This window comes from Gymnodraco acuticeps, unplaced genomic scaffold (assembly GCF_902827175.1).
Source record: "Gymnodraco acuticeps unplaced genomic scaffold, fGymAcu1.1, whole genome shotgun sequence".
NCBI lineage: Eukaryota > Metazoa > Chordata > Actinopteri > Perciformes > Bathydraconidae > Gymnodraco > Gymnodraco acuticeps.
The window spans coordinates 4,268-292,625 of NW_022990940.1; the positions used below are offsets into that span (position 1 = coordinate 4,268).

The 288,358-nt window shown below is 41.5% G+C and overlaps 12 protein-coding genes and 2 long non-coding RNA genes across 18 annotated transcripts; 2 read left to right on the forward strand and 12 right to left on the reverse strand.

The window, feature by feature from the left end:
* Positions 1 to 8,390: 8,390 nt before the first annotated feature.
* LOC117558333 (altered inheritance of mitochondria protein 3-like) lies at positions 8,391 to 11,054 on the reverse strand. Its single transcript, XM_034234448.1, has 7 exons — positions 10,635 to 11,054; positions 10,380 to 10,517; positions 10,178 to 10,296; positions 9,437 to 9,556; positions 9,290 to 9,391; positions 8,688 to 8,761; positions 8,391 to 8,436 (listed from the first exon to the last, which is right to left on the reverse strand). The coding sequence occupies exons 1-7, from the start codon at positions 10,927 to 10,929 to the stop codon at positions 8,391 to 8,393; spliced, it is 894 nt and encodes a 297-aa protein (XP_034090339.1). The 5' UTR covers positions 10,930 to 11,054.
* A 1,616-nt stretch (positions 11,055 to 12,670) lies between these two features.
* ptmab (prothymosin alpha b) lies at positions 12,671 to 13,787 on the reverse strand. The gene is made up of 2 exons (XM_034234451.1): positions 13,637 to 13,787; positions 12,671 to 13,335 (listed from the first exon to the last, which is right to left on the reverse strand). Exons 1-2 carry the CDS (start codon positions 13,785 to 13,787, stop codon positions 12,671 to 12,673), a joined length of 816 nt encoding a protein of 271 aa, XP_034090342.1.
* A 10,784-nt stretch (positions 13,788 to 24,571) lies between these two features.
* LOC117558432 lies at positions 24,572 to 25,619 on the reverse strand. Its single transcript, XR_004570833.1, has 2 exons — positions 25,494 to 25,619; positions 24,572 to 25,274 (listed from the first exon to the last, which is right to left on the reverse strand). It is a non-coding gene; the product is annotated as an uncharacterized LOC117558432 (long non-coding RNA).
* Positions 25,620 to 32,452: 6,833 nt separating this feature from the next.
* On the reverse strand, positions 32,453 to 35,532 carry LOC117558431 (protein piccolo-like). Its single transcript, XM_034234629.1, has 4 exons — positions 35,104 to 35,532; positions 34,846 to 34,983; positions 34,644 to 34,762; positions 32,453 to 34,279 (listed from the first exon to the last, which is right to left on the reverse strand). Exons 1-4 carry the CDS (start codon positions 35,396 to 35,398, stop codon positions 33,107 to 33,109), a joined length of 1,725 nt encoding a protein of 574 aa, XP_034090520.1. The 5' UTR covers positions 35,399 to 35,532; the 3' UTR covers positions 32,453 to 33,106.
* A 12,174-nt stretch (positions 35,533 to 47,706) lies between these two features.
* LOC117558430 (extensin-like) lies at positions 47,707 to 51,039 on the reverse strand. The gene is made up of 4 exons (XM_034234628.1): positions 50,601 to 51,039; positions 50,346 to 50,483; positions 50,152 to 50,270; positions 47,707 to 49,780 (listed from the first exon to the last, which is right to left on the reverse strand). The coding sequence occupies exons 1-4, from the start codon at positions 50,899 to 50,901 to the stop codon at positions 47,729 to 47,731; spliced, it is 2,610 nt and encodes an 869-aa protein (XP_034090519.1). The 5' UTR covers positions 50,902 to 51,039; the 3' UTR covers positions 47,707 to 47,728.
* A 359-nt stretch (positions 51,040 to 51,398) lies between these two features.
* On the forward strand, positions 51,399 to 55,878 carry LOC117558335 (glutamate-rich protein 6-like). The gene is given in 11 exon segments (XM_034234452.1): positions 51,399 to 51,410; positions 52,562 to 52,687; positions 52,781 to 52,873; positions 52,964 to 53,175; positions 53,276 to 53,337; positions 53,492 to 53,670; positions 54,224 to 54,306; positions 54,437 to 54,595; positions 55,292 to 55,517; positions 55,613 to 55,775; positions 55,778 to 55,878. Coding segments are annotated over 11 exon segments (1,416 nt in total).
* A 980-nt stretch (positions 55,879 to 56,858) lies between these two features.
* LOC117558369 (thioredoxin reductase-like selenoprotein T1a) lies at positions 56,859 to 64,564 on the reverse strand. Its single transcript, XM_034234532.1, is given in 10 exon segments — positions 56,859 to 57,382; positions 61,252 to 61,418; positions 61,530 to 61,617; positions 62,229 to 62,248; positions 62,251 to 62,329; positions 62,331 to 62,355; positions 63,315 to 63,358; positions 63,361 to 63,427; positions 64,297 to 64,319; positions 64,321 to 64,564. Coding segments are annotated over 9 exon segments (582 nt in total). The 5' UTR covers positions 64,432 to 64,564; the 3' UTR covers positions 56,859 to 57,382; positions 61,252 to 61,293.
* Positions 64,565 to 65,412: 848 nt separating this feature from the next.
* On the reverse strand, positions 65,413 to 82,225 carry kif2c (kinesin family member 2C). Of its 4 annotated transcripts, XM_034234527.1 has the most exons (23): positions 82,148 to 82,225; positions 81,862 to 81,936; positions 81,656 to 81,750; positions 75,549 to 75,650; positions 75,176 to 75,224; positions 75,065 to 75,094; positions 74,282 to 74,437; positions 73,763 to 73,882; positions 72,899 to 72,996; positions 72,700 to 72,795; positions 72,553 to 72,607; positions 72,269 to 72,431; positions 71,854 to 71,944; positions 71,696 to 71,759; positions 71,315 to 71,406; positions 71,058 to 71,200; positions 68,281 to 68,494; positions 67,892 to 68,002; positions 67,731 to 67,798; positions 67,536 to 67,614; positions 67,355 to 67,435; positions 67,171 to 67,264; positions 65,413 to 65,832 (listed from the first exon to the last, which is right to left on the reverse strand). In XM_034234527.1, the coding sequence occupies exons 2-23, from the start codon at positions 81,920 to 81,922 to the stop codon at positions 65,771 to 65,773; spliced, it is 2,124 nt and encodes a 707-aa protein (XP_034090418.1). In that variant the 5' UTR covers positions 81,923 to 81,936; positions 82,148 to 82,225; the 3' UTR covers positions 65,413 to 65,770. The 4 variants fall into 4 exon arrangements, with proteins under 4 accessions (XP_034090418.1, XP_034090420.1, XP_034090421.1 ...); XM_034234529.1 differs by lacking the exon at positions 75,065 to 75,094; XM_034234530.1 differs by lacking the exon at positions 73,763 to 73,882.
* A 12,290-nt stretch (positions 82,226 to 94,515) lies between these two features.
* ptch2 (patched 2) lies at positions 94,516 to 123,690 on the reverse strand. The gene is given in 24 exon segments (XM_034234552.1): positions 94,516 to 96,643; positions 96,838 to 97,378; positions 97,482 to 97,881; positions 100,945 to 101,087; positions 101,494 to 101,631; positions 103,275 to 103,555; positions 103,654 to 103,834; positions 103,970 to 104,112; positions 104,616 to 105,140; positions 105,254 to 105,638; positions 106,436 to 106,561; positions 106,664 to 106,756; positions 106,877 to 107,032; positions 107,144 to 107,167; positions 107,169 to 107,276; positions 108,184 to 108,331; positions 109,292 to 109,413; positions 109,545 to 109,631; positions 109,736 to 109,844; positions 112,211 to 112,302; positions 112,401 to 112,470; positions 112,563 to 112,752; positions 121,356 to 121,548; positions 123,053 to 123,690. Coding segments are annotated over 24 exon segments (4,437 nt in total). The 5' UTR covers positions 123,200 to 123,690; the 3' UTR covers positions 94,516 to 96,608.
* A 10,353-nt stretch (positions 123,691 to 134,043) lies between these two features.
* On the reverse strand, positions 134,044 to 169,570 carry eif2b3 (eukaryotic translation initiation factor 2B, subunit 3 gamma). Its single transcript, XM_034234699.1, has 12 exons — positions 169,255 to 169,570; positions 166,486 to 166,651; positions 163,680 to 163,837; positions 155,156 to 155,315; positions 153,689 to 153,800; positions 147,447 to 147,536; positions 145,035 to 145,171; positions 144,485 to 144,675; positions 143,971 to 144,033; positions 143,611 to 143,759; positions 139,430 to 139,533; positions 134,044 to 134,283 (listed from the first exon to the last, which is right to left on the reverse strand). The coding sequence occupies exons 2-12, from the start codon at positions 166,631 to 166,633 to the stop codon at positions 134,231 to 134,233; spliced, it is 1,365 nt and encodes a 454-aa protein (XP_034090590.1). The 5' UTR covers positions 166,634 to 166,651; positions 169,255 to 169,570; the 3' UTR covers positions 134,044 to 134,230.
* Positions 169,571 to 171,215: 1,645 nt separating this feature from the next.
* LOC117558395 lies at positions 171,216 to 184,234 on the reverse strand. Its single transcript, XR_004570830.1, has 3 exons — positions 184,179 to 184,234; positions 175,593 to 175,722; positions 171,216 to 171,657 (listed from the first exon to the last, which is right to left on the reverse strand). It is a non-coding gene; the product is annotated as an uncharacterized LOC117558395 (long non-coding RNA).
* LOC117558394 (plasma membrane calcium-transporting ATPase 1-like) lies at positions 177,790 to 196,659 on the forward strand. Its single transcript, XM_034234578.1, has 19 exons — positions 177,790 to 177,850; positions 188,164 to 188,346; positions 188,716 to 188,913; positions 189,293 to 189,550; positions 190,127 to 190,252; positions 190,453 to 190,617; positions 190,834 to 190,977; positions 191,430 to 191,644; positions 191,875 to 192,117; positions 192,485 to 192,726; positions 192,803 to 193,040; positions 193,348 to 193,527; positions 193,855 to 193,942; positions 194,239 to 194,345; positions 194,634 to 194,825; positions 195,418 to 195,631; positions 195,764 to 195,975; positions 196,072 to 196,179; positions 196,334 to 196,659. Exons 2-19 carry the CDS (start codon positions 188,196 to 188,198, stop codon positions 196,400 to 196,402), a joined length of 3,150 nt encoding a protein of 1,049 aa, XP_034090469.1. The 5' UTR covers positions 177,790 to 177,850; positions 188,164 to 188,195; the 3' UTR covers positions 196,403 to 196,659.
* A 17,928-nt stretch (positions 196,660 to 214,587) lies between these two features.
* LOC117558417 lies at positions 214,588 to 216,375 on the reverse strand. Of its 2 annotated transcripts, XM_034234611.1 has the most exons (4): positions 216,070 to 216,375; positions 215,814 to 215,913; positions 215,233 to 215,373; positions 214,589 to 215,172 (listed from the first exon to the last, which is right to left on the reverse strand). In XM_034234611.1, the coding sequence occupies exons 1-4, from the start codon at positions 216,296 to 216,298 to the stop codon at positions 214,884 to 214,886; spliced, it is 759 nt and encodes a 252-aa protein (XP_034090502.1). In that variant the 5' UTR covers positions 216,299 to 216,375; the 3' UTR covers positions 214,589 to 214,883. The 2 variants fall into 2 exon arrangements, with proteins under 2 accessions (XP_034090501.1, XP_034090502.1); XM_034234610.1 differs by having other exon boundaries at positions 214,588 to 215,373.
* Positions 216,376 to 238,879: 22,504 nt separating this feature from the next.
* LOC117558354 (plasma membrane calcium-transporting ATPase 1-like) lies at positions 238,880 to 247,878 on the reverse strand. Its single transcript, XM_034234486.1, has 18 exons — positions 247,724 to 247,878; positions 247,152 to 247,349; positions 246,506 to 246,763; positions 245,805 to 245,930; positions 245,440 to 245,604; positions 245,080 to 245,223; positions 244,425 to 244,639; positions 243,360 to 243,602; positions 242,750 to 242,991; positions 242,436 to 242,673; positions 241,949 to 242,128; positions 241,534 to 241,621; positions 241,131 to 241,237; positions 240,651 to 240,842; positions 239,908 to 240,121; positions 239,564 to 239,775; positions 239,360 to 239,467; positions 238,880 to 239,205 (listed from the first exon to the last, which is right to left on the reverse strand). Exons 1-18 carry the CDS (start codon positions 247,872 to 247,874, stop codon positions 239,137 to 239,139), a joined length of 3,150 nt encoding a protein of 1,049 aa, XP_034090377.1. The 5' UTR covers positions 247,875 to 247,878; the 3' UTR covers positions 238,880 to 239,136.
* Positions 247,879 to 288,358: the final 40,480 nt, after the last annotated feature.

Below are 288,358 nucleotides of genomic sequence, written 5' to 3' on the forward strand. Positions count from 1 at the left end.
GGGCGTGGTTTGCAATCCGCCCAGCCAATCAGACATATAGCTCTCTTCTCACAAGAGAGCCGTACGAAAGTCCCTGCTCTCTAGCAGGGACTTTCGTGGGGTGAACTAATTTTAGTACCGGCTCTTTTTGGTGTGAACGCGATAAAAGAGGCTAACGTCCACGCTAGCTGCTATATGTTTTGCATTGAGGTGATACTTGAGGCTTGATGTGCTGCGGTGATATGCGAATTCCTTTTTGCATAATTTGCACACAACCGTGCTCTTATCGACGCTTCCATCCGTCCGTTTTTTAAAACAACATTTCCCACTGTTGTTCACTGTGGTTTGTTGTTGTCTGAAGTCATGAACGTTAGTTGGTGCTCCAGTATAATCGGTACGCCTGAAACTCATCCAGTGAGAAACGTTCCGCGGTGCAAAAATAAGTGCGATTAAAATGCGTTAATTTTTGTGTAATTAATTCATCTTAATTAACGCGTTAAAGTCCCGGCCCTAATAATAATGCTTTCCCTTATTTAGAAGACAACATCTCTTCACATCAAGGAAAGTCAATCAGACGGTAACGGGATGGTCAGTGTCCCAGCCTGACTTGGACCAGAGATGTCATTTCATGGTTAGATCCATAATTTGAAAGAAACAATACACAGGTGTTAAGGACACCCTGTATGATAAAAGGTTTTGCTTCTATCATTGTTGAAATTTCACTTGAATGGTTAAGGATCTCACCTGTAAAGTCATTTTTAGTTGTATAAAGGCTACTTTTATAATATAACATCTACATGTGTAGTTTGAACACTTATGACCTAGTGTTTGACCAAATATTTAGTAATGCTTACGCCAGTTTACAAAACCAAAAAGAGACAAATGCTGAAGGTTCAATGTTTTGCAGAACTGCCCAAAGTTGTAAATGCTCCATTTCAGAGTTGGTGTATGTAATGAGTGAAGCCAGCGTCCCTCACACAGCAGATGTTACTTATTTTAGGAAAGGACATGATGGAACTTTACCTTTGACTGAAATACGTTTTCAAAAAAACAACCATTGTTCACACAAGGAAAGCTAGTGTGAACACAAAATGTTCCAATTCAAAACCTAAGAAATGGTTGAGCAATGATGCCACCATGTGGACACAAAGCCACACTATGACAACACTTCAAATGCTAAACATTAATTACATTTATAAATGTAGGAATTTTAAAGTGTGCACTTTAAGTTTAAGCACAATTTTTCTGTTAAATTAAATGTCATTTTCTCAATATGGACTGTTCACTCATTCACAAACCAAATGAGACTTCTTGAAGAGCCTGGAATAAAGAGTCTCTTGGGTACTTGAAGGTTAACAAAAGCACAAACTGGAAAGCGTCTCTGTTCAAAACTTTTATTACAACTGTTTAAGTAAGGTAGCGTGGAGGAGGAAAAGGAGGCAGCATTGGTATGGCAAGTGAACATGGGGATGAAAAGGAGGACGGGGTGCCGGAGTGGGCGGGTGATCTGGTTTCACAGTGGTAGTTGGAGTGGTTGTCGGCTGAGTGGCTGGATATTGGGGATAGGGAGGGATCATAGGGTAAAGATGATAGTAAGGCATAGATGGTGGAAGCTGCAATGAGGGATTTGTAGCCTTTGGTTTAGTTGTAGTTGGTGTTGTCGCCGCAGTAGGTTTTGGCTTTGTAGCTGGATATTTGGGAGGATAAAGAGGATTAAGGGAGGATACATCGGCATATATTGTGGAAACGGCATTTGAGCGTATTGAGTCATCTGAGTATTTGAGGCATCCGAGGGTTTTGAGGTACATGAGGCAGTGCAGGAATTTTAGGAATTTGAGTCGCCTTTGCAGTTTTAGGCTTTGTGGTCGTTGCTGTTGTTGTCTCCGGCATCTTAGGGTATTCAGGCATCGGCTAATTATATAGGAATTGTAGTCACCTTTGCAGTTCTAGGCCGTGTGGTCGTTGTCTCGGACATCTTAGGGTTTTGAGGCATCTGAGGGCATTCAGGAATCTGAGGGTATTCAGGAATCTGAGGGTATTGAGGAATCTGAGGGTATTGAGGAATCTGAGGGTATTGAGGAATCTGAGGGTATTGAGGAATCTGAGGGTATTGAGGAATCTGAGGGTATTGAGGAATCTGAGGGTATTGAGGATTCTGAGGGTATTGAAGAATCTGAGGGTATTGAAGAATCTGAGGGTATTGAAGAATCTGAGGGTATTGAGGCATCTGAGGGTATTCAGGAATCTGAGGCAGTGCAGGAATTTTAGGAATTTGAGTCGCCTTTGCAGTTTTAGGCCGTGTGGTCGTTGCTGTTGTTTTCTCGGGCATCTTAGGGTATTGAGGAACCTGAGGGTATTGAGGGTATTGAGGAATCTGAGGGTATTGAGGAACCTGAGGGTATTGAGGGTATTGAGGCATCTCAGGGTATTGAGGCATCTGAGGGTATTGAGGCATCTGAGGGTATTGAGGCCTCTGAGGGTATTGAGGCCTCTGAGGGTATTGAGGCATCTGAGGGTATTCAGGAATCTCAGGGTATTCAGGAATCTCAGGGTATTGAGGCATCTGAGGGTATTGAGGCATCTCAGGGTATTGAGGCATCTCAGGGTATTGAGGCATCTGAGGGTATTGAGGCATCTGAGGGTATTGAGGCATCTGAGGGTATTCAGGCATCTGAGGGTATTCAGGCATCTGAGGGTATTCAGGCATCTGAGGGTGTTGAGGCATCTGAGGGTGTTGAGGAATCTGAGGGTATTCAGGAATCTGAGGGTATTCAGGAATCTGAGGGTATTCAGGAATCTGAGGGTATTCAGGAATCTGAGGGTATTGAGGAATTTGAGATGCCTTTGCAGTTATAGGCCGTGTGGTCGTTGCTGTTGTTGTCTCCGGCATCTTAGGGTATTGAGGAATTTGAGATGCCTTTGCAGTTATAGGCCGTGTGGTCGTTGCTGTTGTTGTCTCCGGCATCTTAGGGTATTGAGGAATTTGAGATGCCTTTGCAGTTATAGGCCGTGTGGTCGTTGCTGTTGTTGTCTCCGGCATCTTAGGGTATTGAGGAATTTGAGTCGCCTTTGCAGTTATAGGCCGTGTGGTCGTTGCTGTTGTTTTCTCTGGCATCTTAGGGTTTTGAGGCATCTGAGGGTATTGAGGAATCTGAGGGTATTGAGGAATCTGAGGGTATTGAGGAATTTGAGTCGCCTTTGCAGTTATAGGCCGTGTGGTTGTTGCTGTTGTTTTCTCGGGCATCTGAGGGTATTGAGGCATCCGAGGGTATTGAGGCATCCGAGGGTATTGAGGCATCCGAGGTACAGGGGAATGGGGGGAATTCGTTTTGGAAGCAGGAGGTGCAGCAGGAGTTGCGGCAGGAGGTGCGGCAGGTTTGGAACACCAGAGAGAGACTGGAATTCCTTGCCAACGCATCGGGAGTACATAACTTCCACCCTTTGGGAGAAAAACATACAATTAGAAACAGCAAGGAATCACACAGACCTGTCAATTTTACAATCCGACTGTACAAGGCAAAAGATTAATCTCATGCTATATTTTCTAAATATGATGCAACATATTTGAATGTCGGTTCCCATCCAAAAAACATAGTTAATCACTACATCTGAAAGCAAGCAAAAAACAACTCGCATTTGAACAGCTGAAAACACATTTTCGCTTGAGACCAATATGATGCAGATTAAACATTTGATTTGGCTCTCGTTACACCATTCATGACTATAACAATTCACAGCACTAGCCATCGTTTTTTTAAACTCACTTCCTCACTCTTTAAATCAGTTTCACATTACCTCTTGAACCATGTTGCAGCCATCATAGGGAACCAACATTTCAAGTGCATGCGAGTTCCTCTGCATGCTGTAGCCACAGGTAGACGGGACCTGTGACAGAGGCATTGGAGGTGCATTTCCTGTGGGGTAAAAAAGTTCAGTTTTATATCATTGGTAGAGATAAATCAAGTCTACATTTAGGATATTATGGCTATTGATTTACCTTGTTCTACCGCAAATTGTGATGCTCCTGGTTCCACCGCTCTGAACTTCAATTTGCCCGAACCACACTGCAGTGAGGGCGACATGCTCTTCCATGACGAGTCTTTGGGACTGGCGACTTGTGTTGGGCTCATCCAGCCTGAAGGCCAATATAATATATATTTATTTTTTTTTCAATAGTTTGTATACTTTAAAGAGAAGCAAAACAATTCAAGCAAAATAACAAACCCTTCAATACGTAAATCAAAACATTTTACCTGCAGAGTCTGCTTTGATAATCACCCTCATCCTCCACATAAGCGTTTGGGGATGACTTCTTGGTCCCGCCTGTGACTTGAAAATCAAATCCTGACCCTTTTTCAAAAGCTCTCCCGAAAACAATTGTCCCCTCTTGGAACCCATTTGTTGTATCGGCATCTTTTCTCCCTTCTCGTCTTTCTGTTTTCTTCAGACGATAACAGTCTATAGTTTGCGCAAAATAACACGTCAGAATAACAGCTGCAGCCAGGTAAACACCAGTGCCTTTTCTCTTGCGTATCATCCTGTTGCACATGACTGCTGGTAATGTGAGGAGATGAGATAACTTTCTTTGCCGCAACTATTTGAGCATCAGCAGGTGCTGTGACAACCAATACAGCTGTGATAGGTGCTCATAGGATTCCCATTCTGTAAAATGAAACTCACTGCGGGTAGAGAGCACTTGGCAATGAAGCATGAGACAGGGCTTTTAATACTGGCACATATTACCACCAGGCAGCCAATCAACAAGGCAGGTGCAGCCTCAGCTAATGCTTGCACCTGTGTTCAATTAGCTTGCAACAGGTGGGCCTCGTTAAGACTTGTCTAACGTCTACAAAGTAAGCCCTGTATATTGATCTTGTAGATCGGGGGTGCCCAATACGTCGATCGCAAAGGTAGTGTGGGTAGATCGCATGGCATTGAAGCGCAAATACGGCGCACGTTTATGCACTTAAGAGGCGCTATTGGTGTAATCGCTCCAGTTTCTCCGCCGCTGTCAGGTTCCGGCGCTCGCAGTTCACTAGCACCGTTGGTTTCAAAGGCATACCAACTATTACAAATCCAATCCAATCCACTTTATTTGTATCGCACATATTAAAAAAATAGGGTTTACAAAAGTGCTTCACACCAAACATAACATTATAATAATATAACATTATAATAAAATATAATATTACAATAATAGATGAAAGGCACACATGAGAAAAGATAAAAGGATAAAAAGCACACATAAGAATTAATACACGGTACATAAAGGCTATGGACATAATAAAAGCATACAAATCGATAAAACATAGCTCAGACTGACTCAAAAGCGAGGGAAAAGAGGTGGGTCTTTAGGCGAGACTTCAAAGTTTGGAGGGTGGGCGACAATTTGACATGGGGTGGCAGGTCGATCCAGAGCCTGGGGGCTACCGCTGAGAAGGCTCGATATACAAACTGTTCAACCTACATAGATGACAAAAAGTGTTCTTCCAAATACAAAAAGCCTCTGTATACGCTGTCTCGCAAACACCTTGGTTGGTTTTAGGGACTACCAGCAGCAGCTGAAGCAAAATTAAGTCACAAGAATGATAGAGACATAACAATACAGTATTTATTTGGGAATGGCTAATATACTTGTTGATGGCCAAACATTTCATAGAAGTAACACAACTCTGCTCACATTTCAGGGTTTTCTTTGACTTAGCCTACTTAAGAGGGAAATATCTTTCAATATAAAATTATTTTTACGATAAGCTTCTTAACAATTACTATCATGTTTACACAACAGTAGACTAAATACAACTCATATGATGTAATTAGGACACTTATAAAATAGAAAAACATATTTTCTATATTGCTCCAATACTTTAAATGTAGATTAGAGGGTTGTGTTGATAAAACACAAGAACAGCCAAAGAGAATGGAAAGAAAACATGGAAATATACCAAGAATGTGTACACATCCTCAATGGCTAACCTATTGTATTTAAAAGATGTTCTCACCTCAAGTATTCTTAATAGAAGACATTCCCCATTGTTATTTTCCCCAACTTGACAGGAAAGGGGAAAAAACGAGAAATTAATTATTTCCCCCAAATCTTTATTCACGAAGCGGTATACAAGTTGTATTCAAAAGTATACAAACAACTTTGCACAAGCTTGAGAATGCAAAGCCCATTAAGTCCTTTCAGAGTTCAAATAAAAATATCCCCCGATTCTTGGTTCTTCATAATTTTGTGTAATGTATCATACGGTTTGATTTCGATAAACCAATGAATGCAAGGGTAGAGTCTGACTATTTTGATTTGTTAATCTACATTGACCCACAATTATATGTATAACAATGCTTTCCCTTATTTAAAAGACAACATATTTATCTTCACATCAAGGAAAGTCAATCAGACGGTAACGGGATGGTCAGTGTCCCAGCCTGACTTGGACCAGAGATGTCGTTTCATGGTTAGATCCATAATTTGAAAGAAACAATACACAGGTGTTAAGGACACCCTGTATGATAAAAGGTTTTGCTTCTATCATTGTTTAAATTTCACTTGAATGGTTAAGGATCTCACCTGTGAAGTCATTTTTAGTTGTATGAAGGCTACTTTTATAATATAACATCTACAGTTGCAAGAAAAAGTATGTGAACCCTTTGGAACTACCTGGATTTCTGCATAAATTGGTCATAAAATGTGTTCTGATCTTCATCTAAGTCACAACAATAGACAAACACAGTCTGCTTAAGCTAAAACCACACAAACAATATGTTTTCATGTTTTTATTGAACACACCATGTAAACATTCACAGTGCAGGGTGGAAAACGTATGTGAACCCTTGGATTTAATAACTGGTTGACCCTCCTTTGGCAGCAATAACCTCAACCAAACGTTTCCTATAGTTGCATATCAGACCTGCACAACGGTCAGGAGGAATTTTGGACCATTCCTCTTTACAAAACTATTTTCAGTTCAGCAATATTCTTGGGATGTCTGGTGTGAATCGCTCTCTTGAGGTCATGCCACAGCATCTCAATTGGGTTGAGGTCAGGACTCTGACTGGTCCACTCCAGAAGGCGTATTTTCTTCTGTTGAAGCCATTCTGTTGTTGATTTACTTCTGTGCTTTGGGTCGTTGTCCTGTTGCATCACCCATCTTCTGTTGAGCTTCAATTGGTGGACAGATGGCCTTAAGTTCTCCAGCAAAATGTCTTGATAAACTTGAGAATTCATTTTTCCGTCGATGATGGCAATCTGTCCAGGCCCTGAGGCAGCAAAGCAGCCCCCAAACCATGATGCTCCCTCCACCATACTTCACAGTTGGGATGAGGTTTTGATGTTGGTGTGCTGTGCCTTTTTTTCTCCACACATAACGTTGTGTGTTCCTTCCAAACAACTCAACTTTGGTTTCATCTGTCCACAGAATATTTTGCCAGTAGTGCTGTGGAACATCCAGGTGCTCTTTTGCAAACTTCAAACGTGGACAGCCGTGGCTTCCTCAGACCAATTTATGCAGAAATCCAGGTAATTCCAAAGGGTTCACATACTTTTTCTTGCAACTGTAGGCCTACATGTGTAGTTTGAACACTTATGACCTAGTGTTTGACCAAATATTTAGTATTGCTTACTCCAGTTTACAAAACCAAAAAGAGACAAATGCTTAAGGTTCAATGTTTTTGCAGAACTGCCCAAAGTTGTAAATGCTCCATTTCAGAGTTGGTGTATGTAATGAGTGAAGCCAGCGTCCCTCACACAGCAGATGTTACTTATTTTAGGAAAGGACATGATGGAACTTTACCTTTGACTGAAATACGTTTTCAAAAAAACAACCATTGTTCACACAAGGAAAGCTAGTGTGAACACAAAATGTTCCAATTCAAAACCTAAGAAATGGTGAGCAATGATGCCACCATGTGGACACAAAGCCACACTATGACAACACTTCAAATGCTAAACATTAATTACATTTATAAATGTAGGAATTTAAAGTGTGCACTTTAAGTTTAAGCACAATTTTCCTGTTTAAATTAAATGTCATTTTCTCAATATGGACTGTTCACTCATTCACAAACCAAATGAGACTTCTTGAAGAGCCTGGAATAAAGAGTCTCTTGGGTACTTGAAGGTTAACAAAAGCACAAACTGGAAAGCGTCTCTGTTCAAAACTTTTATTAGAACTGTTTAAGTAAGGTAGCATGGAGGAGGAAAAGGAGGCAGCATTGGTATGGCAAGTGAACATGGGGATGAAAAGGAGGACGGGGTGCCGGAGTGGGCGGGTGATCTGGTTTCACAGTGGTAGTTGGAGTGGTTGTCGGCTGAGTGGCTGGATATTGGGGATAGGGAGGAATCATATGGGTAAAGATGATAGTAAGGCATAGATGGTGGAAGCTGCAATGAGGGATTTGTAGCCTTTGGTTTAGTTGTAGTTGGTGTTGTCGCCGCAGTAGGTTTTGGCTTTGTAGCTGGATATTTGGGAGGATAAAGAGGATTAAGGGAGGATACATCGGCATATATTGTGGAAACGGCATCTGAGCGTATTGAGTCATCCGAGGCAGTGCAGGAATTTTAGGAATTTGAGTCGCCTTTGCAGTTTTAGGCTTTGTGGTCGTTGCTGTTGTTGTCTCCGGCATCTTAGGGTATTCAGGCATCGGATAATTATATAGGAATTGTAGTCACCTTTGCAGTTGTAGGCCGTGTGGTCGTTGTCTCGGACATCTTAGGGTTTTGAGGCATCTGAGGGCATTCAGGAATCTGAGGGCATTCAGGAATCTGAGGGTATTGAGGCATCTGAGGGTATTGAGGCATCTGAGGGTATTGAGGCATCTGAGGGTATTGAGGAATCTGAGGGTATTGAGGAATCTGAGGGTATTGAGGAATCTGAGGGTATTCAGGAATCTGAGGGTATTCAGGAATCTGAGGGTATTCAGGAATCTGAGGGTATTCAGGAATCTGAGAGTATTCAAGAATCTGAGGGTATTCAGGAATCTGAGGCAGTGCAGGAATTTTAGGAATTTGAGTCGCCTTTGCAGTTATAGGCCGTGTGGTCGTTGCTGTTGTTTTCTCGGGCATCTTAGGGTATTGAGGCATCTGAGGGTATTGAGGCATCTGAGGGTATTGAGGCATCTGAGGGTATTGAGGCATCTGAGGGTATTCAGGAATCTGAGGGTATTCAGGAATCTGAGGGTATTCAAGAATCTGAGGGTATTGAGGTATCTGAGGGTATTGAGGAATCTGAGTTGCCTTTGCAGTTATAGGCCGTGTGGTCGTTGCTGTTGTTGTCTCCGGCATCTTAGGGTATTGAGGAATTTGAGTTGCCTTTGCAGTTATAGGCCGTGTGGTCGTTGCTGTTGTTGTCTCCGGCATCTTAGGGTTTTGAGGCATCTGAGGGTTTTGAGGCATCTGAGGGTATTGAGGCATCTGAGGGTATTGAGGAATCTGAGGGTATTGAGGAATTTGAGTCGCCTTTGCAGTTATAGGCCATGTGGTTGTTGCTGTTGTTGTCTCCGGCATCTTAGGGTTTTGAGGCATCTGAGGGTTTTGAGGCATCTGAGGGTTTTGAGGCATCTGAGGGTATTGAGGCATCTGAGGGTATTGAGGAATCTGAGGGTATTGAGGAATTTGAGTCGCCTTTGCAGTTATAGGCCATGTGGTTGTTGCTGTTGTTTTCTCGGGCATCCGAGAGTATTGAGGCATCCGAGGGTATTGAGGCATCCGAGGAACAGGGGAATGGGGGGAATTCGTTTTGGAAGCAGGAGTTGCAGCAGGAGTTGCGGCAGGTTTGGAACACCAGAGAGAGACTGGAATTCCTTGCCAACGCATCGGGAGTACATAACTTACACCCTTTGGGAGAAAAACATACAATTAGAAACAGCAAGGAATCACACAGACCTGTCAATGTTACAATCCGACTGTACAAGGCAAAAGATTAATCTCATACTATATTTTCTAAATAGATCATCATGATGCAACATTTTTGAATGTCGGTCCCCATCCAAAAAACGTAGTTAATCAGTACATTTGAAAACAAGCAAAAAACAACTCACATTTAAAAAGCTGAAAACACATTTTCGCTTGAGACCAATATGATGCAGATTAAACATTTGATTTGGCTCTCGTTACACCATTCATAACTATAACAATTCACAGCACTAGCCATCGTTTTTTAAACTCACTTCCTCACTCTTTAAATCAGTTTCACATTACCTCTTGAACCATGTTGCAACCATCATAGGGAACCAACATTTCAAGTGCATGCGAGTTCCTCTGCATGCTGTAGCCACAGGTAGACGGGACCTGTGACAGAGGCATTGGAGGTGCATTTCCTGTGGGGTAAAAAAGTTCAGTTTTATATCATTGGTAGAGATAAATCAAGTCTACATTTAGGATATTATGGCTATTGATTTACCTTGTTCTACCGCAAATTGTGATGCTCCTGGTTCCACCGCTCTGAACTTCAACTTGCCCGAACCACACTGCAGTGAGGGCGACATGCTCTTCCATGACGAGTCTTTGGGACTGGCGACTTGTGTTGGGCTCATCCAGCCTGAAGGCCAATATAATTTTTTTTTTTTTTCTCAATAGTTTGTATACTTTAAAGAGAAGCAAAACAATTCAAGCAAAATAACAAACCCTTCAATACGTAAATCAAAAACATTTTTACCTGCAGAGTCTGCTTGATAATCACCCTCATCCTCCACATAAGCGTTTGAGGATGACTTCTTGGTCCCGCCTGTGACTTGAAAATCAAGTCCTGACCCTTTTTCAAAAGCTCTCCCGAAAACAATTGTCCCCTCTTGGAACCCATTTGTTGTATCGGCATCTTTTCTCCCTTCTCGTCTTTCTGTTTTCTTCAGACGATAACAGTCTATAGTTTGCGCAAAATAACACGTCAGAATAACAGCTGCAGCCAGGTAAACACCAGTGCCTTTTCTCTTGCGTATCATCCTGTTGCACATGACTGCTGGTAATGTGAGGAGATGAGATAACTTTCTTTGCCGCAACTATTTGAGCATCAGCAGGTGCTGTGACAACCAATACAGCTGTGATAGGTGCTCATAGGATTCCCATTCTGTAAAATCAAACTCACTTTTTTTTTTTTTTTGTCTTTTTTTATTAGAAAATTCATAATTCAATATTTACAATTTGCACATGTGGTTTCACGGTGGCCCTGCATTTAAAACAATCAAACATAATAGTCATGCATAACATGACAAAATAAAAGAAATAAACTGAATGCAATTAGCCAAAAAAAAGATTGCCAAAAAACCATTGGATCTTACTTGAACATCATAGTAAATGATAATACAAAAACAGAATACGAGAAACAAAACACAGCAAACCGGCAATCATTTATATAAAACATACTTTACGTTTTTCACGTTTCACCCTACACATGTTTTCCAACACTGTCATACTTAAACACCAGTCTGTCATTGTCACCAACCTCCACCAGAGTGCACCCATCCACAAAGCTCTCCAGAAAAGCGTCCTTTTCTAGGTACACATATGCCATCTGAACGTCCTTGCTTAAAATCCTCTTAAATACGTCCCATGCGTCTACCTTTCTGTTCCCATTATGGGCCAAGTCTCTAAGTTTTACAGCATACCGGGCATGGCTCAGCACATAGTTACAGAGATTCACATTGGGACCTTTCACTCCCCCCCCTCACCCCAAACAGCCACAACTCATTCCATTCCAACGTTTTTAATATTCTATCCCCCCAACACTTTTCAATTAGCCCTTTCAACCGTTCAAAATACACCTTCAGTTCTCCACATTCAAAAAATTCATGCATACACGTTTCCACCATTACCTTACACACATCACACTCTTTCTTCACCGTGATATTAAACCTGCTTTTGATCAAATTGTTGTACACCCTATTGTGACGAAACATAAAATCAAAATGCTCACATTCAATGCTGTTCCATTTCACCCTTAAATTACCCCATACCTTCCGCCCATCAAACTTTTCACAAACATTTCCCCACACACGCTCAGAAGCAGGTCTTCTTATTTTACCACCCCTCAGCATTTTGTAAATCACCCTCGTGTTGACTTTCTCCATTTTAACACGAGCATCCCCTTCCCCCACATACATTTCTGCCATGGTCTCTCCACTTTTTGTCGACTGCACCCCAATCATCCTCCCTTCACCATCATCCTCAACCTTCCTTACATTCTTCACATCCCCCGAATTGATTAGTATCGCCACCCCTCTAGCATGCTCACTCCCATTATTTGCAAACACTTCTCCCTTCCACTCCCTTGTAACCTCATCCACACTCTCCCCATCCCAATGTGTTTCCTGCAGACATATAATGCTGGCCTCACACAGACTTAGCGCCCGGCTTCTTCTGAGCTTACTTTTTAGACCGTTTCCGATCGTTGCCATCAAAAGGAATGTTATTATTATACACGTCCTTTGCATCATTACCTTTTCCTTGTTTCTTTCCCGAGCTCCCCCTCTTTCGAACCCGCTCTCCTTTTCTCCACCTCCCTCGCCTTGTCCGCTTTGCGTCTAGCAATCAGCCCGGCGTTCTCCGCTGAGGTCTTCTTCTCCTCCTCGCACCTGCTTCTCCTCTTGCCCTGGCCCTTCTGCTTCTCGTTTGGGCTCCCGAAGACCTTGCTGCCCCCAGGGTCCTCCGACAGCTCTCCCTCCTCCATTCCGGAAGCCTCCGAGGCGTCTTCCACCTCTACAGGACCCCGAACCTTCTTTCCCCCGCCGCTGCTCCCTTCGGCACCTCTACTGCTCCCGTCGGCACCTCTGCTGCTCCCTTCGGCACCTCTGCTGCTTCCGTCGGCGCCTCCGCCGCCCTTCCTGGCACTTTTTTTGCTTTTCCCACCTTTGGTGATTTCTCCTCCATCACCGAAGCCCCCGAGATGTCGTCCACCACTGGACCTTCATCTTCGCTGCTTATCTCATCATGGAGTCTTTTCTTTGCCCCCTCTGCCTCGTCGTCTTCCTCCTCGTCTTCCTCCTCGTCTTCCTCCTTGTCGTTTTCCTCCTTGTCGTTTTCCTCCTCGTCGTTTTCCTCCTCGTCGTTTTCCTCCTCTTCTCCCTCCTTGTCATCTTCCTCCTTTCTCTCTTTCCTCTCTCTCTCCGCTCTCTCAGCTCCATACCTGCACTCCTTGGCATAATGCCCTTGCTCATTACACCTGTGGCACTTAAAGTCTGGGCATTCTCTAAAGATATGACCCGGCTTTATGCATAACCTGCACACTGGAACCTGGCCATTGTGCAGGACCCGGAAGTATTCCGCACCCTTCACCGTGTCGAACTTCGTGGAGTACGGCAGGGAGCGGACCTTATTGTTGAATCTCACTCTAAGGAACCTGGTGCCGTCTGCAATGTCCGAGTCTGGCCACACTCTTTTTTTTAATGTCCGAGATGGGCTTAACTCCCCACTCCTCAAGCCTATTTAGTAACGTTTTATCCAGCAAGTACACTGGCAGATGCAGGAACGAGACGGTCACATCAGTGCTCATGATGTTTTTTGCATGTACCGCGACTCCGTTCACTCTCAGCCCCTCCATTAGTTTCATTTTCCCCAGGATTGTCCTCATCGTCACTTCATATTGTTCCCCCGTCACTCTACATCCATCCACTGTCCCGCACTGTTTCTGTATCCCTTTTAGCATGTCCATCATAGACAGTGCACCTTCCACTACTACTTCCACAGTTAATTCCACACTGTACCTTGCTTTCTCCCTCTGCCCCTCTTTTCCTTCCTCTCCCGCTTTCTTGCCTTGTTCTTCTTTGTCGTTGTCCTTCCCTTCGTTCGCTTTATCACTTGCCCTTCCTCCTTCCATTTTCGGCACCTCAGCAGTCCTGTTCACTCCAGCCGCTGTTGCCATCAGAACACTCGCCGCACCAGATCACAGCACCGGGTGGGAGGAGCCCAAACGGCGTGCTCCGGGCCGTATCCCGTTGTTATGCTGTCGGTTGAAGCCCCGCCGCGGAATGAAGCCAATCGTATTTTCACTTACTCTTCCTGCTAACGTTGCACTGAACCGTCTCGGGAGATCACTGTGAGCGTGCAGACACGCGGAAATCAAACTCACTGCAGGTGGAGAGCACTTGGCAATGAAGCATGAGACAGGGCTTTTAATACTGGCACTTATTACCACCAGGCAGCCAATCAACAAGGCAGGTGCAGCCTCAGCTAATGCTTGCACCTGTGTTCAATTAGCTTGCAACAGGTGGGCCTCGTTAAGACTTGTCTAACGTCTACAAAGTAAGCCCTGTATATTGATCTTGTAGATCGGGGGTGCCCAATACGTCGATCGCAAAGGTAGTGTGGGTAGATCGCATGGCATTGAAGCGCAAAGGCGGCGCACCTTTATGCGCTTAAGAGGCGCTATTGGTGTAATTGCTCCAGTTTCTCCGCCGCTGTGAGGTTCCGGCGCTCGCAGTTCACTAGCACGGTTGGTTTCAAAGGCATACCAACTATTACAAATCCAATCCAATCCACTTTATTTGTATAGCACATATTAAAAAAAGAGGGTTTACAAAAGTGCTTCACACCAAACATAACATTATAATAATATAACATTATAATAAAATATAATATTACAATAATAGATGAAAGGCACACATGAGAAAAGATAAAAGGATAAAAAGCACACATAGGAATGAATACACGGTACATAAAGGCTATGGACATAATAAAAGCATACAAATCGATAAAACATAGCTCAGACTGACTCAAAAGCGAGGGAAAAGAGGTGGGTCTTTAGGCGAGACTTCAAAGTTTGGAGGGTGGGCGACAATTTGACATGGGGGGGCAGGTCGATCCAGAGCCTGGGGGCTACCGCTGAGAAGGCTCGATATACAAACTGTTCAACCTACAGAGATGACAAAAAGTGTTCTTCCAAATACAAAAAGCCTCTGTATACGCTGTCTCGCAAACACCTTGGTTGGTTTTAGGGACTACCAGCAGCAGCTGAAGCAAAATAAGTCACAAGAATGATAGAGACATAACAATACAGTATTTATTTGGGAATGGCTAATATACTTGTTGATGGCCAAACATTTCATAGAAGTAACACAACTCTGCTCACATTTCAGGGTTTTCTTTGACTTAGCCTACTTAAGAGGGAAAATATCTTTCAATATAAAATTATTTGTACGATAAGCTTCTTAACAATTACTATCATGTTTACACAACAGTAGACTAAATACAACTCATATGATGTAATTAGGACACTTATAAAATAGAAAAACATATTTTCTATATTGCTCCAATACTTTAAATGTAGATTAGAGAGTTGTGTTGATAAAAAACAAGAACAGCCAAAGAGAATGGAAAGAAAACATGGAAATATACCAATAATGTGTACACATCCTCAATGGCTAACCTATTGTATTTAAAATATGTTCTCACCTCAAGTATTCTTAATAGAAGACATTCCCCATTGTTATTTTCCCCAACTTGACAGGAAAGGGGAAAAAAACGAGAAATTAATTATTTCCCCCAAATCTTTATTCACGAAGCGGTATACAAGTTGTATTCAAAAGTATACAAACAACTTTGCACAAGCTTGAGAATGCAAAGCCCATTAAGTCCTTTCAGAGTTCAAATAAAAATATCCCCCGATTCTTGGTTCTTCATAATTTTGTGTAATGTATCATACGGTTTGATTTCGAATAAACCAATGAATGCAAGGGAAGAGTCTGACTATTTTGATTTGTTAATCTACATTGACCCACAATTATATGTATAATAATTAGGGCCGGGACTCGATTAAAAAAATGAATCTAATTAATTAGAGGCTTTGTAATTAATTAATCGAAATTAATCGCATTTTTAATCACATATAAATATTTGACCTGAGAACAGTGAGAAGCAATTTTTTTCACATGGATTTTAGTATACCATTAGGCGCATTCACACCGCAGTACTTTTCCCACAAAGGTTCATGAGAACTTAGTTCATGAGAACTCTTTGAACCTGGGGGTGGATTAGGCAAATGAAGACGCTGACGTCACTTCTTCTTCTTCTGCTTTGGGTTTACTGGCAGGCCGCAAACCACTTCACGGCGTATACTGCCGCCCAAAGTCCCCGGCCGGAAGTCCCCGGAGTTGGGGACTGGCTTCAGTAGAAGCTGCTGGGAGTCCCAGCAGCTTCTACTGAAGCCTTCCGAGTAAATCGCCAGAACGCCGACACCTCCTCATCTCCACCGCTCCCATGTTTTATTTTGTGTTGCCATAAGTTAGTCTCTCTGCGTTTCTGCGCTGGGCTAATGCTAATAATGCTAATGCGAGGATATGGCGACAATGGCGGCTTCACAACACTTTTTGGGAGTTTTACGGGCGTGGTTTGCAATCCGCCCAGCCAATCAGACATATAGCTCTCTTCTCACAAGAGAGCCGTACGAAAGTCCCTGCTCTCTAGCAGGGACTTTCGTGGGGTGAACTAATTTTAGTACCGGCTCTTTTTGGTGTGAACGCGATAAAATAGGCTAACGTCCACGCTAGCTGCTATATGTTTTGCATTGAGGTGATACTTGAGGCTTGATGTGCTGCGGTGATATGCGAATTCCTTTTTGCATAATTTGCACACAACCGTGCTCTTATCGACGCTTCCATCCGTCCGTTTTTTAAAACAACATTTCCCACTGTTGTTCACTGTGGTTTGTTGTTGTCTGAAGTCATGAACGTTAGTTGGTGCTCCAGTATAATCGGTACGCCTGAAACTCATCCAGTGAGAAACGTTCCGCGGTGCAAAAATAAGTGCGATTAAAATGCGTTAATTTTTGTGTAATTAATTCATCTTAATTAACGCGTTAAAGTCCCGGCCCTAATAATAATGCTTTCCCTTATTTAGAAGACAACATCTCTTCACATCAAGGAAAGTCAATCAGACGGTAACGGGATGGTCAGTGTCCCAGCCTGACTTGGACCAGAGATGTCATTTCATGGTTAGATCCATAATTTGAAAGAAACAATACACAGGTGTTAAGGACACCCTGTATGATAAAAGGTTTTGCTTCTATCATTGTTGAAATTTCACTTGAATGGTTAAGGATCTCACCTGTGAAGTCATTTTTAGTTGTATAAAGGCTACTTTTATAATATAACATCTACATGTGTAGTTTGAACACTTATGACCTAGTGTTTGACCAAATATTTAGTAATGCTTACGCCAGTTTACAAAACCAAAAAGAGACAAATGCTGAAGGTTCAATGTTTTGCAGAACTGCCCAAAGTTGTAAATGCTCCATTTCAGAGTTGGTGTATGTAATGAGTGAAGCCAGCGTCCCTCACACAGCAGATGTTACTTATTTTAGGAAAGGACATGATGGAACTTTACCTTTGACTGAAATACGTTTTCAAAAAACAACCATTTTAAAGCTTGTTCACACAAGGAAAGCTAGTGTGAACACAAAATGTTCCAATTCAAAACCTAAGAAATGGTTGAGCAATGATGCCACCATGTGGACACAAAGCCACACTATGACAACACTTCAAATGCTAAACATTAATTACATTTATAAATGTAGGAATTTAAAGTGTGCACTTTAAGTTTAAGCACAATTTTTCTGTTTAAATTAAATGTCATTTTCTCAATATGGACTGTTCACTCAGTCACAAACCAAATGAGACTTCTTGAAGAGCCTGGAATAAAGAGTCTCTTGGGTACTTGAAGGTTAACAAAAGCACAAACTGGAAAGCATCTCTGTTCAAAACTTTTATTACAACTGTTTAAGTAAGGTAGCGTGGAGGAGGAAAAGGAGGCAGCATTGGTATGGCAAGTGAACATGGGGATGAAAAGGAGGACGGGGTGCCGGAGTGGGCGGGGTGATCTGGTTTCACAGTGGTAGTTGGAGTGGTTGTCGGCTGAGTGGCTGGATATTGGGGATAGGGAGGGATCATAGGGTAAAGATGATAGTAAGGCATAGATGGTGGAAGCTGCAATGAGGGATTTGTAGCCTTTGGTTTAGTTGTAGTTGGTGTTGTCGCCGCAGTAGGTTTTGGCTTTGTAGCTGGATATTTGGGAGGATAAAGAGGATTAAGGGAGGATACATCGGCATATATTGTGGAAACGGCATTTGAGCGTATTGAGTCATCTGAGTATTTGAGGCATCCGAGGGTTTTGAGGTATCTGAGGCAGTGCAGGAATTTTAGGAATTTGAGTCGCCTTTGCAGTTTTAGGCTTTGTGGTCGTTGCTGTTGTCTCCGGCATCTTAGGGTATTCAGGCATCGGCTAATTATATAGGAATTGTAGTCACCTTTGCAGTTCTAGGCCGTGTTGTCGTTGTCTCGGACATCTGAGGGCATTCAGGAATCTGAGGGTATTCAGGAATCTGAGGGTATTCAGGAATCTGAGGGTATTGAGGAATCTGAGGGTATTGAGGAATCTGAGGGTATTGAGGAATCTGAGGGTATTGAGGAATCTGAGGGTATTGAGGAATCTGAGGGTATTGAAGAATCTGAGGGTATTGAAGAATCTGAGGGTATTGAGGCATCTGAGGGTATTCAGGAATCTGAGGCAGTGCAGGAATTTTAGGAATTTGAGTCGCCTTTGCAGTTTTAGGCCGTGTGGTCGTTGCTGTTGTTTTCTCGGGCATCTTAGGGTATTGAGGAACCTGAGGGTATTGAGGGTATTGAGGAATCTGAGGGTATTGAGGAACCTGAGGGTATTGAGGAACCTGAGGGTATTGAGGCATCTGAGGGTATTGAGGCATCTGAGGGTATTGAGGCATCTGAGGGTATTGAGGCATCTGAGGGTATTGAAGCATCTGAGGGTATTCAGGAATCTGAGGGTATTCAGGAATCTGAGGGTATTCAGGAATCTGAGGGTATTCAGGAATCTGAGGGTATTCAGGAATCTGAGGGTATTCAGGAATCTCAGGGTATTGAGGCATCTGAGGGTATTGAGGCATCTGAGGGTATTGAGGCATCTGAGGGTATTGAGGCATCTGAGGGTATTGAGGCATCTGAGGGTATTGAGGCATCTGAGGGTGTTGAGGCATCTGAGGGTGTTGAGGCATCTGAGGGTATTGAGGAATCTGAGGGTATTCAGGAATCTGAGGGTGTTGAGGAATCTGAGGGTGTTGAGGAATCTGAGGGTGTTGAGGAATCTGAGGGTGTTGAGGAATCTCAGGGTATTGAGGCATCTCAGGGTATTGAGGCATCTGAGGGTATTGTGGCATCTGAGGGTATTGAGGAATATGAGGGTATTGAGGAATTTGAGATGCCTTTGCAGTTATAGGCCGTGTGGTCGTTGCTGTTGTTGTCTCCGGCATCTTAGGGTATTGAGGAATTTGAGATGCCTTTGCAGTTATAGGCCGTGTGGTCGTTGCTGTTGTTGTCTCCGGCATCTTAGGGTATTGAGGAATTTGAGTCGCCTTTGCAGTTATAGGCCGTGTGGTCGTTGCTGTTGTTTTCTCGGGCATCTTAGGGTTTTGAGGCATCTGAGGGTATTGAGGAATCTGAGGGTATTGAGGAATCTGAGGGTATTGAGGAATTTGAGTCGCCTTTGCAGTTATAGGCCGTGTGGTTGTTGCTGTTGTTTTCTCGGGCATCGGAGGGTATTGAGGCATCCGAGGGTATTGAGGCATCCGAGGGTATTGAGGCATCCGAGGTACAGGGGAATGGGGGGAATTCGTTTTGGAAGCAGGAGGTGCAGCAGGAGTTGCGGCAGGAGGTGCGGCAGGTTTGGAACACCAGAGAGAGACTGGAATTCCTTGCCAACGCATCGGGAGTACATAACTTCCACCCTTTGGGAGAAAAACATACAATTAGAAACAGCAAGGAATCACACAGACCTGTCAATTTTACAATCCGACTGTACAAGGCAAAAGATTAATCTCATGCTATATTTTCTAAATATGATGCAACATATTTGAATGTCGGTTCCCATCCAAAAAACATAGTTAATCACTACATCTGAAAGCAAGCAAAAAACAACTCGCATTTGAAAAGCTGAAAACACATTTTCGCTTGAGACCAATATGATGCAGATTAAACATTTGATTTGGCTCTCGTTACACCATTCATGACTATAACAATTCACAGCACTAGCCATCGTTTTTTTAAACTCACTTCCTCACTCTTTAAATCAGTTTCACATTACCTCTTGAACCATGTTGCAGCCATCATAGGGAACCAACATTTCAAGTGCATGCGAGTTCCTCTGCATGCTGTAGCCACAGGTAGACGGGACCTGTGACAGAGGCATTGGAGGTGCATTTCCTGTGGGGTAAAAAAGTTCAGTTTTATATCATTGGTAGAGATAAATCAAGTCTACATTTAGGATATTATGGCTATTGATTTACCTTGTTCTACCGCAAATTGTGATGCTCCTGGTTCCACCGCTCTGAACTTCAACTTGCCCGAACCACACTGCAGTGAGGGCGACATGCTCTTCCATGACGAGTCTTTGGGACTGGCGACTTGTGTTGGGCTCATCCAGCCTGAAGGCCAATATAATATATATATATTTTTTTTTTTTCAATAGTTTGTATACTTTAAAGAGAAGCAAAACAATTCAAGCAAAATAACAAACCCTTCAATACGTAAATCAAAACATTTTTACCTGCAGAGTCTGCTTGATAATCACCCTCATCCTCCACATAAGCGTTTGGGGATGACTTCTTGGTCCCGCCTGTGACTTGAAAATCAAATCCTGACCCTTTTTCAAAAGCTCTCCCGAAAACAATTGTCCCCTCTTGGAACCCATTTGTTGTATCGACATCTTTTCTCCCTTCTCGTCTTTCTGTTTTCTTCAGACGATAACAGTCTATAGTTTGCGCAAAATAACACGTCAGAATAACAGCTGCAGCCAGGTAAACACCAGTGCCTTTTCTCTTGCGTATCATCCTGTTGCACATGACTGCTGGTAATGTGAGGAGATGAGATAACTTTCTTTGCCGCAACTATTTGAGCATCAGCAGGTGCTGTGACAACCAATACAGCTGTGATAGGTGCTCATAGGATTCCCATTCTGTAAAATCAAACTCACTGCAGGTGGAGAGCACTTGGCAATGAAGCATGAGACAGGGCTTTTAATACTGGCACTTATTACCACCAGGCAGCCAATCAACAAGGCAGGTGCAGCCTCAGCTAATGCTTGCACCTGTGTTCAATTAGCTTGCAACAGGTGGGCCTCGTTAAGACTTGTCTAACGTCTACAAAGTAAGCCCTGTATATTGATCTTGTAGATCGGGGGTGCCCAATACGTCGATCGCAAAGGTAGTGTGGGTAGATCGCATGGCATTGAAGCGCAAAGGCGGCGCACCTTTATGCGCTTAAGAGGCGCTATTGGTGTAATTGCTCCAGTTTCTCTGCCGCTGTGAGGTTCCGGCGCTCGCAGTTCACTAGCACGGTTGGTTTCAAAGGCATACCAACTATTACAAATCCAATCCAATCCACTTTATTTGTATAGCACATATTAAAAAAAGAGGGTTTACAAAAGTGCTTCACACCAAACATAACATTATAATAATATAACATTATAATAAATATAATATTACAATAATAGATGAAAGGCACACATGAGAAAGATAAAAGGATAAAAAGCACACATAGGAATGAATACACGGTACATAAAGGCTATGGACATAATAAAAGCATACAAATCGATAAAACATAGCTCAGACTGACTCAAAAGCGAGGGAAAAGAGGTGGGTCTTTAGGCGAGACTTCAAAGTTTGGAGGGTGGGCGACAATTTGACATGGGGGGGCAGGTCGATCCAGAGCCTGGGGGCTACCGCTGAGAAGGCTCGATATACAAACTGTTCAACCTACAGAGATGACAAAAAGTGTTCTTCCAAATACAAAAAGCCTCTGTATACGCTGTCTCGCAAACACCTTGGTTGGTTTTAGGGACTACCAGCAGCAGCTGAAGCAAAATAAGTCACAAGAATGATAGAGACATAACAATACAGTATTTATTTGGGAATGGCTAATATACTTGTTGATGGCCAAACATTTCATAGAAGTAACACAACTCTGCTCACATTTCAGGGTTTTCTTTGACTTAGCCTACTTAAGAGGGAAAATATCTTTCAATATAAAATTATTTGTACGATAAGCTTCTTAACAATTACTATCATGTTTACACAACAGTAGACTAAATACAACTCATATGATGTAATTAGGACACTTATAAAATAGAAAAACATATTTTCTATATTGCTCCAATACTTTAAATGTAGATTAGAGAGTTGTGTTGATAAAAAACAAGAACAGCCAAAGAGAATGGAAAGAAAACATGGAAATATACCAAGAATGTGTACACATCCTCAATGGCTAACCTATTGTATTTAAAATATGTTCTCACCTCAAGTATTCTTAATAGAAGACATTCCCCATTGTTATTTTCCCCAACTTGACAGGAAAGGGGAAAAAACGAGAAATTAATTATTTCCCCCAAATCTTTATTCACGAAGCGGTATACAAGTTGTATTCAAAAGTATACAAACAACTTTGCACAAGCTTGAGAATGCAAAGCCCATTAAGTCCTTTCAGAGTTCAAATAAAAATATCCCCCGATTCTTGGTTCTTCATAATTTTGTGTAATGTATCATACGGTTTGATTTCGATAAACCAATGAATGCAAGGGAAGAGTCTGACTATTTTGATTTGTTAATCTACATTGACCCACAATTATATGTATAATAATTAGGGCCGGGACTCGATTAAAAAAATTAATCTAATTAATTAGAGGCTTTGTAATTAATTAATCGAAATTAATCGCATTTTTAATCACATATAAATATTTGACCTGAGAACAGTGAGAAGCAATTTTTTTCACATGGATTTTAGTATACCATTAGGCGCATTCACACCGCAGTACTTTTCCCACAAAGGTTCATGAGAACTTAGTTCATGAGAACTCTTTGAACCTGGGGGTGGATTAGGCAAATGAAGACGCTGACGTCACTTCTTCTTCTTCTGCTTTGGGTTTTACTGGCAGGCCGCAAACCACTTCACGGCGTATACTGCCGCCCAAAGTCCCCGGCCGGAAGTCCCCGGAGTTGGGGACTGGCTTCAGTAGAAGCTGCTGGGAGTCCCAGCAGCTTCTACTGAAGCCTTCCGAGTAAATCGCAGGAACGCCGACACCTCCTCATCTCCACCGCTCCCATGTTTTATTTTGTGTTGCCATAAGTTAGTCTCTCTGCGTTTCTGCGCTGGGCTAATGCTAATAATGCTAATGCGAGGATATGGCGACAATGGCGGCTTCACAACACTTTTTGGGAGTTTTACGGGGCGTGGTTTGCAATCCGCCCAGCCAATCAGACATATAGCTCTCTTCTCACAAGAGAGCCGTACGAAAGTCCCTGCTCTCTAGCAGGGACTTTCGTGGGGTGAACTAATTTTAGTACCGGCTCTTTTTGGTGTGAACGCGATAAAAGAGGCTAACGTCCACGCTAGCTGCTATATGTTTTGCATTGAGGTGATACTTGAGGCTTGATGTGCTGCGGTGATATGCGAATTCCTTTTTGCATAATTTGCACACAACCGTGCTCTTATCGACGCTTCCATCCGTCCGTTTTTTAAAACAACATTTCCCACTGTTGTTCACTGTGGTTTGTTGTTGTCTGAAGTCATGAACGTTAGTTGGTGCTCCAGTATAATCGGTACGCCTGAAACTCATCCAGTGAGAAACGTTCCGCGGTGCAAAAATAAGTGCGATTAAAATGCGTTAATTTTAACGCGTTAATTTTTGTGTAATTAATTCATCTTAATTAACGCGTTAAAGTCCCGGCCCTAATAATAATGCTTTCCCTTATTTAGAAGACAACATCTCTTCACATCAAGGAAAGTCAATCAGACGGTAACGGGATGGTCAGTGTCCCAGCCTGACTTGGACCAGAGATGTCATTTCATGGTTAGATCCATAATTTGAAAGAAACAATACACAGGTGTTAAGGACACCCTGTATGATAAAAGGTTTTGCTTCTATCATTGTTGAAATTTCACTTGAATGGTTAAGGATCTCACCTGTGAAGTCATTTTTAGTTGTATAAAGGCTACTTTTATAATATAACATCTACATGTGTAGTTTGAACACTTATGACCTAGTGTTTGACCAAATATTTAGTAATGCTTACGCCAGTTTACAAAACCAAAAAGAGACAAATGCTGAAGGTTCAATGTTTTGCAGAACTGCCCAAAGTTGTAAATGCTCCATTTCAGAGTTGGTGTATGTAATGAGTGAAGCCAGCGTCCCTCACACAGCAGATGTTACTTATTTTAGGAAAGGACATGATGGAACTTTACCTTTGACTGAAATACGTTTTCAAAAAAACAACCATTTTAAAGCTTGTTCACACAAGGAAAGCTAGTGTGAACACAAAATGTTCCAATTCAAAACCTAAGAAATGGTTGAGCAATGATGCCACCATGTGGACACAAAGCCACACTATGACAACACTTCAAATGCTAAACATTAATTACATTTATAAATGTAGGAATTTAAAGTGTGCACTTTAAGTTTAAGCACAATTTTCCTGTTTAAATTAAATGTCATTTTCTCAATATGGACTGTTCACTCATTCACAAACCAAATGAGACTTCTTGAAGAGCCTGGAATAAAGAGTCTCTTGGGTACTTGAAGGTTAACAAAAGCACAAACTGGAAAGCGTCTGTTCAAAACTTTTATTACAACTGTTTAAGTAAGGTAGCGTGGAGGAGGAAAAGGAGGCAGCATTGGTATGGCAAGTGAACATGGGGATGAAAAGGAGGACGGGGTGCCGGAGTGGGCGGGTGATCTGGTTTCACAGTGGTAGTTGGAGTGGTTGTCGGCTGAGTGGCTGGATATTGGGGATAGGGAGGGATCATAGGGTAAAGATGATAGTAAGGCATAGATGGTGGAAGCTGCAATGAGGGATTTGTAGCCTTTGGTTTAGTTGTAGTTGGTGTTGTCGCCGCAGTAGGTTTTGGCTTTGTAGCTGGATATTTGGGAGGATAAAGAGGATTAAGGGAGGATACATCGGCATATATTGTGGAAACGGCATTTGAGCGTATTGAGTCATCTGAGTATTTGAGGCATCCGAGGGTTTTGAGGTATCTGAGGCAGTGCAGGAATTTTAGGAATTTGAGTCGCCTTTGCAGTTTTAGGCTTTGTGGTCGTTGCTGTTGTTGTCTCCGGCATCTTAGGGTATTCAGGCATCGGCTAATTATATAGGAATTGTAGTCACCTTTGCAGTTGTAGGCCGTGTGGTCGTTGTCTCGGACATCTTAGGGTTTTGAGGCATCTGAGGGCATTCAGGAATCTGAGGGTATTCAGGAATCTGAGGGTATTCAGGAATCTGAGGGTATTCAGGAATCTGAGGGTATTGAGGAATCTGAGGGTATTGAGGAATATGAGGGTATTGAGGAATATGAGGGTATTGAGGAATATGAGGGTATTGAGGAATATGAGGGTATTGAGGCATCTGAGGCAGTGCAGGAATTTTAGGAATTTGAGTCGCCTTTGCAGTTTTAGGCCGTGTGGTCGTTGCTGTTGTTTTCTCGGGCATCTTAGGGTATTGAGGAACCTGAGGGTATTGAGGGTATTGAGGAACCTGAGGGTATTGAGGAATCTGAGGGTATTGAGGAATCTGAGGGTATTGAGGAATCTGAGGGTATTGAGGAATCTGAGGGTATTGAGGAATCTGAGGGTATTGAGGAATCTGAGGGTATTGAGGAATCTGAGGGTATTGAGGAATCTGAGGGTATTCAGGAATCTGAGGGTATTCAGGAATCTGAGGGTATTCAGGAATCTGAGGGTATTCAGGAATCTGAGGGTATTGAGGAATCTGAGGGTATTCAGGAATCTGAGGGTATTGAGGAATCTGAGGGTATTGAGGAATCTGAGGGTATTGAGGCATCTGAGGGTATTGAAGAATCTGAGGCAGTGCAGGAATTTTAGGAATTTGAGTCGCCTTTGCAGTTTTAGGCCGTGTGGTCGTTGCTGTTGTTTTCTCGGGCATCTTAGGGTATTGAGGAACCTGAGGGTATTGAGGGTATTGAGGAATCTGAGGGTATTGAGGAACCTGCGGGTATTGAGGAATCTGAGGGTATTGAGGAAACTGATGGTATTCAGGAATCTGAGGGTATTCAGGAATCTGAGGGTATTCAGGAATCTGAGGCAGTGCAGGAATTTTAGGAATTTGAGTCGCCTTTGCAGTTATAGGCCGTGTGGTCGTTGCTGTCGTTTTCTCCGGCATCTTAGGGTTTTGAAGCATCTGAGGGTATTGAGGCATCTCAGGGTATTGAGGAATCTGAGGGTATTCAGGAATCTGAGGGTATTGAGGCATCTGAGGGTATTGAGGCATCTGAGGGTATTGAGGCATCTGAGGGTATTGAGGCATCTGAGGGTATTGAGGCATCTGAGGGTGTTGAGGAATCTGAGGGTGTTGAGGAATCTGAGGGTGTTGAGGAATCTGAGGGTGTTGAGGAATCTGAGGGTGTTGAGGAATCTGAGGGTATTCAGGAATCTGAGGGTATTCAGGAATCTGAGGGTATTCAGGAATCTGAGGGTGTTGAGGAATCTGAGGGTGTTGAGGAATCTGAGGGTGTTGAGGAATCTGAGGGTGTTGAGGCATCTGAGGGTGTTGAGGCATCTCAGGGTATTGAGGCATCTCAGGGTATTGAGGCATCTGAGGGTATTGAGGCATCTGAGGGTATTGAGGCATCTGAGGGTATTGAGGAATTTGAGATGCCTTTGCAGTTATAGGCCGTGTGGTCGTTGCTGTTGTTGTCTCCGGCATCTTAGGGTATTGAGGAATTTGAGATGCCTTTGCAGTTATAGGCCGTGTGGTCGTTGCTGTTGTTGTCTCCGGCATCTTAGGGTATTGAGGAATTTGAGATGCCTTTGCAGTTATAGGCCGTGTGGTCGCTGTTGTTGTCTCCGGCATCTTAGGGTATTGAGGAATTTGAGATGCCTTTGCAGTTATAGGCCGTGTGGTCGTTGCTGTTGTTGTCTCCGGCATCTTAGGGTATTGAGGAATTTGAGTCGCCTTTGCAGTTATAGGCCGTGTGGTCGTTGCTGTTGTTTTCTCGGGCATCTTAGGGTTTTGAGGCATCTGAGGGTATTGAGGAATCTGAGGGTATTGAGGAATTTGAGTCGCCTTTGCAGTTATAGGCCGTGTGGTTGTTGCTGTTGTTTTCTCGGGCATCTGAGGGTATTGAGGCATCCGAGGGTATTGAGGCATCCGAGGGTATTGAGACATCCGAGGTACAGGGGAATGGGGGGAATTCGTTTTGGAAGCAGGAGGTGCAGCAGGAGTTGCGGCAGGAGGTGCGGCAGGTTTGGAACACCAGAGAGAGACTGGAATTCCTTGCCAACGCATCGGGAGTACATAACTTCCACCCTTTGGGAGAAAAACATACAATTAGAAACAGCAAGGAATCACACAGACCTGTCAATTTTACAATCCGACTGTACAAGGCAAAAGATTAATCTCATGCTATATTTTCTAAATATGATGCAACATATTTGAATGTCGGTTCCCATCCAAAAAACATAGTTAATCACTACATCTGAAAGCAAGCAAAAAACAACTCGCATTTGAAAAGCTGAAAACACATTTTCGCTTGAGACCAATATGATGCAGATTAAACATTTGATTTGGCTCTCGTTACACCATTCATGACTATAACAATTCACAGTACTAGCCATCGTTTTTTTAAACTCACTTCCTCACTCTTTAAATCAGTTTCACATTACCTCTTGAACCATGTTGCAGCCATCATAGGGAACCAACATTTCAAGTGCATGCGAGTTCCTCTGCATGCTGTAGCCACAGGTAGACGGGACCTGTGACAGAGGCATTGGAGGTGCATTTCCTGTGGGGTAAAAAAGTTCAGTTTTATATCATTGGTAGAGATAAATCAAGTCTACATTTAGGATATTATGGCTATTGATTTACCTTGTTCTACCGCAAATTGTGATGCTCCTGGTTCCACCGCTCTGAACTTCAATTTGCCCGAACCACACTGCAGTGAGGGCGACATGCTCTTCCATGACGAGTCTTTGGGACTGGCGACTTGTGTTGGGCTCATCCAGCCTGAAGGCCAATATAATATATATATTTTTTTTTTTTCAATAGTTTGTATACTTTAAAGAGAAGCAAAACAATTCAAGCAAAATAACAAACCCTTCAATACGTAAATCAAAACATTTTTACCTGCAGAGTCTGCTTGATAATCACCCTCATCCTCCACATAAGCGTTTGGGGATGACTTCTTGGTCCCGCCTGTGACTTGAAAATCAAATCCTGACCCTTTTTCAAAAGCTCTCCCGAAAACAATTGTCCCCTCTTGGAACCCATTTGTTGTATCGGCATATTTTCTCCCTTCTCGTCTTTCTGTTTTCTTCAGACGATAACAGTCTATAGTTTGCGCAAAATAACACGTCAGAATAACAGCTGCAGCCAGGTAAACACCAGTGCCTTTTCTCTTGCGTATCATCCTGTTGCACATGACTGCTGGTAATGTGAGGAGATGAGATAACTTTCTTTGCCGCAACTATTTGAGCATCAGCAGGTGCTGTGACAACCAATACAGCTGTGATAGGTGCTCATAGGATTCCCATTCTGTAAAATGAAACTCACTGCGGGTGGAGAGCACTTGGCAATGAAGCATGAGACAGGGCTTTTAATACTGGCACATATTACCACCAGGCAGCCAATCAACAAGGCAGGTGCAGCGTCAGCTAATGCTTGCACCTGTGTTCAATTAGCTTGCAACAGGTGGGCCTCGTTAAGACTTGTCTAACGTCTACAAAGTAAGCCCTGTTTATTGATCTTGTAGATCGGGGGTGCCCAATACGTCGATCGCAAAGGTAGTGTGGGTAGATCGCATGGCATTGAAGCGCAAATACGGCGCACCTTTATGCACTTAAGAGGCGCTATTGGTGTAATCGCTCCAGTTTCTCCGCCGCTGTCAGGTTCCGGCGCTCGCAGTTCACTAGCACCGTTGGTTTCAAAGGCATACCAACTATTACAAATCCAATCCAATCCACTTTATTTGTATCGCACATATTAAAAAAATAGGGTTTACAAAAGTGCTTCACACCAAACATAACATTATAATAATATAACATTATAATAAAATATAATATTACAATAATAGATGAAAGGCACACATGAGAAAAGATAAAAGGATAAAAAGCACACATAAGAATTAATACACGGTACATAAAGGCTATGGACATAATAAAAGCATATAAATCGATAAAACATAGCTCAGACTGACTCAAAAGCGAGGGAAAAGAGGTGGGTCTTTAGGCGAGACTTCAAAGTTTGGAGGGTGGGCGACAATTTGACATGGGGGGGCAGGTCGATCCAGAGCCTGGGGGCTACCGCTGAGAAGGCTCGATATACAAACTGTTCAACCTACAGAGATGACAAAAAGTGTTCTTCCAAATACAAAAAGCCTCTGTATACGCTGTCTCGCAAACACCTTGGTTGGTTTTAGGGACTACCAGCAGCAGCTGAAGCAAAATTAAGTCACAAGAATGATAGAGACATAACAATACAGTATTTATTTGGGAATGGCTAATATACTTGTTGATGGCCAAACATTTCATAGAAGTAACACAACTCTGCTCACATTTCAGGGTTTTCTTTGACTTAGCCTACTTAAGAGGGAAAATATCTTTCAATATAAAATTATTTGTACGATAAGCTTCTTAACAATTACTATCATGTTTACACAACAGTAGACTAAATACAACTCATATGATGTAATTAGGACACTTATAAAATAGAAAAACATATTTTCTATATTGCTCCAATACTTTAAATGTAGATTAGAGGGTTGTGTTGATAAAACACAAGAACAGCCAAAGAGAATGGAAAGAAAACGTGGAAATATACCAAGAATGTGTACACATCCTCAATGGCTAACCTATTGTATTTAAAAGATGTTCTCACCTCAAGTATTCTTAATAGAAGACATTCCCCATTGTTATTTTCCCCAAATCTTTATTCACGAAGCTCTATACAAGTTGTATTCAAAAGTATACAAACAACTTTGCACAAGCTTGAGAATGCAAAGCCCATTAAGTCCTTTCAGAGTTCAAATAAAAATATCCCCCGATTCTTGGTTCTTCATAATTTTGTGTAATGTATCATACGGTTTGATTTCGATAAACCAATGAATGCAAGGGTAGAGTCTGACTATTTTGATTTGTTAATCTACATTGACCCACAATTATATGTATAACAATGCTTTCCCTTATTTAAAAGACAACATATTTATCTTCACATCAAGGAAAGTCAATCAGACGGTAACGGGATGGTCAGTGTCCCAGCCTGACTTGGACCAGAGATGTCGTTTCATGGTTAGATCCATAATTTGAAAGAAACAATACACAGGTGTTAAGGACACCCTGTATGATAAAAGGTTTTGCTTCTATCATTGTTGAAATTTAACTTGAATGGTTAAGGATCTCACCTGTGAAGTCATTTTTAGTTGTATGAAGGCTACTTTTATAATATAACATCTACAGTTGCAAGAAAAAGTATGTGAACCCTTTGGAACTACCTGGATTTCTGCATAAATTGGTCATAAAATGTGTTCTGATCTTCATCTAAGTCACAACAATAGACAAACACAGTCTGCTTAAGCTAAAACCACACAAACAATATGTTTTCATGTTTTTATTGAACACACCATGTAAACATTCACAGTGCAGGGTGGAAAACGTATGTGAACCCTTGGATTTAATAACTGGTTGACCCTCCTTTGGCAGCAATAACCTCAACCAAACGTTTCCTATAGTTGCATATCAGACCTGCACAATGGTCAGGAGGAATTTTGGACCATTCCTCTTTACAAAACTATTTCAGTTCAGCAATATTCTTGGGATGTCTGGTGTGAATCGCTCTCTTGAGGTCATGCCACAGCATCTCAATTGGGTTGAGGTCAGGACTCTGACTGGTCCACTCCAGAAGGCGTATTTTCTTCTGTTGAAGCCATTCTGTTGTTGATTTACTTCTGTGCTTTGGGTCGTTGTCCTGTTGCATCACCCATCTTCTGTTGAGCTTCAATTGGTGGACAGATGGCCTTAAGTTCTCCAGCAAAATGTCTTGATAAACTTGAGAATTCATTTTTCCGTCGATGATGGCAATCTGTCCAGGCCCTGAGGCAGCAAAGCAGCCCCAAACCATGATGCTCCCTCCACCATACTTCACAGTTGGGATGAGGTTTTGATGTTGGTGTGCTGTGCCTTTTTTTCTCCACACATAACGTTGTGTGTTCCTTCCAAACAACTCAACTTTGGTTTCATCTGTCCACAGAATATTTTGCCAGTAGTGCTGTGGAACATCCAGGTGCTCTTTTGCAAACTTCAAACGTGGACAGCCGTGGCTTCCTCAGACCAATTTATGCAGAAATCCAGGTAATTCCAAAGGGTTCACATACTTTTTCTTGCAACTGTAGGCCTACATGTGTAGTTTGAACACTTATGACCTAGTGTTTGACCAAATATTTAGTATTGCTTACTCCAGTTTACAAAACCAAAAAGAGACAAATGCTTAAGGTTCAATGTTTTTGCAGAACTGCCCAAAGTTGTAAATGCTCCATTTCAGAGTTGGTGTATGTAATGAGTGAAGCCAGCGTCCCTCACACAGCAGATGTTACTTATTTTAGGAAAGGACATGATGGAACTTTACCTTTGACTGAAATACGTTTTCAAAAAAAACAACCATTTTAAAGCTTGTTCACACAAGGAAAGCTAGTGTGAACACAAAATGTTCCAATTCAAAACCTAAGAAATGGTTGAGCAATGATGCCACCATGTGGACACAAAGCCACACTATGACAACACTTCAAATGCTAAACATGAATTACATTTATAAATGTAGGAATTTAAAGTGTGCACTTTAAGTTTAAGCACAATTTTCCTGTTTAAATTAAATGTCATTTTCTCAATATGGACTGTTCACTCATTCACAAACCAAATGAGACTTCTTGAAGAGCCTGGAATAAAGAGTCTCTTGGGTACTTGAAGGTTAACAAAAGCACAAACTGGAAAGCGTCTCTGTTCAAAACTTTTATTACAACTGTTTAAGTAAGGTAGCGTGGAGGAGGAAAAGGAGGCAGCATTGGTATGGCAAGTGAACATGGGGATGAAAAGGAGGACGGGGTGCCGGAGTGGGCGGGTGATCTGGTTTCACAGTGGTAGTTGGAGTGGTTGTCGGCTGAGTGGCTGGATATTGGGGATAGGGAGGGATCATATGGGTAAAGATGATAGTAAGGCATAGATGGTGGAAGCTGCAATGAGGGATTTGTAGCCTTTGGTTTAGTTGTAGTTGGTGTTGTCGCCGCAGTAGGTTTTGGCTTTGTAGCTGGATATTTGGGAGGATAAAGAGGATTAAGGGAGGATACATCGGCATATATTGTGGAAACGGCATCTGAGCGTATTGAGTCATCTGAGTATTTGAGGCATCCGAGGCAGTGCAGGAATTTTAGGAATTTGAGTCGCCTTTGCAGTTTTAGGCTTTGTGGTCGTTGCTGTTGTTGTCTCCGGCATCTTAGGGTATTCAGGCATCGGATAATTATATAGGAATTGTAGTCACCTTTGCAGTTGTAGGCCGTGTGGTCGTTGTCTCGGACATCTTAGGGTTTTGAGGCATCTGAGGGCATTCAGGAATCTGAGGGCATTCAGTAATCTGAGGGCATTCAGTAATCTGAGGGTATTCAGTAATCTGAGGGTATTGAGGAATCTGAGGGTATTGAGGAATCTGAGGGTATTGAGGAATCTGAGGGTATTGAGGAATCTGAGGGTATTGAGGAATCTGAGGGTATTGAGGAATCTGAGGGTATTCAGGAATCTGAGGGTATTCAGGAATCTGAGGGTATTCAGGAATCTGAGGGTATTCAGGAATCTGAGGCAGTGCAGGAATTTTAGGAATTTGAGTCGCCTTTGCAGTTATAGGCCGTGTGGTCGTTGCTGTTGTTTTCTCGGGCATCTGAGGGTATTGAGGCATCTGAGGGTATTGAGGCATCTGAGGGTATTCAGGAATCTGAGGGTATTCAGGAATCTGAGGGTATTCAGGAATCTGAGGGTATTCAGGAATCTGAGGGTATTCAGGAATCTGAGGGTGTTGAGGAATCTGAGGGTATTCAAGAATCTGAGGGTATTGAGGAATCTGAGGGTATTGAGGAATTTGAGTTGCCTTTGCAGTTATAGGCCGTGTGGTCGTTGCTGTTGTTGTCTCCGGCATCTTAGGGTTTTGAGGCATCTGAGGGTTTTGAGGCATCTGAGGGTATTGAGGAATCTGAGGGTATTGAGGAATCTGAGGGTATTGAGGAATCTGAGGGTATTCAGGAATCTGAGGGTATTCAGGAATCTGAGGCAGTGCAGGAATTTAGGAATTTGAGTCGCCTTTGCAGTTATAGGCTGTGTGGTCGTTGCTGTTGTTTTCTCGGGCATCTTAGGGTTTTGAGGCATCTGAGGGTATTGAGGAATCTGAGGGTATTGAGGAATCTGAGGGTATTGAGGAATCTGAGAGTATTGAGGAATCTGAGGGTATTGAGGAATTTGAGGGTATTGAGGAATCTGAGGAATCTGAGGGTATCCAGGAATCTGAGGGTATTCAGGAATATGAAGGTATTCAGGAATATGAAGGTATTCAGGAATCTGAAGGTATTCAGGAATCTGACGGTATTCAGGAATCTGAGGCAGTGCAGGAATTTTAGGAATTTGAGTCGCCTTTGCAGTTATAGGCCGTGTGGTCGTTGCTGTTGTTTTCTCGGGCATCTTAGGGTTTTGAGGAATCTGAGGGTATTCAGGAATTTGAGTCGCCTTTGCAGTTATAGGCCGTGTGGTCGTTGCTGTTGTTTTCTCGGGCATCTGAGGGTATTGAGGCATCTGAGGGTATTGAGGAATCTGAGGGTATTGAGGAATTTGAGTTGCCTTTGCAGTTATAGGCCGTGTGGTCGTTGTTGTCTCCGGCATCTTAGGATATTGAGGAATTTGAGTTGCCTTTGCAGTTATAGGCCGTGTGGTCGTTGCTGTTGTTGTCTCCGGCATCTGAGGGTATTGAGGAATCTGAGGGTATTGAGGAATCTGAGGGTATTGAGGAATCTGAGGGTATTCAGGAATTTGAGTCGCCTTTGCAGTTATAGGCCGTGTGGTTGTTGCTGTTGTTTTCTCGGGCATCTGAGGGTATTGAGGCATCCGAGGGTATTGAGGCATCCGAGGGTATTGAGGCATCCGAGGTACAGGGGAATGGGGGGAATTCGTTTTGGAAGCAGGAGTTGCAGCAGGAGTTGCAGCAGGAGTTGCGGCAGGTTTGGAACACCAGAGAGAGACTGGAATTCCTTGCCAACGCATCGGGAGTACATAACTTACACCCTTTGGGAGAAAAACATACAATTAGAAACAGCAAGGAATCACACAGACCTGTCAATGTTACAATCCGACTGTACAAGGCAAAAGATTAATCTCATGCTATATTTTCTAAATAGATCATCATGATGCAACATTTTTGAATGTCGGTCCCCATCCAAAAAACATAGTTAATCAGTACATTTGAAAACAAGCAAAAAACAACTCGCATTTAAAAAGCTGAAAACACATTTTCGCTTGAGACCAATATGATGCAGATTAAACATTTGATTTGGCTCTCGTTACACCATTCATGACTATAACAATTCACAGCACTAGCCATCGTTTTTTTAAACTCACTTCCTCACTCTTTAAATCAGTTTCACATTACCTCTTGAACCATGTTGCAGCCATCATAGGGAACCAACATTTCAAGTGCATGCGAGTTCCTCTGCATGCTGTAGCCACAGGTAGACGGGACCTGTGACAGAGGCATTGGAGGTGCATTTCCTGTGGGGTAAAAAAGTTCAGTTTTATATCATTGGTAGAGATAAATCAAGTCTACATTTAGGATATTATGGCTATTGATTTACCTTGTTCTACCGCAAATTGTGTTGCTCCTGGTTCCACCGCTCTGAACTTCAACTTGCCCGAACCACACTGCAGTGAGGGCGACATGCTCTTCCATGACGAGTCTTTGGGACTGGCGACTTGTGTTGGGCTCATCCAGCCTGAAGGCCAATATAATATATATATATTTTTTTTTCAATAGTTTGTATACTTTAAAGAGAAGCAAAACAATTCAAGCAAAAATAACAAACCCTTCAATACATAAATCAAAACATTTTTACCTGCAGAGTCTTGTTGATAATCACCCTCATCCTCCACATAAGCGTTTGAGGATGACTTCTTGGTCCCGCCTGTGACTTGAAAATCAAGTCCTGACCCTTTTTCAAAAGCTCTCCCGAAAACAATTGTCCCCTCTTGGAACCCATTTGTTGTATCGGCATCTTTTCTCCCTTCTCGTCTTTCTGTTTTCTTCAGACGATAACAGTCTATAGTTTGCGCAAAATAACACGTCAGAATAATAGCTGCAGCCAGGTAAACACCAGTGCCTTTTCTCTTGCGTATCATCCTGTTGCACATGACTGCTGGTAATGTGAGGAGATGAGATAACTTTCTTTGCCACAACTATTTGAGCATCAGCAGGTGCTGTGACAACCAATACAGCTGTGATAGGTGCTCATAGGATTCCCATTCTGTAAAATAAAACTCACTGCGGGTGGAGAGCACTTGGCAATGAAGCATGAGACAGGGCTTTTAATACTGACACATATTACCACCAGGCAGCCAATCAACAAGGCAGGTGCAGCCTCAGCTAATGGTTGCACCTGTGTTCAATTAGCTTGCAACAGGTGGGCCTTGTTAAGACTTGTCTAATGTATACAAAGTAAGCCCTGTATATTGATCATGTAGATCGGGTTAACCCGGTCTCACCAGAATGCGTGACTCCACCACGACTCCTTAACACTGCAGTGCGTGGTGGAGTCACGAATTCTGCTACATTTACGTGTCTGCGCCACGCAAACAACGCCAATGTAAATTGAATGAGGCTTCTTTGTCTTGGCGCACACACACATTTCTACAACGTCTAGCAGTGAGCTTTTATGCTAAAACGTTTTTAAAATCCACTTTATAGCTTGTAGTAACTCACGGAAGGCTTCTTTTATTTTATTTGTATTCATAATAATGTTTAATTTTCGTCAGAATGATATTATGGTGCATTAGTTACACATTTTTGTTTTCAAAAAACAATGCATTGTGTGTAATACTGTGATTTTTATTAAATTAGTTAGTTTTTAAGGAAGGCCAGAGCTGCAGCTGTGTCAAATAGATTGTTCCCTTTAGTTAACATTATTTAAAAGATAATTATATTCCTATTTGAACATCTCCCCTTTATTGTTTTACGGACGCAAAGAGCAATGTGAGCGTCCATTCCATAGTCTCATAAAAAAACGTGTAATAACTACGTTGGTCCACAACGTAGGACGTAGTATTTCTACAAAAACGCCTCGGAATTGTAAGATCCCTACGTTTTTTTTCACCATTCATTCCAATGGCTGGCGTCTATGTCACGTGATCTTCACATTTCTCCCTGCAGAAAAAAAAAACATGGCCGAACTTCGTTTTATTCTCGGTGTAAAATGCCTATTTTAAAGTTAGTTTGGCCATTAAAATGCGTTTTGATGTCATTTGATGCGAGAAATATGAGTTGTTATTTCAGATTATGTGTGCAGTTGATGCACATGATCTTTAGTTTGCTAGTTATTACACAGATTACTTCAGGAAATTGTGTCGATACAACGTTTTCATTGTTACCAAGGTGGTTGCTAGGGACGCTGCTATCGATATTATTTATGTTATGTTGTGTAACAGTTTAATGGTGTAATCTTTATTGCTACCCCCTTCCCCTGTCAATGTATAGTGTTGGTCCACAACGCAAACGTATTAGTTTAACAAAATGTGTGTATACCTCCAGCAATGTTAACTATGTTGAAGCACTTATTTTAACTGATATTATACATATGTATTATACTCTTATATAAGATGTATGTAGATAGTATAAGAAATGTGCAGAATACGACAGTTTAATGGTGGAGGTACACACATATTGATAGATGTCTTGTAATGCACTGTTGAGGAACCTGCGACCAAAGTTTTTAATCTCCGGCCTTGTCAGGTATTGAACATTCAATAAATAAAGAACATAGAATTATTAAATATAAAACACAGAATTTGTGTGATTATACTAAATGATTTACAAATAAACACCACTGCATATTTACAACTGTTACACATGCTGATGTAACGCAAATGTTTCCAACTTGGGATCAATAAAGTATATCTTATCTTAAGATGATCGATGGCTACTGCCATATTTGCAAAATGTGCCTCTGAACCTTGACAAGTGCATGTTTCAGGCTTATCAATGAACAACAGGAGGGGTCACAGACATAAGACCAGCTGTTAAATAAAGCTCTTCTGACCTTAGCTGGCATATGGGTATATATTAATGCTGCCCATTATGGGCACAAGCAATTTTCACCCATTTATTAATTATATGTTTTACATTTGAGTGTTTCCTATCCCCTAAACCTCCAGGGATGTACACAGTTTAATACTGGCCACTTCTTATTATGGGAAATACGAAAACGTCTTTTAAAACTACAACTCCCAGTAGAGACGTGCCATTGAACATGTTGCGAACGGTTGCGAAACACAATAGCCAGCATGTGTAGTTCTGGGGACGGGGTGGACCCGTTCAAATCCAGTTTTGGACAGTCTGCCGTGGTTCCATCCCATTTCAAGTGCTGTTCGACGCTCGGCACACTCTCCAATCACAGAGCTTGAGGACTATCACGGGGTTTGACAAGCGAAGCGGAGAGAATACTTACTTCCAGGTGTAATATTCTGTAAAGCAAATGAGCTGCTCCGACCCTCGGTCCTGACGGACTCCAACTTGTGTTTATTAATCAAACAAATAAATAAACACAAGGATAATTATGTGTTATTGTTGAGTAAATGGAGAATTGCACAGGGGGAAATAACGTATCTATGCCACAATTTTAGATGCGGATTTTGTTAAACTAATACGTTTGCGCTGTGGACCAACACTATACATTGACAGGAAAGGGGGTAGCAATAAAGATAACACCATTAAACAGTTACACAACATAACAGAAATAATATCGATAGCAGCATCCCTAGCAACCACCTTGGTGACAATGAAAACGTTGTATAGACAGTGGCGACTGGTCATTAGGGGCAGGTGGGGCACAGCCCCACCTAGTGTCAGCAGAAAGTATTAAAAGTAATGATTACAAAAAAATGCAAAAGATAAATTAAAAAATATATAAAATATATTTTAAGATCATGTTTAATCATCTGATTCGTCTGTACATTGCTGTTTTAGTCTGTGTTCTTCTAATTAGTGTCTACAGTGTGTGCCTATTGAGCTGTTTTGAGCCATGTGGGACAAAACCCGATCCTGCCCCTCCCTCTCCCTGTTTAAGTCAATGGTGACTGTAAAAACTACACTGCGCATGCTCAGAGTATTGTCCTATTTAATGTGTGTGGCAACAAAATAATGACCATAGGGGCATAGTGCTGCCATCCCCACCATACGTCATCTCACATCATTCAGAGCTGATTGGCTGTAAGTACGTGTGCCGCGAAAAGTGTGATGTGTGAAGAGGAGGAGAGAGAGCTGCAGTGAGGCGTCCTAAAACCCGGAAGTATGCTGCGCATGGCTTCCCTCGACAAAAAAGCAATGATATTTCTCCATAGGATTTTAGAAAATAGCTCCAAATAAGATCTGTGGGAAACAAACCTGTTAGATAAATGCACGTTTTGTTCAGCCAGATAATATCCACATGTCTACCCTACTTTTATAATTTTCGAATCATAAATCTATTGATTAGATCAGATTTATGATAGACTTTTGAAACTACAAGAACATAAGGAGGACTTTTACAAAAAAGTAATAGAGATTTTTGTCCAGAAGGATATGCAAATGGACTTCATCTTCATGTCAAGGTAAGACTGCAATTTGATTGAAAATGGGATCTTACTAAGAGAGAACAATTCAATATTTAAATGATACAATTATATTTTTTGGGTATCCTTTTGTTGAACTGTCTGTTTAAAATTAATTGAAGCATCAGACAAAAAAAGCTTTTGAAAATAATATGATATTTTGATTTAGGTCAAAATATAATATTTGTAAACCTGAAGAGTCAGAGCCTCACCAGCCATGAACCTCAGAAGCTTATATATAGACATCTACGTTTTTTGTGCCCCACCACTTTTGTACATATAAAAACGCCACTGTGTATAGACACAATTTCCTGAAGTAATCTTCGTAATAACTAGCAAACTAAAGATCATGTACATCAACTGCACACATAATCTGAAATAACAACTCATATTTCTCGCATCAAATGACATCAAAACGCATTTTAATGGCCAAACTAACTTGAAAATAGGCATTTTACACCGAGAATAAAACGAAGTTCGGCCATGTTTTTTTTTTCTGCAGGGAGAAATGTGAAGATCACGTGACATAGACGCCAGCCATTGGAATGAATGGTGAAAAAAAACGTAGGGATCTTACAATTTCAGAGGCGTTTTTGTAGAAATACTACGTCCTACGTTGTGGACCAACGTAGTTAGTACACGTTTTTTTGTGAGACTGGGTTGTCCATTCCCATTGGATAACGGAAGGTTTTACACCCGGAAGTAAGTATTCTCTTTACTGTTGATTGATTTTACAGTGGTATCTGCACTACTGAAAAACACCTTGTTGATTACACAACATTGATTGGTTTAAATTGTGTGCAATGCATTTTGTATTTTCCCTCTTCGATTCCGAGAAAAAAATATTTGTTCAGAGTTTACGATGGCTGAAGACACTACACTACCCAGAATCCTCAGCTATCGTTTGGGACTACACCATCGAGGCTTCTCAATACTCAAATTTCCCCTCCTCCACTCCTCCGTCCTCCGGTAGTGACCCGGAAATGAATTTCAGCGCGCCATTTTGAAGGACATCTCATTTCTCTAAATGCACACCGAGGACCGAGGATCGAGCGTCGAGGAGGCTCTCTGGAGGAGCTCTAACCGAGGATACACTGATGGTTCCTCCACCGCTCCTCCACGGATGCATTTCCGGGAACGGTGGAGGCGTGACGCACGGCCGGACTTATCTCAGCCAATAACAGCTCTGCATGCATCCCCTGGATATAATTTTAGAAACTGCTTTCATCGCGTCGCGATGTTTCCAGAGAGAACAGCTGTAAGGTCCGTGCAGAAAGCAGAGCAGTGTGTATAATATATATCACTCAGTATAACAGGCCTACTCTCTTTATTTGCTTTAGTTTAGTAGATATCTACAAACAAAGAGTCGATATTTTTCTAAGACCATTTAGTGCTTCACATAATAAAATACACAACGGCTTATGCTTTAGGAGCTGTAGGTGTGTGTGGTACAGTGTGTAGGTGTGTGTGTGGTACAGTGTGTAGGTGTGTGTGTGGTACAGTGTGTAGGTGTGTGTGTTGTACAGTGTGTAAATGCGGCGGACAGACGGGTCTCAGTTGGTTTGGTGTCCTCTGCTTACTTTTAATAGGCCTACTTGTAAATACAACTTTTGGCCCGTAATTTCAATTCCCCATTTCAGCGACCAGAGAGAGGGGGGGATATATCCAGTCTCTGATTGTGTTACGTTATTATGAGAGTGCTCTCATACTTTAAATTGTATATATTTATATAAATATGTGTGTGTGTGTGTGTGTGTGTCCGCATCTGTAGCCTGTTATTGTCTCATTATACCGCACTCTCAATGAATTCAAAGTAAATATGTGGGGGAACAATGTTCAGCTGATCTAACAGAGATACAGCGCTATGACAAAACACTCGACAGCTGATGCAGCTGTTGCCACGTAATAATGAACGGACGTCTCTTTAATATGACCGCTCAGAGGAGAGGAGTTCTCATTTCTTTAAACGTCTGCTGCTTCCCCTCCTCGGTCCTCCGCTCGCATCTCCTGTGGGCGGATCTAAGTCTCGAGGAGGGGAACCGAGGAGGGGAGTCGAGGAGGGGAAATTTGAGTATTGAGAAGCCTCTCATGTACTTTACTTGACAAACCCCGTGATTTGTCCTCAAGCTCTGTGATTGGATGTTGGAGTGGCAGTGCACCAAGGTTACGCCGAGCGTCAAACAGCATTTTGAAATGGAATGAAACCCATCGACAGCACACTATTCAAAACAGGAATCGAATGTGTCCTACTCCCCCCACCCCCTCCCCCCTTAGGTCACAGGCTCCTCCAACAGTGCAACACAATAAAACAGATAAACAGAAAAAATAGTGCAAGTCAATACAAAAAGAAAAATAGTAAAAAGTTAAATAGTGCAATAAGAGTCTATACAAGTGATTGTAATATGATATATTAGATAAATGATTTCTAAGTAGCAGCCAGATGAATGTTATGGATGTTGTTTCAAAGTTCAGGTGTTTAATAAGCCTCATCCCAATACCCCTCCTCGACTCTTCTCTTCCCCTCCTCCGGGACTTGACCCGGAAATCGATCAAGACACGCCATTTTGCGTATAAAAGCCCCGCCCCCACCTTCACAGCTGGTCGATTTCAACAGAGGAAAACCGACAACTGGAAGATGAGTGGAAAAGCGTCACATAAATGTATAAGTGCTCACACCTCCGTGGGAATTATTATGTGCAATTCATTTCTAAAGGCTTTCACATTACTATAATTATATTTTTATTTAAATGTAGGCTACATTTTACACCAAAACGGAACACAAAAGCAGGACCAACCATCATTGAATTCCTTGACTAACAAGAGAAAGATTCATTCATTTAAATAAATATTTAACAAGAAATGGGCCGGTTCTAAGGGGTTATTCGCCCAATGAGAGGGGATACAGCTGTGCACATGTCATCATTAACAGACGTCGTTTAAGAGTGACGTTTGAGTGAACGAGGACATCCCAATTCATACCTGAGGACTCCTCTGTCCTCGCGTCACCTCCTCGTGTCCCTCGCTCGCATTTTACGGAGGCGGAGCTAAAATGCAAGGAAGGGACGCGAGTGAGGGAAAGGAGGAGTCGAGGAGGGGTATTGGGATGAGGCTATGGGGCTTTTGGCAAAGCTTAAAAGGAAAACTCGAGAGAGATGAGTTATTGTTATTACAACGTGACTTCACTATTATTTAACAACTCTTTTTATTGGGTTCTTTTATTTGGGGTTATGGTAGTGACAGACAGCTATCATACTGAATAAATATTTACTGTGAATGTATGCAAAAATATATGGCATATAGCTGTCTAACAGAACTAATTTAATAAAAATCACAGTATTACACACAATGCACAGTTTTTTGAGAACAAAAATTCGTAACTAATGCACCATAATACTGTAGCGATCCTGATAGGCTACTCAGGGTGTCACTTAGGCATCCCCCGTCTCTCTGCCAATCATAGAGCTGCACCGTGATGGTGGCTGAGGTGCGGGCCTGTGGTTGGTGGAGCGGACGGGGGAGGGCGGGTAGTTGTGACGTAGACAGTGCTATATCTTGTGGTTGGTTTAGGAAATAAGTTAGTGTGCGGTAGAACCCACGAAGTATACTTCACCTGTTATCATATGTCTTCAATTACTAGTTATTAAAGCCTAATAACTACAAGCCTGTTTCCGACTCACCTTGTGAACGCTACAATACATTCTGACGAAAAATACAAATTATTATGAATACAAATAAAATAAAAGCCTCCCGTGAGTTACTACAAGCTATGTAGATTTTAAAAACGTTTTATATAATAAAAGCTCACTGCTGGACGTTGTAGAAATGCGTGAGTGCACCACGACAAAGGAGCCTCATTTCACTTTACATTACCGCAGTACTTTTCCCACAAAGGTTCATGAGAACTTAGTTCATGAGAACTCTTTAGTTCGCATGAACCTTTGTGGGAAAAGTACCGCGGTGTGAATGCGCCTATTGGCGTTGTTTGCGTGGTGCAGACACGTAAATGTAGCAAAGTTCGTGACTCCACCACGCAATGCGGTGTTAAGGAGTCGTGGAGTCACGCATTCTGGTGAGACCAGGTTGACTGGAGACATGTACAAAATATATGTCATAGGCTATGTATTATTGCTACACAAACATTATATTGCCGTTGTAGTGTCGCCAACTCCATTTATAATACACAAAAAGACTGCAAAATGCGTCTATGATTATTTTTAGTATTTTCGATCATTCCAATCCAGTCGAGAGATCTCTCTCTCTGCCCCGCCTGCTTGGGAGGGGGCGGGGCAGTTACACACACGCAGCTGATACATGCAACACACACGGAGGAGATGGCCGAGAGAACGCGCTCCAAGGTGTGGTTACACTTGACCCGTCTCGATATGCAAAGTCTATTAAGTCCTTTCAGAGTTCAAATAAAAATATCCCCCGATTCTTGGTTCTTCATAATTTTGTGTAATGGCCTATCATACGGTTTGATTTCGATAACAAACCAATGAATGCAAGGGAAGAGTCTGACTATTTTGATTTGTTAATCTACATTGACCCACAATAATTAGATGTATAACAATGCTTTCCCTTATTTAGAAGACAAATATTTATCTTCACATCAAGGAAAGTCAATCAGACGGTAACGGGATGGTGAACAGCGGAGACCGAGGAATAAACGGAGACTTCGAGATTCCCCCGGGGACGCCTCGGCAGACAGACACGCATGAGGCAGTGACGAGAGGAAGAGAACCGAGATCCGAGGGAACAAATATCCGCCATGTTGTTAGCCACCCTGCTAGCATATCAACGGCTAAAGCTACAACGGAGCCTCCCTCCCCCCACCACCACCCCACCTCTCCAAACACCACGGCAAGCCGGTTGCTGTAACGGACAAAGACAAATATCTGCAAGCTGACGACATTGTGCATTTAAGCAACAAAAATGGACTACATATTTTTCATCTGAACACTAACAGCCTGAGACACAAACTGGCTGAACTCAGGCAGCTATTCATGAACGGTAAGGCAAGCATATTATGCTTTTCTGAGACCAAATTGGACAATTCCATTACAGATTCAGAGATTGAAATTGAAGATTATCTTGTAGTGAGAAGGGACAGGAACGTGAATGGAGGTGGTGTCTGCATGTACATACATAAAGACACCAATTTTAAAAACCGTACTGACCTGCATCATGAAAATATTGAATCTGTGTGGGTTGAAATTCTTTTTGACAATGCTAAATCTGTAATAGTCGGGACAATCTATAGACCACCGGAACAGAGTGACTTTTATGATACATTAGATGGGTGTTTGGCTGATGTGGGGGATGTAGAGACAATTATTATTGGAGACTGGAACACGGATATGCAACGTAAAGACACGTCCGTCTTCAAGTCCTTCAGTAGGATTTGTGATCTGCACGGCTTCAGCCAGCTAATCACCCAACCCACCCGGGTATGTGAAACAACACAAACTACCATTGATCTCATTCTGACCTCTGACAAGTCCAGGATCTCCAGTAAAGGGGTTATAGCATGCGGTTTAAGTGATCATTATATGATATTCTGTACCCGCAAAAAGCTAAAACAAAGGGCCGGCTGTCACAAAACAGTCATATCTAGAGACCTCAAAAACTACTCTAGCGAGGCCTTTAACCTAGAACTGGAGAGCCTGGACTGGTCAGATGAGCTCAGTGGTACACAAGTTGAAGAAACATGGCTTGGTTTCAAAAACAAATTCTCTGCAATACTCAATGATTTGGCCCCCCTAAGAACAACCAGGGTAAAAAATCGCGCTGAGCCGTGGATGCACTCCGGCATACTGACCGCCATGAAAACCAGAGACAAAAAATGCTCTGAGTTTCATAAAAGTCAGTCAATGCTTTCCAAAAGCACGAGCAGTGAACTCCAGGCCCACGTGACTGAACTAAAAATTGAAAGAAACAGACTAAGAAATGACGTAAGCTCCATGATCAAAACTGCCAAAAAGAATTTCATCAATGTCAAAACTGAGGAAAACAAAAATAAACCCCGTGAACTTTGGAAATTACTCAATAACCAGCTTGGCTGCAGTAAAAAACTCAAAACGAGATTTTCTAACTTAAACATAAAGACAGATAACAGGCTCATCACAGACAAACTGGATGTGGCCAAGTACTTGACATTTTTTTTCACAAACATAGCCACAACTCTTGTAAATAAATTACCCTCCCACTCAGGGCTTTTTGGAGTAGATCACATCATGACCTACTACAAAAACCTAGGGGTACGCAAAGATGATTTCAGTCTAGCAAGGGTAACAACAGCAGAGGTACTCATTAAACTGAGCGCCCTCCAACCTAACAAGGCCACTGGCCACGACAATATCCCCTCCAAATTCCTCAGAGACACAGCAACCGCCATCTCACCAGTCATAGCTCACATAATTAACCTCTCCATAAAACAGGGAAAAGTACCCAAAGACTTCAAAATTGCAAGAGTAACCCCCCTGCACAAAAAGGGCAGCAAATTGGACCCAGGCAACTACCGCCCTGTTTCTATACTTACCTCCATCTCGAAAGTCATGGAAAAAATAGTATATGAACAGGTCGAAAAGTACCTCGCGGAAAAGAAACTAATCTATGAATTTCAATCTGGCTTTAGAACATCCCACTCCACTGACACATGCCTTCTTTATTTGAGCGACCACATCAAACAAGAGGTGGACGAGGGCAAGTACTGCGGCATGGTGATGCTGGACCTACAAAAGGCTTTCGACACTGTCAATCACCCCATTCTGATTGACAAGCTAAAAGCAATTGGTTTTGATAAACTATCGGTGAGCTGGATGCAATCTTACCTGGAGGGGAGACAACAGATGGTGGAGGTAAACGGTACTCTGTCCCCCCCCCCTCCCAGTGAGCTGTGGTGTTCCACAAGGAAGCATATTAGGTCCGTTACTGTTCCTAATTTATGTAAATGACATGTCATCAGCATGTGACTGCAACTTGTTCCTGTTCGCGGACGACTCAGCCCTGCTGGTCTCTTACAGGAACAGGTTGCAGGTTGAAAAAACCCTCAGCTCCGAGCTCGGCAGAATCTGCACGTGGCTCGCCGATAATAAATTATCATTACACCTGGATAAAACAGAGTCCATTCTCTTCGGTTCGAAACATAATCTCAGCAAATCCGACGACTTCTCAGTTGCAGTGGGCGACATTATTGTCACAAGTAAGAAGGAAATTACATACCTAGGATCTATTCTTGAGGCAAACCACTCCTGTGACAAAATGGCATCCAATGTAATAAAAAAAGTCAATCAAAGAACTAGATTCCTATACCGGATCTCCTCTCTGGTAAACAAAAACACCCTGAAAACTCTGTCAGGAGCACTCATTCAAGGGTACTATGACTATGCTTGCACGTCATGGTACCATAGCACCTCTAAGGCGCTAAAAATAAAACATCGCAAAATAAACTGGTCAGACTACTGCTTGACCTTTCATCTAGAACCCACCTCACCTCTGCCCACTTTGACAACCTAGGATGGCTTAGAGTAGACGACAGAGTACAGCTACTTGCAATGGGACTGGTCTACAAGATCCACTACACCTCTATGGTACCCATGTACATGTCAAAATTCTTCCCAAAGGTCAAGGAATACCATGATCATAACACCAGAGGGAGCTCCACAAATCATGTGAAACCCAGATTTGGCACAAAAAAGGGGGAATACACGTTTCGCAATTATGCCACATCAAGGTGGAACGCTCTTCCCACAACTGTAAAGGAAAGTAAAACTATACTTACCTTCAAAACCTCTCTTAAAGAGCACCTTCGGGGGAGAGCATTGCAAAACTGGCCCCGGTAATGGTACAAATCTCAACCCGTCGTTCAATGGACAGCTTCCCCCCCCCATCTATGTATATTCTCGCATTTTAGACTCTGTTACTAACTGTATATCTTTAGACTTGGTATGTCTTAAATGTCCGGTTAGGATGTATTAGAACGAAATCTAAAATGAAAATTGTAAATAAGCAATCTGTATGTAAAAAAACCACCTGTATGTAAATTGTAAATAAGCCATCTGTATGTCAAATATGTCTTAAATGACATTAATTGGAAATGGGGGACCCTGATGTAAACAAGACGAAAGTCTTTCTCTGGTCTGCATCCCCTTAACAATTGTATGTTTTGAGCTGTACTGTACTGTACCCAATATACAAGCTGTTAATAAACTTTTCAATCAATCAAACATGCATCAGTGTCCCAGCCTGACTTGGACCAAAGATGTCATTTCATGGTTAGATCCATAATTTGAAAGAAACAATACACAGGTGTTAAGGACACCCTGTAGGATAAAAGGTTTTGCTTCGATCATTGTTGACATTTCACTTGAATGGTTAAGGATCTCACCTGTGAAGTCATTTTTAGTTGTATAAAGGCTACTTTTATAATATAACATCTACATGTGTAGTTTGAACACTTATGACCTAGTGGTTGACCAAATATTTAGTAATGCTTACTCCAGTTTACAAAACCAAAAAGAGAAAACACAACCCTTTTAAAGCTTGTTCACACAAGGAAAGCTAGTGTGAACACAAAATGTTCCAATTCAAAACCTATAAGAAATGGTTGAGCAATGATACCATGTGGACACAACGCCACACTTCAAATGAATTACATTTATAAATGTAAGAATTTAAAGTGTGCACTTCAAGTTAATAGTTTGTCAGCACAACTTTTCGGTTTAAATTAAATGTCATTTTCTCAATATGGACTGTTCACTCATTCACAAACCAAATGAGACTTCTTGAAGAGCCTGGAATAAAAAGTATCTTGGGTAGTTGAGGGTTAACAAAAGCACAAACTATAAAAGCGTCCCTGTTCAAAACTTTTATTAGAACTGTTTAAGTAAGGTAGCGTGGAGGAGGAAAAGGAGGCAGCAATGGTATGGACAAGTGAACATGGGGATGAAAAGGAGAATGGGGTGCCAGAATGGGCGGGTGATCTGGTTTCACAGTTGTAGGAGTGGTTGGATATTGGGGATAGGGAGGGATCATAGGGTAAAGATGATAGTAAGGCATAGATGGTGGAAGCTGCGATGAGGGATTTTTCGCCTTTGGTTTAGTTGTAGTTGGTGTTGTCGCAGTAGGTTTTGGCTTTGTAGCTGGATAAAGAGGATGAAAGGGAGGATACATCGGCATATATCGTGGAAACGGCATCTGAGCGTATTGAGGCATCTGAGGGTTTTGAGGCATCCGAGGGTTTTGAGGCATCCGAGGCAGTGAAGAAATTTGAGTCGCCTTTGCAGTTGTAGGCCGTATGGTCGTTACCTCTGGCATCTTAGGGTTTTGAGGCATCGGAGGGTATTGAGGCATCCAAGGCATCGGAGGGTATTGAGGCATCCAAGGGGTTTGAGGCATCAGAGGGTTTTGAGGCATCAGAGGGTTTTGAGGCTTCAGAGGCAGTGAAGGAATTTGAGTCGCCTTTGCAGTTGTAGGGCGTGTGGTCGTTGCCTCTGGCATCTTAGGGTTTTGAGGCATCGGAGGGTATTGAGGCATCCAAGGCATCGGAGGGTATTGAGGCATCCAAGGGGTTTGAGGCATCAGAGGGTTTTGAGGCATCAGAGGGTTTTGAGGCTTCAGAGGCAGTGAAGGAATTTGAGTCGCCTTTGCAGTTGTAGGGCGTGTGGTCGTTGCCTCTGGCATCTTAGGGTTTTGAGGCATCGGAGGGTATTGAGGCATCCAAGGCATCGGAGGGTATTGAGGCATCCAAGGGGTTTGAGGCATCAGAGGGTTTTGAGGCATCAGAGGGTTTTGAGGCTTCAGAGGCAGTGAAGGAATTTGAGTCGCCTTTGCAGTTGTAGGGCATGTGGTCGTTGCCTCTGGCATCTTAGGGTTTTGAGGCATCGGAGGGTTTTGAGGCATCCAAGGCATCTGAGGGTTTTGAGGCATCCAAGGCATCTGAGGGTTTTGAGGCATCCAAGGCATCTGAGGGTTTTGAGGCATCAGAGGCAGTGCAGGAATTTTAGGAATTTGAGTCGCCTTTGCAGTTGTAGGCCGTGTGGTCGTTGCCTCTGGCATCTTAGGGGTTTGAGGCATCGGAGGGTATTGAGGCATCGGAGGGTATTGAGGCATCCAAGGCATCAGAGGGTATTGAGGCATCAGAGGGTTTTGAGGCATCAGTGGGTTTTGAGGCATCAGTGGGTTTTGAGGCATCAGCGGGTTTTGAGGCATCAGTGGGTTTTGAGGCATCAGTGGGTTTTGAGGCATCAGTGGGGTTTGAGGCATCCAAGGGTTTTGAGGCATCAGTGGGTTTTGAGGCATCAGTGGGTTTTGAGGCATCAGTGGGTTTTGAGGCATCAGTGGGTTTTGAGGCATCGGAGGGTATTGAGGCATCCAAGGGGTTTGAGGCTTCAGAGGCAGTGAAGGAATTTGAGTCGCCTTTGCAGTTGTAGGGCGTGTGGTCGTTGCCTCTGGCATCTTAGGGTTTTGAGGCATCGGAGGGTTTTGAGGCATCCAAGGCATCTGAGGGTTTTGAGGCATCCAAGGCATCTGAGGGTTTTGAGGCATCCAAGGCATCTGAGGGTTTTGAGGCATCCAAGGCATCTGAGGGTTTTGAGGCATCCAAGGCATCTGAGGGTTTTGAGGCATCCAAGGGTTTTGAGGCATCAGAGGCAGTGCAGGAATTTTAGGAATTTGAGTCGCCTTTGCAGTTGTAGGCCGTGTGGTCGTTGCTTCTGGCATCTTAGGGTATTGAGGCATCCAAGGGTTTTGAGGCATCTGAGGGTATTGAGGCATCTGAGGGTATTGAGGCATCTGAGCTACAGGGGAATGGGGGGAAATCGTTTTGGAAGCAGGAGGTGCAGCAGGAGGTGAGGCAGGAGGGGAGGCAGGTTTGGAACACCAGAGAGAGACTGGAATTCCTTGCCAACGCATCGGGAGTACATAACTTCCACCCTTTGGGAGAAAAACATACAATTAGAAACAGCAAGGAATCACACAGACCTGTCAATGTTACAATCCGACTGTACAAGGCAAAAGATTAATCTCATGCTATATTTTCTGAATAGATCATCATGATGCAACATATTTGAATGTCGATCCCCCCATCCAAAAAACATAGTTAATCAGTACATTTGAAAGCAAGCGGAAAAAAACTCGCATTTGAAAAGTTGAAAAACACATTTTCTCTTGAGATCAAGATGATGCAGATTAAACATTTTATTTTGTTGGCTCTCGTTACACCATTCATAACTATAACAATTCACAGCACTAGCCATCGTTTTTTTAAACTCACTTCCTCACTCTTTAAATCAGTTTCACATTACCTCTTGAACCATGTTGCAGCCATCATAGGGAACCAACATTTCAAGTGCATGGGAGTTCCTCTGCATGCTGTAGCCACAGGTAGACGGGACCTGGGACAGAGGCATTGGAGGTGCATTTCCTGTGGGGTAAAACAGTTCAGTGTTTATATCATTGGTAGAGATAAATCAAGTCTACATTTAGGATATTCATTTACCTTGTTCTACCGCAAATTGTGATGCTCCTGGTTCCACCACTCTGAACTTCATCCGGCCCAAACCACACTGCAGTGAGGGAGACATGCTCATCCATGACGAGTCTTTTGGACTGGCGACTTGTGTTGGGCTCATCCAGCCTGAAGGCCAATATAATATATATATATTTTTTTTAAATAATTTGTACTTTAAAAGAGAAGCAAAACAATTCAAGCAAAAACAACAAACCCTTCATTATGTAATCAAAACATTTGTACCTGCAAAGTCTCCTTGATAAGCACCTTCATCCTCCTCATAAGCGTTTGAGGATGACTTCTTGGTCCCGTCTGTGACTTGAGAATCAAGTCCTGATCCTTTTTCAAATTCTCTCCCGAAAACAATTGTCCCCTCTTGGAACCCATTTGTTGTATCTGCATATTTTCGCCCTTCTCTTCTTTCTGTTTTCTTCAGACGATAACAGTCTATAGTTTGCGCAAAATAACACGTCAGAATAACAGCTGCAGCCAGGTAACCACCAGCGCATTTTCTCTTTCCTGTGTGTATCATCCTGTTGGACATGACTGCTGATGTGAAGAGCTGCTATTTAAGCATCAAGCAGGTGCTGCGACAAGCAATCAAGCTGTTATTGGATCCACCTGGGTTGTGTTAAGGTTGCCAATAGTCTAGCTGTCTAACTGAGAGGTTCATTCTGGCCCATCTCACCAACATAAGGGTAAAACACAACCACTCTGCCATCTTTCTGAGAAATAGAGAAATGGTGTAACCTATGTACGTGTAATGTATACACTTTAGACATTATGTTATTTACAATAAATCTAATGAGTACAAAGTGTACTCCTCCCTCCTAAAATGAATTATCACAAGGTTATATAATGTGGTATGATCAGAAGCTCAAGAACATTTACTTATTTAAGATTACACTGTTTTGTCAACTTCTGTTGTGAACGCCATTGTTATCATTTGGAGCTCAAATTTGTATTTAGAAGAAAAAGGAAATTTGAACATGTGCAACTGGGCAAACTCCATCTGCAGAGCAAGCACTGAACAGCTACGGAATGAATCTTGAGGTGAGGTTTGTTCGTATTCTTTGTCTATATTTCCAAATCTTCTTTACTTTATTGATTGTGGCATCACAAACTAGATTCACAGTGAAATGGTTAGCACTACATTTCAGAATTCACCAATAAAAAGGATCGCTTTAGAAATATTCAAAAATAAATCTTTATTTTGCTTATTTTTTACTTGAACCTTGACATAAACTGTACATAATAATTCAGGATTCATATTTTTCCTGCTGACAAAGACTATATAATCTGCACTTTGAAAGTATTATGCAACATATTACAATTGTGTTTCATAATACACGTGGATATTAATACCAGTAGTCCAGCGACCAAAACAAGGTATGCTATTACAGTAACACATTGCTTCAGGCAGCTTTGTCTCCAAGGTAACTGACAACAAAAAGTGTGAGGTGTTGGGGTGAGTGCATTACCTTAAGTGTACATATTTCTTTTTTTTGTTGTCAGTTTGCTATTCTCATTTTCATAATTTTCAATCAAACTAAAGCTTATAATTTACAATGTTTTCAATTGAAACATTTCATGCAGGCATTGCCTAATCTCATATCTGTTTTTATGACCTTTCTCTGTGCCCTTTTCAACATGATAATTTATGATATTTTTCTTGTAAATGTGATACTGATTCTGCTGCATAAATGTTTATAATAAATATATGTGACTTAGAGTCTTTGAGATATTTTTCATGTTATTGCCACCTAATTTATTTACTGTATATATTCGTCTTCACCAGGAGATGCACCTTACAGAAGCAGTAAATACTGAATACCTTCGTGGGAAAAATATTCGAAAGCAGTGACTTTACTGCAGTCAGAAGACATGACATCTAGCTCTTCCTGTAAGTCTGCTCCAATCACAACGATGATTAAATAAAAAAAGCAGGCCAGTGTTTACTTATCTTAGTAGGACTTGATTCAACAGTAAATTGTGTTTTACCATTAGACCCTGCTTCTACATTAGAACACGATATCAGTGAGCCACTATCTGCCCTGGATGACAAAGTAAGACGGATCAAGTAGTTGAAAATACACAATCGATTTTGCTTTTCAGCTCTGTTTTAATCACTGTATATTGAATTTGTTAAAGCTTTTGATTTATTACTTGTTAACTTTAATAGATTTGTGTTTTTCTTTGGTAAGAGGAGAGCAGAGGGCTGTCCACAGTATGTCAGGGACCCTCCCACCTATTGTCTCAGAGCAGCAGGAGTTCTGAGGTATAACCGGGAGTCTGACAACAGGATAAACCTAACAACCATTCTTCCAGCGGTAAAAGAGATCACGTTTCTACCTACTGTTGTGAACTCCAATCTACATGAATTTATGTTACTGATTATTTCAATATAACACTTGTTTGTCCAGTCCCAACCTGTGACAGAATACCCAGTAAGGTGTGAGTTCTGTGGAGGAAAGGGCCAACCTTCACTGGATCTAACATGGACTCAGGAACCTGAGGTAACAAACAAATTAACACAGGAAAATAAATCCCCAAATACACCTGATGAACCGTTTACCTCCTTGTATCCTCTTTCATTTTCATCTTAGTCAATGCCACTGTTCTGCTGTGCTCAGCGGCAGCAGCTGTGTAAGATGCTGGCAAAGCAGAGATGTTTGGTTGAGGGCAGATGTGACCTGAGGACTCTTACTCCATCGTCACCGAGAGACAAGCCTGGAACAGTAAAGGGGGAGCTTCTCTTACAAGGCAAGGAGATGGAGGATAACAACAAGTTCATCATGGACTTACTGGGTGGACTCAGGTACAACTTTGCGTCTTAAAATGATTTTAAATCCATTACACAGCAACAGAAAAATAAATTAAACTGCTATCTTTATACTGTAATGTTTATGCTTCATTAGAGAACGATCAGAATTAAGAATATACGATGATTACTCAATCCAACTACCGGGGGCAGAAACCTGTGAGTAACAGCTGAGTTTACGTAACGCATTGACAGCTTTTAATCTGTTCACCCAGTCATGATTGATAAGCACAAACAGGCATTGCAAGAGCTCTCTTTGTGACATTAAATGGATTTGTGAGGCTGATAGAGTTTGTCCTGTGCTGTTGTTTAGTTCCCCCAACATCAAAGGTCCTTAGCTTCCGGCTCTCTCGTGCTCCAGGAGAAGGATGTTGGACAGTTTGTCCTTGTAGCGATGCTGAAAAGGAATTGAAAATAAAACAGGAAGAGGAGCAGGTGTTGATCCTTTTTTGTGACCACAAGCAACTACAGTTTGGCATATGTCATTATCAGGTACCCACAATATGCTATTGTGTATTCTCTTATTAAAGTCAGTGCTAAGAATACCTAACCTTTATTGGAAAACTAACAAATAATCCTAATTTATTTGTATTGATTCAGGAGGACTTCATTCTGTATATTATATTTACCCATATACACTGCCCCCCTGTTGTCACCCTGTGTCTGATCAATACATAAAACTACACAATAGCAGTTTTAAAGCTGTATTTTTCTTTTAACATTTATTTATTGTGAATAGGGTTAAATATTTCTGGGTATAAACATGTATGGCTTTTGACAGGGTTACTTTAGCAATCTAATCTTGTGCTTTCATAAAGTAGGCAAGACACTGACACTGAAATTATAGAAGCAGATACTGAAATGTCTTCCTGATTTGTAGTCCCTAATATAGCTCAGGTCCCAAAGATACTTTATTCTAACTTCCCAAAAAGCAGTAGCTTTTTTAGTTGGACTCTCAGTTGCCTAATTTTATAATGTAGCCTTTTTGTTGTAAATGTTGATTAACATTAAAGTATTTGATTTGTTTATTTGTCCATGTTTACAGGACAGGGCAGAACCTCTTCAGAAGAAATACTCCAATGGCAGGACCTTTCTTACCGTGTTCCCTGATGGCTCTGCTCAGGCCTTGTATCCACTCACAATGCATAGATTTGTATAATGTGACCAGATTTCCAGTGGGTCTTGCAAGGAGCCCAAGAGAGTGTGCATGCAATACTACATACAGTGGATGTTCCCATCCTTATCGTCATGTTAACAGCTATCCCTCAGGCCTCTTGGCTCTGGTTGTCATGGTCACTGCAGAAAATGGGAGAGTCTGCATTGTGTACGATGACAGCGATGCCTCCAGTCCATCGATGAGAGCCATGTTCCAGTCTGACGGCAGGGCGACATGTTATCACAGCAATGGGAACATATGGTACAAAGAAAAGTATATGTATATATTATTTATTTAATTAAAATGTTTAGAATGAATATATATTTCAAAGCAATACTTGCCTTAAATGATATTTGTATATCCATTACTTATCACGTGTTACCTCCAAGATAAAAAAAATTACAAGCCGCTTTTGTGAACAAGCAATTCCAATCCGGAAAATAGGTTTATTAAACATACGACTAAATAAATAGGATTAGGATTATATTTCACGTTGTGTGAGAGTTTTTTTTATCAGAAGTTTATAGTTTTGCTGTTGTGAGCGTGGCCTTCATTTACTTAAATTCATCAAGAATATTCAGTTTTATAAATCATCTTTCACAATATAGGCAACAATTGTTATTCTTCCAGAATTGTGGTTACCAAGAAGTAATAATTTTGAAATAAAAAAAGATGTTGGGGTGAAATATTCATTCAATATTAAGGTAAATAAAAGTTGGCGGTGGCTAAAGGAAAAACCATGAATTGGGAAACATGGCAAAAACTCTTGAAAGACTCGCTGCCAGAGGCCTTATCATAATCTTAACCATAGCAGGTCAGTCAATGCTTTAACGCAAGAGTTATACGCTATGCATCAGACTGTAGAACATCCTGTTCTATACAAATGGGGGAATGACATGGATGGTTTAGAAAAGCTTATAATACTAATTCCATGTGTGTGTGTTGTTGTTGTTGCAGGCTGACTTTAAACAGTGCCGGCGGTCAGTGTTTGGATGAAGCTGGTGCCAGGGTTCATCGGTGGAGCTGGAACAGTCCGAGCCTCATCCCCACTCCCCTGCATCCCGTCTTCCTGTCCCTCAACAAAACGATTGGGGTCCGAATCCTTGGGAAGGAAAAGGTGTTTGTTACCTTCCTGGCAAAAGGCCAACAGGCAAGGTTCAGAGTTGGTGCCTGCTGCGCTCAGGTGAAGCTATGTTTTTCTAACAAATGTTTTTTCTGCCTATTCATCTTGCAGTTGCTTGCATCGCCAATTCTGCTTCAATCTTTGTTTCCCTCCAGTGTGAATGTGCAACAGGCAGCGATGCTTCAGGGCCGTCAATATCAAAGGAGGAGCTGTATGTGTTGGCAGCCAAGGTTAGGATTCATCAGGCTTTCCAGATTCTCCACCGGTACCTGATGACGCCTTCACATCCCCATCTGCTGAAAATCACATAAGCCCCTCACCTCATGTTATCGCCCAGAGGCTTCTAGAAGTCAGTACTGATGTGATGAGTGAGACAGCCTTTCTCAAAGGATGTCAAGATTGTCTGCCAGTAATAAAGTAATCGGTGACACAATGATCGCAACTTTGCCATTGATAAAAAGTATGGCACATTCAAAATGCCAACAATTGTTATCTTGTAAAAAAGCGTTCAAAAATTACCATTTCACACCCCCACCCCCTTCTTCCTCTTGTAATGTGCTATACAAATGTAATGTATTATTATTATTATATAATCAAGGTCATACAACAGAAAGCATTCAAAAACCTTGTTCTGCATTAATGTGGGTAGAAGTCCCATAGGGAATAGGAGGGTCTAAATAATATCAGACCCTTGTCATCTTCTTGCAAAAAAGCACTGGTGTCTTTTATACAACCTAATGGCTCCTATGGGATTTCAAAAGTTAGGAGAGCATTTCCACCACATTTGCTCAAACAGGACTTTTCTTTCTCAATAATGGTATTTGAGACCACACAACAGAATCTGAAAAAAACTAAACAAATTAGCTCTAAATAACATTAGCAAAGCATTCTCACACTAGACTTTTACACTGGTCATACCCTTTCAAATGATCTGACCCATAACCCATTATTATGAGGCTTTTTTAAACACCTGTAACAGCAAAAAAGCTCTCATGGGATCAACTTAATTACATAATGGGATGTTGCCCTATAGTTTGGATTATCCAAAAATCAACAAGCGTTGCCGGTTGCCTCTGACGTCACTATGTTTTAGTCTTGTATTGTCAAGGCTAATCTGCTTTGTGTTCTAATCACATAAGCTTGGATCCTCAGGTCTTCTTAATAACATTAGAGTGGAGCAGATGGCTTTAAAGTGCACTCATGGCTGTAAGCAAGCAGGCCATCAAGACAAAAAGAGCAGTATCTCTCAGGCATTCATTTAGATTAACTACTTTTTCTCTCAGATAACTTAACACCTTGAGGGCACATCATCCAACATCTCTTCTAAAAGTAATAGGTTGCATCATTCGTAACACAGACCAGCACATCAGTAAACCACAACACAACACCAGAGCCTCACAGTTAAATAGTTACAATATGTTTAATCTTCTTTCAGCTTCCTTCAAGTTATGCAAATATAAAAAATATTCAGAAATCATACCAAGACAACAATTTCCCAATGTTATTTCCACAACAATGATGCCAGTGTTGCATGTTCTACAGGGTTAAGCTAGGTTTAGAACAAGTAACTTGAAAACTCTACATGTGGCTCAGTGGTACAAAGAACACGTTTTAAATCACATGGATCAGTTGTATGCAATAGGTTAAAGACTATGATAATCAATGTTAAATCTCTCCTTATGGGACCACTGAGGTCATCTGGATGAAATCTGCAGTAGTTTGAATGGAACAAGAAGATGACAAAAACAAAACAAATTGGCCGGCACTGTTGCCATGGATCCCACTCTGGCGTCAGGGGCGGGATATCTCCAATGGGCATGGTGAAGGTTGATGGGGACATCCAGTCAGTGCTAGCAGTTTTCCTGCTTTCAGCACAGACCTTCATAAACATCACTTCACAGCCCAGAGAGGATCCCACCTCAAACCTACACAGGAAGACAGAGGAAGCAGATCAAAGTCAAACAAATGGCCAATATAACTCACAACAAGAAAATCAGATAACAATAGGGATGGGTATCGTTAAAGTTTAAACAGTACAACTACTTTTATCGATACCGCTTATCGATCCGGTCTTTTAGAGGAAAAAACAAGGTAAACCAACTAAACTAATTGTGAACAAAACTAACATTGCTTTTTATTTAAATTAAATAAATAATATTTCACATCAAAATAAACAACAATGTTTTAACAAATCATATTAAATAATGTGATGACAGAATTGTAAACAGAATAGCTGAAACTAACAAACTAAATAACTCAGTTTCCTCTAATCATTAACCCATGTTTGTATCATTGAGTTAACTCCGTGTGTTGCTGCTAGCATACATAACACCTGACGTGGAAACGTTACTCGTGGATGGGGCTACAGAGCTGCTAGAAAGACAGTCGAACCCGGTGCATTCCTCCGTCTGGATGTGGTGCACTTTTGCTAAATGTTTAGACAAATTGCTCGAGTTACCGCCCTTACATGCTAAATTCTTATTGCACTTTTGGCAACGAGCATTGTCCACATCGAGACAGGTAAAGTTGAACCACACCTCAGAGCACGTTCTCCTCCGTGTGTGTGTGTGTTGCTGCATGTAGCAGCTACGTGTATGTAAACTGCCCCACCCCCTCCCAAGCAGGCGGGGGAGAGAGATCTCTCATCTGGATTGGAAAGATTGAAAATACTAAAATAATCATAGACGCATTTTGCAGTCTTTTTGCGTATTAGAAACGGAGTTGGCGACACTAAAACGGCAATATAATGTTTGTGTAGCAATAATACATACGACATGTTTTACACAGTGTTGTGCTAGTTACTGAAAACGAGTAACTAGTTACCATTACTAGTTACTTCATTTCAAAAGTAACTCAGTTACTTTACTGATTACTTACACCAAAAAGTAATGCGTTACTGTAAAAAGTAACTTTTTAGTTACTTAAAAAAAGGGCTCCCATTAATGCCCTTATAGCCAGGGGTGCACATAACTTGTTTGCCCTGGTTCTCAAAGGAGCACCTGGAGATGTTGCTTGGTGCTCATCCTTAAAATGAAATAAACTGTAACTTTTGAGGGGGTCTTGACTTTATTTGCCAGACACACGGCATTGAACACACATGCAGAGGTGAACACAGAACACACATACAGAGGTGAACACAGAACACACATGCAGAGGTGAACACAGAACACACATGCAGAGGTGAACACAGAACACACATGCAGAGGTGAACACTGAACACACATGCAGAGGTGAACACTGAACACACGTACAGAGGTGAACACAGAACACACGTGCAGAGGTGAACACAGAACACACATGCAGAGGTGAACACAGAACACACATGCAGAGGTGAACACTGAACACACGTACAGAGGTGAACACAGAACACACGTGCAGAGGTGAACACAGAACACACATGCAGAGGTGAACACAGAACACACATGCAGAGGTGAACACTGAACACACATGCAGAGGTGAACACTGAACACACATACAGAGGTGAACACAGAACACACGTGCAGAGGTGAACACAGAACACACATGCAGAGGTGAACACAGAACACACATGCAGAGGTGAACACAGAACACACATACAGAGGTGAACACAGAACACACGTGCAGAGGTGAACACAGAACACACATGCAGAGGTGAACACAGAACACACATACAGCGGTGAACACAAGGACAACATTAGCACGACCAGTAATCCTACAAGCTGTCATCACTTCCCTCCTGACTGTTCTCCTCACTGTCTTCCTCTCTGTCAGACATGGTAGCTGATGATGTAGGCCTACTACTTCCTCTCTGGTTGAGTCTGTGATTAGCTGCTTGCATCCACAAGTCAACAGCTGGGTTTGGGTCGAAAGTCTCTGTTGTCATCTTAGATAAGTGGATGTAATCAAATAAGTATGTGAACATAACCAATAACCTACCATAGCCAATAACAAATTAATGTAACTTATTTTATTTGTGTTGTTCATTCATATCTTATTTTACCTTAACATTTATTTATTTATGCATTTTTTTTTATCTCCAGTTTTAAAGGATATTTTTGGTTACTGTCCTATAGTATACATTGGAATGATTTCAAACCTGTTTATCTCAATAATTATAAAGGAGTGCCTTGGAAATATGTGTTTACATAAATAGTGACCAAACCGTTTGAACTTAGACTAAAGTGAACTATCTAAACACTCAGAGTCCTTTACCTCACTGAGCTGTAGTCATCAGCCTCTCAGTCTGACTGGAGAGGACTCTCCCTCCACATTGTTGTAGAAACATCTTCTTCTTATATCCGTTAGAGCAGCTAGCACGGCACCAGATTCTAATAACAACAGCGCCGGTACCGGTGCGCCCTCCCTCTCTCCCACGCTCACTCGCACTTTGTCTGTGAGCTGCGGGCGCCAGATAAGCTAAGATCCCCCATTTTCATCACTTACAGCGCCCATCGTACAGGGCAAATGAAACGTGTAACCGGGGTGAAAAGGGTGTACATTTACTTAATTGTGAATATTGTTACATCAAGGCCGAAAATTAGGATGAGCCCCAACGGTCAAAAATGTTTTTTTCCCTCCCAGAGCTGCCAGCGCAGCGCCTCCCCGGATCTGGCGCCCTAGGCGAACATCTATTACGCCAGTGCTACGGGCTGAGTTCATATCATAGATTCATATGCAACTCGCAAATATATTTCTCTCTCTCTCAATGTTGGTACGCAAATGCGCCTTTTTTCAAATGACACGGTGCTCTTTTTTTGGCGGAGGTGCACCTGCGCACCAGTTATGTGCAGCCCTGCTTATAGCCTTCATTTCAGTACTGTTATTGCATTGGAGAATAATACAATCTGTTGATCAACTTGACATGCATTATATGCAATCTGGATTGCATCGATATTAGCTGGCTTTCCATTTTTGTATATTCTTTCTCCAGGTAGTTGGAAAAAGTGTTCCGTCCCATATGCCGTGTGCCGCCCGGACATGCTATCATGCTAACTAGCTCCCTGAAAGCGGGTGACTCCACTGTAGCAATAGCCTGCATGTGTTCTCCAACATACCGTGCAATGGCTTTATCGACTTTCCCCTGGCTAGCAGTCCTTTGGTTAAAATCCAGACGCTGTTGCTTAGGTGGAGGTGGAATGGCGTCGGCTGAGTCTGGGTCTGTGCCGGGTCTTAGTTACTAGCTTCGTCCCAGCACGTTGTTTTTGCAGATGTGAATTACTGGTTTGGGCAGTAGATAGGATATTTGACCCGCCAAGACACAACTTACATTTAACTAAAACGTTCTTTTCTTTGTGCTCGACAAAAAGTGAAATAGTGAGAATATCTCCAGGTGGAGAAACTAGACTTGAGCTCCGCCGCCGCCATGATAGTCTTGTTAGTAAACAACACAAACACGCCCACAGCCCGTCTCCGCATGTGACACAGGAAGTATCTAAGTACATTTACTCAAGTAGCCTACTGTACAGTTCTCATCTCTGTTCGCCTGGCTGTTGACTATATAAAAACGCAGTAACGGGAGTAACGCCCATGTAGTAACGGTAACTGAGGTACTGAATTTAAAAAGTAATGCGTTAAGAGTACTAGTTACTGCCAAAAATAACGGCGGTTACAGTAACGCGTTAGTTCCCAACACTGGTCTTTACTTGTCTCCAGTACCGATTAAAAAGGACCGATAACGTCGGAGCTTAACGGTACTACGGTCTTTAATAATTCAGCCCCGGGGCCCGTTTAATACCGGGGCTCGGTACCCATCCCTAGATAACAAGCAATGGCTGTATAATAAGCAGAACAGTGAGATGAACACCACTGTACTTACATGGAGGGGCTTTTAGCTCTAGCCAGGATTAGACGAGTAGGGTTAGGAGTGGAGGTGTGTTCCTGTGTTCATGTGAACGTTCATCTTCATCTCGTTGTCCAGGATTTGCACAAGCTGCTGCATGGAGGGCAGGTGACCGGACTCTAGTTTGGACCACACTGGTACATCTGTGGAAACGCAACACGTCACTGTAATTGACTGCAGTTCGTTCAATTACCATAGAACTTCATTGTAATCATTTGAAAGACTTTAGTGAATAAGCCCATGCTCTGACTCACCATTTAATGTGATTTCAAAAGCTCCTGTAGACATTAACTGGTTTTCAATCATATTGCTGAAGAAGAACACCATCATGCATGCATATATCTGAAAGAAGAATGAGAGAAACTTGAGTTTAACATTTCGGCAAAGAAATAAAATAGATGTTCCAACATGTCCGTGCACTGTATGCAGTACAAGAGCAGTGCACTGAACATAAACAGTTACCAAGTTTTGGCTTGGATGAAAACAAACAACAATGTATTTATTAGCAACACAGATCTATGCCAAATGCTTGCTAAATACATGTTTACATTGCTGGTAAAACACAAGAATAGCCACAAGAGTTTTATTTGCAAATATCTGATGTGAGCAGTCATTCTTCCTCTGAGCCTTTGGCAACAGACCAGACAAAACAATACTTAACAACACAGCCTGAAGACCCTGAGTGAGCTAATGAAATCCCATGGGTTTGAGTTTACACCTGGCAAGGTGTGTATGTGTACACAAACTGTATTAGAGGCAAACTAAAGCTCACTTTACTCCATTTTCAATATTCATTCTATGATTGAGTGTGACATCTATCGTGCTAAACAGAACATTGCTCAGCTGCATCAGACACAGAATCCTGACCCTCTCTCTTCAGTCATTGTTACACATGAAAATTAAAGCGTTAAACCACCCACATGTTCTGATAAGTGACTCAGATAGTTCTCTACCTTGTTTCCCTGGCCCCACTCCAGACGCCAGGTGCCTGCATACCGATGAGGGCGAATGGGTCCCTGCCGATAATGATCAGCCCAATCACCAGCAGTTTGAACCACTGACAGGAAGGAAGCAAAATGTCTGGGGGGAAAAAACAAGAAACTGGCTTTTAATACAATTCCATATCAACATTAATACACTTTATAGGTAGGAAAATTATCAGTTTGGTTCATGTTGGTTTTTACACACATTATTCTCAGTTTTTAAGAAAGCATATTTGTTTGAAATGTAATGGAAAGAGTATATTTAATATTGTCCAAAAAATATGGAGAATGGCAATAGTATACCTAACAAATTATATTAACACAATTATTCCTAAACAACACTGTACCAAGAGTAGGAGGTGACTTTAAAAAAAAAAAAATAGAAGTGGGGCTTCTTTGTGTAGAATAAACACAAGATTGAGAAAACATCCCATACACACACATGATCATTTTGGGATTCTGAAATGTATAACTTAAAATAACAAACTTGATATGGCTTTAACACTATCAAACGTATCAACAACAACCTACAACACAGAGCCTGCATCCTTTTTTACTACTTTTAAACTTCAACATGTATAATTGGTTGAGCTACAAACGGTACACAGGATTATCCGTCTAATGGCAGAACAAGTTAGACAGGCCAACAAACTAAAAATATAAACTGGGGAATAGAACCCAGGGTGTGATACGGTTTCCTTTCTTTAATAGATCTCTAGTGTGTTTAGACTTCAACTGATGAGGACCCCGAGGGTGCATTGACACCACCCACACATTTAACTGCAACATTTGGGACACAAATCAGTATAGCATAGAGCATATCAGCATAGAGCAAATTATCCAACTACAGCCATTGATGCTTCACAAGTTCACTTACTTGTAGTTCTTAGGGATGGTAGTTATGTCTAAGTTTAAATACTACATGGCAAGATAAGCATGACTGTAAAATAATTCACATCCTCAGCTGAATAACAGCTAATCCAAGGCAGCCTTTAGACTGCTCGTAAAAATCCGGATATAATCCACTTGTAACAAAGCAGATAATCTCTGACTTACTTGTAGAGGGGGATAGGAAGATAATTCTCCCCTTCAATACGGATGTGCTGGGGTACCGCTGGTACAAGGCCTGCATGTACTCCTCAAACACCCGCTTGTACCCTCAGGAAATGCTGTGAAAAGACAATCAGTGTTAGACAGATGTACAAAGTCTCAAAGACAAACACAACAATGATCTCAAGGCTAATTTCACCATTTAACCTTGAGATATGGCACATGTGCCACCTAGTATTATCTTTAAGATATTTGCTTTTTATTATTGTAAAGTTGTAGTGGTACAATTCCAGTTAGCAGCACGTGAACCAGGTTTTATGTAACGTTACTTTGCACCCCATTGCTAATGCCTCTGTGTGTGGCATTATTTGTTTAAGCAAACATTAAAAAGACAAATCGTGGTTATTGTCTACTTCAGTAACAACCCTTGCGCATTAGCATGTTAAAACCATGTGACATCTCTATTAGCATATCTCTTTGACGGTGACGACAAGCACGCTTTATCGTAAATCCTTTACTCGTGTTAGCTAGTTAACGTCAGTTAGGCTAGCGTTAACTAATCATCACGGTTTTAGTAAATGTATGATTGCAATACATCATTACAGAAAGATCAACTCAGAGATTTAAATGAATCATTATTGACCGTACAATTCAAATACGTCAACCTAGCGTTACCGTCGACTAAAGATGTAACGTTAGCTCGCAGGTTTGACAGCGGAAGCGGTGCTATGTTTTCGGTGAATGTTCAGAAGTGACACAAACCAAAACTACAACATGTTTTACATGCATTTAGGGCATTGTTCAAGTAATGTCTAAATAAGTTATATGAACGCTTCTTATACTATAACATGTTTACATTAACTACTCTGCTGTTAGTTAGCTATTTAGCTTCAATCGATTTTCGGCCTATATTCGGCTATGTTGTTAGCTTTGGAGTTTAGCTGGTTAGCTTGCAATGACTCGCCACATTTTTCGCTTATTTGCTTACCAAATTTGAAACTTGAGAAGAGGGTCCATTTGCAAACTGCATCTTCATTTTCTTCACTCCACTGTTGTCGCCAGACGAGGCACACAACAGCGAGGAAAGCCCCACAACGAGGAGCGAAAACTGCAACCACTTCATTGCTAACCGTGCCGGGGTTTGGTTCCTCCGCCTGTCCGTCGGTGTGAAGCCGAGGAGGCAGCAGGTTAATGTGAGCGTCACTGCCCGGCCCCTCCTCTCTTCCCCATTTAGCACCACCTACTGCTAAGGCTGTTCAACTCACATAAGAATGGGCCATGGAATAATTCTTCAGCAGAGGTGGGAGAAGTTGTCAGAGTAAAAGTATAACTACCAGAGTGCAGTACTCCGTTACAAGTAAAAGTCCTGCATTCAAAGTCTTATTAAAGTTAAAGTGAAAAAGTATATGCATGGAAATATACTTAAATTACCAAAAGTAAAAGGACTTGTTCTGCAAACTGGTCCATTTGAGTAAATGTTCTTAAGTTACTTCCCACATCTGTTTTTTAGGCAGTGTTGTCAAGTAAATTTACTCAAGTACTTACTTACAGTATTTTACTTGAGTATTTACATTCTTTTTTGCTGCTTTTTACTTCTACCCAACTACAAATCAGAGGTACAGTACTTCTACCCCACTACATTTATTTAGTTTGCAGATTTGGAATGATGAGGCACTTTAAGACTTTAGCTACACCTTGATTGACATTCACAAGCTACCCTGTAGTTAAAAAGTAATTAGAATTAGCCGCACCTTTACAAGCTTTGATAAACACTTGAATGCATCAATAACTCTAATCATAACATATTAAATATAAGCCAATCTGCACAAGTACTTTCACTTGTTGTACTTTAAATATATATTGAGGCTAAGACTTTTACTTATGTAACATTTCGAATGCAGGATTTTACTTGTAGTATTCCAACACTGGTAGTTTTACTTAAGTGCAAGACCTGAGTACTTCTTCCACCACTTATTTGAGGGATCAGTTTTATTCTCTGTGCTGCTTTTCAATCACAATGTGCATCATGTTGTTAGAGATTGTTGATTGTTTTGTGTTAAATTATGTGTTGGTGGTGTACACTGAAGTTATTTGAGCAAGCATACAGATTAATAAGAAAGGTTTTTATTACATTTCTCTGCAAACATATCCGAGCTAGACTTGTTACAAATCTTTATGCAATATTGAGACATTTTTAATCACCCCCCCCCAAAACCAACATTGTGCGTTCAACACTAATATACTAGTGACCACTGAAAGTACAAGACAGACATGGAAACATCCACAGCAATAATATACACACAAGTAGTTCCTCAAGTGATTAAATTCTTACAAAAATAAATCACTTTCAATGAATTAGTGTCTGCATACATTTATATATATTCAACACGTTAAAATCAGCTGCTTCAACAACATACATTTCCATAATAAAACACACTTTGTGAGTGGGTCCATGGGTTTTCTTAGAAGCATTGCCTTGCCATTCTCTCCTCGTCGACAGCAGTTTGCAAAGCCTCTACCATTCCTGCGGATGACAGATAAGACATAATGAATAAAGGCCGAGCACATGCGTCGACACTAGGGGTGTAACGGTTCACAGAAGTCACGGTTCGGTTCGTACCTCGGTTTGGGGGTCACGGTTTGGTACAACAAGGAAAAGCAAAAAAAAGTCCCAAATGCATTTTTTTTTTGTGCTGTTATTTACTTTTAACAGTAGTGCAAGTTTTGGTATGAAAATAAGGAACTCTAACATTTGGAATCATTAACTGTATTACACAGTTAAAAACAAACCACAAACAGTAACACACACACGGCCATATTATTTATAATGGCTGATGTCAAACTAAAAGGTAAATAAGCTGTACAACTAAAAAGAATGTCTTGAAAATATTAAAATAAATAATAAGAAAGTGTTTCAATCACAATTAATAAAAGGCAATACAGAACTGTATAACATCTCCTGATGTCAAAATATAAAAATAAATACGATGATAAATATAAAACAAAATCAAATCTGTACCTTTAGGAGCAGTGTCTAACATGTGTAATTAACTTGTGAGTGTGTGAGGCCATTATGCCTAAATAAAAAGGTACTCAAGCTTTACTCTATTTTCAAGTTGTTCTTCAGAAAGATGAGTTTGTCTACATTGTCAGTAGTGAGGGCAGATCTGTTGGCGGTAACTATGTCACCTGCCGTCGAGAAAACCCTCTCGCTGGGGACTGAGTCAGACTCGGATGTGATTGAGCATGTTTGACGTGTTACCACTAGCATACCGCACCGCTGTCGAACAACGCCGACACACCGTCCTCGTCCGATCCACAACTCGCACCCCATCATTGTTGTAGTCCACAGGGAACCCGAAATGTTCCCACACACCTGATTTAAAAGAAGCAGGTGGGTTCTAGCTCCTGTGTGTTGTGTGAACTCGCCATAGCTAACTTTTCTTCTTCATGTATTGTGTTCGTTTTGTTCTTGTTCTTCATTTGTTATTTACGGGCGGCTGGCTTTTAGGCGCAATACCGCCCCCTGGATTATATATAGTGTAATACTGCCCTGAGTGACAGACTTTTTTCCCCACTCGTAAAAAAAAGGCGTATTCGCCGTGTGACTGTATGTGCCGAACCGTGACGGTACGGGACGAATACGGATACCGTTACACCCCTAGTCGACACAGATTTTGGTCCTTCATGGCATTAGGTCTAAACTGAGCTGATCCCAGAAAAATGGGAAATAGATTCTTGACTACTTTTTTCACAATGCTGCATCATATTTAACAGCAATCCAAGAAGGTTAATGTTGATTTTGTTTCATAACATATATTGCTCATTGGAAAGAAAAGATCAAGATGTAGTTTGTACAAACCCATGAATGTCTTGGCATAGTCCACCAAGTCCGGAAGTCCTTCCTCAATATTGTAAGTGCTTTTCCCCATTGCATTGTAGAATTCATTGGCTTTCTGAGAAACAAAAGTGATACAAGTGTGAGTAAAATGCATTCCCACTCGTCTTGTATGCTGTAAAAAAGGGCAAGCTTGAGGACACTTTACCTGGACCTGTGCATACACCTTCTCCTCCAGCTCTGCCACACGGGAAATGGAATCATACACACTGGTATCCACAACAGATTCCTACAAACGGCACACAAAAGCAAACAGAAACACATTTAAAGCAAATTATACAAAGGATACAATCAATGTTAAAATGTAGGTTTATGTAGTGCAAGCTGACCTCCTCTGTGGAGCTTTCTAACGGCTCTTGTGCCTGTACTGCACAGTTGGCCTTGGAATTGCCTTTCAGTTCCTTCACTCTGTAAAAGATTAGAACATGTTTCAAGTTTTCTGTTTATAATAAAACATTTGTTTCCTTTAAAAAAATAAAAACTTAAATTTTGAATAAAAAAAACAAGGTACACTAAATGTGTACCTGTCAGCATAACGTAGAGTGTTCATTGTGTATTCACAGGAAGCCAGGCCTGGAGACACCATAGCAATCTGTGGATGGAGAGAAGGAAACATACATCTACAAACTTTCTGTACTTACCCTCCTACATGTTCAAATTCATACAAGTTTGGGGTTTAACTTACCATGCAGGTCCTGGACTTCTCTCCAATAAAGGAATCCCTGAGCACTTTTGTCAATGTGCTCATCCGGAAAGGAATGTGGTCGCTGTTCATTCCCAGTGAACGGATACACTCCTACAAGACACAAGAATGACACACAGGCATATTGAGTGTGGGTTTTTAAATTCCTTTTAGGGGCTGTGCTTGCACATTTATAAATATTCTGGCAGAGTTCTGGGAATGTCAGATACGTTTTGCATTTGGAGCATTGAACTCAGCTTGTTGTCATTTGAAAGTACCAGAGTTACTTCTTATGTTCCCAAACTGAGTTGTAAGAGAGAAAATGGTGCTCATCTCACTTTTCATTCATTTCATTATATTGTGTGCACCACTCCACAGCAATCAAAGCGTACCTTGAGAGCCAGCAGGCTGCGGTTGATCTCGGCCGTCTCCACCAAAGTGCTCCGGTCATTGCTGCTGACGTCAGTGCCGCGCTCATTGCCAGCCAAATCAACAAGAGAAAACTTGCCGTGCATCTTGTTCGCATGGTCGTTGCGCCGTAGGACAATCTGAAGGATGGCATGGGAGCGGGAGGAGTTGGCGTTGGCCGAGGTCTGGCCTGATGTTCTGGAGAAACAGTAGGCAAAAGGAATGTCGTTAATGTTATATATTTTTTGAGCTGAATGACACAAATGTCAGAACTAAAGTGTACGTTTTTAAATAAACAAGAAGTTAAGAGGAATGAAACATTATTTCATGGAACTATGTACAGGGGTGCACATAACTGGTACGGCAAAAATCAGAATTGCATAACGCCACTTGTGTCTAGGGATGCTCCGATCGCCAATTTCGGGGCCGATCGCCGGAATCAGTATCGGCCGATACCGATCGCCGATCCGATCGAGTGGGCGGGGCCTAAATGGAAGATTTAAACATCACTTTAAATCTTCCATTTAAAGTGATGTTTAAAACTCAGTTAATGGGGCTCATTCACTGGAGCTTCCACAAACAACAATCAACTTAATTATTACATTCAAATGATGTACATTATTCAAGTTTACATTCACTTTGGATAATAACACGGGAGAAATTAGCGGAAGCGCTCTCTTTTCCTCTCTCCCTCTCTATCTCCCCCCTCTCTCCCTCTCCTGACAGCCTGTCAGTATCTCATGCAGCTCACTGATCCAGTAATGAGTGACCCGACAATGAAGAATAAATATATTTATAATAACTAGTTTAGCTTGTTCCAGAGGTAGATAAAATAGCTAAGTGTGTTAGGTCTAACTCTTACGGTACGTCCACACAGCAGCTTTTCAAAAATCTTGGAAATCTTGGAGCTGGGCGTGTCTGAAAGCTTGGGGATTTTTTGCGAGCAACGCGACCAACAACCAATCACATGAATCTCCCGCCCCCGACATACAAAGCAAAAAACCCCGGGGATTTATGCGAGCAATATATATATATATATATATATATATATATATATATATATATATATATATATATATATATATATATATATATATACTCCCCAAACCGGACGAAAACCTACCAGTTTCACCCACTGTCTCTGCCACCTCCCTCCATGCCTGGTTCCTCCGGTTTGTATCCCGTTAATAGTTCTGGTCGTAAAGAACCGGGTGATTTGCTACCGTAATTTCTCGTTTGGAATATGAGGAAATGAACTGCGGTCTGGTTCTCCCTGTGTGTGTGTTTCGCTGCGCTTACCTGTCCGGCGGGCGGAGCTGCAGGATTTTTGCTTCACACACGTTGCATACCGCTATTTTACTGTCTTTTTCGGACACCTTAAAATAATGCCAGACCGGTGAAGCCATTTTGGCGAGCTTGTTTTGCCGCACAGAGAAAAGTGTCATGTATTTTACGTCATGCGATCGGCTCTCGCGATCGGCATGTTTAGAGAGCACCGATCGATCGGTAGAGAGTGAGTATCGGCCGATATCGATCGGTGACCGATCGATCGGCGCATCCCTACTTGTGTCACTACGCGCCTTTGCGTACCTCAAAACAAAAACACATATTTCGTCTACACGTGTTTCTTGTCAACAGCCAATGGAGAAAACTACGAGACATGTAAAAAAAAAAACAAAGACATTAAGCAGCTACGTTGCCGTTTCGATGCCTGCAAAGAATCGTCGGACTTTCTATAACTGATTGAACTGGAGCTGGGCGAGCCGCGCAGGACATAACCGACAGACCTGTGAAGCTTACAGGAGGCAGAGGCTTAGATCACCGGACAACAGAGTTGGTCGCCGTGTGCACAGACAGGGTTAACGTCGGTATGAACAACAGAATTGTGCCAAAACTCCACCAACTGGCTGCGGTGGGGACTCCCCTGTGCACTCTGTGCCCCGCGCACACACTGGAGAACTGCGCAAAATCAGTTGATCACAACATTCACGCTCTGTGGTCAAGCTGCTGCAGTTTGATTTACAACAAAGTGGAGTGAAACACAGAGTTGCAAACTTCCTCAGGTTGGAAGAGTTTGAAATCAGACAGAGGTGGAAGAAGTACTCAGATATTGTACTTGAGTAAAAGTAGAAGTACCAGAGTGTTACTCGTTACAATAAAAGTCCTGCATTCAAAATGTTACTCAAGTAAAATTAGAAAAGTATTATCATCAAAATATAGTTAAAGTACCAAAAGTAAAAGTAGTCATTGTGCAGATTGGTCCATTTCAGAATAATATATATGATGTGTTTTATAATGATTGATCATTAGTGTTCTCAAAGCTGGTAAAGGTGCAGCTAGTTTTACAAATTAGATCAAAGTTGAGTAAAGTACAAATATCTCAAAATTGTACTTAAGTAGAGTACTTGAAGAAGTGTACTTAGTAACTTCCCACATCTGAAATCAGATATGACTTCAAGTCATGTGATCATTTCTTAGTATTTGATCCTTCAACTTGGCCTCAGGAAATGCAAGGACTTCACAGTTTTGGAGAAAGCAAATCGGAGGCTTAAAAAGAGACAGGGAGGTGCATCTTCATCATCTAGCATGCAAGAAGTGTAAATAGAGGACAGTGAAGGAGACACTGAGGAGGACCACGCTTCGTGTGGGGTGAGTACCAAACGCTGTCTCCTGGTACTCATCTGAGTAACTCACTAAAAAAGTGATGTGTGCACCCCTGACTATGTAGCATTAGTTTGAAACATTCTTCAAACAAAAGTACCTGCATGAACTGCCTATCTGAATAATCTTGATGACCTCTTCTGATGTGGTCACATAGACCTCCTCCAGGCCCACCACCTGGACCTGCTGTCGTTCATCCTCCAGGACACGGAGCTTGTTCTTCTTATTGAGTAGGTCATACACCTAATTCAGAAAGGATATTTTGCTTTTAGCATAACTTGAATAAGCTGTTTTTTTTTTTTTATGTCAAATGCTATTCAAATAAATGTGTTCATATAGGTAGTTTTTTTTCCTTACTTTTCCATTGTAAATCTCGAAGAAGCTGACATAAGCAGAGAGATCCAGGTTGACATACCTTCTGTGGTTCATATAGGCGAAAACATCCTGGGCTAGAAGGGAAATACTCAAATATTATTCAAAGTGAACCTCTCATGTAGGTAGGGCTGCACTTAAAAAGGATTGTTATTATCAACTAATCTGTAGATTATTGTCCAAATTGATAAATATAACATTAAAATGTCAGGATATCCCGGTTTCTCTAACTACAATTTGGTGTCTTTAAATGTTAAGTGTTGTCTGTGCAAAACCAGAATATAATCAATTAAATATGATATAAAACAGTGTCTGCACATGTTAGGGTACACATTAAATGACTTTTTAAGATGGTTGCAGTCCTACCTGCCATGGCGTAGATTCCCTTTGAACTGTTCTGCTGCTTGCCTGTGAAATCACCTCCCATTGTCTAGAAAAATGGGCCAAAGAGGTAAAAAGATAAATAAATAAAACTCTATTAACTTGGAAAATAAGTCAATGCCATACAGCAATCAGAGGCTTACATGAGTCTTCCCACTTCCAGTCTGGCCGTATGCGAAACATGTTGCCATGCCACCGTCGAAAATGGACTGCACCAAAGGTTTGGCTGTGAACCTTAAGGAAAAAAAACAAGGGGCTTACTTTTTAAAAATCAACGTAAAAAAAACAAATTTGATGCATGTACGTTTTCAACAAATGTACTCCTGATTTACACTGTAGTTCCAATAAGCCCATACTGAACACTGCTGTGTACACTTTCCCCTCTCACACAATGTTTTTCACAGCTTGTGGGCAACGAGAAAAAACCCACACAAGAGAGAGAAGACAAAGTGAGATCCCTTATATGATATTCCCAAGAAAAAAGATTCTGATAAACAGACGATTAAATGCAATCAGATCCACCTCCTTGCTAATTGAAAAGGGATGTGAGGGAATTACTTGTAGACCAGTTCGTTGGTGGCGGTCTCGTTAAAGGAGTAGTCGAAGTGGAAGACTTGGTTGTCCAAGTACTTGGTGAGGTCCACCTTCTGTTTTGGCTCATGGACCAGCAGTGCCCCTTTCCCAGGTATAGACACCACATCTATCTCTTTTCTGGTAATCTCTGGAATACACAAGAATGTTAAAATTAAGCAAATGTCCCAATATGTATTTCACTGTTTTGTTAATTACTGCTTTATATGCAGATACAGTTCACAATATGTTTGAAATCACTTCCAGTATACCTGGTTTGTTAAAGGGTCGCTTGCGAACGCATACACTAATCCTGTGAGGTTCGATCTGTGAAAACACAACATGAGCGATAAGTATGGCTGTAATGGCAAACCAGCGTACTTCTTAAAAAGATACATTGTTCTTGAGTCCAAACTAACATGGTCAGTAGTTGATAAGGGGGTTATTTCTAAGGTCTCTCTGAAGTGTTGGATCATCTCATAGAACTTCTGGTTTGGTCGAGAAGCTTCTCCAAACTAAAAGGGAACAAAGGGGATGTGAGATGGAATTTCCCTCATGTCAAACTTTGTAATAAAAAAGAAAAGAAAAAAATAGACGAAAGATTTTTTTTAAACTCGCCTTTCCCCTCTTTGTCTGCCCATCGGGAGGCTTTGCAACACAAGACAGCCTTTTGCTGCCTTTGTTTATCTCTGGGTGGGTTAGAGATTTTCTTCTGCCTAAAGTGCATAGAAATAATGTATACTTTCTTTGTTTGTCAAATAAAAACACCCTAATAACTTTACATATCATTGTCATCATTGCAATACCCAACACATCTTAACACATAACTTGTATAAGCCTCAGACCATTAACCACCTGTTCATACTACTCATAGAACATTGAGTTGATATGGTCTATGTGTGTTTAATTACCAACACATGTTTGTCTTAAATGAAACAAATAAACAATCCTATGCAGGAGAAAAAGAAAGCTGCAATTGTGGCAGGACTGTGAAGAGCTTTCTCTCTCTCTCTCTTTGTGTATGGAATATGTCTATAGATCTAGGTGATCTGGTGGATACTAGGGATGCCAGTGATTATTCGTTACAGTCTCCATAATCGAATATTATTTTTAAAAATCGATTTTATTTATATATTTTTTTATTATTATTATTTATGTTTATTTATTTTTCTGGCTTAGTTTCAACCAAAATATAGACTAATGCTAATAATAGTAATAATAATTGTAAATGGCCATTGGTCACACCACCAGTTTGTTTTACTGTAAACTTGGAGGAAGCCTGCGTGCAGAGCAGACTGCAGCACGCTACACACCGCCCCCGCCCCCGCCCCCGCCCCCGCCCCCACCCTCCCTCACACGGAGTCGGTCGAATAATCGATTATTATTCGCCAGGGCTGCCGAATAATCGATTTTGATCGTGGTCAGTTTCTGGCAACCCTAGTGGATACATATCATTATGTTGATGATAAATGATTTACTGACATTTGACAAAAGACAGAGGAGGCATTTGATCTGGTTCATTTTCCTTTACTGACTGTCGGGCAACAGACAGGGTCTCAGCTGATGAAGCCTCATTCTTTCTACGTTGCTGATTAGAAGGTACTAAGAAAAGGTGAAAGAAAGGGTGCATTTGAGTTAAAAAGATGACAAATTGAACTAATCGTAACACATATCTTTGAACTATGTATATACGAGCGTTAGAACTATTAAAGAAGCACTTTTATACTAATAAAGGACTGGCTTACCTAAAGCCAGTTGAGTAGCACTTAAATGTTTGGCTCTATGAAACCTGATGTACTTACTTATATGATTCTGTTTTCTTCAAGGTTGTGTCTTCCTGGTCGAATGTACTTATTGTAAGTCGCTTTGGATAAAAGCGTCAGCTAAATGCAATGTAATGTAATATACTTAGCAATTACAATATATGCATGTTTGGTGCAACAAAATGTGTCTTGTTTTCTTTGAAAATGTTCTAGTTTGTGAATTATTTTCTCTACCAACCAGAGGGTGTGAGGACCGATGAAGGGGGGGGATCCTGGTGAACCGGTTCCCGGTTTGCCCGAGTAGACTCAGAGGTTGGGACTGGTGCGAGGTCAGGGGGCGGGGCCGGGACCTGGAACATGCACGTCTGCCGGTTCTGAGATCGATTGGCACTTACTGAAAGTAAGACAAATCCAAGTCAAACAGCCGCAGTATGATTGTTAGTGTCTGACAGTAAATATAGTAGAGTATTTCAGGCAGGTTTTTTCTGGGGTTAGAGGTGTGGTGTTATGTAAGGAGGACTGAAAGCAAAAAGGGGAACAATTTCTTCCACCATTTTAAGATAAAACAATATCCTTCAAAGACCCATAGTGACAGAGAAGTGCGCCATGAGAGAGATTATCAGAGGTAGAGGAAATCTTTAATTTAAGTGTGGCAGATGATTACATATTTGAAATTTGCATATAAAGTATTACTAAGATGAATAGTGTCACAACATTCTACAATTCTATCCTAAATGGATAAACAAACTAATACAAAAGTTTTAAGAAATGATACTGAGCACGCTACACCAGAAGTGAGAGCAGATTCATGGAAAAATAGATAGTTCTACAGGCTCAGAACTACACAATACCCATAGTTGTTTATTTGCATCAGTGTGCCATAAATCATTAAACTAAAGTAGATGATTCTTTAGGAATAATCAGTGGCCAGGCCTATCAGAGTTTAGGATTGTGGATTTAGTTTGCACTTATACCCAGATCCGATTAAGAAAGAAGTGATTAGAAAACTAATTATGCCGACCTGACTCTTCAGCCTTGGGGACTGCAGGGGCTTTTGGAAGGAAACAAGCTGTTAGGAGCCAATCTACAGGACATGACAATCTTAAACAAAACAAATGAATTATTTACATACAGGAGAAAGGGGCAGGAATCCTGGATGAGCGCAGTCGACCCTCATACTTCTACGGAAGAAAAACAGAGAGGGAAGAATTACTCATTTCAGTTATTAAGATTTTTTAAGCGATTACATCCAGGACTAATGATGGACCCATGTTTTCCCAATACAATCCATGAGTAAAATTACCACTTAACTTTGACATTTTATTTAGAGTATTTTTGTTGTAGAATAGACCTAACAAGGTAGGATGTTAAATAAGAGTAATTTGATCATAGCTGGCTGGTTAAAATCTTGAAATTGTAAATGTTCAAATATGATGTTACAAGTTGACATTGAAGAACACACTGCACTAATCCTTTGTTACGAGGAAAATTAATGTATCACTTACCTTGTCTAGAGCAAGAGGGGGTGGCTCGGTGGCATTGTTGGTGGCATTCTTTATGTGGTCCAAAAGCTCTGGATTGAGTGTGCATAGCTCACTCAAATCAACCTAAAGTCAACAACAAATACACCTTAAGTTAAATTATGAAACATGAAATAATGGACCAACAGAATAAGGGCTATTTCACATAAATGGGTGTCAAAAGGGCTTAGCTCATAAAGGCTATCAAGACCATAGCCGCGTTCACACCAAGTACTTTGCCGTACTTAGTTCCCAGCACCCGATCACGTTCACACCGGAATAAGTTCCCTGAGGGAAGATTACGCAAATGAACCGCTGACGTCACTTCGTCTTCTTTGGGTTTACTGGCAGGCCGCAAACAACTTCACGGCGTATACTGCCACCCGAAGTCCCCGGAGTTGGGGTAGAAGCTGCTGGGACTCACAGCAGCTTCTACTGAAGCCTTCCGAGTAAATCGCCAGAACGCCGACACCTCCTCATCACTCCACCGCTCCCATGGTTTTTTAAGTGTTGCCATAAGTTAGTCTCTCTGCGTTTGTGCGCTGGGCGAATGCTAATAATGCGAGGATAATAAAATGGCGGGTCTACAAAACATTTTTTTGTTTGAGTTTTACGGGGCATGGTTTGCAATTCGCCCAGCTAATCAGAACTGGGGCACTTTTTTCCCCCCAGGAGAGTACCACCTCTCTAACAGGCACTAAATGGGGGTAAAAGTTCCCGGCACTAAGTACTCTTTTTGGTGTGAACACGGCATAAGGGGTACTAACGGAACTAAACGGGAAAAGTACTCCGGTGTGAACGCGCCAAATTTGTTGTCAACGTGTTAGGCAACCATTGTGTATGCAAATTACATGAGGGTTTAAAGTTTTAAAAACAGTAGGAAGTTTTAAATATGTTGAAATCATGTTAGACACCAAGTCAAATTAAATGTTCATGAATGTTTAGCATTATACCAGGCTAAAAGCAACAACAAATTATTCAGGAATCTTCAAATCCTTTGTTTAATACATTTAAAAGTCCCCTATTATACTGTTTTTCAGTATATTATAGGTCTCAGATATATACAAAACATGTCTCTGAAGTGTTTGGCTCGAAATACCCAACAGATCACCCATTGTAGTATTGTAGTAACCCCTGTTTCCGCCCTGTTTCAAAAGTGCTGATTCTCTGTCTGTTACTTTAGATGAAAATAAGGAGCCACTCCCCACGCCCCTCTGGGAGATATTTGGTTAAAATAACACAATGGTGCTCTCGGAGGAGATTCTGGTGATAAGGTGGGGGGGGTACCTTGGTTGGTTATTGGCTAATAGTTACACAAGCCAAAAAATCGTTATGACATCATAAAGTGGCCAAAATCTGATCAGCTCATTTTCAGACAGGTTTTTATATAAATGGATCAGGACAAAAAGGGAGCGAATCTTTTTTCCTGAAACTTTCAGAATCTCTTTAAACAGAGGGGACACATGTTTATGTAGAAAAGACATGAAATAGCGAGACTAAGAGATCTCATCATTCCAGCCTTGGTCATTATTACATTTTGTACTGCTGTTAAGTAATGATATCTACTTCAGGTAGGGCTGTGCAATTAATCGTATTTTAATCGCGATTACGATTATAGTTTGCGACGATTAGGAAAACAGCATAATTGACAAAATAAGATTATTTAGCTGGGTGCGCTTTCGCCCCTCCCTAAAAGCCCACTCGGCCACGTGGGAGTGACATGTGTTGTGAGTGTTCAGCGCAAGCGAAGATGTCAGAACAAGAGCAGCAACTAGTTAAAAAGAAGGGTTGCCGGGAGATTCCCAGTCGATCGCGAGATGTGTCTAAAAATAGAACAACAATATTCTGTTTTATCGTTAATGTCCTGTAACATAATGTTCCCGTGCCAGAATAATACACTTGAACGCATCAAAGCTTTGTGATTGGCCGGCCTCACCCTACGTGTCGGGGCGTGGCTGGTGAGCAGTGCACTAGTTCGCTGACGTTGTCCGTGTCAACAGCATGGATGGTCAACAGGAGTGACAGTCCGCACACACACAAGACCGCAATTATGGCAGAAGCAAAAAAGCCCAAAATATATAATTTTCACTCCAAGTGGGAGGATCATTATTTTTGTATCTATTCCAATTCAAAGTCCATCTGTCTCATCTGCAATGCGAGCGTGGCTTTATCGAAGAAGGGTAATTTAGGAGCGGCATTTCAAAACAGTGCACAAACGCTACGAGACGGAATTCCCTCCTAATTCTGCCCTACGCTCCAAAAGGGGAGGGGCCTGAAAGGACAGCTAAATGCACAGCAGTCCATTTTCACCAGGCTCAACAACAAGAGCTAGGCTGCTACCAGAGCATCTTATCGTGTCAGTCACGTTCTTGCGAAACACATGAAGTCTTTCGAAGACGGCGAAGTTATGAAAGAAGCTTTCCTGAAGGCTGCGACGCGCTTTTGTGGGACAGTAATAATAACAGCAGCATTTCAACAGGTTTTTGATATAATAAAAACTCAATTTAGATACCGTTATTAATCTGCTGTAAGTTTTAGTTTGTTTGAATTTATTCATGATAATTATTGTACAAAATGGTATAAGAATGCAAACATTAAGATCTGTTCTGTTTAAATTGATTATAGTCTATTATCAGTTCAGAAACTAGTGTTGCTTGCATCCTATTTTAAAGGCATTTATTTTTATACTCTAATAAAATGCAACAAAAAATGGGTTTGATTCTATTAATGTTGTCTTTTTTATTGCACTGTTGCAGCAGATTACTGTGTAGCTTCAGATCTGAGTTGTCTTATTAGTAAGCCTAATTTATACTTTTGTAGCACCACTATTTTTATATAATGGCAAAGAAAGGGTTCAGAGTCTTTTCTTTTTTTCCTGTGTCATATGTGGCAGCACTGCCACAAGTTCCTCTTCAGAGAGGGTCTTCAGTACAGGTGGCAATATTGTCACCTGCCTGCGCTCATCTCTGAAACTAGACCATGTCAACAGGCTGGTATTTCTTGCAAAAAATCTTTAAGAGATGACATGCCCTACCAGCATTTGTCATGGTGGCCTAAACATTTTTATTTGGTCTTAAATTGTAGTTCAACATTTATTTCCTGTTACTTCTGGACCATGACGGTTGGCCAGCCTTCAACGTTTAACTGAGTGGAATATGTTGAATATGTTTTACCAAAATGTTGGCTATATGTTAAGGAGTTTTCAGTAGGTTGTGACAGTGCACTGCAACATGTTTGATTTAATTTATTTGTATTTATCATATTAATATATGTTTAGTATGGTTTTGGAAGTGCGCTCCAACACATTTATTGATCTTGATTATTGGTAAAATATTATTTGTTTTAAAGTTCAATAAATGGTCAATGAATAATCGTCAAAATAATCGTGATATCAATTATTGACCCAAATAATCGTGATTATGATTTTTGCCATAATCGCACAGCCCTAACGTCAGGTATGTATAAATTGTTAACACTTCATCACTTTTATTCCAGACATGTTCTTATGTATCTTAACTAGGGATGCACGATATTGGTTTTTTGAAACCGATACCGATAACTTCCTGCTTTTCAAGACCGATAACATAAAACATTTTACGCCACTAATTATTTTAACGCGATTAACGCATGTGTATTTTTTTTCCTTGGCCGCCCCGTAGTTTCAGAGCGCATAGAGTTTAAAATACCATCTACAAGCTGATGCTGACAGCCCCGCTCCTCCTGTGGCAGACCACACTTCCACGCTCACCGGCAGGCACCGACTGGCCATCTGGAGGACCGGGAGGGTGTGTGTATGTGTGGCCCGAGCGAGCGAGAGAGAGACCTTACGTGCATTGTTGTTGTTAGCATCTGGTGCTAGCTAGCTGCGCTAACGGATATAAGGAGCTGTTTAAATTAAAACAGAGGAGCGACATTTCGCCACAACTGCGCCGAGCATTTTACTTTATGCAGGAAGCCAGACAGTGGGACATTGTACGAAAAGTCAGCACACTCAGCACGGATAGTGCGCAACATGATTGCAGCGTCCAGGCAGCTCCGGTTCGAGCATATGCCTTGAGATGCACATAGCTCCAACGCCCATACCACCGACGACATGTTTGCTTACTGTCCTGGCTTCACGGCCGCACACCATTTACGTCACAGCCAGGCATGAGTTAGGGAGCGCTGTATTTGTGAAGAACTCCCCTCTTCCTAAACCACTAATACCACAGTACTGGCAAAACGGGAGGAGCCGAGTGAAAAACAAGCACCCCTCATCCCAATCCACCCACACCGCAGTATTTTTTTACCCAAAAAATATATTGTATATTATCGGGGCTATTAATACTGGTATCGGGTTTATTGGGATGACGTCATAATTCCTAATATCGGACCGATAATTACCGTGCATCCCTAATCTTAACACAGGCAGAGGAAGTTTAAATTGTATTTGTAGTGTATGTATGGAAATTGCACATTTCCACGAGTAAGAAATAAGAGGTAATTTCTATTTTTCATAAACATATTGTTGTTCAACTTCACAGTATGTTCGTGTAATTTGTATAACTATCAATAGTTGTAACATATAGCTTATCATGGACAAGTAATATAAATGTACTAATGACATGGCACGTCTACAGGGGCGGATCTACCGGGGTGGCAAATGCCACCCTAAAAAAATTGCCTTGCCACCCGAGCTGGCATCTTTGTTTTGAAAGAAAAGTTGTGGCTCATCGGACATTTATGAGAGAAAATCTCTAATGTCCGAGTGCAAGTGAATGCAGCACAAGACGCGAGTCTTGTAACCCCTCCCTTGGAGCTTGGAAATATGATTTGCGATTTCATTTGAACGGGGGGCACGGCGCAACACAAGAAGCATTCGGACCCAAGTAGATGGAAGGAATTAGGTATTTGCGGTCTACAATGACAGAGAAGAGTGTCAAGTTTGGCTTTACTCAGCATTGAATCAAAACGCACTAAAGCTGTTGATCTTAATACGTTTGTGAGGCGTTTTGTTGAACAAGATGGTAATCGCCGCATTCAGCTGTAATAGGCATGCCAACTTGATGCTCTGCTCACGGATGACTCGATGAACATAAAAAACTGTTGAGATGATGACCTTTTATGTGTGTATATATATTTTTTTTTTTTGTGGGGGTCTGCCCCCAAAAAACTGTTTTAAGTCCTGAGAAACTCAAATAAGACGGTGTGTAAAACTACACAGCCCAGCCAAAAAAAAGTAACCACTGATTTAACTAGGCCAGTAGGTAAGGACTTTCCACTAGATAATAACTTACTGCAGCGATGTATATGTTTTAGCTGAATACGTGTTTTCTAACCCTAACTGATGCCGTTAGTCACTTCTTTAATGTTTGTTCTTTCTGATGTAAAGTCAAGGTTGTAACTGTTTGCAGTAAAGTCGTTGGGCGCTGAACTGTTCCTTTGAATTTTGATACATGATATAATTACTTGTCTTTCAAATTTCAAGGAGGGTGAGCAAGCATCTTGAGGAACATTCATCATTAACTAAAATTAATTAAAAATATAGTTTATTCAATAATAAATGAATATGTGAATCATAACAGTGATTGACAGCTGATAGGAATAATATGATTGTTAATAGTATCATATTCATTCATACAAACATCGATGAGACAGTTAATTAATGTACTTATTGCAGCAGTCTTCATAGATTTGGTACCCCTGCTGGTCTAAGAGTGAAACAAACTCATTCATTTATTGTTCAGTTAAAATTTATTACATTATGTCTGCCACTTTATATATTTATATGTAAGGCTTTACTGATGTGCCACAATAATGTCACCTAATGTTATTGAGTTAAAATATCAATATTGTGGCTTTCCAAGTTAACATTGATTGATATGACTGTGATTAAATCAGCAAATACTTCTGCCAGGGGATGCCACCCCTCAAAATCTCCTACCACCCCATGAATATTTGTCTAGATCCGCCCCTGCACGTCTATAATCAAATTATGTTATGATTTCATTATATAGAATTACTTTTTTTATTTGCACATCCAACAGATTGTTTTCCAGATACTTTGACGGTTTCACATTATTACACATTCTGTGTTTTCTGAGTTTACTCACCTCCTTTCCTCTGCACATATTTCTTTCATTCCATTCAACCATAACTACGTACTTGACACTATCCGCGGTCTTTACCGTTGCCAGATGCACTCGGCCTGTTTTAAACATAAAAACGTCATCGTCAAGCTTTGTTAACAACATACAGCGTTATTATTTGGGTAAAAATAGTAGAGTAAAAGTTTATTTTTAAAACAACAGCAGCTCACCATCACTGCGGATGATTTTTACAGAGAGTCCAACAAGAAGTCTGGACAGGCTGGTTTCCATTTTAGCTCCTTTTTCTGTGCAGAGAAATCAGAGTGCAGGTAACGTTAGCTTTTGAGAAACTAGCTAACTGATGCTACCTAGCAGGTATGTAGAAATCACTGCAAAACTACAGTCTTCGACAAATTAATGCATACCACCCCATACGGTAATATTCGATGATAGTACTGTCTTTATTAATTCGTTCGTTTATCTTATATTACCAACAAACGTAAAAAATATTCTTACCCAAAGCGTCAACGCTTGGTCAACGCCGCCAAACTTTCAAACTGGTGTTGCTCTCGGGTATTTGTTAGCTGATTGGTCGTCGCTCTTCTTCTATGGCTGTATGTTTTTCAAACTCAAAATCCAAATTGGCGTTATACTGCCACCACCTGGACTAGTAAGGAATGACATCTGCAATGAAATGGAACAAGAAAATCACAAATTGAAAGTTTCTTGATCTCCACCTTCAATGCAAACTTCTGAGGGGTGGAAGAAGTAACTAAATCTGGAGGTGATTAAAAATGTAAATTGAACGATTGAGTGTTACATTTGACCTTTTATTTTAAACAATGTCTCTCTGATATCAACTCGCCTGTGTTACTGTCTGTGTTCTGTCAACAATTCATCATTTGCAAAACCAAAGTGACATTTACAGTTTTTTTTACTCATGGTTCATGGCTTTTGATTGATATTATGTGTAAACGATACATCTCAGTTTGGTGCTGTTGACACTTGACAGCATCCCATTGATAATACGAGCAAGCAACACTGTTTTATATACAATATTCAAACCAATTAAATGTGTATTCACAAAGGAATTATTTGTATTATTAATGATGAGTATTCCAATTACTTGCAATTTATTTTCAAATATTTTTCATTAAAACTGTCAATGTGTTTTTATTGACTAAGTATATATTATTACAAATATTAAATAAACTTGAATCAAACAAACTTACATTAATCAAATCGTTAAAAAATGTATTACTCTTTTTTTTTATTTCACACGTGTTTTATCCCTCTTATTTTAATTTCACATTATGATTTAATCTCCTCCATTTGTATCCATTAATTGTTGTTACTTTTAATCCTCATACAAACTACAGTAGGCATACACATTGTATAGGTTTATATTTAGGTCCATCAGAAATCAATCTGTTTTCACTGATTGTCACTGAGGACAATGTTGGAAATCGGTTAGCAGGACTGTTGTCATTTACACAGTAACACTCTGCTGCTTCCTGATCAGTCCAAAGTTATGGCCATTACATTCCCCTAAACACTGATCTATTTAGCCTACTGCATTTCATCCATGTGACCACAGGATTCCTGTGTTTGTCCACATGCTCCCTCTCTTCCCACACCCATTGCAAACCAGGCACAGCAGATCAGTCCCCCATCATGACATCAACAATCAGGGACAGCTGGAGAATGACCCATAATGCAGTTCAGATTTGCCTTCAGCGTGGGAGGCTTCCCATTTTCCTCTTTTCTTTTTGCCCCCCACTCCTGTGCCCACACCCACTCAGCCTCCAAACCTTCTAACTATACACAAGCTGGACTTATGTATACACATTCCCCGCAAGCGAACGCTGACACATGACAAATCAAAGGTCTAATAAACAGCTTGTGCTGAACAATTTCCACACCAAAGGATGAAAAATAAACAAATCCCTGTCGGTTTGGCCCAGCCAGGCCATTTGGTAGGTCTGTCTGTGGATGACTGGGTGGCCCAGGGCTGCTCGGTGTGAGGCCTGGGATGGAGCCACAACTGTTTCCTGTGAGCAGCCCAACCCCCAGAACTTCTCCACAACTGGCTTAGTGGGTGGTATTCCCCTCCTCCTTCTTTTCCTCAAATCCCCCAAACTCCTACACCCTCCTCTCCAAGTGCTCCTCCCTCATTTTTCTTCCCCTCCAGTCAGTCAGTCCGTCCACTCTCACAGCTTCAGTTCGAGGCTAAACACTTCCTCATTGGCCTTGAGTGGATGAAGAAGGCTAAACACGTTTTTTTACTTCTGTGTGTGTATACTTGGTCCTGTTGGCTTGTTTTTTGTTACATGTGTGTCAGCTCTATTATGACATTAATTGTAATGTTTGAAATGACACCATATGTGCGCCTGATCAAAGTAAACCTTTAGCATTTACCTCAAATAATTAAAATATCGATTAAATTCACAAGCTACCCTGCAGCATACAAAGTAATTAAAACTGCACCTTGACCAGCTTTGATAAACACATTAATGCATCAATAATTATAATCAAAACATACAATATTATTCTGGAATGGGCTGATCTGCATCAGTACTTTTACTTTTGGTACCTTAAATATATTTTGATTTTGATACCTTTCTACGACATTACATTACATGTTACTTGTTAGACGCTTTTATCCAAAGCGACTTACATACTCAATACTGTGGGCAATCCCCACAGGAGCAATTTGGGGTGAACATTTGATAATTACAAATAACATATGAACATTTTCTCAATTGTTGTCAAAGTAACACATCCCTTGCCAAGCTTTTAATATAATGTTTTTCACTTTTAGATCTTTCTTTGAAATCATCTAAAGCTATCTAGGAGTAAAACTCAAACTTCCCGTTTTAAATTATAGTCTACAAAGAGGGAAATTAAACAGCTGTGGGTGTCTGCCTCCTTAAATGTTGTTATGATACTTTGAACCTCTATGGTATTTGAATTAATGTAATTACTCATGATATTTGTATTGGTTTCAAGTTAGTCATTTAAGTGTTTCCATGGGAATGTCTGTCTCTGGTAAATCAATATCACATCTGAGTATTCTGGTGGTTTTTATTTTATCACAACGCGAAGGCCAGGTCACAGATTATAATCATCCATTTCAGCTGATCTGTACACTGAGCCTCACTGCTCCACCATGCTGTGTGGATATTGCAGTCATGGAAAGCACAATCTTGAAGTGCCTGTTTCTCAGTCTGGAGGGTGGGTAGTTGTCGTGGTTGATTGGAGGAAGAAGGGGTCTTGTATCTGTTGGCCCTGAGTCTGTTTAGCTGCTCCCCTTTTTCCATCTGTCCAAAAGCATATTTTCTCAGTGTATAGAAAATTGGCAGAGGCCATGGCTCTGTTCCCCTATACAGACTAAATAAACACACATGCACACAGTTTGTGAGCTGAGCACACTAACAAACCACCCAGGAAGGTTGACAGTCTAGAGGAGCGGTGAGAGGAACAAAGAAGGAAAGATAATAAGAAGAGTATTGAACTACTCATTATTCTACTTTCCTGTCACATTTTTGTTTTGTTTTGATCAGAGTAAATTCTTCTAAGGACATAATTATTTGACAAACATAGCAAGTGATATCCATGTAGTGTGCGTCGGTAGAATGTCTTCAGTACTTAAAAAGGGTTAGACCTGTGCCAGCATTAGTCATTTTGGCTCATGGACCATCTCTATTTCTGACAGCCGCGACTCACATTGATGCTGACATACAGACCAATATGTTTAGAGAAAATTAAAGAAAGAACACATACTAATGTTTAATTTCTTTCTACTGATTTTTTCATTCAAAAGCATTTTCTATCAAACATTTAACATCTAATTAAAGGAAAACCTTCCAAACAATATTAGTTTATTTGTAGCATTATACAACATGGCCAGCAGAGAGCAATATAGCTACAAACAGAAAGACCAGCATACAGGCCTCATACAACACTAAAACATTGGATTTAGGAAAAAATAATACACCAATTGGGCCGATATTACAATATAACCTTTACATGTTTTTTATAATGTCAACCAGTTGATGGTCTGATGTGATTAATGGTTGCATAACTGAACTTACTGTGTGTCCAACATTGCTAGAGCGGGGATTTAAAAACTTCTCTAGCCTGGAGCCAAACTGAGCAAATACTGAGTGAGTCTGGAACATTCACTCATTAAAGCATATTAGTATTCTTGGCATGTGGGGATCTAATGAAACATGCCAGTGACCCATTTTGTTTCCCGGACCATCATTAGGGAAAAGTTAGTACAAGCTTACTCTTCAAACACAACATTACAAGCAGAGAAATAGTTCAGTAGGCTCAGCCACACAGACTGGATTCCAGTTTACCCAGCTGGCACATTTTTATTTGTTTCTTCATAGCTTTGTTTATTTATTTGGTCTCTGCAGTATAGAATAGTGCATACATCTGAGTCTACAGTGCAGGAATGCCTTGTCTGTCCACAGGTTAGTTACCTATACAGTGCCGCAACATTACTGATAGGGATCAGTTGAAGCTGTCATCCCAACTTTTATTTGTGAGATTGTTAGAATAATTTTAGTGAAGCCAGAGAAGATTGTTTTTCAGGTAATACATTTCACGTAGAAGCTAATATGGCCGTATCAAGCACAAAACATCTTATTTCACAAAACTAAGGCTTGATGCAGACTTACTGTTGAACAACCTAATCCACCTGTTGGAGACCAAAACACTGAACTTAAGTGAATTCAAACAAACTTTTCAAAACACTTCCTTGTTGTCTTGCTATAAATCTTCCCCCTGTTGATCATTCAGCATGTATATGTCAGAGCTTCAGTCCCCATCATTTCAAAAAAGCAATACGTATCTGCAGAAGTAACCAGAACCTTTGGAACCATTTACAAATTTGGCTACATCAAAACTGACATTTAGAGTGATGTAATCTGAGGTGTTTGGGAAATAATTAGACACATACAGTGGACATCACTTCTAGGGCAGTTTGAGGACATTAAGGTCTGGTGGGCTACAATATTGAATGCCATTAGTGTTATTGCTTGACACCCACACACATGTTCAGTCACTGATTGCAGCCCGTGGTTTCTCTGTTTCTCCATTTGGTCAGCAACTAGTCCACAGGGCCATTCTGTCAGTCACAATTTCCCTCTTGGTCTTCATCAGTTTTCCATTTCATACCATAAAGCGTAAAAAAGGTTACTTCACTCCAAAAAACACGAAAGTAAGGTTTTCAGCTTGAATTAAGCTTGTTTAAATGCAGCTTGAAGCTGCATTTAAACACTTCTATTGAAACTTAAGTGACAAAATAAAATGTATCTCAAACTACTTTTTATTCATGACTGTGAAATAAGCAAATACGCCTATTCTTGGAATCAATCTGTTTTTTTAATGTATAAACCATAAAGATTGAGATTTTTCAGGGCTGCATACAACCGCTTTAAGGGAACACCAATTGAAACCACAAACCATGAATAGTGCAGAAATGTGTCAGTGTGCTTTTGAAATTAATCCTCAAAACCCACCAGTGCTTATTTTTTCTTTTTATTGGACTCACCAGTGAAGACATGTGGACCCCAAAGTTCTCAAAGAAAAACTACACATATACCCAGAGTTTTATAGCCTTCTCTGAAACCACAGCAATGCACTGCAAAACAAATCATCTTATCAAGTAAGTTTTGTCTGATATTAGGGGCCCAAAAGTCTTGTTTTTTCTTAGTCTTAGAAACAAAGCTGCCAGTTTGGTTAGATAAATGCAAAATGAGCCCTCAAACAGGAAAAATATATTCATGTTGAGGAATTAAATCTTAGGGTCTTCTCCAAAAAGGTTGTGAACCCCTGACTAATTTAGCCTGAATATAACGTACATTGATGACAAAAACATTTCAGCTGCATGTTTTCAAGCAAAACTGCTTTACTCTTTATAAATAATTAGCTGTTTCTTAAGAAAGCATCCACAGCCTTTATTTTGAGACATTGGAAGATCAATATTCAGTATGAACAAAAGAGCTGAACTGGCATTAAAAAAAGCCTTTAAAAAGTCAAACTTTATGAACAAAAACGACAGAAATAAACCACAGCGCTGGCCACACTGTGAGTTCTGAAGTGCGGTTAAAAAACACCACAGAAAACATTGGATTATCCTCAAAGCCACCCTCATTAAAAATAAAAGATTGAAAATAGAAATCTTGCAAATTACCACTTAAACCTCACTATCAGTTTGGTGTTGTGTATCAAATGTGTTGTGATTTACTTTATAAAGAGGACCTGTTAGCTAAGAGCCCATACTCTAATAAGCTACCCTGACTGAAGTGCTGGTTTTATTGTCTGTGCTCCCCAAATGTGTTAATGTCATTGTTTGCCTTTCCCATTGCATAGACAATTATTTGGCAGACCCTGTGACAAACGATATTGAAAAACCACACAAATGCATGGTGTCAATTATAGTTTATCCTCTGGTTTGCCTAACTTGCTTTCGACTCAGGCTCTGCATTATTGCTCCCCAGCCTGCCCCAGTCCTCCTCCTCTCCCTCCTCTCCTCTTCACCACATGAAATGGCTGCCTGTGCCAGCCTAGCGCTGCCGCTGAGCCTTCATTAGCTTTTACTACCCCACTTGGATGTGTTTAGCTTTGCTCTCTTTCTTTGCCTCTATGTGTATCTGACTGTGTGTGTGTGTCTCACCCTCTGTATGTGTCTGTGTCTGCATTATGTTTAATTACCAACCCCCGCCCTCCCTTTGGAGTACCCCTCAATGCCATGCCACCATATCATTACACTGTGGCTACAATTTAAACTTCAGTCACACACACACACACACACACACACACACACACACACACACACACACACACACACACACACACACACACACACACACACACATAAAGAGCAGACAGTGGGGTTCTGTAGAGCGCTGCTTTGCTCCTTTATTCTCCCCTAAAATGGAGACTGATGAGGACAAAAAGGGAGAACATGAAAATCACAACAAAAAATGCAAAGCTGCTGAGGACTACAGCACAACGCATCATAACTGATCCACAACTACGTCTGGTGTTCAAACTGTTATTGTTTGAACTAAACAAACCACTTATAAACACAAGGCCTCTGCCTTACGAGGCTCATATTTAGGCCCTTCTGTAAACAGCAAAGCACAGAATGAATCAATTAAAAGGGCATTACGCTGGTTCCTGTTTATTTAAAACATGTTTACACTATATGGGCCCTCCTGCCTGTCTGCATGATTGCCTGGAACTTCGTATCCCTCCTCCTCCTCTTTCTGCCACCCCCAATCGGCCCCGTCACGACCAAGGTATATCAAACACACACACACACACACACACACACACACACACACACACACACACACACACACACACACACACACACACACACACACAAACACAAACACACCACACACACACACACACACAAACACACACAGCGGATGGATTACAAACACATTTGTTATGTTGGAGAGCGTTTTCAATAAATATTGATCTCGTTCTTCCTCTGTTTCTGCAAGAGATGATTAGAAGAACTCGGTCGGAGCAACAATCTTGTGTAGTTTGCAATCACAGCAGGAACACATAGAAATACAGGCAGCGGCAGAGAAACTCAACTCTCAAAGGTGATTTCCATTTGACAGAAAAGGCCAGTGAAGCAGGAAGTAAGTAGATATTTTGCTTGAGTAAAATTAGCAATGGTGTAAACATACTCTGCTACAAACAAAAGTCCTGCATTCAAAATGTATAAGCATCACAATATGGGCTACTCCAAGTACCAAAATGAAAAGTATGTTCAACGGCCCATTTAAGAATAATGTGTCTCATTGGATTAAAACTGTTGATGCAATTATAGAAAAAGCCTTAACGGTGCTATTCAATCAATCAATGTTTATTTATATAGCCCAATATCCCAAATGTTATATTTGTCTCAGTGGTCTTCACAGTTTGTATAGAATATCAGTATGACAATACGACACCCTCTGTCCTTTGACCCTCACATCGTACAAGGAAACACCTCCAGAGAAAACCTATTCTCTACTATATATACTATACTGCGAGTTAACTTGTGATATCATGGTTGTCGAGTAAGTTAGAAACATCAGTGCAAAAATATTTTGTTGTATGTAATGTTTAGTAGTCATTTGTGCTAGATAGGTGCGGCTTTGAGCAGAAGAGATCCATATATGGAACAGGCCATTTTGAGAGATTTCTTAGCCTGTTTGCTTTTTGTGGTTCAAGAAAATCATAAACAGAAGGGAAAATCATATTTCGTTGTCAAGCTTTTCTGAGACGATAAAATTGCTTAACCAATTATTTGTGTTTTCTAAAAAGAATTGATCTTTCCTAAAATGTTGAATTATTGCTTTAATTTTATGTGATAAGCCTCATTTGGTAATAAGTCAACCCAACACATTAAAAACAAAGTAGGACACATGTATACACATGACATGGTGTCTTTACCTTTAATGAAATGTGATGTAACAACCACATTTGAGCTATTAAACTAATTATTTTCCAAGTGTAAGTTAAGAGAGAGAATTTTTAAGTGCTAAGACACTTGAAAATTAGATCACCTGGGGGGTTTGAAAGTTAATTAAAATTCCAGTTTTAAAACCAACTTTTGGATTAATGTGGCTTTAGGTCTCACACAAAGCAGCCAGGGGACTTATCTCAGTTCTTGAGTAGTGTTGCTGCTAAAAAAAACATTCATATCTCTTTTTTAGTTATCACTGTATAGAGGCTAAGGAGAGAGTTATTCTATTGAAACAAAGCATTGCTTTGGATGTGGAGAGAAACAATCCCCAGTCCCCGGATTTGTGTGGTATGTCACCCTGAAGTCTGCTTTCTCACTGGCTTTACAGCTAATTCCCCCATTCTTCTCTGCTGCGCTTAGTGCAAAAGTACAAACACATACACCACCCCCTGCCTCACACAGACACGCATGCCAGTGCATGTTTTTACACACACACACACACACACACACACACACACACACACACACACACACACACACACACACACACACACACACACACACACACACACATACATACACACACACACACACACACACACACACACACACACCACACACACACACACACTTTTCTTTACTAATCAGCCCTATTGAATTCCAGCAACAATGGGCGCTCATCCTCGGGCCACCCAAGCAGTGCACACACTCACACACACATGCATACACACCAACACCAGCATCACCAGATCACAAGTTCACTCTTTGTTCCTTCATTGTGTTTTCCTTTCCTCCATTGATCTCACCTTCACACACAGGTCAGGAGTTGGCACTGGGAGATCGTGTTATCTGGACTATCAGCTGCTATCTGGGCCCATACACAGAAAGGAGAGAGCTCCATGTACCACGTTAACATCTTACATTACTGTGTAGAAGCACAAAATGAATGCCAAGTCGTATGTTCATGATTCCAAGCCATAATGCATAGACTAAGATATTCTATTATTGTTATTTTCAAATGACTTTGCAGGTGTATTGTATATTTGTTAAACTTTTTATTTGACTTTGCCTCTGTTGTTCATCCTACTTCCCCTCTTGAAAAACGTGTCAGATTTTGTGTACATCTCTGTCAAAAAATTATTTGAATTCAACACATTTTTCCAGTTCTTTGATCCAAACTATAAAACCTAAAAATCTAAACATGGGGACAGCAGTTTAAATATATGTATCTATTATTATGTTGTATTGATTATTTAATTATCAAGCAGTTTAAAATATAATATGGTGTTTTATTTTACCAAATCCTTTCACATGAGGGTCAGAATGAGTACAAACCCCCCAGGAGCTGGTTAGAGTGATGTCAGACTTCTGGTCTCTCCGTATTCATTACACCATGCTGTTGTCCCCACCCTGAATATCCTCTTCATAACCCGAACATAAAGAAAAGTTCAGGTCAACGCCATGAAACTGTAAAGCTATCTCTTGTTTCTTATCTGATATACCTCTATACAAGGCATAGTTCCTGCGGGAAACTCAAATAGACCAGTTTTCTATGTGTGTGTCTCTGTAAATCTATTGAAACCAGTCTGTGTCGTCACATTTGTTTCCGATTATTTCATTAATTTATTCTCCGGCATTTAGAAGAAAATGAATGGGTACTTTACATTGTTTATATCTTGCCTTAGTGTAGCCTTAAATTAAAATGTTTTAGTGTTGCAACCACATAAAACAAATAAGTATTTTGATTCTGAAGATATGTTACAATGAGTTACTGATTAGCAAAACACCCCAGAATAATATTGCCCTTTGTCGGTGAAAATACATGTTTTCTCTCTGTGCTCTCCTAGGTTTCTTACATTCTCCTCTGCTACTTTTGAAAAAACCTTGTTCAAAGTGAACAATATTCTGAACATTAAATTACCTTCTCTGCCTCCACCCATAACTAGAGAGCGTGTTTCCATTTTCTTGTGACTGGGCTCTGACATTAAATACAATATGTTCTCCCAGGTTGACAGCAATTAGGGGGCAAACTTTTTTAATTAATATTGAATCTCGTCAGCATGTTTACTCCTGTATGAACATTGTGTTGTACTGTGAGCTTTCATGTGTGTGTGAGTGTGTATGAGGTTTGGTTTTAGCGGTGGATGTGCATGACAGTAACTTCAAAAGGCTGAGGTATCAGATTCAGACATGGGCTGCTTTGCTTGGGCTGACAAACGAGGAGCTGTTGTGTGAGAAGCGAAGGAATTTACAGCATCTACCTTTCATCTACACAGGTGGGCCTGTGTGTGTGTGTGTGTGTGTGTGTGGTGTGTGTGTGTGTGTGTGTGTGTGTGTGTGTGTGTGTGTGTGTGTGTGGTGTGTGTGTGTGTGTGTGTGTGTGTGTGTGTGTGTGTGTGTGCGTGTTTGTGTGTATGAGGCGGCAAGGGTGGGTATGTGTGTTTGCCTTTGAGTATGTAGTTTGTTTTGTGTTTGAGTTTTTAAGAATGTGTACTGCACATAAGCATAGTAGTGATTTTTGTGTGAATGTGTGTGTGTGTGTGTGTGTGTGTGTGTGTGTGTGTGTGTGTGTGTGTGTGTGTGTGTGTGTGTGTGTGTGTGTGTGTGTGTGTGTGTGTGTGGTGTGTGTGTGTGTGTGTGTGTGTGTGGTGTGTGTGTGTGGTGTGTGTGGTGTGTGTGTGTGTGTGTGTGTGTGTGTGTGTGTGTGCGTGTGTGTCTGCATTCACAATGGCGGAGATTTAGACAGACGAGTCACAACAATGTTCCAGGAAGCCAGTGATCCCAGACATTTTCCAGGTGGTTCAACGCTCCAGTTCAGTGGTTCTCTGTGTTAATTCTTTGTTCATCAAGTGGAGACATTTTAAACTCTGCTGTAAAAAAAAAGATATTGCCAAATGTTGTCATCTATCAATATAATACGAAATCTTATCAAACAAGCAGGAATGTGACAGTAAAGTGTGTAAGGTTCATACACAATATGAGGGATTATTTCCTAACCCAGGTTTGTGGGTTAGGTGACTGACAGGAAGCAGAGCGTTGCTCAATATGAACACCCTCACCTCAGGCATAAAGAAAGAATAAAGCACAACTTAAACCTATGAAATTCTATCGTGCAATGAGTTATCTATATAGTTGTTAAACAGTTGTTATCAGGATATGTCTGAGGCAATATTCAAGTAACTCATTTTTTCACATTACACAAACAAGTAAACAATTGACTTCTTAGGGTTTTACAACAATCCCGACTTTGTGAAACTTAGTCCCCTGACTGCACTTAACATGAAACAGACTAAATGAAGACTCTGATAACAATCGTTGGATGTTTCATTGTTTTTCATAACCCGGAAAATTAAAGTGCCAGACACACATGACAAATCTGGTAAAAAAATATATAAATATGAACTGTACCCTGATGGTGGAGTTAGAGGAAATGCCAAGAAGGGGTCATAAAAGACAACCAACAGCTGACATCGTATGCCTGAGGGTGGCGGTAGATGAAAGTTCACTGAGTGTCCAAAATGTAATAGGTTAATTTTTGTATAGAAATCTCTATATTTAATTTGTAGATAACTAATAAGTTGTCAAGGGAAAATATGTTGAAGCAGCAAATCTCACACATCTTCCTGTATAATCAGTTGTCACTGCTCTTGAACAAATATGTCAATGGACGGACCCACTGATGCTGCTCGTTGAAAATGAGACGTTCATTAAGATCAAGTTTGGTAATCAGACAAGGAGTTTGGATTAATTGTGGATCAAGGTTTTACTGTATTTTCAGGCAGAGACTTGCTGAAACTGAAGCAACTCATGAGTTTCCTTTCAATTATGGCTGAATAACCCAGGCATTGCACACCAACCTTACAAGGTAATGAGTTAAATATGACTGAGTCGCAGTATTACATTTCAAAAACGGTTGATTCATCCAGGGATTCATACAATCAATACAGATTAGAGTAAGGTACTTACTATACATTTAGTTGACTTTTGTGAACTTTCTTGGACAACGTTATCAGCATTTTTTTTTCGTGTTATTCATTTCACTTCAAAAGGATGCCCCATTTATACATGCATATGCTTTGATTCAGCCTGTATATAACCTCTCTTTAATGGAGTTTATAACATTAATTGTTTCAATGAGAATTAGGCCTTAACTAACTGTTTTTATGTGTACATGGATACTTGTGGGTTTAAAATATCACAAATCAAACCTTTTGTTTGAGACCTTAACAATGCACCTTGATAACAGAGTAGGACTATTTGACCAGTGTATTTAACGAGCAAACAGTTTGTAAGTTAGCTTGTCTACATTTGTGATAACGGTCCTGACCCCTGAGCTCTTTGCAGGGTCACAGATAATCACACACAAACACATTCAAAATGACAAGCAACGACCACAGAATCACTTTTTTCATTCAATTTATTTTGTTAGTTAAATTTCTATAGCAGGTGAGGGAACATAACGGTCACATAAGGGTTTTTTCTTGAGCATAGTTTTCAGAAGTCACAGTGTTTTAGACATGGACAAGAACATTTAAAAAAAAAACTGACAATGAAGAAGGAAGGGCCAAGAGGAAACTTAAAAACAAGGTGTTACAGTGACACAATCCTACACACCTTCTCCTTCATGATCCTCCAACTGCCCCCTTTGCTCCACCAAAAAAAGGCCTCTGCTCTAAAGTGTTGTCAACCCCTCCCTCCCACAACCCCCCATCCCAAAATGCAAACAAAACAAAACAAAGCAACAAAACAAAAAAGAACTCAGCAACAAATAGATATATTTATATATAATATATATTCACTCTTTAAAAATAGAACTTCAGTCTAGATACTAACATCTGTACAAACTACAAAAATAAAATTTTAATATAAATAATTTATATGGCATGACATTAACATTTTTTCTTGAAATAAACTACAAACCAATGCAGGAGCTTCCCCCTCGATCCCCCTCCCTTTTACACTCCTCACCGCTGTATGACAACACCTGCTGGCGGTCTACGGTCTGATAAACTGTGAATGGTGCTTTGCTCATTCTGTTTAATTATTCATAACTGCACAGTAGCTACTTAACTTTTCTTTCATATGTACAAAAGAAACCAAAGCTGCCACTTAAAAGAAAAAATGATATTAAAAAATAGATCCGCAAGTTTTTCCCTGCAATTTAACCTGGCAGTGATGAGACCAATATTGAACAACAATAACAACAACGAAAACGTTGTAAAGCGTACAAATTACATGAGAGTCCTAAGAAGGGATGAAACTGTATTGTGTAATATTATGAGGTTTGTATTAGCATAAGAGTGAGACATTAGAAAGTGAGCAGGTTGGAGCATTATAAAGACTAACCAGTTTACATAATATTTGCAACAACATGAACGTGTTACAACCCTAAGGCAGCCAGCAAAGAAAAAAGAAGGAAAATATTATTATTACAAAATAAAATCACTCCCTTTCATTCGATATTTTATAATTCCCTTTCAAAGTATTATCAGTAGGTGAACAATTGTCAAACACAAAGTGACAAATGTGAACTTCACCCACTGTAGAGCTTACAAAAACTGCTGAAGAAAATATCATCTTATCACAGCTCCTTCAAGTAGTTTAAAACTGCAGAGGATGTTGGGACATCCAGAAAAAGATTTGACATTAAAATAGAATTAGGTGTGAGACTGCCAGATAGATGGACAGATGAAGGTCGACTACTGCTTCTTGACAAACATTCTGTGTCTGGACGAGACAAAACACATTAACACCAAAGCGAGAGGACATAATACTGATCGCTGATTGCTGTGATAATAAGAAAAACGGGACAAATTGAAGGCACGACGGTTACTACTGAAAACAGTATGTGCTGTCGAATTCTCTGCTTTTAGACAGAGAAGATCTAAAATTGAAATACAACAGAGAGCGTGTCAGATGCAGAACATCGCACAGTAAAATACTGTTTATAATATACTGAATTAAACCAGAGGGGGAAGAGGGGGTGCTGCATTTTTTAAGGCAAATCACTTACAATTATTTTGAAGTGTAGCAGCAAAAAAGGAAAAAAAAGAACATAACATTACAAATAGATTTCAAACACTGACCATGTAAGTTCAATAGTCTAATATCTTAATAACATCTGACTTTTTGTGGACACTTTTTACATATAGCACATTTTATTCTATACACTGTGGGGCGAAAAGAAAATCAACCGCTCCACGAAAAAAATAATCTTTTACATCTGAACTTTTACACAAGAGTATACCCAAGTTATACAGTACTCTTTTAAATAGCTTCCTTCTTTTTTAGTATTAAAATATATACTCATAGATTTATATAATTCTTAAAACGTCCTTTTTTTCTTAATATGTCCATGAAATAAATCCTCTCCTTTGTGTAAGAATTCTATGTACAGTTGAGAGTTCAAGACGTGACGTGACGCCATGCGAAGCGTCAAGGTGCTCAGGGGCAGCAGCCAGAGACTCGGCGACAGAAGGCTTGTGAGAGAGTCTAGCAATCTTTAATTACCTGGATCCTCAACCCACCTAAAGCAGAAAAACACAGAAGAGAGAAAAAGGTTAGATATTGCTAAACAGCATTCAAGCGCAGAAAATAGATACTGGAAATCGTATTCAAAAAGATAAATGTAATTCTTGATTTGTTTTACGATCAGTTTCTATATGCATGTTTAGAGGATTATAATTGCACTCAATTTAAGATTGACTGGTTACTAACTCACCTTGTGTCTTGCCGAGTTTATGCTCTGTCTGGCTCTGTGTTGCTTCCAAGTCCTGGAGCTCTAAAGAGTCTCTTTTACATGAAGAAAAGTTTGTTTTGTCACCACGAGTTCTCTTAGCAGCCTCAAAATAGTCCGACTCACTGTCCGTTTCAAAACCTTCATGCATGTAGCCTTGGTAAGCCGCCCCCGGCAAGGTAGGGTGCACAGCCACCGTCACCGAAGCTGTGGCTGTTACCGTAGTAACAGGTCCCCCCATGGAGACTTGTTGCATCGGCAGGGCGGAGCTGCTATTAGTATAGCTTGGCCCTTTAGTCCTGTTTGGCTGAGGCCCTCTGCCATTCTGCAGCCTGGGGCCACTTTGACAAGTCCTCCCATGTAAGTGAGGTCTGTCGCTGGGTAAGTGTTGTGCCGAGAGCCTCTGGAGGCCCGGCTGCTTGTTTCCATCCCAGCATGTAACCTGGGATCCATTGTGGGAAGATTCATTTAGCGGTTCGATCCTTCCACCAGTTCCTGCTGCATTTTCTCTGAACGGCTTCACCACCTACAACAAATAAAATGTCATCGTTAACTTCTAGAAGAACACATGAATTTGAAGAACAGACAGGAAGTGGTTTCTATCTTATCTGTGTGGACATGCAGCATACCGTAAGTTTGGGGAAGCTTGGGTTCTTGCTGGCTTCCAGCAGTATGTGAGATGTTGCAGTTGGAACGCCGGATTCTATGTACGCACTCCGATCACAGTACTTGTAATCCTCCTCCCCAATCCCTGAAGTGGTGGTCATCTCCGAGTAATACTCAGAGTCTGAAGACTCTGAAAAAGCCTGTTGACGTGACACCCGCGGGTTGTGGTGACCCGTGTAGTATCCATGGTGGGTCATCGGTGGGGGCAGTGGGGGTTCAGGGGAAGGCACCGGCAGGCGGCTGGCATTATCAACCAGGGTGACCTCAGACGGGGGTCCCATCAAGGACAAGAGGACCGGCAGAAGAACCAAGCCGTTCAGCATCCCCAAAAGAGTGAGGATAGCCAACACAGCAAAGAAATACCTGAAGAACGAAGAGAAAAGGGACGTTAGTTTGAACATGAACCTAAAGGAGACACAGTTAGTGGCAGAACAAAATAGTTTCCTATATCCAATCTCTCTTGGGACACACAGTCACAGTCACACAGGCCCACAATCCTTTCATTCTTATTTTCCTTTGCATGGTTTTTAGGGATCTGGCCAAAGTTCAGATGAGTTTAGTGTCAGAAAAATTAATGAAAATGTTGACAACACTTAACATTTGACGTAGATTTTAATTTTATGCATTTTAGTGCGACAAGGAAATACCAGTTACCAGATGTTTTATATGGACACACAAACACATATGCACATCTCTAAACTCACACACAGTTGGCACATGAGGAAGGGAAGTAGCTCAGGGGAAGAAGTCAGGGAAAGCCCAGTGTTTGTGTATCAAAGGCATGGGGGCAAATCTGATTCCCACTCAGTCCAACTAAAACATGCTTTGATGCCTCTACTGCGGCCGCTACAAGACTTGTCTCTCTCTGTTTTTCAGTGAGTGTGTGCGTTTCTTTGCGTGTGCGTGCATCTCAGTGGAGCTTTGAGGAGGCCAGGGGTGGAGGCAGGCCACAAGAAAGAGCTCCCCAAGAAAATTAGAGAGGACTCCACTTAAACACTAACAGAAAGCAGAAAGAGAGAGAGACAGTAAGATGCTAACCACCAACAAAAAAAAAAGGGAAGGGAGGAATAAAATGATTGTTGGAACGAAGGGGAAAAAAAGACAACAAAGACGGGAATAATAGCTGTGTGGTGTTCTGGAAACAAGCTACTCTATCCCTGAATGGACTTCGACAATTATTATTATTATTACTACTACTTCACTTGGCAAAGGTCACTCTTCAGGAAAAAGTTGAAGGTTTGCATGTTGGGTGGGATTTCACAATTTCCTTATTCGCACCAATTTCAGCCCCCAACTCTCTCTGAAATACTTTCTTCTTTAACCTCTGTTCTTGTTTTTTTTTCCTTTACAAGAAGCAAAACACGTCATCCTAACCACTTTTGACAAAACACTTCAGGGGGATATTTTCATTTTCTTGCTGTCTGCTCAACTCATGACTGCCTTTCAACCACACACAGATATTTTATCTGAACGCTTTATTGAATCAAAGCACAGATGCTGAAATCAAAAATAGGTTGTCACCGTTTTACGGCACAGCCTTTGCCTCTAACTTGCTTTATTCCAAAACAGCAGTTTTACAGAGTAAAAAAAAAAAAAAAAGAGAAGAGTAAGACAGAAAGAAAGAAAGTGAGACGTTTGTGGGACCTCCAACAGTGTCTCGCTGTTAGGAATTCTGTTGTTTATATAAACTGTAATCTTTTCCATTCGTTGTCAGGGCCTGGGGAGCTGCGTGTGTATGAGAAGGAGATCGTAAGTGTTTACATGTCTGTACATATGTGCATTTCTTTGTGTGTGTTGTGTGTGTGTGTGTGTGTGTGTGTGTGTGTGTGTGGGGTGTGTGTGTGTGTGGTGTTGGTGTGTGTGGTGTGTGTTGTGTGTGTTTGTGTGTGTGGTGTGTGTGTGTGTGTGTGATGTGTGTTTGTGTGTGTGTACTATTTGGCCGCATGTGTTAGAGAGAGAGAGATAAGAGAGAGAGAGGAGAAGAGAGAGAGACGAAGAGAGAGAGGAGAGCGCGAGAGAGAGAGAGAGAGAAGAGAGAGAGATGAGAGGACTGAGCACAGCTATGCTTGCTGTTTATTCAGTGCATTACAAGGCCAGGGGGATGTATACAGCGGTATTTATTATAGCTGCTACTCCCCAGCTAGCCAGCTCTGGCGTTGCCCCATTCCACCCGACCCACAGCTACAGCTAAACAAGACCTCCAACAGAGATACTATAGACCCATTCTGTCTCTCTTTCTCACCCCTTCCTCTGAAAAGGATCTCTCACAGATGCATGGGAGAAAAGAAGAAACAAAGTGCTGAAAAACTGTTCCCTCTGACTTTCTTATTCCCAGTCATATTTACTCTAAATGTTTCCCTATTTACACCTCTTTATCTTTTCATTCCAAAACCGTGGAGGATTTGTTCTTCTTCCCACCCACCAGGACCTTGTATTCTTTAAAGGAAGCCACCATCAAAGTATTTCTCCTCCTTTCCATGCTTCTGTCTCTGCAGAAAAACTGGACTTTTTATGTCATGGAGGCCTGTTGCAGTCTGTGAGCTCAAGGCTGTGGTTTCGGGTTTGGGCCTAGACCACATTCAGCTGAAAAACATTGAGCTATTTGCCTTTTTTCCACTCTGACCATGAAACAGTGGTAGAAAACACACAAAAGTACACACTATGTGCACGCAGACACACACACTGAGGGGAGTGATGTCTGTTGGTGGGCTTCAGACCATCTGACTGCCTGACCGGTTCAAATTTAGCTCCAATTTTTATTACGGCACCCAACGTGGAGGGACAGAATGCCAAACGGATGATAGGAATTTTTACAGATTCCCCCTTGTATGTGTGTGTGTGAAAGAAACGCAGTGAAAGAGAGGGAGAGAGGGAAAGACATCACCCAGTGGGTAGCAGAACACTTCCATGTTTATGAGCAGCTGCTACACACCCTTGATGTTTTCCCCATTTGTTGTGCTGTGAGGTTGAGGAGACGGGTGTGTGTGCTCAGAGTGACAGAACCAGGTGCATATTTGTCACTCTGTGTGTGTGTGTGTGTGTGTGTGTGTGTGTGTGTGTGTGTGTGTGTGTGTGTGTGTGTGTGTGTGTGTGTGTGTGTGTGTGTGTGTGTGTGTGTGTGTGGTGTGTGTGTGTGTGTGTGTGTGTGTGTGTGTGGTGTGCATAAATAGGGGTATAACATTTCCACCTGCATGCAACCCTGACCCCCCCACTAAGCTTCCTCCCAAAGTAATGATGGACAACTGGCTCCTTACAAATACAAGCACACACACACACAAACACTAGTGGCGCAAAACCAAATCATTAAAGGTAACAAATGGGCTGTAGAGGCTGTGTGAGTTAGCAGCGTCACTCATAAGAAAACACACACACACACACACACACACACACACACACACACAGATGCAGACACACACTGCTTCTCACCTCATGATGAAGTCAAACTCTGACCCTGCCAGCATGAGAATGCCCAGCAGCGTGGAGATCGCTCCGTCGACCACCGGAGCAAACATGTGCTCCAGAGCCACTGCCGAGCGCTTGTTTCTGTTGCCAATCGCTGTCAGGAAGCCCTGCAGCGGAGGGGAGAAGAAATTAGTTTGAAATCTTGCCGATCACACAAAAGTAGTGCTTGCGGCGAGGCTTGGCATTCCTGCAATTTGGTTTTGTTGGGGATTACTACACTACACTACAAGACAGTACACTATGCTTGAAAGCTGCCAGCATGAACCAGGAAGACAAATGTTTCCTTGTAAATCTTTAATCACACTTAGTTTACCTTTTTTGACTTTCCATTTCAGGCAATAAGCCGCAGGACACTTAACAACAACTTAAATGTTTGCAATGCAGCTTATTGCTTTCTATAAACTGGTAATTATAAATCCTTGTTGCAAGAAAAATACATTCAATAATAGTACATCTTAAATGATGTGTTAACCCCCTATGTGTGCTCTTGCTCTGTGCTGGGTCTTCACTTACCAGTGCAATGTGAACGGTAAACTCCACTCCGATGCCCACCGAGGCGATCAGGATGACTACAGGGATGGCGCTCAGCTTGATGCCAATTAGACCCATGATGCCAAACAGCTCCACTGTCATCATAGCCAAGATAAACACCTGAAATGAAAACATGGAAACAAAGTGTTATAAACTAAATCATTTTCAGCTGCCAGTATTTGAGAAGCATAGGATGATGAGGAAACAAGCAGTAAAACCAAAATAAAAGCATGTGAACAATAAAAGCAAATATGCCTCTCCTAAGTGACTGAATTGAGCCCTTTTGCCTCTTCACCCCACACAATCTTTGACCCTGTGCTCAGGGTCTCAACCACATGGCATCAAATTACCCGGCCCGAGGCTAATACCTTCCCCTCCTCCCTCCCCCTTTCCTTCTCAGAGGTGGTTGAAATGATTGACAGCGCCTGAGACAACAGAGTGTGGGCACTCTGTCACTACCAGAGCACCGTAGATACATCTGTCTGTGTTTGTGAAGAACAAATTACCTTGTTTTTCACTAGATAGCAGCCCGTTTCCTTTTTTTTGTTATTGTTTCCGATATTTTAATGAAACATCTTGCAGTGTAATGCCTTGTTTTGGCTGACTCATAATCTTAATAGTAAACGTGCAAAGTTACTGTAAACCGCAACACAAACAACAACAACAAGTCTTAGAAAACAAGGAGGAGAAATCTGTTCCCGGTCAAAAGGAGCTTTTCATCCCAGCGGGGGCTTCGAGTTTGGACACGGTTAAATTGGAAATGATATAAGCCGTTTTTACTGCTCGACCACATACAGGCAGGGTGAAACCTTCGTAGGCAGGCTGATGTTTGGAAACTGTACGTGCATGTACCGTGCCTCTCCCTCTCTGTCTGAGGAGACTGTGTTATGTTGCTGTCTCAATCAGTGCTGCTAGGGACCACTACCTAAATTGAACACATTCTAACTGAAACTGGCACTGTTGTTGAGCTACAGCCCCCCCAATGTTCAGGGACATGTGGATCTGTGTATGTGTGGGCCCTTAAGGACCACCAGTCCAACCAGCTTGTGTGTGAAATGTTTTCCAACTGCTGAACACTTAGACTGTCTCTTTCCCTCTTTCTCACAATTTCTCCCTCCCACACACACACAAACACACACACACACACAAACACACACACACACACACACACACACACACACACACACACACACACACACACACACACACACACACACACACACACCCCTGATGGATGGGTTGAGCAGGCCAAGGTCGCAACTGGGCAGATCTGTCCTGTCCTTAAGTCTCTCCCTCTCCCCCTGACAAAAGCAGTAAGGGAGTTGGAGGTAGAGGCTTCAGGAGGGCAAAGCCTTTCTTGCTCCTTTGCATTTCCTTTTCTATGGCCGGCCCAGCCTACATTAGAATGACAAAGGTCCCCGTGTGTGTGTGTGTGTGTGTGTGTGTGTGTGTGTGTGTGTGTGTGTGTGTGTGTGTGTGTGTGTGTGTGTGTGTGTGTGTGTGTGTGTGTGTGTGTGTGTGTGTGTGTGTGTGTGTGTGTGTGTGTGTGTGTGTGTGTGTGTGTGTGTGTGTGTGTGTGTGTGTGTACTGGCCCTCCGCAGAGAAAAAGGGGCCCCCTAGACAGCGTTATTGAGCTGTGCTGAGAAGGGGTGAGAAAAAAGTGAGAGGAGGAAGGGGCTAATGATGTTGTTGAGGTAGCATGAGTGGAAGGATGAGGAGAAGTTATGATGAAGAGTTGTACAGAAAACGGATTGCTTGCTTACAATGATGCCGGCAGTCCAGGGGTTGAGCAGGAGCATCGCACAGACCAGGAAGGTGCAGGCCAGAACCACGCTGATGGCCAGCAGGAACCAGTGTCTGAGGCCAATGTACTGCTCCCAGAACAGGAATGGGTATCCATTAGGGTAGTTTAACACGCCTTTGCGGCTAAATTCGTCGCAGATGGACCGCACGCTCTCGATAGCCTCCACAAAATCGCTGGCCTGGCGAAGTCCGTTTAGGTAAAAAGGGAACTGAGCAAACTCCAGGGGCTCTGCAGCTGGGACTGAAGAGAAGATGAAGATAAAAGTCAGATTTAGTATGATTTACTATTTAGATTTGATCCACTTTTGCCAAAATAAATGATTGCAATAGGATACTTACTGCGTAGATTCTCTCCTGTGGTGTCATACTTGTCGTGAATCCACTCACGAGGATGGGGGTAGAAGTTGGCCTGGGAGGCTGCGTAGCCCAGAGGATCATTACTGACCCAGACTGTGAGGTAAATGTAGAACACCTCTGCAGGGATCAAACCCTCTGCATCCACCAGCCGACGAGCAGTCAGCTAGAGAAAGGCAATTCAGAAATACTGAATTAATGGACATTCATGCATTGCGTTGTACTCAAAATGACAGCTGATAATGTATTATTTCACTAAGCCACACAAGTGGATTCCTTTTTAGAGCTCTCGCAGACATACCTGGCTGTAGTTGAAAGGCTCTTTCTTGGAGCCGGTCTGGATGAGAAGCTTGTACGCCAGCGCTCCGTCCTCTGTGCCGTTACGATAGCTGTCAGAGGTAATCCTGCCTGCGAGCCAGTCAGCATCAAAAGCAGACTGAAGACCTACGTGTGAGATAAGACATGCAGAAAATAAGAGAAAAAATGAGTGTGGTGGTCATTTATAAATATTGAGTCTTTCATTACCATGAAATTATAGCAGATTTCCATTTATCTCTCTAGTGGCTGTGGTGTTGAACATGTAAAATATCAAGTTTCCTTTTCATCTGGCGGAGATTGCACAGTTTAGTTATCACTTCCTCCTGACTGGGCCTATGTAGCCTGAGGACACACACCCACACACACATGCAAAGATAACCTACGACCCCAACCCCTCTACTTGCACCACCCCTGAGCCCAGGTGGACGAGGGTAAACAGCAGGGTTGAACTTTCATTCACCCCTTCGCACATTTTCACCTCTGTGAACACACGCACTCATTCACACGAAAAAACCGGTTGCAGCCTTTACCAGATCCCGACATCATTATCAAAAACTCTCAGGGGAACAGAGAACCTTATTGCCTGACTGACTCAAAAGATAATAACATTACTGAGCTTGTATTCCTACCTCTGAGCCAGTCCTGGAAGTAGTGCAGCCACATGCGGGGCAGTTTGCTGTCGCTGTCTCTGACCACATATTTCACAGAGTTGAAGGCGTTGTGCAGCTGAATCAGCAGCCTCTGTGACCGGGCGTAATCAAATCCATCCATAGTGACCAGGTACATGTTGTAGAAGGAGAAATACTTGAACTGGGCGTCGATGAAGTCATACTCCTTGGTGTCACGTGGCACAATGTCAGTTAGGTAGAGGCCGTCATGCACCATGGTGGTCCCGTACAGGCTGAGACCCAGGAGGCCCAGAAAAAGAACCACCACGATGGCTTTGCTTTTAGGCTTGAGGAGCAGAGGGGCATACTTGTCTCTGGCGAAGCTGGAAAGGTTCCAGTGCATGAAAGGGAGTGGGACGCACTCCTTTCCCGATTTGGAATCCTCCACCTGGGCTAGGAGGTCCCGTGTGGAGCTGGAGGTAGGGGTGAAGAGTTGGGAGCCATAGGGGTCTGGCACTGAGGTGGTGGTGGGGGAAGGTGTGACGGCTAGAGGAAGGAAATACAGTTAGGAAATTAGAGCTTGTGATTCATTACTGGTTTCAGAGACTGCTTTATACAAAATAAAATAGTTGTCTGGATGTAAATATAGCTCTATTTACCTTGAGGATGGGACGTGGGGCATACGATGATGGAGGGCGGGCTGGTGGAGATCTGTGAGGTAGGTGGTAAGATTGTGACAATATGCTGTCCTGCTGCGTCACACTGCGTGAACGCCTGCACCGTGGTGGTGATTTGAGTGCTGGTGGTGATTGTGGATCCCGCCGAGTACTGGTGCGTGTGCGTCGTTGCCGTGGTAGGCGTGGGCGGCTGCTCAGCGTCCGACAGCTCGTGAGGAGACAGGTGGATGACGCGGTCAGAGCAGGGGCTGTACAGGCAGCAGAGGACATCCAATCGCTTGTCCTCGCGCCGGTGGAGGTCCAAACTGAGGATGGCAGGGAAGATGAGCAGCACCATGGCGAAGTTAAACACGACCACAATGGCTGCCTAAGGAGGGAAACAAAAAAAGAGAAAAAAACAGAGTGAGAAAAGCCAGAGAACAGTATGTGAAATCACAGACACCACAACCCAGCTGGGGAGAGTCAGGGCTCCTTCTTCTTCTTTTTTTTTCTTTCTTGTATCTCAGACCACAGCCCAGAGAGTAAAGAAAAGCCTAACTCTAAATCACCAGCCAGGAATACTAAGCGAGCCAGAAGGGGAGAAGAAGAGAGGGAGAAGAAAGAAAAGAGCGCCAGAATGAAATAACTACTAGAGAGAGTGAGAGAAAAGAGCGGGAGGGAATATATATGTTGCGAGTCTGAGCGAAACCATCACCCTTCACCACCAACGCCACTGCCTCCCCACTCACGCCAGCCCCTGAAGCTGACATTCTAACTGGCTTTGGTTTCCAGTATGTGTGTGTGTGTGCGTGTGTGTATTTTTGTGCTTGCTTGTGTGTTTCAGACCACCCACAGTTAGTCACAGATCAGAGCAAAGCGCCTTGACGGGCCAGTGATATACTGTTCCACTCCTCCCTCCTTCTCTCTCTTTCTGTTCATCACTCTCTTTGCTCTGGTTATTCCACATTTTAAACGTGCACGCACACACACACTTGAGAAATGTTGGCCCTGTAGGTGCAGCAGTAGTAAAACCAGGAACAAAGGCTTTCCTTGCTCTGAATGAATGTCACCTCTCTTAAGTTATCTCTTTCATTTTCAAAGGAGACTTTGGCCTCTTGGTGTGCGATTGTGTACATGTGTTTATGTCTGTGTGCATGCGTGTGGGGGTGTGTGTGCAAGACATACCTGCAAAGAGAATGCTCGCAAGGCCGGAATGGGTACGAGAGCAGCCATAAAGAATGCGATCATGTTGTTGATGGAAGTCAGGGCCACGCTGGTGCCGGTGCGACGCAAACAGTCTCCTGTCCGTTCCTTTAAAACAAAAAAAGAGTGTTAAGAGGGAATGGGAGGAGAGGAGAGGAGGGGATATGAGAGGAGAGGAGAGGAAAATAGAGAATAGAGTCTTATAATTACCTTAAAGGGGATGTTAGTTCCAGCCACTGTGAAGGAATGAGCCAACAGAAACATGTCATCCACACCAATTCCAAGGGCCAGGAAGGGAAGCACCTTTGATGGGAAAGAGCCAGAATAAACAATGAACATCAAAATATGGCCTTAAAATCACAGAAAAGAGGATAGCAGTAAGGTATCACTTCATTAAAGTATTGCATTTCCTTTGTGTTGTACCTGTGTAGTGGCAGCATTGAAGGAGAGGCCAAGCAGTGAGCAGAGACCCAGTCCTGCGGCCACTGACAGAGCCACCAACAGCACCCCGGCCAGCCCCACTGCACCCTGGGACTTGGAACAATCCCACCTTAGCATGGTCACACAGGCATAGGCGAGCTAGAGAGGAGAAATCCATATTAAATATTGGTTATTTCCCAGTGAAGTTGAACCTTTTTCATTCATTTACGAGCCAAAATGTATTGATTTAAAATCAGTTATAATGCTCACCATGAGGAGGTATCCTCCGGCCACCCCTGATGACGCTGACATCGGAGAATGATTTCATGATGTCGTTGAGGGTGGTGGTGGAGAAACCTTGGATGGACTGGCTGGAGTTGGATGGGATACTCTGGTGGACCACCTGAATAAAAATAATTTTAATTTAAATACAATTCTTAATTGTTCGGCACGTTACCAAAATAATTGTCAATTGTCAAGATAATTAAAGTACTGGAGGAGCAGAAATGCTAACTGAACTTATTTTCACATGAAAACACACTTCCTCCCTTTGACCAATGCTTCCCCAGGCCTCTCCTACAGCCCCATATTTCAGGGTCTATGAACAGAAAAAGCCCCCTTTTCCTTTGAAATGTGCATGTGTGTGAAAGTGAGTCTGTGTGTGTGTTTTTACATGTGCTAGCATGTGTGTGAGTGCGTGTGTATGTATGACAACTGAGGAGTAATGAGCACAGATGCCAGAGGTTGTGAGGTCAAAGGTGAAAGGGATGGGATCACATGGCTCGGGAGGCTACTCTCTCTCCACTCTGTGCCACAAATGGACCAATGGCCTCCAAAAGCCATTAACCTGTTCCCATTTAGTAATCATTTGCAATCTCAAATAGGTTTGTTTTTGTTGTTTTATGTGTCAGGAGGAGGTGTCGTGTCTCTGTGAGTTTACGTTTGAGTTTGTGACCCCTCCTCCCATGCATATGTCCCTCACTCTCCTCCCCCCTCCCACCCTCACCGTGGTGGGTGTCAGCTATCACAGCAACAGCTTGTTCCTATAACTAGGGCTCTGACAGAGAGAAATTGTTGGTCTACCACACACACACTCACACACACACTCACACACACACACACACACACATACTGGTCTGCCCTGCAATTGGCTTTACAAGGTAGTTGAAGACTGATGGAATTCAGACACTGCAAAAAAAATCCCACACAATGTTTGTGTGCGTGTGAGTGAGTGTTCACTAAAGCACTAAAACAAAATATACTGCGTTTTTTTCTGTGTGAGCATTTTAATAAACTTGTAATGTTCGCACCTCCACAAACTTCCTCTGCCAGGACTCTAGGATGGCGGTGGCCTTATCTTCATTCCAGTTTATGTCGTGGATCTCGTAGTCGTCTTTAAAGTGCTCGTACAGCTGCTTAGGACTCATCAACAGGAACATGGTTTGGAGAGCCTCCGCACTGTAAAACAACAAAATACAGATGTTCGTTTAGGATACCTCATAGATGTCTCTTTTTGCAACCATGGTTTATTATGTGTTGAGTTGAGTTGGAACCCTCCTCCACTGCATCATCCATCTCACGAATATCACATTAAAGTATTCCAGTCAGACTGTATAGATGTTCTTGGTATGCCTTTGCTTAACCTACACACTGGAACATGTCTTTCTGTGAATGGTTTAGGGCAGGTGCCTTTTTCTTCTAGGATCTCTCCGCCTGCCTGTCTGTCTGTCTTTCTGCCAATGTAAGCAGGTGTTATCTAGTCTGCCTGTCTGCTGGTCTCTCGGCTGCGATCCCAGATGTCCTCAGGTTTTCTTGGCACACAAGCAGCGAGTAGCAGCACTGCTGCTAAAAATGTGAAAGAAATTACCATAAATCACATCTAAGAGTGAGTAAGTAAGTGTGGCTCTTGCAGATGGGACTGGAATCCTCTTTCATTCAAGGCTCTGCCGGGCCTGTGTGGGTCATAATCTGGGCTTTAACCCAACGCTGTGAATCTATTTATATACCGGCCATGCTTTTAAATCCAGTTGTAGTCAATAGAAAAACACTCAAACTAAAGGAAGAACCTGGAGATAGTCATCTTAAAATCTTAAAAGTTTTTTTTCCCCTCCTTCTATATATTTTTCTTTTTGAACCTACACAAGAAATGTGTAACAGTGTGGGGGGCCTATCCTGGACCGGGGTCATACAGGAAACCGATGCCTCTCGGTACCAGGCATTCCTAGCATATGTCTGTTGGGTTATTAGGGGTTACACAGATTCCAGAGGCACGGCGGCTCACAAGTTGACGGGCTGCCTGCCCCCCCCCCCCCCTCCCCCTTCTTTTACTATCACATCCTCCAATAAGACAAGAGTAAACTTGAGACATATTCTGTAAAACTCCCCAGAATCTGAAGTGTGTGATCTTTCTCTACACACCTCAGCAGAATATCCTGGCTGCTCTTGACCCGACCTCCCAGGATCAGCTCCTCCTGCCAGTGCATGAACTTCCGGCTGAAACCATGGCAACCACCCTGGAGACGCCCGGCAATGTCAGGACTCTGAATGGATGAGCAGCAGAGGAACAGAAGGAAAAAAACAAATCAATATGTTAGTTTTTTTTGTAGTTGTGAGCGCTACCTTCATCCAATCTTTATACAATTTATATAATGATTGAAATGTGTGAGTTTACCTCTCCTAGCTCCTTGTTGGGCGCACTGAGAGGGCAGTCAGGGTCGGAGGGGTCTAAACACGGCCTGTTCATGTAAGCATGTCCCACCTAAGAGATAAACAATGTTAGAAACGTCTCAGTATACGGGGAAAACATATGCAAATAAGCACTTTGTTCATTCAGTAAATCTGTCAGTCTGTATTGTTTCCTACCTGTGCTTTGTCCAACATCTCCTTAAATCCTTCCAGTGAAGTGAACTGACTCAGCTCCTCCATCAGCTTGACTGGATCTAGATTCATCCACTGGATATCTGGCATGCCCCTGGAGAGCAAAGACACATACAATATGAGCATCAACCCAGACATATTTGACAATAACTTGAAGAAATAACTGTAAAATAACTGTTATCACTTTATGCCTGCAAGGATGCATGGCTTTGCTTTCCTGCAAACCTTCACTATGAGCAGAACAACTTTAATTCTTTCATTTCAGTTTAATTCTCTCTCCCTGGGCCGGGCTATGCAGGAGGCTAGCTGCAGATACAGGATCAAATAGCGTTTATTATCCTGTTTCACGCTGCCACAATGCCCAGGGAAAAGGCACGATGGCTGCCTGCTCGCTTCCAGTCCTCAATGTCCTGCACTGAGTCGTAACGATTACCTCTGACTCCCAAACATCTTGATAAGGAGCGAGGGAAGGGGAACGTTTGGGAGGATGGAGGAGAGGGATATAGGTGAGGAATGAGACGAGAAGCAAAGGGGGAAATCTCACACTTTTCTGTCTCTTCTGAGCATCACCTGTACTATCCCTCTTCGTCTTGAGAAAAAAGAAATCATAATTTGCTCTCTAGGAAAGTCTATGAATCTACCATAAACAAGCTTTTAGCTTTAACAGTATTCTTGCTGAAGGAACTAATATACATCTAGATTGTTTTACATGCATTGACCAATAAGTTAGCATGAATATAAAGCTAGATATCCTGCTTCCCCCCCTCCTTATTTATCTTTTAGAATATTATTCGCTTTTACTCAACAAAATAAATAATATCCTACATTATTGGCAAGATGTTTTGATTCAGAGCAGAGAAACACTTATGATTGACAAGTTCTGCAGTCCAACAATGTAAGAAAGAAGAGGGACAGAAAGAGATGGAAATAAAAGAATCCCAAAGTATCCCAATCTCCCTCCAATGGCTCATGAAGAGAGCTCCTCTCCTATTCCCACATACCAGGGTCCCTTTTGCTGCTGCTCGCAAAGACAAACTCCTTTATCAGCTAGTTTTTGCTTGAGTGAACCAGGCCTGGGCCCTTTTGTTTTTTCATAGATTGCTGCTCTTTGTTCTCCACAAAGTTCTCTTTTTTCTCTCTCTCTCTCTCTCTCTCTCTCTCTCTCTCTCTCTCTCTCTCTCTCTCTCTCGATCTCTCTTCTCTCGATCCTCTTCTATCTCTCCTCTATCTCTCTCTCTCGCTCTCTCCTATCTATCTCTCTCCTCTCACTCTCTCCCTCTCTCTCCCTCTCTAACTCTCCATCTCCCTCTTTTTTTGTTGCATTTAAAACCAGAGCTCAAGTGAAGCGGAAGCTGAGGGGGACACAGGCCTCAGTGACCACCACAAGTACCCTTCAGCTCCGCATGAGAAATGTGCAAATAAATCTATTAATAAATAACAACAGATGCTGAACACAGTGTGTGATTTACAGGAACACTTGGAAGACGTGTGCATCATCAAAGACCCTCTCTGAGGCCAACTGGGAGATACTAAGGATGGGAAACTTGTTTGTTTCTGTATATGCTGGCTTGTCATGCAACATACCGCTGTCTCAGCTCAACTCTGAAATCTAAACAAATAATCTGTTTGCAAAGAAACATCTGCTATGATCTAAACTATATTTTATAAACTAGGGACTCAATTGAAATATCACTCGGACGAGAAAAAAAAGCCCTCTTTCAGTGACTCAATTTCTCAAGAGAACTTAGTGCTGAAAAAGAAGCAGAAGAAAAAAAAAAATCAGCAAATGCCCAAATACGCCCAGACCTCACTGTTAACCGTCTTGCAGCCTCTCTCTGTCTTTCTCGAGGGACTTGAGGCTTGAATACTGCCCATTTTATTTGTTGGACAACTTGGGAGCTGGGAGCCCGGGGCATTACCATGAGAATGCCGAGTGTTAGCCGTGAGCTGACAAAGCCGGCCCCCCTCCCTCCTCCGGGGCCCCTGCACTGATGGACACTCACTCGTAAACTGAAAGAATGCTTACCATTGTCTGACCCAAAGGGCTCCCCTGCCACCACCACCACCACAGCCGCCTCCCCGCCCTCCGTCCTACCGACCCACCACCCAGTTGCTGCTGCAGCCATCTCCTCTCTCCATCCATCCCTCGCTGCATTTCTCCCTCACTTTCTCTCTTTGAATTTCTCTGTCAGGACACCCCCCCCCCCCCCAGTCCCTCTCTGGGCCCTAAAAGAACTCTATTACTGACCGCCGCTGTCAGTCACAGGCAGCGCTCTCTGACAGAACACTGAAAGCCCAACTGTATGTCTCCATCCAGCATGTGTAAAAAGTTACAGACCCCTCCAAAGGCAAGGCAAGTCGGATGGAAGCAATGACAGCAAAGGGAGAGCCAAAACTTTCTATGAAATGTTTTAATATGCAAAACTAAATGTAAGTTTGTTCAAATATTCCAAGACTTACGGTAAATAGGCGGAGCCTCCCTGTAGTTTGGCCCCTTCCCAAAAACAGTCCAATGGGGTGATTATCATACAGGGGAATAGCTTGTCAATCATCTAGGATCAGATAATAGAAAAGAAGGATGATTAAACATCACAATCAAGTACATATGAATGCATAGTGTTAAAAACATATGAATTTGTTGTGTACTTACCCTTTCAATCATGACATTTTCTATAATAGGAACTCCTGATTTATAGCATATTTTGTTAAGATCCCATGACCTGAAAGAGAGAAAACCATTTCTTTAATTTACAAGTCTGATTTGCACAACACAAGGAAACTTTTTCACATAACATGTCTGTGGTCCACTTACTTTCCAAACAGTGACACCTGGACCTTGCTGGCAGAAAGGGCAGCCTCCATGTGAACCAGCAAAGCCTCCTGGGTAAGAATATTGGTGCCGTCTTCTTTGGGGGTCTGGATAAGCATCTGTGAGGTAAATACTGACTCCTCTCCCTGCTTCTCCTTGGTGTAGCGAAGCTCCGTGCTGACCCGACTACCAGCTGGAAAACAAGGTATAAAGGGCAAATTAATACTACATTCTTCAGATAGATAGATAGATAGACATTAGCACATTATTTACTGAACGCTTATACAAATGTGCGCCCACACACATTTGGATCCTATAACAAAGTGTGTTGCATGCATATATATGCACACACACAAGAGAACACACACATATATCGACCAACGCCCTTGGCCCTCGCCAGTGTTGGTTTTGAAGGCACTTCACACAAGCCAGCGTCTGGCCAAGAGAAATGAGTAATACAGCTTCTCATTGGCTCCCTCTGCGAAACAGATGTGCCCTGTTCGTTCGGAAAACCAGCTTTCTGATGCCCCAGAGCCCTTTGCCACTCTGCTCAGGCAGCAGATATCGATTTAGAGTTTTTGAGTACTTGGGAAAAGATCATGATGAGAGGAGAGTTGGTTAAGAGGGAACAGCAAGTGGCTGTTTTAATATGGCCAACAGAGTTGGGATGAAAGACATCAAAGAAATTGGAGATACGAGGCGACACAGGAAGGTAAATAGATTCATAGTGAGAGTTATGTTGGATGTCAGAAGTGGTAATGATGAAAAAAGAGATGGAGGATGAAAAAACAGAAGGAGAGAGAGAGAGAAAAAGAGGGAGAGGGCGAGCTATGTTGTGCTGTGCGGTAGACTCCAGCCCCCTAATTACAGGAGGTTGCCCTGAAAAGAGTTTGCCAGCCGGGGGGATCTGTGCCTGTGCCAAGTGGACATGAAACATGCCGCGCTGGATCACAGAGGGCCAGTCTGCCCTCTTGCTGTCCCACTACATGACAACCCCGGAGAGAGAAAGAGAGGGAGAGAAGGGGGAGGTAGGGGAAGTTTGGAAACAAGGGCTATCTCCTTCTTAATTCTAACTCTTGTCACTCTTTAACTCACTTTACCCTGCGCTGCACTCAATCCTGACGGCGTCTACTCCTCTCATACTCTATACTAATACTGTCTCAAGCTCCTGCCTCTGTCTTCCTCTCCAGCGGTCTCCCCCTTTTAATTCTTTCATTATTTCTCTCCCTCTCTCTCGTTTCCTCACGCTCTCTGCACCTCCCCCAGCCTGTAGCAGGCTCCTATAATTGATGGGGAGAAAAGAAAAAACAAACTATTCAGGCTACGCCGCGAAAGTGTGAGATCAGGTTAGAACTCTTCGCCTTGGAGACGTAGTCAAACATTTCTAGGCTTGGCTTTCAAGGCTTTAATGACTTAGGCAGGGGCTTCAGAATATAAGGTCATCTCGTTTATTTGCATTCATGGGTGTCTGGCTTAGTGCATCCCGAAAAGAAAAACAAAAGTCAAAATGTTGTTGCTTTTCATTCTGAACATCTGGTGCTACAACATTTTTTTTATAACAATTTATTTCCAAGAAGTCACAACGGTAAAGATTTCGATTAATTTCCTCAAAATAACGATTTTTCTTAAGAGCCAGAATCTGGGTTTATTTGACTTTTATTAAACAATTATCACACTGTGAAGTATATCTGACTTGGTGTAAAAATGGTGCTTAGAGGTACATATCTCCACTTCCTTGCCACACAGATTTCCAATCAAAAAAGGGCTACTACAAAATGGAACCCTTTTCGTTCTTAGACCTCTTTGACATCTGTTAAACCTTTTTTGACATTTCGTATGTTAACCTCTGCAGTGTGGGGTTTTGATCCCAACAGGAACTGGGTGGCTCGGAGAGACTCTGGCTCTGTAATTACAGGCCTCCTGAAGTAAATTATAGCTATTTGTGTCTCGTTCCTCCCATCTGGACCACCCAGGCAGCCACTCCTCTCTCTTCTCCCTCTCTCTTTCTCGCCTTCTCCCCCTGGTCCGGCCCCAACCACCCAACTCTGCGCTCTGCAACCACTCTGATCAATTCACCGCTCACTCCTGAAGCAACCTTGTCTTGTATTTTCTTTTCTTGTCTGTCTTTCTTTCTATCTCCCGGGTTCTCTTCTTCCTTTCCTTCATCTTTCTTTCTACTTATTTCTCATTCTCAGTCTTTTTCAATCCCCCCTACCTTCTCCCTGCACACAGCCTTAAAGAGACAGTTCCCAGAAATGTTCCCACCCTAGGAAGAAAGCCCCTTTGAGTTTGGATACCCAGGGTTTCAACACCCCAAATGCTGGTTATTATAAAACATGATACATTTTGTAAGATTAAATATTAGTCCATGTTTGGCAACATGATCAACAATAAATAAAAAAGAATAACAAAATTATCGCAAATCTTTCTAAATCCAATCCACAGTTTTTTTCCGAGGAAGTTTTTGAGAAACCCGACCACCATCCTACATTTTAGCAAACAACTCGACTTTGCTGGGTGAAACATGTGAATCCATTAACAAGCTTCACTACTAAAAGCCCTTTCACAACAGTTACGACATTGGGAAAGTGAAAAGCAAATGAAAAATGTCACAACAAGCCCTGACATGGCTGCGTTTAAAAAATATAATGTTTGTATTAACACGTGTTTGTGTGTGGTGTGTGTATAACTGGTTTGAACACTGTACCCTGTCTCCACCAACCTCCGTCATTTCCTCTCCACCTGACCTCTCCATCACCAAAAGCTGAAATGTGCGGCTTCTCACATCTGGCTTCTAGGATGGAGGAAGGCCATCTTTAAAGTGGTGGGCTTCAAATATATTCTATTCTCTTCTGTCTTCGTGGCTTACAGGCCTAGTCCCAGTTCCAGGCCATGCTAGGTCAGACCAGGCCACCATCAAAGTTCAGTGTGGTAGATTAGCTGGATTAGGGGGCCTCTGAAAGGCCCCACGCTGCTATGGAGGAAGACCCAAGACGAAGAGGGCTGAAAGTGACATGTATGCTTTTACCTTCTATATAAAGCAATGGAAGTTACCCTTTCCGAAGCTACACAGGAAGGCAACTAAGATGTAATGAGCCACCAATTTAAAGAACCACCTTTAAGAGGTAGCAACAATATAAATACAAATCCCTTGGATCTTCTATCCATCATTAACAATTTCTTTACTTCCTTTCTTCACTGTCCTCCAATAGGGGTCCTTTATTTCATTAGATTTTCAGTAAAAGAGCCAAATGATGAATTCATTCTCTTGCCCTGGCATCACAAAACACTATTGGTCCTTTTGTCAGATGTGGACCTACCAGAATCAGGACTGTGCCCCACTCTGGGTCCTCAGCCCGGTCCTACCCTATGGCATTCCCTAGCCAGGGCACCGCCTAAAGCCAGCAGATGGGCCGTACCCCCATACAAGCCGCAGCTCCAGACTGAATGCAGACCCTTTTGTCCTTCAACCCTTCAATTTCTTTCAGATGTTTCCCAACAAACGGCAGAATAAAATAAAGAGGGAAAGCTTTTTTCACAACAGAACCAAATGGACCAAAACTTTCCCAGCCTGTAAAACAATGCCAGAGTCGGCTGTGGGAGGGTGAGGCTAGGGGCAAGAAAGAGAAGCTGGCACTTTAGTATCTCACCTATAGAAATACAGTGTGTGTGTGTTTTTGTCTTCACACGCTGTATCTGTTCATTAATCGTGAAAGACAGTTGTGTCATTTTATGTGGAGAAAATCCTATTTCATGTGCAAACAGTAGAACACAAAATTGATCTCTCAATGTGTTTAAACTCTGAAGCTCCAACCATCATGAAATTAAAAAAAATAGCTTGAGATCACACCTTAAAAACTGTATAAAACAACGAAAACAACATGAAAAATCAGTTTCACTTACATTCTATTCAGATGTGCCAGTGGTGTTAGCCACACACATACATTTCCACCAGGGTTGGCATTTAGGCACTTTCTATTTCCATATGTATAGGCTTGCCTCTGCTAATTATGCTAATCATGGGCAGAGTTGGCCACTGTGAAAAATAGTCACATTAGACACTCCACTGACCGCTAATACTGCTTAATGTGTGGTTGAAACATACATTCATCCCGGCCTGAAAGGCAGAATTTTTCCACGTTGCTGGTCTCATTCAGACGAGAAATGAATTTATTGAGCCTAAGAACCATTTATTTTTTCCCCCCCAAGTACCAAGAAAATGTTCAGTCTCTCTCCCTCTCTCTCCTTTTACATTTATACTTTCATGGTGTAAAGACAGAGGCAAATGGTGCAAACTCTAAAGGTGACTGGTGCCGCTTTATTTCGTTCAGACCAAAGACAAAGGTTGCTCTGCAGCAAAGGAAGAAAGGGTGCCAAACTATATTGATTGAGTTTTTATTATCCCATTTTCAGTTGCGTTGCAGACTTTCTCAGTAAGCATTTAAGACAGTCCGGTTCCCTTTTTTATATAAGGCTTTGGCAACAAAATAACCAAACAATAGTTTTTTAAGTTATCTCTGTAAACGTGGCCACATCAGTACTTGTGTTAAGATTTCTACTTTAGAAATGCAGGTAGTGAGCAGCCTGTGTTCCCCATCTCATGGAGGCCATGTGTCTGTCATATGTATCTATAGCTGCTCAATGTGTGTTTATTTGTTGGGGGGTGGTCTTGGTCTGACTGTTGGAGAGTGTGTGTGTTGGGGGGATGCTGAAAAAGGGGATGGAATGAGGGAGAGTTGGATTGAAGGATGGCGGGAAGGGGGGTGAAATAAACATTTAGAAGTGACCCAGGTTGACTCTGGTCTTGTTTGTTCTCTCTACCAGTGAGGTCTTGGGCCCTGAGCGCTGGGAGTTTATTTATCTAGCTGGGGCACCACCGCGCACTATTCACCTCCAATAATGCCTCATAGAGCTCCCTTTCTCTGTCTGAACTGGGGCGCTGTGTGCGCTCTGATGAATTATAGCATTTACCTGCTGTGCCGCTCTGAGGTTTGTTTAGAGAAACTGCTCCAAACACAGAAATGCCCACGTGTGCATTCGCTCATTTACTCAAACTCAGACGTCTTTTCTCTCATCCAGACTCTTTTTTAATCAATCCAGTTCCTTGGTCTGATTGCTAGCTGGCTAGGCTAGTCTCTATGCATTCATGCTATGGTTTTAACCTCCCCCTTTCCTATCCTCTTTCTACATGGCCTCTTTATGGGACATGTGGTGCGCCTGCTATCCGGATAGGCCTTGTCTCACTGCACTCATATTTGGACAGCTTGAGTCTGTGTACATGTCTGTCATGCCTCACCTAAACTATATGCCAAGAAGGATGAGTTTAGTTAATGTAAGAGTAAACACCACCATTTTTACATGGAGGCCATTTCTTTCCTTTCATTTCCCAAACAACCTTTTCAAATGGGTCTTTGTTAAATGCTAATACTATTTATACAGACATTTTAGGAAAAATTCAAGCTTAGGCAAGTAACTTCTCCTCATTCAAACACACCCTCTCCCCGTCCTTTATGGTGGAAAAACGGCATGAAGGAGACACTCTCACACTTGATGTTTGTTCAAGTGAGACAGGCAAAAACACAGGCAAAAAAAGTGTCAGCTAGCCATAAACCTTCAGCCCTGTTCCTGCCCCAACCCCCCTACAGTCTGCTCTCATCCTTCTCTTCTTCCTGCACCTCTCTTTTTACGATCTCTCGCTTTTCTGCTTGTGGACAATGCAGACTGGCTCACACAAACTTTCACACTTTCAAAGGTGACAGGCTGTTTAAGCAAACACTATAGAGGACAACATGCAAAGCTTCAGCTACTAAGAAATTACACACATTGGGGAATTATAGAAATATAATGTAATGTTTAAATAATTATTTATGTTGCTGAAGGAATATTGTCTATAGATTAGACACCGTCCAAAAATATGCTACTCAGGAATACAACATTTATAAACATTGATATACAGGGCCTGTGAGAGTACTTGAAGGAATTTGGATGGATATCTGTCTCAGATTCCCTCGGTTACTGAGCAGTAAGCCAGAAACAGACCTTAATCCCCCTGTCAGACTAAACACCCTGATACTGTGTCTTTTATTCTCACCTACACAGGTGTGCGGACTGAAGGCATGATTAACCCTTTTACTCTTTTGTTGTATGTCCCCCGTGCTTTACCGAAGACTAACATGTGAATCCTTCAGACAAACAGAAATAAAAACATATAAAAGTTCCATACAGTGGAAGTATACAGGTATACATAGTACAGACACCAACTTTACTGGCTTTCATATTCTGTCTCTATCCATCTACTCTCTCAAGGCTCCACTGCTGTGCTCTGCTTCACAGTGTTTTGGTCGGGGGAGGAAGCAATTAAAAAAGCCCTGGTGGCCTGACTTCACAGAGCAGGCAGACAGACAGGTAGAAATATAAACAGACATACACAAAGCATTGGCAGACAGACGGGCACGCAGTCAGGAAACTCATGCCGACAGACAGACGGCTAGCCAGGCTGTACACCAAAGGTGGCAAAGATGACAAGTGTGCGTGGGTAGTGCGGGGCCAGTCCATAGTATGAATATATGATGGGAAGCATACGACCCTATCTCACACTCACACACACACACACACACACACACACACACACACACACACACACACACACACACACACACACACACACACACACACACACACACACACACACACACACACACACAACACACCACACACACACACACACACACACACACACACACACACACACACCAAACACACACACAGCTAACACCCATGTTGGCAGTGTTAACACATACGGTGTCAATTCCCAGATAGTTTATTCTGAACAAATGAGGATTCAAGCGGGAAAGCTTTGTTTAGACTGCAATCTGGGAGAGGTGTCTTATATATCTACTGCAATATAAATTACAAATATTTTACGTTAAATATAAACAAAAAGAGACAATTAAAACGTTAAATCTAAAGTCCCCTTATATAAAATCAGCGTTGTTTATTAGATAGAATGTCATTCCTGCATATTCTGAATTGTGTGTGTGTGTTTTTTTGTTTTTGTGTGTGTGAGAGAAAGAAAATGAGAGAGAGAAAGAGATAGAGAGAAAGAGAGAGAGAGAGAGACCTAACCTCTCCTTGTTACCGAACCACTTTACTCTCCATTGAGGCCCTAGCAGCTTTGTCAATGGGCTATTGGTGGAAACAAGGCAGGCAGAAACTTTAGAAACATGGCCACGGCCTCTTAAAGGCACAGCATTCCCTTTCAGACCCCCCTGTTCAACTCTCTCAATCCCACAGCAAAACAACTGGCACACAAATATCTAAACATCTCCTTTACGAGATGGATCTGCCAATTAGCTCAAGAGGTAATCCTGAAGCTTTACACTAACCAGAATGAAACCAAAGAAAAAAGAGACTGTTGAATATAAAACTCTTGTTGCCTTCTTTGGTTGCAAATTCAGGCTTTTGCAATGTCCAGCTAATGGTTTTTGGAACTACAGTACATTAACAAATATTGTTTCTTTAAATTGTGCCTGCTACATGAACTTATTTAAATGCCTGTGCAAGTGAAGTGAACACAGCCTCCAAACACTCCTCCTAACACTAGCAGCGTGTGATTTCTCAAACACCTCCACACAGCTCCTGTGGGAGCCACTTGTCCCCGTCCTCTGGTGACATGGTGGGCTTAAAAAACCCCATAGAGTCTGTTTATATTCACCAACTGCTGTAGCGCTTTTAGAGTGTGCAAAACAGGTGGGTAAACTTCAGCTGCATTCACTTATATTTTTTCTTCTTGTGAGGAGGAGAGGAAAAGGAGGGAGGGGGTTTTAGGGAGGTGGTGCCTGCTTGCCTGCTTGCCTCTTGTTGAATGGAATCCAAGAATAGTTAGGGACCACACAGGGAGCTGAGGGGGGGGAGGGGTCAGAGCCCTCAAAGATGGCTAACCATTCACACAGTCCATCTGCTGCGGGGATCAGCCCCGGCACTGAAAGCCTGGGGGTTTAAAAGGAATTTGGCCGGTGTGAAAAACCAAATAAAGCTGCCTCTACTACTGAAAATGTACAGAAAACCTAAATATAAAATGCACGGAGAGAGCGGAAAAGAGAACGGTATCACATCTAAAAGTTTGTGAGTCAGCGTTGACTCACAAAAACAGTAATGCTTATGGGACAGGCGACAGATAGTCAGTCTGTACACGAGAAGAGGTGGAGAGTGTTGTGGTGTTTCTCAGGTTAACTGTGACTTATTAAGACATGAACAGACATGAGCGACCCACACTGAGCTTGTAGAATACAATAAACAGTATATTCCCATCCACAACACACACAAACAACTACACCAAAGGAACATAATACTTTATCCAATACCTCAAATCCTTATATATTTATAACATTCAATACAGTGATAATAGTGTGGATCATATTAATTTCACCTAGACAAACGTAAACACAACTTGAAACCAGCTTCCACAAATCATATCCTTGCTGCTGCTTCAGTCAGTCTATCTGTCACTGAACATATAGTGCCCTCCCATGGCACTGAGATGACACTAACAAGACCACACAGCATTTTCCCACCAGCCACTTTTGACATTAAAAGTCCAGATAAACAAAAAGGAAAAAACAAGCTCATAAACATTTTCAAACTTCTTCAATCTGACTATTTTGCAACAAAAAGGCAGAGCGTCCATCCATGAATCCAAAACTGAATCCACACATTTATGCCACCTGATGGATGTGTGTGAGAAACCGTTACAACATCTTTACATTGCTGAAGTGAACAGAAATATCTCAAGCTTACCTTCAACCCATAGCTGTTCGATGTCCGTTTCGATGGCTGCGACTCGAAGCCCCACAGACAGAGCTCCGAATACTAAGAGTCCAATAAAGAGGACCTTCCCACAGTGCCTCTGGATGTGGCAGCCCAGAGAGAACAGGAGGGCCTGGAACCTCGCCCGGATCCAGAGAGGAGCTTTCTGACCTACCGCCTTCCCCTGGATCAGAAGCGGGAGGGAGGGCGAGAAAAGGACATCATTAGTATCACTATGTTACCACAGATACATAAAATAGCATTGCACTACTGTCTGCAAAGGCTTTCATGCAGATTGATCTCTATCTGTGTCTCAAATGTAAATTCTGAGACATCTGATTAAGATATAAAAGAGTTTTCTGTGTGTGAGGTTTAAAGTAAAGCTTGGTATAACATAAGGACATTTTAAGGTGCCAACCACAGATGTAATGCCAGTGCTGTCCTAACACAAGTTTGTGCTCTTATATTCCTGATAAAACTGTGTGTATCGCCTGAACTCAGTCCAGGTCCTGACAGGTTGTCCCCTCACACCTCTCATATAAGACTGTTTAATCTTCAGAGTTGTGGCAATAGCAGTTTAAATGTACAAAGAAACAGCAATGAAAAGCAGCTTAAAAACACAATTTTCATCCATGCAGATCAAACCCAAAACATAATGGAAGCAATAATGAAAATGATGATTATATTTGCAGTTTACACTTTATCAAAGTAATCTAAAGGTTTAAATAGACACCTTATATGAATCAACATGTGTGGCAAATGTAAGATTGGTAGTTTATGGAAGAATTGGGTAAGTGAAAGCCTTGTTCAATCACATTTGCATGAGTATAAACTGAAGCTAATGAAGTGGTTATAAATAAAGTTTCAGCTGAAATCCATCCTCCTGCAGTGATCTACATTATACCGGGGTTTCCTCTAATTTGTAATAGATCTGTTAAAATATTGACTTTAGGGTGAACCATTCAGTCCCTGTGCTACAAATGTCAGTGCTGCAGAAGACATTGCACTGGTGTTGTGGTTTCTCTCAGCAGTGCTGAAACACGTCCAAGCATCCGGGCGGTCCAAAGATGCTTTGTCAGATCAAACTCAATCAGTGAATTCCTTTACAGGACCCACCACATTTCCAAACAGACCCCGGGCCAGTGCGCTCTCCGCTGCCTGCACAAAGCCAAAAACACGCACAACACGGCTGGGATATGGGAACAAACCCTCACTCACTCCCTCCCGGTGGCTCTAACAACAACACTGAATGAGAGTCTGCTGTCCATTCAAAAACACAGCAAAGTTAACATGCTGCCAAATATGAAACTCCTGTTAAGTTGTTATCACTTTATTCCAGGAGGGTCCTCAATATGTCATGCCAACTCCACTTCTAACAGGGTTTGGCCCAGTAAACCTAAGGGATAGAATAATATGCTTTCGTTATCACCCCTCATTACGATTTCTTTAAATGTTTCGTTAAGTTATAACAGTTATAGTGAGATACTGCTGTTTCGCTGTTGGCTCCCTCGGGTGCTCCGGTGGTCCCCAGTTTGGGAGCTCCAGCTACACTCCCATATGTGCCCTCAACTCTCCATTAGATTACGGCTAAATAAAAGCTGACTTTAAAGACTTTTCATTCATATTTGCGGAGTGAATGAAGGCTGACTGCATAGTAAATCCACACCAAACTGCGAGCATTGTATCACCTTTGAGATCTGTTTAAGTGCAAAAGCAGCGTGGCAGTAGCTGGGTCTCCGGAGTACGTCTGGGTTTGTAGGCTGCTGGGAGCGCGTATAACTCGGGGGTAAATCTCCATAGACGCCGGCCCCTGGGACCCCGCGATCCGAGGCCATAGTCCAAAGAGGGTGAATTAAATGGGGCGCAGAGCGAAGCGACAGAGAATCGGTGCGAGTTCAGAAAAAGCGACAATAATCCAACATAGAAGAGGAGCGCATCCAGCACCGCCGGCGACAAGTTAGAGGAACGTTTTCTAATCTTCCTTGGAGCCAAACAAGTCTCGAAACTCCATCCCAACATTATGCGCCGAAATCCGTATAGATCCTTCAGTCTTCATTCGTCCCGATAGGTTGTGAGAAGACGTCTCAGAGAGGAGTAGTAGTAGCCAGTTGTAGTAGTAGTAGTAGTAGTAGCCTGTGTCTGAGACGCCCGTGTCAAGTCTAACCCCGATCCCGTAGCGGTAACATTTGGAGAAGTTCGCCTCTCGGCAAATCCTGAAAAGGGAGGTTTGATGGAAAAGTGCTCCGGCTCCCATTGGCCAAGGAAGAGGCAAATTACTTTGCAAACATCGCCTATTATTAGCTGCTAAGCAACAGCTCACCAAAGTGGAGAGAGAGGGGGACCACCCAGGCTGCTGCTGCCTGGGCTGGAGGGAGGGGAGGAGGAGGAGGAGGAGGAGGAGGAGGAGGAGGAGGGGGAGGGAGAGAGGAACTCTTTCAATAAACTCTGCACAGCCGCGCACACACACACACACACACACACACACGTGCGCGCGCACTCACGCACACAGCTTGCTGCCTGCCCGCCTCACTTGCTCTGTGAACATTATTTCCCAGTGACTGGACCCACCAGTTAGCAAAGGAGAAATCGCACATGCCATCTATTGATATCACAGCCACATGCACGCACGCACACATATGTTCAGTTTCATCAGTAAAAAAAAAAAAGGGTAGCTACTTCAGCAGCTTTTTAGAAAAGAATGTAAACATGTCATTCATTTTTTTTGTATGGGAGAATAACAGATCTGTCAACACTTTTCATATCACTTCAGGTCATCTCGTGCGTGTGCAATGATATTTTAAAGTCTCACATCTGTCATAGAACACCCCCGAAAATACATTTTTTTACCCTCTCATGCCACCAGTGCAGTTTGTTATAGGCAGCTGTGAGAAGAAGTGTGTGAGTAGGGTTTTGGCGCTAACAGCTGTAACCTCAACTCTTGTGGCCAAAAGCTTCTAAAAGTAGGTTGATAGGCCTTCTTACACCCTAGAAAATATAACCTCTCATCCCTGTAAAGTTACCCTTTAAAGCTTGCAGGAATTGCTCCACACATGCCTCCTTTTAATCGACACCTTGGAGCTGCCTGGTTCAGAGTGACACCCTTATCTCTGTGGAGACTTTTGGAACGTTTCCATGTCACGTCATGCATGATTTCAAGAGTTCAGAGAGCAGTTCACCTAAGAACAACATCAAAAATTGAAAGAAAAAGAAAGAAAGAAAGAAGGAAAGAAAGAAAGGGGGTTCTTAGACAGTTTATTTTTCTAATCTCTCTCAAAAAAAGAAGTTATGAGTGTCTTGGTGGTTTTCTAATGAAAGCCCCCATTGGCCCCACTCATGGCAGTATGGGGGTGAAGAAGAAACACTTTGCCAGATTACACACATTGTCTGCCTAAACTCAATCCTGTGCTGATGCGGCGAACATTTCTCAGGTACTAACTGGTGCTAATTTGAGGCCCTTTGGACGACTGTAAAACAATTTGAAGCTGAAGTAAAGCAATTTGAATGTAGGTGTCAGTGTCATAAGCTCTCTCTGTGTGTGCACGTTCAACTGATGTAACAGCCATTCCATCCAACATCATTGTTTACATGGGATGAGACAAAGGACATTATTGTGGATGTGCAGTAATGTTGCTGACAATGGGCTGGTCTCCATCATGGGAAATACAGCATAGTGTTTTATAATGCAAAGAAGAAAGTAATGAGATTATATTTATATGTATGAACTTTAATGTAGTAAGCAATCACAGATCAAGTCTACCTTCCCTGACGTTGTTTTCACACTCAGATGAATTGAAATGATTTTGTGATCACAGTTGCAACTAATGGTTATTTTCATTAATAATAATAATAATTTGCTCTATAAAATGTCTGAACAGAGAGTTTATCACAAGCGCAATGTGACTTTCCAGCATGCTCAAGTCTGAAGACAACAATAAAAAAAGAAAATCAAAGAAGCTCAACATTTTTTAAAACAGTAAATATTAAGGTATACTTTACTATTGCCACTTTCACATATTTCCATATTGAAATGAGTCTCTAATGCCCAATATTAAGTATAAACAACTACCATGCATGCACTATCACATGGAAGGAGAAACACTTCATTTTAAAATATCTGTCAGGATAAAAACTGAATGACTGCATGTACAAAAGATGCATTTAGTCCTTTTTGGAAACTGTTAAACAGTGTTCAACTTGATATGCATTTTGTTTCCAGCTACAACAGAGCAGGTCATTAAATCAAAAATGTTTCTGTGATTGAAATAACATACAATTTTAAAGTTGTACTTGGTTTATTCTACTTTGTTTATGCATTTATCTGACAGTTGTATATACTTTGCATGTTAGGATTTAATTTCATATAAAAAAACGTAATAGAATACACTGATTTAACTACTTATGGTATATATAATGAGATTTACCTCAACTTATTAAAACAATAAAATGTTTCTATTTACACATGGATGCATCATTTTTAACAATCTGATTATAATATTTTAGGGGTTAAGCACTTTTACTTTTGATAATTTAGGCACATTTGTTGATAGTTCTGAATTATTACTTATGTAGGACAATGATTAATTTCTATAGTTGTATTGTTAATGTTGTATAAGGGAGAGATCCGAAGAACTTCTTGGATGACAGTCTTTATCATACAAATCATATAAAGCCCATCTCTGACATATTGTTAATGTTTCCTACAAATCAGGGTTCACAGTAATGACAACACACCAGTCAGTCCACCACTGGTGGCTAAATAATCAAAACGTTCACGGAGGCTGGGATAATAAATACATTAAAAGGCTCAAATATCTGTGTAACGCTCTTTTATCGCTTTTGATACGCTTTGAAGTCTTTGTTTCAGAGCTTTATCTTCATTGTTGTTCCTAGCGCTAAGAAAGTAAACGTGGCTGAAAATGAGCAATATTATATATTTTAACACTGGTTACAAAAAATAAACAGAGTTGCAGTTTTTAAGCCTCAAATGTCTAAGAAAGATGTTGAGTTTATTTTTTAATGATGTTTCTTTGCAACCAGTGTCTTATTTGAGCAACAGATATGAAAGGGGGAGACAGGGGGATGACACGCAGAACATGGACCCGGGGCGGTTTTGAACCCACGTCCTCTGCTTGTGGACCAAGCCCCAGGACATGGGCTGTCAGCTCCACCAACTGAGCTATACGACAGCCAAAAGTGGAGCTGTTCTCTCTTGGTATATCCTCATAAATCATGATGTAAACACTGTCTTTCTATTATAGACCTTCAGTATAGGATCACAGGAACTGTTGCTAACTTCTCCTTCACACCACACAACAGCATTAACCTCCTCCTCCATCTGTTCAAACGGAGACCACCAAATGTTCTTATAACCAGCTCCTGATTCTAGAGCGCACTGACCGGCCTGTATTTATGCCTTGCTGGACCTGGGTACAGTCTGCCTGGACTGGGTTGGGTCGGGTTGAGTGGTAGAGGGAAACAGGCAGCTGGAAATGGGAGCTAATGTGGAATGTGAAGAATTGGGTTGTGTAGTAGGGGGCCCCTTCAAGCCTAACAAACTCAGGGAGGTCCGAGGCCTGGTCTGGAGGCCTTGGATAAATAAACCATCTGAGATGACCATGCGCGGTGCAGATATCTGCCATCACACCGCCCCAGTCTCCAAACACAAACCGCCCAAGCTCTTTCTCTCTCCTTCTTTCCCTGTGTCCCACTTTGTCCCTCTCCTTCCATCCCTCCCTCTATCCTCTCCATTTCTATCTCCTACATTTGTCCTTTTTACATTTCAAATAGTTCTTTTTAACACCTCCATCTCTTGGTTTTGTCTGCTTCTCTACTCCTGCTCTTCCTTATCCCTCCCCCATATCTCCATTCCTGCGTTTCATGTCTCCCCAGTGACTCCATCCATCCATCCATCCGTTCATCCATGCATGCATGGCTGGCTGTCCGTCCGGGGTTCTGTATGTGCTATAGGCAGCGCTACGGAACCGCTCTGGCACTCAGCAGCCGAGACGGCCAGGGTTCAGGCCCAGAGAGTGTTTATTTATCGAAGAGGGAGGCAGTGAGACTGCTCACGACTGCATTTCTTCTTTTCTCTTAAAAGGAGTAAGTAAAGATGGCCGGGAAAGTGGACAAAAAGGGTGTTAAAATAATGAATAATGTTTTAGCAACAGTGATGGTCATTGTAAATTAGGACACATATTCATAGTGAGGTGAAAATGGAACCACAAAAATATTGCAGGATATACCATTACAAACCCAAGTGCTGTGTATCTGGGGAACATTTAGGACGTTACACAAAGAAGGGGCATTCCCAAAAAAGGAAATATTTCTGAGAGAAATTGGAAACAAGATTACAAATTTCACTAATTCAATTTCTGGAAGTGAGAATGTGTATTATAAATGCCAAAGCATGACTTTTTGTTGAATGTTCTTTTACATATTTTGATTCTCACATGTACCTGTCTCCAACAAAAAAAAAGGTAAAAACCAAATGTGTACAGTACATGTTAGCGGAACACTATATCAGCAGAGGTTATCGTTAAAGCCCTCTGTTTTTCCCTTTAAATGTTGTGTCTTGTTGAGCAGTGTAAATATGGCATTAGCTTGTCCTCCTATATCAGTTACTCGACAGATATTACCTGGCCCCACAGCTGGTGCACGTATTCACTGAAAGATATCGAGATAACAAAGACAACAATAAATATATTTTAAGAGCCTTTCTAATCTATGTTTAGGATTGTCGAAATGCATTCCAACATGTAAATACAAATAAAACCTAAAGCTTAGATGATGTGTCTCAAAAAAACAAGACATAAATGCATGAGGGAATATATCTGAACACAGCTTTGAATCTTTAAATCCTAAAACTAAAATGTGTAAACAAATAATTTGTTATGCAGGTCTGGCATAAAGATAAAGAAGTAATCTGAAGGCGATTGAGGTGGTATGATGATAAAAAAATGCCTACCCTGTCATTAAACCCTGTGTATACTTATCTATGTGTGAGGGCAACTTACAATAATTTCATTATACAAACCACTCTAAAGCATAAAACTAAAGAGCAGCCAATCTAGACAGAGAGACTAGACTGAAGTATAACAAAAAAGGGAACAAATCATAAACACATTTCAGGTCAAGTCCTATCCAAATGAACAAATCATTTTCATGATAACCAAACAGAATATTTGGCTAAGGGCCGGCAGACTGGACAAATAAAGCTGTTTGAAAAACACACAGAGTTGCATGATTTGATCACGGGAATAAATATACACCAAAATTAACCAAAACCTTTGAACTTTTTCAGTCACAAAACAGACTCATTTGGAGCGTTTGATTTAGAGCTCACTGAGTAATTGCACATACTGATGGGGAAAACCCTTAAGATATGTTTCATCTTTACGGGTTTATAATTACACGTTACTCAGATATCATTAAAATGTTGCCCGGTAGCAGGGAGACGCGTTCTGCGTTGAGCACCTCTGTCAGTCTCACAGCAGAGTCAGAGCTGCCACCCACAGTCTCACACAAGATTAATTATGATAATGCATTTCTTTACCCCTTTGTCATCGTAATGAATGGTTGCCTTTCTGGGGGAAAAACACACAAAACACAGAGAGAGACAGAGAAAACACACTTTTCTTTAAGTCTTTGTTTGTGCGGTTGTAACAGAGGTATTGTCAAACACAGCTAGCAGGTGGTAATGCAAACTCAGACCTGTAGATTTAAAAGAAAGCACGGAACCTCAAAACTGCATGTGTCTACATATATAAATATATGTGAGCAAACATAGCTGCATGGTATGGCTTATCAAAAAAACTCAGCAACATTGTGATCAGTTTTAAACAATGAGCAAAAAAAGCTCCAATCCAAACGCTTTGAGGCAACATACAGCTGTCTTTGTACGCACAGAAATTATATAGATACATTTTTGAAGAATTGTCGTAGGAAAATACAGAATTTCACCAAACAGGAACACTTTTCTAATTTATAATACGACATCTCCAAAGGCTTACAATTCAGTAATTACTCAATTGTAAACATTCCCTGTATCTTTTAAGCTCATTAGTGGACCTGCTGTGAAATTGAAGTGTCATCCAACAAATTGAACAGATTAAACTGATTTATAGGGGGATTGATTGTAGTAAAATAGTTGATGAAAAAAACATTCACTTATTGTTTGTGATTTGGAAAGGCCAATCGGTTTGCAGTTCCGCTGTGGATGTTATAAACATTTTAACTAATACAATTAGAGACAAAAGGTCACCCGAGGGTGTAAAGCAGGTCAGTGTTTCGCGTCTTCCTGTGATTTAACTGCAAAAGCCATTTAAGGCGTGATCCCAATCAACCACCCAGTCAATGTTTAGTTAATTAGCTTGGGGCCTCCACAGTGACAGACAAAGATATCTGGCTGTGTGTGTGTGTGTGTGTGTGTGTGTGTGTGTGTGTGTGTGTGTGTGTGTGTGTGTGTGTGTGTGTGTGTGTGTGTGTGTGTGTGTGTGTGTGTGTGTGTGTGAGGCATGTCACCAAGGTTGTTATCCCATACATGGGATCTGTGTCTCCGAACACACTCTTTGTTGGCTAAGCAACATAAGCACACTGTTGTATCTCTAAAGCTTGTAAAAAGAGTGTGTGTGTGTGTGTGTATTCAGATGTTTAAGTTAGAGATGGGTGGTGTCCGTATATGTGTGTGTGTTTGGTGGGAGGTGGAGGGGGCAGCATCTTGAAAGGTAATGTGTAGGAAAAAAAAGGGAGGGAGGAAATTCATTTGTGGCCGGAGAACACAGAAGACAAATTGAGGAAGTGTTGTGCTAATGTGTAGGGGTCAGCAGCAAACACACACAGGTTTCTGACTGACTTCCACTTGGGTGGCCTGCTCTCTCTCTCTCTCCCTCTCTCTCTGTTGCTCACCCACGATCAGCCCTCAAGCCATGAAGCCACCCAGCTACTCAGCCAACCCCCCAACCCCGAGCTCACACTCCACCCCACCTCTCTGTGCATCTGGGTATGACTATGTAGCACACATTTGTCTCCGCCGTGCATCCTATCCATCAATCTGGGGAAACCGTTCTTTTTTTTCTATTTCTCTTACGGTACAGCAGAAGCAAAACCAATATATCTGTGTTCACAGAGGATGTCTCAGAAACAAGAATTTATGAAGGCCTTCAAGCTATCCCATTTCAGCCCTTAACACACATTTTCCCCATTTCCCTTTTATCCCTACAGTTGACAAGCCAATTCTTCAGTATGCGGAATGGCAGTGTCATACATAAATGCACAATTTCCTCAAATTCCAACATGACATATTTGGTATATTTGTACATTTGAGATTATAACCTAAAATAAACATAGCTCAGTTGGAGCCATGTTTGGCTGTGAAAAATGAGTTTTTAATGACTGACCCACCAATGGGTTACTGTTTATCCGTTAATGTTGCTGGCTTTAATTGAATGGAAACAGTTAAACACACCAAACAATTTGGCTGAACATGTTCTGTACCTAAATTATATTGTTTCTTTGTCCACTTTGTGTTACTACATAAATCAACGTTGGTCAAAGAAGGCCAAACACTTCCTCCCCAGCTTTATCTAACTCTGTCTAGATTATCCACAGACTTTACTTTGGACCGTTTTCATCATGTGTTCTTCCTCAGCAGGAAGTGGTTTCAATAAATCTATTGCCAGACGTTTGGATCTTTAGATTATACTGAGTAATTAAAAAAAACACTTTGAATATTGTGTGCAACACATATACCATTCAATTCACCTCTTATCTCTTAACATGGTGGCAAAGGCCAATATCTCAGAACAGAACACCTTAAAAACTTTATTCCACTATACTTGTGACAAGTGGGTAAATATCTTCTATCTAGATGATTTGGAAAAATAACAATTTAATCTACCGATTGCATTTTACTTTAAAAACTCTCTTTCTGAGGTAGATGTGAGTCAGTGTCAATATAACATGTCCAGAAGTGTCATGCATAATGCATTTATCTTGACCAATAGCACCAAATGTTGATACGTGTTGGGATTTTCCCCAACACACTTTGGGTCCCTTCCCAGACTCTGAAAATACTCTAATGTGAACAAGTCTTTCAATCTCCAGACTTCTGTCAACTTTTATGACATTAATGTCCTACGAAAGTGATGTCTTCATGATTCACTCTGCACACAGAGACAAGAAAACAACACGTCGAGCAAAGACACGGAGTAAGTGCAGGAAAAACAGATCTGACAGCAAAAAATAAAAAAGCCAATAAAAGTCACTGCAAAATTGCAAGAGCATCTTCATAAAGTAATAAGCTAGATGTTATCCTTGTTAAAACACATTTTGTGGGCAAATGTTCTTCCAACAAAACTGGTTGGTTAACTGATGATTATCTGTGCATGTTTTATTTCACAGATCACTTCTCTTCTCTCTGGGCTTAAGATTAGTTTGGGATGCATAATTAGAAGAAATTCCTCTGTAAAGATGTCAGAAAATTCCACACGGCTACAAACCCAGAGAGCGACAGACAGCCTGACACATGATCTGTGGCTCGACATCTGATCTCCAGATCTGCAAAGCAAACATGCACATTTTGTGTACGCATGTGTGCACACGCATGCATGCATTCACTCAAAGGGGTGTGAGCAGGCATTGATTAGTTTGTGTGACAGAGGATTAACAATGGTCACACAGGTATGCCGGCACACATGTGTGCACATACACCAGCAAACACATGTATGTGCTGGAAGGCAGGCTCAGCCATGGCGGCGTTGTATTGAGGGTACTCAGGGGTCTTTGAGTAAATATACAAACCTCTACCCAAACACACCCGGCTGCCAGATCTCATCATGTGGTTGAAGAGAGAGGTCAGAGTGTGAGACCGCTAAAAAGGTTAACACAGCCAAGACAAAGAGCACGGACAAAGTGAACCTTAACTGTGGTTTTCAGCATTTTCAGCTGACAAATGCAGTTTTTCACCTTCCATCTAGTCCCTCTTGTCGTCTGCAAACAGTGACTTCACTAGGTTGCAACATTACAACAAATACTAGCTTGAAGTGAGCAAGATACCTACACAATATGGTATCATCAAATGTACACATTGAGAATTAAAAGGGAACAATGCAACAGGAAAGGGAACAATGATGTTTTTCAGTGAGCTGAATCCACATGTAGAGTAAACACGGTGAGAAGACAACTCGGCGGTGGGGCCACAAAAACAACACTTTGTTTATTTAGCAGTTCATCTTTTCAACCTGGGACCCATGCACATTTCTGGAATGTATTCACGTCAGGAAACCAGTCTAACTAACCATCATCCTAACTGTTTCTACACAGACATTTGTATTCTGAAATGTACTTGTGAATGATAACATGTGCATGTCACTGCCAATCCAACTTAATAAATAGAAACCAAATATGTTCCTAAAGATCTTTTTGTTTTGTTTTCTAAGATCTTTGGATTGTAGGCGGAGCTGTCCCACCACACGCACCACACAATTTAAATGTTTACAGCTGTGAGCAGCTTTTCCTGCATTGCGTAAACAACACACACATGAATCAAACTTCGTTGCAGACCAGGTAGAAAAACGTTGCATCCTTTTCCAATAATGACTTCAAACTTTAACCCAGGATGTCCAAAGAGAAATTCAGTTGGGGATCCAACCCAAAATAACCATGATGACATCATTTTTTAATTCCCCTTTGAAGGTCAAAATTCGTAAAGAGTGACCGATTTCTTCTTCAAGAATATCTTATGTGTACTTCAAAGACAATCAACAAAGTTGTACTTTCAAAGACTTGGGGATGAAAACACAACTTTATGAGTTAATGAATATAAACATGAAACAAAGTACGGATAAAAGCACAATAGTAACGGTCAACTCTTAAGGAATAATCCTAAATAGCATCTCACTGACAGGATAACAAGCACATCTAATGGACAGTGGAGATGGAAAGTAATGAGACATCATAATCTCAGACTCTCACACACACACACACTCACAGCAACATCACGTAATCAGGCCACAAGAGACAGTCTAAATGACTCCTGTAAGGCCACAGACACAATAGGAAACAGAGGACAGGATCTTACACACACGCACACACCAGATACATCCCTGTCCTCATCTTCTTCCTGCGTGACTAAGGAACTTCAAACCTGTAATTTAAGAAATGCTTTGCCGAAGGAATGCAATAAATCTTGTGACAGCAAAGCGAGAGGGAAAGAAGAGGAGAAAAAAGGAAGAAAAGTGTCAGGCGCGAGTCAGTTTTCTCCTCTGCTGTGTTTGTGTGAGGGCGGGGTGTCGGTGTTAACTGATACAGGATCAAGCTGGGTGGTCCGGGGCCTACACATACACCATTTTTGTGTACAAATAAACTTAACCCCCACGCCATTGTGGTCACCGCTCCCAGGGCTTTTCCTCCATCTCTGGTCGTCACAGCTGCACAGTGTGCACGCTCACACCCATGCAGAGTCTCCTCCCTCCCCAACAGGGTCAATTGAGTCCTGCCATTAAAGGAGACAGTAACAGTGTGATAATGACTAGTGTGGCAAAACAATTATAAAGATCTTCCTGGTAATTCATGGATTTCTTCCGGAGTGTGAGTTTCTGAAGAAATGAAGTCCCATTAAGGGGCTTTCCCGAAGAAGATTAAGGAAATAACACAAAACAACAATAAAAACCAACATGCTGAGTCATGGTTTTAATCACTTGTCTTTATTTGGACACAATGTACAAAAGAGCCGATTAGAAGAGAGTGTAGAATTGTGAAGCTGCAATCCAGGCTTCTGATTGGTTAGTCAGCCGATGAATTGCTTGTCCTCTGTGTTTCGCTGCACTCTGATTGGTTAATGAGGTGATGTCACTCTATCTCCATGGGAGCTAGATCTCCATCAGCTGGTCCGTTCCAACAATCACCTCGTTAGTCCTCTCAGCTGAAGAACAGAGTATAACATTATAACATTATATAACATTGACAATTATAACATATATAGTGAAAATATTATATATAAGTGTTCATGTTGATCGAAGGGTTTAGAAATCTGTATGACTCATACTTATGAATCAATATTAAAAAAAAATACATTTAGATAACTAAAGAACTTGTGGTCAACAACTAATAATGGTAAAAAGCATGTAGTGGAAAAAAGTATTCTGTCACTTTTATCTTGAAAGGTCAACTCTTGAATGTTGGAGTTTTCAAAGTAAATCAACACGGTTTCAAGAGAGACCTTTGATTGCAATTGTATTAAAATAACCGGATGACTAACTTTTAGCGATTTTTAAGGCACTAAAGTGTTTACTCAAATGAGACACCCTTTAGGTCATTTGATACCATACTTAATCGAATGGTAAACAATGGTTGCCCTGACCGTTACCCCTGAACCTCACAAAAAGAAATAGATGATGCATGAAACTGCGTCTGCCAGCATTTCTCCCTCAACCCAGAGCTAGTTCAGCATGAGGAGAGCAGACGCTGCTCCTCGCTCCATCCCTCCATCTCCGAGCATCGCTGCTGGTCCAAAGCAAACGGTGGCAGGGAGAAATGTTCCATCCACACAGACAGGTTTTAGTGTGAAGGAATCTGCAGCTCAGAGCAAGTTTATGCTCTGCTGCGTGGAGAGGAGGACAAATGGAGCATGGGACAGCAGGAGAGGGGAGGAGAGGGAAGGAGAGGGAAGGAGAGGGAAGGAGAGGGAAGGAGAAGGAGCGACTGGAGAGAAAGGGAGGAAGGGTTACACATGTTCTGTCTGTTGATTCATCAGTTACCTATACAGTGTTTAAATGCATAAGGATGATACAGGTGTAACTGATTTTGTTGTTTAAGTCTCCAGCTTTATGTATTCTGGCTCTTTGACCATATTATTGTGATCGAGCAACTACGTTTATTGTTCTGTCTGGCTCCATCCACAAAATATAGGACTGTATCAAGACACCGGATTAAAATGGTCCTTTTCTTTCATCTTTACTGGAGGATTTTTTGTGTTGATGATGTTTTATGTTGTGCAGCTCTAACTCCCACCCAAATAGAATAGAATAGAATTCCTTTATTGTCATCGCACCAGGTACAACGACATTTAAAAGAGCAATCCTCGCAGTGCATTTCCACATAAAACGAATACATATATATCTATATAAACATATGCTCACACATCCATACCAACATACATGCCCGCACATCATTTAAATACAGTTTACAATATAAAAAACACAGGGATGATATTTTGCATCTCTGATGTCGATCAGTTAATAACTTAATAAAACTATTAAAAAGTAGTGCAGTTGCAAGTTGTAACTGTTCAGTTCAGCGTTTGACGGTGTTCAGTTCTCGTATGGCTCTGGGGTAGAAACAGTTTTTCAGTCGGTTTGTCCTTGATTGAATTAACGTCAGTACTATATACAAATAGTGGTGGCGCAACGCCGCTGCTGAAATATGCGCGCCGCTGCTAGGGGGCGCCAGCCAGGTACCCAGAAAAAAAAAAAAAAATGTTTTTTACTTTTAATTTTTGTATTCAAATAATAATAAGTGGCGACCCTTTTTCATTTTTGATTGTTTGTTATGTGGATTTGTAGTATTGTGTTACTGTATGTTCAATAAAGGTGTATTTTCGCAACATTTTGAGACATTGCCACTGTATGTACTGGCAGGGCGCCAGATCTGGGGAGGGGAAAAAACATTTTGGACCGTTGGCGCTCATCCTAATTTTCGACCTTGATGTAACAACATTCATAATTAAGTAAATGTAACACCCTTTTCACCCCGGTTACACTTTTCATTTGCCCTGTACGATGGGCGCTGTAAGAGATGAAAGTGGGGGATGTTGGCTCATCAGGCGCCCGCAGCTCACAGCCAAAGTGCGAGCGTGGGAGCGAGACAGCGAGGGAGGGAGAGAGAGAGAGAGAGAGAGGGCGCACCGGTACCGGCGCTGTTGTTATTAGAATCTGGTGCTAGCTGCGCTAACAGATATAAGAAGTAAATGTTTCTACAACCAGGGTGGAGGAGAGCTCTCCTGTCAGACTGAGAGGCTCACTGAGTGTTTAGATAGTTAATTTTAGTCTAAATTATCTCAGTGGGTCTCAAACAAATATGTGTTTACAAATTATGTAAAACATATTTCCAAGGCACTCCTTTATAATCATTAGGATAAATAAAAACAGGTTTGAAATCATTCCAATGTATACTATAGGACAGCAAACCAAAAATATCGTTTAAAGTTGGAGAGATACAAAAATATGCATAAATAAATAAATGTTAACTAGGTAAAATAAGATATGAATGAACAACAGAAATAAAATAAGTTACATTTATTTGTTATTGGCTATGGTAGGTTATTGGTTATGTTCATATACTTATTTGATTAATAAAATGTAAACGGATCTTTTTCATATGGGTGTTTTAGAGTTGTACCCCCTAGATCAGGTCTCTAGTAATTGTGTGCTCAAAGTGCACCAGATTGAAGCATTTTACTTTCAAATGTTCAAAAAAATCTTCCCGGGGGGGGCATACCCCCGGACCCCTAGAGGGTATGACGTCCACCCCCCAATTCAAACATGTTCATACAATAATGAATACATTTGAAGCCATTTTGACGTATATTACCTATGTTAATAAGTTTCTGTTTTTGTAGTGTATTTGTCTTTTGTAGAGATTTTTCATTTATTCTTTATATATCAAATCTTACCTAAAATCTTGCCTAGAGCAGCAAATTGTCTAGAACCGGCCCTGGTACTAGGCCTCAAGAGCCTTTCTTGTGCTGGCAGACACATAGAAACAAATTGGCGGGGCGCACTTCGCACGTGCACACACTCAAATATTCCACGCGCTCCACACTCACATTATGCTGGGCCCACGTGCCTTAGCACCGCTGCTATGACTCCATCCTAGGGGAAACACTGCTAACGTAGAAATGTTTTTTAGCTAACCAACAACAGTTGATGGTCAAGAGACATTGGGAAGAAGTGGAGAGACTGTATATCTCTTATATACAACTATAATGTATGCCCACTGTTTTAACGCATGCATGTGTGTATCACCAAACCACCCAGAGAAGAGGTATGTATCTTTTAAATATCAACACCTGACAGACCTGAATTGTAGTGTGTGTGAGTGTGTGTGTGGCTAACTAGCAGGGTGGTCTTAGCTGCTAACAGCTTCAGCAGTTGAGAGGGTGTGTAATGTCTTTCGCAGCCTATGGTCAGCCGTCTAGATTAGTAGCGAGAGACAATCCTATGCTTTCTTACAATACCATGTAAAGTCAACAGCAGGGCAGGTTTAGTCATTACAGAAATATATCATATAGATTCATCTGATCTGACCTGATCTATGTTGCTGAACAGATAGGTGATTCTACCGCAAAGAGGCCTGATTGGGAGAAGTTCACAGTGATCGACATATTTTTAAAAACAGCAATGTCAACTTATTATAATTGTATCAAAATAAAAAATATAATTATTATTTGCAGACAAGAACAATTGAATGTACTCTACAGAAACATTAAATTGACCATACAGGGCCTACGATCCAAGATTATCATAAAGGGTGAAACGTTTTGTATGTTTTTTTTACTTCTTTCTTCCTCCGCTCAAGGTGACATTTATTTTGATATCCTCCATATGTGTTGGTATGCATGCGCCAGAAAGCGATTGCCAAAACCACATTTCTACAATTATGAACAACTCAGCGATTCATGAACCTTTATGGTAGATCCTCTCTTCGGGCGTGGAATTAAGGTTGCTCTTCTATTGCTCTTTCTGAGGTGCCTTTTTTCTTTCCTGTATCCAACTTGAGAATAAAAGACTGCTGTATGCTTTAGTGTAAAGCCCTCCGGAAAAAAACTTGTGGGTTTGGGCTTTTTTAAATAAACTTGACTTCACTTATACACTATATACAGCAGATCCCTTTTAAAATGTATATTTAAGGCACAACATAGCTTTTTATAAAATATAATCAAAAGAGAGAAAACAAACAATGTGTCTGCATGGTCAGAGACAGAGACTTCCTGTCTACAAGACACACAGAGGATGGAACGTCGCAATTGTGTAACTGAACTTTGGCTGTACAGTGTAAGAAAAACAATTATGTAAGCAGGGGTCCAAGATTCAATTGTTCAATAACATAAAGTAAGCATCTTGTGGCTGGCCAGCGGGAAAACATTTGCCAAAAAAAGCTAAAAGGAGATCCGTTTTGATGCAGCGATCGCTCACTGAACGCTGCAGAAGGTCTCAAACATTTCTGAGGTGAGTTTAGCTCAAATTCACACTGTTGCTACTTAGAGTACCCTGTTGTTCACTCAATTAGGCTGCTCAGTCTGGTAGCTGAGCTCACTCTCTTTCTCTATACGTTTGTGTGTGTGTGTGTGTGTGTGTGTGTGTGTGTGTGTGTGTGTGTGTGTGTGTGTGTGTGTGTGTGTGTGTGTGTGTGTGCGTGCGTGCGTGCGCGTGCGTGCGTGTGTGTGTGCGTGTGCATGTTGGATGTGGCTGGAGGCTGCGGCTGTTGAATTCCGGGTGGTCCTGTTCTGGCCCTGCTCTCTAACCTCTCCATCAATGTGACACACACACACACACACACACACACACACCCACACACACACAGCTAGCTTTGGGGACAAGAGGATTAAGGCGAATAAAAAAAATCTCTGACAAATCTCTCTATCACACAGACCTCAGCATTAAGAAACGTTCCTGGTTGGCTTGAACACTTGGCACTTCCAGACAGATCCCACACACATACATTAACACCTTATCTGATTCAGCCGAGGAGAAGTGCCGGGGGCTTTAACATACAGTTAAATACGCTTTATGTGTTCGGTTGTTGTGCTGAATGGTGTTGTAATGCGAGGTGTTTCTGTTTCTTTGCTTATTCCGTCCTTTTTTCAGTCTCCACTTGATTTAATTTGACAATGCAAAACTGTTAACAGCTGTTTGTTTATCTATATTTAAATGCCTAAAATGCACTTTCAGCTGCCCTGGAGACAACAGTTGAGCAAAGCATCATGTACTTACCTTTTCTGTGAGACAAATGTAAAGGAAGGTAACTATTTTGGGGGCATTGTTGTGTGTGTTTATGATAATAGAACTCACCCTCTGGTTCGATCCGTTGTCCGTTCCCCACCAGACAGTGTTTGAGGTCTGCTCCTCGGCCGATGACAGCATTACTGCAGATCACACTGCCCTGGATATTACACCTGGAAAACACAAATTACATTCATTTCATTCATCACTTCACTTTCTAGTATGGAGTCATACATTATAAAGGGAATAGAAATAAAAACGTTATTTCTGTTACAATCTTTTCATGTTCAACTGCATTTCATGAATATTTTAGCTTAGTAGAACAGAAACAGAAACGGAAGGAAAAATCTCTCATTAATGGAGCTGCTCATAACTCAACATGGCCACATCCTGTGGGGTGGGATCACAAGACATTGCTTCATGTATAGGCATCCCACTTAAAAGGTAAGGAAACGCTGTTCTTCTGCAGTCTAATAGAAGAGACATGCAATACTCCTTCATACAGTTTTGATGTTCAGTGTTTGTTTTTATTTTATAGTGTGAAAATAAACAGATTCATTCACTGTCACTCAACAGTTTTTCTAAGCCTTGCTTATTACTCAAGATGAGCCTGAACGTTGAGAGCCAGTGGCTCATTTCTGAAAGTTCACAAACTTTTGAGTAGTTTAAGATGAATATTTAGCAGGGATAGGTTTGCTAGCTTTAAAACATGATTTTCTGACTCTGCTGTTTGCTTTTTGAGCCTGCTGGATATTCAAAGATGTTTATGGTTCACACACTGTTTTCTTCTGCGTGCTTATGCACACACGTACACAAACAAATGGGCCAGTACACAAAGTGAAGAACATCTATACTGGGAGCTTCCCAGCACTGCCACAGCCTTCTACTGTTGACTGGAGGTCACAGTGACAGTAGGAATAAACAGCCAGTTTCCCCACCTGCTCTGAATACTCAAACATCTCCAATCTACTGAGCTAAATGACAATGATTAGCATGTATATTAAAGAACAAATCTAGCCGAAAGTGTGTGTGCACGTGTGTGTGTTAGGACATTGTTGGCCCTGTGCTGCGGTCCCACCTGAGGTGGCAGTGCCAGCCCACGGTGCCTGCTCACATTCAGCCAAACCATCACCATAAAATTATTGTAGGGGAGACACAGACAGTCCTGTGTGTCCTGTGTCAGCTAACCGTGGAGGATGTGTGTGTGTGTGTGTGTGTGTGTGTGTGTGTGTGTGTGTGTGTGTGTGTGTGTGTGTGTGTGTGTGTGTGTGTGTGTGTGTGTGTGTGTGTGTGTGTGTGTGTGTGTGTGTGTGTGTGTGTGTGTTAGAGAATGTGTGCTTCAGTAGCTTGGGGAGCCCGGTGGAGAACGCATGTTGGTCTTGCCCAGGCAGTGACGCACACACACTTGGCCCTCTGCGCCTCACACACAGACAGGTTTGTATTGGCCCAATCTATTCAGGTGGTTAGGCCTGGAGGGAGAGGCAGAAAAGAGTGTGTGTGTGTGTGTGTCTGTGTGGTGTGTGTGTGTGTGTGTGTGTTGTGTGTGTGGTGTGTGTGTGTGTGTGTGTGTGTGTGTGTGTGTGTGTGTGTGTGTGTGTGTGTGTGTGTGTGTGACTACCTAGGAGGTGGTGGTGGTAGTTGGTGATGGGAGATTACACGATTCAGAGTTTTGTAACATTAGAGAGAGAGGGAGAGACCACCAAAGAAGCCTCAGCAGAAACACCACTAATTACTAACACCAGGGCTCCTCCTTGCCATGACCCCCCCCCCCCCCCCACACACACACACCACACCACACACACACACACACACACCCCACACACACACACACACACACACACACACACACACACACACAACCCACACAGCCACACACACACACACACACACAACACACACACAACACACACACACCACACACCACACACACCAACACACACAACACACCTCACACACACACCACACACACACACACACACACACACACACACACACCACGTACACACACACACACACCACACACACACACACACACAACACGTACACACACACACACACAACACGTACACACACCTTACACACACACACACACACACACACACACACACACACACACACACACACACACACACACACACACACACACACACACACACACACACACACACACACACACACACACACACACACACACACACACACACACACACACACACACACACACACACACACACACACCTCCTGTGCCAACCCCCCTGTAAAGTTGACCCTTACTATCCCCCTTCCCAAACACGCAGCGCTTTGTCAACAAGTTCTGGTCAGCTCCAAACAAAGAGAGCAGAAATGCGAGGGTTTCTGCGACATGGCCGGGGTCTGCTAATCCCCTCACACTGGCTCTTTCTTTCTTTCTTTCTTTCTCCTTCCTTCTTATGTCCTCCAAAAAAAGAAAAAGGAAAGAAAGAATTGCAATTTCTTTCTTGCGTGCTAGCTTGCTTTCCCCTCGCTTCTTTCTTCCCTTCTCCCATCTCTCTCGTTCTTTCATGCCTTTGTGCGTGCACCTACATGGACATGATGAGGGTCCCCATGCTGGCTGGCTGGGGTCCCTGAAAGGCTTAAGAAGAAATGGAGAGAGACAGAAAGAGAGAGAAGAGATGGCGTTGAGGCCTTGATGGAGAGAAAAGAGAGGGAGGAGTAAGAAATTGAGATAAAAGAAAAGGAGCCCATGAGTGAGTGCATTAAAATCCCGACTGGAGGCCAAGATGAGTCTCTTTCCTCCGGGGGTTTCTGGCTCAGACCCTGAGCAGATCAATCTACATGCTAATTCTACAGTGGATACTGTGCTTTCTGTGCAAATCCTCTTTTGGAGCAACAAAACAGTCAATTTGGACCGCTTTAAGTACTTGCTACATTCAACAATCGTGATGTGCGATAACGCGGCTGATCATGATGCATCACTATTCAGACTGGGCCTTTTTGTCCTTCCTATGTCTTGCCCAGGCTTCCTCACCACATTTGCAGTTGAAAATCCTTCCTGGTTCATCAGGTAGATTTTTTGTTTAAAAGAAGATGCAATAGTTCCTAGTGTTGATTTTCAAAATGGAAACCAGCACATTACTGGAACTTTTAGCAAATCATTTGGTAGCTTGTTTTCTGTAAAGCAACATTAACAAAGAGCCCAACAATTCAAACTTTAACATTTATACTAAAACAAATCTAATGCCATATTTTTCTGAAATCTGCTTCAACTTTATTTCCAATTTTAAAAACCCAAAGCTTTGTAGAATACCAAATATGTCGAGTGCAAAAAGGTGTACAAGAATATTATCATTTGATTCAATGGGGCTGCCATAGAGAAAACTTTTGGTTTTAAATATTTTGGTCTAAATATTATGTAGCCAACCTAAAAGCAAATGAAAATAGGAAAAAGCAGGAAAACTAACCTGCATGTAAACGTAATAAATGACGTAACGGATTGAAATCGAAACATTCTCTGGTGTTTGATTAGATCGAATTGATGAAATGGATATATTTATCAGTCCAATGCTGTTACTTCCTAAACGAATTATCAAAAAACCCGGATATTGGATGTTTGGAAATCACCTGTCAAACCCCCATGGTGCTCAGCGAATGTCATAACCAGTGGGAACATTGGTATAGGCGAGTAAATTAGCGGCTAAATAAAATATATTGATGTTCTGTGTTTCAGTTCAACAGCTTCGTGTTTGTTTGGAACTGGTCTCTGGCTGGTTGCACACCAATAGAAGCATTGTTAGCTCAGCGCTGCCTGTTTGACCCCATAGAGCACGGAAAACAAAACCTGTTACACCTCCCATCAACGGACACACACATCCACCAGCATCTGCCCGACACACACCCACGTTTGCACATAGAAGCACGTAGAAGTTCAATGGAGAGCTATGCAGGGAGTAAAGAATGAGGCCTACCACTGCTTTTATATGTGAACAGTGAACTGTTAACAAAGAGGGAAAAGTGTATTGGTGTTTAGGATAGTTATTTTTCCTGGAAACACTATCACTTATCTCATTTTAAAATCTTTGTTTACTAAATTCCTGCTTTGTCACACACTGCATAACTGAACACCTTACAAAAGATCAAAAGTGAAGATCAAAACTTGTATTCATAAACATGCCTCGAAGGTGAACGTTTTTTTCAGGCTAAATGAATGTGTTCGCACTTCAAAGGACATGTTATCAACGAGTGTGTGCATGTACAAATGTGTGTGTTCTCACCCCTCCTCGATGGTAACCCCGTGCATGATGATAGAGTTGGTGACTTTGACCTTTTCTTTTACAATGGTGGAGTTTCCGATGGTCGACCTCTTTATGGAAGTCTTGTCTGCTACCTGGCACATTGCTCCGATGATGCTGTCTGATCCCATCTGAGGGCAGAGAGGACACAACAGTTTAAAAAAAACATTACTCAGACATAATTACATACACAGGCCTCTCTAAAGGGGATCAAGTGTGAATTAGAGTATGAGATCAATAAAAGCAAGTGAGATCTAATACAGGCCAATTAGGAAAACTGCTTACTAAGTGAGAAATGTGTGTAATGTATCGACTGTGATACTTCTACTGCATTACACTAACCTGACATCTCTCAGAAATGACAGCAGTGGAGTGGACGGCTGGCTCGTCAAACAGCTTGGGGGCCTTGTAAAAAAAAAAGAAAGGGAAGCATGGGATTAAAATAAAGAAAGGTAAATAAATAACCTCTATGATCAATCTGTAGGAACTGGGCCAAATACACAGCATTCAAATAAGCATACAATTCATTATAAGTGGCAAAAGCAAAGCGACATTAGGTGAAATAAGAAAAACAGTGACATCTACAACAATGAAAGGAATAAGACTGCTAGAAGAGGACACTTTATTGTTTTATGATCAACTCATCTGCAGATTCATTTCTTGATTAATGTACAGTATTTGTGGGAAAATGGCATTCACTGCAACCAGAGAATGTTTGGTATATTTGCCTATTTGAAAAGATACTCTGAATTTCCCTCCAACAAACTCAATTTCATATGAACTTAGTATCTACATGGACATTCAAAAAAGAAATAAACAAAATCCCTTTGTAGGAGCAAGCTCACGTCAGACTCACCAATCGGTTTGTATCTATGTAAGCAGCTAAAGTGTTGACGCGGTAGCAAAGTCCCTCGTCCATAATGTGAACGTAGCAGCGGAGCTTTCCTCCGTGGTAAGCCGCGCTCATGTCGCCGCGGTGGTCGTTCCAACAGGAGCGCTCCTGAGCCAGCTGGAGAAGGGGCTCGTCTCGGGAGGAGATGAGGAGCTCTGGGTATTAAAAAAAAAAAGTCATGAGTGTAAATGATAACACAAACACATTGTTTGGGGGATTCAATTCAATTCAAGGCTTTATTGTCATGTGCACAGTAGCTACAGTGTAGATATGGCAATGAAAAATGTAAGTCACAGGCTCCTCCAACAGCGCAACATGAATATATGACAAAAAAGGAATAAAACAGATCAAATAGTGCAAGAGAATGCATGTCTTTGGATTAGCCAGAGTTGTCCTTTGTGTCACCAAGTTAAATACATAGCTGATAGCTTACATGAAATAGCTTAAGACCAGTGAATACGTCCCAGAGCTCTTCTAAATAGGTTTTACAGTGCATTTCTGATGTGTAACTCACCCTGGTTTGAAGAGCCGTCTTTCGTTTTTAGATTCTGATCATCTGCGTCATCTTTGATATTTGGACAGTTGATGGTTTTGGAAAACTGCTTCCGCACCAAATAAGGTACCAGCTCTCCACGGATTGAAGAGATGGACCTACGATCCAAGAAGAGGTTAAATACGATTTCAATATGATGTCAAACATCCAACAAAACAGAACTATTTCACATAAGCCAACACATAAGACAAGGATCCTGGTTTATTGTGCTGTCATTAGATAAGGGTGCACTTCCCAGTCATCAATTGGTGAATAAAGTGCAACCGAGTAAAATACGAGAAGATGAGTTTGTGAGGAAGCTCCTTCCTGTATCCTTAGGTAAAAAATAGGGAAAGACAGCTGTGATAGTTAACACATTTTCTGTAACCTTGCAATTATGTGACTCCGCAATCTCCGTGCAGTCACATAATTGCAAAATACAGCGAATGCGATCGGTAATCACTTCCTCTTGCTTTGCAGCCATTTGTGCTCAGCATCTGAGGAGAAGGCCAAGGTTGTGCCAGAAACTGAAACTACTTAAAGAAAGAAATATGTTTAACTTCTGCAGTTCAAGTTCGCACACAACATGTCAAATCCACAGGACTAATGACTTTAGGAGGGTAATTTAACTACGTCAGACTTGGTAAAAAATGCATCTAGTAATGAGGTCTGAGCATTTCTCCTGGGGACAATAAGTAGGTGCATATCTCGATTATCTTTACAGCAGTGACTGTGAAATCTTAACGACTTTTAGTTTCATTGCAAACAGGAAGTCAACTACTGCATACATATCATTACTATAATTGAGTTGATTGTTAGTAAAAGCAAAAAAAAAACTCATTTAAAAGGCTGTAATGGAAATAAATACAATGAATGTATAATGCAGTTATTGTTACTGAACTAAAATCTTGTAAAAAACAGGAAATGAAAATTAGCACTTCAGCTTCTTATGATGACTTCAAGTCTCTCCCTTCGTAAACTATGAGGTCATTTCCCCGTCTTCCTTTCTTTTTCCTCCTCTTTGCAATGTGCTGTGCTTAGTGTTCCCCCCCCCCCCACCCCTCCTTTCACTTGCCCTCTCTTACTTTCTTTTAAAAGGGAGATTAGAATTTCCATCTGAATGACAGGAGAAAAACAACAGTTACTCTGTCCATTTCTCTCCTTGAGCAAGAGACGGAGAAAGAGCATGGAGGAGAGAGAGAGGAGCTGTTAAAAGAAAGTCCAAGAAAAGAGTTGAAGAAAGAAATGAGTCATCTAACAAGAGAGATGATATATGGCGGCAGCACGAGTGATGTAATGATGTAACACTTACATCTACATCTCTTTGGTAAATTACAATATTGAAGTTCATCTTGAAGCCTTAACCATGAGTGTTCAGCAGAGGTGAAATGATGAGTGTGGAGCGATTTGTATTTGTTGGCTTGGATTTTGATTTATTTATGCGTCAACCTAAACTGGACAACTTAAACTAGCCTTTTAACATATTTCTTAGACACAACTAAGCAATGCCAGATTTCCACAAATCACCCTTTAGCCAAGTACTCACTTTTTAATGGGACCATTTCCAAAAAATGTTCAGGATCACCACCACCCTGTTTTAAGAAGCTTGGCGCCATGCTGTTACTTAGCTCACATCCTTGTCTGTTATGAATCTTTATCTAGACCCCTGTCATCATCAAGCATGCTTTATATCAGGCTTTTAATGCTGCCTCAGATCTCCTCCTCAAGTGTGCCAAAAAAACGTTATATTATTAATGCTAACTGGAAAAGATAAGTAAGAAATCCTCAGGCAAAACATGCTTTTAACATTTCAGTATTTCATGTGGGTTTGGCACAAGGTTTTGCGATACAAGCAATGTATAAATACACAGTGCAGTGTTTTAGCAATATCATTTGAAGGCTTATTAATCGACATGGAGTGAAGTGGCTCCATTAATGTTCCTTAAACACTCATGCTGCCTTCAAACACTACATTATCACTTTTACTTTGGAGATTACACAGCAGTTTAAAGCATTCTTATCATATAGATCCTTTGATTCTTGTAACCAGTGAACCCGTATAACCAGTATGGCCCGGGCGGCCACAGAGGGCTTTCTGTGACACTGCTTCACTTCAGAGGCTAAAGGCCTAACAGCCTGTCTCTGTGGCACATAGTAAAACAAATTAACACCTCGCTAGAATACCCTGCTAACAGGTCCTTTCAAAGCCTTACACACCATGTTACCACGTTTAACACTTGCTACAGATTAAGCAGCTAATGTGAATCTCTGTTGGACCGCGTGGGTTCATCTAGACACATTGAGTAACATTGCGGATATAAACTGGTCACAAAAAAAAAAGAACACTTTGATAGGCAATTGTGTAATTGTAAGTTCAGTTGTATAATCACTCACTTGTTGTCAGCAAGAAAGTCCAACACTTCTTTCTTCAGGCAGTAGAGGTGAGCGTCCACGAGGCCAGTTTTAATGTGCATCCTGGGATGTCTGCAGGTAAGACAGACACAAAGACAAACACAGTCAAGACAGGAAAATAAAAACACATTTTTCTTTAATCTTCATGATACGTTGCTTTGCGAAAACTCAAAGCACTCAAAAAACCATTTTAAAACACTAAATCTGTACAAATTAAACAGATTATTATTAGAGTTCAAATGCACTGCAAACATGTATAGTACCAACTTCATGACAAACAGTGAACCGCTGCTGGTACTACTTTGAGGACAATTTGCTTTATTTCCTTTATCACCTGCTGTTTTTATGTTTTGACTTTGCTTCTCATTTACCGAAAGCTATTTTATTTACCGCTGCTTTGCACATCAGACAGGAACATTTGATACAAAGCAGACACAGCTACAGGCTCACATAAAAGTCAAAGAATAGTGACATCTGTCTATTGTCCTCTGTCAGCTACCGTAGATGTGGCCCAGCAGAGCTGCTGCCATGAGACAGGTTTATGTTGGGGGGCCACATGCACACAGACACACCGTCACCCACCATGCATTCAGTCATTCACACACACTCACACACACACACACAGTTTGAACATGTGACATTTACGAAGCGAGAGCCAAAGAAAACCATTTCATCGACCAGGTTTCAATAAACAAATCCACACACCCCTTCATCCCCTCTGACCTATCCTCATCTTCCTCTTCCCTTTCAATTATTACATAATAAAAACGGCAGGGAGCATTGTGCCTAAAAGGATCATACAAGTGCTTCGACGTGTTTTAGTCCATTTACCCCATATCATACACCTTCCATTACTGCCAACCATTTGTAAAGCATGCTGCTGTGATTTAGATTCTCTAAATTGTAAAAGCAGATTAATATGAACAGTCTGTGTCTCATTACCACACAACCAAATCGTAACTTGGACCAGATAAAGGCAGACAGGATGTTGACTGTTTAGTGGTGTTCATATCTGAGCACAATCATTTATCATTTAAAAGTTTAAGAGCATTTGTGTGCTAGCCAAAACGGTATATTTGATCCATCAAGCTTTAAATGAATCTGCATTTATGTTTTCCCACTCAAATAAAAAGCTTTACTTACATGTTTTGCCTGTTTGTATACTTATTGTTAAGTTCCAGAAACACTCAAGTTTTCTCTAATGTTCCTCTAGTTGTTGGTGGGGGTTTGTTCTGCTTTTAACCAGAGTCACCAGCACTGGTTTAACAAAGTTACATTGTGTATTTAAAGGATGTTCTACCTAAACAAACAAATGATATTCAAGAAAGAAATGATTGTACTTTACGTAAAGTTAAATTGAAGAAGTTGATAATGCAATATTGGCAATATGAATGAATAAATGTCAAACAAAATGTCTGCAGGGATTCAAGGTAGGATATAAAAAATGGCTTGATATTTTATAAAAAGCGGATGATGCCAAAAACGTTATATTTCCGTTCTTCTACCTCTTCTCTGCTAATTTCCTTCCTCTATCTTTCATCAAAAAGGACAATTCTTCTTTCTACTCTCTCCTGCAGTATAACCAGAGTGACTCAGGAGGATTGCCTGGTCACACATATTTTACAACCAGATGCTGAAAGCCATAAATCAAACGGTGTGTGTCCGTCTGTGTTAAGCTATTTTATTAAAAAGCATAAAAGCACATGTGCCTGCACGCACAGACACGCTCTGTGGGTGTTTGTCAAATGTATTTATTCATAAAACATTTTCCAGGTGTGTGCCTGCGTCTGTGTATAGTGGGCTTAAAGTGGAATTTATGGGAACACCCAGCATGTGACATGTGACTGTTCGGCACCTGCGGGTGGGCAGGAGAGAGAACCAGGGGGAGAAAGAGCGAGCAAGAGTAGGAACAGGTGCCCTTATGAGTGAGGGGCCGATTGGTCAAGAACAGGTATAAGGGACGTAAAGGACTCTTTCATTTTGACTTCAGCAGAAGCCCTCGTTATTTCATGCTAGGCAGACGCCACTGCGGAAAGATGGCATAGCAACCAAAACTATTAATGGGACATTGTGATGCAGAAAAAAATGGAAACCGACAGCAAACAAACATTTCATTTGACACTATGCCACACCCTGTTTTGGGAGGGCGCCAAAGATCGCAGGGGGGGGGGGGGGGGGCGCCAGGCCTCAGATGATTTGAGGCCAAACATCATATTTGGGGGGGGGCGCAACTTCTAACAGGAGTCATTTGGGGGGGCTCTTGGGAAAAAAGGTTGGGAACCACTGCCTTAGACGGTGGGGTGATTAGACATTATACTCATTCAAATACCTAAGTATGACAGATTTACCAACAAAAGACAACATTTCTTCACAATACTATTACCTCCACATTACAACCATCCCCTAGCTGAGCATGGAACACATCATTCAGGGTCAGGAAAACACAAACACTGGCCCTACTTGCACCGACATAAACGTGGTGCTTTAATGTTTTATTCATTCTTATACTAGGAAAACCTACGCCCTTTTATTTTACAGAAATATAACCGAAGAACATATGAGTCAACTAGTAAAACCAAAACACGTTTTTCATTGAAAAGAGGTTAAAAAGAAAGGGATCACCAATTTCAAATGCAATGTGTCGCTTCTAGGATGGCTGATGGATGTTTTTCATAACACCAAATTCTGTACCCTCCTTATCAACAATCCTAAACTACCTGTCCTGTACCAACATCTGCTCAAGCGGCATTTTCTAAATCAAGAAACGATTCACTGTTGGAACTCGTCCTTGTGTTTCAAAACACTGAACACTGGCCAAACGCAACTTTAATAGTATATACTTCTTGCAGAGTCCAACTACAACAAACATCTTGCATTTCCAAAATAAGGGTAAACATCTTTCCTTTCCAGCATCATCATGTGATCTCTGGTTGCTGTGAGTGCAATAGAGCTCTGTGTCGATGGGAGCAGGAATTTAGTGCCTCTGCAGGCGAGATGACTCAACCCTTGGATTAATGAGGGACTACTAAAGTACCACCACAGTCCTCAGTGGGAGAGAGGAGTCACATCTCTCTCGCTCTCAAACACACACACACAGCATAATGTGTTATTTAGTTACAACTAAAAGCCCACAGCGGACGATGACTCAGACGCAGCAGAATGACTGTTAATACCCTCATTAGTCAGGTTTCCACTACAGAGCCAATTGGGCTCAAGAGCTTACGACTTATTCAAGGAACTATCGCTTCCAGAATACAATGTGTGTGATTTCCTAATACCATGCTAGTCTGAGAGAGGATTCTTTAATTGAGCTGACTCACATATTTGAACCTGTGTTATAAACTGCACACAGACCTGCTGGTGGATTAAGGTTAGTGTTAACGACTGACCAGCACATTGAGTACATTAGATTATAGACACATCCTATTAAGTCTTTAAAATTCAGAATGTGAATTGTTTTTCAAAATCAGGTCATAAAATGGCATTTATTTCAAACTAATATTTAGCAAATAGATGCAATCGAATGGGCATGATATGAAACTAAGAAAATCAGCAATTCTTCATATTGGAATAGCTGCAACTAGCATGTGCATCCTTTTTTGTTTGACGGATGACAAATGAATCAATGATCAAAACAGTTACCATCATTTCCTGCCAACCGACAAATGTATTTATCGAGTAATCATTTTTTTAACGAAATATCCAAAAGGTCAATTAAAACCAGACTGACACGTGTGCCAGCATTTGATTCAAAGCCTGCCCAAATTATCCAGAGGTTCTACTATTACGAACCAGCAAGTTAAGACATATTGAAAAACAATAAAGCAGATGCTTACACACAATCTATAATTTACTAACTCATGGCTTTAACCCTTGGCTATATGGACATTACAAGCGTATATATTTATGGTACTTGGAACATTTAGGTGCAGTACATAGGGTTGTGCTACATTATAAAATATACAATGTTGGCTATAAAACTGTTGGAAATGTATTTTGTTTGTAAAATATGTTATTACGCTGTCCTTTTGTTGAACTGCAATGGAAGTTATTAAATGTTTGGAAGGTATAACATGTGGTATTTGTGTTGATTGGGTGGGTTTTATCCGCTGCGTCTTGTGCCATCATTGCTAACAGATGCAAGTAAACTCCTGGTCCAGTATCTTAAAAAGGTCAGAGAAGTTAAGACATGCTACTCAAAAATGTGAAGCAAGCTTTTCTAGCTTGACTGCATGGATGTTTTAATAATGATGGAAAAAGAGTGGATGAGTTTTATTCTAACTTATTACACTGCACTAACAATGGCTTTTATTGAATATTGCTCTTGATGCTAACAATTTTAAATGTTGAATTTGCCTATCAACATGCAGTCAACTATTCTTCCAGGCCACGAGCCCCTGACAGGTTAGTCTGTAATGTACGAGGGGAAGCTCTGCTGGAGTCCTTTCACCCGGGAAAGAGATTTCCAGGTCAGTCATCTCACATGTGCAGAATGTTTGCAGCTAACACACCTCAACCATATGGAAGCAGTAAAGAAAGACCAGAAAGAAAGACACAGGAAGGACGGATTGGAGGAAAAAATGGATGGACTTGTATGGAAGGGTGCACAGTATAAGGGAGAAATGGCTGAGAGAATATAGCTGGAGAGAAAAACAACACTGTCTTTTAAATTGGACAGAATACAAATAAGAAACAATATTTTGAAGGGTCTGTGCTGTGAACGCTTCGTAAGCCAGGGTAGCTGCACATTTGTGAAGTACACATTGAATGACTTTTAAGACCTTTTTAAGACCTCTAAAAGGAAAAGAGAGTACCAATACAAAAAAATCGACGAACTAGACAACAGTATAAACCGTTACTGAGTTGTATTGCATTTGAATAACGGGAAATATTCAGTGCACATTACCCAACAGGACTGCCTTCGCATTAAAAAAAAGAAAAATGGTATGGCAGTAGACCAATGGAAACCAATATCCCCCCCTGCACACTCATTCATTCTGCCCCAGATAACATTTAATACCTCCCTCCTAAAATTCCAGACCTTTTTAGAAATGTTTAGACCTTGAATATCACAAAATAAATGTAAGACTTTTTAAGGATCTGCGGGGACCCTGGTAAGCACAAAGTAAAAAAGTGCTGAGGAGATATAGAGGAAAATAGTATTATTTAAAATGTAAAAAGCAAAAAATATTGTTTTGAGATTTAATTTCGAACAAGGATGATAGAATTGACAGAAGTACAAAAACAATTCTGGAATTTGAGACCAACAATGTATTTACTCTTTTAGCAAAAGATCAAATTCAACTGGTGAGCACAAAGGATTTATGAATGAGACTATGTGCACATGGAAAATACCGAAATATAAAGGAAGGCACCTGCAGTGTGCGCGCGATGTGCCATGACGAAGTGACCTTTGACTGGATGGTACTGATGTGCAAAACAGTCAAATCTTGTAAAAATCTACCCAACGGTGGGTTGTAAAAATCCTGGAATTTATTCGGGTATTACCTTGGGCGGTAATCAAGTATGTGGAGAGATTTGGGGACATTTGTTTCATATAGTACATGTAGTGTGACATGAGTTTGTATAACTGATCAGAGGATATATAAAGGTTATGTGTCCTTCAATGTAAGCAATACATGTTTAGCAGCGGGCTCGTGTTTCCATAACTCTGACGACAATGTGTCAGTGTTTTCTCTCCATCAATGTCTACCTCAAGGTCGTGTTACGCCTTTCTGTTCATATAGGCATTTGTCTGTGTGTGTGCGCGTGTGCGTGTGCGTGTGCGTGTGCGTGTGTGTGTGTGTGTGTGTGTGTGTGAACATTTCTATGTGCAGGGAAGCATGCAAGCAGCTGCTCCGGCCCCCCTCTTATTGGCCAGAATTTACATTGGCTTTGGCTCCATGAAGTATTTACGAGCTCCCAAAACACCCGCTGTCACACATACATGAATTTTGGGACTCAAAAAACGAAAAACCAACAGACAGAACAGAAACAAAAAGACTATCTTTTAAATTTCTATTTGTCAATATTTCTTCAATTTACCTACAATGTGGTGTGGTGGAAAAAGATGCCTTAGAGATGGATATCTAAAAACCTGTACACATTAAACAATTTATCTGCATGGATATAAACTGTATACAACTAGAGGTAAAAAAAACAAAGAAATATTATTATGTCATTTGGATAAACCCACTCTCTAGACTTTTTTTTAAATGACTTACTTCCTCATGATGGACTTCCTGATAGAGAGTCCGTCCTCCAGATCTGCCTCATTGGCCATGAACAGCAGCCTCTCCCCCGACTCATCCACTCCCACAAAGTCCCTCTGTTCAGCTGGGAAATGAATACAATATTTAATGTTAACACCAAAATATGTATGCTAACAGTTTTGACACATTTATCAATTTTATACAACATTTGTGTTATTTTTAAAGAAGACCGTTTCCTTTATTTCTTGCATTACTCACTGAAATAAAAACATATAATCATATCAGAAACATGTCACAAATGTCTTGTTTACAGTCTATGCAAAGTCTCCTCTCTCGTGATTGGGTGTAGTGTTAATTTCGTTGACTACAACTATGACGAAATATGTTCGTCAACGACCTTTTTTTCCATGACGAAAACGAGACGATGACGAGACGGCACCGACGGCAGTAAACAATAACTAACGAAATCAACATGCAATATCGTTGACGAAAAGTGATGAGACGAAAATGTAGTTTGCTAAATAAAAACTATGCCAAAATCTCTCTTTACTTTCGTTGACGAAAAATGAGGAGACGAAATATTATCAAAGATAACGTTACATCTCTGATAGTCGGTCTCCCAGCAGTTCCATTTCCGGGGCTGCGGCTGGGCAGCAGCTGTGTGTGTGTGCTGCGCGCGGCGGTACATTTGAATTACACCGGGCAGCGGCACAATATGAACTGTCAGGAAGACTCGGGTCTAACTCATGGTCTAACTAACCTTATTTAACAGAAAATGAAATGGCAACAACAGGGCTTGGGAGCAGTGGTCGCACTCGCGTTAACCGAATACCCCCCCGTCAGCGCGAGTGAGGGATAAATTGTGCACTCGACGGGTAATAATGGATTATGACGGAAATGTTACGATCCTGTCCGTCAAAATGACTGACAACGAAAAAGTCTGAAGCCACCACTGCTTGGGAGAAAGAAACAACGTGATATTTGGGCCCATTTTCGCTATAATGAGGCGGAGGAAAAAAGCAAATGCATCGTTTTATCAGAAGGGAAGCAATGTGGCCATAACACAAAAACACCACAAACCTGAGCAGATACTCTCTGCAAAGCTTCTTAATCATTCAACCTGTGGTTTTCATCAAATAAGGACAAGATATAATCTTATTGTGAAATACGTTTGACTAAAATGACAAATTATTGGTTTTGGCTAGACTAGTTTGACTGAAATGTTCTATATAATCTGATGACTAAAAAATACTCAACAGTTTTCATTGACAAAAAGTAGACTAAAATAATTAGTTTGCTTTGACTAAAATAAGACTAAAATGCTCAGACTTTTAGTCGACTAAAACTTGACTAAATAACAACAGGATGAAGGTGACTAAATATGACTAAAACTAAAAAGGAAATTTAACACAGGAGTAAGACTAAAACTAAATAAAAAAATAGCTGACGAAATTAACCCTAATTGGGTGTTCATGTTACCTGTCTTTTTCTTGCCCTTCTGGCCTGGGATGGTCTCTGTGAATTCATGGGCTTTTCTCATCAGCATGGCCAGTGTTGCATTGTGGGCTCTGAAAAGATCAACTACTTCGTGTAGCGCCACGTCCGTTATCAGGTCACAGCTCACCACCAGGACGTCCGTCTAAAGAAGGAAGTTGAAAAGACAAAGAAAGTCAAATTAGACTGACATTCATTCCACTTATGTTCCTGTATGAGATGACAGAATCAACATTTTGTATTGGATATTTCAGGCTTTTATAGATTTTTACAATGTAACCCCGGCTTGCAAACGCACAAACTCACAAGCCCCTAAAACACCAAAATGCATGATATGTAGATTGAAGAGCGAGTCATGTTTATAAAGTGAGGTTTTCTGGCTCACGACAGTCATTCTGGCATGCACCTAGACTACACATAAATACATGTGGCAACAATGCTCCACATAAACACCTCAGGACACAAGAGGTTGGACTGTGTTGTTCTCAATATTCACAACAGAAACTGGCTCAGAGCAGCATTGTGAGACAAATAGAGAGACAGACAGAGAGAGAAGGGGATGAAGAAATATCTGGTCATGATCAACAGTGAACTCTTCCAACTTTAGCACTGACTGTGTACAAGCCAAAGCCACACACACACTCACGCGTGCGTGCGTGCGTTAAAATGACTTATACCCTGATGACAGCAAGTAATAAATCCTGCTTCTTGTGTTTTAAAGTGAGCTTTATTATAAAAAGTTTGAATACGAGTTGCTTTATCACCCTTTAGCTGCATAAATGTCGCTATATGCCGAGTAACATAACACAGAAATGAATGCAAACAACCCAACCAAACCCTAATCATTTGTTAGGAAAGACAGCAAAAGAATATGTTTTAGCATTTTACCCTCCAGAGATTAAGTCCAAACTATTTACAGCATCCCAGCTATGCAATAATATGTAAACCAATCTAGGTTTTAAAAAGTATCTCAATGTATAGCTTATGAATTCCATAGACGTATCCCTTACTTTACCACCAACGACACAGACCACAAGACAGACATCAATCCTATTAACTGGCCTCCATGGACGATACATGTCTGCGTGTGTGTGTGTGTGTGTGTGTGTGTGTGTGTGTGTGTGTGTGTGTGTGTGTGTGTGTGTGTGTGTGTGTGTGTGTGTGTGTGTGTGTGTGTGTGTGTGTGTGTGTGTGTGTGTGTGTGTGTGTGCACAGCATCCATCTGTCTGTCCAGTGATGAAGGCTGTCAGCATAAGAACTAATCCCACCATTAGCACCAGCCGCAGTAACGACAGAGACATCTTTACTGTGTCTTTGACAGTGGAAAGAAGGAAAATAAAGAGTGAGAGAATAACAAAGAAAATCCCAGGAGCGAAAAGTCGACAACCACTTTCAAAAACAAAGAAAGAGAAAAAAGGATCATCGGAGGTATAAAAAAAACAACGATAGAAGGGAGGAAGGAAAGACTCGAGAGAAAAGGGATGATGGGAGGTCATCAGTCAACAACATACTGTCAAACACTGAATGTACCACATACAAATAAATAAACAAACAAAGAAAACACAAACTCAGTTTTGTACATTCATAATCTAGATTCCTAAAATGTCTGATAATTATAATCTTTAAAAAATCAGGAGTTAACTTTAAGCGCAATTTAACCCATTTGTATCGCTTTATTAAACACTTGTAAATGAGGATTAAGGGTTGGGGAAACTACAATGGATTAAAGAAATGATTTGTAATGAGTATAAGTAATGAGCACTGTGAATGTTGAGGAGCTGTGTAGAGTTTTGTGTGGAGTTTTGTGTAATGTTTTGTGTGTGTGTGTGTGTGTGTGTGTGTGTGTGTGTGTGTAAAGGGCTGTATCAGTGAGGTCAGGGGTCATGTAGTTGACCTCCAGGTAACTCCCAGCATAACCTGGTCTGGACCTGGCGACAGGAAGCTGCCGCGGCAAAGCTGGAGGTGTCTGCCAGAGATCTGCTGACACTGAGAGGCAGAGACCTTTCAACTCTCTCCTCCCTCTATCACACACAGGCAAGCTCGCACACATGTTCAGAAACAGAGCACACAAGTATGCGCGCACACATCAACCCACACACACAAAAACATACACAAACCACACACAGGCACACACAGTCAGGCGACAGCAGAGTGGAGTCAGCTGGAGAGACAGAGACACTTTGGCCTTTCAACAGCCAGAATCTCTGGACAGGTCAGGACCACACACACTGATGCACGCTACCACACACAGAGACACACACTTTCCCACTGGTCCAGAGCTACTGCTTACACAACCCACTTTTCCAATACTTGGAAACTTTTGAGTTATGGTGTGTGTGTCCTTTGTGTTGTTTTACATCATCAAATCAAATCAAATAATAGATCATGTCTACATGGTTGGTTTAACTCGACCTGATTTATTCGTACTTTTTTGGTTGGATGATGTGAGCAAGTTACGTCAACGGTAACATATCCCCTTGTACAAAACCTGTTCAATATATATATAAACTCAATCAACAGTATTTAAAGAGGAATAAACAAATGAAATGACCATGCATTTTAGGATGGTTTCCATTATGGAGCCCTTACAATCTTCTCTTATTTCATTATTCTTTTAAGTCCTTAGCAAACTAGTCCATTTCACAACCTTCTGATCCATTGTGTAATGCAGATCACTTTTTCAACATTTAACTGTGTCCAAACCGTGTCCTGACACAACATATTCTGAGTAGGACATTTTAAATATTGTGCGTCACAGGAAGGAAGAAAAGGAGGGATGGGGTTGGAGATAGAGAGCAAGATGGTTAAAAGAGAGAAATAAATCAAAAGGAAACATGTCTCATCAGAGTATGTTTGCCGAGTCCCTCTTATATGAAAAGCCTGAGCTCCATCTCTCACTCTTCTCTCTCTTTTCACCTTTTGTCTTTAGTCTTACAGGCTGACTAACACATGTAGACCCAAGGTGTACCTTTGAATCTGCACCACCATTCAATTTACAGTAATTCTAGCCTGCATGCACTCATCCTGCCAGGTGATTAAGCCTGAATAATAAAACAAATGTCAAAGTGGCTTTAAGCACACAAAGCAAAAAGTTAATGTGAAGTACTCTTTCCAGTAGTTAGGCTTATTGTGAAAGACCCAAGACATAAATCAGGCACATCCCCGCACTTTTGTGCAACTTAGCTGTTTGAAGAGTGAACAAAATAAAATATGCTGCTTGTAATCTCTCTTTTCAGAAATGAAGAGGGATGACCTGCTCTGCTCACCCACAGTGCACACGGGTTCCTGTAAGCATTTTGTTTGATAGGTTACACCAAATCCCCTCATGGGAGGGTGTTTGTGTAAAGAGATGAGTGAGTGTGTGTGTCTATACTGTACTCATGCTTCAGTTTGACAGTTTGAGTGATCTCTGTGCTGGGATTTGGCAGACCATGGTTACAGTTCCTCACTCAGCACTCTCCAGTGTGTGAGTGTGTGTAACTCAATGCCTCTAATCTAGCTGGCTGCTCAAAGGATTAAGGACTCGACTATTCTCAATGGGAGCATGCCGAAGCTAGTCCTGTTTGAGCGTGTGTGTGTGTGTGTGTGTGTGTGTGTGTGTGTGTGTGTGTGTGTGTGTGTGTGTGTGTGTGTGTGTGTGTGTGTGTGTGTTACATATGGCTCTATCAAAAGAGAATAATGAATCTGTACAGGCTCATTCAAATGCCAGGTTAAAAAACATTAAAAGTACTTGTCACAACAACATTTGGATTTAAGTCTCTGCTATATCTGCGTTCAAAAGCAAAGCCGATTGAATTTTCTGTGAAGAATTTAATGAGCTGCCGTGTCAGGACACTTGTGTTTTCAAATGAACGTTTGATGTGGTACGCTCTTAATAGACAAGCTATCTGGAAGAACATTTCAGAGATATTTCAACTGAGAATGTTGGGTGTGGGAATCCATGAGAGTTTTTCAAAACAAAAACAAAAATTGATCTTTGAGAAAAACATGTAAAAGGTTTTAATCCGAGGACTGTATATTTAATGTAACTGTGGAGAACTGCCAGAATTTTTCTGAAAACATCTACCCAGGAGATAATTAAATAGAATAAGCATCCAAAATTGACTTTCTTGATTAGACTTGTCTTTGTAATTATACTAAAAATGGGATATAATGTGTTTAGGAAGGACAGACTGACGGGAAAAGGAGGGGGTGTGCTGCTTTACGTGAGGAATACCTTTACTTGTAGAGAGATTGCTCTCCCAGATAATATTGAATTTGATTGTGTTGGTGTGGAAATCAAACTATCTGAGGAAATGTCCCTCACCATGATTTGCCTGTATCGACAACCCACCGCTAAGGTGGATTTCTATGATCAGGTAAAACTCATGCTGAATTCCTGTGACTCCAACAAAGAGCTTATATTATTATTTTAGGAGACTTTAATATCAACTGGAACGACAAACAAAATAGAAAGAGCTTAAAACGGATCATGGATAAACACAACTAATACAACTAATGGATCAACCGACTAGAATAACCAAAACCTCCAAGACTATGATAGATTTATTATTTACTAACAAAGCTGACAGAATAGTTAAAGCCTACAACTTCCTGACTGGTCTTTCTGACCATAATCTTGTTCTTTTTGCCAGGAAACTCACAAAAAAAAGGATAATGGCCACACCTAAAACCCCTGCCTTCGGTTCTCGCTTCATCCCCAAAAACCTGCAACAACGTTTTATGGAGGTAGTGAAAATGATTGATTGGGGAGACACTCTCTCCTCTGAAGACATAGGTGAAAACAGCAATCTGTTTATATCTAAAATTAACGATGCAATGTCTTCCTTCTCAAGGAGAGGGTGCCTTAGGGACAGGAAGGAACATCATCTTCCCTGGCTGAATCTACAATGCAGGAATCTCATTAAATCTAGAGACCAACTATTGAAGCAGAGCTTGAAATCCGGACTATCCACTGACAGACAGAAATTCACTCATGCTCGTAACAAGGTAACACAAACAATAAGACAGGCCAAAGCAAACTTTTTCATCAATATAATTGAAGGTGCGAAAGGTAACAGTAAAAATGTTTGGCAAATCCTAAATAAACTATTAGGTAAACCAAACAGGAAAATAATAAATAACTAGAATTAAAAATCAATGATGCCCTGATAAAAGACCCTGCAGTGTTGGCCAACTCTCTAAATGAGTATTTCATAAATAGTGCTCTGGACATCACAAAGCTCTTCCCGCCATCTGAGATCTCCCATAGCCCGACTGTGGATACACACCCCGTTTTTGACCTGGAGGAAATCACAGAGGTGGAGGTAAAACATATAATCTCAGGGTTAAGAGGTTCTAAGGCTATGGATGCAAATGATTTAGACACCAACTTTATAAAGACAAATATTAACGGTCTAATAAAACCAATTACTATGCTAGTGAATCAATCTATCAGCGATTTTTAAATCTGGGGATAAGGCAATGATGTCTAATTATAGACCAATCAGCATCCTCCCATGTGTCTCCAAGAGAAATGGGGGTCAAAACTAATCACCAAACATTTAGATAAAGGTTTCGCTCCACTCCAACCAATGCAGTTTGGTTTTCGTGCTCACCACTCCACTGAGACAGCTAACTGTGTATTTGTGGAAAAGGTTAAATGTATGTTGGACACGAGCCCTTATGTAGGTGTTGTCTTCCTTGATCTCAGGAAGGCTTTTGACACTGTTGACCACCTCCTTACAAAGCTGACTCATTTCAATTTTTTGGCAGATTCAATACATTGGGTTAAGTCTTATCGAACAGAAAACAGTGTGTTTTGGTCAACGGCACCAAATCCCCCTACCTTGTTTAACCCTGTTGGGGTTCCACAAGGTTCCATTCTTGGACCATTACTGTTTTCTCTGTACATTAATGACTTGCCTAATGTATGTCCTGAGTTGAATGGGCAAATGTATGCCGATGATGCGGTCATCTTTGTACATGGGAAAAACACTGAAATGATCTCATCCTGTCTCTCTAATGCTTTGGACAAGGTTCAACACTGGCTGAACAACATTTGCTTACAGTTAAATGCAAAAAAAACAGTATGCATGATGTTCAGTAAACGACCAGTCAAAATTGAAGGAGCCAATGTGTTTTTAAACGGATCAGAAATAGACCTAGTCTCCCACTTCAAGTATCTTGGAGTCATACTGGAATCGAACTTGAATTTTAAGAAACATATCAAGAAAGTATCCAATACCGTTAAATTCAACTTGCAAAATGTTAAACAAATCAGACCCTTCTTAACTGTCAATGCGGCAAAGTCATACCTCCACTGTATGATTCTATCCCACATTGAATACTGTTTTACAAACTGGTCGTTTGCTTGTGCCACAAACCTGAAACCCATAGAACAGCTGTACAAGAGAGCTATCAAGGTGTTTGACAGAAAGCCTTATTCATACCACCACTGTATTATCCTAGAAAAACACAATTTATTGAGTTCTGACCATTTTAAGTCTTTTAAAAGTATGTGTTTTTTTTATAAATGTTTACACGGCCCCCCCTCCCTAAGGGGAATTAATCCACAAAAAACACACTGGACGCTGCACTAGGTCAGAAACCAGAGGAGACTGTGAAGTCCATCGTAGACGGACCACTTTTGGTCAAAATGTTCTATCAATTAAAGGCAGCTCTTTGTGGAATAGCCTCCCAACTCAGATACGGGATCGTCCCACTCTCAATAGCTTTAAAGGTCAACTCAAATAATGGTTGAGAAACAAACAAACGTGCAATCACCGCTAAATGCACTTTAACACAGGGGCATCTCCTCTTGCACTTGATGTAGCTCTTGTATCTTCTCTTACACTTTATATGTCGTAGCTGCTACATTCTACTGCCATGTGGTAAATACTTGTATATGCTGCTCATGCTCTTCCTGCATATCATGTACTTGTTTTTGCTATGGATATAAATGTCATGTTCTTAAATGTTGTATGTGACGGACTACGGGTGGAAATTAGCTTAAAGCTCAAATCCGGCATGTTTACGTTTTAAAGCATTATTTGTTTTAAATGTTCATCAATGTGCACTGTACCTCTTCAAATAAACGATTAAATTAAATTAAATGAAAATATTAAACGTACACCAATTTTTCTGATATTTGAAAATGCAAAGCGGAAATCATTTTGATTCTTAAGGTCCTTTTTGATCGCAGTAACTATACTAATAAGTACAGAGCTCTAAAAAGTCAATCCTACTAATATAAGCCAACCCTAGGCAATCTTTAATAGCTTAACAATAAACAAGAGCAATTGCTTAAGAAATACATCACCTGTTTCAAACTACAATAAAACCTTAAACAAACATGTCTTCATGCTCTCAGGAGGAGGTCGGTCAGAACCATGCCATACGCTGAGGGACGATATGAAGAAACATACCCCGCATTACCCCGGCACAAATGCTGCACAGATGTGCATGACTACAGGATGAGAATAAATGGTGCACTGGGTAAACTGGCAGCACAGGGAGTTTGAGTCTTAACCATGACCTCATCTGTTTAGAGAGCATCGGATGGAGGGATCAGCAGGCAGGATACAGAGGGGGGTCTGGAAATTGGGGTTGGGGGTCATGGATGCCATGTCGGCAAATGCGTGTGCCGGTGCATGTGTGTGTGTATGTTAAAAAGGTGAAATGAGGCACTGCAGCAGCCTTGACCAGTCGGGGGAGGGAAAGGCACGGATCAGCGGTCACTGAACACACAACGCCCACCTGAACCTCCCCCTCACTCTTTGTCATTTTTCTTCTCCAAAATCTCTCCCAATGTTTTTCTAGGGGGTCGACATTACAAAAGAAAAAGACCCCTCTCATTTGAAACACTGGTTTGCAGATCAGTATCTATTGGTAAATCTGAGTGTAAAATGCATTGTTGGGGTCTTCCCTTCCGCCTCATAATGAAGCAAAACTCAGTTGTTTTTCGTAATAGACGGATTTACAAATGTATCTTGCTCAAATTAAGGTCATATGAGTTTACAATCATTAATTAAATGCTGGAACACTTCAACCTTTTGAAGAACTGCCACTGTTTTTATTAATGTTTTTCTGATATTGATGTCAAACAAGATCAAAACTGATCTGGAGGAAAAACATTTTCTTAATTATTATTCTGGACACTGACTTATATATAAAGACATACAAAATTGGATTTTGCATTATAGGAGACCTTTAATAAACTAACCCAATGATAACAAATATAACCCCTTTTTTCTTTACATCAACAAGCCATGAGAAATTGAAAAAAAAATGTGGCTTTTTTTGTAATTCAAACTGAAAACAACATACTAGGCCTTTTTCGTATTTCCTTAAAAACTTGATAATTGTAGCAGGTTTAATAACAAAATTCCCACTTCCAATCTGAAACATCGGAAGGCGAAATAAACCGTTATAAAATGATTCTGTTGGACAGAATTTGACTGGCATGACCTTTGCTACAAGGCAGGATATGGTCAACCCTCCTCATGTGTATATACAAAACAACACACACCTTGATCTTCGAATGGATGTGTCTGAGGGCGTCTGCGGTGCCCATGTCTCCATCTTCCTGAATGCATACCACATCGAGCTTCATCTTCACGTCAGGCTTCATTTTAGGGTCTGTGCTCATCATCTTCTGAACCTCTTTGGTGGTGATTACTATCACCTCTGAAAAACAGTTCACAAAAATAGGTATTAAAAATAATATACAATAGATAGCTTCAATATGTCAAAATGAGTCAAAGCTCCAATGTTATTTATCTTTCACGGTCGGGTGATACCTTTGTTTCTAATGAGCTTTGTATTATTTTCTTCAAATAAAACGTATTTTCTCACTGAAATCTATACGATCGCAAATCTTCATAATATGATCAAACACATCACGTAGCTCGCTAATGCTGCATTATGTTCACTAGATTTAGTTCCAAATACAAATACTTTTGTATGATGTTTTTTACATTTCTAAATAAATTACCTTGACGTGCATTTTTAGAGAACGACATTTATGAGTAGAATAACGGTATTTCTCTCTGATCCTTTAATGGATGAGAAAAAATACATCGGGACATACTGTATGTATTTTCTTGCAAAAATAACATACATTCAAAAGGCGCTTTCACACTGCGGTACTTTTCCCACAAAGGTTCATGTGAACTCTTTTATCGCGTTCACACCAAAAAGAGCCGGTACTAAAATTAGTTCATGTGAACCTTTTTACCCCCACGAAAGTCCCTGCTCTCTAGCAGGGACTTTCGTGGGGGTAAAAAGGTTAGAGAGCAGGGACTTTCGAGCGGCTCTTTTGTGAGAAAAGAGCTATATTTCTGATTGGCTGGAAGGATTGCAAACCACGCCCCGCAAAACTCCCAAAAAGTTTTGTGAAGCCGCCATTTTATTATCCTCGCATTAGCATTATTAGCATTAGCATTAGCCCAGCGCAGAAACGCAGAGAGACTAACTTATGGCAACACAAAATAAAACATGGGAGTGGTGGAGATGAGGAGGTGTCGGCGTTCTGGCGATTTACTCGGAAGGCTTCAGTAGAAGCTGCTGGGACTCCCAGCAGCTTCTACTGAAGCCAGTCCCTAACTCCGGGGACTTCCGGCCGGGGACTTTGGGCGGCAGTATACGCCGTGAAGTGGTTTGCGGCCTGCCAGTAAACCCAAAGCAGAAGAAGAACAAGTGACGTCAGCGTCTTCATTTGCCTAATCCTCCCCCAGGGACTTTTTCCAGTGTGAACGCGATCTGTACTTAGTTCATGCGAACTAAAGAGTTCACATGAACCTTTGTGGGAAAAGTACCGCAGTGTGAAAGCGCCTATAGATACATTGATCAGTACAAAGACTACAAAAAAAGTCCACCTAAGATGTGTATATACATCCTGAAGCATAAAATCAAGCCAAGACCCCTACCCTACTTTTTTATTTATAAAGTTGGTAACAACATTAACTGAGCACTTTATGAATCCAGAACATTGCCGAGTCCGTCTAGTTTAATTGGCTTTGTCTACATAAAATGTTTTCTACCGGGCATTTGTTCACTCTAGCTGTGTCAGCCTAGTAAAACCAAATTGCAGGGCTTTGGCTAGCTGGCTGCACACAGTAAACTGTTGGCCACACAGGATGATTATGAATAGAAAGATAGTTTTACTTCGGCTAGTGAGGACCTGCAGGCTTTTATAACAAACAGCCCTGTTTACTGGCAAGAACAGCATACTGCAACAAATCCCTTTATAAGCCCAGGGTTTCTGGACCGACTGCATGCTGCAGCACAAGAGGCGGAATCTGGACTGTAAATCTAGGCAGGAAATGCACACCTGACAATGGCTGATGATGTGATGACAAGCTGGTGAAAGTACAACTCGGAAAAGTAGCACAGTAATAAACGTGTTTAATGCAGTGAAAGGAGCAATGTTGCCGGAGGACATTTGAAAAAGCACTCTCCTTCCCTCACTTGTTTATACCAAACAGCACAGCACTGACCAATAGAATCCAATAGATCCAATAGAAAATAGATTTTTACTAGTATTAGTATAGTATTTTACCTATACAATAATTGTGTTGCATGAAAACAGTTATAATCCTTATGTTAGAATAGGAGGTGATCATTTCTCTTAAAGTCCCTTTCCACATTATTGCTAACACTGAGTTTGCACACTTTTTGTTCTATGTTTTTGAGCGGGCACTACACTGACACTAGAAGTACTGGTTTTATTTCTGCTTCTTTACATTTTATTTGGGAACTAACCAAGCACACTGGTGCACTTCTGTAAGACCTTCCACTCCTGTCACAGGATGGAGAGCTAAAGCTAACAAGGTCACAACCTTCAGATCGAATTAATGGGAAGCTCTCACAAGGACATTTGACAATATCAGACCATCAGTGCATTTGATAAAAAATGTTTATATATTTTATCTTGTTAATCATATGCAGGATAAAATAAAGACATCACACATATTCCATAATGATGACAAAATGAAAGACAGAGAAAGTAAGACCTAAATTGTTCCTTATTTGTCCATTGTTTTTACTTCAAAGTCCTGCAGTCCAAACTCACACATGTGTTTTTATTTATTGTGGCTAATTAGACTGCTCAGGTGGAGGGAGGGCCGGTCACTAACCTGTCCCATCCTAAAGGGGGCCAACTAATAAGGAGTGAGGTAGATATCAATCCAAACACAGGCTGTACACATCAACGCAGAAGCATGTTTTTGTATATGGCATTGTTGTGAATAATACTTATCACAGTATTCAGCAGCAGGGGTACCGGTAATTGAGACATGTGTAGCAGTAATGGTAGAAGTACTTTAAGCTCTCACCTTCAAAGCCCACCCTCTCCAGCAGGTTCAGCGGGTACCACATGAGGGGCTTGTTGCCCACAGGGAGCATTGGTTTGGGGGTGTTGTATGTCAGATCGGTCATACGAGAACCTCCACCAGCCGCCATCAACACCGCCTGGAGCTCCATGATGTCTGCTGGACACGGCTAACAGGGAGGGACAAACAGAGAGATTCAAGTTGTTCTCATTTGCTTTAAACACTCTGCTCATTCAGAGATACATTACACAATAACGCTCACACAGGCCTCATCTGAGATTTGCTGGGGAACAATCCTTTCACATTGGACACAAAATACAGCTATAAATATGAAGTTGTTCAACATTTGTAATGCCAAGCAAACATATCAAATCATGGCTTAAATTATTTCTTTAAAGATGATTTAACTAAAGACAACAAACTCTTCTGTACTAAGAAACGTATAACATCATTATAGCATGTTCTATACAGCAGATAGATAAGGACTGATTGCGGAGAGCTGCAAAGCAGTTATTTATATCCGCTGTGAATGGATGTTTTCATATTGTTCCAGTGTTTCCCCTACTATTGTCTTGGAGGGGCGCTGCGCCCCGCCAACGGAGCCCCGCGCCCCCCCTGAAATTCAAGGTGTTTTTATTATTTATTTTTTAAATATATATATATATATATATATATATATAGCACCAAATTGCAACTAATCTATATCGACTGTGACTTTTCACATTGAACATGTGCTCTTTTATTAAATAAACTAAACGCTTTAAGTTGTGAGTTTAGTGTTTTTGACCCTAAGAAACACTGATGCATTAATCAATAACAATAATCCACAGCTCCTCTCTGCTCCAGAGGATTTAAAAAAGATATATCACAATACCACCACCCCCCCCCCCCCCCCCCCCCCCCCCCCCCACACTCAAGCAGCACCCCCCCAAAGCAGCAAACCTAGGGGAAACACTGTGTTCAATACAGTTAATCCAATAGAGTTTGGGTTCTTATGTCAGATTTGCGTGTGGCGCAGTGGAATAGTGCGTTGGTGTTGGGATCAGGGAGTCACAGGTTCAAACCCCACTGCAGTCAGCATGTCGTTGTGTCCCTCGGCAAGACACTTCACCCCAAATTGCTCCTGTGCTGATTGTCCACAGTATTGAGTATGTAAGTCGCTTTGGATAAAAGCGTCTAACATGTAATGTAATTAGTTTTTTCATACAAATATTTATATTAAAGGTCCCATGACATGGCCATTTCTACTGATCATAATTCCATTGTTGAGGTCTACTAAAATAAATGTATATTGTGCAATTTTCCAAACACACATTGGTTTCTCATACAGCATCTCTGTAAAGTATGTGTATTCACTCTCTGTCCTAAACAGCTTGTTGGAGCTCCTGCCCCCCCCCCTCCCTGTGAGCCCAGTGGCCGTCTGCGAGACAGCGAGACACAGCGAAACCTAGCCCGAAACACACACACACCCGCAGCCTGGCTGGGAGTTTGTGTGCGTGCCCAGGCTGAGTTCGACCGACTCGCCGACCCCACACCAGTGAGCCAGCTCACAGTGTCCCGTTCCTCGCAACGTCCCGCCGAGTGTGTGTGTGAGGAAGTCTGCGGATTGGTCCAAACGTAACGGCTCCGCGGACCTAACGGCCCAATCTTCAGAGCCGTTACGTTACGTAACTATACCCGAAATACGTCACTATACCCAAGAAGTAAACAATGGAAAAAGAGAAATCCCCAATGAGGCGTTCTGGGGCAGCACAGACAGGTATTTTCTGTGTTAGAGTTGTACTCGCTACAGGGTGTACTTTGAGGGTTTTTGACTCTGCAGACCGTTTACATGCATAAAAAGCTACATAACACACAAGGGGACGGGTAATAACCAGAAAAGCATGACATGGGACCTTTAAATAAAAGGTGGGCTAAAAACATGTAAAAATGAAGGTGTGTCCTACTCGTCAAATGAAACAATGCTGCATTGATTTGGAGTCATTGGGACATGATATAAAAGCTATTGTTAAAACAAGACTTTTAAATGAAAATATCTGAGTTTAATATCAATATTCGTACAAAATAGAAGAAACTATTCAATCTAATATAAAGGTGTGTGTATAAATAATATTAGGTATACATTGTGTCAATAAGTTGCATGATATCCAAACTAGTGTAAATACATGTAACTGTTCAACCTAGAAATGCTGAATTGTCAGTAAAATATTCATATAATAGAAGGTGCAACAAAGTCTAATAAATAAATAATAACTCCTTGTGTAGGGTATTAATACAATGCTGCATTGAGTTGGAGTCTTTTGTCCACATGACATGTAAACTATTTCAATACTTTTCAATTAAAACAGCTGCATTTTAATAACAATATTGGTATAAAAAAGTAATAATTCAAAATGAATACGCGTGTCTTACATGTATAGCGTAGTAATACAATTCAGCATTGACTTGAAGTCCTTAGTACACAACACATGGAAGCTATTATAAACATCCAATAGTTTAGTAATAACATTGATGTATTGTTATGTATTGATGGTTCCTAAGTTAAACCCTGTGGTTAAGAGAGGGCTCGGATATAAGCTAACCTCTGACTTCTCCATTATTTCAAATTAGACATGTCATCAACACAGCAACCAAGACTGCCATGTATGTGTAACACTGGGGTGATATGGTGAAGGCACACTTCAAACTGAATCTTTACAACGTGGCATTAACAAGAAGGTGACATTGTCATACTGCCTTGCTGAATAAATGAACAATAAGTTATCTATGTACCTGTCAGTGATTCCTGTTGATCCACAGCAACGTGAAATGACAGCAGCTGCAGACGCATGTAAAGTTGGCTGCTGTCACTGTTGTTAGCACTTAGCTAACGATTAGCACAGAGCAGCAAACGATACCGCTGCTATTAAAACAGCTACAGAGCTGGACACGTCCTCTGAGAAGAAAACACCAACTCCGATAAGCGTTGGTGGCAAACGTACAATTTCCCGTTTAATTATTTGACAGAGTTTACGTAAAGAGAGCAAACAGCTAGCATCGTATGATGACACCTGGGTGGTTTCAGTGAAATGTGTCCGTGTAGGAAACTACTTCCTCCCTAAAGTGGTTCCTACTGAGAGGAGAAGAGCAGATGGTGCAGCGCAGCACCAGGTTTGTGTTCACAATTATCATTTGTACGCTTACATTTAACCGGCTCGGACTTTTTTTATTGCAAAACATTGAAACAACAGCAAATAGTGGAAATAATGTTCTGGTTGCAGTACCAATTTAAAACACATTACAGGCTAAATTCGTGCATTTATGCAATTTAAGTAATCATTAGGCAGCATAGTCAGTGTTATATTATTGGATCATAATGAATTATTTACAAATATGTACACAAAGGAAACGAATACCAAAAAAAAGACACATTAAACAATCTATTTCTTGAACATCTAAATACCTATCACTTATGCTCACATCCTATACAGTTTAGCATCACTATCTGGCACATCCACATCCCACTACCATCCAACCCAACGGTAAAAACATCATTCCTATCAGCAAACACCAGTTATATTGAAGGCCGATCAGCTTACACAACTTTCCAGTAATATATAAATATGTTTATTTTTACTAATTATAATAAAAAACATGATGATAGAAAAAGTTTTGACTACATTTACATTGAAGATGTGGATGGGTTTTTATGAGTTTTTGTCGTCAATGATGATGTTTACAACATGTTTAATACATCACATAATTTATACTTTTATTATTTTCAGTGAGTAGCCTATTTGCAACTGATTGACTGCTATGAAAAATAATAATAGCTTCAAGTACACATGTTTTATTTTGGCTAGCCTGACCTTAATAGAAGTAATCCCGTAGGTTCAACTTCACACACACACACACACACACACACACACACACACACACACACACACACACACACACACACACACACACACACAGTGGTGTGAGCTGATTAGCAGCCAGAAGCCACCCAGCTACTCTTCAAGGCTTCAAGCTTGAAAACTCCCAATTCACAGAGCTGAGACGTAACAGCAAATTGAGCTCGGGGAATGTGGCTTTGGTTTTGTTTGCTCTGGCCAGGAGATGAGCTTGACTGCTCGTTGCTGCCTGCGTGAAACCAGAAGAGCAGGATAAAGGAGGGAAAGAGGAGTCATAAAAAAGGGAGAAGGAGACAACAAGCTCGCCTGCATGTTGTTTTCTATCATTGAACTAACATAATAATGGAAGGGTTGAAATGTTAGAGGAAGAAGATGAGGAAGTAAAAATAGGTTTTAAGATGGTTTCCTTATAAAATGGGGTCCTAAAGTAATTAGGAGTTGGAAGATGAGTGATCAAAGGGTAGAAAGAATAGGAAAACATATAATGGAATGTCACAAACATGCTTCATGCTCACATTTCCTTCCCATTTGGAACTTGATTGTGTGAACAGCTGATGATTTTACCCTGCCAACCCATCATGGTGAAGATGCATACTCAGCTTGAATTATTTTAGGCTGAACCATTCAGGCAACTTATAGCTCTTTCTAAACGAAGATGTGGTGTAGTCAGCACATTTAGCACAGAGATACATCCACTTTCAGCAGCACATCGTAGACTACAAAAACCCACCCTGGAAGAACAATTGATTTACCATTAAATGTTGTTTTTCAGTGTAAAACCATTGAAACTCATTAGACTCTGAGACATTATTCAGACATAGTTATTTATAAATTGTCCTTATGAAGTTCACCAGGAATTGTTTTCATAAAAATGTAAGCTCGTAACAAATACAAAAACCAGATGAATGCATTTCACTGACACATACTTTATAAATGAACCAACAATACATTTTTATGTAACAGGTTATACTTTCCATCATACTCAAGCTACAAAAGGTCCTTTATGTTTTCCTGTTCCTCCTCTTTACCCGCCAAGTTTACAAGGTGTTGTCAGTGTGCAGGTGGCATCCCTCTCTCTTCATAAAAAGGGAGATCTGGCAAAAAAAACGAAGCTCCGATAAAAGTCAATCCAAACCACTGACACTCACAGAGATTACTGCTTGACTGGTTTACCACAGAGCGCTGATGTGTGCAGGACATTCCACATAACTGAACTGGAGAACTGGAGGGCTGCAGTTTATTGGTGTCACTGAAAGCCCACATGACAAGGACGCATATGTGTCTGCCAAAGATGAAAAAAGGGTGGATGTTAGTTTTGTAATTCACTTGAAAAGAGGCCATGCCAACAGTATAGTCATATCCTTTTTTTCTTGAGAGACAATAATATTGCTTAATCTTTTCTGCGAATGGCTTGTTCATTAGAAGCCAAGGAGTCAAAGGCAGTGATAGATTGTTATCAAGATTTTTCTTTTCCCTTTTCTGTGAGAAACTAAATGCTGAGAATGAGGGTGAGAGACTTCACAGGCAATTGAAAATCGACTAATCCTTTGCGTTTTGCATATCGTCAAAGCCCAGCTAATTTGTCAAATGAAGACATTCGTCTAAGCGATGAGTATGGGGCAAAAGAAAAAAGACACAAACACAGAAAGCCAAATCTCTGAGACAGAAACAGATGGATATAGGCATAAGAGCCGGCACAGAGACAAGTGTGCAGGTCTAGTCACAGAGTGACTTGAAATGGGGCCCTAAGATTTCCTCTGATTTCCTCCTCCCTCCTTTTGGCCCTGTTGCTGCGTCTTGTAAATCATTCTCAATTCACTGAAACAAGCCAGTTGGATTAGCTCGGTTTAGATCATAAACATTTGCAGCACAGACCACCCAGCGAGAGAGCACAGCCAAGACGAGAGTGTGTGTTAGTGTGCATATATGGGTGTGTGTGTGTGTGTGTGTGTGTGTGTGTGTGTGTGTGTGTGTGTGTGTGTGTGTGTGTGTTTGTGTGTGTGTGTGTGTGTGTGTGTGTGAAGCCTCCCTCTGAGTTAAGAGGTGGGCACTGCTGCACATATACGCTCAAATGTGGGCTCACACATACACATGCGCACACACACACACAGACATACTTTTACTGTGGTTTGTGTTTGCGCCACTTCCAGGGCCAGTGCACTGTGGGGCCCTCACCGCTGCCGTGGAAACCAAAACAGGCTGAGATTAACACAAACACACACACACATACACATACACACTGACATACACACACTGATACAGATGTCTCTGTATCAGGCTGCTTAACAATACAGATATTTGTTTACTGTAAAATAAAGAGATTTTGTTTGCAGACGTCAATTAATTTCTTCTTTATGCTTTCAGTTACAGTGAATGTTTTTTCCCTAATTTTTCTTAGGACTCAAGCCCCCAACACGGATGTGTTAATCGTCATTTCTCGAAAGCAGCTGCAAAGCGTTAAGTGTCATCGACCCAAAAAACTGTGATATGAGAGATGTTTTCCAAAGAATCGAACAAATAAATGCATTATTTTCTTACAAAAGTTCAACAGTCTGCGTCATCAGACCATGAAAATCATTATTTCTCACTTGAACACAGTTGGAGTAATTCCTCTCTTGTTTCTCTCCATATGCACAAGGTATCTGAGAGCAAAGCTGGTGTCAGAACCAGGAAATATCTGGGCTGGGTTTTGAAGAGCCAGAGAGCAAAGCTGGGCAACTCCCTGCCGCAAGGATCTGGCACTTATTCCTGTACGCTGCTTTCTGTCTAACTGACTTTCTAACTGTGTGTATTGTCTTTTAATGTAACTTTACTTGCATTAGTTGCCAGTCTTATATGTCCCCGCCATGTTCTTCTGTTACCTGTTTATATCGTATTGGCCCAAATACGAGTTCTGTTTTTCAATCAAATATAGGGCCCTCTTGTGTTCAAGGAATACACATTTGAATATTGAAAGCAGGTGTTTTCAATAGAGTGCATGTCTCCAATCATTATCAAATATTTACATTGTAAATCTGTGAATACATTGTATAATCCATTTACTTTACATTTAATTTCATCAATAATTGTCACTTTGCCATTACATACCGTTATATGCAAAAGAGTAAATGTTTTGGTTTCAATGATAGTGCTGTTGCGTTAGTCATTTATTTAGAAGGTAACATGTTAAAAAAGAATATAAGACGAGGGATAAAGGAATACAAAATATTAAGGACTCCTATCGTGGTTTGACCAAAAAGATCCAACAGCAGCTTACCTATCTTCAGTGTGTGTGTGTGTGTGTGGCCTATCATTACTGTACTTGTGGGGACCAACATCTGTTTACACAGCCACGTGTCGGGACTCGCCTCCCTTATGGGGACATAATGGAGGTCCCCATGAGGGGAATCACTCATTTTAGGGTGAAGACTTGGTTAGAGTTAGGGTAAGGTTAAGGGTTAGGGTTAGGCATGTGCTGGTTATGGTTAAGGTTAGGATAAGTCTCCAGGAAATGCATGTAAGTCAATGTAATGTCCCCTGAAGTGATGTATACATGGTATGTGTGTGTGTGTGTGTGTGTGTGTGTGTGTGTGTGTGTGTGTGTGTGTGTGTGTGTGTGTGTGTGTGCATGTTTGGCCCGTGTGGGTGAGGGACCTCCCAGTCAGTGGACAGTCCGTCAGACAGAATGTGGCCACAGAAAGACACACACAGACAAACTTTGTAAGCTTTGTATTTATCGATAGTTTGATATATTAAATGGGATTAAACATGTCTTTCCTTTGGGAAATAACATTCACAGGATGTGTTGAAAAAACAAAACATCCAGGACAAACAAAGCATGATCAGGAAATGCTACTAAAAAAGGTCTGTTGAGATTCATTATTATACATTCAGAGGAAAACATAATCTAAAGTACAGTACAAACTTTTGTCCACATCCAAAATTCCATCTTATTTAAAAATGGTTCAAGGGTGAGCATTGACTCAGCAATACCTTTAGCTTTTTTATGTATAAACCTGCCCTGTTTAATGTACAACACACCCACAATATTTGGTAATGTTTGATCTCTTTCTACCTGGTGGCCTATGTGTAGTTAAACTTTCCTTCTCTTTCAGCAAAAACAGAGTGAGTGCACGTACATACACAGACACAAACATGCATGCGCCTACATTACACACAAAAAAGTCTTCTTTTCAACCGAAATAAATGTTTATGGCATTCCAAACATTTTGTGTGAGAGACAGTATGTGTGGTCCTGTCTGCACCTAGCAGGAGGTTTGAGGTTAAGGTGTTTGTCTGCTAGCGTGTTGTGAGCTGTGGTGTGTGCGTATGTGTGCATGTCAGTGATCTGTGCAAATGAGAGAGAGAGAGAGAAAAGGAATGTGTAACCACCATGTTTCTAATATATATTTGTTTTAAATGAGAAACAAAATAATTGACTGGATCCAAGATTTGTTTCTAACATTGTGAGGGAGTTTTTAGTACAGATACAAATGTAGAGTGCAAGTAAGAGAATAGAAAGTTGGAGTGTTGGATAAAGATCTTCATATAAATTGAGTGAAAGAAAATTCACCAAAGGAGATAGCATAAGAGGATGAGAGAAACGCACAGGCACAGAAACGTACCAACGTGCAGACAAAAAAAGGCCAAGAGAAAGTGCAAAATGTTTTGCTGTGAAATGCTATAAATTCTGAAAAATAGGACTTTTATTCCAAACTTAGTGGTTAAAGAGTGACTATGCAATGTGAGTAAAATGAATGCTTTACTGCAAAATAATCAAACACATTTAAAAATCTTTCCTTTATAGAAATCCGAACAACATCTTTGACTTTTTTTACAGTAGGTTTTACAGGTATTTTGTAAATGTGTCACACATGTCCCAAATGTGGTTGGACTAAAGCAGTTATGTTTTAATATATTTCAATCATGGGAGTCTAAAATTGATGTTCAAAATACGTAAAGGATTGAATCATATGTCTGCTGGGCATCGAAAACATTATTTCCTGTCGCATTTATCATGAAATTAGTTTACACGCGTGATTAGATTTAGACAAATATACATTTCAGCACTTTAACAACATTAAAACCTACTGCTGCAGCTAAACAAAGGCCCTAGAGGACACACACACACACACACACACACACACACACACACACAGCAACATTGATTATACACCCACAGAGCAGATCTTTAACCTTGAAAAGTTGACGTAAAATCTCAGCTTGAGGTCCACTTACTCGCTTGTTATGCAGCCTTTGACCTCATGAAACGCCTTGTCAGCAGGTGAAGCTTCCTTGGTTGTCATTGAACCACAGAATGTCTCGATGATGCATTCCCATCAGATGTTATCCAACATGCTGAAATAAACTGAAGAATGAAATATGTTGAATACGCTTCCACTGTGCATAATCCAAAAGAGTTAGACAATGGCTTTGTTTTTTTCTTTGGCATATATAACAGTCTCATGCTGTAAGAACAACAACAATCCAGCCTCAATAACAGCCAAGCAATTTAGTAACAAATAGCACACAATGCCATTCCAGCGTTTTACCAATCTCTGTGTTATTTCCCCAAAGGACCGTAAGGCCAGCATTATAAAATACATGGAAACAGTTGTTAGCATTTATAGACCATTCTACAAGTACAAGTAAATAGCACAACACAGACACATACACACATCCAGACAAAAAGTATTTACACATACACATGACCACACATTTGTCAAAGACACTTGAATAATGATTTAAACGAGACCACTAGGCACTAGAGCTATCATCATCGGATTGCCGGAGGTTTAAGCTGTTTGATGGAGTAAACTCTTGACCCATTATGCTGTTAATGTTATGAATTCAAATTTAGAAGAGCTTAGTTGTTTTTAAGCATATTTCACTGTCAATAGAGAAGTTTAAACATGAGTGTTCGTTCTTTCGCCTCGTTTATTTTAGGCTGAAAGACGTGTGTTTCTAATTCATAACTCACCACTTTGACTGAAATATTTACAACTTGTGGCTGGTTTGCCATGAACTTTTGTGCAGACATTCTAGTCCCAAAACAATAAGTCCCCCTCTGACTTTTCCTGTCATTATCGGTTAAACATTAAGATATTTTCAACGCTTTAGTTCATGACCAAATGCTTATAGCAAATGTCAGCATGCTAACACTAAACTTCATGGGGAACAGGGTAAACATTATATACACTGCATAAAATGTAGGTATTACCTTAGCAATAAGCTCCAAGCACCACTGTGCTCAAGTTCAGAATCACATAATTGCTATCATGGCTGTTAACTCTTAGTCTTGAAAACTGTCTTGGTGAGAAATGCATTTTGAAATGTACTTCGACATAGGTTACAAGTGAAATATGCCATATTTATTTTTAATAAAAATGTCGGTCTGTAATATCAGAGGAAATGTTTATTGACAAAAAAAAGGACAAAACACGACATGATCTCAAAATGTTTCAGCCCACATATGCACAAAAATAAATATAAAAGTATGTCTTAAAGACATTAACAAACAAAGGATGGAAAGAAGATGGTTGAAGAACTTCTTGTTAATATATTTGCAGTAGGAGACTGAGTAGCAACTCATGGGTTTCTGTATCAAAAGGAAGATGTCATATGCTTACTCGTACACGCACACACACACACACACACACACACACACACACACACACACACACACACACACACACACACACACACACACACACAGATGTATGCCTCTGCTCCAGATGTTGAGAGTATTTCGTTTCAGTGCAGGTAGTGCAGCCTCACATCGGAGAGGAGATAGATCAAAGCCCCTGGACAGCAGTGAAGACATTTTTAGAGGCGTTCGTAAACCAGTAGGACAGCAGTAGTCATACACAGGTTCAATTATTTGCAATGCTACCAGTGTTGGGACTAACGCGTTACAAAGTAACCCGTTACTTTTAGCAGTAACTAGTACTCGAACTCATTACTTTTTAAATTCAGTAACCCAGTTACCGTTACTACATGGTGCGTTACTCCGTTACTGCGTTAGTTTTTTATATATATAGTCAACAGCCAGGCGAACAGAGATGAGAACTGTACTTAAGTACAGTACTTGAGTAAATGTACTTAAATACTTCCTGTGTCACATGCGGAGACGGGCTGTGGATCTATGGTGGGCGTGTTTGTGTTGTTTACTAACAAGACTATCATGGCGGCGGCGGAGCTCAAGTCTAGTTTCTCCACCTGGAGATATTCTCACTATTTCACTTTTGTCGAGCACAAAGAAAAGAACGTTTTAGTTAAATGTAAGTTGTGTCTTGGCGGGTCAAAGATCCTATCTACTGCCCAAACCAGTAATTCAAATCTGTTGAAACATCTGCAAAAACAACATGCTGGGACGAAGCTAGTAGCTAAGACCACAGAGACTCAGCCGACGCCACTCCACCTCCACCTAAGCAACAGCGGCTGGATTTTAACCAAGGGACTGCTAGACAGGGAAAAGTCGATAAAGCCATTGCACGGTATGTTGTAGAACCTTTATATATACACAGTCTATGTGTAGAACACATGCAGGCTATTGCTACAGTGGAGTCACCCGCTTCCAGGGAGCTAGTTAGCATGATACCATGTCCGGGCGGCACACGGCATATGGGACGGAAAACTTTTCCAACTACCTGGAGAAAGAATATACAAAAATGGAAAGCCAGCTAATATCGATGCAATCCAGATTGCATATAATGCATGTCAAGTTGATCAACAGATTGTATTATTCTCCAATGCAATAACAGTACTGAAATGAAGGCTATAAGGGCATTAATGGAAGAACTTTGTGTAAGTAACTAAAACGTTACTTTTCACAGTAACGCATTACTTTTTTTACAGTAACTAGTGAAGTAACTGAGTTACTTTTTAAATGAAGTAACTAGTAATGGTAACTAGTTACTGGTTTTCAGTAACTAGCACAACACTGAATGCTACACATCAAATTGTATTTTTCTCTGGAGGAGGTAAAATGGAAATGTTGCACCACATAAAAACAAGATTCTCATGCTGTTCCTATAAGTCGTGGCATCAGACTTACTGTACATGATAAGTGTCAGGTGAGGTTGCAGATAGGCAAAGTTTTCTCCTAAGAGCACAACCGAGTAACTTTTACCCATACTTCCACAGCATCAATGTTTTTAAACCTGAATTTTAACATACAGTAACCAAAAGGGAACTCAGTACAGTAGCTGCTGTAGATGAACATGGGAGTCTGCTTAAGTAATTAACTGTGACAACATTTGAGTGTAAGGCTATTTTTCGATAAGGTGCCATTAAAGATGTATTATCACATCTAAGTTATTTAAGTAGTTAGGTAGGTAGGTGAAAATGAAATAAAACAATGTAATATCACATGCCTGTCAAGCTTAAAACACCATATCTAACTCAAAAAGCCAGATGTGTAAATTAGACAAATGCATCTTATCTGTGAAATCACACAGACTCCTGTTATACGTGGCCACAAAGTAAAATGTTACCTTTGTGACTAAATCAAAAATAAATCAGCACTTTTCTAACTTTGTCTTTATTCTCCTCTTATGGCACTTGTGGAATAGTCTCAGACTTTCGTTCATGTGGGGGATTCAAAATCACCATTTGTGGTTATGTGAATGACAGACATGTCTTGGCCTTGACCACTAATGTAGTAATTTCTTCTCTCAACTTTATATGAAGCCTTTTTTTAAACAGGTGTCATTAATCATATCTTCAATGGGTTCAAATACCTCCTGTGTGGTCTAGTCTGAAAAGTAAAATAAAATACAAATAATAAAATAAACCTATATGGCCATTTGGGTTGTCATCAGTCCAATATAGGTATATACTGTATAGGTAAAGCTCACCATTAATGAACTGAACATATCTATTACAATCTTGTAATTTATTCTTTGCCCCCATTGGACTTGAATAGATCAAAAGGTAGGTGTTTTTTCTATTAAAATCGAAACTGCTTTTTCATGCAATATATTACATTAATAATAATTGATTAGTCCTTAGATCATACTGTTAAAAATGTGGACAGAAAACTCTGCTGTTGGCCATCTGAAGATATTCTGCTGCTGCAACAGCAAGTGAAAGAGCACTATCTGCTGGTCTGGTGAAAGTATTGCGTGTGAGATGTGACACTTGTCATTGGATATGAGAGTATTGGGCATAAAGATGTTAAAACCCATATCTTTGATAACTGCTACTGATGTACATAATGTAACCTTTTCTTTTTTATATCAGGGAATTGTAGTCACCCTTCAAGCAATACAGTTTCTCTACTTTGCTATAGACGTTTAAAATAAATTATTCTTAGGTGTGGTAATGATGTAGCTCCACAAGCAGATGATTTGAAAAATATCTATTGGCTTCATCAATATGTTTAGCATTTCTATATTTTATTGTGCACTGTGTGAAGAGTTGATTTATTTTTTAATAGATAACAAACAAAAAATTCTCTGTGACAAAGTATTGATGGCGAAACAAAGATAAAAGGATTTCAATTTGTTAAAATAGGAAGTACCTTAGAGTTTTATTTTTATTTTGTGTCAACTAAATCTTTCAGTTGACCTTTTAGGAGTCATTATGGACAACCCTAGATTTGACCAAATCTCCTAAGCGTTAAATTAGATTCCTATGAATCAGACAAAATCCCTCTTTATGTCTGACGTAAATGTTTGAGGTGAACATGGCAAGGACATTTGCCGCTTAATTATTAAAAGTGTGTGCTGTCTGCTCGGAGGGGGAGATATTCTCTGGACATGATGTGACTGACCTTGTTGCTTTCAACCCATTCACACTCCCGCCTTGCTTCACTGGTGGATGTCACAGTGTCACCCACAGGGATGAGAGAGAGGGAGAAAGAGAGGTGGTTGGTGGACATTCCTACACTGGTTGCTACTTACAAGTTCTGCATTTACACACACACAATACCCCCCCCCCCAAACACACACACGCACAGCAAGTCACAGCACCCTCACGTAGATCTCTGGCAAAGCCAAAGCGATGCAACTGCTCCTCCATTGTGGACCCCCTTAACTCCCTCCTTCTCCCACTCTTTCTCCCCACTCCCCCCAATCTCTACCCCAATCCCTGCTAGATGGCCCCGCTCTTTTCTCCTGGTTGTCATGGAGACGGCTAACAAAGCCATCACTTTTACCAATTTCCTCAGAGACAGGTGCTGGCACAATGACTGCTTCCTCGCCGGCTGAAAGGGGAAGGGGCAAGAGGGGTCCATGGGAACTCCAGGCGGACACTCTGAGGGCTGTCCAAGTGTCCTCCTCCCCAGGCCTTGCCGAGAAAAGAAGGCTAATTTGTTGTCCCTGTTTTCCCAGGGAGGGGGGATGCAGGAGGAAGAAGGAGGGGGGAGAGAGAGAGGCTGTGGGTGGAAGGAGGGCGAGCGAGCAAGCGAGAATAAGGCAGAGAGAGAGAGTGAGAGCATGCAAAGGGGTCTTCACCAGTTTTCAAAACAAACCGCCTAATATCAGTCACTTCTCGTTTTCTCCTGCCAATGGGTGGCAAGGTCCTTCTTTCTCCCCTTGTTTCTTCATCTCCTCTCGCTTCTCCTATTCTCCTGCTACAGGTCTTTGGGTCCGGAAACAATGGCGAGTCATGGCATCATGACTGCAAGATGTTTCAATTTAGCTTTCAGCAAGCGTTCATTACCCCCTTTGTGAGTGCCGTGTGTGTGTGTGTGTGTGTGTGTGTGTGTGTGTGTGTGTGTGTGTGTGTGTGTGTGTGTGTGTGTGTGTGTGTGTGTGTGTGTGTGTGTGTGTGGTGTGTGTGTGTGTGTGTGTGTGTGTGTGTGTGTGTGTGTGTGTGTGGTGTGTGTGTGTGTGTGTGTGTGTGTGTGTGTGTGTGTGTGTGTGTGTGTGTGGTGTGTGTGTGTGTGTGTGTGTGTGTGTGTGTGTGTGTGGACTGCAATGTTTAGTGACAAATACGCTGAGCAGTAACAATAAAACTTTTTTCAACTTAAGCTAATAGCATAATACAACATTGGTCAGACAGAATGTGAAACATTATGTGAACATTAAAACATACTACTAAATATCAAACAGTTTATGAATATTGTTCACTTGTTTCCACTTTGATATTATAATGTCACATAAAATATTAATACGTTTATTTTATTAGGGAACATTTCATGTGAGTATGGTTGATAAGCTAATGTTTCTTTTTTTAATTCACTGTTTACTGCTTTCTTTCAGAGCCTGGCTGACACTCTGAAGGAGGGGCTGTCTGTTGGCACAGCTACAAAGTATTTACTGCCCCTCTTAAGAGAGAAGCCCTGGGCTTCCAGTTTGATGGAGCTGTATGTGTGTATCTGTCTGTACATGTGTGTCTGCTTATGAAGATGTGTGACTTTGTTCATGCGTGTGTGGGAGCTCTTGTTTGAATAGACCATACAAACTTTTTGTTGGTGGCACAAAACTCTTTGAGGCCGCATATAAAGCACGTACCTTCTGTTAAGGACGAGCCATTCAGCTGCAAAAGACCCTAACGGCTGTTGTATTGGCCTGTGTTGTGTGTGTGTGTGTGTGTGTGTGTGTGTGTGTTGTGTGTGTGTGTGTGTTGTGTGTGGTGTGTGTGTGTGTGTGTGTGTGTGTGTGTGTGTGTGTGTGTGTTGTGTGTGTCTGTGTGTCTGTGCGTGTGTGTGTTTGTGTGCAATTTATAAATGCCAATAAAAATCTGAAATCCATTATATCAAGCAAATATTGCTTTGTAATGGCCTGAAGACCCTACATTTTAACCCTGTTTCTCATGTCATGTTAAAGATGCTGCCTTTATACATTTTTATATAAGGTATCTATCTATGAAAAAATGAATATCTACTAGTATGGGCATATCTCAATAACCATGAAGGTGATCTACTTCTCCCTTTGATTCGCAGGTGTACATTATTATAAAATGTGAATAAACATCTGAGGAGCAATCTGAGAGCTACATCAAGTTGCAAAGTTATGACAAACAGAATGGGAAGAGGTAAACAAAGGTAGCTTGTATTTTTCAGTACAGCCAACACGGGATGAATAGGCAGAAGGGACAGTGTGTTAATAGCTGAAACTGACTCACTGACATCACACCTTGATGGAAGGTGCACCCTTTGAGAGGCAGACACTGTGATCAACCTCCCTGTTTCCTCGAGATAAGTAGTCATTGCACTCCGTATGGCTCTCAACTTTTAATTTTTGCCTTGCTTCTGCAATTATTCCCTATTGCTCTGCATGTGAAAGGGGCTTTCCCTTTGTGGTTTCAAACTCTCTCTGTTTGTCCTTTTTTACTCTTCTTCAACAAAACGCGGCTGTGCCTCAGTGGCTAAATCTGCTTCTTGGTTTTGACAAAACATTTGATTACTTGACCAAAAGGCACCGTGGCTGCTGCTTGGAGCATTTGGTCCTACATTATCGGTTGCGCACATTGAGCTGCTCTGTGTTTGGCTGTTATGTAGCATATTCATAAGATCTTTGTGGCATGCTGGGGTCATAGACGCAGGCAGAGCAGGGAAACTTGGATTTAATCGTTCATAAAAATCATTCTCTTTTTCTTCATAAGGCTCATCTGTAAATATAGTTTTAACGCTTTCCCTATCATCTTCTGACTGTTGAGGAGATGCCATGACTTCTAATCTCTAACGGGTCTCCTAACCCTTACTCCCCCTTAAGGAAACCTTGTTCCTTATCATAGGCGTGAAGCCCTTTTCAGTTCCCCCTTCCTTCTACGTTTCTGTATCACCGTGCACTGTGACCGGATTCTAGGGATTTATAGAGGTCTCTCATGTACAACTATATTAGGAAAAGAAGTATTCTTTACCAGGCTACTCTCAGGTTCTTTTAGTGCTCGGTACTCTAGCTTCCGGGGGCCTCGGGGCAGGGTGTTTCACTCCCACAAAACTTTGTTTTTAAGGGTCACTTAAGGGTGTACAATGCCAAACTCTGCAAGGCAAGGAAAATCGGGCGAGTTTTCACTTTCTACTCTTTGGACCAGGCTACACTCAGGTTATTTTAGTGCTCGATAGCCTACTCTAGCTTCTGGTGCCTTGGGCACTCTAAAATCCCCCCCGGGGTGTTTCACTCCCGCAAAACTTTGTTTTTAAGGGTCACTTAAGGGTGTCCCCCTGACAATGCCAAAGTCTGTAAGGCAAGGATAAATCGGGCGACTTTTCAACACTTTTCACTTTCTACTCTTTGGATCTAAGGTTCTCTTTTAACTCAGAGGTCCCTGTTCGGGTGCCATGAAAAGGAATCTAACTTCGATACAACCAACATCAATATCTAGGTCTAGGTCCGATACCAAGCTTCGATGCTGTGATAAGGCTCCGGAAAACGGCCGTCCTACCTTTAGGACTAAACCCCCCAGAATCTACACACAAGATCACCGTCATCTGTTTAGTTAACAGTGTGGCCTCTAACACCAGCTGCCCGTCGTATCACTTATTCCAGGCACTAAAGCGTCGGATGTCCGACCGCCAGGATAGCAAAACGGAGTGTGTAGTGCAGTATGTGTTGATGGGCTGGTAGAACCCCGGAGCACTATCTAAACTGTCCCTGGAGGAGAAACCCTGTGTCGTTGGGAGACTCCCTGGTAATTAGGGCAGCTTCAGGACCCACAATCCCTAACCCCCTCTTTTGATCCCCAGTTATACCAATCAAAACAATGCAAATGTAATATTAAACATAGCCAGAGTCAAACATTAATATCACAGCAGTGATATTACCACATCAGCAGAGCATATGTCATATTTCAGTACCACACATAAAGACAACAAGCACACACACAAACATAGTGTGCCCGGAAAAAAAAAACCTCCCAACGACCCACGCTTACCCCCTAATCCCACCAGGAGCGTCTGCGCTGCGTTGCGGCGTTTTTAGCGATCGCGGCCTCTAGTCAATGGGTGCTATTCCACCAGACCCGCTGCGCCGCGCTGCGCCGCGGCTCGACGCGTCCCAGAAGCTCCTTGCCGCAAGGAATTTCTAAAATATAGGATGAATCCTATTTTTGACGCGGCGCAGCGTGGCGCAGGCAGGAAGTGGAACGTTCATCCAACAACTGCGAGGCTGCACACACGACGCTCCGCTTCGTTTTGAAACGCGCCTGGTGGGTTATGACGCAGGAGGAGGTCGCAGCGCGGCGCAGACGCTTCCGGTGGGATCAGGGGGTTATCTCAACACACCCAGGCTTTCTCTCTTTGGCATTCACTCACTCTCTCTCCAACAGATATACACACACACACACACACACACACACACACACACTACACTACACTACACACACAAGCCTATCTTTCATCCCAAAATTCATGGAGGCAAATCTCTCATCCTCTGCCAACCATTCTTTCTTTTCAACTCTTGAAGGCACCATCCCCTCTTCTGTCCAAGCATTGCCTATAAAATCTCCCCATTATTCTGAAAAACATTGAACAATTTACTGTCACAAGCACACTCCGTATCCTTTATTTTCTCTGGCCTCATTTCAGACAAGTGCTTTTTTTTTTGGCCCCGAAATAACCTAGCTCAACTGAAGAAGCCTCATCCTTGTGGCAATAGAGTTCACATTAGCTATAGTAACTATGCATCTCGCAGTACAGATTTGCAGGGTAACAACTTAGATGTGGTCAATATTGTACAATTATGTAATGTATAGTGGCTTAGTAACAACTTCAATTGTTACACCTACATCTTTATCCGCTTGGGGTCACTTGTCATCATCACAGGAAAGCTAGCTGATTCCCAAATACTTTATTTTTTTCTGTTCTGATATCATTGCACACAGCAGCAGGCTTAGTGAGAGTTGTAGTCCAGAGGGCCTCCACTCTCACAGGGATCAGACAATAGATTACAAGATATTAGTGACATCATCTTCGGAGGATTTTGACCTCTATTGGTATCAGCAACAGCTAAAAACACAAATAAATGTACAACTTTGTACATTTTTGGAAAACTATATTTACAGCGGCAATGAATATTATTGGACGCCTTTTGGTGCAGTACTACATTGCACGGAGGGAGGAAATTAGTCAACCTTAAATCCTTGACTGCAGTCTATAGGCTATATCTTTAGGCTATACTGATCCTTGGTGGTCAGATGAAGTATTACAATCATTGTTAATCAAGCAAGCTGCAAACCCTGAACTTTGGTCATGTTTACAAGAAAAGCTGGTTGAAAAAGTTTGCTCAAAATTGTAAAAATTTGGAAAATAAATCCGTGGTCTGAAAGGAAATGTAGGCCAATTTCACACTCCCAGATACCTTCTGAAATGTGTTTTCTTATAAGAAAATTAGATAGCACCATCTCTAGGTAAATGAGGGAATTATTATTTCTACAAAAATAAGAAATACATTATTTGTTAATCTCCATTATCATGTATATTATACATATTGAATATATCTTACAAACATCAGTTTGTTTACAAGAAACTAGAAATATAATATTTTTGAAAAGGACTTTTATTTTTGCAGTATGTGAAGTTGAAACTGATTAGCAATATACAGTAAGGGGATGCATTCATTGGAAAAAACAATAGTCACACTTGTTTTTGTGGTTGTGTATTCTAAGGTTAGAATATTGTAGCTAACATATTAGCCACACTACTCAAATTAACTTAAAAAACATAATCAATAGGGAGGCAATACAAACTAACTGTACATATTTAAATATATATATTTGAAATAACAGTTGTTTTGATTTTATTTGTTCTGCTTTTCTATGTAGCTGTGTAGTGTACCACTGTTGTTAAAGGGGTTGTATGTAAACAATGTATGTTTTGTTCATTACTGAATAAAGAATACACATTTAAAAAATACTCCAGACAGGGTTTCCGTTCTCTCAGCCATAACAGCAGGGGTATAAACGGTATGTAAAGAAGTGTTTAGCCCTATTTACAATATTTCTTCAGCATCTGCATCTAACTTGTTGGTAAAGGTATGTGACTCTTTAACTTTTTCAGATTCATTTAGCAAGTGTTAAGTGTGTTTCAAACTGTTCGGTAATTAAACAGCGCCACCTAACGCCGCAGTGTCCTCGGTGCTATCATTTAGCGAGCTAACATTTATCTACTATTAATGCAGTTTGACTGTATAAGAAGCTAACATTATGTTATATGACATCTTGCCACCAAATTATGTTTATTTAATTAAAGTTAAATGTAGTTAAGTGAGATAGTTTTAACTGTCAGCGCCAGCTAACATGTAGTAACCTCGGTTCTAGTGTAGTTATCTAACAATAATCTACCAATGCCTTTGACTCGTATAGAAGATACATCAATGATATGATAATCATAACATGTGTATCACTAAAGCCACTAAATGATATAGGTGTCGACATTAGACTGACACATTTTTTTTTTAAACTTTATTTATTTAAACTTTAACCAGAGATACATTTCTCCCATGCTAACGTGTATAGTTATTTTTTAGCCCTCTTTCTATGTGGCTGTTTACCCCTGTTGTTAACGGTTTTGTAAGTAAACAATGCATGATGTTATGGTTATATTATGTTGATGGGAGAAACATATAATTAAAAAAAATACTCGACGGGGTTTTCGTGCTCTTGTCCTTAAAAGCAGTGGTGTAAACTTAATATTTAGAAGTTTTAAGTTCTAGATTCATTACTTACCATCTTCTTCAGTATCTGCATCCAATTTGTTGCTAAAGGGAAGTGACTCTTGAAATCCAGCTTCGCAGTAGCCTACTGTATAATTGTTCACATTAATTTAGCAAGTGTTCAATGTGGTAAAGTGAGATTTTTAAACAGTGTTTTGGTTATTAAACAGCGCCACCTAACGTCTTACTGTCCTACGGGCTATCGTGTAGTTAGCTAACATGTGTCCATGTTGATGTCGTTTGATTCAGAGAAGCTACATGTAACGTTAAAGTTTATAATAAACCTCAAATGTGTATTGACAAACGCCACCAAATTATTTAAGTAGCCTATCTTCGACACTAGACTGACAAAATATATGTCTTATGTTGTTGAGTGAATTACTCCTAAGCTAAAAATCCTGCTTGTAGAACTGTTTAATGAACTATGTTATATGTAGCAGAGTAATTAATAAGCTAATGTTAAATGATATGACAATCATAGGTGTAGTTAAGTGAGATGGTCAATTTATTTTACATTTTTAATAAAGAGGCTCTACCTAAGGTTTACCAAGTATGAATACAGTGATTTATTTGAATAAAGGAATCCCTACTGCAGGAATTCAAAACATAATAATGCTTTACATCCGTTTCTCCTATTAGTAGTGTTAGCAACAGGTGTTTATATTCAAACGTCTGGGCCCATAGCACTGCTGGCAAAAGCAACATTCTAATCACACATCGCTAGTGAAGCATAGGGTTCTCATGGAGAGCTATCAAGGTTCAAGGTTCTTTATTTGTCATCCACACATCTATTGAAAAAGAGAGAAAAGGGAAGTCATAAAGCTGTTCAGGTATTAAGATGTGTTGTGATTAAAAAAGAAAGTCAATCAAAACTTAAGCTACCCTTATTATTTGTTTATTTTAAAGTTGAGAACATTTTAAAATGCAAATGTTTTGAAAGTTTCCTGTTATGAATTGTGCTATTTAATGCAGTTAATTTACTTGAAATGATCAAATAAACAGTGTAAACCTCACTTTATGCGAAACAATACCAAGGACATGAGCTTGGAGTCCTGCTTGACTGTTAAAGCAAATCATGCACCTTTGTGTAGTGATTTTTCTACATTTCTACCCACAGGTTCATGTCTGAAATGACCTGTCTTATTTACCCCCTACAGTCAGGCTAGATCTGCACCGAAGGCTAACTACTTAGACTATGTTTTTGGTAGGTCTCTGAGGAGTCCCGGAGGAAGGAGATACAATGAAGGATAAGGAGGGGCATTTCGGCTGCTCCTTGCAGGAGCTGCGCTCCCTCATGGAGCTAAGAGGAGAAGAATCCTGTGCAATGATCAAGGAACAGTATGGAGATGTCAACGGACTGTGTTCCCTGCTGAGAACATCACCTGTCAATGGTACATATGATGAGGAACGCTGCTTCTGTGTTAGGTTGGTGTCTCTGGTTACTGCCAGATGTTGCATCACACCAAGTTTCAAATACGGACAAATCCTTGAAATGAACAGAAGACAACCTTATATATGTATGTTCTTATAATATTAGACACGTTTGCCAATAATACAGCCCAACAGATTTGGAATCTATGGACATTTTGACCCCCCCCCCCCTGCATTTTGAAACGCATATTGTTAGCGAAGCATTACGGCAAATTATACAAGTCTCTTAAGATAGAGATTCCAGAAGGTTTCTAAAACAAAATAATATATTCAATAAACTGAGTGGGTAGGACATGAGTCTGATATGGTCTTTGTGTCTCCTGCTGCAGGTTTGGATGGAACAGTAGAGGACATCAACAGAAGGCAAAAGGAGTATGGACAAAACATCCTCCCTCCTCAAAAGGCAAAAACCTTTCTGCAGTTGGTGTGGAAAGCCCTGAATGATGTCACACTCATCATCCTCCAAGTGGCAGCCATCATTTCTCTAGCACTTTCCTTCTACAGTCCACCCAGTGCTGACAGACAGCGTGAGTTTAGATTTTGCTTTAAAAAAATCAAATTAACCTGTGTGTAGACACCTCACAGCTTATTTTCAGGTACAAAAAATAGCTGTTTTAATGATATTAAAGATTAATGCTACACATTGTAAGTGGGGTGGCAGGTTTGAGAGACAGATGGGTACGTCTAAGGTCACTCTTCCTCAGCCTTTTACTCTTAGCTTGATTTTCATTGCATATTTAAATTGTACCTGTTTTAATATCATCATCATTTAAGTTTTTTTTATTAAAACATTAGATATATTCACTCCTTTTCTATGACATGTATAAGATGTAGGTCAGCACTGTTTGAGCGGTTAAATAAGCAAGGTCAAATAACTTAACGTTGACACACGTTGTCTCGGTTCAGACTGCGGCGAAGCGGCCGGCGGCGTGGTGGAGGACAGTGAGGCGGAGGCTGGATGGATCGAAGGTGCAGCCATCCTCCTGTCTGTGGTCTGCGTCGTCCTGGTGACAGCCTTCAACGACTGGAGTAAGGAGAAGCAGTTCCGCGGGCTCCAGAGCCGCATCGATCAGGAGCAGAAGTTCACCGTGGTCCGGGCAGGGCACGTGATCCAGATCCTCGTGTCAGAGATTGTCGTCGGAGACATCGCACAAGTCAAATATGGTAAGAGGAAAAAGTGGATCAGCTAAAACACAGCTCACCGTTGATTGAAAGTGATGAAGACTGCCAAAATAACTGCTTGCAATATAGCTATTTGGAAATGCTTTACGATTTCAGTTTTGACAGGGTTGCACTTGCAATTTTGTATTTGTCATGACATCTAGCTCTTGCTCCTTTTGAATTGGACTATTTATCAGATATGGGAGAATTCTCAAACGAAACACACACAGTCTAATTACGAGGTCTTGCATTATAATTGTAAGTCATTTTAGACATAAGCATCTTGAAAAAGTGAATGTAGCATAATGACATTGAGGTGTCCTAGGAAAACTACTATTGAAAATCTTCAATTTGTTTAGTAACGCTCTCAGTTCAATGTAACAATGACTCTGGCTCTCAGAGAAGAACACAGGTCTAATGTCTTCTTTTGTAGACGGAATAATCGTGTCTGAAAGTTGTTTCAATACAATCATTTTATTGTTGTTATCCTCCAGTCCTCATGTGACAGATACAATGTTGTGGTGAGGACCTGATGAGGGTGAGCTGTTGTTACAGTGTACCTGTTGGTTGTTTTTCCAGGTGACCTCCTGCCTACTGACGGCGTCCTGATCCAGGGCAACGATATGAAAATTGATGAGAGCTCTCTGACCGGGGAGTCGGATCATGTGAAGAAGAGTGTCGACAACGACCCCATGTTGCTGTCAGGTGCTCCACCCTTCTCCATTCACATGAAAACACATCAGGAAAAAGGACCATGACCGATAAACAACATGCATATTATTTCAATTAAATGTATTTGATTTAAATACCACCCAATAATCGTGATCTCAGTAAGGTCCAGAATAATCCAAAAGCCCTACCGTCTGAAGCTTCCATCATGATCAACTCCTGTCTCTCCCCCTCAGGTACCCATGTGATGGAGGGCTCTGGCAAGATGTTGGTCACTGCTGTTGGAGTGAACTCTCAGACTGGAATCATCTTCGCGCTGCTTGCTGCTGGTGAGGAAGATGACAGTGATGATGCTGGTGAGGAAGATGGCAAACAAAAGAAAGAGCAGGTGGACATCAAAGGTAAGTTCAGAACACAAAGTAATCTGATTATTCTAGAGACTGCTTACCATGAATCATTATAACTTTAGTGCTTCATTCAAGTAGTTGAAGTTTGATTTAGTCATAACAATACAGATTTCAGTCTCTTAGACTACATCGACCAACATCAGCTGCTATGCTGGGTTAAACCTGGCTTCATAGACTCGACTTGTGTTATTGCCTTCCTATCCTCTGTAGGACAAAACGATGATGACGTTGCGATGGACATGCGGCCGCTCAACGAGGATGGACAACCAGAAAAGAAGAAAAATCTATCAACGAAGACCAAGTCAGTCCTCCAGTTGAAGCTGAACAAACTGACCATGCAGATCGGCAAAGCAGGTACTGATTATATTAAATCATATCATTGTTTGGCCTTCTATTACAGTTTGTAACCTTAATAACTTAACTACATGATTGTCTGTGCACATAACACACACACACACACACACACACACACACACACACACACACACACACACACACACACACACATGTATTTGTCTCTCCTTTTGTCTAATAATACAAATCACAACTGTCAAAAAACTACCATACAAATCATGATTTCACCATCATGAGTTCCAGTGTGTGGTGAAACAATGACCTCCCACTCTCATACAAGGGTGGTCCTCTTCCCTTTTGAAAATCAATGTAGACACTCCATTGATAACTCATCGTCATCTCATGAGAAAAACTGGGTTTTAGTCTCAGTTTACTCTCAGTTTGGTCTCTGCATGAAAACACTTTTCACTGCTCATTAAGGAACTAAAATGTATTTTCATCTGTGTCTTCAGGACTGCTCATGTCGTCTCTCACCGTCCTCATCCTCATCACTCGCTTCCTGATCGATACCTTCTGGGTGCAGGGTGTTCCCTGGTCCAGCGACTGTATGCCCATCTACGTGCAGTTCTTGGTCAAGTTCTTGATCATCGGTGTGACGGTGCTGGTGGTGGCTGTGCCTGAAGGTCTCCCTCTGGCAGTCACCATCTCCCTGGCCTATTCAGTCAAGGTCTGTTAGTACACAACATTACACAGCCCGTCACTCCCACACTGAACATGTACAGTCAACAGCATTAGGTTAAGGACAACATTTGCTACATTCCATGTTGGTGTTAAGCCTTTCAAAACTGTCCACTGCCAGACAATCCTATCTGAAACACTGTCCATTCTGTAAATGTTTGTAGTCAATTCAGAATAAAGCACTTCAAATCGGGTAACTCTGAATTCCCCATTTGTCAGAAAATGATGAGGGACAACAACTTGGTTCGCCACCTGGACGCCTGTGAGACGATGGGCAACGCCACAGCCATCTGCTCCGACAAGACAGGCACGCTGACGATGAACCGCATGACGGTCATGCAGGTTTTCATTACAGGGCACTATTACAAAGGGTTGCCGAGGTTGAAAGACATCCCAGCATCGGCCATGGATCTGCTCACCACGGGCATAGGGGTCAACTGCGCGTACACCTCCAAGATACTGGTGAGATTTAAAAATACCTGTCCATTCAGGAAGCTCAAGGAAGTGTTTCCCACTGGTGGTCCCGTTATTTTGCTACTTTTCATCATTTTCTGGCTTCTGGTTATGGACAGCTTGCCATGGTTTACTAGTTACTAAAGAAGCCACATTTGTCATTACAGATCTCCAAATTGTCATATATTTGATCTAAGGCCCTGGAAAACATTGAGCACTTCTTATCTCATTTGTTGTTGTGTGTTGCCAATGCTATTGGATTGATGTCATGTGCTGCTGCATTTGATTCACACACCCTTTAAAGAACCTGATTTGTAATGAAATACATTTAACTTCTGCTGTGATTTGGCACCCTCTCTGCTGCTGTGTCCTGCAGGCTCCAGAGAAGGATGGTGGGCTCCCTAGCCAGATAGGAAACAAGACTGAGTGTGCCTTATTGGGATTCTCCCTCAAGCTGGACCGACACTACCAGGCCATCCGCGAAAAAATACCAGAAGAGAGTCTCTTCAAGGTCTACACCTTCAACTCGGAGAGGAAGTCTATGAGCACCGTGCTATATAACCCTGATGGCAGCTACCGAATGTTCAGCAAGGGGGCCTCTGAGATCCTGCTCTTGAAGTAGGTTCGCTGCTACTGCTCACACAACTCTGGCTCAGTTATATGATGATTACATGACTCTTTCCTGTTGTTCCAGGTGTTGTATGATCCTGGCATCCAGCGGCGAGGCCATTCCCTTCAGAACTCAGAAACGGAAAACAATTATGAAGCAGGTGATCGAGCCGATGGCGTCTCAGGGCCTCAGGACCATCTGCCTCGCTTACAAAGATTTCCCAGCCGCTGACGGAGAGCCCAACTGGGAAGACGAGGGAGACATCCTCAGCAACCTCACCTGCATCGCTGTGGTCGGCATTGAAGACCCTGTACGACCTGAGGTACGTCATTCGGTCTTTACAAAGGGACACATGGAGGCAACCAGTCAATAACAGTACAAATACACAGTATGTCAGCACTTTGTGAAGGTTTTCAACTAGTGGAATTATGAAATGTGTCTCTTTTAAGCGTGTTAGAGAGAGAAAATAATTCAGATAACTATCTGTGCTGATATTTAGAGTAGCTCTAGAGGTAAACGGAAGACATTCGTTTGAAGGAGAGAAGTTTTGGGAACACTTTATGACAATGAGTGTATCAACAGAATCTTTGAGCACCTTTTCTTATTGTTCCTTCTGTTGTCCTCATCAGGTACCAGAAGCTATCAGAAAGTGCCAGCAGGCCGGGATCACTGTCCGCATGGTAACCGGGGACAACATCAGTACTGCCCGGGCCATAGCCTGCAAATGTGGCATCCTGAACACTGGAGAGGACTTCCTGTGTATGGACGGCAAGGAGTTCAACCGACTGATCCGCAACAGTCAGGGAGAGGTCAGACAAAGATAGACTGAATCACAGACATCAGTGTATGATCTCAATCCATCATGACCCCTCACAGTTCTTTGTAGTTCCAACAACTTCACATTTTAGCACTTCTGGCACTATACACATTGTGAAAGGTACATTTTAGATTGTTGTCCTTTTTAAATGTCCTGTCCCTGATATGTTCTACAACCACTTTAATTCTCTTTTTAACCCTTGTAGGCACACTAACAACAGTTTTAGGGGAAACTAGCCTAATTTCAGTCTGCTACACTGATTTAAATGTATGTTACTCAACTAACACTTCATGTTTATCTCGTTTTGGTTTTTGTGCAGATTGAGCAGGGGCTCATCGACAACATTTGGCCGAATCTGAGAGTCCTTGCCAGATCGTCTCCGACCGACAAATACAATCTGGTCAAAGGTGAGCCACACTAAACGAGGTCAAGGAGAGTCGTAGGGGTCACATAGACGGGGATTGGGACAAGTATGGCAATGTAATAAAAACATCAAAATCAATGGCAAGCAAACCTTTAATGTATGCATATACTGTATACAAATTCAGAGGAAACCCTGAACCCTACATTTAAGAAATAGATCAAACATGCTGAAAGGAGGGGCTCAAAACAACAGAGAACAACAGTGTTCTAGCTGTTTTCAAAGACCATCAGAATTTTGCCCTTAAGTGTGTCTAAGCCGCTTGTGCTCATCATTACTCAGGTATCATCGACAGCACTGTGCTGGAGAAGAGGCAGGTTGTCGCGGTAACTGGAGATGGAACAAATGACGGCCCTGCCCTCAAGAAAGCGGATGTTGGCTTTGCCATGGTAACTATTGGCGCTAATGTCATCAGACTGATTCTTATTGCAAACTTTGTACAATTATTACTGTAACAAATTACTATTGATTTGAGAAACGGAAAATATAAAATGATTGATTCTGCATCATTTATGTTTTTCTACTATCAACCGTTTTAGGCTATTCCTCTAAGAAAACAAATATTGATGACTTCATGATCCACCTGCGATGCAACACCAGTCCTGGTCTAAACCTAGGCTCAGAGTCAGTTCTGGTGTAAGCTTTGCGTTGACTAACCACCATGCTGTGTTGTGCAGGGCATTGCAGGGACGGACGTGGCGAAGGAGGCGTCTGACATCATCCTGACAGACGATAACTTCAGCAGCATCGTGCAGGCAGTGAAGTGGGGCAGGAATGTTTACGACAGCATCTCCAAGTTCCTGCAGTTCCAGCTCACAGTCAATGTTGTCGCCGTCATCGTGGCCTTCACCGGGGCCTGTATCACCCAGGTGACAGCCTCCTGACACCTCTGCTGGACAGAATTACTTTAAATATTCACCCACACACTCACCCTGTTGCTAAAAAAGGCTGCCGAGCTACCATAAGGTGCTGGGTGGGCCACTGGGAACATTTTCATGGTTCAGTCTCTTTTTCAAAGCCTCAAAGACGGTGTAGACGAGTGAACTACACTGGCTTCAAACAGGAACATGTTCATTGGGAATCTCTTTTTCTTCTTTTAAACATGACAGATAACATTAAATGCATGGCATTCTAAAGAGAATCGTCAAACACAAAATGAGGAAGTATTCATGGTCCAAAGATGTGGGTCTCTGTTTTCTTAATTAAACTTTATCAAACTGTGTGTTTTAAATTGAAGCGTGACAGTTCTGGATATCAATGTAGACTGAGCGACTCAGAATGTGTGTGTGTGTGTGTGTGTGTGTGTGTGTGTGTGTGTGTGTGTGTGTGTGTGTGTGTGTGTGTGTGTGTGTGTGTGTGTGTGTGTGTGTGTGTGGTGTGTGTGTGTGTGTGTGTGTGTGTGTGTGTGTGTGTGTGTGTGTGTGTGTGTGTGTGTGTGTGTGTGTGTGTGTGTGTTGCCAGGACTCTCCTCTGAAAGCTGTGCAGATGCTGTGGGTGAACCTCATAATGGACACCTTTGCTTCACTGGCTCTGGCCACCGAGCAGCCAACCGACGCGCTGCTGCTCAGGAAACCCTACGGCCGCGACAAGCCCCTCATTTCTCACACCATGATGAAGAACATTGTCGGACACGCCATCTACCAGCTGGCCGTAATCTTCACCCTGATCTACCATGGTCAGTGAACGCAGCAAACCTTAGTGGTCTAAAACAGGCTCACTTAAAACCTCCTAATAAGAAACATTTGATAGCCTTATTACAACTGACTTACTAATTAATGATGAATTACTTTGACCCTCCCTTTCACAGGTGAGATTTTGCTCAACATTGCCAGTGGCAGAAACGCCCCCCTCCACGCCCCGCCCTCTGTACACTACACCATAGTGTTCAACACGTTTGTACTCATGCAAATCTTCAATGAGATCAACGCAAGGAAGATCCATGGAGAGAGAAACGTGTTCGAGGGGATTTTCAAAAACACCATCTTCTGCGTCATCCTCCTGGGAACCCTCCTCGCCCAGGTAACCTGGGAGGGCTATCGTCACACCTGGTCTGGTTCACAGTGAGGAGTAATGAAAGATTCGCTGGATGATGCTGTGTCTCCCTTCCTCCTGTAGATCCTCATTGTGCAGGTTGGGGGCTCACCCTTCAGCTGTGTGGCTCTGAACTGGCAGCAGTGGCTGATCTGTGCCTGTCTGGGTCTCGGCAGCCTGCTGTGGGGACAGGTGAGACAGGGATGACATGCAATTAAACATTGACCTGGTCCTTTCTGCAGCTGATCATAATTAGACAGTAAAAACAGTCTACAAACATGTTCAGCTCATATAGATAGTGTTGCCGATGTGTCTTATTGTTGTGTATTTTTACCCCGTCTCTCAGGTGGTGTCCAGCATCCCAAGCTGCGGCTGCCCGAAGGTTATAAAGCCTGCGACTCGTGCAGAAAAGTGACCGTACTGAGAAGAGGAGCCAGGGGCCTGTGGAAGAACCACACATGCTGCCTGGCCTGGTCCCTTACAATTAAGTGGTGCTGCCCTCATTGTATTTGTATTATTAGTTTTAGTTATTATTATAGGTTCCTTTCTTATTATATATAAGATAGATTTGTTCACCTCTGACGAAGAGGTTATCTTGTAGGTTTGTTGCAGCGTTTTTATTCAGTTGTTTGTCAGCAGGATTTTGAGAATATCTTAATTTTGTGTTTTCTGTCAAGCCCTCGCTTCATATTTCTTTATTTTTGAATGATCTAAATAAAGTAATCTCTGAAAATGCTCATGAAGTCTACAATCTGAACCATGTTGGTGACATAAGGATGTTCTAAATACTACATGTGTTGACAATGAATGCACATTATAAGAGGGGATTGTAAATAAAAGGACTAGATTTCAAATATACAGTCGTATCACCTCTAGGTGCAAACAGAGTTGCCCTTTCAAAATCTACTAATTTCATATTGCAGAATAAAGAGCAGTCAATGATGCTTTAAAAAGTATTTATTATTTTGCTAACATGTGTTAGGCTGCCTATTATCTCAAACAATGATGCAGATATACATAAGCTCTTGTTAAATTAGATAAAGTGAATATATGTAATATTTATTTCATGAAAAATATCAGTCATTTAAATTATGAAGTTGCTGTTAAATGTCTTTGACATTCATACAAATATCTGCATTAGGAAAATGACTACAATTGTTTCTGGGCTGGATTAAGCTCATACATCTGTTGTTATGACATATGCATAGATACACAATGACATCTCAGTGCAGCGAGATCTCTGATATCATGAGTCTCTTCTTACCCTGATGAACGGACTTCGATCCCTAACCCTAACCCTGTGCTTTTAAAATCAGTGCTAAGCTCTATCAGTCATTCCTCGGGGCACTAATCCATGAGCAACTGGCATTATGCAGAGTCATCAAGGGCACAAAATAAAATAAAAGTATTTTACACAAAAATAAGACAGAATGACTTGAATCGATGCTGGAAGTAATCATGATTATCCTGCAAGGTGGTGCTTTACCTTAAACAACTCTCCAGAGTACAGTACAATTGTATAACACCTCACAGTTAAACAATTTAAGGATGCATCGCCCATGATTAACAATGTGCAAATAACAACTACCATAGTGCAATGCCCATACGACTGCCAGCCTGATGTGCTTCACACTCATTCATAGGCGAACTCACCAGTGAGCAGAAAGCAGTGGTGTGGTTTCTATATGAACAATACAAAATACAAATAACCTTTCACAAACAGGTATTTCATAACTGCTTACAATTATAAGGAAGACATTTCAACTATTATTGGCAGTCACAGGCTGCTGTATACTAAACACCACTCTCACTGACAGAACCAACCCGATATCACGGCAAGACGTGAACATGTGACGATTTACCATGTTGGGAGACGTGAAGATGTCACGATTTCGTCCCTTCAAACGTGACAGTTACACGGTATTGTTAACCCATGTTAACCAGTGGAGAAATAACCGGAAATGCCAAGCAAATACTACCCCGACGGTCGGTTGTTATTGTCAATATTAATATAATAATGTTTTATTTTTTAATTGTCACACTCGATTACGCCAATTTTCTTGTTGCCCCAGCTGGTCGACACCTCTTTTAGCAGAAACAAATCGATGTTAATCCATGCGTGTAGATCTGGGCCCTTTCTCATTTCATCAAATCCCCCTCCTCGACTCCTCGGTCCTCCGGTAGTGACCCGGAAATGAATTTCAGCGCGCCATGTTGAAGGACATCTCATTTCTCTAAATGCACTTCGAGGATCGAGCGTCGAGGAGGCTCTCTGGAGTAGCTCTAACCGAGGATACACTGGCCGTGGGCCCTTCTCACTTCTCTTATTTTTCATTTCCTCGCTCCTCGGTCTCACCGGAAGTTGATTTGTCTGCGCCATCTTGAGTAGCGTCCCAATGGCCTTATTTTTGCCGGAGGACCGAGGAGCGAGGAGCGATAATGGAGGATAACCGAGTTACCACCAGACCATCCTTCGATGAAATCCTCAGACGCTCGCCCCGCCCCCTTACTGTGTATCGCTCACTGATTGGACGATGCAGTGTATGGAGTCAGATTTGGGTCAATATTCTAGCGCGTAAAACAAGCTAGTCACGAGCGGAAAATGTGCTTTTACACGCGCATAAAATGACCCTCGCGCGCTGATTAAACCCCCGCGAGCGGCTCTGCGCCCGCGAGCGAGAGAGACAGCCCTCTTGCTCGCTCGCAGGAGTATCAGCCTCGCGGAGTCTGTCTACGCGCGCGTGAAAAGTTTCTGGCCCTTTGGGGCGGAGCCACTGGACTTTGATTGACAGCTGCCAGGAAACCCGGAGTTGCCAGGTTTGATAAATGCCTGAACTACCAAGAGCCGAGGAGTGACGGCAGCAAAATCAGTTGGACGAGATTGAATGGTAAAGTTGTCCATAAAAAACTATTATATTCGTAAAGTGTACAGCTAATATATATATATATATATATATATATATATATATAAATACATTTTATATAAAACAATATATTTTTGAGTGGGCTGTATCTGGCGAAAATTGCATATATATATATATAAATATAATTGGTTGTAAAAAAAAAAATTGTATTTGCTTGATACAAAAGGACATTCTTTATAACCAATTGCTTTATTATCACGCATTTGTAATATTTGTATGCTGGAACTGTTGTATTCTTTTTGAAAAATAAAAGATAAATAAATAGCTCCCTTGTCATTCATTTTTATCCTTAATTATCCATCCAACACTGAAAAGGTGGTCCTTGTGAAGAATCTCATCACTATATTCCCTCAGCTGAAAGTCATTTACAACAATAGTTTGCTGTAGATTAAGTTTGTTTTAACCAAGGTATAAGGTTTTTTTAGGTGTGATTTTATGAATTATCTATTCTGTCAACATTTGATGAATTAGAAAAATATTTATATTTTTAAATGTTAACAATTATTTTCTTAATGACATATTGTGCTAATGAAATCCTTGTAAATAAATGTCCAATGAATGTATTCTTGCATTCGATTTTTTGAATAAAAACCATATCCACCACCTGGTACTTCCAGTAATCGTCATTGACACACAATGTGCAGATATATCACAATCAAATGTTAATTCTGGTTAAAGAAATATAACACAAAATGTGCAGAAATAACAAATGAGTGTGTTCATCTTGGTTACACATTTATGACACACAATGTGTAAAATGTGCACATTGTGTGTTAGGGGCATGTAACACATTTTGTGTGTAAAAATGATTTACACATAAATAAACACAACACGTGTTGTCCCTGAGCACACTCTGTAGGTGTGTTGAAATTCAACACATATTGTGTCATTTTTGACACATCCCTTCTAAGAGTGTACAGCAGACAGTAGCTAGTAATTTTCGACAGATACAGCCCACTCAAAAATATATTGTTTTATATCAAATTAATTTATATATATATATATATATATGCAATTTTCGACAGATACAGCCCACTCAAAAATATATTGTTTTATATAAAATTAATTTATATATATATATATATTAGCTGTACACTTTACGAATATAATAGTTTTTTATGGACAACTTTACCATTCAATCTCGTCCAACTGATTTTGCTGCCGTCACTCCTCAGCTCTTGGTAGTTCAGGCATTTATCAAACCTGGCAACTCCGGGTTTCCTGGCAGCTGTCAATCAAAGTCCAGTGGCTCCGCCCCAAAGTGCCAGAAACTTTTCACGCGCGCGTAGACAGACTCCGCGAGGCTGATACTCCCGCGAGCGAGCAAGAGGGCTGTCCCGCGCAGAGCCGCTCGCGGGGGTTTAATCTGCGCGCGAGGGTCATTTTATGCGCGTGTAAAAGCACATTTCCCGCTCGTGAGTAGCTTGTTTTACACGCTAGAATATTGACCCAAATCTGACTCCATACAGTGCATGCACTGATCTGATGCTTCTTGACATGAGAGCAGTTTCCCAGCGGAGTGAAGAAAACACATGAACCTCACGAGAGTCACTCCTCAGTTTATACCGTGTTTTGTTTCAATTCATGTATCATTTAGTTACAAATATGTGATATATCTGAACAACAAAGTGGTCAAAAATCATTTTCTTCATTTTTTGGAAACATTTTCATGATCGCTTTTTTCTTTTATACATTTTCATTTATTGTCATTTCCATTCAGTCAATCATTAAGTGCTATTAAAATGTTAATGTGCTACATATCCACACAAACAAACAAAGTGTGCAATCCAATGAATGTTAATCTAACTGGGTTTTGATAGATAATATATCTCTTTTTCTTCTCTCAATTATTTTATTTCTATTGTGCACTCTAATCAATATTAATCAAACTATTGTTCGTTTATACATTTTAAGAATGGCGTTTATTTTTTTTAGAATTATTTTATTTTATTTATTTGGGTCTACAACAGATGATACAAATGTTTGTGTCAGTAAATGTGTACTAACAGAGTGTTTGTGAAAATAACGGGGACAGAGCTGGCTGCTGTCAGACGATCAGCTGTGCAGCATCATCACAAACGGAGGTCGCTTCACGTGATGCTCCGGAGGAAAGGACGTCCCATTGCTCTTAAAACTCATTTCCCTGCTTTTGTGGTTCCCTTGCGTCTGTCCATGCTTCCCTGGTGGGAGGGACTAGTCGCAGGGAAACTACGCAAGTGAGGGACGCAAGGAATCCATTTAATCAAAGTGAGAAGGACCCCGTGTCTCAATTCAGGGGTTGCATACTTCGAAGGGTGCATTCGTAGACCGCTTACGTCACTTCCGCCGAAAGAAGGCTGTCCCAATAAAAAAAAAAGACGAGACTCCTCCGAATGCGGCCCACGAATGCAGCCTACTTTTCCCCAATTTGAACATGAATTTGAAGGATACATCTAATGTACACTCCGCGGCCTACCATATCCCAGGGTGCAATGCGCGCAGGGACGAGGGAGTTTTTTTCAAATGAAATGGCTTCCGGTCTCCCCAGCAGAGTGGATTTAAAAGCAGCAGCGAGCGGAGGAATCACTAATAAATGTGAGTATTGGGTTTTAACTTACTTTAAATTAACTAACGTCACACACGTCAAACCCAAGGGGCATTAAAACGTACATTTGCGTTAAATAATACGGTGTAGTGCCAGGAAAAGGGAGTCGGAGGCGGTGTATTAAGAACAGAGTTCCAATCTTTATTAGCCATTAATAACAGAGAGGTTATCGCATGAACTGCTCTGCTTGACGAGCTAGCAGGAATGGAAGCTAACGCTACAGGTGTTCCCACTAAAGGGTCCGTGTGGCAACACAATACGAGAGGTGAATTATGTCCAATAACGTGTCACCACACAAGCCCCCCCAGAATTCATGTGTAAACAAAATCCGTATGGCGGGGAGGAATAATTCGCCTGCCCCCACGAGACCTGCGCACCGGAGTCGGTACAGCGACCTCCGCCCGTGCGGCCCCTGACAGAGGAGGGACCGGAACAACAGGTCCACACTCCCTGACAGGAATCAAAGCCGGGGGTCGGCCCCGTCTCGGCGGCCGAGCCAGCACCACCGGCCGGTCCACGTCCAAGTGAGCAGCCTTCACCCGGTCAACCGAGACGTGCTCAGCCTTACCGCCCATGTCAACCACCAGGTGTTTTTCACCGTGTTCCAAAACCCGGAAAGGTCCATCGTAAGGGGGCTGCAGGGGGCCTGTGTGTGCGTCGTGACGAATGAAGACGTGCCCAGCCGAGCGTAGCTCCGCGGGAACTTGAGACCCTGGCGCACCGTGCTGAGTAGTCGGCACTGGAGCGAAAGCCTCCGCCGCGTCACGAAGAAAAACTCGCTGGGCCGTGGCAGACCAGGGAGCTGATGCATTTGGGAGGAAATCCCCCGGAACTCTCAGCGGCTGACCGTAGACCATCTCCGCTGTAGAACACTGCAGATCTTCCTTAGGTGCGGTCCTCAGGCCCAGCATCACCCAGGGCAGCTTGTCGACCCAGTTACCGTCCGTAAGGCTGGCCTTGAGGGCCGCCTTCATGGAGCGATGAAAGCGCTCGCAGAGGCCGTTAGCCTGCGGGTGGTAAGCAGTAGTCCTGTGCAGCTTAACCCCCAAACCGCCTGCCAGTGTTCCAGAGCTCGGACGTGAACTGAGAGCCCCTGTCTGAGGAAATGTCTGACAAGGTTTCAAAACGACACACCCACGTTGCAATGAAGGCCCGGGCAACGTCTGCGGCTGATGTCGAAACGAGCGGAACCGCCTCCGGCCAACGGGTCGTTCTGTCCACCATGGTGAGGAGGTAGGAAAACCCCTGAGAGGAAGGCAACGGACCAACCAGGTCAATGTTGACGTGATCAAACCTCCTCTCAGGCACCAGGAAACGCTCCAACGGGGCCTTCGTGTGGCGGTGCACTTTAGCGCGTTGACAAGCCACGCACTCCCTGGCCCAAGTCCTCACGTCCCTTTTCAGTCCTTGCCAAACGAACTTCGCCGCTACCAAACGCACCGAAGGTTTAACGCCGGGGTGTGACAGGCCGTGCACAGCCTGGAACACAGGACGCCTCCAGCTTGCAGGGACGACAGGCCGCGCCAGGCCCGTAGAGACGTCACACAGGAGAGTAATGCCCACGTCGCCGAACACCACGTCCTCCAAGCGCAGCCCCGCGCTCTCCACCTTCAGAGCCTGGACGCCGGAATCTGTGACCTGGTCCGCCGCCATGCGAGTATAGTCCAGGCCCAACTGGACGGCACCGATGACGACCCTGGAGAGGCAATCAGCAACCAGGTTCGACTTGCCAGCCACGTGCTTAATGTCCGTAGTGAACTCCGATATGTAGGACAGCTGCCGCTGCTGACGTGCCGACCAAGGCTCCGCCACTTTTGACATAGCGAAGGTGAGCGGCTTGTGGTCGACAAACGCCGTAAATTCACGGCCTTCCAGCATGAAACGGAAGTGCCGCACGGCCAAATAAAGTCCGAGGAGCTCCCGGTCAAAGGCGCTGTATTTGCGTTCTCTAGGCGTCAGCTCGCGGCTGAAAAAGGCGAGCGGCTGCCAAGCGCCCTCCACCCACTGCTCGTGCACTGCACCGACCGCGTAGTCCCGACGCGTCCGTGGTGATGGAGATGGGAGCCGTAGATGATGGGTGTGCCAGCAAAGCCGCCTGAGCCAACGCGGTCTTGACCTCAGCAAAAGCGCCGTCCGCCTCTGCTGTCCAGTCGATCTCCTGGACGGGGGTCTTGCCTTTCAACGCTTCATACAGCGGCCGCATGATGTGTGCGGCCCGGGCGATGAAACGGTGGTAGAAAGTAACCATCCCCAGAAACTCACGGAGCGACCGGGCTGTGAGCGGGCGAGGAAAAGCCACAACAGCCTCCACCTTCGCTGGCAGAGGTGTCGCACCGCCCTTGGTGACGCGGTGCCCCAGGAAATCGATGTCCGACACCCCGAACTGGCACTTTGCAGGATTGATGATTAATCCATGTTCGTTGAGCCGTGTGAAAAGGGCTCGGAGGTGGGACAGGTGCTCCTGCACTGAAGCGCTGGCGACGAGTATGTCGTTGAGGTAGACAAACACAAACGGCAGGTCCCGCAGCACCGAATCCATCAGGCGCTGGAATGTCTGAGCGGCATTCTTGAGTCCAAAAGGCATCCGCAGGAACTCAAAAAGTCCAAAAGGCGTTATCACTGCTGTCTTGGGAATGTCCAGGGGGTGCATGGGCACCTGGTGGTATCCACGCACCAGGTCCACCTTGGAAAACACCCCCGTACCGGCCAGATGCGCAGAAAAGTCCTGAATGTGCGGCACCGGACGTACCAGGCGTAGTGGCGTCGTTGAGTCAGCGGTAATCCCCGCACGGGCAGAACCCGCCGTTTGGTTTGGGAACGACGTGCAGGGGGGAAGCCCAAGGACTGTCGGAGCGGCGGACAATGCCCAGGCGCTCCATGGTTGCGAACTCCGCCCTTGCTACAGCCAGCTTAGAAGGGTTCAACCGCCGGGCCCTGGCGTAGACAGGAGGCCCCCCGGTAGTGACGTGATGTTCCACGCCATGCTTAGTGGTAAGCGCAGAGAAGGTGGGTAGCGACAGGTTTGGAAACTCGGCCAACAGCAGTGCTGGAATTGGGCCGGTACTCACCGGTACGCAGTACCGGCACTTCTGGTTCTGACCCATGGAGTACCGGCACTTCTTGCTCAGTACCGGCATGCTGGCGGTACTCCGGTACTCATGCACCGTGCCAGTACTCAACACTCTCCCGCCGTTCTTATTATACATCCATATATATATATATATATATACAGCCGCCCGGTACTCAGTAGATGCGTCATGAGGTGCCGAACGGACATTCTCATCGCTCTAACCGCTGGAGTTTCACAGCGGCTGTCAGCTGTTTACTCCTGTCATTCAAACAGAACGTGCTGGAGAGGGGGCGGGGCTTATCTTCTCCATGTAAATACTGTGGTGGAAACGACTATGTCAAAATTAACCTATTTGACCGTGATTTAATAGTAATACACGTTTCAAAATAATAATAATAATAATAATGCCGAAGTAACAACATACTGAAAACTGTTAGTAAAACCATGTTTTAATGCTTTACAATTTACATACCTAGATGCACGTGTGTTGTGTTTATGCAGTGCAACTCCCACCCAGTGGGTGGCTATGTAGAGTGATAGAACAGAGCAGGCACGCCCCAGAGAGAAGGAAAGCAAGTCACGTCACAAATTAGCATTTCTAAAATGTTAGCTTGGATTAATAAAAGTGCAAAAAGACAGTGGTTGTCGCCGGAAGAAACTTCAAATACAGAGAATGCTGTGCCTGTGTTGGAAATTGTGTCTGATGGGGAGCTTTCTTTGGTTGATCCTCCTGCTCCAAGTTCTAGTGCATTAGCATTAGCACTAGCTCCGCCGCCTCCTCCAGAGCCTCTAACGTTAGCTGCTGCTGGCGCAACTGCCACCACCAACACCGGGCAAAGCGATGCACCTGACTGCTGGACAACGGACCAGGTGCAATATTTTTGCAAGACCAATGCATGGCTCCTTCTTAAAGATAAGAAGCTAGGATGTCGGATATGCAGAGATGTCAAATCTTTGGGAATACACACTGGACAAGGACTGAAACTGTCAACTGAATGGGGTGAGTGTGCAGTGTCTCATTTCGGTGTTGACAAGGGCAAACAACAAGCTAGCCTGAGAGAAAAAAATCAAAGAACATAAAGAATCACAAGCCCATGTAAAAGCTGCTGACATCCTTACATCTGCTTCACGTGAAACTATTCAACATCAAGTGCAGTCTATGCATAAATCTGAATTAGACACCACTATCAGAGTTTTTCGAACGGCATATAAAATTGGCAAACATAGCCGGCCATTCACAGACATGCCAATTGATTTGAATGTACAGAAACTGAATGGGCTGAACGTGGGCAGGGTTTTGCACTCCAATAAAACCTGTGGCGAAATCATCGACCACATAGCTCATGAGCTGAAGAAAAAAATGGCAAAAGACATTACAGAAAACCAAAGAAAACTCTGTGTTTTGGTCGATGAATCTACCACTATTAGTGGTAAAACGGTGCTTGTTGTGTGTCTACGCTCAGCATTAGCTGATGCTGAACCCGAAACGTTTTTTTGGGAGCTGATCGAGTTGGATGGAACAACGGCTGATGACATCACAAAGGCGTTAATGGAGTGTCTTGGAAGAGATTTTAACGAGGACTTTTTAGGTCAGTGTTTCGTTTCTTTTGCATGTGATGGGGCTTCAGTCATGCTAGGGAAGAGAACAGGCGTTGCTACCCAGTTGTGTAGTAAATTCCCAAGCCTGTTTGTGTGGCACTGCTCCAATCATCGTCTAGAGCTGGCAGTTGGGGATGTGGTCAAGGAGGTCTCAGGGCTCAATCATTTCCAGATCTTTTTTGACAAACTCTATTCCTTGTTCCATGCCTCCCCCAAAAATCAGAGGCAGTTAGCGCAGTGTGCGCAAGCAGTCGGACAGCGTCTCCTGGTGATAGGGCGTGTTTTGTCCATCCGCTGGGTGGCTTCAAGTGAAAGGAGCGTCAGAGCAGTCTGGGAAAACTACCGAGTGCTTCATGATCACTTCACAAATGCTGCAAACGACACGAGCAGGGATTCCAGAGACAGAGCAAAGTACAAGGGCCTGGATGATGTGCTCACATCTGCAACGTTTGTCAGCAATCTGGGACTGATGTACGATGCGCTCACAGAGCTCAGCGACCTCTCTCGGCAACTCCAAAAAAGAGAGATGACACTGCCTACAGCAGATAGGCTCTTAACTCGAGAAATACGAGTTTTTGAATCCATGGTCACCATGCCTGGCCCACACATGACTACAGTTCATACAGCTCTAGCTGAGAAGTCCTTCAAGGGTGTTGCCCTGCGTGAGAATGGCAGGCTTGTACAGATTCATGCAGGTCAGTTTTTCCGCAGTATGGTAGAGAATCTGAGACACAGAATGACTTCCACAACCTCCTCTCATGTCAGCACAAGAGAAATCCCATTACATGGCCGGGAGGCCCGGGACAATCAGCTAATCCAGGACATGAAAGTTATCCATCCTGGAAGTTGGCCTGAAGAGGAGTTAGACGTACAGTATGGGGACGTAGAGGTGCTACGTTTGTGCGAAGTGCTGAAAGTGGACAGAAGAGAGACTGTTCAGGGCTTTCGCGAATACAAGGAAACCAGGGCATCCCGTACACCTGCTGCCATGGAGCCTCTACTGAAAGCAGTCCGAACCATCGCTGTCTCCACTAGTGAGTGTGAGCGGGCATTCAGCTGCATGAACGATATCCTTACTGCAAAAAGAAATGCTCTCTCTGTCTGCCGACTGTCCAGCCTGGTTTTCATTAAATGTAATGGACCATCACTAGGACAGTTCAATCCGGAACAGTATGTGAGGTCCTGGCTGGCAAAGGGAAGGAGAAGTGCTGATGAAAGAGCCTGTCCAGCTCCAGCCCCTGATACTGATGTCCCCAAGGCCTTCTGGAGCCTTTTCTAACAATGTGAAGTATATTGCAAAGCAGCTCACCCAGTGAGAAGACTTTTGGCATAATGTGCCGATTTGTACAGATCCTGGAGATAGAAGGACTTCAGACCAACCAGGGAGTTATCGGATCAGCTTGGTGTTCAATGTAACTCTTTACCATGGCTCAGACTTTGTTACTTGCAGTTACAGTTTCTCATTTTAGATTGTGCAAATTTTGCATTTGTTTTTACATGTTCTTTGTTCATGCTCTTTATCATTTTTCTGAGTTGGAAAGTTAGATTGCATCATAGTTTACTTTATACATATTTGTATTCTTCAGTGGTGAAGTATATTGCAAAGCAGCTCAGCCATGTGAGAAGACTTTTGGCACTTTTTCGTTTTTCGTTTTCTGAGTTGGAAAGTTAGATTGCATTCAAAATGTACAGAAATACTTAATTTTGTTAAAGCTTTTTATAAAAAATGCTTCTGACCAGAGCTTTGTTTCCTTGTCATTAATGTTGAACACCACCAGAGGGGCTCTCACCTGAAAGGTCTCTGCTTCATGTGTCTTCAGCAGAAGATCTAGACTTTGATTGCTATATTTTCAGTTAATATTGACCTTACTGAGCTTTAGCCATATCCGCTGCCTATCATAACAAATGTTAAGTACAGTGAACCTTTCTAAAATATACAGTAGTAAAGAGACAAACCCACCAGCATTATAGTAGCCAAATTCTTGTTTGTGGGCTGTATATATAAAATTGACTTGAAAAAGTTGCTGATTTTAGAGTACTGGCACCTTTTTCATTCCAATTCAAGCACTGGCCAACAGTCTGAGAAACGTGTCTGCCCCCTGACTGCGCTGCCAAGTGTGCACACGAGGGAAGAAAACGTTAAGGCATCAACCAAACGCCTATTCTTAACGTCCACTAAGAGTCCATGAGCACACAAAAAATCCGCTCCGAGGAGGGGAAAAGAAATGTCCGCTGTCACGAAATCCCAGCTGAAACGCTGTCCTCCGATGCACAGACACATAGGCCTCACGCCATACGTGCGAATGGGACCGCCGTTAGCCGTCGTTAATCGCGGTCCGTGCCCGCCACGGGCGACGTCTTCACTCGACGCTGGAACTACGCTCCGTTGAGCGCCCGTGTCACACAGAAACAGGCTCCCCGAAACGCTGTCGAAGAGGAGCCTGCACGTGCCGCCGACGCTCAGAGCCACTACTGAGCGCCAGCCCCTCCGTTTCCCGGGGGTTTGTAGCTGCACGGAGCGATGCATCTCTTCGCCCTTGTCCCGAAACGTGCGTGGTAAACGCACTCTCCACGCCAGCTCGCCACAGCCGTGTCCGGCCTCCGCCATGCTTTCTTAACTGTAGGTGGGCCGCTGAGCGTCGCGGCTAACGTCTCTGCACCGGGCTGTTGTGTAGCCAGGAAAAAACGATCCGCTTCCTCAGCCAAAGCACGGGGCTCCGTGACAGGCGTGTTGGCCAACGCCATCTGTACCCGGTGAGGCAAGTGACGCAGGAAAATCTCCGTGAATAAAATCCGGGGATCTTCCCCCCCTAGCAGATTTAGCATTTTCTCCATTAGCTGGGATGGCTTGCTGTCTCCTAGGCCTTGAATGTCAAGTATCTGGCGGGCCCTCTCCTTAGCAGATAAGCTAAATGTCTTAAAGATCAAATGCAAAGGTTTTTTTTATAATTGCCAGTAAAATCGAAAACATATAGCAACAACACTATCTAAGATATTGCAGTATTAAAATCGGAGATAATATGCGTCTGACAATGCGCAATATGTATTTTGTTCAACCCCCAACACCAAGTCCGACGATTTATTTTCTCAGCCGCTCCTCCGCAAGATGGCGTCGCGTGACGTCACAGTGGACAAACAAACAAACCTTGGCTTATCGCTCACAGCTGCTTCCGCCGATAGTACAACTTAGTTTCGTTATCATGTCTGATTCTGAGTAGACTATAGACTAAAAGCTTTAGGAATCCAAACTATAACATATAATAAGTACCCTGTATCAAGATTGATGCAAAACAAGTGACGTTTGACCTTTTTAGAGAGGTTTAGAAAAATAAAGTCCAGGCGGACTCACCACTGGGTAATTTGGGAACCATCACAACCAAACACAATGCTAACAGTGAGACTCTGAATTAGCCCCGAGCGAAAAATGCTAACCTAATACTGCACCGAAATCACTCCTAGCTCCCTTATTACTTATCCTAGCTCCACATCCAACACATTGTTTATGATCGTAAAGACACAGAATCTAACGGTGCCCACCTCTATAAGCACCCACTCGGCTGAAAGAAATGAAAGCATGGCGGAGGGCTTTTTTGATGCATAGGCCTAATGAAGTGGTTAGAAGAATGTTGGGTTTTCTAAGTGCTCACAGTCACTTTTAATTGCGCGGGGGGCATTTTTAATTGGGCCAGGAGGAATAATAGTGGATTTAATCCCTATCATAATGCATATTGTTCACACTTTTTCGTTATGAGTGGAGGAGCGATGCAGATAAACTACAATGCTAACAGTGAATTAGCCCCGAGCTAAAAATGCTAACCTATTACTGCACCGAAATCACTCCTAGCGCCCTTATTACTTATCCTAGCTCCACATCCAACACATTGTTTATGATCGTAAAGACACAGAATCTAACGGTGCCCACCTCTATAAGCAATACAACTGCAATTCCGTTATCTGTGTTATCTGCTGTGCTCCGTGCGCTTTGAAATCTAATCAAAAGTTGTTTACCTCAATTCTTTGGCGTTTCTGCATCGCCCGGCTCTTTCGTTCTTTCAGTGGTTTCTTGTGCTGAAATATGGAGGGGACGGCTCCGGGTTTCAGCCTCCGACGTGCTATTAATGCTTCTCTACCAACAGACTTCATGATAGCAGGATCAACGTCGTATGCATCACACGCGAAGTGGTCAGAACACAACTTGCTCCATTTTGTCGGTTGCCATCCAACACGATTCACTAAAAAAATCCATTTTTTGCGGATGATTTGGTCTTTGGGAAATGCATGTAAAACTCTCCCAGATCCCGCACCGTTCGTACAACAAAAAGCACAACAATAACCCATGTTAATTCAGTTTTCTTTTCGAAAAACATGTGACCGAGACTGCCGAGTCGGGATATTTGGTCCAGAGACTGTTTGGCCACTATTACGTCACGCGCTGCTGGGAATTACATGTCAGAAATTCAGACGGCTTTGGGTCGAGTTTTGGATCAATAAAAAGCTTTTTTTTTGGGTGTATTATCTCGATTTAAATTTTTTTTTTTAAATACAGGCAGTCTTAAAAACAACATTTCTATACAAATGTAGCATATTTGGAAGCTTTGCATTTGATCTTTAAGGAGAAGGGCCTTAATCGCCTCATATTTGCCATGATGTGGGGGGGGCTGCGATGAATCCCAACAACCTGGACGACGCAGAGCTGCCCAGCGCTGCTACCACATGGTAGTATTTCAGGTCCCCATCACGGACCTGTCGGCAGGCGAAGTGTGCCTCCACATGTGCGAACCATGCCTCCGCGGCGTGCTCCCAGAATTCCGGCAGCTTTACGAACACATCGCGTTCAGCCATGCTCGTTAATTTCCCGGAAACTTTCTCGGAAAAGTCAAGGTCACCAGTGTAGTGCCAGGAAAAGGGAGTCGGAGGCGGTGTATTAAGAACAGAGTTCCCATCTTTATTATCCATTAATAACAGAGAGGTTATCGCATGAACTGCTCTGCTTGACGAGCTAGCAGGAATGGAAGCTAACGCTACAGGTGTTCCCACTAAAGGGTCCGTGTGGCAACACAATACGAGAGGTGAATTATGTCCAATAACGTGTCACCACAACGGATACATATGTGACGCTAACTAGCTAGCTGGACATAGGCCTACTGCACTGTTGTTTACACTTATTTTGTATTCAATTCAGAAGTTTACTAAAGTCATACAGAGATCTAGGCTCTGTTATAGATAAGTTATACTTTATATTACATACATAGACCAAAGTGAAAACATTTAGACCGATATTCTTTCACACACAGTGACGTCACGAGTCACCCGCGAAAATACGCCATGTTCCTGGAGGTGCAAAGCTAAACAGCTAGCTAACATAACCAGGCAGAGCGCAATCATTTTTCTATTTCTATTTCTATTCTGAAGAAATCGCTGTAGGCCTATGTCTTCCGATTATATCTCTGGACTTGAGGGGTGTGCTCTCAGTCGTTACCGGCTTAAACTAAAGCTGTGTGGGTTGTATGATTGCCCGTATAGAGTTCCTGCAGATTCATGGTGAAATGACCCTGGAAAGTGGCCTCCGGTGGATTTTGGCAACATCTATGTGTATCTTCTGGAAACACCAGGTGAATACCCCACTTGTCACAATAATATTATCATGCCATTGCATATATGTGGTATTTTAGAGTTGACTAGATATTGATTAAGGCAATAGACTATGATATTCAGTACAGGAAGCTTAGCAACACCAAGACTGTTACAGGATTTTTATTTTGGAAAGTATTTTTTTTTCTTACTTCTCACGTTTTTTATTATATCATAACTTAGTACTTTTTTCTTAACATAGGTAACATTAAGCTGTCTGTGGCTCTTTCCTGCTGTAACGATGCAAATTTCCCCTCTGTGGGACTAATAAAGGTCTGTAATACAGGCCCTGGGCTGTAAACATAACCTCATCATTGGCCATTGATATAATTTGGTACTACCAGCATTGTAGCTATTGTCACTGTGTTAAGCCTTACATTGATGCTTACCAGCTGTCAAATCAAAGGTAGTATATCCTACTATGTTTGATGTTTAATTATAAGGTGACAGTGTATGTTTTACCTTTGTGTTTCAACAAGGTGTCCACACTAGAGAAGCGATGACAAATTACAAAGCACTAGACTCCTACAAGCTGCTGGAATCTGGTTGGGTGCAGACAGTGAGGCATATCATTCCTAATGACACAACCCTCACTGTCCTGAGAGCTGACGTGACACCGTCATTCCGGGTGAATGAACCGCCGCATCATCCATGGGCAGCCGTTACCCAGCGTGGCGATGTGGTTGCTGCTCACTGTGACTGCAAAGCTGGGTATGTAGATTCCAGTATGTAGAAACTAAATGTTTACTATGAACATATTCTGGTTGTATATTGTGTGACAACCCTGTGGTTGTCCACCCGGTGGTGCTGCTGTAACCTGTGTGTTTCTTGTAATCAGCAGTGATGGGACCCACCTGTGGCACTAATTCCAGGATATAAGAGGGCTGCAGAACAGGCTCTCGCTCTCTCTCAGCTGCCCTGCTCGGTGCAGCAGGACACCGCTCCTCTATTCTGTTTTATTGTTGTTGGAATCACTGTGTTGGATAAATAAATGATTGTTTTGGGCAACTCCGGCGTGGAACTGTTGTCCTTATGTTACAAGCAGAGCCAGCTTGTAACAATCATTTATTAGGTAAAGTATCACAGAATCAACATACAAAATATAACATGGTGGTCAACTCTAAATGTAAGCATGTGAACTAGCAACCACACATACAAATTAATTCCTTGTATACAATCCCACCCCCAAGGTTAGTCAAAATTGCACATACCCCAACTATCTTATCTGCACTTGATTTGTCTACCTGATCTGCCTCATCCTTCAGAGATTTAATATGTCGAATCGGCAAAGTGCCTTGCAAAATAACAAAACGGTTTTTCATTAGGCCAATCACACGCTCAATATGAATTCTCACCGATGACAATTTCCTAGAGGATTCAAGGTGTTTGGCTGGTAATTGACACTGCCCTTTAGTGAATGCTGGTGTGAGCAGCTCTACACCAGCAATACCCGCAAACTCTTCCTTCATTGTAAACCCCCTATCCGCTAGAACTTGGTCACCCGGGTGATGGTCACATTTAGTCAAGAATCCGCTTTGATGTACTATTTCCACATTGCTCACCCTCCCACCCCAGGCATCAGACAGAAAACAAATGGCACCAAGTGGGTTACATCCAATAAGAAACTTCATAGTGGTGTGACGCTTATAATTTGACCAGACTTGAGCACGAGCTTTAAGGTTCCCTGGAGATTCAATGAACACTTCAAAACAATCTATGATACAAGTCAGTCTAGGGCAGTGGTTCTCAAACTTTTTTCACTCATGTACCCCGTTTGAAAAAAAAATTCAGCCAAGTACCCCCTGATCAGCGCAAAAACTATTTGTTAAGGAAAAAAAGCCTATATAAAGAGGTACAGTGCAGCGCTGCACCATCAGTGTCTGATTTATTAAAACATCAACCTTCTAACTGAGAAGCACTTAAATGCTACACTTCAAATGTTTACAATCCATCACTAAATTCATGGCAAACCAATTTTAACATCATGCAATAACACTAAGACAACATTAGTTGCATTGAACTGATCTTTTTAATAAATTGTACTTACAATTTAGTGAGAAACATGGACTTGAGCTTCACTGAGGATCTTTGTCATTCTGACAGGGAGGCAAACTGCAGTTTTGAAATATGTGTAACTCTGTTCATATAAAACCCACACTGCTCAAACTTTGTTACTTTTCCTAAAATTGGTATATTTATTTATTTATTTTGGGGCGTGGGGAATGAAGAGAACAAATATAGTAGCATTTTATGAGCATGGGATTTTGACCCCTCATATAAACATATGCATAATGCTGCGCTATACTTTGCGGCCACACGCTTATTGTTTAGGTGTCCTTTGATAAGCAGGCAGTTTTATAATTAACTAGAACTAGCTAGATCTGATAGATTTGGACATAGACGCGAGTGAAGTCTAACCGGACGCGAGAGAGAGATCAGAGATCCGATCAGCTGCTGCTGACGGAGAACACGCAGCCCTGCATGATCACAGCTCCGCCGCTGTGACGGACCGTTGAGCCGAGCAAAAATACACTTAGAGTTAGACCTAACACACTTAGCTAGTTTATCTACTCTGGAACTAGCCTAAACTAGTTATAAATATATTTATTCTTTACAGTTGGGTCACTTATTACAGGTTCAGCGAGCTGCACGAGACTGACGGGCTGTCAGGAGAGGGAGAGGAAAAGAGAGCACCCCGTTTATTTTTCCCATTTTATTATCCAGAATTACTGTAAACCTTTGAATAAAGTAGTTAAACTACTATTAGTAGTTTGTGTAAATGCATGTGTGTATGAATTATACGTTTTTGTATGATTTTAGTAGAATAAATAAAAAAATGTTTTTTTTTTCATTAACATAAAATAAATCTCACGTACCCCCTGCAGTACTCCAACGTACCCCTAGGGGTCCGCGTACCCCCATTTGAGAACCACTGGTCTAGGGTACAGAGCCTTGAATGCAGGTGGAAAATATGCGCTCCCTCTCTGGCCAACTAACACGCTTCAGTTTCACAAAGGCTACATCCATCCACTTCCAAAAATGATCTATGAGCGTGCTCTGATGGATGCCTACCTGGTCTGCCAAATACTCAAACTTCATGCCATGTTTCAACTTCACTATCATATAAAAAAAACTGATCAATGTAGGGGATGGATGGGGTACCTTTGCATATCATCGAAACTAGCAAGAATTGAAAAGTGGCTAGAAAAATGGGCCAAGTTAGTCCGGTGTAATACTGACACTTCTCATTGTTTTCAGCAACAGTGTTAGAAGACAGCCGGATAGAGTTGAGGGTGGCCCTAGCATGGTCCCTCTCAGCAAAAGCAGCATCTCTTTCCGCCCTGAGTGCAGAGATCTCATCAAAGAGCATCTGTTGAGGCACGGAAGGTGGAGACACTGAACTGGTCGACGGTTGAGGCGAATCAGGAGTAGGTTGATGCTGTGGAGGTTCGGAGGATGCAAGGGATGTGTCCTGCACTCCAACAGGGACTGCGTAAGCCACTCTGCACTTGTTTTTTGAGGACCCATTTGCTTTGCCAAGCATCTTCTTGCCATGACGACACATAGCATTCGAGAACCTAATACACACAGACATTACATATACCAGGGGTTAGGGTGGTGCGATTATGGCAAAAATCATAATCACGATTATTTGGGTCAATAATTGATATCACGATTATTAAATACGATTATTCATTGACTTAGAAAAATCAATTTATTGAACTTTAAAACAAATAATAATTTGAACAGTATCTTTTTAACTGTTGTTTACCCTGAACGTATAATTCAACTGAAAAACCAATACAAACATAAATTAAATAAATGATACATTTATATTTATATATATCATTTATATAAAATACAATTAATTGCACAGCCCTACCAGGGGTGATAACTAACACCTACCCACAGCTGGTATGTTATTGTAAAATTGTATACTTCACATCTATCACAACAGTATTACAGTGTTCGATTTAGGCCAGGCATATCATCAGTATATACATGAATTTTCGCAAACCTTCTCAGTTTCTGGCACTTGTCAGCTGTTGGTAGTTTCCCAGGCGTAGCAAAATTGGTCGGGATGTAATCTGGATGGCCAAGCTCCTTGGAAGGCTGCCCTGAAAAACAGATAAGAGCAACCATGATGCTATGCTACCATGCTATGATTCTGCTGTAGAGGAAGGTAAACAGTAGTTTGGTCCAGTCCGGGCTAGCGGCGGACATCAGATTAATCATAAACATAGTAGTTGTTCTGAAATACAACTTCAACTTACCAGAAATGAAGTGTGCCGAGCAGATGTACACATATTGCACGGTGTCCTTGGGTTTCCACGGCTTGTGAGTGATGGGATCGACGCGAGCGCAAGCTCTCGCCCACTGGGCCCTCCGTCCTGGCTGTTTTTCGTGACTGGGGAACTTGAAGAAAGAAAACTTGGATTTTCCATCACTATCTGTCATCCAATGATGATTTCTACAAGTCCCAGCACTACACCACTTCACCATCTTCAAAGTATTGTAACTAACAAGTAAGTAACACGGCTAAAACCTCTGCCTGGTTGCACCTCGCGTAAAATGGCGGCTCCCGGAAGTACGGTGTCGCCGTCGGCCCAAAACCCGTACAGTACGGTGGGATTTATAAAACGCTACCCTGACGTGTAGCTGCTCTTAGCTTTATTTATTTCTCTGACATGTTCCAATGTTTTACTGTTTATTAAACTTTGGGACAACATTACAACCTTTTTATTCAGCTCATGCTGCTTTGAGGTAGAGCAAAAAAAAAGCCTATTTTCAATATTTCCACCAGATTTGATCATCTTTTATTTAGGTTAAAGTGTATTTAATGTATCCTGATCCCATAATAATAATAATAAGACAATCACAAATAGACAGCAGCCTTTTGCTTGATGTTAGTTTGTGCCGTGCTGTCAAAGGGATGCAGGTGTGACTGTCATTTAATCTCTTTAGTTTTTAAAAAACCAGAACAGTACATCATTTTAAATGATCCTTTAGGGATTGTTTGTCTGAAATGCTGAGAGTTACATTTTGCAATAATACTTCTGCAACCCTGTGTTTAATATGATTAATTCACTTTTTTATTTTTCTCTTGTTTTTCTCTGTAATTAGGAAAATTCTGGAGAAATGGATCTGCTGGAGAAGGACTCCTAACCCCAGCGGATCATCAAGACAGAGCTGCCATCCACCTGGACCCCCCGAGGTGCTGGAGAAGGACTCCTAACCCCAGCGGATCATCAGGACAGAGCTGCATCCACCTGGACCCCCCGTGGTGCTGGAGAAAGCAAAACGGCGATCAGGAGCATCCTCCACCCAGACCTCTGCTTACTGCCGTCCTACAGACTTGTGTCTTACTTTCAGAATTTGATTTTGTATGTGTCCTTTCTTTTAATAGATATTTAACGATTATAGCTTGAGTCTGTCTGATTCCCCAAACAGCTGCTTCTATATACTTGCTGCACATACAATACAAATAAACAACTCCATAAACACACTTTTGCTGATGTGTGTTACTGCTGGTGATGTTAAATAACATGATTGATTTCCTCTGTCTCAATGATGAAAGTTATAATAATAGAAGACATGAAGCTGCAGAGAGAGGATGGATATATTCTTACCTCTACTTTGTGATAAGATGAAAATACAATATTAAATTGTAATTGTTAAACACATTGTTTATTTCATTTACTGAGGTTTCAACCATTATTTACAACATGTGTACATAAGCAGTGGAATAATAGGGTATCTCTAGGTCATTAAACTGTCTTCAGTTTAATTTAATTAATACAAAAAAAAGGTCATAGAAAATGTTTAATTGTGTATTTCAGCAGAGCAGGGGGTCACGGTGCTGCTGGACCTGGAGGCAGGCCCGGACTGGCCATCGGGAGGACCGGGAGGTTTCCCGATGGCCTGGCCTGCTAAGTGGCCTGCTGGCCTGAGGACTTTTTTTTTTTATGTAGGCCTATGTATTGTGAATGCAACGCTGCGCAAATCTGACTCTGCCTCACAGAGGGTGACTGGCTGTCTACATGATGTGGCCTGCCGACATGGCCACTTTCATACAGATCATACTAATGCCCTCGATTGGTCTCTGTGTGTCATTCAAGCTCAGGAGGGTGTGTGTTATGTGTGACGCGAGCGAGTGAGATAAAGCATGCGCACCGGTTACGTGTATTGTTGTTGTTGTTAGTATCTGGTGCTAGCTAGCTGCGCTAACGGATATAAGGAGCTTTTTCAACAACAAGGTGGAGGAGATTCCTCTGCTGTCAGACTGAGAGACTGATAACTACAGCTCAGGTGAGGTAAAGGACTCTGAGTGTTTAGATAGTTAACTTAGTCTAAGTTATCCCAGTGGGTCTCAAACGGTTTGGTCACCATTTATGTAAACACATATTTCCATTTGAGGGGGGAGTGATTAGTAAAATATGCATGAATACAACAAAAAAACGTTAACTAGGTGAAAAAAGGTAAGATAAACTATTAAAACTTGTTGAGAGCTAAAACTAGTCTTTGCTTCTGCCTCAAAGAGGAGCAGGAGGGAGAGGGGGGAGACAGGAGAGGCTGGTTCAGGAGCACAGACACACTCACAACTATAAATGAACCAAAAACAAATAAATAAACAAGTTTCAATGTTTTTCCATATTGGGTATGTTATTGGTTATGGCCATGTTCTTATGATTTTATGATTATTTAAATGTATTCAGTTATGTTTCATATGATATGGGTGTAGTCTCTTTATTTCCTCCTCAAAGTGCACCAGATTGATGCATTTAAGTCCAACATTAAAAAAAAATCTTACCGGGGGAGCATGCCCCCGGACCCCCCTATAGGAGTTGAGGTCCACCCCCACTTAAAATATGTTCACATAGGTTCCTAAATAGATTTTTTTTAAATAGTAACCCATGTCCATATGTTTATTTTTGGGTAGTAGATTTAGAGGGCTATCACTACGGGCAGCAACGCTGTAAATATTGATAAATAAATCCAGCAAAATGGCACAAAAAACTGGTAGTGGCCTGACTGGGTGTATAATTCCCGGCCTGACTTATTGTCCCAGTCCGGCCCTGCCTGGAGGTGCTGACCTGGTGTCAGTGGGACATCATCTGGGCAGGGTTAGGGGAAGAAGGAGAATATAAACTGTTATAATCACAGCTATTAAGATTAGAACACTACTATTGTTGACAAACAATCTATACAACATGCTTTTGTTCATTTAAAAAAACATTGTTTTATTAGTACAGAAAAAATAAGACTTATTTTAAATATGAAATAATATGATTAAATTACATCAGCTATATATAATTTGTTAACTTACTGATGTAACATTACTGGGGGCTAAAGGAACAGCTTCATCGTATTTACCTGGCCATGGTCCTCTTTAATTCATCGCCGACGGTGATCTCCAAAAAAATGTAAAAGTAAAGTTTCTGGATCCTTTTGCTAGCAGGTTGCTGGAGCAGCGCAACCGAACAGCGCGTATCACGTGACGTAAATACGAAGCCCTCTGTAGGCTAGACCGTCTCATTTCGTAGGCCGCTCAGTCCAGCCTACCCGGTCTACGTGGGCTGGGTCCTCCGTGGACCGTGTAGGCTGCGTACCCCGAAGGATACAACCCCTGAATTGAGACACGGCCTCTAACCGCCTGCTGCTTCCCCTCTTCTCTCCTCGGTTCCCCTCCTCGGCTCCTCGGCTCGCATCTCCTGTGGGCGGGACTAAGTCTCGAGGATAGGAGTCGAGGAGGGAGGAGCCTAGGGCTCTGGTGTGGATGTGGAATCAATGACTGGATGTGTCAGAACTTTCTCCAATTAAACAAAGATAAAACTGAGGTAATGGTTTTTGTAGCCAAGGCAGAACGTATAAAAGTTAGCGCTGAGCTTCAGTCTGCAATGTTAAAAACAACAGATAAAGCCAGAAATCTAAGTGTAGTCACTGTAAAACCTAACATCGTGTTAAATAAGAATTAATAAGTAAGCCTTACTTATGTTTTTATTAACTTGTTAATAACACTCAGTTTAAATAATTAAGCTGTAATGCGGGGTCGAAAAACCTAACTAACTCAATGTAATTGATGTGAGCTAATTTAGAAAAACTAAGTTAGTGGAAATGGGGAACATTATGACATGCGCAGATCACTCCTTGACCACTTGGCGCTCAAAGTTACTTTCTGGAACTTTCTGGAACCAGCGCCATATAGGATTCTATCTATATGGCGCTGTCTGGAACATTTACGAACATGCCCTGCAGCAGATGGACGTTTCCCCAATGGCTAGCCGCTATGGTAATTGTCATTGTTGCATTACAGTGAATCTTGTGCTTAGCACACTGCTTTGGTGAGTACATATTAACATCCAAACAGTTTTGCTGTCTTGTTGTATTTAATCTCAAGGTGTATATGCTTGCTAGTTAAGATAACATTAGCTAACGTTAGCTAATGTTAGCTAATGCTATCTTAACTATTGCAGACATAATGTGTCGAAATCGTGTTGCAGCTTGGCCCAGGAGATAGTCTTAAGAGTATCAACATTTAATATACGGAGATAGACAAGGGCTGACTTGATTTATCTGCATAAACGTTTTTAAGTACTTTTTGTATGAGTTGAGGTTCTGTTTAGAACGCATTGAACAAAGACTAGCACGTGAGTAACTTCATTATTAATGTCAGTGTTTTAGCCTAATGCCGTGACTTGTGGCTGTGTTCAGTTTTATATATTAGCCTACTACAACAAAGTATAAAGTTACACTTCACAACGTGTGAGCGCCAATCAGTATATATACTCCAAGTGGGTTGCGGTGCGGGATCGGGAGCTTGAGGAGGGACTCTCCCGCTAGGGGCGGTGTTCCGGATTAACTGGTTCCCCGATCAACTGGTTGACCAGTGGCGAGCCGTCAGGGCCCTCTGTGAGGGCCTAAGATATTCTAAAAAATAATATTTTTGAAAACGTTTTTTTTTTTTTAAATATACATTTTTAGTATATTTTTGTTACATTTTTCATTAGTTTTACCAAAATAACTTGATTTAATTGTATTTAAAATAATATTTCCAAAGAAATAAATCCTTCGAATCTGCCTGTTCAATTTCTGTTGGAATGTGAAGGGTTAAATGCCGTCTCTGCGAGTTATGTGAAGACGGGAGGGCTTGTTGGTCCCTCTGTAGATTCACAGAGGGCCAGCTATAGTAACTCAACGAGAGAGTAATGTCAAATGACAGTACAATTGACCAATCATATCTTCCCTCTAAATGGGCGGGCTTTATTTTCACGGACTTTATGACAAGTTCCGCCCGCTGTGAGGTCTATGCAAGTGGTGCAGTGACGCATCCTAAAACCCGGAAGTAAGCTTCGCTCGGATTCCCTCAACAGAAAGCGGGTTTTGGAAAATAGCTGGAAATAAGGTCTGTGGAAAACGAACCTGTTAGATAAATGCACGTTTTTTTCAGCCGGATAATATCCACATGTCTACCCTACTTTTATTATTTTCGAATCATAAATCTAATCGATAGATTTATGATCGATAGATTTATGATTAGCATAAGTTCGTTCATGATGATGGCTCACTTCAGTGATAGTGAGGACATCGTTGCGAAATTATTAACCGAGTCATTTTCAAGATTGAGTTACCAGGGCTCGACATTAAGGACTGCCCGATGGCCCGGGGCCATCTAGTATTTAGCTCGGGCAATGAAGCCTCACCTGCTGGTTGCCCGATCGGGCAATCTATTATGCCAGTATCATGCAGCTCGGGGATCCAGTAATGAGTGACCCGACAGTAAAACTAAACATCTATAACTAGTTTAGGTAGTTTGAGAGGTAATTAAAATGGCTACGTGTGATATTCTAACCTGAAGTGTGTGTTTTGTCCGCTCACCGCTGCAGGTGATTATGCAGAGCTGCGTGTCGACTCGTCAGCAGCAGCTGATCTCTCTCTCCCGTCAGATTAGACTTTACTCGCGTTTATGTCCATATCGATCAGATCCAGCTAGTTCTAGCTAATGATATGACTACCTGCTTATTAAAAGACACCTAAACAATAAGTGTCGCTATGCAACCGGGTGAGGCCACAAAGTATAGCGCAGCATTATGCATTTGTTTACATGCCCACCGGAACCCCGAGGCATTACCAACAGATCAACGCACAATCAACCCATACAGGACATCTCTTTCTTTAGACATTAGAATTGACTATTCTTGTCTGTCACATACTCTTCTTGTCTGTCACATAAGTGGCGCAACTGAAGCGGTATTGCGCTAAAGGGAAATTATTTTGACCGAAGAGATTTAGATTTGCCGGCTAACGGGAAATCTGACGTCGCCATTTTGTGTGCTTCGCGGATGCGCTCGGCTCCTCTCGACTGCTGCTCGGGTCTGCTCGGTCAGCTTCCGGATGAGGAGGCATTCGACCAATTTACAGTAGATAACTTTACAAACATTTTTAACAGGGGCCATAATAGTGTAAATAATATTTGTTTTGGCAGTTATAACTGAATGTAATGTTTTCTACTTTTTTACATCTGGGAAGGCATCTGCCTTCATCAGATGGAAAGTGTCTTGACCAACAACTTAAGTATTTCTTATAGCTATGCAGGGCATGCAAGCGAGCAAACACAAACAAACAAGTGAAATGAAGAATACAATTGAAATTGTACAATATAATATTGTGGTCGTTCATCTTATAATTCAGTCTAGAGAACCAGACAGCATCTACAGTAAGACCTGCAAAAATCTAAATGTTCTAGGGTGAGGCCCCCCAAACCCTTCGTGCGTAATTTTGTCCGCGCACATTTTTCAGGGCAATCTCTATTGGGCTCAGGGCCATCTGTAAATTAGCTTAGATGGCCCACAGGGCCATCTCCCAAAATCCTTAATGTTATGCACTGGTTACAATGATAAACTGTAGTGGCAAAGGATCAGCTGAATGACCCGCAAGTGCTTCATCCAAAAGGACAGGAGGATGGACTTTGTGTTTTCAGTGATTTGATCATCAAAGGTAGGCCTAAGTCATTTTCAATGCGGGCCGCCGTGCCGACTTAATTCATTTGTAATCGCTACTTGGCTGTGGGTGCCCTGTCATGATAGGTGTAGGTATAAATGATGTTGTTTTGTGTGGTAGAGGGTCGCTGTGCGACTGTGTGTATTTGAGAGAGGCTGGTATTGTACGTTTCCGTGTATTTGTCACTTTGTTTGTTTGTCTTTGTTGTATTAATTTGTTTGTGTATGAATACGTGAGGGTAAGTAGGTAGGGAGGAGTAGGCGCATAGGCGAGACAGGTGTAAGTAGGTGTTGGAGTAGGAGGAGGGACAGAGAGCGTTAGAAAATGGATCCCAGAATTGTAAAACAAATTCTGGATCTGAATGTCCACCACCAGTATCCTGAGGGGTCAACCAAGAAAGAACAATATGTCATGAAGAGGAGAGCTGACACCTTCACGATAAAGGGTAAGGATTAAGGATGCACGATAATTATCGGTCCGATATTAGGAATTATGACGTCATCCCGATAAACCCGATACCAGTATTAATAATACTGGTATCAGTATATATACAATATATATACAATATATATATATATATACAATATATTTTTTGGGTAAAAAAAAAGAAAAAAATACTGCGGTGTGGGTGGATTGGGATGAGTGGCGCTTGTTTTTCTCTCGGCTCCTCCCGTTTTGCCAGTACTGTGGTATTAGTGGTTTAGGAAGAGGGGAGTTCTTCACAAATCCAGCGCTCCCTAACTCATGCCTGGCTGTGACGTAAATGGTGTGCGGCCGTGAAGCCAGGACAGTAAACAAACATGTCGTCGGTGGTATGGGCGTTGGAGCTATGTGCAACTCAAGGCATACGCTCGAACCGGAGCTGCCTGGACGCTGCAATCATGTTGCGCACTATCCGTGCTGAGTGTGCTGACTTTTCGTACAATGTCCCACTGTCTGGCTTCCTGCATAAAGTCAAATGCTCGGCGCAGTTGTGGCGAAATGTCGCTCCTCTGTTTTAATTTAAACCGCTCCTTATATCCGTTAGCGCAGCTAGCTAGCACCAGATGCTACCAACAACAATGCACGTAAGGCCTCTCTCTCGCTCGCTCGGGCCACACATACACACACCCTCCCGGTCCTCCAGATGGCCAGTCGGTGCCTGCCGGTGAGCGTGGAAGTGTGGTCTGGCACAGGAGGAGCGGGGCTGTCAGCATCAGCTTGTAGATGGTATTTTAAACTCGATGCGCTCTGAAACTACGGGGCGGCCAAGGAAAAAAATACACATGCGTTAATCGCGTTAAAATAATTAGTGGCGTAAAACATTTTTTATTATCGGTCTTGAGAAGCAGGAAGTTATCGGTATCGGTTTCAAAAAACCAATATCGTGCATCCCTAGTAAGGATGCATATGGACTCTAGAACACAATGATAATATGCTATGGTAAAACTAATACATCTAATATTATGTCATATAAACACCAGACGGAGAACTGTACTACATCTGCAGGCGCAAAAATAATCAAACCGAGCACCTTGCCAAAGTGGTCTCTACTGCTGAAGAAGCAAACGATTTGTTTGAGGAGTTTCACTGCAGCAACATTGGTGGACACTGTGGAGTGGAGAAGACTCACTGTGCCATCATTGCTCGGTACTATTGGCCTGGCATGGAGGGTGACATACGCGAGTGGGTGAGTTGGTATCTTCAAAATAATGAGGTGGAATACACATTCAGGTTCAAAAGTAGAGCACAGAGGAGTGTAATGTAGGGCTGTGCGATTATGGCAAAAATCATAATCACGATTATTTGGTCAATAATTGATATCACGATTATTTTGACGATTATTCATTGACCATTTATTGAACTTTAAAACAAATAATATTTTACCAATAAACAAGATCAACAAATATGTTGGAGCGCACTTCCAAAACCATACTAAACATATATTAATATGATAAATAAAAATAAATTAGACCAAAATAAATGAAATCAAACATGTTGCAGTGCACTGTCACAACCTACTGAAAACTCCTTAACATATAGCCAACATTTTGGTAAAACATATTCAACATATTCCACTCAGTTAAATGTTGAAGGCTGGCCAACCGTCATGGTCCAGAAGTAACAGGAAATAAATGTTGAACTACAATTTAAGACCAAATAAAAATGTTTAGGCCACCATGGCAAATGCTGGTAGGGCTGCTCATATCATCTCTTAAAGATGTTTTGCAAGAAACACCAGGCTGTTTACATGGTCTGGTTTCAGAGATGAGCGCAGGCAGGTGACGATATTGCCACCTGTACTGAAGACCCTCAGCCACGCCCGACACAGGGGGTGCCAATCACAAAGCTTTGATGCGTTCAAGTGCATTATTCTGGCACAGGAAGATTATGTTACAGGCTATGGTTACAGGACATTAACGATAAAACAGAATATTGTTGTTCTATTTTTAGACACATCTCGCGATCGACTGGTTGGGCACCCCTGGGCTAGACCATAGGTCCGTTGTGGTGGCAAAGTAGCCAGCTGAAGCCACATCTCTCTCAACTTCCCCGCGGCATTTGTCACATAGCGCAGGCAGCGCAGACCTGCTGAAATAATACGGCATCGCGTAACGCTTGTCCAACGTGTTGACAAGTTGCTTAAAGCCCTGGTTGCTAACAGTGCTAACTGGGCACATATCTTTAGCGATGTGAAATGTAATGGCACCTGTAATATCTCTGTGTCTCTGCGAGCTCGTCGTTGCTCTGTACAATGCGTCCTGAATCAATGACTGTGATGATGTTGTGGATGAAGTCGAGCGGCATCTGCTTTTTGGTCTGCTTTTTGTTGTATTATTGCCCAGTCGTATTGCACTTTGTGGTTGTATTTCAGATGATTAAAGAGATTGGTTGTGTTAGCGTGTAGTGCCAACACAACCTGGTAACAAATCATGCACTGTACTTTCTTTTGCTCCACGTCGGACTCCTGAAAGCCAAAGTACTTCCAAATAGTGGAAATAGTTGTACCCTTCTTTTTAACGAGTTGCTGCTCTTGTTCTGACATCTTCGCTCGCGCTGAACACTCACAACACATGTCACTCCCACGTGGCCGAGTGGGCTTTTAGGGAGGGGCGAAGCGCACCCAGCTAAATAATCGTATTTTGTCAATTATGCTGTTTTCATAATCGTCGCAAGCCATAATCGTAATTGCGATTAAAATACGATTAATTGCACAGCCCTAGTGTAATGTGTATCTCAAAATTGCTGATGCTGTATGCGCAAACACCCTATCAGTTTAAAATATAATATAGCACATTTATTTGCACAAAATATTTCTCATAACTTTGAAATTATGTTTGTCTGTTTTAGATTGCTCAGTGTCCACAGTGCCAGGCCAAGAGAGCCAACATAAAAGAAAAGCTGGAGTACAGTCCGATAGAGGTAAAAATAAACAATGGCATACTGGTATTGTCAGTGTAGAAACACGTCAACAGTGATTTACTGTAATGCTCATGTATTTTTTTTCCCCCAGGTGACGGAGCCTTTGGAACTGGTTGGGATGGACTTGGTGGGTAAACGCACAGTAACTGATGGTGGCAACCAGTGCATATGTGTAATGGTTGACTATTTCACCAAATGGGCAGAGGCCTACCCACTAAAGACTAAAACAGCAGAAGAGGTGACCAATTGTATCCTAGATTTCTTTTACAAATTTGGTGCACCTCAAAGACTGCTAACAGACCAGGGCTCAGAGTTTTGCAATAAGGTAGTGTTGATGCAGTATGAATCCCCAATATGTAACTGTAGTTGCTGTGCTAATCTATTGCTTGTTTGTCCCAATGATAATTTCAAGGTCAACTCTGGCCTGTGTGAGACACTGGCCATAAAAAGAAGCCTGTGCTCTGCATACCACCCACAGACCAATGGCCTTGTGGAGAAGTTGAACGGCACTATCCAGAGGTATTGGTTTTCAATACCTGATGGAATTCACGCTCTTCATAGAATTACAAACACATTTCCTAATGAGTAATGATATGTTGCTTTATCTTACATGAGAACCCATATGCTCTCCTGCTTCCTCATACCTATACTTGAATTCTGCATTTTAAGGTCGTTGAACAAAATGGTGGCTGGTCACCCCAAACGTTGGGACCAGGTTCTGCATTCCACCATGTTTGGTCTTCGGACGAAAAAGCAGCTGACCACACAATACAGCCCCTACTACTTGATGTTTGGGAGGGAGGCTAGGTATCCCTCCGAGGTGCCAAAGGAGTACCTGGTAAGATGTTCTAATGTTGTCATCCGTTTCAAACGTTTTCATTTGGATCATCTGTCTTCTAGAATTCTAACTGTGATTTGTTGCAGGTCAAAGAAGAGAAAGTCAGCAGGCTGGTCGCAACGGAGGAGATCCATGAAGGCCTGAACAAACAGGAGGCTGTATTCACAGAGGTGGAAAAAAAAATGAAACGAAGCCAGGACAACGTCCGCAAAAGAAAAGAGAAAAAGGGCCAGGAGGACAACTTCCAAGTAGGGGACCAGGTGTTGTGGAGGAACGTGAGACAGAAGAAAAGGGGGAAAGCTGGACGATGACTGGTTGGGACCCTACACCATCCTGGAATTGGAGGGGAAAAAGGCAGTACTCGCTAAGGGTACAACAAAGCTGCAGACAAACATTGATCATTTAACACATTATATCCAGCCAGAGGAGAGGATCCCTGCCAAACTACAAAAGTTGTCCGATCTCTCTCCTCTGGCTGGTCCACAACACACAAAGACACAGACACAAACACCCACCGCACAAACACCCACCGCACAAACACCCACCGCACAAACACCCACTACACAAACACCCACCACACAAACGCCCACCACACAAACACCCACCACACAAACACCCACCACACAAACACCCACCACACAAACACCCACCGCACAAACACCCACCACACAAACACCCACCGCACAAACACCCACCACACAAACACCCACCGCACAAACACCCACCACACAAACGCCCACCACACAAAACACCCACACACAACGCCCACCGCACAAACACCACCACACAAACGCCCCACCGCACAAACACCCACCACACAATAACACCCACCGCACAAACCCACCGCACAAACACCACCACACAAACGACCCACCCACAACACGCCCCATCCAACAACGCCCACCACACAAACACCCACCACACAAACACCTCCATCCATGGACGGCGAGGCCCAAATGGCACCAAAAGATCCTGAACTTTGTAAGTAAACAGACAGAAAGTACACTCCAAATGATGCATTTCACAAATAACTTCCATTGCTATATTTCCAGTAATTTGACAAATATGGACAGGGAGGAGAAAGCAAACGCTCTGGTGCAAGTTTGGGCCATATAAAGTGTACTCGGAGAACATAATGGACTTGGCCCCAGGGAAGTGGTTGGAGGGAGAGGTAAGTTACAAAACAAAATAATATTGGACTGATATTTATTTAGATTGTATCACAAGTTATTTTTGTACTCTTAGATCGTCAATTCATACATAACTATGGTGGGAAGGAAAGCTGGCGCTCTAACATTGGACTCCTACCTCATGACGTCGCTCTGGGAGGGAAAGCACAAAGGTTCTTTGAGAAGTGTGAGTAGGACTATATATTAGGATTTCTTTTTTTGTACATAAGTAGGCCTATGTATTTTGTGTATATGTATGTTTGTATGTCCATACACACCAGGGCTCGACATTAAGGACTGCCCGATGGCCCGGGGCCATCTAGTATTTAGCTCGGGCAATGAAGCCTCACCTGCTGGTTGCCCGATCGGGCAATCTATTATGCCAGTATCATGCAGCTCGGGGATCCAGTAATGAGTGACCCGACAGTAAAACTAAACATATCTATAACTAGTTTAGGTAGTTTGAGAGGTAATCAAAATAGCTACGTGTGATATTCTAACCTGAAGTGTGTGTTTTGTCCGCTCACCGCTGCAGGTGATTATGCAGAGCTGCGTGTCGACTCGTCAGCAGCAGCTGATCTCTCTCTCCCATCAGATTAGACTTTACTCGCGTTTATGTCCATATCGATCAGATCCAGCTAGTTCTAGCTAATGATATGACTACCTGCTTATTAAAAGACACCTAAACAATAAGTGTCGCTATGCAACCGGGTGAGGCCACAAAGTATAGCGCAGCATTATGCATTTGTTTACATGCCCACCGGAACCCCGAGGCATTACCAACAGATCAACGCACAATCAACCCATACAGGACATCTCTTTCTTTAGACATTAGAATTGACTATTCTTGTCTGTCACATACTCTTCTTGTCTGTCACATAAGTGGCGCAACTGAAGCGGTATTGCGCTAAAGGGAAATTATTTTGACCGAAGAGATTTAGATTTGCCGGCTAACGGGAAATCTGACGTCGCCATTTTGTGTGCTTCGCGGATGCGCTCGGCTCCTCTCGACTGCTGCTCGGGTCTGCTCGGTCAGCTTCCGGATGAGGAGGCATTCGACCAATTTACAGTAGATAACTTTACAAACATTTTTAACAGGGGCCATAATAGTGTAAATAATGTTTGTTTTGGCAGTTATAACTGAATGTAATGTTTTCTACTTTTTTACATCTGGGAAGGCATCTGCCTTCATCAGATGGAAAGTGTCTTGACCAACAACTTAAGTATTTCTTATAGCTATGCAGGGCATGCAAGCGAGCAAACACAAACAAACAAGTGAAATGAAGAATACAATTGAAATTGTACAATATAATATTGTGGTCGTTCATCTTATAATTCAGTCTAGAGAACCAGACAGCATCTACACTAAGACCTGCAAAAATCTAAATGTTCTAGGGTGAGGCCCCCCAAACCCTTCGTGCGTAATTTCGTCCGCGCACATTTTTCAGGGCAATCTCTATTGCAGCAGCACGCCTTAATGTCACAAGCTTGACCTCGGCAAACCCCGGGGCTGAGTTAGCGATGATCTTGGGGTTAATAAACCCAAGCAGGTGAAGCTGGATCGTTATCCAGGGAGATTGTTTTCAGGAAAGAAGCGCACTTTTGCCGCTGCATGGTACACAACAGACCATGGCTTGAAGATTCGTTAAAAGCAGACGCAGCCTTTTGTTTCCCCTGTAGACAGTTTAAAGTGAATACGTCTTCATCTGATGCGGCTTTTACTGTCAAAGGTTTTTGCGACTGGAAACACGCATTACAGACTGATAAAGGACTGCTAAGGCATGCCGCATCAAAAGAACACATTTCATGTGAGAGTTTGTGGAGAGAGAGAGAGAGATACGCGAGGAAACAAATAAGGAAATGAGTACTTTGGTGCAGATCAGCTGCACGGAGCCGTTATTACGTGTCAGCTGTCGTTTATATTATAGCTTTTTTAGCTGTCAACCTTGCTCGTGATTTGCCAGTGTTTGTGCTGCCACGCACACAATGTTTCAAAGTGGTTGCTATGTTGCCCTTTATTTGTGTATGTTTGCGATAAGTGTGCGTCTTTACGCAATGCTGTTGGCCTTGCTGTTTGAAATATATTGTGCCGCAGGCCCGCAGCACGTGACGGTTTTGTGTGCCCTCCCATGAAAATCATAGGCCCTCCCTTTAGATTTGTTCTGGCGCCGGGTCTGGGAGAGACCCTCCCGCTACGGGCGGCCGTGCCTGGGTGGAGACTGCGGGTGCAACCTCAAGCTCCGCGGAGCTGGCTTGGCCATGTACCGGGCATTACTTCACCGCGACTCGCTCTTTTGGCGGGGAAACAGCTGGAGTGTAAATGTGTCTGGCGGCTATGTCTGTGGGCGTTACAATTCGCCGCAACGGGGAGTGGCGGGGGTCGTCAGGTTCCAACGTGAGATGTAGATGTAACGTTCTTGCCGTCTGAAGTCACTGTTGATAATTATACAATCAGTATTTTAATTGTTTACAAATGCACACAATTGTTACAGGAGCACACACTATTTATATCCTATTTATGTTGCTCTCAAAGTACATCAGATTAATGGATTTCAATTTTCAAATATATCTCCTGAAATTGTCAACAAAAACAAAAAATCCCAAACAATGTGTGACAGTTGAATCATGTATTACACAGTAATAGTAGTCTATTACCTTTTAATAGTTTAATGGAGATATCAACTGAAATGGTTGTTTCACTCCTGCATATGTTTAAAGTGCATTTGGTGAAACTTGATTTAAATTAGCATAGTTTAAAAGCTAACTGATATTAGTCTACATTTAAAAAGGGTATAGTGTTTACATTCAATGTAACCATAATCTGTTATAATAGTGAAGATGTTGGCTGGCATACTCAGTTGAATAATATGTATTTGATGGTTGTAATATCCAGGTCTTTGTGATTTAAAGGCTATGCCATATTAAAACAATGTGGTGATGATTTGTCATGTTTGCAATCTTTGCTATAATCGATTAAATGTACACTAAATTCCATGACCAGGAGTCTAGATTAGAAATGAGGTGTAAAATAAATGCCCGTTCCTAGCTGTATTTGCATCCATAGCATTAGTTTCCTCACACCACATTTACAGAACCTTTTTGGATATAATGTTACAACGCAGTTTGAGTGTGTACTTCAGCTACATTTTTTAGCAAAGACTTTAATGCAAATGCAACATGAATGTTTTCATAGGAAGACCTACTCTAATAGGTAGCGATGATAGTCTATATAACGTGTTTTTCTTTGCAGGATACAACGAGAGATGAGGCCCTATCATCCGTCACTGTTGGTGTGCTGACTGTTCTCAGCGAAGACAGTCCTCAGGAGGGTCCAAGTTCAATCCACCTCGAACCCATCTCCACTGACATTGTGCTTGAGGGAGGTATTGTCATGGAAAAGATCAAAAACTTTCCACAGGCCTGTTATTTGGCCTGATATATGCTTTGCATTTAGATCACCCAAAATGCATGGCAAATACTCTGAGGTTCGTTCAAACAGTGATGCTTGGACTGGGAACCAAAGCTCTCTCACCTAAACTATTAATTTTGAGAAACGCTCTACTGGATTAGACCTTAGTCAAGATAGTCATCAGCTATCACATAGAACTTGGCACTTAAAAAAGTTGCACTGTTAAATGTTATGACAACAGTGTGTTACTCTGGGGAAACTGTTATAACTCTGTCAATTGTTGAGAGCAAAGTACAATGTACTCTTCTTCATAGTGGTCATTATATATTTTTTATTTTTACAATTGGTGTGTTGTGCACTGCTGTTTTTATTAAGATAAGGGTTTTGAGTTTAAAAAGCACTGTTTGTTGGCACTTGAAAATAAATGTTATATTGCAATTAAATCAATTTGTGTTTTTAATGCATTATTTTTGGAGATCGTTGGAGTTTACACAACGTGTTTAGAGATTTGTTGTAGTACAATTATCTTAGTTAGCAGGAATTAGTTTGTTTAATTTAATAGTAAAATAGTAAATTACGAGTTAGTAGAATTTAAAAGGGTTAAGTTCTGGTGATTTGTATATTTAAGTAGGGTTTAATTTGTTCATTGAGTTCACACAAATAAAAAAAATAGGTTAATGCAAAGCATGCCTTTTAAGTTTACATAACTTAGTTTACATAAGTTTACATAACTTAAAAGGTTTGTGTCAGCTGTACTTCTCAAAAGTTACCACAACTTATTAAGTTTTACAGTATATCTAATAATTAAATAATAAAATTCAATAACATGCTTTAACCACCAGGTGTCCCTTTCTATCAGCTCTGCACCGTTATGGTGTAAATACAGCCTATCTACCAATTGGATCAAATATAAAAGTCAGCCGAATTAGTGTTGATACTGCAAGGAGACGTATTGTGTGAAAAGAAATGTTGTTTAATTGCTTATATATTTATGATCCACGTCACGTTTTCAGTTTTGGCGGCAGTTCTTCCTGCTTGTCTAGAAGTCTTCTCAGCAGGGCTCTATAAATAGAGAACTACGGCAGATATCAGGGACGTGCACAGACATTGGAAGGGGCTATTGCTCTAAACTGGAAAAAGGGCCTCCCCCCGAAAAACACAAGACCTTTTGAAGATTGTAACTTGTTTTTAATGTAAAAGGAACCAAACGATTATTACATCAACTACATTGAACAGTAAATCACATCTCATAACAAAATAAGCGAAGGCGACTACTTGCATTCGGTGACTTGATTTTAAAAATGAAAAACAGGGACATTTTTTGTTTTGCATGCAGTCCATATCTCATTAAAATATCTAATGTTAGTAACTATTAAAGATAAAATTGGGACAATTCTGTTCTAATGTAGTTTGACTAGACCATTGTAACTGTTGTGCAGACATACTGATAAAATAGGCCTCTAACTAATTACCTTAAATAAACTCACAAATTAATTAAACCAGTTCAATACGCATTATTCGTATTCTTATCATTCTTTATGAGCGCAGTAACGGTAAGGTATCTAATTACTTAGTTATTTAGTATTCCATAACTTAGTAACAGGTCAAACTAAAGTGGTAGGGACATGGCAGAAATCCGACAATGAAGCGGGACATTGAACTGTTCACCCGTGAGAGGGCGATCAAGAGAAGAGAGAGCGGCCCCGTTGAGGGAGTTTACAGATGAAAAGACACAGAAAGACAGAAGCACAATAACAACAAGTAAGCTATATTTAGGTGTTTTTTTGTAAATAACCGACGGTATCAAGAGGAAGTTAAGTCCCCTGGTTTGTCCCTTATACCCTAACTGCCATGAGAGAACTCAAAATCAAGTTTCCAAAATTCGACACTGAGGTGCTTAACCCACCGGCAGATGACAGCGCTGACAAAGTGTGTTTCCCGCAGCGAGACGCTGCAATACTAATTATGGGCTTATTATGTTGATCCGGCCACAACAGACAAAAATAAAAACAAACTCTCGCTCTCTCCAGAGGGGCAGGTCAGCCAAAAAGGCCAAACGGGCCGTTGCCCGGGCAACGTTAGCCCGTACCATAGACCGGTGGTTCCCAAACTTTTTGTGCCCAAGGCACACCAAAGGACAAGTACAAATCTCAAGGCACACCTATTGTGCAAAATAGCCCTTATAACACGTGTTATCACTCATAGCATGTAAAATATCTGTAAATGTGCATAATTATTTACTAATGCCAAATAAAATGTGACTCAGACAACTATATTACTCATGAAATATTTATTAACGAAATATTTCAGAAATTAATTTGAAACTTTATCAAATTAGGCTTCATCAAAGCAGCAACACACTCATTTAAACCAGACAGGTCACAAAATTAAAAATGATGCAAAGGAAACTCAGCAGAAATTCAGCACAGAGAACTGTCAATGCAAGGAAGCTGCATTGTCCATGGTCCTGAACTACAAATTATAAATGTAACATATCAGCAATCAGCATTGAAACATGTGCTATTGTAAATATTTTGCCGATTTACAAATTAGTGACATACATGTGCCTGCCTGTTGGGGCGCGCAGAATTTTTTAATCCTTGGTGGCACTGAGGAGAGGGCCACTCGCAAGTCATGTAAATCAGAGTAGAGAACGCCAACTCCAGAGATGGGGTCGTTACTAAAAAAATGTAATATATTACATATTACTTTAAAAAAAATATATATATATATTACACTACTTCGTTACTATCTACATAAAGTAACTCGTTATTTTACTCGCCGAGCACGTACGAACTGCGCATGCGTGAGTGGCAATAACTTTCCTTACCAGCAGGCGGCGGTAGTGTGTATTTCTCATTCAAAACAGGCAACAACCGGAAGACAGAGAAGAAGAACAGACTACGTGATATAAACAAACAACAAATAGCGTGTGCGGTAGCTTCACCTTAGCATGTGTTCTTTGCAGGTGTTTGTTGAGGTTTGACGTGGTGTTTACAGCAGTGGATAACAGCTTCTGGCCTGGACACAGTTTGCACCTCACCGTCACATTCCTGTCTATTCTTCGGACTAACTCAAAATAATGGGCATACCCCTCGAGAGTTATCGCTGACTCAGGCATGTTTATGCAGCACTGCACGTGGAGATGTGGACGCGCAAGTCGCGAAGATTACGTATATATAAACCTACAAAGTAGCCTACTGATATAGTAAATTAAAAAAAAAATTGTTTTGTGTAGTTGTATATTGCAATAATAACGTATGGTTGTCACAAAATCCCACGGCACACCCGGACCTGCCTCACGGCACACCAGTGTGCCGCGGCACACCGTTTGGGAACCACTGCCATAGACTGTATATATAAAGGCCTGTACCTGTGCACGTCCCTGGCAGATATGTAATACTTAATGCAGCCGAACCATGTATTACAATGCCGTTATATGATGACTTTCAAAGAGAAAAGCAAGCACACTCGGAATAAAGTTTTATTTTGTTTTTAAAAAACATTTTCAGATTTCACATCACATAAACCCCAAATCCCAGCATGCATTGCGGCTAAACCATCCAATCATCGAGCTGAGGAACTTGCCTACGTCAGTTTCCGGTTTCATTTATCACCGATGTATTTTGTTATACACACATTCCTTCACTTTTACATTTTAATTTGCATTAAAGTATTTCGCGAGGCCTTCTAACATGTTTTTAAATATAACTACGGTTGTAGTTGAAGAGTTTGTAAATTAACATGAACCGTGAACATGAAGCTGTTGCCTGGCAACTCAATCGCACAACGTCACGTCCGTTAATTCCACATCCACACCAGATCTACACGCATGGATTAACATCGATTTAATACATTAATGTAGCCTTTGTTTCTGCTAAAAGAGGTGTCGACCAGCTGGGACAACAAGACAATTGGCGTAATCGAGTGTGACTATTAAAAAATAAATCATTATTATATGAATATTGACAATAACAACCGACCGTCGGGGTAGCATTTGCTTGGCATTTCTGGTTATTTCTCCACTGGTTAACATGGGTTAACAATACCGTGTAACTGTCACGTTTGAAGGGACGAAATCGTGACATCTTCACGTCTCCCAACATGGTAAATCGTCACATGTTCACGTCTTGCCGTGATATCGGGTTGGTTCTGTCAGTGAGAGTGGTGTTTAGTATACAGCAGCCTGTGACTGCCAATAATAGTTGAAATGTCTTCCTTATAATTGTAAGCAGTTATGAAATACCTGTTTGTGAAAGGTTATTTGTATTTTGTATTGTTCATATAGAAACCACACCACTGCTTTCTGCTCACTGGTGAGTTCGCCTATGAATGAGTGTGAAGCACATCAGGCTGGCAGTCGTATGGGCATTGCACTATGGTAGTTGTTATTTGCACATTGTTAATCATGGGCGATGCATCCTTAAATTGTTTAACTGTGAGGTGTTAAGGCCCTGACACACCAAGCAGTCACCAGAGGACTCGCCGACGCCGACGTCGGCTGTTGCATCGCGGTGTTCTCCTGCGTCTTGGCCATGTGTCGCACAGGAACACACCGCAAAGACTTCAGTGCGTGAGTGGCAATAACTCTCCTTACCAGCAGGCGGCGGTAGTGTGTATTCGTCATTAAAAATAGGCAACAACCGGAATACAGAGAATTGATTGATTGATTGAAAGGTTTATTAACAGCTTGTATATTGGGTACAGTACAGTACAGCTCAAAACATACAATTGTTAAGGGGATGCAGACCAGAGAAAGACTTTCGTCTTGTTTACATCAGGGTCCCCCATTTCCAATTCATCATGTCATTTAAGACATATAAGACATATTTGACATACAGATGGCTTATTTACAATTTACATACAGGTGGTTTATTTACATACAGATTGCTTGTTTACAATTTTCATTTTAGATTTCGTTCTAATACATCCTAACCGGACATTTAAGACATACCAAGTCTACAGATATACAGTTAGTAACAGAGTCTAAAATGCGAGTATATACATAGATGGGGGGGGGGAAGCTGTCCATTGAACGACAGGTTGAGATTTGTACCATTACCGGGGCCAGTTTTGCAATGCTCTCCCCCGAAGGTGCTCTTTAAGAGAGGTTTTGAAGGTAAGTATAGTTTTACTTTCCTTTACAGTTGTGGGAAGAGCGTTCCACCTTGATGTGGCATAATTGCGAAACGTGTATTCCCCCTTTTTTGTGCCAAATCTGGGTTTCACAAGATTTGTGGAGCTCCCTCTGGTGTTATGATCATGGTATTCCTTGACCTTTGGGAAGAATTTTGACATGTACATGGGTACCATAGAGGTGTAGTGGATCTTGTAGACCAGGCCCATTGCAAGTAGCTGTACTCTGTCGTCTACTCTAAGCCATCCTAGGTTGTCAAAGTGGGCAGAGGTGAGGTGGGTTCTAGATGAAAGGTCAAGCAGTAGTCTGACCAGTTTATTTTGCGATGTTTGAAGTTTTATTTTTAGCGCCTTGGAGGTGCTATGGTACCATGACGTGCAAGCATAGTCATAGTACCCTTGAATGAGTGCTCCTGCCAGAGTTTTCAGGGTGTTTTAGAAGAAGAACAGACTGATATAAACAACAACAAATAGCGTGTGCAAACTGCAGCCTGGTTATGATCCACTGCTGTCTGCCCGTCTTTGGTGCTCCACAACTACCCGAAGGGGCAAGTGTCCTGTACCGGGTGTACTGGGTTCGCAGATAATCCCACTTCTTCCTCAGCTCTTTCTCTGAAGCACACAAATAAACGATGTAAGCATTGTGGCTAGTTAGCATTTCCAATTCATATCTATATGCAGTGCCAAACTGCACAGCTAGCAACAAGATAACAACAAAACACAAGGTTGAAATAACAAATTACATTTCACGTTAACGTCACTGTACGCTGGCCAACAATAAAAAGCCAACAATATCTGCTAAAGAGCTCAATTGATGAAAAATATAATCTTACCCGAGAAACCAAGTTGCGTTTCAATCTCTCGCCAGAGTCTGGTTTTCACTACTCGGTTCGAGTATCTTTTCTCTGTGATGTCGTACAGAGCTGGCCTCTCCTGGATCAATGTGATGAGCAGGTCTTCGTTTGCGTCATTCCAGATCGCCATGATGAGATGAAAATGAATATCAGTCTGTGTGTGCCTTCTTAAATCGTTTGTTTACGTCCCTCACTTCCGTTTCGCTTCTCATGCACTGATTCGCTAGCTGAACAGCCAATCAGAGTGATTGTTTGGTCCGACTGCCAGACCCGATGCATGGCCGATTCAACGCATCGGGACAGGCAGTCCAAATAAGGCGTGTCAGGGTCGACGGTGCGGGACACACCAAATTGAGTTTGGGCGATAGGACACGCTTCGTCTCCCGATTTACGAAAACAGCCGAAATCGGCCTGGTGTGTCAGGGCCTTTATACAATTGTACTGTACTCTGGAGAGTTGTTTAAGGTAAAGCACCACCTTGCAGGATAATCATGATTACTTCCAGCATCGATTCAAGTCATTCTGTCTTATTTTTGTGTAAAATACTTTTATTTTATTTTGTGCCCTTGATGACTCTGCATAATGCCAGTTGCTCTGGATTAGTGCCCCGAGGAATGACTGATAGAGTTTAGCACTGATTTTAAAAGCACAGGGTTAGGGTTAGGGATCGAAGTCCGTTCATCAGGGTAAGAAGAGACTCATGATATCAGAGATCTCGCTGCACTGAGATGTCATTGTGTATCTATGCATATGTCATAACAACAGATGTATGAGCTTAATCCAGCCCAGAAACAATTGTAGTCATTTTCCTAATGCAGATATTTGTATGAATGTCAAAGACATTTAACAGCAACTTCATAATTTAAATGACTGATATTTTTCATGAAATAAATATTACATATATTCACTTTATCTAATTTAACAAGAGCTTATGTATATCTGCATCATTGTTTGAGATAATAGGCAGCCTAACACATGTTAGCAAAATAATAAATACTTTTTAAAGCATCATTGACTGCTCTTTATTCTGCAATATGAAATTAGTAGATTTTGAAAGGGCAACTCTGTTTGCACCTAGAGGTGATACGACTGTATATTTGAAATGTAGTCCTTTTATTTACAATCCCCTCTTATAATGTGCATTCATTGTCAACACATGTAGTATTTAGAACATCCTTATGTCACCAACATGGTTCAGATTGTAGACTTCATGAGCATTTTCAGAGATTACTTTATTTAGATCATTCAAAAATAAAGAAATATGAAGCGAGGGCTTGACAGAAAACACAAAATTAAGATATTCTCAAAATCCTGCTGACAAACAACTGAATAAAAACGCTGCAACAAACCTACAAGATAACCTCTTCGTTAAAGGTGAACAAATCTATCTTATATATAATAAGAAAGGAACCTATAATAATAACTAAAACTAATAATACAAATACAATGAGGGCAGCACCACTTAATTGTAAGGGACCAGGCCAGGCAGCATGTGTGGTTCTTCCACAGGCCCCTGGCTCCTCTTCTCAGTACGGTCACTTTTCTGCACGAGTCGCAGGCTTTATAACCTTCGGGCAGCCGCAGCTTGGGATGCTGGACACCACCTGAGAGACGGGGTAAAAATACACAACAATAAGACACATCGGCAACACTATCTATATGAGCTGAACATGTTTGTAGACTGTTTTTACTGTCTAATGATGATCAGCTGCAGAAAGGACCAGGTCAATGTTTAATTGCATGTCATCCCTGTCTCACCTGTCCCCACAGCAGGCTGCCGAGACCCAGACAGGCACAGATCAGCCACTGCTGCCAGTTCAGAGCCACACAGCTGAAGGGTGAGCCCCCAACCTGCACAATGAGGATCTACAGGAGGAAGGGAGACACAGCATCATCCAGCGAATCTTTCATTACTCCTCACTGTGAACCAGACCAGGTGTGACGATAGCCCTCCCAGGTTACCTGGGCGAGGAGGGTTCCCAGGAGGATGACGCAGAAGATGGTGTTTTTGAAAATCCCCTCGAACACGTTTTTCTCTCCATGGATCTTCCTTGCGTTGATCTCATTGAAGATTTGCATGAGTACAAACGTGTTGAACACTATGGTGTAGTGTACAGAGGGCGGGGCGTGGAGGGGGGCGTTTCTGCCACTGGCAATGTTGAGCAAAATCTCACCTGTGAAAGGGAGGGTCAAAGTAATTCATCATTAATTAGTAAGTCAGTTGTAATAAGGCTATCAAATGTTTCTTATTAGGAGGTTTTAAGTGAGCCTGTTTTAGACCACTAAGGTTTGCTGCGTTCACTGACCATGGTAGATCAGGGTGAAGATTACGGCCAGCTGGTAGATGGCGTGTCCGACAATGTTCTTCATCATGGTGTGAGAAATGAGGGGCTTGTCGCGGCCGTAGGGTTTCCTGAGCAGCAGCGCGTCGGTTGGCTGCTCGGTGGCCAGAGCCAGTGAAGCAAAGGTGTCCATTATGAGGTTCACCCACAGCATCTGCACAGCTTTCAGAGGAGAGTCCTGGCAACACACACACACACACACACACACACACACACACACACACACACACACACACACACACACACACACACACACACACACACACACACACACACACACACACACACACACACACATTCTGAGTCGCTCAGTCTACATTGATATCCAGAACTGTCACGCTTCAATTTAAAACACACAGTTTGATAAAGTTGAATTAAGAAAACAGAGACCCACATCTTTGGACCATGAATACTTCCTCATTTTGTGTTTGACGATTCTCTTTAGCATGCCATGCATTTAATGTTATCTGTCATGTTTAAAAGAAGAAAAAGAGATTCCCAATGAACATGTTCCTGTTTGAAGCCAGTGTAGTTCACTCGTCTACACCGTCTTTGAGGCTTTGAAAAAGAGACTGAACCATGAAATTGTTCCCAGTGGCCCACCCAGCACCTTATGGTAGCTCGGCAGCCTTTTTTAGCAACAGGGTGAGTGTGTGGGTGAATATTTAAAGTAATTCTGTCCAGCAGAGGTGTCAGGAGGCTGTCACCTGGGTGATACAGGCCCCGGTGAAGGCCACGATGACGGCGACAACATTGACTGTGAGCTGGAACTGCAGGAACTTGGAGATGCTGTCGTAAACATTCCTGCCCCACTTCACTGCCTGCACGATGCTGCTGAAGTTATCGTCTGTCAGGATGATGTCAGACGCCTCCTTCGCCACGTCCGTCCCTGCAATGCCCTGCACAACACAGCATGGTGGTTAGTCAACGCAAAGCTTACACCAGAACTGACTCTGAGCCTAGGTTTAGACCAGGACTGGTGTTGCATCGCAGGTGGATCATGAAGTCATCAATATTTGTTTTCTTAGAGGAATAGCCTAAAACGGTTGATAGTAGAAAAACATAAATGATGCAGAATCAATCATTTTATATTTTCCGTTTCTCAAATCAATAGTAATTTGTTACAGTAATAATTGTACAAAGTTTGCAATAAGAATCAGTCTGATGACATTAGCGCCAATAGTTACCATGGCAAAGCCAACATCCGCTTTCTTGAGGGCAGGGCCGTCATTTGTTCCATCTCCAGTTACCGCGACAACCTGCCTCTTCTCCAGCACAGTGCTGTCGATGATACCTGAGTAATGATGAGCACAAGCGGCTTAGACACACTTAAGGGCAAAATTCTGATGGTCTTTGAAAACAGCTAGAACACTGTTGTTCTCTGTTGTTTTGAGCCCCTCCTTTCAGCATGTTTGATCTATTTCTTAAATGTAGGGTTCAGGGTTTCCTCTGAATTTGTATACAGTATATGCATACATTAAAGGTTTGCTTGCCATTGATTTTGATGTTTTTATTACATTGCCATACTTGTCCCAATCCCCGTCTATGTGACCCCTACGACTCTCCTTGACCTCGTTTAGTGTGGCTCACCTTTGACCAGATTGTATTTGTCGGTCGGAGACGATCTGGCAAGGACTCTCAGATTCGGCCAAATGTTGTCGATGAGCCCCTGCTCAATCTGCACAAAAACCAAAACGAGATAAACATGAAGTGTTAGTTGAGTAACATACATTTAAATCAGTGTAGCAGACTGAAATTAGGCTAGTTTCCCCTAAAACTGTTGTTAGTGTGCCTACAAGGGTTAAAAAGAGAATTAAAGTGGTTGTAGAACATATCAGGGACAGGACATTTAAAAAGGACAACAATCTAAAATGTACCTTTCACAATGTGTATAGTGCCAGAAGTGCTAAAATGTGAAGTTGTTGGAACTACAAAGAACTGTGAGGGGTCATGATGGATTGAGATCATACACTGATGTCTGTGATTCAGTCTATCTTTGTCTGACCTCTCCCTGACTGTTGCGGATCAGTCGGTTGAACTCCTTGCCGTCCATACACAGGAAGTCCTCTCCAGTGTTCAGGATGCCACATTTGCAGGCTATGGCCCGGGCAGTACTGATGTTGTCCCCGGTTACCATGCGGACAGTGATCCCGGCCTGCTGGCACTTTCTGATAGCTTCTGGTACCTGATGAGGACAACAGAAGGAACAATAAGAAAAGGTGCTCAAAGATTCTGTTGATACACTCATTGTCATAAAGTGTTCCCAAAACTTCTCTCCTTCAAACGAATGTCTTCCGTTTACCTCTAGAGCTCCTCTAAATATCAGCACAGATAGTTATCTGAATTATTTTCTCTCTCTAACACGCTTAAAAGAGACACATTTCATAATTCCACTAGTTGAAAACCTTCACAAAGTGCTGACATACTGTGTATTTCTACTGTTATTGACTGGTTGCCTCCATGTGTCCCTTTGTAAAGACCGAATGACGTACCTCAGGTCGTACAGGGTCTTCAATGCCGACCACAGCGATGCAGGTGAGGTTGCTGAGGATGTCTCCCTCGTCTTCCCAGTTGGGCTCTCCGTCAGCGGCTGGGAAATCTTTGTAAGCTAGGCAGATGGTCCTGAGGCCCTGAGACGCCATCGGCTCGATCACCTGCTTCATAATTTCTTTTCGTTTCTGAGTTCTGAAGGGAATGGCCTCGCCGCTGGATGCCAGGATCATACAACACCTGGAACAACAGGAAAGAGTCATGTAATCATCATATAACTGAGCCAGAGTTGTGTGAGCAGTAGCAGCAAACCTACTTCAAGAGCAGGATCTCAGAGGCCCCCTTGCTGAACATTCGGTAGCTGCCATCAGGGTTATATAGCACGGTGCTCATAGACTTCCTCTCCGAGTTGAAGGTGTAGACCTTGAAGAGACTCTCTTCTGGTATTTTTTCGCGGATGGCCTGGTAGTGTCGGTCCAGCTTGAGGGAGAATCCCAATAAGGCACACTCAGTCTTGTTTCCTATCTGGCTAGGGAGCCCACCATCCTTCTCTGGAGCCTGCAGGACACAGCAGCAGAGAGGGTGCCAAATCACAGCAAAAGTTAAATGTATTTCATTACAAATCAGGTTCTTTAAAGGGTGTGTGAATCAAATGCAGCAGCACATGACATCAATCCAATAGCATTGGCAACACACAACAACAAATGAGATAAGAAGTGCTCAATGTTTTCCAGGGCCTTAGATCAAATATATGACAATTTGGAGATCTGTAATGACAAATGTGGCTTCTTTAGTAATTAGTAAACCATGGCAAGCTGTCCATAACCAGAAGCCAGAAAATGATGAAAAGTAGCAAAATAACGGGACCACCAGTGGGAAACACTTCCTTGAGCTTCCTGAATGGACAGGTATTTTTTAAATCTCACCAGTATCTTGGAGGTGTACGCGCAGTTGACCCCTATGCCCGTGGTGAGCAGATCCATGGCCGATGCTGGGATGTCTTTCAACCTCGGCAACCCTTTGTAATAGTGCCCTGTAATGAAAACCTGCACGACCGTCATGCGGTTCATCGTCAGCGTGCCTGTCTTGTCGGAGCAGATGGCTGTGGCGTTGCCCATCGTCTCACAGGCGTCCAGGTGGCGAACCAAGTTGTTGTCCCTCATCATTTTCTGACAAATGGGGAATTCAGAGTTACCCGATTTGAAGTGCTTTATTCTGAATTGACTACAAACATTTACAGAATGGACAGTGTTTCAGACAGGATTGTCTGGCAGTGGACAGTTTTGAAAGGCTTATCCAATCCAATCCACTTTATTTATATAGCACAGTTTAAAAACAGAGGGTTTGCCAAAGTGCTTCACAATGAACATAACATTATAATAAAATATAATATTACACGAATAGATAAAAAAGCACACATAAGAATAAATACAAGGCACATAAAGGCTATGGACAGACAGTAAAAGCATACAAATAGGTAAGACATAGCTCAGACTGACTGGTAAGCGAGGGAAAAGAGGTGGGTCTTTAGGCGGGACTTGAAAGCTTCAAGAGTGGGCGACAATTTTACATGAGGGGGCAGGTCGTTCCAGAGCCTGGGGGCTACCGATGAGAACGCTCGGTCTCCCCTGGTCTTTTTCTTTGTTTTTGGGACTATCAGCAGCAGCTGATCAGCCGACCTCAAAGCCCTTGAGGGGGTGTACACATGTAAGAGGTCGGAGATGTACTCTGGGGCCAGCACATTAAGAGATTTAAAAACAAACAATAAAATCTTAAAATGGACTCTAAAATGAACAGGAAGCCAGTGGAGCGAAGCCAGAACTGGTGTGATGTGGTCAAACTTGCGGGTTCCTGTAAGCAGCCTCGCCGCAGCGTTTTGTACGCTTAACACCAACATGGAATGTAGCAAATGTTGTCCTTAACCTAATGCTGTTGACTGTACATGTTCAGTGTGGGAGTGACAGGCTGTGTAATGTTGTGTACTAACAGACCTTGACTGAATAGGCCAGGGAGATGGTGACTGCCAGAGGGAGACCTTCAGGCACAGCCACCACCAGCACCGTCACACCGATGATCAAGAACTTGACCAAGAACTGCACGTAGATGGGCATACAGTCGCTGGACCAGGGAACACCCTGCACCCAGAAGGTATCGATCAGGAAGCGAGTGATGAGGATGAGGACGGTGAGAGACGACATGAGCAGTCCTGAAGACACAGATGAAAATACATTTTAGTTCCTTAATGAGCAGTGAAAAGTGTTTTCATGCAGAGACCAAACTGAGAGTAAACTGAGACTAAAACCCAGTTTTTCTCATGAGATGACGATGAGTTATCAATGGAGTGTCTACATTGATTTTCAAAAGGGAAGAGGACCACCCTTGTATGAGAGTGGGAGGTCATTGTTTCACCACACACTGGAACTCATGATGGTGAAATCATGATTTGTATGGTAGTTTTTTGACAGTTGTGATTTGTATTATTAGACAAAAGGAGAGACAAATACATGTGTGTGTGTGTGTGTGTGTGTGTGTGTGTGCGTGTGTGTGTGTGTGTGTTATGTGCACAGCCAATCATGTAGTTAAGTTATTAAGGTTACAAACTGTAATAGAAGGCCAAACAATGATATGATTTAATATAATCAGTACCGGCTTTGCCGATCTGCATGGTCAGTTTGTTCAGCTTCAACTGGAGGACTGACTTGGTCTTCGTTGATAGATTTTTCTTCTTTTCTGGTTGTCCATCCTCGTTGAGCGGCCGCATGTCCATCGCAACGTCATCATCGTTTTGTCCTACAGAGGATAGGAAGGCAATAACACAAGTCGAGTCTATGAAGCCAGGTTTAACCCAGCATAGCAGCTGATGTTGGTCGATGTAGTCTAAGAGACTGAAATCTGTATTGTTATGACTAAATCAAACTTCAACTACTTGAATGAAGCACTAAAGTTATAATGATTCATGGTAAGCAGTCTCTAGAATAATCAAATTACTTTGTGTTCTGAACTTACCTTTGATGTCCACCTGCTCTTTCTTTTGTTTGCCATCTTCCTCACCAGCATCATCACTGTCATCTTCCTCACCAGCAGCAAGCAGCGCGAAGATGATTCCAGTCTGAGAGTTCACTCCAACAGCAGTGACCAACATCTTGCCAGAGCCCTCCATCACATGGGTACCTGAGGGGGAGAGACAGGAGTTGATCATGATGGAAGCTTCAGACGGTAGGGCTTTTGGATTATTCTGGACCTTACTGAGATCACGATTATTGGGTGGTATTTAAATCAAATAAATTGAATTGAAATAATATGCATGTTGTTTATCGTTCATGGTCCTTTTTCCTGATGTGTTTTCATGTGAATGGAGAAGGGTGGCGCACCTGACAGCAACATGGGGTCGTTGTCGACACTCTTCTTCACATGATCCGACTCCCCGGTCAGAGAGCTCTCATCAATTTTCATATCGTTGCCCTGGATCAGGACGCCGTCAGTAGGCAGGAGGTCACCTGGAAAAACAACCAACAGGTACACTGTAACAACAGCTCACCCTCATCAGGTCCTCATCACAACATTGTATCTGTCACATGAGGACTGGAGGATAACAACAATAAAATGATTGTATTGAAACAACTTTCAGACACGATTATTCCGTCTACAAAAGAAGACATTAGACCTGTGTTCTTCTCTGAGAGCCAGAGTCATTGTTACATTGAACTGAGAGCGTTACTAAACAAATTGAAGATTTTCAATAGTAGTTTTCCTAGGACACCTCAATGTCATTATGCTACATTCACTTTTTCAAGATGCTTATGTCTAAAATGACTTACAATTATAATGCAAGACCTCGTAATTAGACTGTGGTGTTTCGTTTGAGAATTCTCCCATATCTGATAAATAGTCCAATTCAAAAGGAGCAAGAGCTAGATGTCATGACAAATACAAAATTGCAAGTGCAACCCTGTCAAAACTGAAATCGTAAAGCATTTCCAAATAGCTATATTGCAAGCAGTTATTTTGGCAGTCTTCATCACTTTCAATCAACGGTGAGCTGTGTTTTAGCTGATCCACTTTTTCCTCTTACCATATTTGACTTGTGCGATGTCTCCGACGACAATCTCTGACACGAGGATCTGGATCACGTGCCCTGCCCGGACCACGGTGAACTTCTGCTCCTGATCGATGCGGCTCTGGAGCCCGCGGAACTGCTTCTCCTTACTCCAGTCGTTGAAGGCTGTCACCAGGACGACGCAGACCACAGACAGGAGGATGGCTGCACCTTCGATCCATCCAGCCTCCGCCTCACTGTCCTCCACCACGCCGCCGGCCGCTTCGCCGCAGTCTGAACCGAGACAACGTGTGTCAACGTTAAGTTATTTGACCTTGCTTATTTAACCGCTCAAACAGTGCTGACCTACATCTTATACATGTCATAGAAAAGGAGTGAATATATCTAATGTTTTAATAAAAAAAACTTAAATGATGATGATATTAAAACAGGTACAATTTAAATATGCAATGAAAATCAAGCTAAAAGTAAAAGAGTAAAAGGCCTGAGGAAGAGTGACCTTAGACGTACCCATCTGTCTCTCAAAGCTGCCACCCCACTTACAATGTGTAGCATTAAACTTTAATATCATTAAAACAGCTATTTTTTGTACCTGAAAATAAGCTGTGAGGTGTCTACACACAGGTTCATTTGATTTTTTTAAAGCAAAATCTAAACTCACGCTGTCTGTCAGCACTGGGTGGACTGTAGAAGGAAAGTGCTAGAGAAATGATGGCTGCCACTTGGAGGATGATGAGTGTGACATCATTCAGGGCTTTCCACACCAACTGCAGAAAGGTTTTTGCCTTTTGAGGAGGGAGGATGTTTTGTCCATACTCCTTTTGCCTTCTGTTGATGTCCTCTACTGTTCCATCCAAACCTGCAGCAGGAGACACAAAGACCATATCAGACTCATGTCCTACCCACTCAGTTTATTGAATATATTATTTTTGTTTTAGAAACCTTCTGGAATCTCTATCTTAAGAGACTTGTATAATTTGCCGTAATGCTTCGCTAACAATATGCGTTTCAAAATGCAGGGGGGGGGGGGGGGGTCAAAATGTCCATAGATTCCAAATCTGTTGGGCTGTATTATTGGCAAACGTGTCTAATATTATAAGAACATACATATATAAGGTTGTCTTCTGTTCATTTCAAGGATTTGTCCGTATTTGAAACTTGGTGTGATGCAACATCTGGCAGTAACCAGAGACACCAACCTAACACAGAAGCAGCGTTCCTCATCATATGTACCATTGACAGGTGATGTTCTCAGCAGGGAACACAGTCCGTTGACATCTCCATACTGTTCCTTGATCATTGCACAGGATTCTTCTCCTCTTAGCTCCATGAGGGAGCGCAGCTCCTGCAAGGAGCAGCCGAAATGCCCCTCCTTATCCTTCATTGTATCTCCTTCCTCCGGGACTCCTCAGAGACCTACCAAAAACATAGTCAAAGTAGTTAGCCTTCGGTGCAGATCTAGCCTGACTGTAGGGGGTAAATAAGACAGGTCATTTCAGACATGTACCTGTGGGTAGAAATGTAGAAAAATCACTACACAAAGGTGCATGATTTGCTTTAACAGTCAAGCAGGACTCCAAGCTCATGTCCTTGGTATTGTTTCGCATAAAGTGAGGTTTACACTGTTTATTTGATCATTTCAAGTAAATTAACTGCATTAAATAGCACAATTCATAACAGGAAACTTTCAAAACATTTGCATTTTAAAATGTTCTCAACTTTAAAATAAACAAATAATAAGGGTAGCTTAAGTTTTAATTGACTTTCTTTTTTAATCACAACACATCTTAATACCTGAACAGCTTTATGACTTCCCTTTTCTCTCTTTTTCAATAGATGTGTGGATGACAAATAAAGAACCTTGAACCTTGATAGCTCTCCATGAGAACCCTATGCTTCACTAGCGATGTGTGATTAGAATGTTGCTTTTGCCAGCAGTGCTATGGGCCCAGACGTTTGAATATAAACACCTGTTGCTAACACTACTAATAGGAGAAACGGATGTAAAGCATTATTATGTTTTGAATTCCTGCAGTAGGGATTCCTTTATTCAAATAAATCACTGTATTCATACTTGGTAAACCTTAGGTAGAGCCTCTTTATTAAAAATGTAAAATAAGTTGACCATCTCACTTAACTACACCTATGATTGTCATATCATTTAACATTAGCTTCTTAATTACTCTGCTACATATAACATAGTTCATTAAACAGTTCTACAAGCAGGATTTTTAGCTTAGGAGTAATTCACTCAACAACATAAGACATATATTTTGTCAGTCTAGTGTCGAAGATAGGCTACTTAAATAATTTGGTGGCGTTTGTCAATACACATTTGAGGTTTATTATAAACTTCAACGTTACATGTAGCTTATCTGAATCAAGCGACATCAACATGGACACATGTTAGCTAACTACACGATAGCCCGTAGGACAGTAAGACGTTAGGTGGCGCTGTTTAATAACCAAAACACTGTTTAAAAATCTCACTTTACCACATTGAACCTGAACACTTGCTAAATTAATGTGAATAATCATATAGCAGGCTACTGCGAAGCTGGATTTCTAGAGTCACTTCCCTTTACCAACACATTGTATGCAGATACTGAAGAACATGGTAAGTAATGAAACTAGGACTTAAAAATTATAAATATTAAGTTTACACCCCTGTTTTTGAGGACGAGAGAACGAAAACGCCGTCGAGTATTTAATTTAATTATATTTTTCTCCCATCAACATAATATAACCATAACATCATGCATTGTTTACTTACAAAACCGTTAACAACAGGGATAAACCGCCACATAGAAAGAGGGCTAACAAATAACTATACACGTTAGCATGGGAGAAATGTATCTCTGGTTAAAGTTTAAATAAATAAAGTTTTAAAAAAATGTTGTCTGTCTAATGTCGACACCTATATCATTTAGTGGCTTTAGTGATACACATGTTATGATTATCATATCATTGATGTATCTTCTATACGAGTCAAAGTATCGTAGATTATTGTTAGCTAACTAAGCTAGAACCTAGGTTACTACATGTTAGCTGGCGCTGACAGTTAAAACTATCTCACTTAACTACATTTAACACTTATTCAATTCATCTGAATAAACATATAGTTTTAACAGCAGTATTATTTATTATAGCAATTTTTTTTTAACTTTAATTAAATAAACATAATTTGGTGGCAAGAAACATGATTGTCATATAACATAATGTTAGCTTCTTATACAGTCAAACTGCATTAATGGTAAATAAATGTTAGCTCGCTAAATGATAGCACCGAGGACACTGCGGCGTTAGGTGGCGCTGTTTAATTACCAAACAGTTTGAAACACACTTAACACTTGCTAAATGAATCTGAAAAAGTTAAAGAGTCACTTACCTTTACCATTAAGTTAGATGCAGATGCTGAAGAAATGTGGAAATATTGTAAATAAGGCCAAACACTTCTTTATATACAGTTGAAACCCCTGCTGTAATGGCTGAGAGAACGGAAACCCTGTCTGGAGTATTTTTTAAATGTGTATTCTTTATTCAGTAATGAACAAAACATAATTCATTGTTTACATACAAACCCTTTAACAACAGTGAGTGGTACACAGCTACATAGAAAAGCAGAACAAAGACAATTAAAACAACTGTGTTATTTCAAAAGTATATATTTTTAAATATTTTACAGTTAGTTTGTATTGCCTCCTTATTAATTATGTTTTTAATAGAAGATCATATATATATATATTTTAAATAGCTTTCAATCCATGTGACCCAGTGAATCCAGATATATTATAAATATATACTGTATATATATATATATATATCACTATTGTTCTGAACGTTAGCTAATATGATGAATTGGAAATGGGGGACCCTGATGTAAACAAGACGAAAGTCTTTCTCTGGTCTGCATCCCCTTAACAATTGTATGTTTTGAGCTGTACTGTACTGTACCCAATATACAAGCTGTTAATACACGTTTCAATCAATCCATCAGCTGCTTCTGAATGGAGTTTAAATCATTGTGGAATAGTATAATTACATTGGACAAACTGGACACATATTTTTTATAATTAGTTTAGGGTAGGCCCACGGTACGACGGAGTATTAGGGCCACACTTAGAGAGAAAAAACAGAGATTTCGAGAATAAAGTCGTAATAGTACGAGAATAAAGTCGTAACATTACGAGAATAAAGTCATAATTATGAGAATAAAGTCGTAATGTTACGAGAATAAAGTCGTAATGTTACGAGAATAAAGTAATAATTACGAGATTAAAGTCATAAGTGACTTGAGAAGCGGACTTGGAGGAGATTGTCTCCTTTCTGCAGGAGGAAATGGCTGGTTTTGGCCGACTACATTGCATTTAGCTGACGCTTTTATCCAAAGCGACTTACAATAAGTGCATTTGACCAAGAAGATACAAACTTGAAGAAAACAGAATCATATAAGAACATCAGGTTTCATAGAGCCAAAACATTTCAAGTGATACTCAACTGGCTTTAGATAAGCCAGTCCTTTATTAGTATATAAGTGCTTTGTTAGCAATTCTTTGTTAGTAATTCTATCGCTCGAAGTGGAGTCGAAAGAGATGAGTTTTCAGTCTGCGCCGGAAGATGTGTAAGCTATCTGCTGTCCTGATTTCAATGGGGAGCTCATTCCGATTCCACTACAAGGTACAAGTTCGACTCCTTCTGGATTCAAAGCCTTGATTACAAGTCTCATCGTTTCTTGTGAAACAACAAATCCCCTTTGAACAGCTCGTAGATGTAACCAACGATAGCCTTGTAGTCGGCCAGAACCAGTCATTTCCTCCTGCAGAAAGGAGACAATCTCCTCCAAGTCCGTTTGGTTCTTTCTTCGAAATAATAGACATTGTTTCTTACACAACCATTTCAAAGTTCTAATACTTATGATAATCTGATACTGATGTGCCAAAAGATAAAGTATCTTGTTATTTGAGAAACCTAAACTAAAGTACTGCTTCACAAGATGCTGCACATTCCTCATTTTATTGCAGGACGTTGCTGTTGTCTCCTTCTCAAGTCACTTATGAAACTACGACTTTAATCTCGTAATTATGACTTTATTCTCGTAACATTACGACTTTATTCTCGTAATATTACGACTTTATTCTCGTAACTATGACTTTATTCTCGTATTATTACGACTTTATTCTCGTAACTATGACTTTATTCTCGTATTATTACGACTTTATTCTCGAAATCGAAATTATTTTGTTCTAAGTGTGGCCCTAATACTCCGTCGTACCACGGATATTCAGTTTGTTTCTAATTATTATTAATAAGAGCTTAACTTGCCAAAGACCCAACCTCAGGGAAAAATGGTGTAGTTACATTACTAAATTTGTATTGCTGTCTGTTTTATATGCAGACTATCACTGGGTGGCGCCAAAGTGTCAAACTCCACACAATGGCCTTGCATTAAAAAAACGTTAATTCCTGCAATAATTTACTTACTTACTTGTACTGTCATTATGTATATAGAGGACTTATCTCCAGTTTTTGGTAAATGTATATTTATCTTTAGATTAATATTCAGGTTATATGGCAATAGCTGCTTCAGTGCTCTTATTATTGATCATTCTAAAATGAGTAAGAATGACACACTTTCACATGTGACGTTTGAGCATGGTGCCATGAAGTTTGCATCTTGGTTGCCATAACACACACCAGCTGACCTGCAGGAAGTTTCTCAGCTGTCAGGGAAATCCTCATGTGTCACGCTCAGATCTATGTTTAGCATTCATTCCCAAGCTTCCCTGTGACCTGAGGAGAGAAATACCAGGGGGGAGTTCAACATGGGCAAACAGATTTCAAAACAGAGATAGCCATAACATACTTCAGGTTTTTGTGATATTTCCATACTTTTTCTTAACGTGGACTACAGTAAAGTATAAATCACAATATATGACCCAAGTTATGATTGGCCTAAAATGTTAGCTAAATCTCTCAGAAGAAATTATTCAAATAAAAGTGTATTTTATGAAATCAGGTGATACTTAATTGGTCAATCTGAAATCCTCAGTCATGGACCATCACCCCTAAATGATTCCTGTGACTCATTCTGCATCCTGTTGCTCAGTGTGTTTGGTAGGGTTACGTCATTTCATGAAAGTGCAAATAGTGCAAATAGTCATGTGTCATTCATCTGTTCACTTCCGTTCATAAGTTATCAATATAAGTGGGAAATGTGTCATTGAAGCAGCATATCCGTTATATTAGGTATTGGTACAAAGGTTAATCATATTTTGTACACGAAGAGCACATTAATTAAATACAATAACTTGAAAACTGACATTAACTATATTCAACCAATTATGTATCTGATTCAATGTAATACATTATTCACATAACGTATCACATATGAAATATCATTCATTCATTTTTATGTTACCTAAAACAAGTATTGAGATCAACTTTAAGCCAAAATCAGTTCAGCATGTATTTTAATTAGGAGATTTCTTAGATGTTATAAATTCATATCTGAATTCAATGGTTATTTAATATTTTTTTACAAATTACTTTTTGGACCCATATAGTTTATGTCTGGACCTTGACTCAGTTTAGTCAAAACTTTTCAATTGTGTCCACCAGATGTCAGCAAAACACCAAGAAAGAAATGTGGCCAAGTGTGTGGTGTGCACGGGGTGTGCACATAAAAGGTATTGGATTCTGTTTTTTTCTTAATCTCAAATGATGTGCACAGAAACACAATTTACTTCAATGTATGACCTCACAGTAATAATACAGTGAAATACATTTATATAACATGAAGTGCTACATATTACAAAACAGTGGTATTTTCATGCATTAAGATTCATCAACACAACATAAAAGCTTTAGTGTTCTTGACACCTGATGATGTAATTTATCTTTTAAGTGGTGTGGTCTAAATCAAAATTGAAGATCAGTCTGCTCACTTGTGGCAGCCTGTAACTGGAATCTTTTGCAGCTACTTCAATATGTACTAAATCTGTGGTGAATGCTTTTTCCATTGTCGTTAAAAAGTAATTTAGTTAGTTAAAAAATATTTATGTATCCGTTAGAGACTTGTTTAAAATGAAAATGAAAAGGATGAACAGCAAGGAGCACTTTGTTTTTGATTCATTTACAAAGGAACTGCTTTAGGCTTTACATCGTGTAAATGTTGACTAGTCATGGCGTTCAGATTAACATGCTTTTTTAATCCATCAGGGGGAAACATTGTGCTAGTTATTCCCCTCTCTGCCCAAGTGTCTTTTGTGAGTGCAGCTTGACCCTCGCCATCCATCTCCACCTGTCTCCCCCCCTCCTCTATCGAGCTGTATTAGCTTTTCAAATGAGAATAGGGAAGTGACAGTGAGATGGACTGCTGTGAGGACAATACAGTGTTGCATTTGTGACCAACAGTACACTTGTGCGCAAAACCTGGCTCTTGACTGGTTTACATCCTCTGCTCCTCTGCAGCTCTTCTTACAAAAATGTTTTATATGCTCCAGTGATCAGGAACCTGAAAGGGCCAAACAGTGACAGCTGTAGACATCTTTGATGCTGTTGATCAGCCTGAATCAGCTGGGGAGCAACCTGCACTGAAGTATGGACTGCAAATCATCACACCACTAGTTCCTACCTCATTTATGTCTTCTGCTCTGTCTCCTGCACTGTAAAATATTATCATGATTTCACAATATTTAGTTGTAATATTTTACAATAAATTACTGTTTTACCACTTTACAGTCTTTACCTGTAATGTTCACAATATAATACTGTAATTTTGAATTTCACAGTGAAATCAATACAGGCACAGTTAATTACTGTGAATGTACAGGATCAATGATTACCAGGATTTCACAACATGTTACTGTATTATTTCACAGTAAAATACTGTATTCAGACCATCCTCTGTGATAACACAACAAATTAAGTGATTTTCTTGCTTTCATCGCTCTTGCTTGGCTTTAAATACTAATTTATTTCTTTTGGTGCAGGTTTTACTGTATTATTTCACAGTAAAATACTGTATTCAGACCATCCTCTGTGATAACACAACAAATTAAGTGATTTTCTTGCTTTCATCGCTCTTGCTTGGCTTTAAATACTAATTTCTTTCTTTGGTGCAGGTTTTACTTAAATTGAAAGGGGCACCGCTGCATGTGCCTTAAAATAAACGATGCAACATATAAATCTATGTAAAATTGAAATGGTTGTCTTGGCTTATTGTTTTCAGGTGCTTCCTGGGCATTAACCCTGAGACGGGCTCGAAAGCCAAAAAGAGGCATGGCAATTTAAACCCCCATGTCAGCACATTCTTCAGAAAAATTGTTGACTTCGAGTGGATGTCTGTAGACATGTGTTACGTGCTCCCCTCCTTGTTTTTTTTCTGTCTCCCTGCTGCAGGTGCACCTGGTCTGCCCCTGGTTCCGCCTCTGCCCAGGTGTTCCAAATTCCACTCAGCCGTGTATATATAAAGAGAAGCTGGAGGAGAAGGATGTCTCGCCTGTCCTAACGCCGGGAGACACTCTCCTTAGAATACCTCTTTGCCATTTTGAGCTGTAGGCCATATTTTTGCAGGTGTCTTTATGTTTAGCCTGGAGGACCTGGTAGTCCAGTTTTCGTGGCTTTATTTAGTTTCCCATAGGGTTTATAATTAGGGATGCACGATAATTATTATTATATAATTATATTAGGAATTATGACGTCATCTCGATAAACCCGATACCAGTATTAATAGCCCCGATAATATACAATATATTTTTTGGGTAAAAAAAAAGAAAAAAAATACTGCAGTGTGGGTGGATTGGGATGAGGGGCGCTTGTTTTTCACTCGGCTCCTCCCGTTTTGCCAGTACTGTGGTATTAGTGGTTTAGGAAGAGGGGAGTTCTTCACAAATCCAGCGCTCCCTAACTCAAGCCTGGCTGTGACGTAAATGGTGTGCGGCCGTGAAGCCAGGAAAAGTAAACAAACATGTCGTCGGTGGTATGGGCGTTGGAGCTATGTGCAACTCAAGGCATATGCTCGAACCGGAGCTGCCTGGACGCTGCAATCATGTTGCGCACTATCCGTGCTGAGTGTGTTGACTTTTCATACAATGTCCCACTGTCTGGCTTCCTGCATAAAGTCAAGTGCTCGGCGCAGTTGTGGCGAAATGTCGCTCCTCTGTTTTCATTTAAACAGCTCCTTATATCCGTTAGAGCAGCTAGCTAGCACCAGATGCTAACAACAACAATGCACGTAAGGTCTCTCGCTCGCTCGGGCCACACATACACTACACACACCCTCCCGGTCCTCCAGATGGCCAGTCGGTGCCTGCCGGTGAGCGTGGAAGTGTGGTCTGCCACAAGCGGGCGGCAGGAGCGGGGCTGTCAGCATCAGCTTGTAGATGGTATTTTAAACTCGATGCGCTCTGAAACTACGGGGCGGCCAAGGAAAAAAAAATACACATGCGTTAATCGCGTTAAAATAATTAGTGGCGTAACATTTTTTTTATTATCGGTTATCGGTATCGGTCTTGAGAAGCAGGAAGTTATCGGTATCGGTATCGGTTTAAAAAAAACAATATCGTGCATCCCTATTTATAATTGATTTTTGGTTAGGGGGGGATGTTCTGGGTCCTACGGCCCGTGGTGTGGCTGGCTTGGGTTCCCTCCTTCTGTTTGTTCCTTTTGGCCAGTCCTCCAGACCTCTTTTTGTTTCCCGTTTTGCTTGTGTGAGCAAACGGCTGATTATCAATAAATGCTCGTTACCAAGTACCGGTTATTGCGTGTATTCTTTCATGTTGCGGGTCTCAGCACCAGCAAAAATGGGCATTTTCTTTGTTGATTGAGCTGATTGAATTGGGTAGTTATGGTAAAATCCCAGTGAACTAGTCAGATTTTCAATATATTATCGTATTATTTACATTTTTATATTTACAGTAAATTACTGGCTACTGTGTTGCATTATTTCGACAGTAATAGTGTGAAAATAGAGGTAATTACTGTAATTTATGTACAGCAAGGTACCATAATATCACAGCTCTGTACTGCTATATCACAGTAATTCCATGGGCATGGCAACTGTAAAGTCACAGTATTTAGTTGTACTTTTATTCTAATTTACTGTAAAATATCTACAGTAATTTACTGTGAAATATTCACAGTAAATTACTGTGAAATATTCAGTCAATTACCGTGAAATCCATGCAACTAGTAGCCAGTAATTTACTGTAATTTTACAGTCAAACATTTTACAGTGCAGCTATTCAAAATCTATGGATCCTCTGACTCTTAACATGCCATTCTGTCTCAAATATGAACAAGGCTTCACGTTATTACATCAGAAACTGGATTTTGTTGTGTTGGCAGATTGAAAGTGCCTGACGTGAAGAATGGCAGTAGTTCTATTTATAGTCAATTGGAAGTTTGGTAAATCCAGATGCTTTTCAGCTTGCAGTTTAATCTGCAGACTTACTGTGCTTTCTGGTGAAACAATCAGGGTCTTATTCTGTTTCAAACCTTTTGAATGTGGACTTAGTAAGTCAAATTCATCTTCTCTTCTTTGCTTTTAATCTATTCATAACCTGCTTCAACATCCTACTTTTAGTTTTGCATTGTTCTATTCTGGTTAGACAAACAGCAGGGCAGGGATCCAAAGAGAGGAAAGCTATAATACACACTCAGAGACCACCTCAATACTTAATGATGCAGATTAACAGGCAGAAATAGTAAAAGAGGGATGAAAAGGAACACAATTTATCTTCCAGATACAGGGTTCAGGACAAAGACAACCTGAGAGAGATGGACTTATTAAGAGAGGGCCAAGTGCTACTTGAACTATAACTGGAGGGGAAGGTCAATGTGTATGTGTTGAACATAGAGTGAAGAACAGAAGGAAGGTAAACAGGCAGAATGAGTAACAAATGACTGCACAGGCTGGGTGGGTCTATACAAAGACATAGTGAGACTCTCATAACAACTAATAGGTCAAATCAATCTAACCTTTTTCATGTACTGCAGAAAAACAATGATGTCAGATCTGATTCCAGAGCCAAGTCAAACTTTGCAGGGTGACAAAGCAGATTGATGTCATAAGGTAGGGAGGATGACAAATGATTCAACTAAGTAGTATTGATTCTTAACGATATGTGTTTATAAATAGATGTTTTTGGAGTATTGGAGCATGGACTGTGGCAACATTGGCCTAATATCTTAAAACTCGAACGACACTCCGAGTGTCATTGTAACTTATACTTATAAGTTGTCTTTAACAACAGACTCATGTAACTCATTCATATTTAATGTTTCCATAATTTGGAGAAACACACAAGTACAATTGCTTCTTTTGAAGGGATGTCATTTCGTAATGTCCAAAATAATATGCATGTTTGAACTAGCAATAAGTGTTGAGATTGATAACACAAATGGTTTTATCCTATAATAGTAGATTAAAGTTACATCGCTAGGTTGGTAAGCTAACTTCTGTTAATGGGGGTCTGGGCTCTTGAAGGAATGATGTATTTATTTGTTTTACCCGATGGTCTCAATGTTGTACGACATACAACTTAAGCCTCAAGTGTTGCCCAGAAACAAGCACACATGAATAACACATCTTCAGTAAACACATGTTGATGAATATTGAAATATCATTGAAGCAATACCAATCTCTGTTTAGCTGGTATCAACAGGATGCTGTGATGTTGCTGCTGAAGGGCACAAAAGCAAACAGGAAGTCAGTGTCGTGCTTGATGGAAATTTCAGAGAATTTCACTGCTTTATGGTTTTCACCGCAGCATGCTGTCACGTGTCAGTCGATCCCTCTTTTGCCTTCATGCATGTTATGTTTTTGATCTCTATTTACTTTTCCCTAGAACTAAATGTCATTGTGGAGTGATTAGTTTTTACTTCCCTTATGTATGATATTTGATATCATTTCAGATTCCCATATTAGATCAAAAAGTCAACTTTAATGTACATTTGTCTGTGTCTTTGTACAGACAGAGAGATCTAAATAACGTTTCCAACAATCCCGAATACAAAATACAATAATACAAATATACAAATATGTAGATGGTTTTATCTTCATCTATTATACAACACAATACTGCTTCTTGGTGCACTATCCTCCACAGTAAACATAGTAGTGCTTTTTCTTTGCAAGGTAGGCCCTGCCACATTAAATATCTTCACACACGTACACTCTTTGCCTCACTCTCTCTCTGTCACACACACACACACACACACACACACACACACACACACACACACACACACACACACACACACACACCACACACACACACACACACCACACACCACACACACACACACACACACACACACACACACACACACACACACTGCAAGTTGTGTTGGATTGATCGCTCTACTGGCTGTGCTCCAACTCTCTCTTTTCTATTATCCCTTGACTGCAGCAGTGTGATAGGGATAGAGACTGTTTATGTGTGGATTCACCGAGAACAGTATAATGTTGTGATGTTCCTCTTTGCTCCCATTGTAAAACACAGCCGTAATGAGTGCTTCACAAAAGCTGCAGATTTGGTCCGACTACATAAGAGCTGTTGCTCGTTATTCACTTATTATGGGATTACAAAATGTCAAATCTGCTCATACATTACGCCAAATCCTTTGTTGGTTAATATATTTAGATTCCTCTGAAACGGGGATAATATGGGTTTTAATACAGGAAGTAACAAAAAGGCTTCAGTGCTCTCATGCTAATCTTACATCCACTTCATGTTGGCTCTATTTTCTCTTAAATGTGATTATATAATACAGCATGCAGTATTTTTGTCTTATGTCTTTATACAGATTCACTAAATATCTTTTTACAATGCTCCGGGGATGGTTCAGTCTGCCAATGTGCCTGAACTGTGTTAGTCAAGAAGAACTGCTTTCATAATGCACCATCTGCTTTTGTCTAGAGGCACTGTTCATATTTTGAACATTGTGGCTCATGACGATCCACGTTTTTGAATAGAATGTTTAAAAATATGTCATCCACACCTCAGAGGTGAAAAGAGGTGGCTGTGAGATTTGACAGTTGCCAACCAAGAAACAAAGCTGAAGATAGAACCAGAAAATAATTTCCCAATTTCTGGCAAAACAGCTGGCACTGTTTCCAGATTACCACAGATGAATTGGATATTCAAATCTTTACTGAGGCTACTTTAAAAATGGCACTGACCTTATCTTGATCATGTTTTTTTCTATGCACTGAACATTGCAGTTTTTCGGATACTAACCCTCACTGTGATACTTGAACCAATGAGCCACACAGTAACACTTCCCTTGTTTGTTTATTTTTCCTCTCTCTCTCCAATCTTGTATCTCTTCCTGAACTCCACCAGGAGAGGACTGGCCTCCCTGTGGGTCACTGCCAGGAATAATATCATTAAGATAGCTGGGAAATGTGATTCCTAAATGAATAGGATGTATTTGAAATGTTGTGAAAAAACGTAGTAAGTATCTTTCTTTTCTTCTTAACATGATAACTGACTTGGAAGAACAGTTGTGATTCACCTTAAGAAAAGGTTCATCACATCTAACAGTTTCTATTGGTTGCTACTCCGTAAGCTGCATGGTCAATGCTCTTCGCCTCGACGATGAATAATGATTATAAAATGCGGCAACATTTTTTTTATGACTGTTGTGTAAGACATGACTGAGTCTGTTGTGCTCTGCTGAAAAGTAACTCAAGGTGATATAATGGACCTTGTAAAAGCCTCTCCATGCGCTCTGTAATGAAAGCAGAGTGTTGTCACTTCAGTGCACACTCAAGCAGCAGCTCTGAGGCTACACTCTCAGAAACATGTGCGCACACACACAGGCTGCCACAGTACATGTGTCCAGTCTGTCCACACACATACAGACATGCAGCTGGTGTGCAATCACATTACCATTTATATACTAGCTAAGTATTTTAGTCCAAAGCAATATACAATAAGCGCAATCAACCACACACACACACACACACACACACACACACACACACACACACACACACACACACACACACACACACACACACACACACACACACACCACACACACACACACACACACACAACACACACACACACACACACACACACACACACACACACACACACACACACACACACAAACGCACACACACACACACACACACACACACACACACACACACACACACACACACAAACACGCACTCTCACACTCAACTCTAGATTATAGTTGTCGTATTGCAAAGACTAAACAACAATTAGGTTTTGCCTGTTTTTACTGACATATCTATTTGGAATACAGAATGGACTCTGCATATTGTTTCATTGAAAGTGCAGGGTTTCTTGAAAAGCAACAAACTCTTGGCAACTTTTTACAAACTAACTTGAAAGCTATGTTTCTATTTTTAGATTACAGAATAGCCCCTTCTTTGCATCTGTACGTGTAATTATAGCAATTCACTGAAATACAATTGGAGTAGATTTATAGGTTGTGCAGGACTGAAGATGAGATTATGTGATTACTTTTAGATGAAAAACTTGTGTATTTGTAGTTTGTTTTTGTTTTGAGTTAAGATAAATATATTTGTATTTGAATCACTAGGTATTTTAGAGTTTAGTGACATTTTAAAAGTCACACATTGTTCCTCAAAGGCGCGACTGGGATGGCAAATAGGTTTTGCTCACTTGAAATGTTTTCCAATCTATTGAGATGAATACTAAAGTCACAGATCAAGCGTGCATGCATTTCTATTTTATTGTTGAACAGATGGACAGTTTAAAAACGGTATTAAAAAATGTATGCATCCGAACCAGAGATGTCTTTTTATTTATTTGTAGGCCTTCTTCCTCAAAGTCTAAGATGTTGGGTACCTCACTTGTAAGCACCTTATGATAAATAAATAAAATACACAGTTTATTTACCCTATTTGCCAATGAGATGTTTACATTGATACTTAACAAGTTAATTTAATAATAATTACAAAAGTCATCATTTATTATGTCAGACTGTTTTAAAATAAAAAACGTATCCGTCTCTATGGCTCTAGTCTAATAAATCTTGACTTTATCAACCACACTTACATTTTACAGTGAAGTTTAAACCCACAAAAGATAAAAACTCTTCTCCATCTTGCTACGAAAACTCACAGTTGTATGCCTCCTCAACAAGATTATCGTGTGTGGACTATCAAAGCAACAAATAAACAACACAAAATATATCTGCACGCAACATCTCTCAAAATCTCCTTTTCTAACAAACACACCTCAAAGCTCGCTCGGATGTTTATAGCTCGGTTTTGGGCGGGTGCTCTCGGTTTCCCTTCTAATCGCATTGTGTCTCTGCTGGCCTCTGATCTTTGGCATTTTCAACATTCCAGCCATCTGCTGGTCTCTCATTTGCCTGGCAGCACCCCAGCAGCACGATACTAAACAGACTGCTTGCAACCTCAGCTTTTATTCCTCTGTCTGCCTGTCTCCTCAGTCAGAATGAGAGAGAGAGGGAACTGAAAAAGAAATAACATTCCTGTTCAAACCCACTCTTGATGCTAGTGTATGGTAAGGGGGTTTTATCAACACATTCCATTACGTGCTGTGAAAACCGCAGATAGTGAGGTGGGCACGATGACATGTCACACTGGAGATTTATTTTGCCTCCTGACCCTCAGGCGCACTGTGTCACGGCAACATGACAAATGTTTTCTATATAAATCTGAAAGTGAGAGTCAGTGGGAGAGGTTTTGAAGCTGAAGCTAAGACAAGTTGAATATCACTTTTAATGTCACCACTACAAATGAACACATACAAATAAAATGCTTTGGTAAAGTCAGACATTTTCCCTAGAGCAGGGGTGTCAAACTCAAGGCCCGGGGGCCAAATCCGGCCCACCACCTCATTGTATGTGGCCCACAAGAGCTTGCAAAGAATATCATACGTTTATTATAAGGTTACGTGCCGCTTTACATGAGCACGTTGCCCATAAACTACATGTCCCACAATGCATCTCATTTTGTGAGATGCGCACTGAAGAGACTTGAAACAATTACTTTCAATTATTTGCCCTAGACTTCTGCTTTCAGACGTAGTTAAGTTATTACCCTATCAGATAATAATCCAATGCAGAGAAAATATTGTTAAATAATACATTATATTATATATATTTATCTATGTATATTTATATAGTCTTAAAGTTACCACCGGCCCTTTGAGTGCAACCATAATTCTAATGTGGCCCGCGATGAAATTGAGTTTGACACCCCTGCCCTAGAGAAAGTCATGTTTATTTCCTCTCTGTTTTGTGTGCACTGCATCGCTGTGGTTTAGGAGGTTAGAAGGCCATACACTGGTTCTGCAACTTTCTCTTTTTCTCCTGGTTACAACTATTGCAGAGCAGTTTCTTAGATGTTTAAAGGTTATCAAACATTATTATATATATTCTGAAATGCTAAAGCTGTGAATGTGGGCAGAGATCAAGATAACTTCTCCTTAGCTTTGAGGAGCGTTTTAGGTTAATTCAGTTCATTGATTTGTTTTGAAGCCCCGACCTTTAATGTTTTGCTTTACTCTCAGCTCTTTCATCAAACTGTTTTAATGGTGTTTTTAAGCCCCTATGGAAGTTGTTATCAAAGAAACACCTCTTATGGTGCTTGGAGTAGAATTGGTTAAGTTGTCAGGTGACCAAAAGTATGATTTTCAAATAATTGGTAATATCGCTCCAGGACTAGTGCATTTTAAGTAGTTTGCTAATGTGTTTGCCATAACTTATTTACAATGTGATAACATGTCAGTGTCGTGTTTACAGCTTGTTTAACTCTTCGCTAGTAAGAAATCAATAAATGCAGCTTTAAGTGAAGTTCTGCTAAATGAGTAGACATTGACTTGTTCTGTTGAATCAAAACCACATAAAACATCCTTGTATTATTCTAATTAGTTAACATAACTAAATCATCATCCAGTTAGTGGCCTACATTTTCAATATAGATACGTATAAAATCAGCTTAGCTGAGGCACCTAGGCTAACAGTCTGATCATATTATCTGTCAATAATTACTAGAAGGGCTTTCAAAGGTCAGTCATCAGGGGGTTTTATTGTGTTGAAATATTTGACTGACATGTTTTACAGTGACAGGTACGAGACAACAGCCACACTGACTTTCATAAACACACAGACACACACATGCGTCCTCGCACAGTTGTTAAATCAGACCACAGAAGCGTCACAAGGGGCAGAGTTGGTGACTTCCTTTGTGCTGATTAAAGCAGCCTGCAAAACACCCACAGTCTATCACGGTGCATTTCATTTTGCATATCCAGTTTGGGGTTCTTTTTTTGCATATGAAACTAAAGTTCTAGCAGTGTGGCATTTAGTTTTTTGGAAAAGAATGACAGCACCAACTTATAATGTAAAATGTAGAGCGTGAGACCAACAGGAAGAGAAAGAGGAAGACAAGAAAGGGCTGGAGTTTTCCTTGCCCTCCCATATGCAGTCTAATCACGGTAATGATTGCAAGCCCAGGAGATGACACACACCCACACACACACACACACACACACACACACACACACACACACACACACACACACACACACACAACACCCACACACACACACACCACACCACACACACACCACCACATACCCCAAACTCCATCACCCAGCATTTTGCAAAACCGCCCACGGCTGCTATTCTGCCATCACTCATCTCCCCTGCTTTCTCCTTCCTTCCTTCCTCCGGGCAAGTCCCCTACATCTGGTCAGTTTAGTCAATCCATCCTTTTCTCTCTCTCTCTCTCTCCTCTCTCTCTCTCTCTCTCTCTCTCTCTCTTCGTCTCTCTCTCTCTCTCTCTCCTCTCCTCTCTCTCTCTCTCTCTCTCTTCCCCCCGTCAATCTCTTCTTTAGGATCCTCTTTCGTCTCACCTCTCGGTCTCTCTCTCTTTCTATTTCTTTCTTCCCCTGCTTCTCCCTATCTAAATGCCTCTTTAGTCATTCTTTTTTTATCAGCTCAGCTCACCTCTGTAAAACCACTTCCGGAAAATAGTTTGTTGGGTGTGTTTGTGTGTGTGTGTGTGTGTACACACTCACTCCTTTTGTTCTCAGATAAAATATATTCATTACAGATTAGTCATCCAAGGTTTCGAAGTAGCATGTGTGTGCCAACATGCCTTGTTTGCAGACGTGAACACTTCAACCATCATTTCAATTTTATCGTGACCTTAAGGCATTAGCCGAATAATTACTGCTTAGTTTTGATACTTGCTAATAATTGACTGTTTAATAAACCCCTCACCCTAACAGTGATTGTCCAGTCATTGCTGATGTGTTACATCAGCCTGTAAGGCAGGGGTGCCCAACCTTTTTTGAACCGAGAGCTACTTTTAAAGTTGCCAGTCTGCCGAGAACTACCAGTCCAAATAGAGAGGCGTAGCCATTACTGACAGCCTACAACCAGGTAAATACACACTTCTACTTGTATAAAACTGACCTTTGTACAATTAATTGTATTTTATTTTACCTCTTTCTAATCTACACACATACAAGTATTTAACTGAAGTTACATAACAGTGTTGTTGATACAGAGTTTATTCACACGTCACATACTCAGATCTGAAGCTACACAGGAATCTGCTGCAACAGTGCAATAAAAAAGACAAAATTAATAGAATCAAACCCTTTTTTTGTTGCATTTTAGTAGATTATAAAAAGAAATGCCTTTAAAATAGGATGCAAGAAACACTAGTTTCTTAACCTGAATTGATAATAGACTATAATCAATTTAAGTTTGCATTCTTATACCATTTTGTACAATAATTATAATGAATAAGTTCAAACAAACTCAAACTTACAGCTGATTAATAACGGTATCTAACTTGAGTTTTTATCATATCAAAAACCTGTTGAAATGCTAATTTTCATTACGCATCGACAGCCTCCAGGAATGCTTCTTTCACAACTTCGCCATCTTTGAAAGACTTCATGTGTTACGCAAGAACGTGACTTGACACGATAAGATGCTATGGTAGCAGCCTTGCTCTTGTTGTTGGGCCTGGTGAAAATGGACTGCTGTGCATTTAGCTGTCCTTTCAGGCCCCTCCCCTTTTGGGAGCGTAGGGCAGAATTAGGAGGGAATTCCGTCTCGTAGCGTTTGTGCACTGTTTTGAAATGCCGCTCCTAAATTACCCTTCTTCGATAAAGCCACGCTCGCATTGCAGATGAGACAGATGGACTTTGAATTGGAATAGATACAAAAATAATCATCCTCCCACTCGGAGTGAAAATTATATATTTTTGCTTCTGCCATAATTGCGGTCTTGTGTGTGTGCGGACTGTCACTCCTGGTGTTGACACGGACAATGTCAGCGAACTATTGCACTGCCCACTGCCCACCAGCCACGCCCCGACACATGGGGTCACGCCGGCCAATCACAAAGCTTTGATGCGTTCAAGTGCATTATTCTGGCACAGGAAGATTATGTTATAGGACATTAACGATAAAACAGAATATTGTTGTTCTATTTTTAGATACATCTCGCGATCGACTGGGATTCTCCGCGCGATCGACCGGTCTATCGCGATCGACTGGTTGGGCACTGTGTCAACGTGTGTGCCAATCCAAAGCCTTCCAAAGCCTTCCAGCAGGTAAGGCTTTGGATTGGCACACACGTTGACACAGTTTCATGGACTTCTAAGAGTCGGCATTTAGAGGGGTTTGGGAAGTTGTTGGTTTTTTGTACCTTTTCAAAAAAAAAAACAAGAGCAAATGTTAGGGAATAACAATACTATACACCACGTTCATTTTCCCCTCTGTAAGATGCTAACATTAGCATGGCAGGTTAAATAGCTTATATTCATTAATTGTGATAACCTCTGCGGGTTAACAAAGATTCAATTATTACTCAGCCGATCAGGCATTTCTTTGGTTACATGTTGAAATATATACTTGATATTGTGTTATTATTTAGATGTATTGACACATGGAAAAAAATTGCCTCTGATCCAAAGGTGGAACATTTTTTAAGGTCACACAGAGGGTGACAGACGGGTCATGTTAGATCACTAGGCTGTGTAATGGCAAATATATTTTTGTAACAGTTTGTAAGGTTGCATAAACTGTCTGTAACCACATGCCCTGTAGGGTGTTGGGTGTGTCGTGTGGTATGCCTCATAATCTTATAATCTTGCGCATATCATTTACTGGTAACCAGATGAGTAAGAAGAACACCCCAAAATGAAATCTATGACAAAACTATCCTTTAGCCTTTGGCTAGCATACAGTTAGCTTCGTTTTGGAAAGATTCTTTAAAGTATTGTTTTTTCTTTAGCAGATAGAAGTTGTCACTAGTAAGATGATTGTTGTATCATGTACAAGTCAATATTTTCTTTGGAGACCTCACATTTTTGACATTTGAAGTGGAGAATTCAGCATTTTTGTTGGGTTGACATTTCTTATTTTATTTAAATTGGGTTGGACTATTAATACATCCTGGTCCACAACCTATTAGATTTAAGATTTAACAATAGTTATTGGTATTTGCTGACCTACTGCACTTCTGATTACCTGTTACCCCTGTTGCTCTAGGTCAGGCATCCTCAAACTACGGACTCCGGTCCGGATCCGGACCGAACCACCACTGTCTCCGGACTCTGAGCAAATTATACTTTTCATATGTATGATCTCTCTGTATTATATGTGAGACATCGCCACAACACATTCGCAACGAGTCAAAATTCTCCGCTATGTCCACTGCAAACAGCGCTCTGCATGTCTGACTGTTCCACTGTGTTCCACCTGTGTGTGTCAACGCTTTGGTCCAATCACATTCAGCATCCAGTCAGCGTTTTTTCCCCCCAAACAATCTGCGAATCAGAGGCACAGTAGGGCGGGTCTTCGCGGAATGCGGGTGGGAAAAATGTGTGTGTCTCTTTCAACCTGTCTAAGTCAGAGCGAGAATTAAAAAAAAAAAAAAAAAAATTCAGAGCGAGAGTTAACAGCTCATCTAGTTCCATCTGTACTGTAGCTAGTAGCCTAGTTTCACCTACCGGGGTGGCAACTGACACCATAAAAATAGGCCTTGCCACCCCAGCTGCCACCCCAGTTGGCAGCTTTGTTTTGAAAGAAAAGTTGTGGCTCATCGGACATTTATGAGAGAAAGTCTCTAATGTCCGAGTGCAAGTGAATGCAGCACAAGATGCACGTCATGTAACCCCTCCCCCGGTCCTGGCGCGAGCGTGGACATACGATTTGGCGGCGATTTCATTTTTACCTGGACGGCGCAAAACGAGAAGCATTCGGACCCAAGCGCTGAAGGAATGAGGTATTTGCGGTCTACACTGACAGAGAAGAGACTGTCAGTTTGGCTGTACTCAGCATTGAATCAAAACGCACTAAAGCTGTTGATCTTAATACGTTTGTGAGGCGTTTTGCTGAACAAAATGGTAATCACCGCATTCAGCTGTAATAGACATGCCAACTTGATGCTCTGCTCACGGATGAGCATACAAAACTATTAAGATGATGACCCTTACGTGTGTAAATATATTTTTTTCTTTGTGGGGGTCTGCCCCCAAAAAACTGTTTTAAGTCCTTAGAAAGTCAAATCAGACGGTGTTTAAAACTACACTGCCCAGCCAAAAAAAAGTAACCACTTTGATTGAACTAGGCCAGTAGGTAAGGACTTTCCACTGGATAATAACTGCAGTATAAAAGAATGCATGACTGAAGTGATGGCGACCATGTTGAAGGCAAACAAAAAGAGGAAATAACAGGTCAAATCAAGCAAATCCCCTCTCAGATTGCACAGCAACCAGAAGAACATAAATACTGGCTGGTGATTTGATTCATCAGCTTTGTGATGGAATAAAAAATGCACAGTGCATTTCCTTAGCTGTGGGTGAGTCCACTGACACCACTGACAATGCTCAGTTGCTGGTGTTTGTGAGTTTTTATGATGAGGCAAAGGGGGAGTTTGTTGAAGATGTGTTGGGCCTGACGAACCTCAGTTGACACACAAGGGGGCATACATTTATAAAGCAATAATGGGAATGCTGAATGAAAGAGGGTGCAGCTGCCTTTATTCCTAACTGTGCAGCTCTTACACTGCGACTCTGAGGGGTCAAGCACAGAAACAATAACAATGAAAACTGCTGCATACAGATTATTTTTGTTTTTGCAACCTCGTGTTAAGAATCTTGTTGCAATTGTTTAAAAGTTTGAATGACCGTAATAAACGGACCTTTGTCTTATTGAAACATTTATTTTGGACCTTTAAGATTTGTATTTGAGTACCCCTGCTCTAGGTCTTAGGCCTTGTATTCAATCCGCTTGTCTATTCTAACAGGGCTTTACACAGAAGATTATGTATCGTGACCTTGGTAAACACAGAAAACACCTTTGTTTTCTCACTAATCCCGTTTACACAACTTTAGTGCCTTGGTATAAATCTCTCTCTCTTTGTCTCACAGTCTCACACTTCCTTTGTCACACTTGGAACTTGTTTGTGCCTGTCAGAAGTTTTATTGGCCTGCTGACATTTCTGCACTATTCTACTTGGAATGAATTCAAAGTGTAATCTTCAGCCTTGATAAGATCTGAAGTCTGCAAATCTGCCGCAGTAACGTTATATAGTTGCACATATTGTAATTCCAGAGGAATGTGTGACATTTATGCTGTAAAATAGCGTGGAAAGGAAGGGAATTTCCAACATTTAATAAAGAAACAGGAGATTAATACATAAAAAAGTGAAAACTGAACTTCCTTATTGGTCAGCTTTTCTTGAGAACAATGGTGTTTGAGGTTTCATGCCAAACTGGAAGGTCCTTTCCAGCAGGTAGTGTGTTTATCTGTATGACAAAGTCCCAAGAATATTGTGGTTATGAACAGAAGTAGAAAACCTGTTGACTTGTGTGAAACAAACTTTGAACAACCCTCCCTCAATTAAACTAGTTTATTAACAAATGTATTAACCATAGTTGACATATCAGCACACAATCAGAATATTCATATTATGAAATCCGTGAGAAAATCAAATATTATCAAATCTTTTGTAGTTTTGTAGTTATTAACTGTCAAGTAAAGACAAACAACCCTAATCAAAAAGATCAAATAACTATAACATTAGTTGTGTTTTGAGCAGTAAAATAAACTATGCCCCCCTGTCTGAGAACAACACAGTACATGCTCATTTCAATATGGGCCAACAGGTGGAGCACTTTAAGAATGAGACTAGAGTGTTTGAGTCTCTCATGGCTTTAGCTGGAAAACTGAGGTCCTTCTTACAATTGCAAACTGTGGAGTTGAGCTTTTGATAAAACAGCACATGTTGCAGCCTGAAAATAAAAACGTCAGGTTTGTTTTGTTTAATTCATATTTGACTTTGTTTGCATTTATTGTGGTAATCTAAAATGGCCTTGTATGACATCAAAACGTTTTAGTTCTGAAAAATAATCTGCTCTTACATCATATATTAAGCTGATTACCTAATGAATTAGTGATTTACTTTCAGATAAAACAAAAACAGTGAGCAAATGTATTGCATCTAATTAGTGTCTTCAAAGAGCACTATCACACAACAAACAATTAGGCCTCTTAAAGAGAAAGGAGTCTGAATAAATCTGTGACACCTATGCAGCCCTGTGCGAGAGACACAAAAAGACCACTAGACTGACTAATAGGCAAAGTGTTGAATATGCACTAACACTGTATTGTTATACATTGTACTTAATGTATGAAGGAACAGCATGTGATGTACGTGACAAACATACACAAAAGCACACTTTCACCTTCAAACAAGCGAGGCCATACATAAACACACCAGACATGGACACGAGGGGCGTCTGCATTTAAAGCAGCATATTCGTCAGAAGTGTGCCAGAGACTGCGAGAGAGAACAACAGAAGAGATTAACCGAGTGAAAAGAAGCTTCCCTCACTCCACCCTCCCTCCCTCTCTCTCTCACACACACACACACACACACACAACACACACCACACACACACACACACACACACACACACACACACACACACACACACACACCACACACACACACACACACACCACACACACACACACACACACACACACACACACACACACACACACACACACACAGACAGAGCCCTGAGCCCTGACCTTTGAAGGAAGGCGACAGATGGGTCTTTCTCTTTGGCCAGGTCCCCGCAGACAGCTGTCCAGGATATAGGCAGTAGAGGTGGGGTTTGTGTGTGTTGGGGGTGCAGGGAGACGGTCAAAGGTCAAACATTCCCTGGTAGGAAGAATTGAAGCATAAGCAAATTTATATCGGTACACACAAAGCGCACACGTGCAAGCAGCCGGCAGCTCGCGCCTAATCTCACATTCATGTAGACACATACATATTCATAAATGTTGCTGTCTGCTGCTCTCTGTTTGTCTGTCCATCTGCCTGCCTCTGACCCGTCATCATTTATCTCCCTCTCTAATCAGGCTATTGTTTTGACCTGATTAGTCTGGCCTTCTCCTCGTCAGCTCAGAAAAAGAAGTGCTGATTATCACATTTAAACCTTAAAACTCCAATAACCTAAATCCAAAGTGTTGTGTGTCTTGTACATACAGGTCAGTCCTGTAGTTCAGGATGTAGAGCGCTTCCCCATCACGTGCAGGGGTTTCCCTTCTCACCAGTCTGGACATGTCCGTACATGTTTGAGAGCGAGAGAGAAAGGGGGAGAGAGATCAAAGAGGGAGGAATGTAAGCCTTTTTGGCACCGGACCACAGCCATACTTTAGTTATTATAGTTAAGTTGTTTTCCAATCATGCCGTGCATACTGTAACTGTCAGCAGCCACTTTCACACTTTCTTCTGTGGATTTAGGTCTTATTAAATTGAGTTTTTCTTTTTATGTGCGGTGCAGATGAGAGAGCTGTCCAGAATGACACTAAAATGTTGTGTTTGTGCTCTTCATAAGCCATTATGATACGTGTCTCCCGTTCACCAAAACATACCCATCTGTTATGGAAAATAAAGTATTCTAAAGAGAAAGAAGAAAGAAAAGATAAAAAGAAGAGGGAAGAAGAAAGAAAAAAAAGAGATGAAAGGAAGTATTCTAAAAGTAATCTGCCACCGGTACCGGCGGGATTGTGGTTAGTTTCTGATGCGCAGAAGAAAAATCTGGCCCACCCTAAAGTACATTTCTGCCTACGCTACTGGTCCGCACATCAGCAACAACCAATCACATGAATCTCTTGCCCCCGACATACAAAGCAATAGCAATGTTAAAACGAAGTAAACTGGGAAAAAAAAAAAAAAAAATCCCCAACAGGCGAAAACCTACCAGTTTCACCCACTGTCTCTGCCTCCTCCCTCCATGCCTCGCTCCTCTGGTTTGTATCCCGGTAGATGAACAGAGACTGATCATACAGCACCGGGTGATTCACTACCGCTATAATGAATTTTCCCTCAAATTTTTGGAATATGAGGAATTACCTGCGTAGTCTCTCCCAGCATACACGCGGTCTGATTGGCTAGCGCTTGTACTGTCAGATTTGCATAAACGGGATTTCATTGGCTGACGCTTCTGCCGAGGCGCCAAAAGTTGAACATTGCTCAACTTTTTGAAGCGAGCAACGCCAGCAAACGCTCCACGTCGCTTCCCAAAATACAGTTCTGCTAAAAGTGACGTCACCCCATTCAAAGTGAATGGGCAGAAGCGTTTGGAAGCTGTAACGCACGCCACCGTGTAGACGGGCCGTCACAGTGGCTCTGCGCCAGAAACATAAAAAAAAAAAAACTCCCATTAACATCCCTCAGCTAGCAGCTGCGCTATCTACTCACCCAGATTCCGTGTTTGTTGACTATCTCCTGTCAGGGCTCTCCCAAGGCTTCAGGGTAGGGGTCCTCTCATCTCCCACAGTGACTTTCGTAGCAAGAAACTTACAGTCAGCCGCTAAAGAACCCAACATAGTTTCCCAGCTCATCGACAAAGAACTTCTCAAAGGATATATAATCTGTCCTTTTAGCTCCTCCCCCTTCTCAGTGTTCCGTTAAAATCCCATCTAAATAGCCACACGTAAATAAAAGGCTGATTTTCGATCTGTCCGCTCCCTGCTCCGGCCCATTCTGCAGCGTCAATAGCATCATCCCTCCAGATCAGTTCTCCCTTCACCATGCCTCAGTGGATAATGCAATAAAGATGATCAAGTTCACAGGGCTCGACTCTCCAAAGCGGACATTACCGATGCCTTCAAATCATCCCCATTAATTCGTCTCAGTGGAATTTGTTCGGTATTAAGTGGGAGTCCAAACTCTACTTTCGCCGTTCGCCTGACCTTCGGGTGCAGAAGCAGCCCCCGCATCTTCAATTCCTTCTCGGAAGCGCTCTATTGGATCCTGCTGAACATCATCAGAATCCCCTCCGTCCTTCACCTACCGGACGACTTCCTCCCCATAGACCCGCCACAGGACAGCTCAGGGATCTCACTGGCCAAGCTTAAACACTGCTTCAGGAGTGAGGTGTCCCTCTCTCCAAAGAGAAAACGTTAGGTCCCGACACACGCTTAGAGTTCTTAGGCATCATCCTCGACTCCATAGACATGAAGGCGTCTCTCCCCTCCGACAAATTGCAGCGCATCCGGGACATCACCAAGTCATACTGCGAGCAACAAGTTATCACAAAACAACAGTTGCTCTCCCTTCTCGGACACCTCAACTTCGCCATGCACGTCATCCCTCAGCGGTCGACAACCTCCATGACTGCGTTTTCTTAGACGAAGGCTGCCGCTCAGACCTACGGTTCTGGTCCCTCCTGCTCGCCCACTGGAACGGAGTTACTTTCTTTTACGATGGCCTCGTGCGTTCCTCTGACTCAATGAGGTTCTTCACGGATGCCGCCCATCTATGGGTTTTGGGGGTTTCTTCCAGGGAGAGTGGTTCGCAGGGTCATGGCCCCGTCAATTTCTACCTCAAGCAAGTTCTCATTAAATCCGGCCTATCACCCATATCATACCCGGGGCATTCCTTCAGGATAGGTGCAGCCACCTCTGCTGCTAATCAAGGTCTCTCTACCTCATCCCTACAACAACTAGGACGGTGGTCCTCCTCCGCCTTCACAACCTTCATTCGTCCGGACATCAGCGCCGTACGGGCTTCCCAAAGATCTCTCAGACTCTAACTATGGTATCTATGCTTATAACTGGTGGTGGTTCATAACACGTATACATGTCTCATCATGGTATCGGATTTCAAACTGCATTCCTGTCCTAGTCCGTGGGCCCCCGCCCACAGGGAACAATGTCTCGTCTCACGCTGCACCTACCTGTAACGGGCTTCATCTCCTGCACGCAGGTATCCAAATCCCAGGCCCTTGCTCAAATGTGTCAGTGTAAAATGTATATCCTGCGAAGTTAGGCGTGGACTCGGGCCACCGTACACTTCGGTGTCGTGGCTTCGGGCCACCGTACACTTCGGTGTCGTGGACGTTGGGCCACCGTAAACTTCGGTGTCAGTTACAAAGGAAATAAAGAAAGAGGAAAAGAGTAAAGAAGGAAAATAAATATATATATCCTGCGAAGTCAGGCGTGGACTCGGGCCACCGTACACTTCGGTGTCGTGGCTTCGGGCCACCGTACACTTCGGTGTCAGTTACAAAACAAAGAATAAAGAAAGAGAAAAAGAGTAAAAAAGAAAAAAAAAAATATATCCTGCGAAGTCAGGCGTGGCTGAGGGCCACCGTACACTTCGGTGTCAGTTACAAAACAAAGGAAATAAAGAAAAGGAAAAGAGTAAAAAAGAAAAAGAAAAATATATATCCTGCGAAGTCAGGCGTGGACTCGGGCCACCGTACACTTCGGTGTCGTGGCTTCGGGCCACCGTACACTTCGGTGTCAGTTACAGAATAAAGAAGAGAAAAAGAGTAAAGAAGAAAAAGAAAAAAAAATAATATATCCTGCGAAGTCAGGCGTGGCTGAGGGCCACCGTACACTTCGGTGTCGTAGCTTCGGGCTACCGTACACTTCGGTGTCGTGGACGTTGGGCCACCGTACACTTCGGTGTCAATTACAAAACAAAACCGTTCGACCTTCGGGCGACGTAGTCAAGCCCTGCTAGCCAGGCAGGCGACCCGCATGTCGTTTTCAGATAAGACCGGCACTGATTTCGGCAGTCAGAGTCTCAGCATGACCCGTAAGCTCCGGCAGTGATTCCGGCCCAATGCCGCTTACATATGTTAATCTATTATCTTTCATTCCCAGATCACCACAGTCACCCCACAAGGTAAGCAACTCAGTTCATCTCAGTATTTCATACTTCACTGGTTTTGGGGATTTCATCGGAGCGGTTCTTTCCCTCCTGAATGATTATCCTGCAAACCGGGGCCTAATCGCCAAACACCATTACATTCTCCTGTTGTATTATCGTGGCAATCATTTCATTCATATGACGTGTAAACAATAATATGTAATTCTTACATCACGTCTCTCCGGTTTGAAATGAAAGCTTTAGCGCAAGTTCAATAAGGAAGACCTAACACGAGTCACTTACACGTCACTCTATGGCTCCCTTCCCCCCTCATCAAATACGAGGGTGTCACCCCTCAGCAGCCAATCGCTGCACATGCTAAATTCCTTAAATGCCTGCTCTTCCTCCCTGTCAGTTGTCATTGCAGATGATCACACGCAACCCGCTTCCACCCCTCTCGCCTCCCGTCTCCTTCAGGACAAAGCTAAACCTTCCTCCTTCAGACCGGTCTCACCTACTCATCACCACCACCAGTGTCTAGACCCCGGGGATTTCATCGGAGCGGTTCTTTCCCTCCTGAATGATTATCCTGCAAACCGGGGCCTAATCGCCAAACACCATTACATTCTCCTGTTGTATTATCGTGGCAATCATTTCATTCATATGACGTGTAAACAATAAATATGTAATTCTTACATCACGTCTCTCCGGTTTGAACTGCAGAAAGCTGTGCTTCTGGAGACCCACATGCTCAATGTGAAGTGTGTTTTCAACACTCAGAAATACAACTTAAATGAAACATGTATATTTTTTTTTTATTCTGTGCGCTGTTTTTCTTTACTGTTCTAAATACAGCTCAGGCCACAGGTCCTTTCTATTTCTGTTATGTGCAGATTATACAACAAACCACAAAGTGTTTTAATGTTAAACTTTCCGTCTCACGTGGTTACTGTATATCGTCAAGGTTTTTTCAAACAGGAAAAAAGCACATCAACATGCGCAATGACTTGTTTACTCTAAACCTCCATTACATTTTTTTACACAAACAACTGATTCTTTGACTCAAGAAAGTACTGCTTGTAGCCACAGACATATTTTGTCAAATTCTAAATTGTTTTACTACTTTATCAGATTTGTTTAGTTTCCTTGCCCATCAATTTTGTTGTATGGCTCAGTTTTACTGTTCTCAATAACCCTGTTTTCATGAGCAATAAGTAGCTACAGTAATTACCCACTGTAACCTCCCCAGACTCCAACCAACAGAGAGAAAAACCTAGAGACTAGGCCACAGTAAGTTGTTCATGTCCGGTGATTGACCTCGGCTGACATCAGACTCCCGACTAGAAAAGGTTCCCATGAAGCAAGAACGCTATTTTATTCTGCATATTAACGTGTTTCCTTTAAATAAAAAATAAAAAAAGCATCTTAGGCAGGGTCGTAGATATTGATTAACTTTACAATAGCCAATAGCATTGGATATGCGTTATGATAATACTGCTGACAACCGAGAATTTGCACAATGCAGAAATGTTAACCTCGCCCAATCTTTGCTGCAATGCAAGATGCCATTATTCACCAATGTACTGCATTTTACCAATCATACATGTAGAACACATTCCACGTTCAATTGGTGAGTAAAGTAAGAACACAAAGTCATAGACACGCTTTTCATCAGCTGTACTTCTTAACAATATAAAATGAGTTTCACATTAGAATAACACCTCAGGTGGTTTCAGTATTCTTTCATATTACAGTAGTTTAGGAGTAATTATGCATGTTTCTGTTAAGTGTGTGAGTGTGGTGTAAAAGTCTGTGAGTGTGTGTTTTGTAGGTGTGTCTATTTACCCACAGAACTGGATATTAAGTCAAGGGCAAATCATAGAACAGTGTGGTTACATATTATTTAAACGATGCCAGAGACAGAACCAACAGAGAACTTCAAACTAGTTTTGAGGTGTAATTCTTTCAGCACAAGGTTGATAGTGAACAATGACAAAGGTGTAACTGATAAACCTCTGAGAGAAGAAGGGAAACGATAACTGCTGCAATGCACCAACATTTCTACTATGAAAAGCTGCAGCTTCCACACATAACTTCTGTTTAAAGTTGAAAAAAAACAACTTTTAACAATTCAAAGTATCAGTAACATAGAACAAAATATATGTTTCTGCTCAATGATTGAGATATTTGTTTACACCTTTTACTGAAAGACAACACACTAATAGGGGTGTCCCTATCTGATCTAACTAATTGACTATATTAAGCCCAATCTAATCTTCTCTTTTATGTTGTTCCATTTCAGCTTTAAGAGTCTTCTCATCTAAGCATGGTTTGTAACAGCTCCGACATATAGCAGTGGAGAGCTGATGACAAGCATACCCCTCACAACCCTTCAATTGCAGCAAAAACCCTGCATGCACAAATAAATAAATAATGAACATGGGAAACTTAAATAACACAACTAATATGCAATTTGGTGAAGCAGAATGAAAAGTTTGACTGATGATAAACTGTTGCGAGGTATGCTATTTCATCTTTGTTGTCTGTCACAATTCAGGTTTACGAATTGTATGATGACCACAAAACACCCTGTGCAGCTCCCTTACTAGATAGACTGTACATATACATCCAGTGATGTTTACTTTGTGAAGATAACTTGTCACTATCACTTCACATGTGTGGGAAGCCGACTTGTTTTTGTCAATCCTTTGTCAGATGTGTTTTACCGATGTCTATCAGACAAGCACTACGTATCGATTGGCCTTGATCCTGTGTGAACCCCTTGAGGCTTGTCCCAACCTGGAAATCAATATCAGTCTCCGTGTGTACCAACACACACAGAGATAAATGGGATGTGTATCATGATTAGTAGGCCCTTTGAAGAATCTGTTAATATTGAGAACAGCAGAAAAAGTTTCCCTTGGGGATGCCTTTTTATTTAAACAGGTGGTCTCTTATCCACTGTGTTGAGCAAACTTGCTCTTTTAAGTATAGTAGGTGGGACGGGGATTCACATAAGCACAGAAAGTAGAGAGACAATAATCACACATAAATCTCTGGGCCTGGAAGTGCAGGGCAACAGATGGGAAACTACAGACTTCTCTTTAAAGGCACAGATGAAAGTGACAATTGATTCATCCTAGACACACACATGCAAACACACACATTAAACACTGCTTTAGCCTGCAAAGGCAATAGTTAAGTATTTTTGGGAATCGTGCAGAACACTCCATTTCTTTTCACATGTGCATTCATAGAAATTCAGACATTTTCGTATCACGTACACAGATGCTTGTAGACCAATAGGACGATACAGTTGTTCAAATTCTTCCTCTACTTAAACGCAGCATTCCAGGAACAGGTGGCTTTTTACCCAGCTTGCAGTTAAAACATCGACCCATCTCTGCCCCCCAAACCGTAAAAGGTAGAATAAAGACATAGCTTGTATATTGCCAATTTCCTGGTCTGGCCTATATAGTCAATATAGTTCTATTGGCCCCCTTTTAACTCCATTGCAACATGTTAGTTCAGGTTTCAAACTACTTCTTTGTAGGTTGCCACATATTTATTTAAGTCTGCCAAGCTGTTGATGTTAAGAGCAAAAATTATTAAATGGGCTGTAGGCTACCTATGGATCAAATTTGGGGTAACATTCAATTGTACTGCAACTATTTTAGAACAACATTTAAGTCTGTGTGTTTTATAATCTGAACATTAAAAATATCATTGCAATGGAAGCAAAAGCTCTGCACTTGGCACAGAAGCCATAAGATGTAATTTGGAAACTGCTTAGGGAAAACAGCTGGTTTGGTAGTGCATCCACACATTCCTCTGCCCACGGACCCCCCCCCTATCTTGTCTTCTCGGGCAGGCATGCTAAGAGGACAGGTGTGAGCCTATTGCCTGCACACATGCACACAGCCGGGATTGGGATTTCAATAATGTCATTCACTGGGGCTGAATAGAAGTCAGTAGGGGCCCCACTCTGTCCTGCGCCTCTGGTTGACAGACGAGCAGCCGTGTCTTTGTGTTGAGCCGAGGGGCCCCGGATCACTCGGCAGAAAGGAGGAGGTGGAGGAGGAGACGGTTGGTGGGTTTATGGGGGTTTTAGCATTGGCAATCATTGGACTCTGTAGTCACTTAGTGAAGAGAGGAGGAGCAGTAGAGGTTACGGTTTTGAAGGGCTGAAATAGTGGCAGCCGTCAAGGCTTAAGGTCATGTGTCAAGTCAGCGCTCGCTTCTTTCGTCATAGCAGATGGAGTTTTTGTGTGCCTTAGTTTATTCTGTCTATTGTGTCTTTCTGCTGTGCATCGACTTTGCTGTTTGTACCTTTTTACTTTACTGTTCCCATGTACAGTAGTGTGAGCATGTTTTATGTTAGATTGTTTTCTTTCATGCAGGCACATATACTGTACATGTATGTGTGTACCAGTGTCTGTGTGTGTGTGCAGGGCAGAGTGGGGGTGTGTGTGGTGGGTCTGGTTGATCCCACCTGCTGAGGCCCATGAAAAGCTTTGCAGTGTCGACCTTGCCACAATGCCCCAAAGCTGTTGCTCCTGCTGCTGCCTCGCAGTCTGCTCTTCAAGGGTCTTTTCTTCTCTCAGCCTATGTGATGCGACCATAATAAACACTTCCCCAAAAGGATCTGTACATCCAGTCTGCCAGGGGTTGTATGAATATGAATGCATGGCACATGCAGACTGCTGCTGCTCCAATGCATCCCCCTTTACAAAGCTTAGACTGGTTTCCCAAATCCTTTACAGCTTGAAGCGCAGTCATCTATCTAGTTAAAAGGTATTTTATACCTATTGAAATCCCTACAGCTTTAGTAGCTCTAGTCGCCAGTGCTTTCTGACAGTATGTTAAATTAGCTACGTTTGCCACTTGCCAGGCCTGTATACAATGCCATCTACTGAGAAACATTTAGCATATACAGTATGCCAATCTATCATAGGCTAAACAATGTATGTCTGTTTTGCTGGCTTGATTTTGGATGTTCACTTATTTATTTTGTCTGTACTTAGTCTAGCTAGATGTGTAGCCTTTGTTGTTCCTGTTAGGTTAACTTCTAGTTTAGCATAGCTAACATGCTTAGCCTGTAGTCATCCACAGTTAACCTCTCCGACTTATTTATGGTTTGTCTTCTCTAGGACACGTGTCTGTAATAGGGAACAGGTTATTTTGTATCTAACATAACTACTGCCTAGCACTCAATGTAGCTTAAACGCATGCTAAATAACAGGGTTTGTTAGCGGCAGCACAAACATGGCTTCCTTTACATTACATGTCATTTATTAGACGCTTTTATCCAAAGCGACTTACATACATTCAGTACTGTGGACAATCCCCACACGAGCAATTTGGGGTAAAGTGTCTTGCCCAGGGACACAACGACATGCTGACTGCAGTGGGACTCGAACTTCCTATCCCCTGATTCAAAGTTCAGCGCACTATTCCACTGAGCCACAGCCTCCTTGAGAAAGAAACTAGTTGAGTTAAGCCTGTACTGCAGTCATCCCTCCTGACTAGAAAACACTTTCAGTCTCCATTTACACTGTGAACATTGTAGTTTTTCTTTACTTAAACTGAGGGTCTAGCATAGAGGGTGTCATATGCTCTGCCAAAGCCTTGTGGAACATTTGCAATATCAGATTCTAGGACACATAAATAAAACAGATTTTTCTAACTTGCCTCTTTTTTGGGTATTGAGCACTTTTTCATCTCAAAATGGCCCATGCATTTGGTTATGTAATATATAATCCAATTGCTATACCATAGAGATATTATTGAAAAAGGCCTTATCTGATTTCATGACTTGTTAGATTGTTAGCTTAGGCCTACAGTATAGCTAACATGTTTGATGTATTACACCAACATATTCACACATACATAAGGCCATCTAATCACAGTTTCTGCTCTAGGCCAACTCTCTAAACCATATTTTGAAACATCATTCGAGGACAAATATGTGCAGAATCTCGCACAGACTTTGATGACTCATTGTTCTTGCAAGGAGTGACTAAAAGCAATGAAACCGGCAGCTGCAAAGGTCTCACTTAGCAGGGCTTGTTTTATTAAAGATATAAAATATTTAGACTCCCTGTAAGTGTGATTCTGTCAGAGCTTAGCTTACTCAGAAAGGTTCAAGATGAAGACTAAGATAAAGATGATGCATTCTGGTTATATTTGGGAACATGAAATGCTAATATCATCCTACTCAGTATATACGCAAAAGTATACACACATTTAGGCAGAAAGCTAATCATAATAATCATGTTTCCATTCATGTTTATTTCCGGCAAGGTATTGTGTCTGAAGCATGAATGAATCAAACGCATACAATATGCAGTGATCCATTAGTGGAGGATGATGATAGTGAGGATGACAGGTGTGGCGGTAACCCCGTTATGTAGGCAGATCACGTCCGAGACGTGACATCATTGCGCCTCTCTCTCTCTCTCTCTCTCTCTCTCTTCCTCACTTTTCCTGTCTCCATGTCTCACCCTCTATTTGGTATTCTGCAGCAGCCTCTACTCCAAAAGAAAACACTCTATTCCCAGCCTTGTTTCAGTAAGGGAGGGGATAAAGAAAGCGAGGGAGAGAAGAAGTGCATGAATAAAAAAGTACATTTTGGGGGTGGAATAAAAGTCAAAGCAAGAAAGGAAAGAGGGAAAAATTGTGGTATATAAATGATGAAGATGACGGAAGGAGATGGGCAGAGAGGGGAGCACAAGGAACAGATAGGGAGTATGAGATGCAGAGCAAGACAAAAGGGAGGGCTGAGGATAAGAGACAGAGCAAAAATGGTGCACCCCTCTAATTTTTATTCACCAAAGGAGAACCTCTGGGAACTACTATACCTGCCTGTGTCTGAATGCATGGATGGTCGGCTCGCTGAGTGTAAAGGAAGCTATTGTACTGTGTCTGTCTTGCTTTCACTCTTTGGCAAAGCAGACCCTCTGTGCTGAGAGAGGCATGATGCACACTGTCATACTGTCCTACTCCATCATTTATGCACTCCTTCTTGCTGTCTCCCCTTCTAAGTCTCCAGTCTGCTTTTACAATACTAACCTTTCTGAGCACAGTAAACAGAATACAGACTCACAAAAGGACCTCCACTAGTATCCAATAAGATTGAATTGACCTTGGGGGGAAAAATGGCATACAAATACATGCATTTTTCTTTCATTCGGCCCCTGGAAAACATGCACACATTTACAAATGCAACAATGCTATGTGGCAATATCTGCTCATTCAGAAATGCAAGGACACTATTACCTATTCATTTTGATATGTAGAAAAACACTGCTGTGCTAGCTCCTGTGAAAGTGTGCGTATTGGTCATGACTCATTCCAACCTGATTTTCATCAGGCTTGGATTCACTCTGATAACAGATGCATGATATATCCTTCTGGAGCTGGTATTGATTATATGTCTGTCACTCTCCCTGACTATTGATCATTGAACCTCATAGCTTCGCTAAATTAACATTAGTCTTTTGGTTACGCAAAATGTTTTAAATATTGTCATACTTTAGTACTTAAAGTTGCTATAATGGTAATATGCATGCAATAATAATGGATCAAATCGTTATTTTAAGCAGCTGTGGGAAATCATCAACCAACAGAGAATTATCGTCAGACTGTACGAAGCTTTTACCTTATTTTCAGCACGTTATTTTGTTTGTTTATTCCACAACTTTATTGTATTGTTTAACTCTCATTGCACTTATAGCGTTCAAGTCAGTACAATTCAGAACAAACTATTATAACAGGTTTAAAACAGCAAAAAATAGGTTATTGGCAATGAGCAGATTGTTGCAGAAATGGTAAATGAAAAACTACAAGACTCATCAAATGTAGGACACTAAGTAGAACGTCAGGAATTCATCTGTGCTTTCTAATACTAATATCTTGCACCACATTTCTTAATACAGTCACAATGTGTAAAGATTAAGGATTAAAAGTTTAGCTCTGTGCTTCATTGGGGCCATAATGTGAGGAAAGGTTTGATCATTCAAGCACAGCTAACAAAGTCATAGAATATAAAACAATTAGTATTTCATAACGAATTAACCTTAATGGCACGCCAGGTTTGAGATTAATTAGACATTCCTCATATGCAATGAAATGAGCTGAACTTCATTGTACCGTGGCTACCCTTTTGTTCTCTAAATCTAAAGCACGTGCAACTGACTTTTTAAAGATATGTGCTTTGTTTCTAGTATTTTTTGTATGTGGACAGTTAACAACCACAATTCATAAGTCACTGTATGCTCTGGATGAACATGCAAAGATGACTGAAAATGTTTCAACCAGTATGTTAATAAATGCTTTGACACATGCCATATTTCAGGTGTAGAACATGTTTAATACTTAGTACTACGTGTACCTTTCCCAACAAAAGGATCAATATTCATGTTCCATCTACAAAGAACAAAGTAAATGTCCCTACATTGATGCTATATTTGTGATGGTTAACCATCAGTGCATGGCAACGTCTACGTACAATGCCAACGTCACTTGCGTCTGGTTGCATTATGTAGAGTCATGCTGCACACACACTCGCATTCTACTGACCAAGATACAGCTGCTATGGCAACTGGATCATAATCCTCCTTTTCCTTTTGTCTTTTTCTATGAATGAGCTGTGGGCATGGAGAAATAAAGCAACATATGTTCAGAATAATGTTCTCTAACTTTCCCATTTGAAGTAAATTAAATAGTTTTCATATCCTATTGTCATTCAAGGGTATAGGTCTTTTAAAAATGACTCGATTGAATTCCGTCAGTTCTGTTCTGCGGCCATGATGATTGTATTTGTCAAAGACATTTAATAAATGCAGTATCTCCACTCAAGATATTTATATATTTATGATTTTAAAAGCTCATACAGTCCTTGGGAATGAATAACCTTCTCTGCTACCCAGAACCAGGATATTGAGCATACAAAGGCACTGTATTATGTGCATCAATTCTACGTCAACTGGAACACTGACATATCTTTGCAAAACCTTTCATTTTTGTTCCTTTTTACTTTCTAACGTACAACAATGTGGTCTTAACAATTGAGTTAAATTGTGTTTTCAGAGTCCTCCACTTTGTTCCAAAAGCATACATTCATCACACTGTAGAAATACAGAAACACAAGACACAATACAGAGCCCTTTATTCACAAGATAGCGACAGCAGCTGTAACAGCTGGAGTGTAAAATCCCAAACCTGGCTCAGGAATTCCATGTAAGTGTTAACAGACTGTGATCCCGAATGTGCTGCTTCACCTTTTACTGTATCTGAAAAGTGCATGGAGCTGGGCAAGAAATGCCATGTATAGACATAACTATATCATGTAGTTCCCAGCACAAACCCCCAGCATTACAAAGTAGATTAGTGGCCTGAGAGAGTCTCTGTGCAGTGTTCACACCAGCCTGCCGTAGATCAGCAGCCCGGCATGAGGCCCATGATTCACCCAGGAAACACAAACACAGATAAAACAAACCACAGCAACACCCATATACTCGCCTTCTTCAATATTAAAGCAGATAGGGAGAAATCAACTTTACATATTACACATATAATTTATTTTACATAACTAAATGTTCTGAATAGTTATATTGTAACATTAACATTGGTCAAATTAGAATCCCAGGAATAAACAAGACAGAAAGCTATGGAATTTCATGCAAAACTATAACATTGCTGGCTTCTTCTATTCAGGTATTCAAACATACATTAATGGCTTTATTCCAACACAACAGGATAGAGCTGCAATGCCTCTGTGAAGGGAGCAGAAGCCCTTCAACTTGATGTTATCGTTATATGTCTATAAGTCAGAAGAGAGCATCTAAGAAGGGTTTTTTATTATTACATTCTGGAATAGGATCTTCCAAACTACTCATTTTAGCTTTGCATCTTGGACTTTACAAGACTCAGCAAGGGGGAGGATCCTCAGGATGAAATAGTGGGGACCTAGTTTCTGGAAAACACATCAGAGAAAGAGAAACAAATAGAGAGGGGGAGAGGAGCAGGTGGTCACTGGAGAAAGCATTAGGGACTCTTCTCAGCAAAGTAAATATCCTATATTCTCCCTCACATCACTGACAAACACAACAATCCATGAGCTGAATGGAAGAAACAGGCATCTGGTGTCCAAATACTGACTAATAAACTTTAGTGATTAGATTAAATAAGTACATTGAATATGAATATTGACAATACATGTAAACACACCCAAATCACCAGACCTGCACAAATAAGGGCAAGTGTAAGAGAAATTAGGACTCAGAGGACATGAATATGGATTAACACTGGGTGACTCACCAAGACACACTCAAAGTGTGATTATGGGTTGTTGCATTACCATGGCAACACATCCTGTAAAGTGCTAATGCCTCATTTCTGTGTGAGTCTGTTTGTGTGTTAGTGGGTGGAAGGTGACAGTAATGCCACACTTGCCCTTAATTGCACAGAGTCAAACGGCACAGATATTTTTCAATGTGACACGGGGCTGCATTGTGTGAGGTCCATGGGGGCGAAATAGCTGCGATAAAATGACATTTGGGACATGTACAGTGTGTTGCTAATTTTAAAGGTGTTGGTGACTGTCAAGGATTTCAGACAAACACATGTTATCATATTTTAATTTGGGATTTAATATGCAAACTTACAGCTGCAGAGTGGTTATCTGACAAAATACATGGCTTGGTTGATCTAGTCCTTGCTTTACACCTTCTTCTGTTGCTTTGTTACCTCTACCAAGGAGGTTAATATTCCTGTTTGGTCCATTTGATTGTCTTTTGATCAGCAAGATTACTGAAAACGTACTGTCCCAATTTTCTATAAACTTGTTGGAAGGTTGTAGGCAGCCAAAAAAGACACCATTATGTCTTGGAGCTTCTGATTTCATTAATGTAGCCAGGATGCTAGCCAGCTATATATATAAGATGAAATAACCTTTAGTTACTTTACTTTCATTCGGAGGCCTTATTATTATTCCATAATCCTTTTTTCCATTGAAAGATTAATTTATATTCCAACACCACTTGTTTGTTATCATCGTTTGTTCAACTTAAGCGTCAGGAAATGAAAGAATGTTGCAAGATACGGTCCTGCCACATGAAATAAGGCTTGAATATTAATGTCATGGAAGACAGTTATGTCAGTTATAATGTAAATGTGATCAACTGTATACAAAAGCTCATTCAGTGTTTGCATGTGTGAGTGTGTGTATGCACAGTTTGTGATATGAGCATTTGTGTATCATTCTCAGGCTCAGCTGTTGCAAATGCAGACAGCCTTTGTATGCAGGTGTGTGTGTGTGTGTGTGTGTGTGTGTGTGTGTGTGTGTGTGTGTGTGTGTGTGTGTGTGGTCATACAGTACCAGTAAAATGTGTGATTTATACATGTGTCAGATGTGATTAAGACAGGTTGTGCTGACACAATATGGAGCTCTATGTTCCACAAGCGGCTGAGAACAGAATAATAATGACAAACTGAGAGCACACACTCACAAACACATACATGCAATTATGCAGGAACATTCAACAGCCTTATATGAATATTCTTTCATATATTGAATATTGATATACGGCTGTTATAACAAAACAAAATGTTCACAACAGCTCAGAATAACTTCTCTCATGCAGGACTGAGCAAAGTTTGGCTTGCAATGTGTGCAGCCTCTCAGAGTGGGAGTGCTGCTGACTGCATACAGGAAATGTGCAGGAGAACATTTTACAGCTTGACACAGCCTGATACAGACTCCCTGACCTGAGCTCCATCCAAACCAACTCTCACACTCAGGGTTCATTTATAACACTTTTATAGAGAGGTACATAATCTTTGTGCTCGTAAATACCAAGCTTTTTACACCAACCATAAAGAATGTTTATAACATGATTTACTCAAGTATCATTTCAGTTCATAAAGACAGTTACCATGACAGTCTCTTTCAGAGTTGTGCCGACAACGATGACATTAATGATGTAAACCTTTGTGTGTGTGCGTGTGTGTATGTGTGTGTGTGTGTGTGTGTGTGTGTGTGTGTGTGTGTGTGTGTGTGTGTGTGTGTGTGTGTGTGTGTGTGTGTGTGTGTAATGTTGAATGTGAACAGGCAGTAGTGCAGATCCACAACATGTTGATCTTTGGCCATTCAGAACAACCAGAAACCGTTTTCTCTGCAGTTCATATAAACTTTAACATACCAGCACAACTGGTGAAAACTCAACTTTTTCTAAGTACATACAGCTTATATAAAATGTACTATTGTCAGAGTCAGTTTGATAAAACTATCGTGTGGCATTTAAAAAAAAAAAAAGACATTTGGGGGGGATATTATGATACTGCAGATTTTGGGCTTAGGAGCTCATTTCGATCTGGTGACATTCAGAGTTCCCTCAAAGTTTTCATAGTTTTACAGCGTGACCAACTTAGTCTTTTCACACCCACCGTCCTTTCACTTCCCACTTCTCCATCTCTGTATTCTCAAAAAATGTTTCTTTATGAAGTTCAGAGTGGGATGTATGACACATGAGCTAAAACTCCAAGAAACACAAATGTAAAACTTAATCAGAAATGGCAAAAAGTTTGACCAGAATTGGACGTGATAAGTCACATATGAACGCATGTGAGAATATGATGATGAAGTTAATGAAAACAGACCATAAAGTTTCATGAGCAAACAACATCAGGAGACATTTATAGATTAAAATACAAGGCTTATCCCTCCGCTGTCATAAAATACACTCTTGCCAACTATTGCAGCTATTTACAATCAGCTGTATTTCAGACCAACATCCTGATAAGTCATGTGTTGAGCGGTTTCGATTGACGTTGAATATGCTTCTCTCCTGGCGGTGCTAATTGTCTTTAATCTTTCTTTGATCTTGCAGTATCTATCCTTCAGGCCCACTGTTATGTTTAAACAGGGAAATGCATGCTGGTAAACCCTGAAAAGATTACTGGAAAAGTCAAGCAGGGAAACCTTTAAAGTCTTTCATGATATAATACTAAACTTCTGTCTTTGGTTTCACCCACACGCCAACACACACGCCTCCACAAGCACATACACACAGCTTAGATGTGAAGCATGGTTTCTAGGATCCCCTTATTGAAAAATTGATTATGAATACACACAGTTTGTCGTTCTGATGAAGGTGGTACCCGTGGGACAGCCCCGCGTTTTTTTGAAATACATCAAAGGCAGTTATGAAAAGCAGAGGAGGCTGCGGTGGGGAGATCTGCCCGGGTAGCTGGGTGTATTTATGAGTAAAATAACCATTGTTGTCCCTCCTCCACACTCAATTTTTTATTTGACAGCTGTTTACCATATTATTAAATGACAGTGCCGTATCTTTTAGTTCCTCTTTACAAAATGTCCTTGTTCCGATGAATTTAAATAAGTTCCAGAAACTAAGCGCATAAGTGAAAAGGCCTGGAGCTGTTTGACATATCACATTTTAAAGGATTTAGGAACAAAAAACACTAAGACCTTTGTTTTGTGAACCAGCCCCTTGCTGCAACCATGCTCATTGCTCATGGGATGGTCATAAAGTAATCCTTGTAAGGATGAGCCTTCTGAGTTGTCTTCTCATTTTGGTCTTACTTCAACCCTCCTCTTCTAGTTTTAAAAACCAAACAACGCCCACACGGTGAGTCAGTGGTACTATAATTAATAATAGTAA

Excerpts from the sequence above, each read along its gene's own strand:
- kif2c (XM_034234527.1), bottom strand. The coding sequence starts at position 81,922 with ATGGAAACCAGCCTGTCCAGACTTCTTGTTGGACTCTCTGTAAAAATC. Across the intron at positions 68,003-68,280 it reads GCAGCCTGCTGGCTCTCAAG|GAGTGTATCCGTTCACTGGG; the intron begins GTACGCTTTGAT and ends TGTGTCTTGTAG. Across the intron at positions 67,799-67,891 it reads AGAAGTCCAGGACCTGCATG|ATTGCTATGGTGTCTCCAGG; the intron begins GTAAGTTAAACC and ends CTCCATCCACAG.
- LOC117558354 (XM_034234486.1), bottom strand. The coding sequence starts at position 247,874 with ATGAAGGATAAGGAGGGGCATTTCGGCTGCTCCTTGCAGGAGCTGCGC. Across the intron at positions 247,350-247,723 it reads GAGAACATCACCTGTCAATG|GTTTGGATGGAACAGTAGAG; the intron begins GTACATATGATG and ends CTCCTGCTGCAG. Across the intron at positions 243,603-244,424 it reads CCCTGGCCTATTCAGTCAAG|AAAATGATGAGGGACAACAA; the intron begins GTCTGTTAGTAC and ends CCCATTTGTCAG.
- LOC117558417 (XM_034234610.1), bottom strand. The coding sequence starts at position 216,298 with ATGGTGAAGTGGTGTAGTGCTGGGACTTGTAGAAATCATCATTGGATG. Across the intron at positions 215,914-216,069 it reads CTCGGCACACTTCATTTCTG|GGCAGCCTTCCAAGGAGCTT; the intron begins GTAAGTTGAAGT and ends TCTGTTTTTCAG. Across the intron at positions 215,374-215,813 it reads AAGTGCCAGAAACTGAGAAG|GTTCTCGAATGCTATGTGTC; the intron begins GTTTGCGAAAAT and ends TGTGTGTATTAG.
- eif2b3 (XM_034234699.1), bottom strand. The coding sequence starts at position 166,633 with ATGGAGCTCCAGGCGGTGTTGATGGCGGCTGGTGGAGGTTCTCGTATG. Across the intron at positions 163,838-166,485 it reads GGAGAGGGTGGGCTTTGAAG|AGGTGATAGTAATCACCACC; the intron begins GTGAGAGCTTAA and ends ACTGTTTTTCAG. Across the intron at positions 145,172-147,446 it reads GACTTTCTTGCTGACAACAA|GTCCATCTCTTCAATCCGTG; the intron begins GTGAGTGATTAT and ends CTTGGATCGTAG.
- LOC117558431 (XM_034234629.1), bottom strand. The coding sequence starts at position 35,398 with ATGTGCAACAGGATGATACGCAAGAGAAAAGGCACTGGTGTTTACCTG. Across the intron at positions 34,984-35,103 it reads TTATCAACAAGACTCTGCAG|GCTGGATGAGCCCAACACAA; the intron begins GTAAAAATGTTT and ends ATTGGCCTTCAG. Across the intron at positions 34,763-34,845 it reads ACAATTTGCGGTAGAACAAG|GAAATGCACCTCCAATGCCT; the intron begins GTAAATCAATAG and ends TTTACCCCACAG.
- LOC117558333 (XM_034234448.1), bottom strand. The coding sequence starts at position 10,929 with ATGTGCAACAGGATGATACGCAAGAGAAAAGGCACTGGTGTTTACCTG. Across the intron at positions 9,557-10,177 it reads GTTGCAACATGGTTCAAGAG|ATGCCTCAATACCCTCAGAT; the intron begins GTAATGTGAAAC and ends CAATACCCTCAG. Across the intron at positions 8,762-9,289 it reads CACGGCCTATAACTGCAAAG|ATGCCTCAATACCCTCAGAT; the intron begins GCAACTCAAATT and ends CAATACCCTCAG.
- ptmab (XM_034234451.1), bottom strand. The coding sequence starts at position 13,787 with ATGGAAGGAGGAAGGGCAAGTGATAAAGCGAACGAAGGGAAGGACAAC. Across the intron at positions 13,336-13,636 it reads TGTGGAAGTAGTAGTGGAAG|ACTCGGACATTGCAGACGGC; the intron begins GTGCACTGTCTA and ends GAGTGTGGCCAG.
- LOC117558394 (XM_034234578.1), top strand. The coding sequence starts at position 188,196 with ATGAAGGATAAGGAGGGGCATTTCGGCTGCTCCTTGCAGGAGCTGCGC. Across the intron at positions 188,347-188,715 it reads GAGAACATCACCTGTCAATG|GTTTGGATGGAACAGTAGAG; the intron begins GTACATATGATG and ends CTCCTGCTGCAG. Across the intron at positions 190,618-190,833 it reads AGAGCAGGTGGACATCAAAG|GACAAAACGATGATGACGTT; the intron begins GTAAGTTCAGAA and ends TATCCTCTGTAG.
- LOC117558430 (XM_034234628.1), bottom strand. The coding sequence starts at position 50,901 with ATGTCCAACAGGATGATACACACAGGAAAGAGAAAATGCGCTGGTGGT. Across the intron at positions 50,484-50,600 it reads TTATCAAGGAGACTTTGCAG|GCTGGATGAGCCCAACACAA; the intron begins GTACAAATGTTT and ends ATTGGCCTTCAG. Across the intron at positions 49,781-50,151 it reads GCTGCAACATGGTTCAAGAG|GGTGGAAGTTATGTACTCCC; the intron begins GTAATGTGAAAC and ends TTTCTCCCAAAG.